This window comes from Gobius niger (genome assembly GCF_951799975.1).
Source record: "Gobius niger genome assembly, chromosome: 16".
Classification (NCBI taxonomy): domain Eukaryota; kingdom Metazoa; phylum Chordata; class Actinopteri; order Gobiiformes; family Gobiidae; genus Gobius; species Gobius niger.
The window spans coordinates 25,552,208-25,832,427 of NC_136867.1; the positions used below are offsets into that span (position 1 = coordinate 25,552,208).

Consider the following 280,220-nt stretch of genomic DNA (forward strand, 5'->3'; position numbering starts at 1 on the left):
AAAACGTCTTTTTACATGTTTTCCAAAATCAAAACAAAAATGAGTTAGGCAATTATGCTATATGGCTAACGAAATAATAAATAAACTTGACCTCGACCTTGGCCTTTACCTTCATCACAAAGAAGATCACTCTCCTCTTACAAATAACTCTAGACATTTTGTGTGTTCGAGAATAATGGCTGATGCCTGTTTATCTTGATTCTTTACAAAGCATTGAATTGAAAAACTGAATTGCTGAGAAAATTAGAAGTTTGAGTTACATAACACGCAAACACAGAACCCACAAAGTGCTTTTATTCTCATATTCTCCGCCGCAAAAAGGATTCTCAACCACTGTATTCTGTTGCTTTAGTTTCGTTCTGCCTTTCAGCTTTCATTTCCGACTCTTATTACTCTGCATAAATGATCCACAGTCTCTCGATGTAGTTGGATGTTATGTGAGGTTGTAGATTCGTCAGTGCACAGCTGTACCGTAAACATCAGCAGACATTACACGCTGGTCTGTGTCGATAATGAATTAGAACGTAACACATTCCTTCTCCGGATAAATAAGAGCTCGGCCAAGGTGTATAAAAAGCAACGTACAAAATGTAGCTTCCAATTTGCAATGCATTTGACTGTAACTGTTTTTATATGTGTGCAAACATCTGTGGGGTATTCCCGGCATTGACCTTATGTAACAATGTTGCCTAGTGTCTTTATGGAGCGGGGCATTTAAAGGACAAACTGCCTGGGGCTTTTAGATTGATTATGTTGTGCCACAGCTGTTTATAGGTGAGGTCTGAGGACTGTCTGAGTAATCACAAAGAGTGCATTTCTGTAATGCTGAGTGGAGGCTTCTTAAAGCTATGATAGGCTGTCAGAGAGTTTGATCAGTTTCGGTGTTTCGCGAGAAGAGGCCGCTTTATTGCGGTAGAACTGGAAGCACATTGTTTATGAGAATGTTTTACGCACACAGAGCAGCAGCTTCACCTAAGATGGCGTTTTGTACAGCGATTGTTCAGCAGCAAGAAAACTGTAGCAAAACCTTGAACCATCTTCCTTTCATACAGGGCTTTGCTAAAAGAAATTCACTTGTTTCAGCAGTGTATCACTATGGAAGAAAACCGCCTAAACAAATTACTGCACGGATTAAATTTAAAAGTATGTAGCTGCCCACTCTTTGCACTTTGAGGAGGTATTTTTCGCCATAATTAAATCAACTATGAACTTGTTACGCAGCAGTGAACCGAGTTGTGTGTCCTTTCGATCACTTTTTGCGCATTTGCTGAATTCAAGTTTAACCAGATTAAGAGTTCATGCTTCCGAACATGACCCTGAAAGTTCCTAGACTTCCTGAATGTTTTCTGCATACCAGTAATAAAGGTAATAAAGGCGCAAATTACAAGTTTGTGTGTCCGAGTGTAGGACAGTGTTTTAGTACAGGGTTTCCATGGGACGTGGAATAGCATTACAAGTCATTAAATTGGATTTAAAGGGATATTTCAGGATTTTTGACATAAGGCCTCATTTCCTCGTTATCCAGAGTGTTGCTGATTTCTGGAGATATTTTCTTTTGTAATTCATGCAGTTCTTATATTTGAAGAGTTTTGTAGCGCTAGGCTAATGCAAGGCTAATGCATTTCTATGGTATCAGCTACACTGCATTAAAAAGAATCTGACCCGCTCCACAGAGCACCTGAGGCAAATCACTTATAACACCAGACTAACCTTGCATCACACGAATGATCGCATTTTGAGGGACTATTTTCTAGCAGATCACTCCGCCGCTGCGTAGCTTATACCAGTGTTTCCCAACCAGGGGTACGGGGCCCCTTGGGGGTACTTGAGCACTTAGCAGGGGGTACTTGGAATTATTTCAGATAAAAAAAAGTGAAGAATTTCAATATGAATTTCAAAGGAAAGTTAGTTTTAATTATGTTTTTCAGTGAATGTTTTGATTTTGAGAGTATTTGAGAGTAAAGTCATTGACCAGCCTCAGACCAGTTTGGACTTTCTGCATGATAGACAGTTAGAGAGGACGGCACGAAGCATCGCAAAAGACTCAAAAGGCATCCTTTGCACTCAGAGTTTCGATTGCTTCCGTCTGGGCGGCGGTTTTTGATGCCAATGAGCCACACAAACCGTTTTAAGAAAAGCTTTGTTCCCGCTGCCCTTTCCTTTATGAACAAGTCGGGATCAAATTGCCCCTGACACTGGTTTTTTATCTTTGTTACTGTCAAGTGGCTTAAATTTCAGTTGTTTTTGTACCAAAGGCACATCCTGTTAGTATGTGGAGCACTTACAAGTTTTATATTTTATATGTGTGATGTTTTATCTTTGTATAATGTGTTTTAATGTGTCGACTAGTTCTCAGAATTGCAAAACGAATTTACCCACGGGTACAAATAAATTAACCTAACCTAACCTAACCTAACCTTTTAGCTTAATTTTGAACACAACACACTGTTAAATACTGTATAATTTTAATTTAGTTGGTCACTATGTAATAATATTGGCAAAATTCTCAAGGTAGGGGGTACTCAGAGTAATGGTAATGGTAAATGGTCTCAACTTATATAGCGCTTTTCCACCTACATTAGGCACTCAAAGCGCTTTACAGCAAGGATCCACTCACCCATTCATACTCCAATGTACGCAGACACTGGGGGCAATGTGGGTGAAGTGCCCAAGGACACAACGACAATGTGCACTTTCAGGAGGTGGGATTCGAACCCCCGACCTTCCAATCATGAGACGACCCACTCTACCATCTGCGCCACTGTCGCCCCAGTATAAATCCACGACTCAAGGGGTACGTACGCGAGGCAAAAAGGGTTGGAAACCACTGGCTTATACAACCACGAAGCTGATGCTGCTCAAATATATAATATAAATTATTTTAAATGCAAAATGTTTAAAATTACTCTATGGACGCAGACATTTATATGGTTCGTCTGGTGTTATAAGTGATTTGCCTCAGGTGCACTGTGGAGCGGGTCAGACTGTTTTTAATGCAGGCTAGCTGATACCATAGAAATGCGTAACTCTCCAAACAGAAGAACTGCATAAATTACAAAAATAATATCTCCAGAAATCAGCAACACTCTGGATAAAGGACATGAGGCCCTATGTCAAAAATCATGAAATATCCCTTTAAGCTGGCATTAAAATTAACAAAAATGTATCTTTTCCTTAGAGACAGAACTATTTTTACTGCATGCATTTGTCAAAAACAAAAACTACGGTCTAAAACTAATTCAGCAGCAGGTCTCTTAAATTTTACACTCAATTTTGCTCCAAAATTTCCTGTTGTGCCCAGTTTGGTTTTGAATATCAACATTTCCCCTCATTCCCCTGTTTGATTGAATGTTTACAAACCTTACAAAATGAAATATGCCAAGATTTTTGCATTTGTGGCATTAAAAATATCATATTGAGCATTAAAATTGGCCTGTAGAAACCCTGTAGTAGGAAACAAGCTTTAACAGTACAGTTTTGCATTTCCTTCCGATATGATCCGGTTCTTGTGGATGCTGCGTGTCGTAACGCTCCTGTCTCGTTTTGTAAACCATGATGATTCGTGCGAGTCGTCCTGTAACTAAAGTCTAATGTAATAGCAGTCTGAAAAGTGTCCCTGTCATGTGACGGCCACATGATGGAGCTGCATGTATGCACCGTACATGTCAGACGTGACTAATGCCTCAGACTTTGTCTCTAATTACCTTTTCATAATTCATTTGGGTCTAATTAGATTGAACTGCGCAGCCATGTTGTTGTGCAGTATGTGCCATCACAGCCAAGTCCCTTTAATCATCATCATCTTCAGTTTGATTGGCCTTTCGTATGGAAAACATTGAAAACCAATTTCGAAGTTAATGGAATAATTATGCCGCCAAAGGAAGACTGGTGACGTGCCCATTCTGTGAGAGCCACTGTAAAAAATAATGTGAAAATGATGAAAAATATGTCAAGGACTTGAGTGTCTTGTCTTTGTGTTTGTTTGTCTTGTCTTTGTCCTGTTTTAGTCTGGAGTTATTGTTCTGTGAAATGTATTGTGCTTTTTATATTGTTTTGTAATTTTTGTTTTGTTTTATTCTGTTTTATGTCTACTTTGACTGTGTCTGTTTCTGTGGTGAATGAATGAATAAAAAAAAAATATAATAATAATAATAATTCTGGAAGAAATAAAAAAATAAAAAAGTAAATATTAGGGCTGGGACAAAACATCGATAATTTATTTATACTTTATACTTTCAGTGTTTGTGTTTGGAAGCATTTTTCTAATCACGCCTTTGTTTTCCAGTGACTGTTGCACTGAACTTTGTTACATTTTTGTTTTAATGCACTTTTCAATCTTAACACTTCATTTAATGTCAAATGGCATTTGGTTCATAAACTTTGGACACATGACTTTTTACACATTTTAAGGTAAAAAATATTACTTACCATAATTACTGTATCACAATACGGATCAGTAAGTATCGAATTGTGACAAGTGGATCATCCCAGCCTAAGTAAATACTAAGTGACATAAAATTGTGAATGTAAATGATAGAAATGGACGTAGATTAATAAATGACAATAAAACCAGGAATGGCTTTGGAAGAAACGCTGTATTCTACTGGCAGAGATTATTTTAATTTAAGGCCAAAGCCACACATTCTTTTGGCAAAACGCCCACTTGGCCTGTGCACTTACAGTATACTTGTTTAATTATGTGACTGGATCTGAAATGAAAGAAAAACTTAGACTTAGACACCATGCACATAAAATATATTGTTTGAAATTGTCAATTGTAATTTCTATGTTCATTTATGAGGCATATTACTATTCTATTATTTCTGATCATGTGGATTATTTGTGTGGGTTTGTCCGGCTTCTCCAGATCTGCAGGGTTTCTTCTTTCTAACCTCTGGACATCAGGAGCAGCTGCTGTAATGCATTACTGGTAGAAAGTACCTCTGCACAACAATTAAATAACACGGCAATTGAAGCATGACTTGGCTGTGATATCGCACAATTACTGGAACATTTTGAAGTGAAATAGAGGGCCTGAACCTACAGATAGAAATCTAGAGCTTTAGATTTGTTTTCAGTTGTTTATTGACTTCCTTACCTTGTGCTGAGACAGAGGAGTGAAACCTTGTGATTGCATTTTATTGGCTAATTTATACATGTGACATAATTGGCAGTTTTATGCAGCTACCCCTTACGTTAACGACTATCACAGCGCAGAATAAGAGACAAAATTGCTAAATCGGTTTCACAGAATTGCAATTGCTTTTTCTTCATTCTGTAACCACTGATTTCTTGGACTAAGGTTTTTGTGTTGGGTTATGTCCAAATGGCCTGGTCACTTGCTTATCCTTATTTCCTCCTCTAGTTATTGCACGCGCGTGGTCCAAGGTCAGAGCCTTTACCAAGAATGACCCTTGCGCATCTGCAGCGCCACCGTCCACCGAGTCCCTGCACTCTCCACCGGGCTCGCAGCCAAGGTAAACAACATACCAGCGGCTAATTTGTTTTAGCTTGAAATCTATCTGTCCCGACACGCCGCTCGGAATCCATTTCTCCACAAATATCTCTCACCGACGATCAATTCTTCACGGTTTCCTCTGGCTCCGAATCCCTTTCACATTCGAGTCACAAGATTGGAAGAATGTACATTTGGGTTTTTTTTTTTTACGCCTTAGTTAGAAAACATGCATTCACACAGTTTCATGCACTGTTACACAGTATTGAGCAGCTGTAGTGAGTCCCCTGCTCCACTAGGGGCACAGTTGAGCCAATTATTATACAGTAAATTAACAATTCAATTTGGTAAAACCTATATTTGACAGTAATTATGACTTATATAAAGTGGTCTGTGATTAGGGCTGTACTTTTACTTCAGCAGTGCATTGATTTGAATAGAAACCGGGGCTAATTGATCTTCAAATAATGTCTACACAGCAAAAAGAAATTGGGAAATGTTTGGGAATTTGACCCAGATTATATCATTTGTTTTGAGACATTTCTGACTCGTTTCAATACATTTTGTCCTTATTTCAAGTAATTTTCTTTGCCAGTGGGGTAAGAACATTGGTCTTATCTCATTGGCAGTTTTACTTTCTTATTTCAAGCGAGATTTACCTTAGAGCTAGTCGTAAACGTTCCTCAAAAGAGCAAAAGAAACTTTGTCAGATCAGGGGAAAAGTCTAAATGAGTGAAAACTGCTTAAAACAAGAAACATTTCCTCAATTCAAGACATTTAAGCCAATGCTTGATATTTACTTTTTGCAGTGTACATCAGAGGTTCCCAAACTGTTCAGGCCACAACCCCCAAAATCACTCAACACTCAACTCAGGACCCCCTTCTGTAAAATGTAATTGCCATTTATAATAATTCAAGGTGCAAAACTTTTAAAATGTGGTTTGAGGATGTTAGTTTGAATATTTGGCCTAATTTCACTAAAATATGCTGTTGGAAATGTAAAAAATATTGTCTCAAAATCATCTCGTGACCCCCACTTCAGTGTCCCATAACCCCCACCAGAGGTACAGGGACACTTGGTAGCTCTTGGAACTATTTTAGATCAAGAAAACAAAACTTTTTTTTAAAAACTGAGTTGTATTTCAACATTAAAGGTGCATTTTGCAACTTTTTATGTGGAAAAAAGTTGATATTTGAGCATGTTTAACCTTGTAGTGAGTGACCTAGGGGTTGTATGAGTGTACTTTGGATCATGATGGTCTCTCAGAAGCTCCAGGATCAATTGTTTGGAAGGTTTTCACTGCTGACGGACTCTCTCACCAGAAAACCTACAAAACAATTGATCCTGGAGCTTCTGAGAGACCATCATGATCCAAAGTACACTCATACAGCCGCTGGGTCACTACAAGGTAGAATATGCACAAATATCAACTTTTTTTCCACATCAAAGTTCCATAATGCACCTTTAATTTAAAAAAAAAGTACTGTTTGACAATTTGACATCTCCCTTGCAAAAGGGGATTCTCGGAGTATAAACTCAACGGGCACGCAAGACAAAAAAACTGAGATACATTGATGCGTTGACGAGTTGATGCCTACCTGTCTGGTCTTTGTGCCCGTGGAAGAGCTTGGTCGCTTCTAACTTCACCCTGTTTGGAGCTATAGGAATACACTGGGAGAGGCCAAATGCTAACAACATCCTTGGTCGTTTTGCATGACTGAGGGCACACAGTCCGTCCATGCTGTGATATGTTCTTACCTGAGCTTAGATGAGTTGATACGTACCTGTCTAGTCTTTGTGCCCGTGGAAGAGCGTGGTAGCTTCGAATCTCACCCACGTTTGGAGCTATAGGAATACATTGGGAGAGGCCAAATGCTATAAACATCTTTAGTTGGTTTGCATGACACGCACAAAGACCAGACAGTAAGTAAGTAAGTAAGTAATGTTTATTTATATAGCACCTTTCACAGACAAAAGTCACAAAGTGCTTCACAAAAATACTAAATAGAAATACAAAGTACATTTACATTTACAGTCACAAAAAACAGGTACGTATCTAAGCTCAGGTAAGAACATATCTCAGTATGGAAAAATGGTGGCCTGTTCCTTTAAGAACAACTGATCTATACACTACAGGACCACAAGGAGTTCTTGACCAGCTCCAAGACAATCGATCTAAACCAAGAACAACCCAGTTCTTTTTTTGTCTTTTCTGCCAATGTCAATAAGTCGCTTAAACATATTCATGTAGAATTGTGCAATTTCCAGATGTTCCTTCATGATGCTGTCGTGTGTAGTGGACTTGACTGGTTGCATAACAGCACTTTGGTCGACGTTGTTTATTTCAAAGTGCTTTATAGCTAAAGTTGGATTGGTATTGGCACTTGAGCACTTTAGAGTCCAGTGTCCTTGAGGAGCTGGGGTTTGTAGACGGACGCAGAGAGAGGAAATTGTAAATGTTTTAAAATTCTATTCTTCTTCCAAGACAAACATCCAAAGAGTCATAAATTTACAACAACGAAAAACCCAGTATTCGATTTTGATATGAAATAATCCTCAGTGCCCCCTGCGAACTGGTGGCGCACCGCAGATTGAGAACCCCCCGTTCTGCAGGACACCGTTGGCCGCAGTTGTCGATCACCTGCTCCGTGAGCGCGGCGTCCGTCCCATTGTGGAGCGGCGGTGTTTGTGGAGATGGTGCTGACTCAGGATGTCAGAGCGGAGCCTTCGCGCCGCAGTGAGTGGTGTCTGCAGTAACACTAGACCCTGTAATACACCGCAGCCCTGCTCCTCCATTATACAAACATACACACGCACGGATACTGTACATGTACACGCTGATGCACTGGGCAGCAACATGCACGGGAAGCAAATGGATGTTGTGCTTATGGGGCACTGATGAGGCGTAAGACATCATTTTTATAAATCTCATGTGGAGAAATTCACTTGTTGAGGCCGCTTTAACCCATGGTGCAGTGTAGAGTGCCAGAAACAGGTTCATGAGATCAAATACAGAGATATAGTAGTTAAAGCCACACTGCGGAACATTCCAGGTTATATGTAGAATGTAGATAGATAGATAGATAGATAGATAGATAGATAGATAGATAGATAGATAGATAGATAGATAGATAGATAGATAGATAGATAGATAGATAGATAGATAGATAGATAGATACTTTATTGATCCGAGGGGCCTTGAACACATCACACGACATCATGATCTGGTGCTGTCCCGCTCCCAGCGAAGTTACAGATCTGAGAAGCACTTATATTTTATTCCATTGAGTCAAATGTTACCTCGTGTGGCTTTAAAAATTGGGCTATTTACTAGAAATAAAAATATGACTTAATACTAATAGCACAAATTGAATTCGTGAAGATTTCTTGTGACAAAAAGGAATAAAAATACCATATCATTCATTTTTCCCCCTTTAAGTGGAACATTATTACATTCTCAAAAGAAAAACAGTCAGTTTTAGTTCTTGATCTAATTTATGTTTTCAGGAAAGAAAGACATTAGCTATGGATTAGCAGTATTACCTGCCACCATCGCAGAAAAACACTACAGGCTTAAAATGTAATAATTCAATGTTATATAACGTCATGATCGACTGAGAGGAAGCCACGCCCTAAACCCAGCACCTTGTAACACAACCTCATTCACCTCTGCGTCACTTCAGGACACTCTCATGGATGGAGGAATAAACTAGTTTCAGTAAGAAGATACGATTCAAAATGGACTAAAAAGTCAAAGTTATGTGCTGTTTACGTGACAGCATTTTTATGATATCTTTAGAGTTTTACTGGCCCATGTTCATTTTTGTTTTATCCGGGAGATATAAACAATGTGTTTAGTGTTAGCATTTTCTTTCATTTTTATATAATTACAGTAATAAAGTCACATTTTACTGATTTTAATTGCATATTGATTCAAATACAAATAAATACAAATAAAAACAAATGGAAAACAATAAACATATATGGTGCAAAGCAGAAAAGCTTTTTGGTGGAACCCAGCAAATCTTTACATGGACGTATCCATGTATATGTACATAAATAAATTTAAAAAAATACAGATATGGACAAAAAATAAAGCTGCAAACCTGGACTTTTGGGATAAATCCTTAAACCTGACTGTTATTTTTACTCTCAGCTTTCACCAATCATAATTTCCTCTGGACTTTTCCTAAATGTATTGAAAGATTTCTCTTCAAGCTCTGTTCATAAGGCAGATACACAGAAATCCTCGACTATTGGAGGAATCTGCTCTGGCTCGTAGTTTGAATTGGGACGGCTTTGCTGCGGAGGAGACGAGTGTTTTATCGGGGCATGGCCCTGTGGCACTGCAGATGTGTCTGCTGCAGAGGAGGCTCTGAAACCTGAGCCTAATACTTTCCATCGCTGTCATAGTTTCCACAGCCTCTTCTCATTCCTCACGTTTAAAAGTCTGCAGACACGCTGGCTGTTTACTCTGGAGCCGTAGTCTGTGTTTCTCCATTCTGCCGCTGATATTGATGCACCAACAACAAGTAAAAGTTGTTAATTTGATTTTGCAGTGTCACGCTCTGCTCTACGTGTCCTTCGGTCATGTAGCCACCAGAGGGAGCTATAGACCTGCGTTTGAGTCCACAGGAAAGTTGCGAAACCAGATTTTTTTTTTTTATTCCTGGTGATTTTCACTTTAATTCAATAACATACCTCACTTTCTCACAGTTTGGTAAGAAATAGTGATGCTATTCAAATCACAGGATGAATTATCACAACACTTTAATGGGAGTGTGAATGAGAAATTACAGCAAAGCCACTCAATTGAACATGTTCACAAATATATAATAAGCCGCCTGTCTGTTTATGTATTTGTATCATAAAGTACTCACCATTATATCAGCAGCCATACTTCTGAAGCTGTACCATTTTACAAGCATTATTGTAGTATTTTTAGGTGTGCAACTGCTGCCAATCTAAATTTGACATTTATGTTGAGGTTGTGAACCTTATATCCTTGAAACCCCATTGGAGTCAGACCGATCCCCCCCCACCCCAGTACAAAAGCAGAGCCTCCACAAATGCATCCAAACCTAAAAGTCACCCCTACGCCATGTGAAGCGCTTTGGGTGACTGGTGAAAAGCATTACACAAATAAGCAATTTTATTGAAATACGAGAAATAAACAGAAAAGTGATCGTTTTCCGCTTTCAGTCATGTGGAATGATTTCTTTTTGCTTAAATAATGTCTATAATGACCTGACCGTGTGATTAGACAAGGCTGATGGGACCCCTGTGATCTCAGGCGGCCCCCGAGGGTTCCCGCTCCCCCCCCCCCAAGTTTGGAACCACTGACTTTGAAGAATAGCTGGCTGTGATTGTCTCTCTACCATTGTTTTTGCGCTCATTGTTGCCATACTTTGCTGAGAGCCCAGATATTCTCAGGAGAAGCGCGTGCATTGTGATCGCATCTCACCGAACGGTCCACGAAGGATCCGATGCTTTTCTTCTTTGGAAACAGGTTCTGTTTTTTAAAGAATAAATAGGCTTTAAAATGGTGCACATAAAAAAAAAAATGGGTGAGGCACGTCATCGGTGGTGACATCTAGTGGGAGACGTGCGTATTGCAGTTTAATTTGCGTAAACTGTAGACGACGTTTAACTGAGACACGTTATATCAGAGAGTTTAGGGTCAAGATTTAGAAGCTGGATTCAAGACTGAAGCACTTGTGGAAGTTTGCTCTCGCTTTGGCTTCTGGAAGCTAGTTGAAGCTCGGTTTGAAATGTTTTAATGGCCACCACTGGCTGCGCTTGTGTCGTCTCTGTGTCCTTGAGCAAGACACTTCAGACAACCCCGCCTGTTTATGAATGCACTAGTGTGATCGTGCAGACGGTGGTGTGGCTCACATGCCTCACAGTAAAAACAAAACATTCGGCTTGAAACTTGCAACAAACCTGATCGGTTATAAAGGGCGTGGGTGGAAATGACGCTCTGTAAAACTGTGTGGTTTGTTATTTTGTGTTTTGAATGCAGTTTAAGCGTAATATTAGAGCGTTCTTCCTAAAAGAACAAGATTACTCTTACTACAAGGACAGTTACATAATCCAGCATGCACCAATGAACCACACTGACACCGGACCAGCTCAGGTATTTCCATTTTTTACTATATTATGAATAAAATCTATAAAATATCTCACAAAAATACAATACATTATTAATATTCGTCTCTTAAAACACCATCCTTCCTGTACATTTATACCTTTGTGCTTTACTTTCAAACAATTATAAATAACACTTTTTCAAAAAAAATTACATGCAAATCTCGTTGAAGTCTTGGGGTTTCAAAAAAGAAAAGAAAAAGAGTGGTTTGAAAATCTTAGTCAGTCAGTCCCTTGTTTCTGTGCAGAGAGGAGCAAAAAAACAAGTTGTTATTGAAGCAAGAGAGCTCCCCGTCCGCCCCGTTCGATTGGTCGCCGGGCAAAAAAAACAAGCTCCACGTCCCGCCCACAGGAACCAGTGACGCAGGCCGTTTCCTCCCACCTCCCCCCACACTGTGCTCCGGCTCTTCTCTCTTCTGCTGCTGCCTCCCCTCCCTTTTTCTGCTAGTCCGCTGTCAGCCTGTCATGATGCATTAAGCTCATAGTGCAGCCAGAGAGAGCAGAGCAGGGAAGGAAGGGAAAGGAAGTCGTGGCTCTCTAGATTTGAGCGCGTTTTTTTACATAAGACCGACGATGGCTGCTGTAGTGCGTTTCACCGAAGAAAAAGAAGAAGCGACATAGAAATATAAAATGGGACAGCTTATGAGAGAGGTTCAGTAGTAAGGCACAGTGTTGTTTGAAGCGAGGGTGGGATTACTAAGCTTTCAAGGAGGTGAAAAGGTTTTTGTAAATGAAATGAATGGCAAGAAACAGGCATAGGCTTTAAACTGCAGAAAGACGGACAAGGCAACCTGCTCTTGTTAGGTTAATTCGACCTGATGAAGTTGAAGCAATATCTCTATTTTCAACGGTTCTTAAATGAATGAATAAGGTTGAGGTTTTGATTTTTTTAGGTCTTGTCTGTAACTGGATGTGACGATAAGGAGAAAAGTGGTCCAGTACAAACAACTACAGTATCGAGTACCGGATCGAACGCCATTTTGTTGGTTAAAAAGGCAACAACGTCCAACAACTATAGCTTAGAATACTTGAATGTGAACAGTAAATTGAGTATTTTACATTTAAAAAAAAAAAAAAAACATTGGCTTGACAGTAGACTAACTAGGAATTCAGTACTTCCACAACACATTTCCAATCTCAAATTGCTTTATCCTTTTTGTAGGATATTGGATGGATTAAAAAAAAAAGAAAGACGGTCACAGAAATAGTCTGATGAAAGTTAACAAGTTGACCCAAGACAGTTTGAAGGCTCAAGAAAACAGCAGATTACAAAGCTGAAATGTGGAGGTAGCACCGGAGTAAAACCACAGGATTTGAAAGTCGGTCGTAGCTTCGTTTGCGCGGCCCCCTGACTCCATGACTTTAACATTACAGACTGACGTTTTTAGGTAGAAAATACATAAATGCTTTTTCCAAGACAAAGGCCATTTAAAAATACATATCAGGCTTGAAAGAAGTTACAATTCTGGAAACGTTGTGTCCTGATTGTTGACTTACAGGCTCCTCCTCAGTCCAAAAAAAAAGCACAGTAAAATACATCTTAAATAGAAGCTGCCGGAGACAACTTGAATGTTATCCTCCCAGTGATTACAAAAAGGTTTCACAACATCACGGCCCAAAATGGCGGCCAGTACATGCAGTCCAAAAGTTCATAAATTAACGTCCCCAAGTGAAAAAAAAAGAAAAAACTGCAGTTTATGGGTGGTTTTCATTCATAAATAAAATAGATATAAATAAAGGCATCCAGTCAGTCCGTGCCATTCTGCGTTTTAGAAAGTCTTTGGTGTGTAGTCCACGAAAACTCCAGGTTTCTCCACCCAAAGTTCGTACGTCCACGGCTTTTCTTAAGAAATGTAAATGCTGACTATCTCCCAATAATAAGGGAAACCGTTACTTACGCCCCCCCCAGGCTGTACGGAGCGTAGTAATCGAAGAAAACTTTCCATTTATCATCAACCAGGGGCTGATTGAAGCAAGACAGGGACTCGGGTTGTGTCTCCAATCGTTAGGTTTAGGCGTGTGCTTCCGCAAATAGTCTTTAAAAAATGGCTTAAAAATTGTTTTGGAAATGTAATGCTCCATCTCATTTCGGACCGAGTTTGGGTTTGTAGTGAACTTGGTGCGAAAAGCTGTCGTATTACAAGTAAAAGTACTAGAGTAACGGAAAAGAGCAACAAACCAACTTATAATCCGTATTAGCAATGCTGAACTGAAACCGCAAAACGTCAACTTGAGCATCTTGTATCTTATTGCACTTAAAAAAATCATTGTAGTGATTGTGGATGAATATGGTCTGTCCTATTCTAATACATAATAAATGAAATGATAATATATTCAGAACCTGCCTAAAAGATCCTTGTTTTGCAGCTTCACTTTGTTACATAATACTCTGCTCTCTCGATTGGCAAGAAAGTAATTGTCACTGGACAGAGTTGCTGGTCTGCTACTTAAGTCTTTAGGAATTCAACATAGTAGTAATATAGCGGCGTATATTTGTAATTTATGTATCTGTCTAACAGTGAGTTTAAGGAGATCTGGCTCATATAATACAAACTTAGATCCTGGGTGATCATGAGAATACTCTAGGGACGGAGGATTGTCACCTTTTTAGGGCATTTCAAATTGGTCCAGCTCGATTTTTTTTGTAGAGAAAACATTACAATTAAAGGATACATTTAGAAGAGGAGCAAAATGTCTAGGGCTAGTTGTGAATACCAGATGGAGCCTTACAAATCCAAAAACATGAACATCTATATTTTACAATACTGGGATTATCAGGACTTGACGAGTATCTCCATAATGTGGTCCAGTTCGTTCAGATCTGAGATACAGGACTGCAGCGCCCCCTGCGGTTTGACTTTGAAGTCGTCGTCCGCCCACAGCGACACGCCGCTTGCCCACGCCGAGGATAAGTCTGATGTTTCGTACATGGAAGTGTCTATATCCTCAAAGATGTCATCCAGGGCTAGATCGCTGAGGTAGCCCATGGCGTTTACTGCGTCGCTAAATGCGTTGATGGTCGCCGCCGGGAGAGATTTTTGATCCAAATGGCTGTCGTCTTCCTGATGGGACGGTTCGGGAAGCGACGAAAAGCTGTCCATGTCTCCTGATTCCACACAGTTGGGACAGGTGAGCGCCACGTCCTCCTTTATGCTGTCCCTGAGAAGGCAAGACTCATGATGGCCCTGAATGTCCTCCCCTTCGCTTTGCATGTCTTCTTGCAGTTGCCGTAGTGTGTTGATGAGCAGGACGGAGCGCCTCAGGCTGAGCTCCACGCCGGCCTGAAGCTTCTCCAGACACAGCCCCAGCACCAGCTGCCTCTGCTGGGACTTGGACTGAGCCACGACGGGCCCAGCCGCGGAGGGGGCCACAGGGGGCACATTCGGGTGGGGCTTTTCCCCCGTTTCACCGTGGGCAGCATCCTCCAGCTCCTCCAGACAGCTCCACTTCCGCTTCACACCGCGACCCAACATCGGCCTAAACACAGAAACACATTGATGTCAGCCAGGATTCATTGATTTGTTCATCAATGTACAGTATATGACTATATATGTCGCAGTTTGTGATTAATTTCTTTAAAATTAAGCAAATACTGTGGTTATGGTTACTCAGTTCAAGCCTTGGACACTTCCAATACACTTTAAAGGTGCATTATGTAACTTTAATGTGAAAATAAATGTTGATATTTGTGCGTATTTGACCTTGTAGTGACCCACTGACTCTTAGTGGGCAGCATGGCGCCTTTACTTTCCATCATGATGCCTCTACAACGCTCCAGGATCACTTGTTTTGTAGGTTTTCTGGGGAGAGGGTCCGTCAGCAGTGAAAACCTTCCAAACAATTGATCCTGGAGTGTCCGACAGACCACTGTGACGTAAAGTAAAGGCGCCATGCTGACCACTCATGCAGCCATGGGGTCCCTACAAGGTCAATGCACTAGTATCGGATTAATATAACCAGCCACTCACTCACTACATTCATTCTGGCCTGTCTTTAGTGGTAGGGGAAACCGGAGTACCTGGAGGAAACCTACACAAGCACAGGGAGAACATGCACACGACAACAGAAAGGCCCCATTCAGGTGGGAATCGAACCTGGGACCGAGCCACCCAATAACAATAAGTAATAAATTAAAACTTAAACACTAAGAAATTAAACACTTATGGGTATGGAATGTTACTGGATATAGTATAATCTCTAGGGCTGGGACAAAATATCGAATCGGACTTGGATCGCAATACTTTGTGCAATACCAAAAATCGATACTTTAGATATATGTTTGGAGGCATTTTTATCACGTACTCCTTTGTTTTCCAGTAACAGCACTTTTCAATCTAAACACTTCAGTAAATGTCAAATGGCATTTGGTTTATAAAGTTTGGACACATGACCCTTTACACATTTTAAGGTAGACATATCACTTATTATAATTACTGTATCGCAATACGTATCGTATCGGCCCCTGGGTATCGTGATATGTATCGGATCGTGACAAAAGTGGATCGTCCCAGCCCTAATAATCTCTGCAGATGAGCAAACCGCACACAGTCCATTCTTCAATATCGAATTAGTGAACCATTAGTTGAGTAATGTGCTCAATTAAACTGAACAACAAATCACAAACCAAAAGCATTTTAGGTCCAATAATAAAACCTCTCTAAAAGCATCAAAGTGGTGTCAGTCCTGCTCCTGCCATCTCGCTTTGTGGCGTTTTTCCTTCTTACTCAGTTAAACAAGTCCTTGAAATTATAACCAAAGATATCACAAGGACAAAACAACGTGAAGAAAATGTTCGAGCCCAGTGTCACGCTGGACTGGACGACTCCCCCACCGGACAGCGGAGTGTACGTGGAGCGGCGCAGCAGCCTGAATTTGAACATGACTAAAGCACATTCCTCTGCGCCTCCTCTGCTGTGAGTCACCGTGAGCTGGCCTTTACTCATCTGCAGACACTGGGCTGGGCTCCTTACCTGTCTGTTCACCTGCGCTACATCGATACACTTGAACTACCGCCTTCACTTTCAGAATTACAGGGAATTAAAGACTAGGTTGTTTTTTCAGTACTTCCTTAATCAGTTTGACTTGTAGCAGGCAAGGCTAAAATAATGATCTATTTTACTTACTGGCCTATTGAGTTTGGGATTTAATGTTTTAAATTTAAGCATGTGGTGTTTGATTGCAATATACAGTGGGGAAAAAAAGTATTTGGCCAAAATCCAATAGAATGTCTATGTGAAACTGACCAAATACTTTTCTTCCCCACTGTATTACAGCAATAGACGACATGTGAAAGAGGTGCTAGTGGATTTGAAACCACTACTACAAGGACTGACTCAGTACCACAACTACTTTGTGTTTCTTACAGGCTACTCCTGACACAATGGGGAGCAGACTATCCTTATTTAAAATATGACTTATTAGCACTTAAAAACACTGTGCAATGTCTGATAACTTCACCATACTAGCTGGTAATACTTCAAACCCAAGTTACAAGTCAATATAGTGCACAAATATCTTAACTTTTGAAAGTACTTCCACTGATACTAGCACGATTCCTTATTTACCTATTACTAATCACTTACTGTAGTACGTACCGATAACTTACGTCCACTATTTGTAACCAGAAGTGCAATTTATGATCCAAAACCTGTACTTGAGTCTACAGTGCAAAGCAAAACCTGAACACATTTGTCTTTTGGCCAAGCAGCAGCAGCAGCAGTTGCATGCCAGTAGTGCAATAGTCACCTCACTTTGCAGGAGAGCTCTGTCAGACCTTTGCACCAAACTTACACAAATACCAAAACTACAAACTGCCTCCTCTTAACATGAAATTCAACATTCAGACCTGGCTTTTTGTAAGTAGCCGATGTTTTGTTGCAATCCATGCTGCACATAGCTAAGGCTGTGCTGCTAAAGAAGTCTGTTTACAGCTAGTGACATCCCAAAAACAACTTGTAACGTGACTTTGCTGGTTGATTTTCACTTGGAGTAGTCAACAAACCCAGCAAATATTGAAAAAAAAAGAAAAAAAAAGAAACAATTGTAATGCGTAATTACGTTAAGGCTTAAGTACGCACAAGTTAAGTAAAAAATTAGGCCTATCTAAAAAAAAAACAAAAAAAAAACATTGCTTTAAATTCAACACTATTACAGTATCGAAGTAAAAAGTATTCAGTTTCATTTCTCCAATAGGCTACTCACTTGGGTCAGCCTACGATCTTACACACCCCTACTACTCCATAGAACTGTCTGGAAAACGCTTTATAAATTACTACGAGACAACGCAACAGCATTAAAATGTTATAACCCGACTATTACGCGATTATTACGTTATTACGAAGTTGTAGCCCGATTTTCATTGAAGGATACTCTATGTCCGCAGAGGTCCTAAGATCACCCTTTGAGCTTTTTCTGGACTCGGCTGGAAAACGCCACCGCTTCGTATCTGATCAACTTTGAGCAACTTGACGCGGTTTCGTCTCCGCGACGGCGAGCGTGACATTCGCGCGTACCTTACGTGTCCTTGGAAGCCGTCATGAGCTCCGTGGATCGGTCACCGCTGGTTTCGCTTCGCCGCCGCCGCGTTCATGCGCCTGGGGTCGGGGGAATGAGAGGGAGGAATGTACGGTGGGACCGCGGCGAACCCCGAGCGCAGGCTGCGGGAGGAGGGAGCGCGAGGGGGGGGGGGGGGGGGGAGGGGGCGGCACCGGAGCGGCAGACGCGCGGTGATTGGCCGGCGCGGACACCCGTCAAACCCCCCTCCGCCTCCAGCACGGGGCAGCGAATGTGCGGCTTACGAGCGGCAGGAGCCAGGCCCAGCTGCTGCCGCCTTCACGGAAGAACAGAGCACGGAAACACGTGAGCGGCTACAGTGGGAGAAACGTGTGGAAATCATCGGCGATAACGCAGCCTACACTTCAGCGGTTAATGCTGAGTTTGGTTGTAGGAGAGCGTTTCTCATAATGTCCTGGGACAGATCCGTCCCAACCCGGGGCTTCGGGAAATTGAGGTTTCCTGAGGGTTAGGGAAAAGAGGCCCCAATTAGCCTCTTAACCCCCACCTGAACCGAGCACATTTTCTCCGGTTTGAAAACCCAACAAAAGAGCAACAAAAATGTGACAAAACTGTGACAAAAAAGTAACGAAAGTATGATAAAAAAGTGCAAAAAAAATATTGCGGAAAGGTGTTGTAAATGCAACAAAAAATCCACAAAATAGAAGCAGAAAAGTGACAAAAATGTGGCAAAAATGTGACGAAAAAGTGACAAAAATGTGCCGAAAAAGTGAGAAAAATATGACGAAAAAGGGACAAAAATGTGATGAAAAAGTGACAAAAATGTGACGAAAATGTGATGAAAAAGGGAGAAAAATGTGATGAAAAAGTGACAAAAATGTGATGAAAAAGGGAGAAAAATGTGACGAAAAAGTGACAAAAATATGACAAAAAAGGGAGAAAAATGTGACGAATAAGGGAGAAAAATTTGATGAAAAAGGGACAAGAATATGATGAAAAAGGGACAAAAATGTGACAAAAAAGGGAGAAAAATGTGACGAAAAAGTGACAAAAATATGACGAAAAAGGAACAAAAATGTGACGAAAAAGGGAGAAAAATGTGACGAAAAAGGGAGAAAAATGTGACGAAAAAGTGACAAAAAGGGACAAAAATATGACGAAAAAGTGACAAATTTTGTGCCAAAAAGGGACAAAAATATGACGAAATAGTGAGAAAATTATGACGAAAAAGGGAGAAAAATGTGACTAAAAAGGGAGAAAAATGTGACGAAAAAGTGACAAAAATGTGATGAAAAAATGACAAAAATGTGACAAAATAGGGAGAAAAATGTGACAGAAAAGTGACAAATATATGACGAAAAAGTGAGAAAAATATGACAAAAAAGTGCCAAAATTTGTGCCAAAAAAGGGAGAAAAATATGACGAAAAAGTGACAAAAATATGACGAAAAAGGGAGAAGAATATGGCGAAAAAGTGACAAAATTTGTGACGAAAAAGTGACAAAAATATGATGAAAAAGGGACAAAAATATGGCAAATAAAGTTACAAAAATGAAACAAACAAATCCACAGAAAAGCAACAGAAAAGCGATGAAAAAGTGACGAATGTGCGACGAAAGCACACAAAAAAGCTGTGGGAAAAAAATTCTAAAAAGTGACGACAGTGCAGCAACAATGCAAGGAAAAAGATCAGTTTAGATGAGTTTTGTAGGTCTTAGCTTTCAAATGAGGTGTCATGATAGGCTTTTAGATTTGGGTAAAGCTCAACTGGAGAAAATGCACTCGGTTAAGAGGTTTGACTTTACAGATTCACAAGGGTTAATTGCGTTGTCACTGTAATCTTACACACAATATCAACAGAATAAATCTAAAAAATAAGGGAGAAACGAATGAGTAGAGTAATTAGTTGAAAATAAAGCAAAAATAATTAAGAGTTCAGGAAAATAATCATAATCATACATTTTATAACACCCAAGGTCACCTTACATGAGATACAGTGATAAAATCACAACAGGACATAATAAAAGCCCATCAAAGTGAGTAGCTAAGTTAAATAAGTGGGTTTTGAGGTGAGATTTAAAAAGGGTCAGAGTGGTCACTACTATTGCCTCTACTACATCTACTGTTACCATGGAGATCCGCCATGTTTGTGGCTGTTGGCATACATTTTCCATAGACTAACGTTAGCTAAAAACAGTAGCGAAGAAAGAAGCCATGGAACAACTTGGTTAGCTGTTGAGTCACTACTGGTAAAGACATAAACACACTGCGGTGTCCGAGTATTTTAATGTGACCAATAGCTCCAGTATTTTACCTTTTAATATCTCTATTAGTTTATTGCTGTAATTATTTAATCATTTATCATTAAAAAAAAAATCTATTTAATGATTAGTGTGCTAGATTATCATTACCTCTGCACTTAATATAAATGGCTTTCTAAATGACTTTATAGTTAACCCATGAAAGCCAAGCGTACCATTAGTTCAACACATATCGATTAGCAAGAATCTGTTCGCACGCTTTCGAATCTTTGATGCACCGTCAGTCAGTTGGAGCCGATGCTGGTAATCCCCTTGGGCAAGACACCTCACCCAGCACTATAACACAGGTGTATTTGTACTGTATACGTAGCAGCCAGGTTACCCTTTCTTAAAAGCAATGTATGACTTTAATGCATGTCAATTGCTTTTTTGTTTTTATTTTGCAATTTTGCCTTTACACACCCTGTGGATTTCTTGCACATTGGTAATAAACACTTTTTTTTTTTATGAACATTGTGCGCCATTTCTCTGCAGGTGCTCTCCAGACGGTGAGAACATTTGAAGTCTCCCAGTGTCCCTGAACGCACCGTGTTAAAGGGACAGATGACGCAGGAGGAAGAGGAACCACATGACAGGAAGACGTGGGGAAGGCAAGCTCCATATAAGGGCACTGTTCGTTCACGTTTTTTACTGTGATTCTTTCCCTGACGACTGCCTCGGCCTCACTTCTGCTTTTTTAGCCTCTTCTCACCAAAGGAAATATTTCATCTAGTCTATTTTTGGTGTATTACTCCTCCTGTACTACACCTTATGCAGTAATAATGAACTGTACCACTGTAAGCTGAATAATATGCAAAGTAGTTCATTCCAAACCATTCATGCTCTTTCCTCATTCACCCATTAGACCTTCATTTTCCCTAATACTTAAGTTGGGGATATTAAAAGGTTTCCCACATTCTCACCCAAAATTTAGCTTACAATGCTTCAATAAGGAGAAAAAAAAAAAAAATCAATAGATTGTTAGGTGATCTACATGACAGGGCCGGCCCGGGCATAGGCGACCTAGGTGGCTGCCAAGAGCGCCATCTTCTGGGGGGGCGCCAGGTTTAACCCTACGAGATCCATGACCCGCCATCTACAACATCGCCAACTACACTGTCACAGAAAGTAATAGAGACCTGAAGTGTTTTGTGTTGGAAACTAGAGATTTCAAGCTTTCAAAGGAGCTCTCTTTGGTTCTCCACGTCTTCGGGAAGCTGTATAATATCGCTGTGAAATTTTAGGGGAAATCCACAAAGTAGTCAGCTTTATTTTTGACAGTTGTTATATATGTTTTAAGGCTGTAAAACCCCTCACCACACACTTTATACAGTTTTCTCACTAGTTCATACGGGTTCTCTCTTATGCCTGTGTGATTTTTTTTTGTGTTATAACATTTTTTTATGTCGTGAGCTGCACTCGTCTCCACTTTGCGATTGTTCAAACTAAGAGACAAACATAGCTACGACCAAAATTTTATCGTAGCAGTTTCAGGCTTCAGAAGGCGTGTGTTTAGCTGAGGAGATCGCCACATGCTTGCGTTGTTTATTTTCGCGGAAAAGTGCAGGGAAAGTCCTGTAAAATGCGGAGTCTGACCCGCTCACTCTGGCACTCTGGTGTGCGCTGATGTGTTGACGGGATAATGACAGATCCTCTGCAGCGAGAGGATGGCTCACTTTACAACTAGCCAATCAGGACACAGAACATACGCTGTAAAAAAATCGAAACAGCAAGGCCGCGAAAGATGAACCGCTTGTACTACGGTACTACACTTCACAACCGCAGTCGTTGTGGGCGGCGCCCCCACAGATGTACACGTTGTACAGAATGTCATTAAATGTTTTGTAGGCCACGATGAGAACAAATGTGGACAAATGCTGCCTTCTAGTGGGGGTTATGGAATCATTCAGAGGTGCCAAGGCAAATAATGCAGGAATTAAGCAGCTAAAAGACGAACTATGAAGGTGAGCAACGTGTAAATGTTATGCTAACACCAGCTAATGTTGCGCTAATAGTGGCTAAATGCTAATAGTGCCAAAATCCCCTTTTAGAACAGCGGTATGATGTTGTGAAATATTAAATCCGTATGACCTGCATAGTGAGGGCTGTCCTCTCTCTCGTTGGACAATCAGAGGGCAGCGTCTGTCACGTTAGTCTGGTTCGGCACGCTTTGGCCACAGCCAGAGATAGGTGAAAAAAGTATACCTGGTCAGACCGGTTTGGCCCTGGCCTCGGCAGTCGAAAAGATCACCCAACCGGGTTGACCAGTAGGGTCTTAAGGCTCATTCATACTTCACAAGACGCAAGAACTTCTTGTTCTTGCACCCTGAGCTGCAGAACAAAATGAAGTCACTTTTGCCTTGTAGCCATGGAAACATTTTGTAACTGACGACAGTTCCAGGGTGACAAGGTAAAAGTGACTTCATTTTGTCCTGCAGCTCAGGGTGCAAGAACAAGAAGTTCTTGCGTCTTGTGAAGTATGAATGAGCCTTTAGGGTCTGCCAGTGTAAAAACAGCGTCTCTTCTCTGCTTCCATCTCGCTGGATATTGGCAGGAACGGGAACTCGCTTGTCGCATCCAGAGCATCCCAAACATGCTCACTGGGTGACATGTCCGGTGAGTAAACTGGTCATGCAAGAACTAGAATGGACGGTATCTGTGTGCAGACCCATCCAATAAAGCAAAACTGAGTATGTCCGAGTGGCCTTTTATTGTAGACAGCCTAAGGCACGCCTGGGCAATATTCATGTGTTGAATCTTAATCTGCCACACCTGTGAGGGGGATAGTTTCTCTCGGCAAAGGAGAAGTGCTCACTGATAATATTAAAGAGAAATGGGAAGAATAGAAAGTGCTTCATGTATTTGAGTTCAGTGCATGACAAACGTATTGTATTTTACATTTTTGTTCCGTGCATATGTTTGTGTTCACAGAATTGAAGTTTATCTTTACTTGTCTTTAATACATTTACATTATTCTAAAACATGAAATACCAAATACTCGCTGTGGTTATGTGGTTTATAGTGAGGCTGCCAAACTGCACCATCGGCTCTTTCGACCACCACCAACCACTCGCTCACGCACTCCCGTCTCACAGGCAAAGTGGGTGAAGTGTCTTGCCCAACGACACAACGTCAGTCTGCACCACTCAGAGACGGGATTGTTGATTTCTTGTTGCATTCATGAATTTTCTGACCAACCGAGCCACTGTCGCCGCCAAAGTTAGAAAGAATAACACTGTGCTTTATTCAGTTCTTCCCTGTTCCTTCTCCCCACAGTGCGCGTCTCTGATGGTTCGTCTTCCCCTGGGCGGCTGTTCTGCTGAATCACCGAGGCGCCATTAATCTTTAACCGAAGGGACCCAAGATTTGGCTGCAGTCCAATGTGCACCGTAAGCTAAAAACTCAATACACCTTTTCATAGTTTTAAACCCGCACTTTTCCCCATTAAAAAAAAAACAACATTAACGAAGCGTGGTTTGAGATGTTTTCAGTGGTTCGCGGAGCTTAGGTTGTTTATGTTCAGAGATTAATGGACGTGTGGATAAAGCGGTTGCATTGTTGTTGAAGGCAGAGGCTCGAACTGCGTGTCATGTGAGAGCATGTGAGGCGCTTCAGACAAAAAACTGCAACCAATGAGAAAACATCACTTTATGTAAGGGCTGTGACATTGATCGTAAATAACGTTTTTATTTTAATTCTTGCAATAGGGATATAATTTAGATAATACTGTGATCTGCAAAATGTATCTGTCTCCATTGATTGTACATGTAGAAAACCTGCTGCCAACCCAGTAGTTTGGAGTGGGGTTCACAAACTTTTTTTTGGCTGGGACCCAAAAAATTAAACAACTCTGGACCCCCATTACTTTAAGTCATTCTCTCTACTACTACTCTACTTTAGGGCAGAAAAAAAAACGTTTTAAAGGGATATTTCAGAATTTTTGACATAGGGCCTCATTTCCTACTTACAGAATAATGTTTGGAATATAACTGACCTTGCATCACATGAATTACCGCATTTTGAGGGACTATTTTCTAGCAGATCACTCCGCCGCTGCGTAGCTTATACAACCACGAAGCTGATGCTGCTCAAATTTAAATTATTTTAAATGCAAAATGTTTAAAATTACTCTATCGACACAGACATTTATATGGTTAGTCTGGTGTTATGAGTGATTTGCCTCAGGTGCACTGTGGAGCGGGTCAGGCTGTTTTTAATGCAGGCTAGCTGATACCATAGAAATGCACTAGCCTTGCACTAGCCTAGCGCCACAAAACTCTTCAAACATAAGAAATGCATGAATTACAAAAAAAAATTATCTCCAGAAATCAGCAACACTCTGGATAACTAGGAAATGAGGCCCTATGTCAAAAATCCTGAAATATCCCTTTAAGTTATTCCCTCTTAAAGGAACAGGCCACAGTTTTTACATACTGAGATATGTTCTTACCTGAGCTTAGACAAGTTGATGTGTACCCGTCTGGTCTTTGAGTGTGCCCTCAGTCACGTAAAACAACCAAAGATGTTGGCCTCTCACATTCCTATAGCTCCAAACGAGGTGAAGTTAGAGCAGCCAAGCTCTTCCACAGGCACAAAGACCAGACAGGTCTATCAACTTGTCTAAGCTCAGGCAAGAACATATCTCAGTATGTAAAAATGGTGGCCTGTTCCTTTAAGCTACTTTAGGGCAGAAAGAAAACATTTAAAAATTAAGTTAATATGTGTTTTAACTGAAAGGATTTCACAAATTATGTGCTGTTACATTCAAAAATATACTATAAACTGTAGCATTTTCTTTTTATTTCATCTTGAAATCATCTGGGCGGGGGTGCCCAAGGCCCCGCAAGCCCCCGAGAGGTCCCGACCCCCATTTTGGGAACCACTCGTTTAGAGATCTTTTTTGTCTGCTTTTGCACTCTCTAAATCTCTCTCTCCTCTGAAATATGCCTAAGGATTTAATCTCAAATTAAAATGTAAAAAGGAGATCTAATCACAATAGTGATGGAAAATGGAAATGTTCTTTATCCTTAACAAAATATTAACTTGATGATCAACTTCTATTGATTTGGTTTTGATTATTTGCTGGGGTAACTTCCGTGAGGAGCTACCCCAGCAAATAATCTGCCCCCCAGCCGGCATGGGAATTTTATTGATTTGGCTTTGTTGAGTAACAGCTGTTCTCTCCCGTTTGTTGAAGGCAGCAGCTGCCACTCACTGCTTTGTTTGAGCTGGTGCTGATTTGAAAATAGATAAAATGGTAGATTGCATTACTCCTAAAGGCTCCATATTCTGCAAAAATAACCCTATATTCTGCTCAAACAATTTTTTTTCCATCTTTATGCTGATCCCTCATCAACTTGGTGTCATCCGTGTACATTGGAATGATTCTATGTAGTTTTTCAAATCATTTGCTCCTCACCTGCTGATGTCATGAGGTGGTGCTCCGCTGCATTTAAAGTCCAGACACCTTCACGTGACTCGTTGATGTCAACGTTCCAGTTGCCTATATATCGGTCGGCCGATATATCGGGCCTATATTAAGGTATTTTCAATATCAGCTAATCAAAAGGCCGATATCTCTGGAACCGAAAGTGACGAGACTTCCCGTTTTTTGCACTGGAAAGAGCTCACAAGTTCCTCGGCCTTTGGGGAGAAACATCACAGTGAAAAGCGGTCACAAGTTACAAATATTTGTATATATTTTATGTTGTAGACTTTTGCGTATAATTTCGTAACCATAAGAGATAGAGACTCACCTTTTTTGTTTTGGAATCTACCGATTTTCGTCTTTCAAACAAGCTCCCTCTGAAGCACCTTCTAAACATGAATATACAGCGCCCCCTGCTGTCACAGTTCAGCACTGACAAGTTTTGAAGCATCATACACAGGATATTAGACGAGGCATTTTTAAAAAAAAATGACTAAAAATATATTTTGGCATCCACATTGGGTGAGCTCTATTTGATATATTTCTATATTTCTATGATTGAAACCTTAACTTTAATAATAGTTTAACTGTAGGCTATTTGAGAGATTAAAAAAAAATAACATGAAATAAAATTATTTAAAGGGACAACATGGATGTCATTTTTTTTACTCACTTCTGCCACCTCAGGTCTTATGCTTAACTGCAGTCTCTGTTAAAGTGACTAGATGCAAGTTGGCCATTTTATACTCACTACTGCCACCTCAGGTCTTCCGTGTAACTGCAGCTTCTATATTAAGCTTGTGCATGACGGCACCTCGGCCCCAAAGTAACACCTTTTTGAGTGACAGTGCAGGATTTTAGCGGCAGTTGTGGTGAACAGGTCTGAGCTCATTCTACACATTAGGACATTGCCGGAGCATGGAAGGGGTGGAAAATAAATAATTTTAACATTTCTAAAATCTGTCTCGTCCCTTTAAATTATCGGCCAACCCCCCCGTATATATGTATTGAACCCTAAAAACCCATATCGTTCGAGGCCCTAATATATATCCACATTTGTGAGAAGGCACAATTAATAGCAAAGTCACTGTGGTTTCAAAAATGTCACAATTTTCCGAGTTTAGATATTCTAGCCCAATCTTTAAGTTGCTTTAAATGGTAAACGGTCACATTTACATAGCGTCTTTCTACCTGTTTAGGCACTCAAAGCGCTTTACATCAAGGAACCGCTCACCCATTCACACGCTCATTCATACACCAGTGTACGCAGACACTGGAGGCAAGGTGGGTGAACTGTCTTGCCCAAGGACACAAGGACAGTGTGCACCTCTCTCTTTGCTTACAGCTTGTCCTCTCTTGAAACGGATCAAATCTGCAAATTAAAAGGTTAAAAAAAAAAAAAAAGTAACCACACAGTAATATTTGCACCTTTTATTATAAAAAATATTTACAAAGATGCTGCAATGTTTTTTTTTCCTTAATATAAAAAATGCATACATTTTACAACAGTAATTAAAGTCTTTGAAGATCTAGCTCCCATTCAGACCATGTGACATCCTTCAGGAGTGTTGCGGTAAGGTCAAGCGTGTCGTAATACTGTATTCTCGTCAATACATTGAGTTTGCCTGAGTTAATCTCTTCATCACAATAATAAGGAACAATTTTGATTTTTTTTTCTTTTCCACATCTTTAGGAGAAAGGCAACTGTTTGCATAAAGGAGTTTTTATCTTAATACAATCATTTTGAATTGACAGAGCTGCATAGTGAATTGATAGTAACCCGGTTATTACTCTAAAAGATACAAATGTGATGAATTAAAAGGTACTGCATTCAAAAACTGAGGGCTTATTGAGATCATTCCGATGGGCCTCATGGTTGCTTTCTGAATATGGCGAAGCGTGTACCTAGATATAATAAATACAATAAATAAACAATAAATTAGACGGGTTAAAACACGGTCTTCATTTGCAGTTCGAACAAATGAGACAAAGAAATATGGCTTGAGGATGCAGTTTTCACCCGGGCTTCTCCAAAATGCACAAGGAAAAATCAGTTATTAGTTTGTGTGAAAGAGCTGGAAGTGTCCGCTCTGTGTAAAGCTCTGAAGTAAAATGAAACAGCGCCTTTAGAAAATGTGCCGCGCCGCAGAGGGCACTTTACAGTCGACTTTACCAAACCGTGGGAAGACACTGTCTCGAGTCTGGCTACATTAAAATCTTAAAAACCACCTGGGAGGGAACAAAAATAATAATATCAAATGATACTTGCAAAATCCCCCAGCTGTATAATGCAAAAAAATATATTTCTATATACATATACGTACATATACATATAATCCATCCATAATTGCTCAAATCTTTAGGAAAATATGCATTGATTCATAGATTTGGATTTACAATTTGTTCTGTGTGGATGTAGTGTGTGACTTGTTCCTCAGTTCATGTAACAATAAATAGAGACGGACAGAAAGGCAGAGTCCCGCAGGACGAGAATGAGAGAGATACAAGACGTAAACATGAAACGAATACAGGATCAGGTCTGACGGTAATTATCTGCGCCTTCACTGAGTTTTGGACCCAATGACAATGTAGGAAACTAACTGACCCAAAGGCCTCGGCACAGGGCTGGGCGACAAACCATTAAGGCTGTAAAAACATTAAAATACCTCTATCTAAATTTATAAATGTGACTATATTTGTAAACTTTATAAAGTCTTTGAATAGCGAAACTGTTGACAATGCCTTTTGCACTGATATGCAAATAATTCAGTTTTAATATTATTTTAAAGTATTTATTTAACAAATTTGAGGTTCAAATGCAACTGTTGCATTTGCAAGTGCTGTCTCTGCATTTGCATATTGCACATACACAGTGATCCTTTAACCAAATTCTGGCCACGGTTTTGGTGCAAACCACAGCAATAATTTCATACTGGGCCCAGCCCCACTGTGCGTGTGAATAATATGAGCTACCTGCCTGGTGCAAATGTGAAGAAAGGCCTAGTGTAGAAACTAACCACGGCTCTAAGCCCAAATAATCTCAGTTAATTTCCCACTTTGTCTCCAAACTCTGACATCTGTAACAAGAGTCTCTGGCCTCGAGAGCCTCAGGAGCCTACAATGATCTCCATGATGTGGTCCAGTTCATTGAGGTCCGAGCGGCAGCTGGTGCTGGAGCTGAGCGCAGGGCTGTGGGACAGAGACTCTAACAGGTCATAGGGGCCCATCTTTGGGCTCTGCATCAGTACTGTGTCCAGGTCGTAGTAGGATGGGTCCACGTCTGAAAACAGCTCCTCCAGAGCGGGGTCAGGGGGCGGCTGTTTTATTTCAAAAGTCCCAAAAACCTGCTCCGTCCTGGGCTCCTCCTCCGGCTCTGACACACTCTCCTCACTGTCCTCCTCCTCCTCTGCCTCCTCCTCCTCGTCCCAGGACGAGCTAAAAGGCCCCAGGTAAGGGGCCCCGCCCAGCTGGGGGCTCGGGGCCGCGGGGCTGTCCTCCTCCATCACCACCTCCTCCGGGAAGCTCTGCTCCAGTGCAGAGGGCACAGGTTTAGGGCTCTGAGCCGCGGGGTCCTGCCGACACAGGACCTCACTGGCCACCAGTCTGTCGGAGGGGCACTGGGACAGGGCCTGGGTCATGATCTGCCACGTCCCGTCCTGCGTCATCTCCTCCTGGATCTGCCGCACCGTGTTGGCGATCAGCACGGAGCGGCACAGGTTGGGCTCCACCAGCATGTGGCACAGCTGCAGTTTGATGAGGGACATGTCCAGCAGGGACTGTCTCTGGAGGCTGTAGGCCGAGGACAGAGCTCTCGCGGTGGGGCCCGGGGCCTCACTGGGGGCCTCCTCTCCATCGGAGAACTTACGCTTGGTGCCCTTCGGGAACATGGTGTGTGTCTGCGGCGTGAGAGAGAGGGGCAGTTAGTAATAGTAACACTACGTGCCATTTGCACACAAACAAACACACAAAATGTGAGTACAGCTAGTGAAGCAGTAAGTGCCATGTAATTAATAATGTAATGTGACATAATGAGGCTATGTGTGCACTATTTCTGTTTCAACATGAACCGCAGAGTTTAAAGTTATAGGAGCATTGTTCTCAGTGTTTGCAAGAGGCACGAGTCCGTCTACTCAGAATGTCACTGGTTTGGTGAAACAGAAGCATTGATGGATTACTAGGAAAAGATTTATGCCATAAAATAAAGCTGAGCTTATTTATTTTCTTAATCAACTGCCTCCACTGCAGCTGGTATCGTCTATGCAGGATTCAACAAGCACTGTATTTACTTTGGATTTTAAGGGTACTTAACTATAACTGTGTACTAAATGGATTCGAGTATTTTTTCCTGTGCCCCTAGAGGCCAGTGATGGAGCTTTTCTTTCCAGATAATAAGTAACAGACTGGAGTACAGCCTTTTTCTCCAAACCAGAGATGCACTGATATTGAAAATGCAGTGTTAATGCCTCATACGGTCAAGTCTCACAATGCACCCTATCCCTTTAAACTCTGCACATTTGTGTGACTAGACAACAGTAAAGTGAATTTGTTGCTTTTTCTTAAAATTTGCTATACCTTTCCTTTTGAGAGGCACGGGCATTAGCATAGCAGCTTGGTCCCGGCTGCGTCAACGCTTCAAGTACTTTTGTTTGAGCGACACGCGGCTTTAGTTCAGCACCATTTCTGCCCATTTTAGGCCAGTCTCAGGCAAGACTCCTGCTGGGCGGAACAACCACACTTTTAACAGACCACGGAGCCACCCAAAATAGCACAACTAAATGCAACGCGGCATCAAAGTTAGGACAGACTAGATAGAAAGACCAAGTTAAAAAACAACAAGAACAACACGTATGAAACACAATATTGTTTCCAACTGCCACCTGTGATTAAAAATAGTCCAATCAATCTGTAAAAAGTGCTTTTACATGAAAAAAGTGATAATGAAGAAGCAGTTACATTCAGGAAACAATACACCACCGTTACCCACTGGCTTCTACAACAGGGATCAGGTTACCCAGTCTACGCACGCCACGCTTCAAAACTAGTCGAACAAGATTTTCGCTCTTTTCACTGGGGAAGGGAGAAAAATAGTGTCAACTTCCTGGTAACACACCACTTTAAAAACACATGTCTTTAGTGGAATAATAAAACAAAACAACTGCGCCAGCGTCCGAGTCCATCTGACTTTGTCCCAAAATACCCTGATGCGAGTAAATACAGAGAGCTTTGAACAGTGGCCTGTGGCATTTAATTTTCCATTAGAGAGATAAAGGGGGCGAGTGTCCGGCTGTGTCTCCTCTGTAAGACCTGTGGGCGGGGCTTCGGCTCAATGAGCACTCTGTTTCAGGTCTCTATTTTTAAAAAGGCATCACAGAATGGAGAGAGAGGAAAAAAAAAAACACAGTGAAGAGAATTTAGGCACACGTCTGACTGTACTGCCCCAGTCCGCCAAAGTACAGTAAGTACAGCTCAGGTTAAACCCAGGCGTTTTTGACTCCATTAGAGCGTCTCCTCAAAAACACAAAATGTTCTGAAGCGGCTTTAAGGTTTACAACAGTACGTAGATAGAAGAAAATAAAGCACTTTTTGGCCAACAATATTGCATTTCTAAAAGTATTTGTTTTACCAAAGACAAGAAATATTACACAGTACAGTAATTAAAGCTCACGACAATCTTATTTGTTTATTCCGTATCTGAACACATCGGGCGCCCACATTAATATGAAATCATTTCCTTTAGACCTTTGTTCCCCCGTGTCTCCTTCCCTGTCGTAAATCCTATTGAGTTTTTCTTTCGCTTTTTGCATGCACCCACTGCTTCCTTCTTAAACCAAATACATGTAGTTACCGCACTTTAGACATAGGGCAGTATTTTTACACTACAATTTACAAAAAATAACGTAAAAAATAGAAAATTCAGATCTTACATTATTGCACTAGGCCTGACCAAGTCCTTCAAAAAAAAGAAGCTTACAATGTGGCTCCTCTCATACAGTCTTTGTGGAGCTGCCAAACAAAACCCAATGCAATTTACAATGTACATGACATTGAAAACATTTTTTTTACAGCCAACTCGACATCACATCACCAAAATGCCTTACAAAGATCAACAGTGACTTTCAATAAAAAAAGTTCCATCGGTGCCGTTATTACAACCAAACGCTACAAAAAATGTGTAGAGGTGATTTCACATTGTCTAATTTATTGATGCAATCTGTACAAAATATAAAGAATCCGAACAGATTTGTGAAAATATAGATTCCATACGAAAAGGTGGGGAGCCTATTGTTACAGCGAGCGGCTTGGGAGCCCGTGGGTCTGAGTCCTCGTTTGCATAGCGTTACATTTCCTGACAGTGGACAGAATAGAAGGGGGGGGGGGGGAAAGTCATTTCTCAAAAGCCATGGCGCCTGGAGACGTAAAATACAAAAGGATGAGAAAACAATTATAGTCGAATGGGGCATCCTCAGTGTGTGGTGTGCCCTGTTGAATAAGACAGCACTATTCTCCCTAAAGACAAGACAAGCACAAAGTAAGACATGAGTCAAGAAAATACACAATCGGGGAAAAAGTGGTACGTTAAAAACCTCACAAAATTCACTTCACATGTAAAATGACTTCAATATAATGTAAGTGAATTATTTACAAAGACGCCGATCAGGGCTGAGGGGGCCGTGGGTTTCCCTACGATGGGGTCGCAGTCGTCGCAGACAAACATTGCATCTAGTGTCTGGTGGATGATGCAACTAAACCACTGAATACTGCAAGACATTTAAAGGTTATGGTCCCTTTATTGAGGCCTAAACAGGTCGACAGAAATGGCAGAAACGATTTGAGTGATCTGGAAGGAAGACTTGTTGCTACAGAGTTTACAAGTGCTGTCATAGATGTTAGCCTTGCACTTACAATGGTGTTACAAAACCCTATTGATTAAAAGGCCCTGTATCAGATTTAGTTTTTCTAGCAGTGGAATAAAATCTGTTTTGTTTTTCAGCAGACATTGTGCGCGGTTTGTGCATCTAATTACAAAGCCTTTTTCTTCATCAATTGTGTATTGCTCCCTGACTATTGTGAAATGTACTTAGAAACTCATCCGAGAGGTTAGAATTGTGTTAAGAAAGTTTAAGAAAGAGTTTAAACCGCGATTTCATTGTTTGTAAGTACATTTAAAATAGGTAGATAGGTTTAGGGCCTTTGCCTTATTGGTACTGAGCCTTGAAAATGTGAAAGCTACACTGAAAGGTGGTCAAATGAGTATTTCAAAACCATAGAAACCTGTGTATTACAAGAACGGCAGCTTTATAATTGGAAAAACGTGTTCCCATATTCTCAATCCCTGCGTATCTTTTCACTAAAGTCACTAAAGTCTGTGTTCATAGGGCTGTCACGATAACTACAATAGCGACTTCAATAAATAACAACAGATAAACGATATATTTTTGGGCTCAATATTCATCGTGTATACATTTATTAGCATCCCCCCCCCCGTATTTTTTCTTTGTAAAACATTGATTTCTGTCATTTATACGCCTGAGAGTTGACAGTATCTAATATCGATAGAATCAATAATATCATTTATCGCGATACTTTCCTGCCTCAATGTATCGATCTTCAAATCTGTTACCGTGACAGGCCTATGCGTTCACTAAAACTCGAACTAAACACTAAATCTCTCCCTCCTGGCGCCTTCGTGGAACATCACCCGCTCATAACGGTGACCATTCGAAGTTGACAAATGAATACTTACAATCACTACAAGGACTTACGACACCGGCTCGTTTACACTACGTTACACGAGCAGACACAAAAACACAGTAGCTCTTTTCCTTTTTCCTGTAAAGACGCAAAGTTACAGGATTCGTCAAGTGACATTTAGAGACGGGTTCAAAACTCGTGTGTGTCAGTCACACCAGGAAGTGACTAATCTAGAGCAGTTCTATGTAAAAAACAGAAATGAAAGCAAAATGCACATGTTTACTATGAAGCTATAGCCAAGCACTGGTTGTTTAGACAAAAATACATCACGGGTGGATTAATAAAGAATTATGCGATTTAAAAAAACGATTTAACATGAATTTACATTGTATTTATCAGCGCTACAAATTAGACCTATTTATTTTGTTTAGCAGACTACACTGATGATTTACCTAATCCTGATTTATACTACTTCTCGGAGTATATTATTCGGTATGCCGTTACTAATTGCCCTGAGAACAATGCCAGTACACTCCCAATTTAGAAATGCAGACTGGAAAACACACAGACAACAAAAACATGTTCGGCTGTAAATATATCGTAATCGCTTTATACTCCAGGTTAAAAGCACATGAGATTAGAATAGTCAAAATAAAGGAGTGCTACAGTTTAAATCTCAATTTTACAGATGATTTCCAATTGCGAGGAACATCAGTAGCTTGTATTATTGCTCCTGTCTGCTCTCCAAAAAGCAAGAGCACACCGGCATTCGCCAAACTGGGAATAAATGACAAAAAAAGTAGAACAAATCAGTGAAATTATGAAGGAAAAGGTGGTGGGGGGAAACCCTGCTTGAGCGTTCTGTCTTTAGCTATACCTCAAGCACCAATGCCACAGTATGTTGTTTATTTAAAAAAAAAAAGCCAGAATATATATTGATAAACAAAGCTACCAGCTGCAGCCACACTGAGCAGCTGTGGCCCTCTCTCTCTGTAGGAGCCCAGAAACCAAACAAAATGCAGAGTCTCGCTTTACGTCAATGGCTGCTCGCTCACATCGGGGCCCATCCCCCACCCGCCGCTAACACTTTCTCGCTTTTCTAAATGAACAAATAAACTAAAGCCCCCGCCACATTTGAGCCCTACACCCGTGTGTGCCTTTTCGTAAACACGGATATTTCCCCCACCTGAGCGCGGTGTGCACGAGCTACGGCGGGGTTTTTAGAAAAGCGCGTTTTTTAGGGCCGCGCGCCGCGACTGCCGCATGCTTTGTCTTTTCGGCATCTGAGAAACTGAGCGACAATGAGGCCATTTTGCGCTAGAAGCTAACCACCACCGTGGCTAGTGTCTTAGCACCAGCCAGACCCCAAAAAACTACCCTTTTTATTCTAACAACAAACACTACAATAACCCACTGTGCAATCATGGCGAAGACGATTTAACACTTTTAACATTACGCGTCGCTTTTGCGCAATCATTCCCGTATTAGTGGTTTTAGATGAGGCGAGTTGATTCAAAAAGTAATGGTTTACGATTAAAAGACTTGAGAAAAGCAAGTAATAATCTGTTTTTAGGGAAGGAACTCAGAACCTAAAGCCATTTTATACCAAGTCATGCTTCAGAAATACATCTTAAGTGAACGGCGGGGGGAAAGAGGGGACTCGTTCTCGCTCCGCCGTGTGTTTAAAAGTCCGGTTTTAATGATTAAAATGGTAGTTAGTGGTTATGGTTAGTCCGGTTTCTAATACCTTTAAAAATGTGGTTAAAACACGTTTTGTTACATGGATAATTAGCCCATAGCGAGCATCCACCGCGCCGCCTCCTCCTCCTCCTCTGCCCCAAAAACACGACTTTTTCGCCGCGTTTTTTTGGGGGGGAGGATTCGTAAAGTTCCCCCCTTCTTCTTCTCTCCCCGTCATCAAGGCAAACTAGTCCACGATTATCAGTGTGAAAGGAGGAGAAGAGTGCGGGTTTACGGACTCACCTCGCGTCTGTTGTGTTATTTTACTCCCGTATCGGTCATAGGGAAAGGAGCGTCGATCGCGTTCGGATGGGGTCATTCACGCCGCGGCTTCGGACGGTGAGCTCAGCCGCCTGTGCTGCTGCTGCTGCTGCTGCGGTGTGTGGAGAGACAGGGCTGTGTGGAGGGAGCAGCCGAGGCACACGGGGCTCCGGAGGAAACGAGAGGGGGAGGGGAGCCACACACACACTTCTGACCGGGATTCCTACACCAGGGGCGGGGCTACGGCCGCTGCAGCCGCGGAGCAGCCCGGGGGGAAGCAAAGGGGGCCCGAAGAATACACCTGTTTAAAAATAAGAAATGGGGATGTGAAATGTGAGGAATGACATTGTAGTATGTGGTAACTGTTTTGACTATTACAGTAACAGGGTTTCTACAGTTTAATGTGTTTCAGTGCCATTGTAACCTCTTAAACCCCGCCTTAACTTTGTTGCATTTTTCTCACTTTATTTGTTAAATTTTAGTTACTTTTTTGTACATTTTTGTCACTTTTTTGTTTCATTTTTGTTACTTTTTTGTACATTTTAGTCACTTTTTTGTTGCATTTTAGTCACTTTTCAATTACATTTTTGTCACCTTTTTGCTACATTTTTGTCACTTTTTAGTTACATTTTTGTCACTTTTTTGTTGCATTTTAGTCACTTTTTAGTTAAATTTTTGTCACTTTTTTGTTGCATTTTAGTCACTTTTTTGTTGCATTTTAGTCACTTTTCAATTACATTTTTGTCACCTTTTTGCTACATTTTTGTCACTTTTTAGTTACATTTTTGTCACTTTTTGTTGCATTTTAGTCACTTTTTTGTAAAATTTTTGTCACTTTTTTGTTTCATTTTAGTCACTTTTTTGTTGCATTTTAGTCACTTTTCAATTACATTTTTGTCACCTTTTTGCTACATTTTTGTCACTTTTTAGTTACATTTTTGTCACTTTTTGTTGCATTTTAGTCACTTTTTTGTAAAATTTTTGTCACTTTTTTGTTTCATTTTAGTCACTTTTTTGTTGCATTTTAGTCACTTTTCAATTACATTTTTGTCACCTTTTTGCTACATTTTTGTCACTTTTTTGTTGCATTTTAGTCACTTTTTTGTCACTTTTTTGTTGCATTGTGGTCACTTTTTGGTTAAATTTTGTCACTTTTTTGTTAAAATTTTGTCACTTTTTTGTTGCATTTTTTGTCACTTGTTTGTTACATTTTTGACAATTTTGTTTTACATTTTTGTCACTTTTTGGCTGCAGTTTTGTCATTTTTTTGCTGATTTTTTGTCACTTTTTTGTTACATTTTTTTCACTTTTTTGTAACATTTTTGTCACTTTTTTGTTACATTTTTGTCTCTTTTTTGTTACACTTTTTTCACTTTTTTGTACATTTTTTGTCGCATTTTAGTCACTCACACACAATCTGAATAAAAATAGAACAACATCACAAATCGAGTGGCAAAACAAAGACTAACATATTATATATAGTTCTTGCTTCTCAGTTTACTGCTGACTGTTACTATGCTGGTGCCAACGTGCCATGCTATGACATCACATGCATAAATAAACTCTATTGCGGTTGTTTAGGGCTGGGGTTCCCAAAGTGGGGGTCACGAGATGATTTCAAGTCATTATTTTTTTATTTTTAAGTGCCTTTTAAAGAAGTGAATCCAAATATAGAAGTATATCATTATTAAAAATCTAACATTTACAAACCTGATTGAAATGTTTTGCGTCTAAAATTATTCTCAGTGCTTGTTACATTGTTGTATTTTACAGTGGGGGATCCTGAATTGCTGGTCTAGTGACTTTGGGCATCACAGCCTGAAAGGTTTGGGAAAGCCCTGGTTCAACCCTTTAAACACAGTTCTTTTTAACGCTGTTCCAGTAAATTAAAAACAAAATCAAAGACTGCTTTTGTCTAATTGTGTCAAAACAATGATTACTTAAGTAGCAAAGGAAAGGCTTAAATGGAACTAAAGTAGAATGATCATGTCTAGTTAGCACATGTTAAAATTCCTAAGCGTTTCTGTAATTATTGTGTTAACAATTAGGTCTGGGCGATATGGATCAAAAGTCATATCCCGATATATTTTTGTTGAATACCACTATACGATATATATTCCAATATTGTTTCCGCAAAGTGAGAACTGTGAAATAAAATGTTAAGTCAAAGTCAAATACGAGTAGTTTTATTGAACACTCACTATAAAATGTAATCATAAACACTGTACAACAAAGCTCCGTAAGTGCTCATCTAAATAAAAAAAAATGTCTTGGATACAAATAGCCTATAAAATAAAATGGGTCAATCTTTTTCTGGGGGCAGCATTTATATATGAGATGACAAAATAAAGTGCTCAGTTTAAGATGCACTTTTTAAAAAATCAGCTTGAGATTACCTGTTTCTTTTTGTTAACTTAAAGGGACTATACGGAGTTAAAAAATGTTTAAATTATGTATTTTCCTCCCCCTACATGTTCCAACAATGTCCTAATGTGTAGAATGAGCCCAGATCTATTCACCACAACTGCTGAAATCCTGCGCTGTCACTCAAAACGCTTTTACTTCGGGTTAATATAGAAGGTGCAGTTACACATATGACCTGAGGTGGCAGTAATGAGTATAAAATGGCTAATTTGCATCTAGCCCCTTTAATAGCTTTGCTGAATTTGAAATATCCCAATATACGCGATATGGTCTAATTCCATATCTCATTTAAAAATATATCGATATATCTTTAGGGGGCTAGATGGAAGTTGGTCATTTTATACTCACTACTGCCACCTCTGGCCATACGTGTAACTGCACCTTCTATATTAAGCTTGTGCATGACGGCACTTCGGACCCGTATTTACACCTTTTTGAGTGACAGTGCAGGACACATTAGGACATTAACATTTAGGGGGAGGAAAATACTTAATTTTAACATTTTTAAACTCTGTATATTCCCTTTAAATATCAATATATTTAAAGGCCCAGCTCTATTAACAATCATTTGGCGACACATTGTGCAACTTCAATACTCGCACCAATTCTCAATTATGAAAGAAATAAGTGAAATAAATTAGCCTAAATCTAAACGGTGTTATACTAGCCTAAAGAAATACATAAAATTATATAACACAGAAATCCCACCCACACTTGGGGCTGGGATTCCTCCTCCAGGAGCAGGACATCACAGAGACTCACCAGTAGCAGTTATGAAACGCTGACTAATCTAAAACTGTTAAATATGTGTTCTGTTGCAGTAGATAATACTAATAGACACATAAGAAATTAGACAAATTAGCTTAAGTGAATGAGCTTAAAGAAAGAATCAAATATTTCTTAAACACTGAACTATTACCATTAATGCAGCAATTAGCTCTCAAACATAACACAGAAGAACTAAACCAGTAGGCAATTTTTTCTTTACATAATTTTTTATGTAAAGATATGTGTTATATTTCCATTGTGCCACTAGATGGAGGCATTTCAACTTCAGCAAATGTCCTCTAAAAGAACATACTTAAAGCATTTAATCTGAACTGTAAAATCTAACCCCTAAAACACAACACATGCACATAGAAAGTAAGAGTCTATATTAAAATCGTTGTACGTCCACAGCATTGAAACTCCCAAGAGATCGAAATATCTCATGGGCCCCCGCTATAAAAAAAAGAATGTTCTCCTTTTACAACAATATGTTATATATACACCTACATTTAGTTTTGAAAATTTAAAATAGAGATTAATGTAAAGTAGTAGGCTATTATTTGCACAAAAACATGTTATGTGTTTTACCAGGACTTTAATTAATGACATAAGGTTTAGTGTGACTACAATATGAATCAATTTTAATCACACTTTACACGCATAAAGCCGAGTTTTTTGTTTTTTTTACTGTCAACGTGTTTATTCACACAGTTAAAGGTGCGTTATGCAACATTTTATGTGAAAAAAAAACGTTGATATTTCTCCGTATTTGACCTTGTAGTGACCCGGAGGCTGTGTGAGTGGTCAGTCTTTACTTTCAGTCACACTGGTCTCTACGTCGCTCCAGGATCTATGGTTTGGAAGGTTTTCACTGCTGACCTGATAACCTACAAAACAAGTGATCCTGGAGCGTTGTAGAGGCCACCGTGAGCAAAAGTAAAGGGGCCATGCTAACCACTCACACAGCGACTGGGTCACTACAAGGTCAAATATGGAGAAATATCAACATTTTTTTCCACATAAAATGTTGCGTAATGCACCTTTAACTGTGCGAATAAACACGCACGCACAGATATCAACTTTTTTTCTGCGTAAAAGTTGCATAATGCACCTTTAAGCCAACATAAAGTTATATAAAAAGATCATTCTCCAAATTTAATCAAATTGCTATTAGCTTTGAAGTGTTCGAAATGATCACACAGGCCTCACATCTCCACTTCAAATAAGAAGCATCTAAAATATACCTCTAAAAGATAAATACAACTAATAAATAAATGATGTTTGAATGCGATTAATTGTGATTAATTACAAAGGTCATTATTAACCCAATTAAAACATTTAATCGTGTCCCACCACTTGTACATTTTCAAAGAAACACGATTATTTCCAACAAATGGCCACAATATTAAATGTCTATATTATGTCCACACACAAGGCCGGATTTATGCAGGGCCTACAGGGGCTAACAGGGGCCCAGCAGGTTGAAGGGCCCCTGGGCTATAAACGAGTTCCATCTCTCTTTGCATATTCTCACATTATCAGATGATTTTGTTTTTACCCGAGAATAAACCAGGTCTAAACCAGGACTAAGCCAGGACTAAACCAGGACAAAACCAGGATTAGACCGAGACTAAATCAGAACTAACCCAGGACTAAACCAGGACTAAACCAGGACTGAACCAAGATTAAACCAAGACTAAACCAGGATTAAACCAGGGCTAAACCAAGACTAAGCCAGAACTAAACCAGTTCTAAACATGGTCTGAGCCATTTTCATAGAGTTGACACTGGGAAAATGTACCTATTGGTCTGTTAAAATACATGAAAATGCACCAATATTCACCATTAAAATAAAAAAAGATCTCTGTGGGAGGACCTCCAGACCCCCTTTTTAAATGTGTCCCGCCACCTATCTGGCAGTAGCAAAGGTTCTTACGCAAGGGCCACAGAGTTAAAATTGGGGTCATTATGTGAAACTGTTTTTTTTCCCACAAATTTGTCATTTTTTCAAACAAGTACTATGTTTAAAGGTAAAAGGGGGGGGAAAAAAAGTTCATATTTGTGCGTATTTGACCTTGTAGTGACCCAGTGACTGTGTGAGTGGTCAGCATGACACCTTTACTTTTCATCACGGCGGTCTCTACAACGCTCAAGGATCAATTGTTTAGTAGGTTTTCACGGCTGACGGACACTCTCACCAGAAAACCTACAAAACAATTGATCCTGGAGCGTTGTAGAGACCGCCGTGATTGAATGTAAAGGTGTCATGCTGACCACTCATATAGTTACTGGGTCACTGCAAGGTCAAATATACACAAATATCAACTTTTTTTTTTTGCTTTCAAAAAGTTGCATTATGCACATTTAAGATGTAACTTCTGTATGTTCAAATACAAATAAAATATTCCTTTATCCTTTCATTGCAGACAGAGAGAAATCCGACAGAGAGTATATGTTAAGGCACTATATAAATAAATCTTGATTGATTATGGGGGGCCCTGAAAAAACTTTAACCCCAGGGCCCATTTTACTTAAATCCGGCCCTGTCCACACATTATGTCAAGATATGTTCTGCAAACATGATTGGTGGAGAGAGAGGTTTTTATGTCATTAAATCATCTTAAATAAATACATAGCTTTAATAAAGAATTATATTTTGGCACAATCTGGTCCTTTTGTTAAAATAAATAATTAAATATTGGTCTAAAAAAAAAAAAAAGTCTTTCGTGACGCGGAACCTTTCCCCTCGGATCCACGTTTCCGGTCGAACATATTTCACTTCCTTCCGCAGAGTTCCCGTCAGTTCGAGCATTTTCTCCGCTCGCCGAGTGAACGGAGCGGCGGCAGAGGCTTCTAGAAACAGCGTGTACCGACAACCACCGGCGACAAACCAGCTCCAAGGCGCCAGCTTTTTTACCTCAGCCCTCCGGTATTTATTAAACCCAAACGTCATGGCTAAATGGGGGGAAGGAGACCCGCGATGGATTGTCGAAGAAAGAGCCGATGCCACAAATGTCAACAACTGGCACTGGTAAGAAATGTGAGAAAAGGGCACGGGATGCTAGCACTGTGGCTAATGCTAACACAAGTCTGGGATCATATTTCTGTCGGAAAACTATACACACTGTTGGTAAAACCTTGTGAATATGTTTGCTGTAAGGCTAGTTCTTGTTACACCGCAGTGAAACAACATTTTTTCATTTTATGGGCGAAAGGTTTGGCGTTGTGCAAGCATTGAATGATGAGCACTGTTAGCTCCGGTGGCTAACTACTGTACCTCCAGTTGTGTGGAACGATCAGCGGCTAAAGTTATTACAGCACGTGTTTTGGGGCAATTACAAGATGTAGTATTTGACATTTTGCCTACGGGTCTATTGCTTACAGCGATCGATGTATTCCATGCCATAGATAAATTATTCATATTAATGTAATCTGTCAGTGTTCGCGAGGTGTTTCTAGATGTTTCTCCATAGCAACACATGCTAAACATGACAAGATCAGGCAAGACTCGAGTTGATTTCAACATATCTGGAGCTTGTCGGTATTGTCATCTGTCTTTTATATATTCTGTCTTTTCTGACACAGTTTTTGCTCAGTGCCTTGCATTGGTTGTTAAATAACACAGCATTGGGAACAGTCACATTTCTTGTTATAAATTTGCTTTGTTGTGTGATATTGAGTTGTTACTACTGAATCTGTGAGAGCATGCCAGGTCAATATTTGCTGATTTGAACGTGTTGTGCAACTATTTTGAAGAGCTTTATATTAAAAGCCAGCTGCCTATAATAACGTGATTTAGAGCAGGCTTGGGCACGCGAGATGATTGAATCTGGCCCACGACTTGTAGGGCATAGATTCCTGAGTATGTTAAAAAAAAAAAAAAAAAGGAAGTCCCTATAGCCCATTCCTTTGCAGAGTTATGTTTTTTTTTTTTTAAAGAAATTACCAGAATGCTCACTCCAGCCACTAGGGGGCGGCACAAATAAAAAATAAAAGGAAAGAATTCCACACGTGTCCAGCAGAGGGCACTGACATAATGAGCGATCAGGACACAAACAACACATTGGCTAAAGTCCTGTCAGGCTCATTATTTTTCATTTATTGAAAAGGTTTCCTCAGTAGTATTTTCCCAATCAAAACATACTTTTATTTTGGAGCTTCTGTTAAAGTGATAGTCTGTAAGTTTGCAAAGTAAGGAGAGATAGAGTGAAATCTGAAAGTAAAGGCCTTTGATAATACTTTCATTACCTTTAATTTCAGACCCAGGCAATCAATTATCCACAATCTATTAAATTTGTGAAATATTTAAACTTACAGACTATCACTTTAATGGACCCCGGTTTGGCCACCAGGGAAATTTAGTTGGAGACCCCACCCCTGCTATTGCTTCACTTCCCACAAACTCCATTTGAAGGAAGCACAGAGGTGTTTTCTGTGCGATGGTAGAAGTTAGTGAGTGTAAGAAGTTGAATAAGCTAAATATCGATGCACACACATGCACGTCCTTGGCTTATTTTTCAGAAAATACCAGTATCAGATATTCAAAATACACAATTAAGTGCAATGTACAAAAGGATAGTTATTGTTGATGCGCCTCCGACTCAATTCAGGCTTCTTATGTGGCCCCTTATGAAAATGAATTGCCCGCCCCTGATTCAGAGTGTTGTATTGTAGTTACCTATCAAAGTACTGTCAAATGTGAATCTCTTTCAACAACCTTTTATTATCCTTCGGCACTGTATGTCTATCATTATGTCTGCACAAAAGTACTATCTTCAGGCTGCTTACGTAACACACAGAAATGCTTTGCTCTCAACAGTAGAAGCTTTTGTGACAGTTAATTTGCTTTGACGCTAATGAGCTGTTGCATGATCCACATTCCGCTAATGTCCGTTACAGAATAAAAATAAATGTGGTTTTATTTGGACAAACGGTTACAGTTTTTATTATGTAAAGATTTATCCAGTCAGAGAAAGGCTCACTTTATCTTAAGATTCATCTCAATGCAGAAAGTCACTTGTTCTTTGTAGCTGTAAATTAGTTATATTATATTTCCCAATGCAAAGAACAGTATAAGATACAGTTGCTAACTTTTGCGTTTGCCTTCAGGACCGAAAGGGACGTCACAAACTGGTCGTCGGAGAAGTTGAAATCGCTGCTCATGGGTCTGAGCGTGGAAAACGACGAGGGAGAGTGTGAGATCACGGAAGTCGGTAAATGTGACGGAGAGGCGTCGATCAACAACCGCAAAGGCAAGCTCATCTTTTTCTACGAGTGGAACCTGAAGGCGACGTGGACCGGTGAGTGGTTCTGCTGCAGTTCTGTAACGCTTGGACTAACTACGATTTCAGTGAATTCATACAAACTAGACACATTTTCTTTGTCAAACTGAATAAAATGCGAGACTGAGCTGTTTCAACTGCTGGAGTCGGCAGAAGAAGTTTTAAATGATAGGAACGAGTTTGCCATATGATGTACAGTAGTAGAGCTGGGCGATTTTAAAAACAGACGATTTAGAAAATGGCTAAATCGTAAAATCGAGTCCGCCGCTCCATGTCCCCCCAACGAGCGGCCAATTTATCAGCATTTTAAACGCTCCGTAGTGAAATGACACCAGTGGAGAAGCAGCAACTTTCTGACGATCTCTGCTTCTCAAAGGCCAAAGTGTTTTAAGAGGATGCGGACTGCTCTGAGCGGACCATTAAACCCCGCCCCTTTCCCTTGAGTCTCCATGGAGATCGTTGTCAATCACAGCAGAGGCACGAAGACGATAAAACTAAAACACTTTTGACAACTCCATGGCTTATTATATACTTTATATACTTTTGAGAGCAGACGAGGAATATCTAAAACAGTAATGACTATTTTTAAATAAAGGTAGCTACATTATGAAATGTATCAGCTGCACTTTATTAACTCTGAGTGATCTTCTTGAATGCCGACTGTAACAAGTGAATTTCTCCTTTGTGAGATCAATAAAGGATTATCTTATCTTATCTTAAATATTAATGAGCAGAACTCTGAGCAGTTTTCTTCATATGAAAGATCAGGAGACTTTTTAAAGTTTATTTCAAATAAAATCATCCAAACTGAGTAAAAAAAATCGATATTTTATTTTTTGGCCGTATCGCCCAGCCCTATACAGTAGTAGTAATTGTAGTTTTGAACAAAATCTCTCTATTGTTTAGTTTAGCTGCTGAAAGATGAATTGAAATGAAATCATTATGGCAATTTCAATAAGCGAAAGGGAAAGACTGCAATTACTCAGGGAACATAATGTCCTCAATGATGTGGGCGCTCTTTATGTATAGAAGCTTTTCATGAGACGTCTGATGCATGAAAATACATGTGATTCTTGTTTTTGTTTAGCAGTTCATGTTTCAGTTTACTGCACCATGATCTGAATGCTGAATGCCGTATTGAAAAGAACGGCAGAACTAATCATTATCATTATCTTTCCTTAGGTAAATCGAAAACGGGAATCAACTTCAAAGGCTCTATTGACGTCCCGAATCTGTCAGACGAGAACGACATGGAGGACCTCGATGTGAGTGTGACATTTCAAAAGCAACAGTTTTTCCTGTAAGTTTGTCTAAAATACTGTTTATTCTTGTACAGATTTCCGTATCGTTGAATAAAGATGAGCCCGACACGCCGCTGCTGAAGCTGATGAAAACTGTAGGAGCCGAGAAAGTGCGAGAGGCTCTGGGCAGCTACGTGGAGTATTTAAAATCAGGTTAGTGCCACTTCAAAGTTTACATTATCGCAATATCACAATGCCATTTAATAATCTTTATTTATTACTGTTTACGTTTCCAGAATTTACACAGGGAATGATCCTGCCCACGGCCAACGGTGTGGCCAAACCTCAGAACTCCTCACAATCTAAAGCAAAGACGGATAAAACTCAGGTGGGTTTAGATCTGTGTGAGTTTTACTTTAAAATTAAATCTTAAATAAACAAAATCAGGGAAACATTTCCTCTAGACCAGAACTGAACCTGGTCTCATACAGGACATAATCTACTGAAAATAGAAAATGAGCGCTGCTTTGGGTCCCCTAGGTGTAACAGGTTGTAGTAGACTCACGGGTGCTCTTCCAAGGAGCCGATAGTGCATGAGAACAGAGGAGAGACTGGCTGTGCGTGTCAAAAGCAGTCCAAAAAGGTATGGAGGCACTCCGGAGTAGCAAAAATGAAAAATCCTTTATTAATACATGGACAAGAAGATTAAAAAAACGCCAACACGTTTCAACAGCTTTGTCTTCATCAGGGCGATTTTTGTGAATGAACTTACTTACAGGTGTGTTGAAATACCCGAGAGGGCTCACGTGAGGTGTCACGTGACCCAATGTGACAAACCCATACATACACACAATGTACAACATGAAATCATTAAGACATGGAACAAGCCAAAGAGCTATTGTTACATATGTTAACAGGACATATTAAAAAACATTCACATGCAGGAAAACAACACATGTGAAAAGTACAATAATAACGGAGCTTAGTTTGACCGCATATATAGATACTGACATGAGCACTGTTGGGAGGACGACAGTGAGAATGTCAGTATTTACAAAGGACACCATAATGGATGAGGAGACGGAGACAACGAGAACGGAACCGAGAAACCACACTTCCGAAACCAGAAGTTTTTGCCACGGAGAAAAGTGTCAAAGGAAGGGGGAGTAATCCATCTCCTCACTGAGGCCCGGGGGGCTGGTGGCTCGCAGAGCCTCAATCCAAAAGGTTTCCCTCTGTAGGAGCCTTTTGAGTCTTTTCACATGTGTTGTTTTCCTGCATGTGAATGTTTTTTAATATGTCCTGTTAACATATGTAACAATAGCTCTTTGGCTTTTTCCATGTCTTAATGATTTCATGTTGTACATTGTGTATGGGTTTGTCACGGGTATTTCATCACACCTGTAAGTAATTTCATTCACAAAAATCGCCCTGATGAAGACATAGCTGTCGAAATGCGTTGGCGTTTTTTAATCTTCTTGTCCATGTATTAATAAAGGATTTTTAATTTTTGCTACTCCGGAGTGCCTCCATACCTCTTTTGACTGCTTTTGACACACTTAGCCAGTCTCTCCTCTGTTCTCAGGACATAATCTACTGTTTGTGAAGGCTCTCATTCGTAAAGGGAGTATCCATCGTGGAGAAGCTAAATCATCGCCTCGACTGGGTGGACGTTTCGCTTCTTCTTAGCTCTTTTGTTCAGAAAGAAATACTTTTACATTATGCTAGTTGTGACAGAGCTATGATGGAGCTGTGATGGAGCTGTGATGGAGCTATGATGGAGTTATGATGGAGTTATGATGGAGTTATGATGGAGTTGTGATGGAGTTGTGATGGAGCTATGATGGAGCTATGATAGAGTTATGATGGAGTTATGATGGAGTTATGATGGAGTTGTGATGGAGTTATGATGGAGCTTTGATGGAGCTGTGATGGAGTTGTGATGGAGCTGTGATGGAGCTGTGATAGAGTTGTGATGGAGCTGTGATGGAGTTGTGATGGAGTTGTGATGGAGCTGTGATGGAGCTATGATAGAGCTGTGATGGAGCTATGATAGAGCTGTGATGGAGCTGTGATGGAGCTATGATAGAGTTATGATAGAGCTGTGATGGAGCTGTGATGGAGCTATGATAGTTATGATGGAGCTGTGATGGAGCGGTGATTGATCCAATCGCTTCAAAGGAGTTCACCCCTCCCACCTGATAACAGAGCTCAATTGTGAAGATCCCAGACCCTTGTACGAAACAAAATGAGTGCGAGGGTTTGGTAAAACCAGGCTAACCTTTACCCAAACTGTTCTCAATTAGACTTAGAGGAGGAAACCAAAAAAAAGGGAACCAGACCAGTTTGGGTAAAAGTGTCTCTTTCTGACCAAAAAAGCTAAGCAGAAGCGAAACCTCCTCAACTTTACCTAAACCCAGTGATTTAGCTTCTCTACGACATAAACTACTACACCTATAAAAGTAATGTTGTGTTAAAGCTGCACTAACTGGCTCCTGTTTACAAACTGTGAAACAAACATGTAGTTGTGTGCAAACTGTTAGCCCCAACTTGTTTCTAGCTCTTACAATACTTCTAGAACATCCCGAATGTTCACATGAATTGTTTCTATTCATGTTTGGCTGTAGGAATAAATGTAGATGTTGAGCAGTATGGGATTACTTCATAATCCACTACATTAATTAGATTTTATGTAATGCAGTAATGGATTACAGTTGCAGAACCGGTAATTAAATCATAATTGTGCATAATTGAGCAATACAAATGATACTTCTGGTCACATCTTCACGTATTATTCATGAAATGGCAGAATCCTTCTTTTTTTTTCCTACTCGGCGCCAAACTTAATAAAACGCTTAAGTCAGCACAACACGCTCAAACAAGTTTCTTTTGGTTCAGAAACTTGTTTGATCCATTTTTTTTTTATCTGAAGCAACTAGCAATAAAGCAAAGAACTGGATTATTCTGTACAGCAGGAAAAGTAACCCAAGTCTTTACTGAATTATTATCATTTATGAGAGACTAGAAGCAAGTTGGGCATTTTATACTCACTACTGCCACCTCAGGTTGTACGCGTAACTGCAGCTTCTATATTAAGTAACTTTTTGAGTGACAGTGCAGGATTTTAGAGGCAGTTGTGGTGAACAGGTCAGAGCTCATTCTACACATTAGGACATGGCTGGAACATGTAGGGCAGGGGTAGACAACGTCAGGCACGGGGGCCAAATCCGGCCCTCCAGCACAGCACCTCAGGCCCTCAAGATGATTTTGAGAAACATTATTACACAAATCAGAGAGTGCTTTTAACATTATTAGAGTTAAATGGGAGGAAAAAAAGGTAGAAATACTGTCTATACGCCCAGTTAGATCATATATTATGTGCAACACTGGCATTTGACTTGCATGACATAAATCTACTTGAATTAACAGATAAATCTAAGGTTTGAGTAGATTTTGTCTCATTTAAGATGGTCATTTTTCTAGTGTTGTGCTTTACTTTGGGCAAATTATCAGCGGCTTCGGCTCTCGGTCTGTCTACAATAAAGAAAATCAGCCTCCGCCAAGAAAACTTGCCTAGCCCTGATTAATTTTAACATTTTTAAACTCTGTATAGTTCCTTTTTAAAGCTGACTCAAATCTCCAGCCCTGTTCTCACGTATTTCCTGCCTTGTGCAGATTTCAGGTCCCTGTAACACAACGGCTCCAGCCAGCACCGGAGTCAAGATCCCGACCTGCAAATTCAACATGAAAGAGAAGTTCCTCACTTCCCCCTCAGAGCTTTACAGGGTCTTCACAAACCAGCAGGTCAGTCATAAACGCTTCTGCTTTTCAGTCATGTGGTTCATAAATGCATCATTCGTTTTACCTACAGTATATCTGTGTCTTACGTTTTCAGATGATCCAGGCTTTCACACGATGCGGAGCCTCGGTGGACGCAGATAAAGGCGGCAGGTTTCGGCTGCTAGATGGAAATGTTTGCGGTGAATTTACAGACCTGGTAAGAGCGGCTTTTTAACCACATGATATACATGCCTTTCGGTCATGTGACTTTTGTTGTTGAGGCTATTTTTAATACTGAAGTAGAATTACGCCGTACTACAACATGTAACAATATCTCTACTCAGGATGTAGAAGATAACATTAAAAACACGACCCTAGAGACACACGTTTATGTGAAGAAACCAGTGAGTCAGTGTTTAAGCTGCTCAAGATGTCAGCATGCTACCGGTTTGAACCAAACTCCAAATATCCAGCCTTGGACACAACATGTGACAGAGCTCAGAGCTGTTACTGTAGTATTTCCTCAGTGTTCATAGATGTGAGCCACACATGTGTTTATCGTGTTGAAGCCACATCGCGACAGTGGCGCAGCTAGTAGAGCGGGTCGTCTCATGGTCGGGAGTTCGAATCCCACCTCCTGAAAGTGCACACTGTCGTTGTCCTTTGGCAAGACACTTACCCCACATTGCCCCCATTGTCTGCGTACATTGGTGTATGAATGGGTGAGTGGATCCTTGCTGTAAAGCGCCTAATGTAGACCATTTACCATTTGCCATTTGCCATTGACAGTTGATTGATGATTGATGATTGATGACAGTTGCTAACCACTAGCATGCTAATGTCTTGAGCAGCTTAAACACTGACTCAGACTGACACTCTGTTAACATGACAAGCATGACACTACTGTTCTTTAGTAAATCCTGGACAGAGCTGCTACGTCTGTGCCACATTTGCTGGTTATATCACTTAAACGTGCTTCTCTGGGGCCGTGTTTTAACTGTTCTTCTTGAACAATGATTACGAGTTCATAAAAATGCCACATCAGTTGTCTTTCATTTTCATCCTGAGTAGAGAAATTGTCACATGTTGTCACATGTTGTAGTAATGCTACTTCCAGTGTTAATTTCGTCGACTTAATTTTAGTCTAAGTGTTATTTTTTCAGACTAAAATTGGACTGAAACTAAGCTAAAGGTTTTTCATGAGACTAAAAGTGTGACTAAAATGTCCAGATATTTTAGTCGACTAAAATAAGACTAAATAGAAATGAAAAGGAGAGATTAAATCATCCAAACTTCTATTGACCGTCTGAAAGAGCCTCAGATCATGTAAATTGAAATTGAAAAACAGCTCTGAGCTTTGTTCATGTGGAAGAAGCTCCATGAAGCAGAGGAACAAGATTTTATATGATTATAATGAATATTATAAATGCAAAGTCGACTTTAAATTTAGTTGACTAAATTTACTTGCAATTTTAGTCGACTAAAACTAGACTAAAGATATTTTTTGACTAAATCTCGACTAAAATTGAAGTACATTTTCCTCAAAAGACTAAATTAAAATATGTTGTCAAAATTAACACTGGCTACTTCGGTATTCAAAATGGCCGCCGGAACTATGATGTCATTGGAAACGCATGTATACGTAATCTCTGTCTTTTAAATGCACTGACTGTCTGTTATTATCCTCACAGATTCCTGATGAGAAAATAGTCATGAGGTGGCGGTTTAGCAACTGGCCCTGTGGTAAGAACTGAATTAACACAATTTATCTCGATTTCAAAAGTATTTCTCTAGTTTTCAGTTCGTTTAGAAGCCAGAATCGTAGTTTTGGACATTTCCTGCTCCTCTAGCTATGAGAGAAATGGAGGTGTTGCAACATGACCTGCTTAACACGTGGTGAAGCAGCCATTTAGTATAACTGCTCCCCCTTGTGGTTGTTTTGTGGCATTGTAGATGATCAAATTATATGTTTCTCGATGCATTTATCTCGTCTTTTATCCTAAAACATTGCGTATTTTCCCCCCGCAGAACATTACGCCACCATCTCGCTGACGCTGACGGACTGCAGCAGCGAGACGGCGCTGAAGGCCGACTTCAGGGGCGTCCCGGAGAGCGAGGAGGAGCGCACGAAAGACGGCTGGCAGCGGTATTACTTCGAGGCCATAAAAATGACTTTTGGATACGGAGCGCGGCTTTACTGATCTCTCTCTCTCTCTCGTGCCCCTCGTTCATTTGTATTTGACAAAACAAAACCCGGTTATCGTCCTCTCCCGGCCCGGCGCAGGATAACTTGAATAAGAGACTGAAAAAGGGGGCGAGGCCAGTCCAGTCTTTTGCCCGTTTCTGTGTATGTGTAAATGTTTTAATTTGTATTTAAATCAGTGTTTTGAGAATGACCTTCAGGACGAGGAAACAAAAAAAACATTACTGAACCACTTTAAACCAATTGGCTTCAAAATATTTGTAATGAAAGTAAATAAAATAAATGACATTTGTTTTATTTGAAGTTTGCTTTCCGAAAAACGAATGTTTATTTTGTATACTGCTGTAGTACTGTAGTTTTGCATGTTTTGGGTCGGCCACAGGGAGGAAGGACAGACTTTTTTTGTGTTTGAAAATGGGGTTGTATGGAAAAACAAGACGGGCCTGTTCCCTAAATGTGTCGCTCCTTTAATGTCGGACCATTTGACTGTGGGTTAAGTGTCGTCGCTTGAGACACGATGGCGGTGAATAATGGGGTCACTCAAAAGCCCTGTGGGTTCAGGACATATTTATAACCTCTTATCCTCTTAACCTCCGCCTTTTCTCCACACAAATCCATAAGATCACAGCCTATAGACCAGGGGTAGGCAACGTCAGGCCCTCAAGATGATTTTGAGAAATAACTTCACACAAATCAGAGGTACATTTACCGTTGTAGAGTTTAACCTCTCAACCCCTGCCTTAACCAAGCACTTTTTCTCCAGTTTGGCTTTACCCAAATCTAAAAAGCCTATCGACTGGAGCTCGCAGCCTATAGGAATAACACTTCATTTGAAAGCTATGACCGTCAAAACTGATCTACGATTTCTCCTCAGGTTGCCGCTGCGTTGTCTCTTTTTTTGTTGCTTTTTCATCACTTTTTTGTCGCTAGTTTTTGTCGATCTTTTGATGTGTTTTTTTTCCAAGAAGCTTTTAAGATTTGGGAAAGGTCGAACGAACTGGAGAAAATGTGTTCGCTTAAGGGGTTAAGTACTGTAAAAATATGAGAAATTCTGTCAATTACTTAAACATTTCCAAACAGAGCTAAATGAGGTCATATATTAAGCACAGCACTGGCATTTGTAAGCTTTACTTTTGGGTCAAATTGTCAGATTCGGCCCTTGGTCTTTTTACTATTAAGAAAATCGGCTACCCCTGCTATAGACCCTTTAACTGCTGACATCATCTGGAGGCAGGAAGTGATCAAGAGAAATAAGATTAAACTAAAACTAGCGATTATAAGTGTAAAACTACAACTAAATATTGTGGTCCTGTTGTGGCTTAAGGTGCCAGACCAAGAGGAACGACATTTTGAGACGAAAAAATAAGGTTTATTTGATATTTCCAGTTAAACATTTTATCGTTACCATGACGACAGCTCCAATGGAAATAGATGGGAATCTTAACTTCCTGCCTGGAATGTTGGCAAACAATTAAAGGGTCTATAGGCCAGTGTAACACCTCATTTAAAAGCTAAGACCTACAAAACTCATCTATGGCCTTTTCCTCACGTTGTTTTCTCTTTTTTTGTTGGGTTTTCATCACATTTTTGCCACATTTTCATTGCTTATTGTCACTTTTTTTGTTGCTCTTTCGTCACACATTTTTGTCTCTTTTTCATCACTTTTCTGTCGCTATTTTGTTTTTCAAGAAGCTTTAGATTTGGGTAAAGCCGAGCTAGAGAAAATGCGCTCGGTTCAGGTGGGGGTTAAGAGCTTAATGCATTATGTCTGATAACATTTATATTTATGTTTTGAAACGTGTGTCAACATTGGGGTCGCAAAATAATTTTAGGAAGTTGCCAGATCATTAGGGCTGGGACAAAGTATAGTTTTGCAGGACTTCTTTGCTGTGATATGTGGATCACAGTGGGGAACAAAAGTATCCCCCATAGACTTTCTGTTGAATCTCTGCCAAATACTTTTTACCCCATTGTATCGCAATACTTTCAATGCTCAACTCAATTATAGAAAAAAAAAAAGCAAATATCTTCGACTTGTTTTTTTCCCCGGAGTTGGATTGGTTTAAACAAAAGAGCCCGGCTTTTAAAATACTTCAGCCATTTGTGCTTTAATCCAGTGCTTCCCAAAGCGGGGAGTGATTTTTTTTGCTGACGAAAATTGGACTAAAACTAAATTAAAAGTTTTTCATGAGACTAAAATTATGACTAAAACATCCAGATATTTTAGTCGACTAAAATAAGCCAAAATAAAAATGAAAAGGAGGAATTAAAATAGGTTGTGAATATAAACAGTGGTGGGGGCCCCTCGGGGGGTCGCGAGGACTTGGGTGGGGGTCCCCAAATTATTTCAAGATGAAGCAAAAAGAAAAAATGCTACTGTTTTTAGTGTAAACCAGTTTTTAATTAGTGAAATCCATTCAATTATTCAAAATAAACTGTTTAGATACATATTCTCTTGATTACAACATGTTTTTCTTCCCTTAAGTAGCGGAAAAGTCAATAACTTTATACAATGGGGGTCCCAGAGAAAAAAGTTTGGGAACCCGTGCTTTAAAGTGACGGTCTGTAAGTTTGCAAAGTGACGAGGGATGGTGAAATTTTAAAGTAAACCATCAAATTCCTCCGCTCTTTAACCAGAAAACTCTTCTTAGTTTGCAAAATGAGGAGAGAAGGAACGGGATTTTCAAAAGTTAACGATCAAGCTCCTCCCCCTCCTCTCCTGATTGGACCTGGCAGGCTGGTTCACAGGAAAAGCTCGTCTCATTGGTCAACGCGGGAGGATACTAGATTCTGATTCGTTCCTGAAGGAATCTGGGAAGGAGGGACTTACCAAAAAATCTTATTATTACTTACTTTACATCAAAATTCAAGACCAGGTGGTAAATTTTCCACATTTGATAACATTTGCAATACATTTAGACTTCCAGACTATCACTTTAATCAATCAGACTGATATGTTTTTAATGTATTCATTTTGGTACCTCCACTCGTGCTTTAATATTAAACTCATTCAGGGTGAAATATTGCAGTTTGTCATCATGAAAAACAGCTTAAAGGGGCTAGATGCAAGTTGCCCAAGTTATACTCACTACTGCCACCTCAGGTTATACGTGTAACTGCAGCTTCTATATTAAGTAACACCTTTTTGAGACAGTGCAGGATTGTAGAGGCAGTTGTGATGAATAGGCCTGGGCTCATTCTACACCATAGGACATAGAACTCTGTATAGTCCCTTTAAATACACTTTAATATGTGCATTGAAATATATTGTATCAGGTCGGGCCCTCAGTATCGTGATATCGTCCCAGCCCTGGTCCCAAACCATTAGACCCCACACTCAGAGGCCGTACATTGTTATACATGATACAATGAAAAGTATTCACACCAGACTAAAACTTCTGAATGTACAGAACTGTTATTCCTATATATAATGTCACTGTTGGGTAATCAGTGTAGAAACAGAAATGTGAATGATTTTAAATTCAAGAGTGCTACATAATAAAATGGTCTAAGTCTGGAAACGTCTTGAACCCACCGTCATTCTGTTATCGCCAAAACTCGGAGCTTAAAGGGATATTTCAGGATTTTTGACATAGGGCCTCATTTCCTAGTTATACAGAGTGTTGCTGATTCCTGGAGATATTTTTTTCTGTAATTCATGCAGTTCTTATGTTTGAAGAGACTGTTTTTAATGCAGGCTACTAGTTACCGTAGACATGCACTAGCCTAGCATTAGCCTAGCACTAGCCTAGCGCCACAAAACTCTTCAAATATAAGCACTGCGTGAATTAAAAAATATATATATATCTCCAGAAATCAGCGACACTCTGGATAACTAGGAAATGAGGCCCGATGTCAAAAATCCTGAAATATCCCTTTAACTTTTTAGTTTCTAGCTTAGCGAAACCAGTTCTCATTATTGATTAGACAAAACCATAGCAATAAAAATGTAAATGTTTGATATTGTGGCCTATTTTCCTTTTGCAAATATCGACCAAAAAAAGAAAACTGTTCTTATTTTTTCATACAACCCAACTATCTGTGTACTCTTTATGTTCCAGTTACTTATACTTCATTCACATTGTGTAAAATACGCGAGATGGAGCTGGCGTAGCATCGGACCGGACTTTTTAAACACTTATTTATTCACAAATCCAAAACCTCTTCTGCTTCTGTTGATTATTCATGTGAGCACGACAGATTTATGACATTAAATCCTTTTTTTCAAATCACACACAAAAAAAACAACTTGATTTCTGTGCTTATTTATTATTTTATTTACATTTTATTAGCAAATGTTTCCTTTCTCTAAAAACCCATATTTACAAGTGCTATAAAAGCTAAACGCAAAACAAAAATTTAGCAAAACAAGCACTCACTTTGGTTTTAAAGACTGAAATACACTTTACGCATCTTGTTTTGTAAAGGGGGGGGGGGGAATAGTTTTGCAAATTCACATAAATAAACAAGATGTAAAATGTAATTGTTTTTGGCTATTTACACTAGAATCAGTGGTACCTTTAACAAAAATATTTAAAGCATAAATTCAAGCCAAGAGTTCATCAAAATTATAACATTATAAAACTACAAACCAACAAAAGTGTTTCCAAACGCTGTGCTGCTGCCCCCTGGTGGACAGAAAGGTTTATACACCATGACGTGTAGATCTTATCCTCCCCTTTAACTTGGATCTCTTTCCTGTAGCACTGACTTTGGGATTGACAACATTTAGAACAAAAACTAAAACATAAATTCAAAGCCATTTCCAGCTCCCTTCGATAGTAATAATAACTTAAATATTAACATTTCCTTTTTTTTATCTGACGGAAAATATACATGGGCCTAATGTGGTCGTTTCGGACAAAGCTTAAATACAAATGTAGAGTTCGGGCTCCTGAGGGGAAGAAGAGGAATAAAGTTAAACACAGCGTTGTCTGAACAGATGCTCAAAAGTGTTTTAACCCTAGAACATTTTCACCCGAGCAAATACATGTATGTGTTTTTCATTTTGATGGTTTATCTGAGTGTCCTGGGTCTCTGGGCTTCAGCTTTGTCTTGTCCTGGGTGTTTTCTTAATCCTACAGGCACAATATTTGGGTGATTTTCACTCAGAAATAGTGACAGAAGGGAGGGAAGGGTTAATTTATTTAATCAGGCTCTTGTTCCCTTTCAAGTTTGACATTCAGGTCTGCTACATTTATTTTGCTACTTCAGCTACAGCTTTGCTCCTGTCGCAGAGTCGGTGTCTCAACAAGTATCACATAGTTGTTTTAGTCAGCTGGTCATTTATACCCATTTCCAAATATGACCTATTTAGTTTCTCTCTCCTGTGGCTGTTTGTGTTTCAGGGACACTGAGCTTCACCAGGGAAGTCTCACATGTCCCAGGAATGAGTGGACCAAAAAACAAGTTTCATCTTCATCGTTTTTTGTTTATTTTCTCCAGTGTTAATTTCATCGACTAAGATATTTAGTTAATTTTAGCCAAAGTGATATTTTTGACGACTCAAATTGGACTAAAACTAAATTTAACGTTTTTCAGGAGACTAAAACTATGACTAAAATGTCCAGATATTTTAGCCGACTAAAATGAGACTAAATAAAAATGAAAAGGAGAGACTAGAATCATCCAAACTTCTATGGACCGTCTGAAAGAGGCTCAGATCATGTAAAGTGAAATTTAAAAACAGCTCTGAGATTTGTCCATGTGGAGCAGCTCCATGAAGCAGAGGAACAAGATTAAATATGATTATAATGAACATTATAAATGCAAAGTTGACTAAATTTACTTGCCATTTTCGTTGACTAAAACTAGAATAAAATGTAAGATTTTTTTTTGACTAAATCTCCACTAAAATTGAATTACATTTTCGTCAAAAGACTAAAACTAAATTAAAATATGTTGTCCAAATGAACACGGATTTCCTCACATTTTGTGTGTTGAGTGTTTTTAAGAGCTGTATGTAACAAGTACATTTCTCCATTGTGAGATCAATAAAGGCTTATCTTATCTTCATTATTTTTGTTTTTAGGAATTTTTTGTTCCCAAATTCCTAATATTCCAGTAATTTTGGAGCATTTTTATCTGGTCTTCTCGTGATGCTTTTCTTTCATTATATTAAACATGACACAGTTTAATATAAAAGAACACGACTCAAATGTGTCATGTATTGTCATGTTTTGATAGATTTTGATGAAGTACTTTTTATCGGCTGTCCTATCTCGGGTAAAAATCACCCGGCGTTAGTGATGGTGGTTTGAATTTGAGTGATTGTGTTCTAGGGTTAAAGATTTGAGTAGTTTTAACTTTTCTTTTCAGAGTGACCTCGACTTACGCTGGAGTCGTAGTCGTCGTTGAACGAGTCTAAACTCTGTCTCGGGGTTTTTTCTTTCACCTCAGATTTCTTCTTCACGGGAATCTCGATGTGGGACGGTCTGAGAAACACAATGGAATTTAATTTAACAACTCAAATACCACTGGACATGTTTATTGTTTCTCGTGGTTACATAAAGCATTACCTGTACCGTGGTTCTGCTGATTTCTTCACAGTATTTTCATGATGTGACCTGAAAATAAATCACATTACAACATGTTGGGTTAGCCTGGTTTTACCAAACCCTCGTACTCACTTCGTACAAATGTCTGGATCTTCACAATTGAGCTCCGTTATCAGGTGGGAGGGGTGAACTTTGAAACGATTGGATCTGATTTTCGCTAGAGTTTGGTCGTGACGTGAGTAAAGCAGCCTCATAACTCTATCATAACTCTATCATAACTCTATCATAGCGCTATGATAGAGTTATGATAGAGTTATGATAGTGTTATGATAGAGCTATGATAGTGTTATGATAGAGTTATGATAGAGCTATTATAGAGTTATGATAGAGTTATGATAGTGTCACGATAGAGTCATGATAGAGCTATGATAGTTATGATAGAGTTATGATAGAGTTATGATAGAGCTATGATAGTTATGATAGAGTTATGATAGAGCTATGATAGAGCTATGATAGTGTTATGATAGAGTCATTATAGAACTATGATAGTGTTATGATAGAGTTATGATAGTTATGATAGTTATGCTAGAGTTATGACAGAGTCATGATAGTCATGATAGAGCTATGATAGTTATGATAGAGTTATGACAGTCATGATAGAGTCATGATAGAGTTATGATAGAGTCATGATAGAGTTATGATAGAGTTATGATAGAGTCATGATAGAGCTATGATAGTGTTATGATAGAGCTATGATAGAGCTATGATAGAGCTATGATAGAGCTATGATAGAGCTATGATAGAGCTATGATAGTTATGATAGAGTCATTATAGAACTATGATAGTGTTATGATAGAGTCATGATAGAGTCATGATAGAACTATGATAGTGTTATGATAGAGTTATGATAGAGCTATTATAGAGTTATGATAGAGTTATGATAGTGTCACGATAGAGTCATGATAGAGCTATGATAGTTATGATAGAGTTATGATAGAGTTATGATAGAGCTATGATAGAGCTATGATAGTGTTATGATAGAGTCATTATAGAACTATGATAGTGTTATGATAGAGTTATGATAGTTATGATAGTTATGCTAGAGTTATGACAGAGTCATGATAGTCATGATAGAGCTATGATAGTTATGATAGAGTTATGACAGTCATGATAGAGTCATGATAGAGTTATGATAGAGTCATGATAGAGTTATGATAGAGTTATGATAGAGTCATGATAGAGCTATGATAGTGTTATGATAGAGCTATGATAGAGCTATGATAGAGCTATGATAGAGCTATGATAGAGCTATGATAGAGCTATGATAGTTATGATAGAGTCATTATAGAACTATGATAGTGTTATGATAGTGTCATGATAGAGCTATGATAGTTATGATAGAGTCATTATAGAACTATGATAGTGTTATGATAGTGTCATGATAGAGTCATGATAGAGCTATGATAGAGCTATGATAGAGTTATGATAGAACTATGATAGAGCTGTGATAGTTATGATAGTGTCATGATAGAGCTATGATAGAGTTATGATAGAGCTATTATAGAGTTATGATAGAGTCATGATAGAGTCATGATAGAGCTATGATAGTTATGATAGTCATTATAGAACTATGATAGAGTTATGATAGTTATGATAGTTATGATAGAGCTATGACAGAGTCATGATAGAGTCATGATAGAGCTATGATAGTTATGATAGTCATTATAGAACTATGATAGAGTTATGATAGTTATGATAGTTATGATAGAGCTATGACAGAGTCATGATAGTCATGATAGAGCTATGATAGTTATGATAGAGTTATGACAGTCATGATAGAGTCATGATAGAGTTATGATAGAGTTATGATAGTGTTATGATAGTGTTATGATAGAGTTATGATAGTTATGATAGAGTTATGATAGAGTTATGATAGAGTTATGATAGTTATGATAGTTATGATAGTCATGATAGAGCTATGATAGAGTCATGATAGAGTTATGATAGTGTTATGATAGAGTCATGATAGAGTTATGATAGAGTTATGATAGAGTTATGATAGTGTTATGATAGAGTTATGATAGTTATGATAGAGTTATGATAGAGTTATGATAGAGTTATGATAGTTATGATAGTTATGATAGTCATGATAGAGCTATGATAGAGTCATGATAGAGTTATGATAGTGTTATGATAGAGTTATGATAGAGTTATGATAGAGTTATGATAGAGTCATGATAGAGTTATGATAGTGTTATGATAGAGTTATGATAGAGTTATGATAGTTATGATAGTTATGATAGAGTTATGACAGTGTTATGATAGAGTTATGATAGTTATGATAGTTATGATAGAGTTATGACAGTCATGATAGAGTCATGATAGAGCTATGATAGAGCTATGATAGAGTTATGATAGAGTCATGATAGAGTTATGATAGAGTTATGATAGTTATGATAGTTATGATAGAGTTATGACAGTCATGATAGAGCTATGATAGAGCTATGATAGAGCTATGATAGAGTTATGATAGAGTTATGATAGTTATGATAGAGTCATGATAGAGCTATGATAGAGTTATGATAGAGCTATGATAGAACTATGATAGAACTATGATAGAGCTGTGATAGAGCTATGATAGAGCTATGATAGAGCTATGATAGAGCTATGATAGAGTCATAATAGAGCTATGATAGAGTTATGATAGAGTCATGATAGAGTCATGATAGAGCTATGATAGAGCTATGATAGAGTCATGATAGAGCTATGATAGAGCTATGATAGAGCTATGATAGAACTATGATAGTGTTATGATAGTGTCATGATAGAGTCATGATAGAGCTATTATAGAGGTATGATAGAGTCATGATAGAGCTATGATAGAGCTATGATAGAGCTATGATAGAACTATGATAGTGTTATGATAGTGTCATGATAGAGTCATGATAGAGCTATGATAGAGTTATGATAGAGCTATTATAGAGTTATGATAGAGTCATGATAGAGCTATGATAGAGCTATGATAGAGCTATGATAGTTATGATAGAGTCATAATAGAGCTATGATAGAGCTATGATAGAGCTATGATAGTTATGATAGAGTCATAATAGAGTCATGATAGAGCTATGATAGAGTTATGATAGAGCTATTATAGAGTTATGATAGAGTCATGATAGAGCTATGATAGAGCTATGATAGAGCTATGATAGTTATGATAGAGTCATAATAGAGCTATGATAGAGCTATGATAGAGCTATGATAGTTATGATAGAGTCATAATAGAGCTATGATAGAGTTATGATAGAGTCATGATAGAGTCATGATAGAGCTATGATAGAGCTATGATAGAGTCATGATAGAGCTATGATAGAGCTATGATAGAGCTATGATAGAGCTATGATAGAACTATGATAGTGTTATGATAGTGTCATGATAGAGTCATGATAGAGCTATTATAGAGTTATGATAGAGTCATGATAGAGCTATGATAGAGCTATGATAGAGCTATGATAGAACTATGATAGTGTTATGATAGTGTCATGATAGAGTCATGATAGAGCTATTATAGAGTTATGATAGAGTCATGATAGAGCTATGATAGAGCTATGATAGAGCTATGATAGAACTATGATAGTGTTATGATAGTGTCATGATAGAGTCATGATAGAGCTATGATAGAGTTATGATAGAGCTATTGTAGAGTTATGATAGAGTCATGATAGAGCTATGATAGAGCTATGATAGAGCTATGATAGTTATGATAGAGTCATAATAGAGCTATGATAGAGCTATGATAGAGCTATGATAGAGTTATGATAGAGTCATGATAGAGTTATGATAGAGTTATGATAGAGTCATGATAGAGTCGTGATAGAGTCATGATAGAGTTATGATAGCTGCTTCACTCACTCGCTCCTGTTCCCCATAGTGTCTGTCTCATAGTCTCTCTCTATAGTAAAATATTGGCTTGAATCCATACCTGTACATGGGCCATATGCTCATGTTTTTCGGGTCTTTTTGTTGTTTTGTTTCCGATTCCTCCAACGCATCCTTTAGGAAATTGAAAAGCCTCTCCGACTCTATGCACTGCCTCCTGCAAAAAAGGAATTATATTAGGAATTATAATTAGGCTACGACTTGTCCCAGTTCCAAAAGATATTGATTCAAACATTTGCTTTTGAAGAATGAGCTCTAAACGTACTCACATGTGAGCGAGCGACAGCGTGGTGCTTAACTTGGACTGTGTGATTAAAAAGGTTTTGGTCAGAAGAGACTTTAGGAACAACTCCAGAGCTCGAGCTGAAAGTCTGTGGTTTAGGAAAACTCAGTCAGTCACCAGCGGCCTCTCAAACATGGCATTAAAGGCTGTGTATCTGATATTTTTACAGGTCCCTCCTTAAGTGAATTGTGAAAAAAAGATATTTGAGAAAGAAACTGTATAATTATTAAGGCTGGGACGATCCACTTTGGTCACGATCTGATACGTATCATGATACTCAAGGGCCGATCTGATACGTATTGCGATAAGTAACATGTCGTTAGCCACAAAGCATAATTGCCTAACTCATTTTTGTTTTGATTTTGGAAAACATGTAAAAAGACGTTTTATAGGAAACACATTGTTTTTCTCTTATTGCCATTTTAACAATACAAAATGACTTAGGCAGTTATGCTATGTGGCTAACGATGTTTACCTTAAAATGTGTCAAAAGAAAACAGTAATGTGTCCAAAGTTTATAAACCAGATGCCATTTGACAAGATTGAAAGTGCTAGTATTACTTAAGAAAGTATTGATATTAAAAGTATTGCAATCCGAGCCAATATATTGTCCGAGCCCTATAAACCTCTTACCTCCACCGTAACCGAGTGTATTCTCTCCAGTTCAGCTTAACCCAAATCTACAAGGTTACAGCCAATAGGCAAAAAGCTAAGGCCAACAAAACTCATCCAAACTAATCTTTTTCCTCGCACTGTTTCTGTGTCGTCTTTTTTTTTTCATCGCTCTTTTGTTGCATTTTCATCCTCGTTTTCCGTCTTATTTTTGTCACTATTTAGATGCTTTTTTCAAGAAGCTTTTAGATTTGGGTAAAGCCAAACTGGAGGAAATGTGCTCAGGTGGAGATTAAGAGGTTAATTATTATCATTATATTTTACATTACAGGCAGGCCAATTGTTTGCAGCATTATTGTGACCGTGATCCCGAAAAAGTGACCCAGAAAACGGTGAAACGGGCTTAAAAACATGGTAGGTTTCCTCCGCGTACTCCGGTTTCCACTAAAAACATGTACAAAAGGCCAGGATGAATGAGAGTGCGCATGGAGGACGAGGCTACGATCCGGTGTGGCTTGTTTACATGCATGAGACCCATCAACATGCACTGGCCCGACCAAATAAACCAATAAATGTCACTGTATAATTGGGATGCGCTAGGCCTCACAGCAAGAAGGTCCCAGGTTCGATTCCCACCTGGACGGGGCCTTTCTGTGTGGAGTTCTCCCCGTGTCTGCTTAGGTTTCCTCCGGGTACTCCGGTTTCCCCCACCACTAAAAACATGGACAATAGATTCCCCTCTGGGGCCAGGACTCCCCTGAAAAAGAGATTCTTAATCTCAATGGGTCTATCCTGGTTAAATAAAGGTCAATAAAATGTAAGGAATGAGTTTAGACACAACTAATTATTCAACAATGACAAACAATGGGCACAAACAACATGATTTACCTCTTCACCTCCACCTTAAGTGCATTTTCTTCAGTTCAGCTTTACCCAAATCTCAACGATTACAGCCAATAGGTCAGAATAACGCCTCATTTTAAAGCTAAGATCTACAGAACTCATGTAAACTAATCTTTTTCCTCACATTGTTGCTGCGTCGTCAATTTTCTGCCTTTTTTTCCGATGCTTTTTTGTCATTTTTTATCACTTTTTAGTTGTTTTTTCATCACTTTTTCATAATTTTTTTAATCTTTTGTGTGTGTGTTTTTTTGTTGCATTGTTGCATCAACTTTTTTGATTGGTCATTGTCACACATTTTTGTCATTTATTTTTTCCCCAGCAGCTTTCAGATTTGGGTAAAACCAAACTGTAGAAAATGTCCTCGGTTCAGGTGTGGGTTAGGAGGTGAAAAACAATCAGCTATAGGGCCTTTAAATTTGAACTAAAAATCATCATATTTAACTTGTTGACACCTGTATTTGAACTGCATATAAAGGATACAGATGAGGACGGGCACCGCCATCGCGATCCTCCCCACCTCTGCGTCCTTCTGCATGATCTTTTTGACGCGCCCCTGGCAAAAAAAACAAAACAAAACAACAAACCGAGCTGTCAGTCACGTCTCATTTACGACACAAACGCTCCACGCATGTAAGTTTTTTTGTCTGTACTTTGTCCGCACTCACCGGCTGGAAGCGCACGCTGTATCTCCGCTTGTGTCCGGGCATTTCGCGTCTTTTATTCGGCCTCTCTCGCGCAAATCGCTCATGTTTTTCGAAGCGTCCATTTGTTCGGCCTCCAACTTCAGCTGAAAACCGAAAAAAAAAAAAACTACCGCAGATGAAACGGCAGCACTTCCGCACACCTCTGACCCCTGCGTGACGTCAGCGTGATTAATTATTGATACGTCGTCATTCTTCTCACACTTGCGCGCGCGCCACAAAGGAATAACGATTTGCCATAAGAAATCTAAAAAGAAATCTACTGGACTAATTTATCCCTTATCAAAAAAAAAACTTAATGAATCAAAAATCAAAACAGTTCATTTCTTAACCTTTTACCCCCCACTTTAACTGAGCACATTTTCTCCATAATCTAAAAGCTTCTGGAAAAAAGCGTCTAAATAGCGCCGAAAACGAGGACGAAAAGCAACATAAAAGTGACATTAAAAAAAGCTACAAAAACATGACAAAAATGTGACGGAAACACGACGAAAAAGCGATGAAAAAGCAACAAAAACATGAGAGAAAAAAAGCAACAAAAGAGCGACAAAAACGTGCCAGAAAAGCAACAAAAAATGTTACAAAAACACAACAAAAAAAGCGATGAAAAAGCAACAAAAACGACAAAAACATGAGAAAGAAGCGACAAAAGAGCGACAAAAACATGCTGGAAACACGACAAAAACGTGACAGAACCACAACAAAAAAAAAGGATTAAAAAGCTACAAAAGAGCTACAAAAACGTGCCAGAAAAGCAACAAAAAAGTGCTGAGAATATGAAAAAAAAAACACTACAAAAATGTGACAAAATCACGACGACAACGTGACAAAAAAGTTACAAAAATGTGACGGGAACAAGACAAAAAAAGCGATGAAAAAGAGCGACAAAAACATGCCTTAAACACGACAAAAACGTGAAGCGATGAAAAAGCAACAAAAACATGAGAAAAAAGCAACAAAAGAGCGACAAAAATGTGCCAGAAAAGCAACATAAAAAGTGACAAAAATACGTCAAGAACGCTATAAAAATGTGACAAAAAAGTTACAAAAACACAACCAAAAAAAAGCAATGAAAAAGCAACAAAAACGCCCAAAACATGAGAAAAAAGCTACAAAAGAGCGACAAAAACATGCCGGACACACGACAATAATGTGAAGGAAACATAGCAAAAAAAAGCATTTAAAAAGCATCAAAAACATGACAAAAAAAGTGATGAAAAAGCATCAAAAACCGACAAAAACATGCCGGGAACACAACAAAAATGTGACAGAACCACAACAAAAAAAACTATTGAAAAGCAACAAAAACATGAGGAAAAAAGCAACAAAAGAGCGACAAAAACGTGCCAGAAAAGCAACAAAAAAATTGACGAAAATACAACAAAAATGTGACAAAATCATGACGATAACGTGACAAAAAAGTTACAAAAACACTACAAAAAAAAGCGATGAAAAAGCAACAAAAACGACAAAAACATGAGAAAAAACAAAAATGCCGGACACACGACAAAAACGTGAAGGAAACACAACCAAAAAAAGCAATGAAAAAGCAACACAGAAAAACACAACAACATGTGAAAAAAGCAACAAAATAGCAACAAAAACATGCCGGAAACATGACAAAAAAGCAATTAAAAAGCATCGAAAACACGACCAATAAAAGCGATGAAAAAGCAACAAAAACATGCCTTAAACACGACAAAAACGTGACAGAACCACAACAAAAAAAACATTGAAAAGCAACAAAAACATGAGAAAAAAAAGCAACAAAAGAGCGACAAAAACGTGCCAGAAAAGCAACAAATAAGTGTTGAGAATACGACAAAAACAAAGTTACCATCACTTTTGTAGGTCAAATGAGGCGTCACTGCAGCTCTCCAGTGGAGAAGCTTTTAGATTTGGGTAAAGTCGAACTGGAGACAATGTGCTCGGTTCAGGTTCAGAGGTTAAACTCTGCAAACATGACACCGGGACAGGCCACTAACTCACTCACTGTACTGTACTGTAGTTTTCTCACACAGTACTTTCTACTCGTAAGTAACAGTACTCTTATTCACCACTGAGAGTAAATGTCAGCAGCAAAATCCTCATGTCAACAATGAAACTGAGCTCCAGTGAATTCTCTTGTCTAGTTCCTCAATTTATGTTATTTGTACTTTTCTTGAGTACCTGGGTCACGGCCTCCGACTTCAACTGGAGTGAGTTTATTTTAAAGCAGGTTTAGGCAAGTTTTCTTGGAGGACGGACAATTTTCGTAATCGTCAAAACACAAAGGGCCAAATCTCCCAATTGTAGCAGAAAGTAAAGCACCACTTCTACAAATCACAACTCTGTACTTCATATTAAGGAAATGTAAACAGTATTTACTTAGAATCATCTGAGGGCATGAGCTTTAATCCTGGAGGGCCAGATTTTTATATGTATATATTTCCCCTCCTGGAACCGCCACCTTAACGTGGTGGAGGGTCTGAGCGCCCGAATGATCCTGGAGCTCTGTTGTCGGGGCTTTGTGCCCCTGTAGGGTCTCCCAGGGCAAACAGGTCCTATAGGTGACGGGTCAGACTAAGAGCGGGTCAGAAGCTCCTTATGAGAGACCAACAGGCCCGGATAGAACCATGAGGCCGTCCTTCTGTGGACCCACCACCTGCAGGAGGAGTCATAAGGGCTGGTGTGATGTGATTTGGGCAACTCCAACAGCTCCCCCACGACCCGGAAGTGGAAGAAAACTTATGGATGTTTATATTTCTGAAGAAAAATGGGCACGTGACACAAACTATACAGTATTAGCTTTTGTAAACTTAAAATGTCCACACAGTGGCACAAGTTTTTACTCAAGATGCTTCATTATTATTGAAGTATTAGCAAAAACTACACTACACTCTACTCTAATGAACACAGTTTCTCCAAAATGTTACTCAAGTACGACTGGTCTCTGGCTATCAGTGCCACAGATTACTTGAAAAAGTAACTAAGTTACTTTATAGATTACTACAACTAAGTTAGATTATAAGTTACTTTATTATTTACATTGAGCTGCGGCCGACAACATCTCCACCGTCACAACACAGTAATGACAAACCCTTTTACCAACACTCGAGTGCATTTTAACATTTTAACAGTAACATTAACAAAGCCGCCGCAGACTCAGAAAAGTGACGTGTTTCTCCAGTGTTCGTGTCTCAGGATGAAAACGTGACTTATCACATTATGTTCCGTCACTCGCCGAGATTCAAAAAGAAATACATTTTTTTCAAAGGAAAATTACAAAATAGTAGCTCACAGTGATTTGGAAAAGTAACTTAAAGAACAACTAAACACCAGTGCCCAGCCTTACTCCGCCCACAAGAAAATTTGAAAATTCCATCTAAAAAAGGCGTTGCTCAGCGGTCTGATTACTTGTTTGGAAATAGTAACGCGTTAGATTACTAGTTACTGGATAAAGTAATCCGATTACAGTAATCCGCTACTAAGTACTTAGTCACTGTTGGCTATTATTGCATTTATAGTGAATTATGTTTTTTGTTGACTTTTTTTAATGGGACCCCAAGACCAGCAGCCAGAGTAAAAGCTAACAGATCTTTAACCTCTTAACCCCCGCCTGAACCGAGCACTTTTCCTACAGTTTGGCTTTTCCCAAATCTAAAAGCTTCTGGCAAAACAGTGTCAAAATAGTAACAAAAATGAGCCGAGAACGAGGATGAAAATGCAACAAAAGAGCGGAAAAATTATGACAAAGCAACAAAAACCCACAAAAGAGCAACAGAAAAGTGACAAAAACGTCTAGATAGAGAGATATAGATGAGATATAGATAGATGATATAAATAGAGATAGATAGATAGATAGATAGAGAGATAGAGATAGATAGATATACAGTATATAGAGATATATAGAGATAGATATATAGATAGATAGATAGATAGAGATAGATAGAGATAGATAGAGATAGATAGATAGATAGATAGATAGATAGATAGATATAGATAGAGAGATAGAGAGAGAGAGAGAGAGAGAGATGATGTAGATAGAGATAGATATATAGTTTATTTGTCACATACAATGTTAATAAACATAACATGTAGTGAAATGATAATAACACACCCCTCTGTACCGTAGTTTTCTCGCACATCTAAAAGCTTCAGGCAAAACTGCGTCAAAATAGCAACAAAAATGAGCCGAGAACGAGGATGAAAATACAACAAAAGAGCGGGAAAAAAAACACTATGACAAAGCAACAAAAACCCACAAAAGAGCAACAGAAAAGTGACGGAAAAGCACCAAAAAAGCAATGAGAAGAAATGAGAAAATGTGCTCGGTTAAGGCAAGCGGTTAATAAACCATAAACATACCGACATTTTAAGAATGACAACCCACAACGGCACAGAGGCAAAAAAAAAGCAAACAAAAGAAACAAAACGGTAACTAGATATATATATATATAGGCTACAGTAATTTCAGAAAGCACTTAAAAACATTTATCTTTGACCGTGAGCGCTACTATTTGGACAGCCTCCATATGGCATTAATCTCCCAGAGGTGTTTCCGTGTGGTAATGTTCTGGGAAACGTAAAAAAACGTGAGTGTTTGGAGCCGCTGGGGCCCCCGTGTTCCTGCTGTAAATGCCCTTTTGAGTTTGACTCCTCTCTCTCTCTCTCCCCCCCCTCCCTCTCCCTCTCCGTGTTTGACATGAGGACCCCGCAGTTGCGCCGCGCGGCCGCTGGGGGCTGGACTCCGTGTTTACAGCAGATCGGAGCGGCGCTGCAGCATCGTGGACCCTGGCACACCGCAGTAGGAGTTTTAAAAGTCCCCAAAACTCGAAAAAGGAGGCGATCGCGCTCCCGTTCTTTCACATGGTGACTCTTCACGCGCTTTTACGCTCGCTATCCATGGTGTGAGACTTTTGTTGAGCTCGGAAATTGCCCGTTTTTTTTTTTTGCCTGACAAACGGCTGCATGGTCGCTCGCTTTAGCTCACGCTAGCCGCTGGGAGCTACAACTGGGCTAAGGCGAGCTACAGCGAGGTCCTTGTTTTGTAGTTTCGAGTTTGTTTTTTTTAATGCGGTCGCCCCTTGAGCTTTTCTTTGTTTTCCTCTCGGGCAAAGGGACCAAAAGTTCACACTGGATTTAACAAGACGAGAGAGAGATCGAGAAGCAGCAGCAGCAGCAGCAGCAGCAGCAGCATGTCCGCGGAGGTAGAAAGCAACCCTGGCGAGTGCAGCAGCAGCAGTAGTTTGACAGCCAACAGTTTGAGCCAGAAGGAGCTGCTGGACCACGGCGATCAAAACAAGCAGGAGCAGGCTGAGACCGGGCAGCAGGGCGAGGAAGCCAGGGCGCCCAAGAAAAGCGACGAAAACGACAAGGAAAACGCGCAGAACGGGGCTGACACGGCGAGCGAAACCGTGAGGCGAAAAATCGTGGAAGCGCCTCCGCCTAAAGTTAACCCCTGGACGAAGAGGACCACGGGGCGCGTGCCTATTAATAATATCACCTCCACCACCCAAGAGAAAGGTAAGACAATTCTTCTCCAAAATGCTACACTTTTCACCCAGGAGTGGACTTTGCAATATGTTGGGCATGGCACTGTTTTTTTTCTCTTTTTTGGAGAGCGCGTAATTTGGCTGCGTAATTGTGCGGGGAATCCTGCTTAGAACCGGTGCCAAAACATCTGGGGCTTATTTGTGCTGCTGTGGGACCACTTTTTAAATGTCAAAGATGTGTTGATGGTGGCACTTTCACCCCCATCCCCCCTCCGCGCACCACGTGTTGAACGCTGACAATTGCTACTTCTTTTAGCCCCTGTAGCCGCTTAGCTCGCGCTTTGGCTCCGTGCGTAAAAAGACGGCACGGGTGAGGTTCTGCCGCGCGTAAAGGTGGATGTCGGCGAACCCAAAAACGCGAGACACTGAGGAGGGGGGGAGAAGATTGTTGTTTTTTTGGGGGGAGCCAGGGCTAGGCTAGCTCCTGCTACACTGTACAGAGAGACACGTTTTGCATGTCCAATGGCCTGGCCGAATGCAGTTCCTCCCACCGCGCGCTCCGGAGCTGTCAGAGGAGAGAGATAGAGGGAGAGAGAGCGCAGTAGTGGGGGGGTGGGGGGAGAATGTGTGTAGAGCTCGGCGCTCGCTGTACAGGTGTAAAAGTTCAACCATGCCAGGCAAGCCCAGTTACGCTCCTCCCTGCTCATAGTAGCGCAGGGCACAGTGTGGCTGCGGGAGGTGGATCATGTATGAATGACGCGAGATAAGAGATAGTTTGCGGCTAATTTATGTGTGTGCTTTGTTTAACAGGCCTGAAGAGCACATCGATTTCACTTAATCTCTTAACCCCTTAACTCCCACCTGAACCGAGCACATTTTGTCCAGTTTGGCTTTACCCCAATCCAAAAGCTTCTGGAAAAAAGGTGTGAAAATAGCGACAGAACTGAGATGAAAACAATGAAGATGTGACAAAAAATTACAAAAATGTGACAAAAAATGACCCAAAAAAAGACAAAAAATGTGACAAAAAATGACCCAAAAAAAGACAAAAAATGTGACAAAAATGTGACAAAAAAAGACAAAACATTTACAAAAAATGACATAAAATTGACAAAAAAAAACAAAAAAATGTCACAAAAAATGACGAAAAAATGACAAAAAATTGACAAAAAATTACATAAAATTTACAAACAAAGACAAAAAGCTTCTGGAAAAAAGGTGTGAAAATAGCGACAGAACTGAGATGAAAACAATGAAGATGTGACAAAAAAATTACAAAAATGTGACAAAAAATGTGACAAAAAATGACAAAAAATGTGACAAAAAATGACCCAAAAAAAGACAAAAAATGTGACAAAAAATGACAAAAAAATGACAAAAATGTGACAAAAAAAGACATAAAAATGTCAAAAAAGACAAAAAAAGACAAAAAAAATGACAAAAAATTACAAAAAAGTTACAAAAATGAGTTGAATACCCCCCCTCCCAAAAAAAGATGGAATAAAATCTGATGACGTGAGGAAAAAGATCCATTTAGATGAGTTTTGCAGATCTTAGCTTTCAAATGACGTGTTACACTGGCCTACAGGATTTGGGTAAAGCTGAACTGGAGAAAATGCTCTCGGTTCAGGTGGGAGTTAAGAGGTTAATAAACAGAGCACATTTTCTCCAGTTTGGCTTTACCCAAATCTCAAAGCTTCATGAAAAAAGTGTCTAAATAGTGATGAAAATGTGTGAGGAACAACTAGGGCTGTCACAATGATTACTATATCGACTTATCGTTCAATAAATCACAGCTAAACGATGTATTTTCGGGCTCGACATTTATCGCCTGTACATTTATTAGCCTTTCCTTCCTATTCTTTCTTTGTTAAACTTAGATTTCTAGCTTAAGCAATTTGAGTTTCATTATATTTCATGTTTATTGCAGCTTGTATGGTACTTTAGGATATGATTATGCACTTTTATACCTGAGAGTTGACAGTAACTAGTATCGTTAGAGTCAATAATATCGTTTATCGCGATACTTTTCTGCCTCAATATATCGAACTTCAAATTTGTTTTCGTGACAGGCCTCGGAATAACAAGTTTTGTAGGTCTTAGCTTTCAAATGAGGCATTACACTGGCCTTTTAGATTTGGGTAAAGCTGAACTGGAGTAAATGCACTCGGTTTAGGTGGGGTTAAGAGGTTAGAAATACTATTTATTGGTGAGGGGGAAGTACTTCTTAAAAGCTGCCTCTCAGGTTTCCTAATGCATCAGCCCTGACTGATACAGCTGTTACATTAACCTCTTGAACCAAGCACATTTTCTCCAGTTTGGCTTTTCCCAAATCTAAAAGCTTCTCGAACAATGTGTCAAAATAGAAACAAAACCCTCCAAAAAATGACATAAAAGCGGCAAAAACGTGCCGAAAAAGCCACAGTAACACAATATAAAAGCAACAAATGTGTGACTTAAGAGTAGAGAAAAGCAACACAAGAAAGCCACAAAAAATGTGTGAAAATATGATGAAAAAGCAACAAAACGACAAAAATCTCACAAAAAAGCGGCGACAACTAGGGCTGAACAATATGGGAAAAATCTCGATATTCATGCCAGATATCTCGATACAATACGATATAACTGTGGGTTAGGCGAAAACCACAAAAGAGTGCAGTTTTATTGATGAGAATCTTTATCGTTTATATCGTTGCTTGTTCGATATGTATATTTTGAATGTTCATATCTCGATACAATGACGAGGCATCAGATGAGTTTTGTAGGTGTTGGCTTTTAAATGAGGCACTGGTCTATAGGCTGGGAACATTTTCGATTTGGGTTAAGCTGAACTGGAGAAAACGTGCTCGGTATTGAAGTAGCTCGCGATCCGGCGGTGCAATATCACGATAACGATATTATTGCGATATTTTGCCAAACCATTTCAACACGATATGTTATAAACCCACAAAATCAGGATAAAAACTTACATTTTTAAGTTCTGCTCATTGTTTTTGGCTGAGTTTGCACAAATGTGTCTCTCAGTCACATAAAGGCTTTATTGATGTTGTGATACATCATCACGATACGATATTTTTTGCGATATATTGTACAGCCCCAACATTAAGCAGTATTTTTTTCAAAGTGTTCCCGTCCCACCTTTACTGTTGGGTCAGATGTGAGGCTTAACTTGTGCATATTTTAATGACTGGCTGTATACAGAGGGGAGTAGGAGTAGGAGTAGTATTAGAGTATTCAGTACTTTTTACCTCTACTGGAGTCATATTAAAAGGAACTGTGTTTACTCTTGAGTACATTTTTTTTTTTACTTCTGCTACTGTGAGTGAACTTTAACCTTTACAAAACCTTCATGTCATCCTTAAGTATTTGTATTTTGCGTTTTCTGCCTCGTATTCTTCAGAAATGTCTAGATTTTTTGGGAAATATTAAGATTTTTCTCCTCATTAACTGAAACTTAAACCTGACTTTACTCATTACTCACATTTTACTTTTGCCATTTTAGTTGGACTTGAGTAGAATTATTTCAAAGTAACTTGAGGAGATATTTACCCACCTCTGCTTCATAAATGCTAAATTGCAAATTCTAGTTTACGAATCTACCCCTCACTGACGATGGCTTTAAAGAAGATTCCCAGGTTCGATTCCCACCTCCTCCTTGTTGAGGAGTTTCCACTTTATCCTCCCCGTGTCTTCACAGTTACTCTTCCATTAGTCCATTCTTTTCAAGGTCCATTTAAGTGTATATTTACAAAGGAATAGAATCTGCATAACCTCTGCAAACAAACACGTCCCGTAATGAATGCGATGCTTGTTTAGCAAATATATGTTTAGCAAATAATGTAAGTTTTCTGCTCTGGGATGTGTACTGTGCAAATACTGGGATTCCTCAGGGCATTAAAAAGCATTAAACAAAGGTCTTAAATGCCATTGAAAAGCATTTAATTGGATTCAAACTTGCATTACATCTAAACTCATCGGAAAATTCTGACATTGCTCAACATTTATTGTTATATAAGTTCATTGAAAACACTAAAATGCATATTCAGTTGTAGTTTTGGCTGAAATTTACCACATATTTTTGCTCAGAGGTTGCCTGTTTGGACTATTCTCTTTCCTCCTCCCTTGCAAATCTTAAGAAATGCAATATGTGGCATTCAATTATAGTTTTTTATGACTTGCTTCTGCCTGTATAAACCCTGAAGTAGATATTTTTTTAGCCTTGTTTTGTGATGGTTAGTTATTACTTCCTAAACACACACAAGTCCACCCACTCGTTCCCCTTTCACCCTGTTTTTTTCTCGTCATATTGGGCCAAGTCCTTCTAAATCTCTGCTATAACTTTATATTGAAACATTTCAGTTCAATTTTCTTGGGCTTAAGGCGCTGCTGCTGCAGAGGAGACTTTCGTGACAGGGCTGATTCATATTCTCAATACTCAAACTACACGTCAATTTATTTTATATCAAAACCACGCTCCGCGACCTGGTGAAATCCCTGAGAAAACCCCCTTTTACCCGTGAACTAAGTCGCGTTCTTGTGAGTGACGGAGAAGCCCGTGTAAAGGGGATTCAGAAGGAGGAGAATCCGCAGAGAAATTTGAGTCACGACAAACGCTCATAGCTGGAATAGTTTGCAGTGGAGAAGACCTGCAGGAGACGGCATTTAAAATTTTGTATTGACTTGTAGGAGGTCACTGGGGCTTGAGGTTGTGTTTTGGAAGAGCGTCTGATGCTTATAAAAAAAGACACTTTCCAAACTTCTCGTATGGAAAAGATTTAAAGCAGAACTAAGTAACGTGTTTACCTTAATAAATCCTTTCCGTAGTCCCTGTGGGGGTAATACAAGTGTTTATGGGATGATTGGAAGGTCTTTCATCTCCTCCTGGCACCAATACACACTAATAGAATCACGAAGAAGAAGCTAACAGGCTAACGGGCAAAGCTAACTGCGAGCTAGCGTCACTTTAAACAGTATTTACAGCCAAGTTTGAGTGAAAACAATTATTTCCATTGTGTAATTGGATGCACAGTAACCCTCTCTCCCTTCGCCTTTTCTGTCAGCGTAGTATTTACTCTCCAAGACAATTAATAAGTTAAAAAATCGCAACTTGCTACGACACCTGCAGTTGCGCTTATAGCCTCTAGGGGCGAGAGTTACTTAGTGCTGCTTTAAGGGGAATCAGTGGCTTGTTAAATATACTGTAGCAAAACTGAGGCGTTAAATGTCATTCAAAAGCATTCAATTAGACTTAAACTGGCATTAAAGCCCATTTTCTTTCATAATAATTACATTTTACTCCATATTGTAGTTGAAAATATAAGAAATGTTGAGCAAACACATGCAGCTGCCGCTCAAGTGTCCTGTTGTGCACGATTTACTTTTCAATATGCAAATTTCCCTTCACCCTTCTGTTTGCTGGAACGTTTGTGGCATCGTAGTTTGACACAAAAACAGCTTTAAAATCATTAACTCTGACTTGCTGCCACCTGTATGAACCCTAGGGAATTTAAATGCCACCCGCAGATAATCTTCTTACATGTTTTCAGCCTAATTGCTGCTAATGTACTGACCGGCAGACTCCACAGCTCAGTCAAAGCCGCCCCCTGGGTCAGTGGTGTTTGTGGAGAACTGTGTCAAGGAGCTATTTTTGCCGCAGCAGTTTCGTTTTACAGCGCGTTACTGTACGTCTCCCTCCCATTCACCCCCAGACCTCGCAGACCCTTCAGACGCCCTTATCACCGCTGCCATCCAGGCCCCTCCCGGGCGCTCGGCCAGTGCTGCTACTCAGCTACTCAAAACTGAATCTCCCGGTTTCTCGGTGGGGTCTCGTTCTGTGTTAAACCTGCTCACCCAGTAGTTTGGGTCTCTGCGGACATGCCCTGAAATACATGTCTTTCTGGAACTAGTTACTGGCCATTGGTGACGGCATTAAAGGGATATTTCAGGATTTTTGATATAGTGCCTCATTTCCTAGTTATCCAGAGTGTTGCTGATTTCTGGAGATGTTTTTTTGTAATTCATGCAGTTCTTATATTTGAAGAGTTTTGTGGCGCTAGGCTAGTGCAAGGCTAGTGCATTTCTATGGTATCAGCTAGCCTGCATTACAGTGTGACCCGCTCCACAGAGCACCTGAGGCAAATCACTTATAACACCAGACTAACCATATAAATGTCTGTGTCGATAGAATATTTTTTGGAATAAAACTGACCTTGCATCACATGAATGATCGCATTTTGAGAGACTATTTTCTAGCAGATCACTCCGCCGCTGCGTAGCTTATACAACCACGAAGCTGATGCTGCTCAAATATACGTTTTTTTTAAATGCAAAACGGTTAAAATGACTCTATGGACACAGACATGTACACTGCGTTCCAAATTATTATGCAAATTGGATTTTTGTGTCAAAAAGGTAAAAAAAAAAGCAATAATAATGAAACTCATGGATGGTATCGTGTCTTGGGGCTCTATGAATCACTGACATAAATCTCAGAGACCTGGGATTATTAGTTGTCAGGTTAAGCCCAGTTAAGGGAAAAACTACTGAAAAAGGGTGTTCCACTTTATTATGCAGATCATCATTTTCAAGCAATATGGGAAAGAAAAAGGGTCTTTCTGCTGATTAAAAGTGTGAAATAGTTGAATGCCTTGGTCTAGGTATGAAAACCTTCGATATTTCATGAAAGATTAAGCTTAATCATCATACAGATAAGAGATTTGTGGATGATTCAGAGCACACTCGGATCTGTGCAGATAAAGGCACAATATGGACGGTTTCAGCCAGACAAACACATCAGATTATGAGAACAGATGCTACAAAGCAGCATTCAGGTATTTGAAGCTGTTGGTGCCTCTGGAGTCCCCCAAACATCAAGGTGTAGGACCCTCCAGAGGCTGCAGTTGTGCATAAACCTTCTATCCGGGCCTCCCCTAAACTGTTAATTGAATGTTCATCAACAGAAACGGCTGCAGTGGCTCAGAAATACATGAAGACTCATTTTCAAACAGTCTTGTTCACTGATGAGCGCCGTGTAGCCCTGGATGGTCAAATCAATGGAGTAGTGGATGGTTGGTGAATGACCACAATGTCCCAACAAGGCTGTGACGTCAGTAAAGAGGTGGCGGAGTCATGTTTTGGGCCAGAATCATGGGGAGAGAGCTGGTCGGCCCCTTTAGGATCCCTGAAGGTGTGAAAATGACCTTTGAAAAATATGTGGAGTTTCTGACTGACCACTGTCTTCTATGCTACAAAAAGAAGAGCCGTGCTTTCCCTAACAAAATCCTCTTCATGCATGACAACGCACCATGTCCTGCTGTAAAGAATATCTCTGCATCACTGGCTGCTATGGGCATAAAAGGAGAGAAACTCATGATGTGGACCCCCTCCTACCCTGACTTCAACCCTATTGAGAACCTTTGGTGCCTCAACAAAAAAAACTTCTATGAGGGTGGGAGGCAGTTTTCATCCAAACAGCAGCTCTGGGAGGCTATTCTAACATCCTGCAAAGAAATCCAAGCAGAAACTGTCCAAAAACTCACAAGTTTAATGGATTTAAGAATTTTGAAGCTGCGATCACACAAGGGCTCCTAGGTTAAAATATAACTTGACCTGTTAATATTTTTTGGATTGAAATAGCTTTTGATTTCAGTAAATATGACCTCCTAATGCTACAAATGCAACAAGTGAGCATTTTCAGTTAATTACGAGCTTTAAAATGTATTGAAACGATGAGTTGCATAATAACTTGGAACAGTGGATTTTGAGGTTTTTAGTATATTTATTTTTGAAAAAAATACTGTTATCACTAGGAAATTTTTTCCACCACATTTAAATGATCCTCTACCAGTTAAAGACTTAAAAATTATGCTGACTCTTATTTGAGCTGACAATTTAGAAAATCTTAGAAAAATGTCATTTGCATAATAATTTGGAACGCAGTGTATATGGTTAGTCTGTTGTTATAAGTGATTTGCCTCAGGTGCACTGTGGAGTGTGGTAAAATGGTAAATGGTCTCAACTTATATAGCGCTTTTCCACCTACATTAGGCACTCAAAGCGCTTTATGTCAGACTGTTTTTAATGCAGGCTAGCTGATACCATAGAAATGTGCTAGCCTTGCATTAGCCTAGCGCCACGAAACTCTTCAAATATAAGAACTGCATGAATTACAAAAAAAAAATATCTCGAGAAATCACTGTGGATAACTAGGAAATTAGGCCCTATGTTAAAAATCCTGTAAAATATCCCTTTAAGCTCTGACCTCCAGACCAGTGACGACACGGTCACAGCCTCCGCGCAACACAGACGTCACATATTTATGAAAATACATCAAAATAACCACAATATTAGAGCGCTGTAAAGCTTAAAAACACAGAGTCTGCTGTGAGTCCCATTTGCTTTGCGATTAGGGCTGGATACTGTTCATTATTGTAGATACCGGTGCTTTAGGACAGTGTTTCCCAACCAGGGGTATGGGGACCCCTGAAGATACTCGAGTGAGATTATATTGCTTTAAAAGGAAAGTTGGTTTTAATTGTTTTTTGCCAAAAGGTTTGAATTTTAACTTGATTTTGGACACAACACAACACAGTACTGCTGGGTGGCACAGTGGCACAGCGGTTATCGCTCGTGCTTCACAGCTAGAAGGTCCCAGGTTCAATTCCCGGACAGGCCTTTCTGTGTGGAGTTTGCCTGTTCTCCCCGTGTCTGCGTAGGTTTCCTCCGGGTGTTCCTGTTTCCCCAACCACTAAAACATGTACAATAGGCCAGGATGGTGTGTGTGAGTGGGTGGTTGGTGGTGGTCGGAGGTAGGGCTGAAAGATATATCGTTATCGTATCGATATCGAGATGTGAACTTTCGAAATATTAAAATTGAAAAAGCAAGATATAAAAGATATAGATTTTCAGGCGCTGGAATTTTTTGTTGGGTAGGGGAGGGGCGCCCACCTGTCGACTGGAGGGCGGGGGTGGGGGAGTTAAAAAAGTTGGTGAACACGGACTTGTCAATCTGTTTTTCTGAAAAATGCTTAATTTTTACCTAACCCATAGTTATATCGTATCGAGATATCTGGCATGAATATCGAGATATGAAAGTTTGTCCATATCGTTCAGCAATGGCACAGACTGGTTTCCTCGCTTCCATCAGTCTACCCCAGGGCTGCTGTGGCAACAATAGTAGCTAACCATCAATGAGTATGGAGCAATGACTACAGTGCAGCGCTTTGAGAAACTTGGTAACACACACTTGTAAAGCGCAAGTGTCATCCATTATTATTTTTACTAAATAAATACAGAATAATCATAGGTCAGTCGGTCACTTTCATAATCGTAGCAACATCCTCAAAGTTGTGGCGACTCGGAGGAAACACTTCCTTTAACGCTGTCCCTGGATCGGCATCAAAACTTAGTCTGTAAACAGATATATATGTATTTTTACTACCTTTTTAATACTTTTATTTCTTCGTTAACAGTTGTACCTAATCTGTGATATGACGTCATGACCCAAACACACACAGATTAATATCACTAATGTTATTTCACTTGTAATGCTGTATCAATCTATTGTCACGTTCTTTGGGGGAATTTCGACATTTCAAATTACAATATCAATCCAATTATGACCTAATACTTCAATTCTACATGAACTTAACTTATATCGACCATTTTCTTGCCAACATCATGTCACTAATACTGAATGTTTTCTCTCTGCAGATCAACAGAATGCCCTGAAAGTGGTTCGAGCTGCAAAGCCACGGACGAGAAAATCAAGCAAGGTAAAAATGTGAATGTGAAATGGTAAATGTTATTACAGTATCGCGTTTCTTTAAAGGGAGACTCAGTAACTCCGGGCGACTCTCCTGCTCAGCTCTTTGTTTAAACGTTGGGAGGATATAGCGTTTTACTAACAGGCCTGAAGTCATGCGTTTCATCACTTCTACTACTAGACCGTCGCTTTAGGCCTTTCAGAACAAAAGCCCTCACTCTGCATTCGCAAGTTTTGAATGCAGCAGTTGAAGGAAGCTAATATTTGTTTTAAGACAGAGTTTGGTGAGTATATACACGAAAATGTACTTTTTCCCACTTTCATTCGACGTACGATGATGTTTCTTCAAGGTCCAAGTACATTATATTTATTTATTTGGTTTGTTTGATTGATCATATTTTGTTTGGTTTTGAAGATGCCAAAACCTGTCAAAGATTTTACTTTTTCATAGCGCTGGAGCAAAGTATTGTGATACGTATCGGATCATGACAAAAGTGGATCGTCCCAGCCCTAATTCATTCACTCAACATTCAAATACGTCTTCTATGTTTATGTAGGATTAAATATATGAATATATGAAATAGGGATGTATCGATCCACATTTTGAGCTCCCGATCCGATATTTTTGACACTTCATCTGGCCGAAACCGATCCGATACAGTCTTTTTGTATTATTATATTTTTATATAATATATAGTCGTTTTTTTTTAAACATGCAAGCGGTTTTGGCTTTAGCTTTGAATTTTAAATAAGAACGTTTTTCAGAAGCCGGTGTTGTAGACAAATGAATGTACAGCCTCCTCTGTGGTGTGGATGTTGTTCTGTTATGATTGATTGTACAGTTTCTGTGATTTTATTTTGGCAGCGTCTGAATTCTGTGTTGAATTGTGTCTTGTGAGCCCATGAGGGCACTTACTTATGTGCAAGACACAGTATTAAGAACAAATCAAACAAATCAAAGCAGTGTCCGAGCTTAGCGATCGCATGAAGGCCGTGAATCTGTGGTTCTGGATCTGCAGCGGCTCCAGTCTGGTCCAGATCCAGGACCACAGATTCACGGCCGTCTTGTATCCGACCCGTCCAGTCATCAAATCCGATCCAATCCGACACTGTAAAAAAAAAAGCCTGATCGGCTACCGATACTGAATATCGGATCAATGCATCCCTAATATGAAATAGGGGCGATATGGCAAACAAATTAATCACATTTTTTGTAATATTGGTAACTTTTCATAATAAAATAACTACATATTGCTAATTAATGAACTTTATGACATATCTATTTTTGAAACCTTACTTCAAACAACATCAAATACTTTCCTCAAGCTTCATTGAACACAAAAGTCTTCCATTGCCTCGTTCAAACTTCAAAACTGGGTTCTGTTTCTGCTAAAGAAGTGGCTGGAAATCTGACGATTACTGAGGTTGTGATTTTTGTTAATTGCTCAGCTCTAATATGAAATTACAATCTGGGGAAATATTATCATTTCATTGTATGAACTATTTCAATGAATAAGAGCGGTTCAGTCTCCAGTTGTGAGAAATACGAAGCAAAGCACAAGTTTCCAGGGCAACCTTTCTCATCCAAGGCAACGACTGTATTGAAGTGCGCCGGAACATGCAGTACATTTCCCAAGGTACTTTTAGAGGAGGGAAGGTTTTAGATGTGCCCGTGTGCCCAGTGTTTATCTGAAGGATCTGTTCTTTAAATCACATTCCTCTGATACAGCGGTGGGCAATTAATTTCACAAGGGGCCACATAAGACGCCTGAATTGAGTCGGAGCCGCACCAAAAATAACTTCATCCTATTGTAAATTGCACTAAATTGTGTATTTTGAGTATCTGATATGGTATTTAGTAGGACTATTATTTTCTGAAAATATTTAGCCATATCAAGCCAAGGACGCGCATGTGTGTGCATCGTTATTTAGCTTATTCAACTTCTTATACTCAGAGTTTCTGGGAAGTGAAGCAATAGCAGGGGAGGGGGGTAAGTAAAGTAGTTAACAAAGTCTCCTAAATAAAAATATCTTACCATTGAGGAAGTCTTTTTCAATAAATGAAGAATAATGAGCCTGACAGGACTGCAGCCAATGTGTTGTTTGTGTCCTGATCTCTCATTATGACAGTGCCCTCTGCTGGACACGTGTGGAATTATTTCCTTTTATTTTATTTAAGCAGCCCCCTAGTGGCTGGAGTGAGCATTCAAAAATCATATCTCTGCAAAGGAATGGGCTAGAGACTTAACTTTTTTTTTTGGACATACTTTAATTTATGCCGTACAAGTCGTGGGCCGGATTCCATCATCTCGCGGGCCGGATCTGGCCCACGGGCTGTAATTTGCCCAGGTCTGCTCTAATACAACTCCCAAAGTGAGAGTGAAAAGATCCGTCATTGTGTCAAGTGTTTGATGGACGTGTCCGACCCGCCTCCCGCTTAAGGCCCACAGTCGCCTGGAGGCGGCGCGGCCACATTCCTGCTGCCGCTGTAATGTACACACAGTCAGCCTGGCCCTGAACGCAGCGTGTTTCAGCGTCACATGTTCTGTTCTCTTCAGTGGGAACTCTGCACCTGCCCCGCGCTGCCTCCACTGGTCTGAGCCGCTTCAGGGGATCTGTTTGTCTTCACGACTGGTTTTTCCTCCCAGTGTTTAACCTTCACATGTTCATTCTTCAAAATTATAATCCTCATCGAACAAGTTGAGATGGAGAGACGTTCAGTGGATGTGCAAAGATTTAGGAGTTGATTCATGAAACTTGAAATCACAATTTAAAGGTTTGGTAGTAGCAAATTGCAAAGTCATAGAGTGATAGAGACTTCCTGTTTTTTTGGATTGGAAATAGCCTTTAAGAGACTAGATGCAAATTGGTCACTTTATACTCACTACTGCCACCTCAGGTCTTATGTGTAACTGCAGCCTCTATATTAAGCTCGTGCATGACGGCACTTAGGATCCGAAGTAGCAACTTTTTGAGTGACAGTGCAGGATTTTAGAGGCAGTTGTGGTGAACAGGTCTGAGCTCATTCTACACATTAGGACATGGCTGGAACATGTAGGGGGAGGAAAATACTTTCATTCTTTCAAAAGTACCTATGAAACGTAAATAAATCAGCCCCGATATGGTCAATAATCCAGGTCAAAACATCCCCATATTTGTGTTAAAACCAGACCTGGAGCAGTATTTAGTTACATTCACACATTTTGTTTAGGTCGCTCTTCTTCTTCTGCTGCTCTGATCTATATTTCCTGGGTTTTGCTGTGTAATAGTTGGGGTTTTAACATTTTTAGACTCCGTATAGTTCATTAAAATGAAGCCTCCCACAACTTCCTGCAGAACAATAGTATTATATATATTTTAAGTTGCAGACGTTCGCTCATAATTTCAGAAACATGACAGATACAGACTCACCGATTTTGTTTTTGAACCTGCTCATTTTTGTCTTTCAAAAATAGCTGCTAAACATAAACAAATCAGCCCTATGCCCCTAGTAAAGCGCCCCCTGTTGTCACAGTTCAACATTGACACATGTTACAGTTTAGAAGCTTCATACACAGGATTATAGACGAGACATTTGGAAATATCGGCCATATTCGACCTCTAGTATAATTGAGTTTGAGAATCGATCAATTCTTGTAGGAATAGTAAAAACTTTACTACTGATGATTTTTCCCTTTCTGCTGCTCCAGTGACATTAAAAACCTACATTTATCACATTAATACATTACAGTAAGTGGCTTAAAGAGTTTATTGAATCTTCTTTTATAAGCTAGTTACTAATGCAAATAAAACCTGGAAGCCGCAGGAACATGTTCAGGGAGCAGCCGCATCGATTTGTTGTGAATCAACTTCTTAAATCGAAGTCATTCCTTATCCAGCAATTTTAGTTTTGTTTGTTCTTTACTGTAAAAATGTCACTGTACTCTCCAGTATCTGTGCGGCCTTGGCTCGTATTTGCTCTTTGGTCCTTTTTCCCAAGTTTATCTGATGTTGCCAAATGGAAAACTGACCTATTTTTGGCTCCACTGATAAAACCACTATTCTCTGTGAAATGCTTCTTAACTTTACAGCCATTATTCTAAATATTCTGTCTTTTTGTGTTCCCACAGTCGAGTGACTTCAGCGACATCACGAATTGGCCAACGCCCGGAGAACTCGCAAAAGAGGCAAGTTTTTAAACGCCACAAACTTGCCATATTCATCTATTGACTTCATGTCTTTTCAGGGGAATCAAGCCTGTGTGAAAATATAATGCAGTATTTCACTTTTAGTTAATTTTAGTTGATAGATGGGCGAGTAATTACAGATATTGTCAATAATCCAGGTCAAAACGTCCCCATATTTGTGTTAAAACCGGACCAGGAGCAGTATTTTGTTACACAGATACAGACGGCATCTCGTCATAGAAGGGGGCGTGGCTTCACCGAGGGGGAAAATCTTTTGGGAAACACAATTTTCCGCTCTTTTTAGCCATTTTCTGGTGGAATATGAACTTATTTATCACATAAATAAAGTCCAGTGTAAATCGGGCCCATATGGATATTTTCTCACAGCAGATTGTTCAGTAGAAGCAGTGTTCATTTCGTCGCCTAAAATATTTAGTGTAAATTTTAGTCAAAGTGATATTTTTGGCGACTAAAATTGGACTAAAACTAAATTAAAAGTTTTTCATGAGACTAAAACTATGACTAAAATGTCCAGATGTTTTAGTCGACTAAAATAAGACTAAATAAATATGAAAAAATTAGAGACTAAAATCATCCAAACTTCTATTGACCGTCTGAAAAAGCCTCAGATCATTTTAATTCAAAACCAAATGAACAGGTTTGTGCTTTATTCATGTGGAAGCAGCTCCATGACGTCGAGGACCAGGATAAAATATGATTATAATGAATATTATAAATGCAAATTCGACTAAATTAGACTTAAATTTAGTCGACTAAATTGAAAACCTTTTTTTGACTAAATCTCGACTTAAATTAAATTACATTTTAGTCAAAAGACTAAGACTAAAACTAAAATAAAATATGCTTTCAAAATTAGCACTGTGTAGAAGTGAAAAAACTGCATTCATAGCAAACGCTAGCTAGCGTTAGAATTAGCACAATGCTAACATGTAGCATCACAGAACAACCCTAATGCCGCATTTATGCATGAATAATGCAAATCAACGGGAAAGTTGTCGAAGTATTCAGAGTGCAGTATAAAGTAACGGAATACGATACAAAATACACTTTAGGGCAAGTATTCAGTCTGCATCTAATACAATTTAGATGGAAGTATTCTCCTCATCTCTGTCGTCACGGCACCATTGATTTGTTTGCATGCCATTAGCTAGACCTGTCACAATAAGTACTGTATCAACTTATCGTTCACAAAATACCAGATATTTATTTTAGCACAAAATTTATCATCAGCCCATTTATTTATTTATTGTAAAACTTAAACAATTTTCTCGAAGTGCATTGTATTCTGGGTTTCATCATGGGTAATTCCTCCTGTTGCCAGTGGGGGCGCTCCAAGCAACAAACAAGCCCCTCAAAAGAGCAGTTTTCAATCATTAAGTGAGTTTAAATTATGAATTAGTATGAAATATCAAAGCTGAGGAGTCGTAAGCCGCTAATATGAATCAAGTTTACTTTAGTCCTATTCGCTCTTTAGGATGTTGTATCACTGTAGACGTGCGGTTTTGCTGAAATACAGTTTTTAAACGTGTAGAAAATGGAAAGGCAGACGAAGACCTGACCTGAAATATCCTGTTAGACGACACTAAACACACAACAGTCGAGATCCTTGTGCAAAGCTCAAACCCCGGAGCACAGGGCCAACAAATGTAGGTTAACTGCATGAATTTCAGCGCAGTTCATTTTCAAGTGACGGCCTGCCGGAAAATGAAAACGTCCTGATCCTTCTGTATTGTGTTGCTGGTTTGAATCAGTTTTTACATTTTACATTTCACATTGTTTGTTTGGTAGGAGGTGAAGGTTTAGACTGAATAAGCACAATTACTTAAACAAAACTCAACTCCAGTTATCGTATTCAACATTAGAGCATATTTACAGGCAGGGTTATCATAAGTTCAGTCAATGTAATAGTTTTAATGAGACTAAAACTGACTAAGATCTCCATGTTCACTTGTATAAACTAAAAAAAAATAAGAAGGGACTAAAAACACAGTTTACATTCACTGCCAGAGGAACAAGTCTGTGCTTTGTTTGTGTGGGAGGAACTCCATAAAGCTGGAATTAGATTAAATACAGTATGTTTGAATGCAATAATATCAATGGCCTCTTTAGTCTTTTGGATGAAATAGCTTTTAGTTTTTTGTGCCATTTCGGTCATTTCTAAATGTGATTGTTTTAGTCGATGAGAACACAAAAGGTTTTAGTCAGTTTCTTGAATTGTTTTAAGTTAGTATTTCAACAAATTAATTTTGATGTATAAGATTACACAGGGGAGAGAGAGAGGGAAGAGAGGAGAGGAGGGAGAGAGGGAGAGAAGGGAGAGAGGAAGGAGAGTGGGAAGAGAGAGAGGGAAGAGAGGGAGGAGAGAGATGGGAGAGAAAGAGGGGAGAGAGGAGAGAGGAGAGGAGGGAGAGAGGAAGAGAGAGAGGAGAGAGGAGAGGAGAGGAGGGAGAGAGAGAGGAAGGAGAGAGGAGGGAGAGAGAGGAGTGAGAGGAGGGAGAGAGAGAGGAGGGAGAGAGAGAGAGAGAAGGGAGAGAGGAAGGAGAGAGGAGAGAGAGAGAGGAGAGGAGGGAGAGAGAGGAGTGAGAGGAGGGAGAGAGAGAGGAGAGGAGAGGAGAGGAGAGGAGAGGAGGGAGGAGAGAAGACAGACAGGGAGGAGAGAAGACAGACAGGGAAGAGAGGGAGGAGAGAGGAAGGAGAGAGGAGAGGAGGGAGAGAGAGAGGAGTGAGAGGAGAGGAGGGAGAGAGAGGAGAGGAGGGAGAGAGAGAGGAGAGGAGGGAGAGAGGGGAGAGAGGGAGGAGAGAGGAGAGGAGGGAGAGAGGGAGGAGAGAGGAGAGGAGGGAGAGAGGGAGGAGAGAGGAGAGGAGGGAGAGAGCGGAGAGAGGGAGGAGAGAGGAGAGGAGGGAGAGAGAGAGAGAGAGAGGAGAGGAGGGAGAGAGGAAGGAGAGAGAGGAGAGGAGAGGAGGGAGAGAGGGGAGAGAGGGAGGAGAGAGGGAGGAGAGGAGAGGAGGGAGAGAGGGAGAGAGGGAGAGAGGGGAGAGAGGGGAGAGAGGGAGGAGAGAGTAGAGGAGGGAGGAGAGAGGAGAGGGGGGAGAGATGGGAGAGAGGGGAGAGAGAGGGAGAGGAGAGGGAGAGAGAAATGGGGAGAGAGATTGAGGCGAGAGATGGGAGAGAGATGAGGGGAGAGGAGAGGAGAGGAGAGGAGAGAGATGGCAGAGAGAGATGGCAGAGAGAGGCCCTGTGACCTGATGGTGGCGCTCTAGGTCAAACGTAGCGTGTCTGTTCCCCAGCTCCCTGCACAAGCTCAGGTTTTCTGATGAACCACTTTCTCACATCTCACAGAAACTCATCAACGTCTCGCGTTTTAGTCGCCAAAGACCTATTTTTAATTATAAAATAAAGCCCGCCAACGTAATGATATTATTACAGTGGTCCCTGGTTTATCGCGGGTGTTACGTTCTAAAAATAACCCACAATAAATGAAATCCATGAAGTAGCCAGCTTTATTTTTGACAATTATTATGTATGTCTGATATGATTTTTAGATGTATAGCATGTTTCTCTTAACTCTAAACCGTGTCCTCGTTCAGCAGCAGCACGTGGTCACCAACAACAGCAACATCAAGAAGCCGCAGTCGTCCCGCCGGGAGCGAGGGGAGCGAGGGGAGCGCGGAGACCGGGAGAAGCGGCGGGAGCGCCCGGACCGGAAGTCTGAGAGCAGCATCGATGGCGGCGACAGCAAAGAGAACCAGGAGACGCCGCTGGAGCCGGGAATCCAAGAAACAGACGACAAAACGACCGCGGAGGCGAAGGGGAGCGCGCTGAAGAAGAGAGGAGGAGGTGAGGCGGAGAAAAGGGAAGATTTAAAACTATCTGAGGGATTTCGTTAAGTAATTTGACGTGTCTGGATCCTGAGAATCTCATTAGACATTTTAGTGACATTTTACCACTTCAGTTTCTGTCAAAGTTTCAATCCGACGCTCTCAGAACAGGTTTCAGCTGATTTATCTCCAGATTTGTTTTCCTGCTGCATGAAAAGCATTGATTTGTTGCATCGAGGCATGACGCTGCTGCTTTTGTGGCCAAGAATGAGGCATGTTGGCGAACTGTCAGCACTTTGCATAAGTAAAACATAGAAGCTGCAGTTACACATGCGACCTGAGGTGGCAGTAGTGAGTTGAAAATCTGTATTTCAATTTTATCTGCAATAACAGGGTCGATGTTTTTAGCCCTTAGGAATAAAAACACTCTTGTGCAAAGTGTATTCAATGCGTTGCTAAAGCCAAAGTTGCCAAATCTCTTAGATTGAAGGTTTATTTTGCACAAGTGCATGTTTTAGATTAACTACTATTGTATTCTATGTTATATGTAGGGCTGAGCACTGTTACTTTTTTTCGATACCGATACTTAAACGATACTTGGTTTTCAATACTGATACTTGAACGATACTTGGTTTTCAATACCGGTTTTTAAACGATACTTTTTTCGATACCTACACTAAAATATTTGTCATGTAGAACCAGAAAACAGATTAATAATGTAAATTTATTCCTTTTCTTTCCATTTAATTTCTTTTTTATTTGTATTATTTATTTGAGGTGAAACCAAGAACCAAGAAACTTTCTTTAAAAGAGAGGGAAAAAAGTTTTTCTTATTTGCCCCCCATTTTTATCCACTTTTTTCCCAATTTTTCAAAGTTCTTTTCTTTCTTTTTTTTCCCTATTTTCCCAAAATGTTCCTTATTTTCCCCAACTTTTTCATGTTTTAAATTTTTTTTCTCCCTATTTTGCTCCACATTTTCCCTGATTTTTTCCAAACTTGTAATAATTTCCCCCTAATTCTTCTGGGTACCTTTTAAAAAAAGTGCCTGTTGTTCCAGTGACAGCATTAAAGGAAGTGTCTTGGTTGTTTCAGCTCAAATTAATGATACAAATTTAAAAGAAATGATCATTATTGTCTTGTTTTCTGGTTCTCGATGGCAAGTATTGTACTAGAAGCATCAAAAAAAAGTATTAAATTACATGCATGGAATAAAATGTAACCATACCCAGCCCTACATCACTGAAGAACATAGTAGCTCATGTGTTTTCCATTTGTTGATCACTACTTCAGTACTTTCTGATTTAAAACATGTCCGTGTTCTGTGTTTGGCATTTCTCGGGGCACTCTGTTACTTTTTAGTCTGATTCAGTGGTTCTCAGCCGGAGGGTCGGGACCCAGAAGGGCCTCGCGGGATCATTTCCAGTGGACCGCGGGACTTTGCCCAATGAGCTGTTTTGATAGTTATAGCCTTTAAAGGGACTGTACGGAGTTTAAAAATGTTAAACTTTTTCCACTGAGGGCCACAAACAGAAAATTATACAAACAACTGGGCCGCGCTCAGTCGAGGTCAGATAATAACGTCACCTCTATTGTATTAAAGCCACACTGCGTAGAACTTTACCCAATAAATAAAATTTAAAGGCACACTGCGTAACATTTTGGATTATGCTTTTGCCATCAGTACAAAACATGTTTCTAATGCCCAGCTCGACACAGACAATGCTGTTTCTGCAGTGGGTAATCAAAGAATGGATTTGGATGAGGACCTAGACCCTGTTTAAGTCTCAAATTCTGCTGCTTTAGTCACATCTCCATGAAAACGAGCTGGAGACGGACCCCCTCCTGTTAAAGTTATGTCGTGTCTTAGGAGAGCTGAGGCCGCTGCAAAATTACATGCTCTTTTGTGATATTTTTCAATGATGGAAAATATCTACCCCAAAAATAAAATTGAAATACAATCTTTTATTTTATGACAAAGTTCTACGCGGTGTGACTTTAAATGCATTTCATCATTGAAAAATACCTTATAAATGTACAAACAAACATTCGTGAGGCTCACCCCTCCTAAGATATGACCGTAAACTTAACCGTTTAGTTTCTCATCCAAGTCCATTCTTTTATTACACACGGCAGTAACAGCATGTTCTGTGTCATTAAGAGCATGTTTTGTTTTCCCGCAACAGTACATACCAAAATATTATGCAGTGTACCTTCTAAATTTAGCAAATAAAATGAAATGTTGACTATGGTCAGTGTTTCCTACAGATTTCAGGGTTTCTGTGGTGGGAGTGAGTGCCCCCTAGGGGAGTCCAGGGGCCCCCATTTCTCTTTAATTTAGATGCGTTTTCCTGCATTCTGGTGCTTTTTAAGCATTAAATAATAACTCTTTTTGGCTGTTATGCTGCTATGAAAAGAATAATTTCTGGTTAATAAACACAGGGTACATTTTTTTTTAAATACCAACTAATGTATTAGTTGGAAACCCTGATGCTTATAATTAAACATGCTTAAAGTACTTTTTTTTTTTTTTTAAAACAGCCTTCATCACAGTTTTCTATTAATGGGTTGCAGGTTCTAGAATATTATGATGTCATCGGACCCAGGACCCTAGCTAAAAAGAAAATATGTGAATTTAAACAATGATCATTAATATCAATCACTGGGTCCATGATCTCTCTGTACAAAACCAAACATTTCCTCAAAAACAAAATAATTTTCCTCTATATAATAGTATAGGCCTTTAGAACGCTGTAATGTCACCTGCAACCCAGCAATTAATGGATTTTCATTTATTTCATATATATTCAATTAAAGCAAAAAAGAAAAAGTCTATTTTTTTAAATTATATTTCTAGAATTTGCGGCCCCCTTCGGTTTATTAACTTTGGACATGTCTCAGTATGGAAAAACGGTGGCCTGTTCCTTTAAGGTAAACGTATTACTTATCATTATTACTTACTGTATCGCAATATCAGATTTGGCCCCCGAGTATCATGATATCACAACCTGGTATTGTGGCAGAAAGTATCGCGATATAAGTTGAATGTCTGGGCTGGTCCTGAATCGTCCGGCTGAGAACCCCTGCCTCGCCCTCCCGCCCTGTGCTCACTGCTGTTGTCGGTGTGTGAATCGTCGCTAGGTAACAAGCGTAAGTGGGTTTCTCTGCCGCTGGAGGACGCGTCCCGGGACGAGGGCGCCAAGTCAGCCGACGAGTCACATGACCCCGCGTCGCCCAATCACACGTCGTCGCCGCCGCCCCTGAGTAGTAACAGGCCGCATGATAGCAGCAGCAGCAGGAGTAAGTCTGTCTCCGCTTTAACCAATCGTCTCTGCTCAACAGGCTGGGCTCAACATCCAGGGTTTAGTGTAAAAAAAAAAAGACAAAAACACTCACGGAAGCTTCAGATTCAGTCACGAGTTTCATATTTGGCCGAGTAATTATTCGGAATCAACCACAAACCAGATGAAAACATGTGCCGTTTTAAAACTATAGGCTCATCTTTATTATAACATGTGATGTGACCCCAGCCTTTTGAAGCATGTGTTCAGTGTGTTCAGTGTGTTCAGAGTGTTCAGTGTGATCTGTAATGGCTGCTTTGGTGGCTGATGCATTTAAAGTGGTGTGAAATCATTCTGCATGGGTCGTATTTCAAGTCTGAATAGAATAAAAATTGTAAACCATAGATTTATTGCATTAAAGGCTCTGTACCTGATTTGGTTTTTTTTCTGGCAATGGAACACACTTTGCTTCGTCCTCTAGTCTGTTGTAAACTCAGACATTGTGTGGGGGAAACACTGCCTTTAATTATAAAGCATTTGAATCAACTTTTATGGAATTGCGGGACAATTTTCTAGCATTTGGGTGATTAAAGTAGCGATACCTGATTGTACAAAGAAACGGGGTCACTCAAATTTCAAATTGCTATTTTCTTCCAAACTCATCTCAAACTTTCCTAATGCATTTACAACATCATTTTGTCACAGGGACTGAGTTTAAACCAGGTTTCACAACTTTCAGGAAGAAAACTGTCACTTCACTGTAAAAAATGCCTATTAGCCTGACATTTTATGACGGTTTAAAAGGCTTTAAAACCAGTATTTTTTGGAGAGACAAATTTTGGGGGTCACCAGATCTTGCAGATAAAAACTATATCTTTTATTAGCATATAATATAATATTTTACTGTAGCATGTGTGTCCTATTTAACCTGAGAGCCATTATTTGTTCTTATACAGGAACAGGCCACCGTTTTTACATACTGAGATATGTTCTTACCTTAGCTTTGACGAGTTCTTTAGGACCTGTCTGGTCTTCCCCCGTGCCTTCAGTCACGTAAACACAGCGCAGACGGCGTTAGCATTTAGCCTCACCCTCTCTCCACTATAGCTCCAAAACAGGTCAAGATAGAAGCTACCAAGCTCTTCCACGTTTTCCGTATTTAAATATGGTTACGTGAAGTGTTACACAACAAAGTATAATTATCCATCCATCCATTTTCTTCCGCTTTATCCGGGGCCGGGTCGCGGGGGCAGCAGTCTCAGCAGAGATGCCCAAACTTCCCGGTCCACACACCTCCTCCAGCTGTTCTGGGGGGACCCCGAGGCGACACCAGGCCAGCTCGGAGACATAGTCCCACCACCGTGTCCTGGGTCTTCCACAAGGCCTTGTCCCACTAGGACATGCCTGGAACACCTCCCGCGGGAGGCGACCAGGAGGCATCCGGAACAGATGCCCGAGCCACCTCAGCCGCTCCTTTCGACGTGAAGGAGCAGCGACTCTACTCCGAGCTCCTCCCGGGTAACTGAGCTCCTCACCCGATCTCGAAGGGTGCGCCCAGCCACCCTGCGAAGGAAACTCATTTCGGCCGCTTGTATTCGCGATCTTGTCCTTTCGGTCATTACCCAAATCTCATGACCATAGGTGAGGGTGGGAACGTAGATCGATCGGTAAATCGAGAGCTTTGCCCCGACTCAGCTCCCTCTTCACCACGACAGACCGATACAGCGACCGCATCACTGCTGACGCCGCACCGATCCGTCTATCGATCTCACGCTCCATCCGTCCCCCACTCGTGAACAAGACCCCGAGATACTTGAACTCCTCCACTTGAGGTAAGGACTCCCCACCGACCTGTAGAGGGGAAGCCACCTTTTTTTTCCGGTGGAGAACCATGGCCTCAGATTTGGAGGTGCTGATCCCCATCCCGGCCGCTACACACTCGGCTGCAAACCGCCCCAGAGCGTGCTGAAGGTCCTGGTTCGTTGAAGCCAACAGAACAACATAATCCGCAAACAGCAGAGATGAGATCCTGAGGCTCCCAAACCGGACACCCTCCGGCCCCTGGCTGCGCCTAGAAATTCTGTCCATAAAAGTGATGAACAGAACCGGTGACAAAGGGCAGCCCTGGCGGAGACCAACACGCACCGGGAACAGGTCTGACTTACTGCCGGCAATGCGAACCAAGCTCCTGCTGCGGTCATACAGGGAACGGACAGCCCTTAGCAGAGGGCCCCGGACCCCATACTCCCGGAGCACCCCCCACAGGGCACCACGAGGGACGCGGTCGAACGCTTTCTCCAGATCCACAAAACACATGTGGACTGGTTGGGCGAACTCCCACGAACCCTCAAGCACCCGACGGAGGGTATGGAGCTGGTCCAGTGTGCCACGACCAGGACGAAAACCGCATTGTTCCTCCTGGATCCAAGGTTCAACTATCGGCCGGATCCTCCTCTCCAGCACCCTGGAGTAGACCTTACCGGGGAGGCTAAGGAGGGTGATCCCTCTGTAATTGGAACACACCCTCCGATCCCCCTTCTTAAAGAGAGGGACCACCACCCCAGTCTGCCAATCCAGGGGCACTGTCCCCGACCGCCACGCGATGTTGCAGAGACGTGTCAGCCAAGACAGTCCTACAACATCCAGAGACTTAAGGTACTCAGGGCGAATCTCATCCACCCCCGGAGCCTTGCCACCAAGGAGCTTTCTCACCACCTTGGTGACTTCAGCCCCGGTGATGAGCGAGCCCACCTCCGAGTCCCCAGCCTCTGCTTCCTCATTGGAAGACGTGACGACGGGATTGAGGAGGTCCTCGAAGTACTCCTTCCACCGCCCAACGACATCCCCAGTCAAGGTCAGCAGCTCCCCCACCTGCACTGTAAACAGTGTTGGTGAAGCACTGCTTCCCCCTCCTGAGGTGCCGGACGGTTTGCCAGAATCTCTTCGAGGCCGACCGATAGTCTTCCTCCATGGCCTCCCCGAACTCCTCCCAGACACGAGTTTTTGCCTCCGTGACCGCACGAGCTGCAGCACGCTTGGCCTGCCGGTACCTCTCAGCTGCCTCAGGAGTCCCACAAGCCAACAAGGCCAGGTAGGACTCCTTCTTCAGCTTGACGGCATCCCTTACTTCCGGGCGCCACCACCGGGTTCGGGGATTGCCGCCGCGACAGGCACCAGAGACCTTACGGCCACAACTGCGAGCAGCCGCATCGACAATGAAGGAGGAGAACAGAGTCCACTCGGACTCCATGTCCCCAGCCTCCCCCGGTATCTGGGTGAAGCTCTTCCGGAGGTGGGAGTTGAAGACCCCACTGACAGAGGGATCCGCCAGACGTTCCCAGCAGACCCTCACAACACGCTTGGGCCTGCCAGGTCTGACCGGCTTCCTCCCCTGCCAGCGGATCCAGCTCACCACCAGGTGGTGATCAGTTGACAGCTCCGCCCCTCTCTTCACCCGAGTGTCCGAGACACGCGGCCGGAGGTCAGACGACACAAGTACAAAGTCGATCATCGACCTCCTGCCTAGGGTGTCCTGGTGCCACGTGCACTTATGGACACCCTTGTGCTCGAACATGGTGTTCGTTATGGACAAACTGTGACTAGCACAGAAGTCCAATAACAGAACACCACTCGGGTTCAGATCGGGGAGGCCGTTCCTCCCAATCACTCCCTCCCAGGTCTCACTGTCGTTACCCACGTGGGCATTGAAGTCCCCCAGTAGAACAATGGAGTCCCCAGTCGGAGCACCATCAAGTACCCCTCCCAGGGACTTCAAGAAGGCCGGGTACTCTGCACCGATGTTGGGCCCGTAGGCCGAGACAACGGTGAGAGACCTGTCCCCGACCCGAAGGCGTAGGGACGCGACCCTCTCGTCCACCAGGGTGAACTCCAACACGTGACGGCTGAGCTGGGGGGATATGAGCAAACCCACCCCAGCCCGCCGCCTCTCCCCGCGGGCAACTCCAGAAAAATGGAGAGTCCAGCCTCTCTCCAGGAGTTGGGATCCGGAACCCAAGCTGTGCGTGGAGGTGAGCCCGACTATATCTAGTCGGTATCTCTCAACCTCCCGCACAAGCTCAGGCTCCTTCCCCCCCAGGGAAGTGACGTTCCATGTCCCGAACGCCAGAAGCTGCACATGCGGACCAGGACTGCCACCCAGTCCTCTCCGCACCCGACCCCATGGATCCCTCTGCGGGTGGTGAGTCCACAGGAGGGCGGGCCCACGTCGTCCCTTCGGGCTGGGCCCGGCCGGGCCCCGTGGGCAGAGGCCCGGCCACCAGACGCTCGCGTTCGGGCCCCAACCCCAGGTCTAGCTCCAGGGTGGGGCCCCGGCTGCGCCATGCCGGGCGGCGTCACGGTCCTGTGACGCCGAGCTGCTCTTCGTCTGACCCGTCACCTCGGACCTGTTTGCCATGGGAGACCCTACCAGGGGCATAAAGCCCCGGACAACATAGCTCCTCGGATCATTCGGGTACTCAAACAACCCCACCACGTTAAGGTGGCAGCTCATAGGGGTTGAGTATAATTACACAAAATTAAACAATGTGGATTTTCTAAGCGGATAAAAGGGGGGACTATATTGTAGGCGTAAAAATACCAGGAGTAGTTCGAAATCTGAAAAAACTCAAAAGTTGAAGTTCACAGGACATAATAGACCTAACTCTGATTTAAAGGTGCATTATGCAACTTTAACATCAAAACATGTGGCTGTGAGGATAGATACGAGGCCAGGATATGTTAGCCTGGCCTAGTATCTAACGAGGCCAGCATATCTCTCTCTATGAGAAAAGGAAGCATTACATAAGTAGTTCATAGTAGTCTCTTGAGGGGCACACGTAGCATCTATTGGTGCTTGTTTATGGTCGTACAATCCTCCTGTGGTCCTACATATCTAGGAAAGGCTTTCTCACACCTCCAAGTAAAATCACTCGCCATTGCTTCACTACCATAACACTATAAAGTAGAAGCGGCGTTCGATCCTAACATATGCGAACAGTTAGCAAGTTGGCTAGTCCATGTAGCCATCAAACATAGCAAATTATGAATGATCCAGATGTTTTCAGCTGTTGTCAACCCATCGACCACATAACGGTGAGGTCAAAGCCTAGTTAGAAATCATTAATGGACAAACCTTTTAGATTTTCCCTCTGAAACAAATTAGCGTATAAAGGTGCTAAATGCTAACTCAAATTCAAGTTTTTTGGGTTGGATACACACTTAACAAATCCACAGAAATTGTTTCGCCATACTTTAATATAGCACCTGGCTTCTCCATTCTTTTGTATGGGGATGGGCTCAATTAGCAGGATTCTTAAAGGAATAGGCCACCGTTTTTACATACTGAGATATGTTCTTACCTTAGCTTTGACGAGTTCTTTAGGACCTGTAAGGGCCAGATAGGCCTGCTTTGATTTTATTATTGCACTTCCGCTATGTGACGTCATTTCCTGTTTTGGGGAGGCGGAAATGTTCAAATGTGTCATGGCGCGGGGAGAATACCAGGAGTAGTTCGAAATCTGCGCAATACAATATAGTTCCCCCTTTTATCCGCTTAGAAAATCCACATTGTTTACTTTTGTGTAATTATACTTTGTAGTGTCACACTTCACGTAACCATATTTAAATAGGGAAAACGTGGAAGAGCTTGGTAGCTTCTATCTTGACCTGTTTTGGAGCTATAGAGGAGAGAGGGAGAGGCTAAATGCTAACACCGTCTGTGTTTACGTGACTGAAGGCACGGGTGAAGATCAGACGGGTCCTAAAGAACTCGTCAAAGCTAAGGTAAGAACATATCTCAGTATGTAAAAACGGTGGCCTGTTCCTTTAAGGCAGAGGGAACTCGGAGAATACATGAACACCTCAATGGGTTAGCGAGACACAAAGGTTGTTGTATTTTTCATCATCTTCTGAACTTTTGTATAACCTTTGAGTTTCCCGTGGTCTTGGTTTGGGAGGTGGATTTAAGTGTCGTCTTCGTGTCTTGTGCCGCAGGTTGGAGGAGAGACCCGCGGGACTTCGCCGACGACTCGAGCACTCGCAGTGAAAACGGCGTCCGAGGAGGCCTCAGAGGGCGGGGCAAAGGACGAGGGAGAGGGCGGGGCCGCGGGAGAGGAGGTACACGAACATCAACACGTGTCCATTGGTTTATTTCATTCATAATTTCACACGAAGAGTTGTAGATATTTCGATATAAATAGGGAAGTAAACTCTTTTTCTCTCTCTCTCCAGGCCGATACGAGTTTTCCAGTTTCCGCGATTCGTCGGACGGTTCGAGCTCCCAGGTCCCGTCGGAGTTCGGGACGAATATGGTTTATTACTATGACGACGGAAACAAGGTGCAGATGTACACGGTCGACGAGAAGCTGCTGAAGGAGTACATCAAACGACAGATGTGAGTAACGGGGTTAAAATGACGTATGGGCTTAAAACGGGACTAAACCAGAACCAAACCAAATCTAAATCAGGACAAACCAGCGCTAAACTGGGAGAAAAAAAATGGAAATGGTGGTGAAACACTAAATCTGCTGTTCTTCGCCATCAGCCCTGTCTCGATGGCAAATTTGAAGTTCGATATATTGAGGCAGGAAAATATTATTGACAAAGATGCTAGAAACTGTCAACTGGGTTTGATTCCCACCTGAACGGGGCCTTTCTGTGTGGAGTTTGCATGTTCTCCCCGTGCCTGCGTAGGTTTCCTCCGGGTACTTTCCTCTCAGTGGGTTCCTGGTTAAATAAAGTTCAAACTCTATACCAGGGGGAGGCAACGTCATGCCCGGGGGCCAAATCCGGCCCTTCTGCTAAGAACCTTTGCCGATCAGGATGTTTTTTATGATATTATGACTCAAATGAGAGATCAAATGCCTGTGAATACTCTAAAAATGTGTGAAATACAGTCAATTCTTTACAAAATCTTCAAACAGAAGCTGATGACTTTTTTCGATGCCTATATAAAAATATCTGTCGTTTAGAAACAGAAAACAGAGCAATAATGTTTGGAAGATTTGCAAATTCCATCTCCAATGGCAAGAAAAATGGGGAATAATTTGGGGGAAAATGTGGCTCAAAATAAGGAAAAATGTTGAAGAAAAAAAGTGAAGAAATGGGACAAAAATAAATGGGGAATACATTGGGGAAATGTAGAAAATATCCATCCATCCATCCATTCTCTTCCGCTTTATCTGGGGCCGGGTCACGGGGGCAGCAGTCTCAGCAGAGATGCCCAGACTTCCCGATCCACACACACCTCCTCCAGCTGTTCTGGGGGGACCCCGAGGCGACACCAGGCCAGCTCGGAGACATAGTCTAGAAAATATTGCAATAAAAAATGGGGAAAACAACCTTTCATGGTGTCCCTTGACCAAACAACATCGAAACAGTATTTTGTTCCCCCCGGTAACTACATTACCATTACCAGTAGAACCTAAACTTTTTTCCCGATACCAGACTATCGTTTAATGGTAGCCCTAATCATGTACATACAACCATGGCATTTGTAGAAAATGGTGCTTTACATTGGACTAAAATTGGCTTGGTCTTTTTACAATGAAGAAAATAGTCCCTCCACCAAACAAACCCCTGCTCTATACCATAAACATTGCAGTAAACCTTTGTTCTTAAAGGGGCAAGATCAGAGGTGTCCAAACTTTTTTCATGGGGGCATATTGAAGCGTACACGGGGTGAAGGGCCAAAGATCGGTGGTTAATGCTGCAAAACCTTCGACAAGCAGAGGTTTAATGCGTAAAAACCTTCATACCAGTTTCCGTCACACAATAAAATGTTAGTTCTTAGGTTAGAATTGTGCAGAATTATTACATTTAAAATAAAAAGAATAATCTCTGATGTTTACTGATTCAGCAAGAAGGCCGAGGGCCGCCAGAAATTGGTCTGAGAGCCGCATTTGGCCCCCGGGCTAGATGCAAGTCGGCCATTTTATACTCACTACTGCCACCTCTGGTCAGGCATGTAACTGCAGATTCTATATTAAGCACGTGCATGACGGCACTTCAGATCCTAACACCTTTTTGAGTGACAGTGCAGGATTATAGAGGCAGGTCTGGGCTCATTCTACACATTAGGCCATGGCTGGAACATGTAGGGGGAGGAAAATACTTCATTTTAACATTTTTAAACTCTATGTTCCCTTTTAAAGTGCATAATCATATCCTAAAATACCACACAAGCTGCAAGTAACAAGTAACCCAATTTGCATCAAGTTAATAATGCAAATAAATGTACAGACGACAAATATTGAGGCCAAATGTGCATCGTTTATCTGTTATCTATTGAACGACAAGTCGATATAGTAATTATCGTGACAGCCCTAGTGGTGGGTGAAGTGTCTCAGCCCAAGGACACAATGACAGGATTCAAACCAACGACCTGCTCTGCCGTCTGAGAGTCACAAAGAAGGAATCTAGAACTAAAACTAAACGCTAAACAAACCACGAGCTTTTGCAGGGTTCCAGCAGACATTAAGCGTTATTGTATGACTTGTGCAATAAAGTATTTAATTGAATTGGCAATAAATCAAATTATCCTCGAGTGGCGTGGTGCTGGAAGTTTTTCCTCCAGGAGTTCATCAAAAATACAAAAAAAGATGGTTCCTAGCACATTCACTCTGTTTTTGGTTTCCACCGTTGTGTCCAATATGTACATTTCCCATCATTCTCCCGTGTACTGAAATCTTAACACATCACAAATACATAGATTTATTTAATTATAATGTTATTAAAAAGTGTTACATGTGACTGCTGCCCGTATAATCCGTGTTTTCGGACTGAAAAGGGTCTAAAGTTCCATTAAAACAGGTGCACGATTCATAATTTGTTCCCCCTTTTGCCTGTAGTGAGACATAAATCACGACTGGGGCAATAAACCTCCTGAACTCCACGTGTTTGGACTCCTCTGCACTCGTCCTTTTGACCTGCAGGAGGCGCTGTTCCCTCTCGGACCACACTGGCCTCTTTAGTATCTACCTCGGCACTAAATATAGCTCCTGGAGTGAATTGTTTTGCTTCGACCAGGGCTTTCTCTGAGTCTAATTCTGTTCAGATTCACTCGGCCGTCGTTACATAAAGAAGTGCTGTTTTCGCCTGAAGCTGCTGCATGTTTCAGATTGGACAGTAGGAGGCGCAGGAACGGACGCATTTCACTTAAGTTCATTATACCTGAACATTAACTCATGCTTTTTGAAATCGTTTCTTTCTCCCAGTATGATGATTGATTTCTCATAATTACTCACGGATTTGGCAGGAAAACTTAGCAAATAGTGAATGCCTGATCGAAGTATTAATGTCCCGCACGCTTATACGGTCCTTCTAGAAAGACATTAGGTTTATATAATGACATAGTGAACTGCTATCGTCTTCTCAGAGGCCTCTGTGAAAGATCCTGTAAGTGTATTGTAAGATAAAGACATAATGAATGTAATAAAAAGAATGTCCCACATGATCTCGATCCTGGGAGACTCCGAGGGCTTTATCAGGGTTTCCGCTGGACATTAAGAAACATTTAAAGTCACTAAATTAATTATGCCAAATTTATATTTAAACGGAATGTTCCCTCAGAGACAGACAACAATTTTTACTGCTTACATCCATCCAAAACACTAAAACTCTGGTCCAAAACTAATTATATTTAGCTTAAAAGTTTTTCTGTTGTGACTAGTACGGTTTTGAATAGCAAGATTTGCCCTCACTCCCTTTTGACCCATCTCACAAAATGAATCATGCCCTGAATTTTTTGCATTTGTAGCATTAATGATATCATATTTAGGCACAAGGCAATTCAAAGTGCTTCACAGTTGCTTAAAATTACAAGAAAACAGATAAAATCAATAAAAAACATCAACATGAAATTAATTAATTACAGTAAAAGGCAAGAGTGCAGATAAAATACTTTCATGTCATGTACACGGGTGAAACAAACTGTTTTCAGCCTGGATTTGAACATGTCAGAGTTGAGGCCTGTCTCACATCCTCATGAAGACTGTTCCAGATTTTAGCTGCATGAAACTGAAACACAGCATCACCGTGTTTAGTCCTGACTCTGGGAACCACCAGGAGGCCCCTCCCTGAAGTTCTCAGGGCCCGAGATGGTTCATACGGCTCTAACATGTCAGAGATGGACCTCGGTGCTAAACCATGAAGAGACTTGTACAAAAGCAGTTTTAAAGTCTAGTCTCTGAGTGACAGGAAGCCAGTGCAGAGACCGGAGCACTGGACTAATATGGTCGTATTTCCTGGTTGTCGTCAGGACTCGACCTGTAGAAACCCTGTTTAAGGTTGAGCCAGCACTGGATCCCAACTGGCGGGCCGGGACCTTTTCTACAGAACATCTCACTCGATATTTATCTACTGAAAACAAAAAGCAAGACCAGAACCAGAACAGAAGTGTTAAAAAAGTTTGTGATCATTTGTTTTGATCATGATTTCAGCTTTTTAGATTTATTCAATGCTTAAGCTTGATTCTGTGTATGATTATGATTAGGTGTCGTTGGGCAAGACGCCTAAACCACCCTGCCCATGTATGAATGACTGTGGTGTGTGTCGTTCTTGTAGGAGGATCGACAGGCGCAGATCAGCAGCCACACTTCTGTTATTCTCCCCAATGGCAGCTTTGGCTACTGCCTTCACATTGAGCTTAACATCAGAGTTTCCCATGAATAGAGACGGTTATTGTAGCCCCTCCAGACTCCCATCATCGAAAAATAAGATCCAGACTGAATATGTGTGCGGCAAACTACCAGGATTGCTATTTGCTTATACAAATATATACTATGTTCAAAGATAAAGTAAAGGCAAAACAGAAAAATGTAATAAGAAGAATATTAGAATCAGGATTATCAATGCCCACATAGCTATGAGTGAGTGTGAGTTTTATCATGTGTCTGTGAAAGCCCCATTCAAACGAAACCCCCCTAATTTGTTTGTCTGTTTGTGTCGTCCTCAGAGAGTATTACTTCAGCCTCCATAATCTGGAGAGGGACTTCTTCCTCCGGAGGAAAATGGACACTCAGGGTTTTCTGCCCATTTCTCTCATCGCCAGTTTCCACCGAGTGCAAGCCCTGACCACAGACGTCAACCTCATCGTCGCGGTACGAACACGATCTATTCTGCTGCCTCGACACCTACACATACAGGGGTCACCAACGTGGTGCCCGCGGGCACCCAGGGGCCCTTTGGGGCATGTCCAGTAGCCCTTGGGACTTTTTCTAAAGTGTAAAACACTTCATTTTCTTGAATCTAATTCTTAAAATTACAGTTATTTCGGTTCTTGTGACTCGGTATGAGTTTAAAATAAAGCTATTTTAATATAATATGGGGTCAATGTCCTATAAGTGAACAGTGTACGTTTAAGTCTTTAGGATTTGTTTTTTACTGGTAGCCCTCGAACAACTTAATGCTCTTAAAGTAGCCCTCAGCTGAAATAAGGTTGGTGACCCCTGAGGAACCCAGACTGAAGTACATTTAGTTATTTGGTTACATTGTAGGAGCAGTAGTTGTAGTGGTAGAGTAAACAAAGACCGACCACAGATTTCCTGTAAATGACATCAGTCTGTTCCCACATTCATTCACAAATATTGACATGTTTGTGTTGCACAAAAAGTGACCGGGATGACGGTGTGATCCAAATATGGTCATTTCCTTTGTGGGAGACGGCAGCTTTAAAGGGATGTTTCAGGATTTTTGACACAGGGCCTCATTTCATAGTTATCCAGAGTGTTGCTGATTTCTGGAGATATATATTTTTTTGTAATTCATGCAGTTCTTATATTTGAAGAGTTTCGTGGCGCTAGGCTAATGCAAGGCTAGTGCATGTCTATGGTATCAGCTAGCCTGCATTAAAAACAGTCTGACCCGCTCCACAGAGCACCTGAGGCAAATCACAAGTAGTTATAACCATTTTGCATTTAAAATAACATATATTTGAGCAGCATCAGCTTCGTGGTTGTATAAGCTACGCAGCGGCGGAGTGATCTGCTAGAAAATTGTCCCTCAAAATGCGATCATTCATGTGATGCAGGTCAGTTATATTCCAAACATTATTCTATTGACACAGACATTTATATGGTTAGTCTGGTGTTATAAGTGATTTGCCTCAGGTGCACTGTGGAGCGGGTCAGACTGTTTTTAATGCAGGCTAGCTGATACCATAGACATGCACTAGCCTTGCATTAGCCTAGCACCACGAAACTCTTCCAATATAAGAACTGCATGAATTACTAAGAAAAATATCTCCAGAAATCAGCAACACTCTGGATAACTAGGAAATGAGGCCCTATGTCAAAAATCCTGAAATATCCCTTTAACCTTTTAACCCCCACCTGAACCGAGCACATTTTCTCTAGTTGGTCAATAACCAAATCTAAAAGCTTCTTGAAATAAGAGTCAGATGATACAAAAGCAATAGAGAAAGCTGCAAAAATGACAGAAAATAGACAAAAAAATAACAATTTAAAAAAGGGAAAACAAGATCCAAAATGAAGGTAATTTTGGACATTTGGATTTTTTATTTTTCTTCTTTAATTACCAGTAATTTACAGCATTCATTGAATTTGTTTTTTTTCTATTCACCTGCAGTGTCTTGTCTTAACCTCTTAACCCCCACCTGAACTTAGCACATAGTCTCCAATTTGGCTTTACCCAAACCTAAACGTTTTTTGAAACAACCGTCAAAATCACTACAAAAACGAGGGTGAAAATGCAGCAAAAAAAAGCAATGAAGAAGTGGCAAAAATGTGACAAAAAAATATAAAAACACAGCAAAAAATGTGGCAAAACAAACTATGAAAAGGAGGCAAATCTGTGATTAAAAAGCCACAAAAACAGAAACAAAAAAATATGAAAAAGTCCCCAAAAAATGGGTCAAAAACGCAATTAAAAAGCCACAAAAAGTGATAATAAAGCAATGAAAAAGTGGCAAAAATCCGATAACAACGCAAGGAAAAAGATCACTTTAGTTCAGTTTTGTTGGTCTTTCAAATGAGGCATTAGCTTTTAGACTAAACTGGAGAAAATGTACTCGGTAAGAGGTTAAAAAAAACCCAAAACGATTCTTTTTGTTTCTTGTTTTTAGATATACACTCTTATATTCTCTTATTTGTTTTGCTAATTTACTCCATTTCCTTCTATTGTTCTGCTCATATTTGGTTTGAGATTTCATCATTTCAATGAGCTCTTGTTTCTGTGTAATTGTACAGGACTCTGTTTTTAAGCCTGTATCTGACCTTCCCCTCCCTGTGTTTTAGGCGCTGAAGAACAGTTCCGAGGTGGAGCTGGTGGACGACAAAATCCGCTGTAAGACGGACCCCGAGCGCTGGCCCATCGCGGTGCCCACAGTCGTCGGGTCGCCGCGAACGGACTTCTCACAACTCATAAACTGTCCCGAGTTCGTGCCCAGGCAAACCGTTACAGTCAACGCAGGTGAGCGGCAAAACCAGGAGCGGACCGCCGGGGCCAGACCTGAACTAAACTCTGTCTGCACCTTCCAGCCTCATCGCCCACGACGGAAACCCCCCTGGACTCTTCAAAACCAGACCCGGACTCCTCTGAGACGGACGGAGCGGATCAGGAGGAAAAAACGGAGGAGGTCCCGAAAGCCGACCCCGAGGCCTGGATCCAGGTCGAGAAACGCCACCGAAACACCTCCGGGAAAAACAAGGTACAGACTGAGGGCGGTTTATGTAACGTCGGTCCCACTTTTTCAAGAAAGTTTGAGCCACGTCCATCAGGGTGAATGAGTCAGTAACACTTTATAATAACTGCACCTTATTTAGCCTTAATAAATGATGATCCACAATTCATTAGTTAAGTGTGACTAACACTTAATAACTACTTAACAATAGATAAGTGAAGTATTGAAGAACTGTTCATTAGGAGTTGGGCGTTAACTGTAGTAGTTGAGTTGTAATTAAGTGTTAGTCACGACTTGAATTGTTCATGACGATTTAACACTTGAGAGGAGTCCTTGTGGAAGACCCAGGACACGCTGGTGGGACTAGGCGACACCGAGCTGGCCTGGTGTCGCCTCGGGGTCCCCTCAGAACAACTGGAGGAGGTGTGTGTGGATCGGGAAGTCTGGGCATCTCTGCTGAGACTGCTGACTCCGCGATCTGACCCTGGATAAAGCGGAATAAGATGGATGGATGGATGAATTTACACTTAATTCATCATTTATTAAGGCTAAATAAGGTGTAGTTCTTTTACGTGCTACCAATGAGTAATTAAAGGATTTGTGCCAAAATCAAGGCCTTAAATGACACTGAAAAGCGTTACAACACACTCCGAAACACTTCGATCAGTGGCTCCATCACACGAGGAGCTGCTAATGGAAATGTTGTCTCCTGAGCTGAAACAGTACTTAGATCTGAGGGCTTTTAAAAATGAACTAAAGCGTATTTTAAAAAGAGTCAAAGTCTGCAATCATTTTTAGTTTGCACTCAATGCACTTCCTTTGTGTAGTGTCAGAATTAATTAATTAATGTTACTGTAAATGTATTTTTTGTACTTTCTGTGTGCATTTGAAAAGCCCTTCTAGGGACGGACATTGCAAATTAGCCTTGTTCATTGTTCACACATGTCCCTATCAAATAAATGAATAAATAAATAAATAGTTTCCTGTAGGCATTAACTCCAAATGTAAAAGCACATTCAGTTTGCCTGTTTTGATGAAATGTTCAGTTTTACACAAATATTTTTCTCAGTTTGTTGAATATCCAAATTTTACTCCATTCCTCGGCTTAATCTAATGTTTCCCAGTTTTTAGAAATGATAAATGCACAGATTTGTTGCATTTGAGGCATGAAGAAATCTACAATATTGTATCCTAACATTCTGGATTAGAATGTTTGAATTAGGAAAGAAAACGCTTCAGTGCTGATCTTTATTTACTCCAAGCTTTAATTTCTCATGTCTGTCCCGGTCAGAACTTCTTGTTAAACTGCTTCAGTGTTTACAATAGCTACTAACCCGACTCTGCTTTCAAATTTGTAAACAGATACAAGTTCAAGTCTTCTGTGTCAAAAACTGGAATGAAATTTTACCTTTAAGTCCCAAAATAAACGGGACGTCCTCCTGAATACTAAATGTCCTAATATTTCCCTCACAGACGAACTGCATGACACATTTGTTCTTTTCTCTCCGCCTTCGTCCTCTCGCTCCTCCATCATTAACCCTCTCATTTGTTCCCTCCCTCCTCCTTCCCTCTTTATCTCTGTCCTTTATCCCGTCTCATCCTGACCACAGCCTGATGAAGTCTGCCCTGTCTCCTCCTCTCCTCTTCCCTCACTCCATCCTGACTGTCTCCTGTCTACAGTTGAGTACTACAACACTACCACTCCTCTGGCTTTTACTACAACTGCTACTACAGCTGCTAATAATTACTCATACTGGATTGAAATAACATAGAAATTGTGCTAATGCCATAAACATCATTAAATGCAAGATTATGATCCAGAACGGACTCACCTGCAGGTTGTGCTTTACATTTTCTTTCACTTTGTGTCCAGTGTTCAATATTTTACCAATTTAATGTTTCACAATTACATATATATCCAAATTAGTTGCAAATCTTGAAAAAAAAAAAAAGATAACTATATTGCGATTGTAGCATTAACAGTAGCATTTGAGCTGTAAAATAGCATTTGCAACTAGGTCTGATCACTGTTAAACGATACTAATCTGGTACAGAAAAAAAATCTTTAGACCCATATTTTGTTGCTGTTGGTCCAGGGACAGAATTAAAGAAAGTCACTTGGTTCTTTCAGCTCAAATAAATTACTTTCCCCCCATTTTGCCCAACTCCCCCCCTATTCTTTCCTCATTTTTTCCCATTTTTTATTACCCTTTTCTTTTTTTTTGCCCCAATTTTTCTAGTTTCTGCAATTTTTCCCCCCTTGTTGTCAATATTTTCCCTATTTCTCCCCATTTTTTACCCAATTTATTTATCTATTGTTCCCCAAATTATTCCCCATTTTACACAGATTTTTTTAACATTGGAGATTTTTTTTAATCCCAGAAAAATCTCGATTTACGATTTGATTTTTTTTTTTTCATTTAAAGCAAAATAACTGTGAACTGTATATATGTTTTGAATATATATATTTGGTATTTAATTTATGTGCATTAACATAAACAAAACTGATTGTTAAACATCCAAATTATTTGTACTGTAGTAACTTGTTAGCCTTAATAAATCCTTTTCATAGTTCCTCTGGGGGTCATGCAAGTGTTTATGGGATGATTGGAGGTTCTTTCATCTCCCCCCGGTGTCTCTGGCTAGAAAACCATGCTTGTAACTTGACTGCCACTGGACCAGAGTCACCAATACACACTAATAGAATCACGAAGAAGAAGCTAACAGGCTAACTGCGGGCTAGCGTCACTTTAAACAGTATTTACAGCCAAGTTTGAGTGAAAAAAAAATATTTACATTGTATAATTGTGTGTACAATATCCCTCTCTCCCTTCGCCTTTTCTGTCAGCGTAGTATTTACTCTCCAAGACAGTTAATAATAATAAAAAACACAACTTGCTACGACACCTGCAGTTGCGCTTATGGCCTCTAGGGGCAAGAGTTACTTAGTACTGCTTTAAAACAGCAAAAATCCGTAGGTGGGCTCTGTTCTTCTTAGCACATTTGTACAGTAGGACCTTCTTCCTCTCATCCCGGTCTTGTCCCGCAGGAGCGCGGTGAGCAGCCCTCCCCTCTGCCCCCTCTGCGGCCCGAGCCCGACCAGGAGGAGCTGGACTTCCTGTTCGACGAGGAGATGGAGCAGCTGGCGCCCAGGAAAAACCGGTTCACGGACTGGTCCGACGAGGACTCGGACTACGAGCTGGACGACAACGACGTGGACAAGCTTCTGATCGTGACGCAGACGCCGCCGTACCTTCGCAAACACCCGAGCGGCGACCGGACCGGCAGCCACGAGTCCCGCGCCAAGATCACGGCCGACCTCGCCAAGGCCATCAACGACGGGCTCTACTACTACGAGACGGATCTGTGGAAGGGAGAGGAGTCCACCGAGACGCCGAAGGTGAGGATCAGGGTTTCAGATCAACCTTTCCCTGAGGCGCCACTTTTTTATGTCTTTATAAGAGGAGCCTATTGTTGGTGAAATATAGGTTTATCTTGAATTTCCAATAAAAGCAGGTCATATCTACATTTATCATGACTGACTTTATAAGTAAGTGCTGTTTTGTCATTGTACAATTGAAGAGTTCATTTGCAAAAGCAGGCGAATATGTTTTGAATTTTTTTTAGAATCATTTTGTGTGATGTGTGTAAATTTGATTAACCCTAGAACACTATTGGTCAAATTCATAACACCATCAATAACGCTGGGTGATTTTTACCCAAGATTATACACCCGATAAAAAGTACTTCATCAAAATCTATCAAAACATGACAATACATGACACATTTTAGATTAAACTGTGTCATATAAAATGAAAGAAAAGCATCATTAGAGGACCAGATAAAAATGCTCCAAAATTACTGGGGAATTACGGATTTGGGAGCAAAAAAATCCTAAAAAAAAAAAAGAATGAAGATGGAAACTTGGTTTTTGGTCCATTCACTCCTGGGATATGTGAGACTTCTCTGGTGAAGCTCAGTGTCCTCGGCACAAACAGCCACAGGAGAAAGAAACAAAATGTCATATTTTGAATGGGTATAAATGAGCAGCTGACTAAAAGAACTATGTGTTCTTCACTTGCTGTGAGGCCAGAGACACTGACTCTGCGACTGGGGCAAAGCTGTAGTAGAAGTAGCAAAATAAATATGACAGCCCCTAATGTCAACCTTGAAAGTTTACCTGATTTTATACACTAACTCTAATCTACCTTCTATCACCATCGCTGGGTGAAAATCACCTGAACATGTGTCTGTAGGAAAGTGTGTTTTGGAGGAAAACACCCAGGCCATCAAAGATGTCAAAGACAAAGCTGAAGCTGCAGAGACCCAGGACACTCAGATAAACCATCATAATGAAAATCACATAAATGTATTTGCTCGGGTGACTGAAGCAGACCTGGTAATGAAAAATCCTGCTATGTTAAAATGGTCGATTATACGATGAGTTTTTTCAGTGTCACTTATCGTTTTTTTGCAAATGAACTCTTCCTTGCGTTAGTCCTGAGCCGCTGCGACTGAGTGACCTGACCAGCATGCTTTTGGAGATACTGCCTTCAGTTCTCTTTAACGCTGCACCGCCTCCTGGGTTTGTCCCTGCTTCAGAGCGTGGTGTCCTGCACTGGTCAGCTCCTCCACCTCCTCTTCCTCCGCTCCACAACAGCCTTTCACCATCTTCACATAGGAGCATAAAAGACGAATATAATCCATCGTATTCTCCAGTGAACGAACATTAGTCAGAACAACAGTAGGGATAGAAGATTTGCCTGGCTTAGCTGCGATTCTTGCCCGGATACCTCCTCGTTTGCCCCTTTTTTGTTTCCTGTAGCGCCTCTTGTGACGTCTCCACTGTGCTGCTGGTGTGGGAGGTTCTTGGGGCCTCGTCTGTGTCTCAGAAATTGTTTTATGAATGAAATAGAGTTTGTCTCGGTTCGTTTTGCTCATTCACTGTATGAATAGAGTAATGCGGTGACAGGCGTCTAACACGAACCTGTAATTCTGATAAAGTATCATTACGTAAGGGTCTCTACACTGTTACTAGAGTGAGTCCAAATCCAGGTCACTGCTCCTCTGACTCTACACACGTACCGGCCTGTGGAGAGGGAGGGTCGGCTATTTTGGGAAGCGGATCAGTTTAACAGTTTAGGACAGCAAACAGAGCAGGGCACAAGGCCACAGCAGAACTCACCACGAGCTTTCAGTTCACTCCAAGCAACTGTGGCTGAATTACCACCATTACTCTACATCCACGAGTATCAGCATCAAAATATGACGGCTGGAAAAGGTGCTCTAAAGTATTAAAATGAATGAAAGTGGATTCCAACTGGCATCAAATCCAGAAATGAGGGTTTAAAACACATTTAACTGCAGTTTAGACAGAAATGGTAGAAAATGTTTTGCTCAAAAGTTGGGTCAAATTTGCTATTGAATATTTCCCTCATTTCTCTGTAGAATGTTCTTTCTTAAGAAATGAAATATGCACTGATTTTATTTTACTGTTGACATTAAAAACAGGTGCTAAAGCGAGTGCAAGCTGTAAATTGGCATGCAGCTATTTTGGGGCATGTTGCACCTAATTTACCATTTAGATAGATAGATAGATAGTATATATAATAGATAGATATAATAGATAGTTTATTCGTCACATACAATGTCAATAAACATAACATTTGAAATTGTTGTACAGTTTTAGAAGAAGAAATGTGTAGGTCTCAAATGACTTTAGCTCAGGGGTGTCAAACATACGTCCCGCGACATATGAGATGATTTAATCATCGGCCCCTGTAGAGCATAAATTCCAGAGCATGTAAAAAAAAAACGTAAGTCTCTAGCCCATTCATGTGCGGAGTTATGAATATTTAAAGAATAACCAGAATGCTCTTTCTAGCCACTAGGGGGCATTACATTAAAAAAAAGGAAAGAGTTCCACACGTGTCCAGCAGAGGGCACTGACATAATTAGAGCTCAGGATATGAACAACACATTATATAGCCACGTGGTAAATGGACAGTCTGCCCCAGGGTGGCTGTGGCTTCAATATCAGTTTACCACCACTGAGTGTGGAGTGAATGATTAATGACTACTGTGTAGTACTTTGAGGAACTTGTAACACAGGCTTGTAAAGTGCAATACAAGTGCAAGCCATTGTTATTAATGAAGCTACAGTAGAGTTGGGGCTTTGACCAAATTACAGCTCATTACTATTCATTTATTGGAAACATTTTCTCTATTATATGCGGCCCGTGGGAGCTTTCGGCCCGCGACCCACAATGAGTTTGACACTCCTGCTCTAGCCCATTCCTGTGCGGAGTTATGAATTTTTGAAGAATAACCAGAATGCTCATTCTAGCCACTAGGGGGCAGCTTAAGGAAAGAGTTCCACACGTGTCCAGCAGAGGGCACTGACATAATAAGAGCTCAGGATATGAACAACACATTTTATAGCCATGTGGTAAATGGACAGTCTGCCCCAGGGTGTCGTTATTAATGAAGCTACAGTCAAGTTGGGGCTTTGACCAAATCACAGCTTATTATTATTCATTTATTGGAAAACTTTTCTGCTTTTTGTGGCCCGCGACCCGCTGTGAGAGTTTGACACCCCTGCTTCAGCTCACTAAGCAAGCTTTAAAAAGAAAAATACATTTAAAAGTTTCCTTCATGGCTAGTATGGACTCTCTGCAGTGAAAAAAAGACACTGAACCTCACAAAAACACAGCAACAGTATACACTAGCCTGGACTTTTCCAACATTATTGCAGTAAATAAGTATTTTCAGTAAACCAGATGTGTTTGAGTCTGGAAAAGGAGTTGTGTCTATTACATCCCAACAAACATGGATGACCGTAGAACAACCATCTCCATGAAATGTTGCTGTAGAACTTCCCGAGTTGTAGCCAAGTCTCTAAAACTCCCACACACCCCTCTCTCTGCTGCCCATGTGCTGATCAGTCCAGCTCAGCGTGCCGTGGGTAAAGTCCGAGTTGTGGCGCGAGCGTCATGTGGGAAAGTGTCGTCTGGACAAACTGAAGGTCGCTCTGATCTCGAGCGCAAAGTCTAAGCAGCTGCTCCGCGTCACATCACTATCAGATCCAGGCCACGGGGCAACAGTTCAGTGTGGGAAAGACGGCAGACTTTTATATACTCAAAAATGGGTTTATGGTGTTTGTCTTTATGCTGTAGGTTTGGATATGAGCTCACAGTTTTCCTGGTTTTGCATCATCCACTTTTTTAGCTTTGTGTCTTGTTCATACTTTTCCTTTTACTTCAGTGACAAAGCATTTCCCTGCCCCTCTAGCCGAAATACAAATTAAAATCCATGTTTTTGTTGGCTCATCTTGACTTATGTGAAGTTAGCCCCCCCCCCCCCCCCCCCACAGTGTCCGATTTGCTTCAAAATGGTGTAATTCGTTGTTCGTTCATTGATTGGTAATTGATCAGTCCCCCCATAACGTCCGATTCAATCCAAACTAGTGTCATTTTTTAGCTCTTTGTTTGAGATATTGATCATTGATTGGTAATTGGCTCGGATTCTTAGTCTTGATCTTTGTTCGGGTCTTGATCTCGTCTTGGTCTGGTCTTGGTTCGGGTCTTGGTTCGGGTCTTGGTCTGGTTCTTAGTTGTGGTCTTGGTATGGGTCTTGGTCTGATCTTGTTTCGGGTCTTGGTCTTTGCATAGTTTTAGTCTGGGTCGTGGTTTGGATCTTGGTCTGGGTCTTGGTTTTAGTCTGGGTCTTTGTTCCGGTCTCGGTTTTAGTCTGGGTCTTGGTTTGGGTCTTGGTTTTAGTCTGGGTCTTTGTTTGGGTCTTGGTTTCGGTCTTCGAAAAGTTGAAAACTGCTGAAAATCAGGAAAAAGACGGAAGTTTAATAAAAGATAAAGAACATGAAAACCAAGTCAATCAATAAACGAACAAACGAATGACACCATTTTGAAGCAAATCGGACACTATGGGGGGGGGCTAACTTCACACAAGTCTCATCTTGGCATAGTCGGATCATTTTTACCTTGTTTCAAAAGATGCCATTAAGAAAAACTTTGGTGATTTGGCTTTGATTAAAACCCAAAACATTTTACTTTTCACTCTCTGCTTTTCTCGCTCAAGACTCAACGATTGGATTCAAAGATAGGATCACCATTTCTCTCTTATTTGATCTAACCTTGTTTATTTCTTTCTTCAACAGGAATCTGACAGTTTTAAGAAGCTGAATTTGATCAGTCAGGATGAGTTTGAGACGCTCGCGCCCAAACCTCCGGTCGACCCCAACCAGGAAGTCCCGCCCCCTCCTCTGCCAGGTAATGCAAAGCCACTTTATGAACAAATTATGATCTTTTGAAAAAAAAAACAAGGCAATCTACTTCATATTTGCTTCTTGTTTAGTCCTAAATTCAGTCTTTTTTCAGTCTTATAAAATTTTAAACTCTGTATAGTCCCTTTAAAGTAAAAAATGTTTTCCTTTGCCTCATCTTTTACTCTTGATACATTTCTAGCATGACATTATTTTCTTTTTCCCAGTGGACAGTGATGTGGATCTGTCCCGGTCTTTGCCCAAAACGGTCCCCGACTCCCCCAGCGCTCACACGCCCCGCACCCCTCGAACGCCTCGCACCCCGGGACGCTGCGACCCCAACAAGACGCCCAGGTTTTACCCCGTCATCAAAGAGAGCGGCACCATCGACGGACAGGTGAGAGGATTCCTGAAACTCACCCTGTGTGTTCTGATGGGGGTGAATCTGACTTAATCCTACTGTGTGTTAAGTTCATTCTTTCATCCCGGACTGTTCTTTCGTTTCCTCAGACGCCTCGTAAGAAGAAAACTCGCCACAGCTCGAACCCGCCTATGGAGGCTCACATCGGCTGGGTCCTGGACTCCAGAGAGCACCGGCCTCGCTCCACCTCCATAAGGTACAGCCATCGCTCAGGAAAGCAGATTATGGCACACACAACACATTAAAGTGCAGGTACTTTCTGGACGACTGGAACATTTCCTCCCACTTGGAAAAATGCCCCAGAATGCAGCTCCAACTTACTCCTGAACTTGGAGATCATCAGACTTGATGATGTGAGTTGAAATGTGACCAACTACAACAATGGCTCACCAGGCAAGAGCCAGAGTGAGATTGTTCCAAAAACATTTGCCTTGAATATCAATCTGAGAGAACAAATGTTGGTGCTGCGTTTGCTGCTGATTAGACCAAGCACACTTCTTTTTTTTTGCAGCCAGATCTCAAAACAACAATCCGCAAATCTATTAAATATTGAATTTTCAAAAATGTTATGTGTTTGCAATACAGCCACATGATTGGCCCATTGGTTCAATAATTCAGACAAATCAGCCGTAGCTGGACAAGATAGATTCTTGTGTGTTTGTAAACTCACAAATACCATGCGAATTTAACTTGCAGGCAAGGTTAAACAATGTCAACAGCTACCACAAACTACTAGCCTACTTTATTGTGTTCTGAAGTAGAGCCGGGCGGTTTTTCTCCCCCCCCCAAAAAAAATCATTCGATTACCTCCACCCCCCCCCCATTTAAAACAAAGTAAATAAATACATATAAATATATTTTAAATATATATATTCATTGTATTTAATTAAAGTGCACCAACATAAACAAAATTACAAAGGCAAACCCTTTCTCTAACTGAAAAGTCACTGTGCCGTGTGCAACAAAGATTGTTAAACATCCAAATTATTTTTACTGTATTTGGATTAAAGCTAATAAAACAACCTGAGGTAACTGAGGCACATTTGTACAGCAGGACCTTCTTCCTCTAAGCAGAGAGAATTGAGCTAAAAAATATATATATCTTAATCTTAAAATATAATTCGATTTGACCTACCAACTCGATTTTTAAATAAAATTGATTTTTTCCCCCAGCCCTTTTCTGAAATAGTAGTTTTGTTGTTTGTGTACACTTTCAGTCATACAGGAGGTGTCTTCAGACATTCTCTGTATTCTGTTTAAGTGTTGGATGTTTCACCTCTTATTCAAGAAGCTTCGTCAACAACACTAATGATCTCTGGCAGCAGGCGCAGTATCAAACACCAGTAGGATGGGTTTAACTAGTATCATCTTTGCTTTGCTTTAAAAGCTGACTCAGCCTGTTCAAAAACAAAGCTTTGTTGTTGAGTGTGTTTCAGCCTCAAAGACCTGATCACTGCTCGTTACGTCTATTGATCAGCCCTGGGTTTGTCTCAGGCTCATTAACAGTGTCCTCCAGGCTCGTGACAGAGGAGGCTCCTGTGTTGTTTACGCTTAAAGGCTCTGATGTGGAACTTTGTAGTTGGGAAATAACCAACTCCGCTCTGACTGAAACATCAGACTATCAACCTCCTGGTTCTGGGCAAACGTGTAGCTGAAGACTGAACTGTTTCTATCAATAATACTATGTTTATATCCCGTTTAACTCTACCTTTCCCTCCCCCCTCTCCCACCACAGCAGCTCAAACGCCTCCCCCTCCGAAGGCGCTCCGATCTCGGGGAGCTACGGCTGCACGCCTCAGTCTCTGCCCAAGTTCTGGCACCCGTCCCACGAGCTGCTGCGGGACAACGGCTTCACGCAACAGGGCTACCACAAGTACAGGAGACGCTGCCTCAACGGTCAGTCACACATGTGGACGGAGCTTCTGTAAAAACGCTGTGGTGTTTTCATTGAAGACAAATTCACACTTGTACAACGGAGAGACACATCACTGTAATACGTTTAAGTGGTGACGTCACAGCTCTACTTCCGGGAAACTACGAAAAACTCTTTAATACCACAATCAATATTTCTGAAACTCAACGGAGAGTTACTGAACACACTTATTTATCAGGCCCATCAGCCAAAAATTCTGTACACTACAAAAAGTAAATATCAAGCATTGGCTTAAATGACTTGAATAGAAGAAATGTATCTTGTTTTGAGCGGTTTTCACTCATTTAGACACTTTTCCTGATCGGACCGAGTTTACTTTGCTTGTTTGAGGACATTTCAGACCAGTTCTAGGGTAAATCTCGCTTGAAATAAGAAAGTAAAATTGCCAATGAGATAAGACCAATTTTCTTACCCCATTGGCAAAGAAAATGACCTGAAATAAGGACGAAATGTATCGAAACGAGTCAGAAACATCTCGGAACAAGTGAAATAATCTTGGACAAATGCCCAAGAACTTCTTAACTAGTCAAAACAACTAAAATTTGGATTATTGTGCTCAAATTGAGATGTTTATACTGATCTAGTTAAATACTTTTTGCAGTGTACTTACTGCTGTAAAAGTAATATTTACCAAAATCGATACTTCCGGGTTAGCGGAGATAAATGCTAACGGCGCAGCAGCTACGCTAAAGTAGTGACTTTTGTAAATATTACTTTTTTAGTAACGTGTTTACCTTGTCCTTGTGGGGGTGATACAAGTGTTTATGGGATGATTGGAGGGTCTTTCATCTCCTCCTGGTGTCTCTGGCCAGAAAACAATGCTTGCAACTTGACTGCCACCGGACCGGAGCCACCAATACACACTAATAGAATCACAAAGAAGAAGCTAGCATGCTAACGGGCAAAGCTAACTGCGGGCTAGCTCCACTTTAAACAGTATTTACAGCCAAGTTTGAGTGAAAAAAAATTATTTCCATTGTATAATTGGATGTACAATATTCCTCTGTCCCTTTGCCTTTTCTGTCAGCGTAGTATTTAATCCAAGACAATTAATAAGTTAAAAAATCCCAACTTGCTACGACACCTGCAGTTGCGCTTATGGCGTCTAGGGGCAAGAGTTACTTAGTACTGCTTTAAGAGTTTTTAATGTTTTTTTCTTGCATATTTGCTGAGGTACAAAAAGTTTAGCTACTACTGGAAAAAATAAAGGAATAATGAAAGCAGGTACTGAAAAAAAGTCTTATATCTTTAGATCCAAGTTTTGATACTGTTGGTCCAAGGACAGCATTAAAGACTCAGCTCAAATAAACAATTTCCACATTTTTTTAAAAACATTTCTTTCTTATTTTTGCCTCATTTTTTTTTCTTGTTTTCCCCAATTTTTTCTCACATTTTTGCTCATTTTCATTACTAATATTTCCCCTATTTTTTCTACATTTCCCCCAATTTATTCCCCATTTTTTTGCACAATTCTGGCTTATTTTCAACACAAGTTCTCCCCATTTTTCCTCAAATTTTTCACACATTTCTTGACATTGGAGATGAAGCAGATATTGTAAATTTGCAGATCTCCCCCATTGCCCTGTTTTCTGGTTCTTGATGACAAATATTTTAGTCTAGGTATCGAAAAAAGGCACCCACACCCCACATGCCAGTCGATTTAACAGCAACATAACTGACCCCAAACCACTATTTTCTCAGTGTCACAAAGTCTTCAAGGTAATGTTTTGAGATGAAACCAAGTCTCTCTGTTTTAGCCTGAGGTGGAGTCACATGACGGTGCACAGATGTTTAAAATCATCCCACAAACTCTGCCACATTCCAGATTGAATCAAAAACAGGGATCCTCAATCATCCAGGTAGATTAACATCACAAAGTCCGATAAAAACGAGCCAGCTGGATCCTCATTCACTTTATCTTGACTCGATCATCCAGCTGTCTCGATTCATCGGACTTTGTGACGCTAATCTACCTGGATGATCGAGGATTTGATCGTTTCGGCACCGGGGCTTCAAAACGCTGTATCCTATTTCTCGTCTGTGCAGAGAGAAAACGGTTGGGCGTGGGCCTGTCCCAGGAGATGAACACGCTGTTTCGGTTCTGGTCCTTTTTCCTCCGGGACAATTTCAACAGAAGAATGTACGAGGAGTTCAAGCAGTTTGCGCTGGAGGACGCCAAAGACAACTACAGGTGAGGGTTCCAGGGCTGCAGGGCCTGAGGAGTAAAGGTAAACATGCAAGCTCCGCCCCTCGATGAGTTGTTTTGTTTATATTGAAGAGTTGCCAGGGCGTTCCAGCTCCAAGTTTATTTACAAGATCCACATTCCTGTCTGTGCAGGAGAGGTGCGCCTTTATGTGACTCATGTAATCATAATGAGCGATTAAGGTGAACAATAGTCCATTATTTATTGTCACACTTAACTTCTTATTAAAAAGTCACAACCACACGCTGACAGCCTCTCCCTTAATGTCTTGCTCAAGGATACAACCTCAGTGGGAAGTGGCTAGAGATGCTGTCAATACAACTTTAATATGCAGAAACATACAGCATGATTTTGATCGATCTCTTTGTTTCCTGAAGTCAGTAAAGAGGCGCCGAAAAGAGGGTTTTGTGGTCCCTTCTCCCACCATACATTTATTCAGATGGATTTTTTGGCCTGCAGGCTTTGACGGGACGGCTCCGGGTAAAAGGAAATGAAAAAGATTAAGGATAGACCAATTATCAGAGTCAGGCCTTGAACCCACGATGTCGAGGACAGAACTGTTTTCTGCCATATGTGCAGCAGACCTAACCACTCGACGAGTATCTGCTGCATATGTTTTGAAAACTCCCATCACAAAGTCTCTTCAAGGTAATGCCTTCACCCCCCCGCTCCACAACAAGGACGAGAGGATGAACTATGAACCTAAAATCTCAATATGTAATAATTTACTAGCCGGATTTGGCCCCCAAGCCGCACTTTAGCCACTCCTACTTTACCCGCAACTATATTGATTTCACATTAGAAAAGTGTTTAGTGCCAGGCGACAGTGGTGCAGTTGGTAGAGTGATCGTTTCATGATCGAAGGTCAGGGGTTCGAATCCTCCCGCAGTGGTGAGTGGTTGATAAAGTGACGCAGATAAGTGATTTAAATACAGGGATTACCCAAGTTCTGCCTTTGACAAAGTGAGCCAATTCTGAAATACGTGTGAGGTGACTTTGCACATCTTCCCTCAAACAAACGTGAACGGCCGCAGGTTGAAACAAAAGTCAAACATCACTGTAAATGAGCCAGAAGTGTAGAAATATTAGTTTGACAGGGGAATCACAGTCTAAAACAGGGGTGTCCAAAGTGGGGCCCGCAGGCCAAATTTGGTCCGCCAGAATAATTACATTGGCCCGCCAGAGAGTGAACTACTTTTGCACCGCACGTGTTTAATACCAATTCTCTCCCATTATTTCTCAATGGTAAATGTGGATGCAGTACACTGTTTAGCCACCAGCGTCAAATTGGGGGCGCTGTTTCACTCCTTTCGCAAAGATAAGGAAACACCGTTGTGGTGTCTTGGTGTTTATCAATCACAGAGCGTTGTAGCTTCAGCTTTTCCATTTTCCAACTTTTAATTGTTGACATCAACAAAGATACGTGTTGAAAATTGACTTATAAAAGAATTAATGCTGAGCTGTGAACAAATGAATGAGGTCAAATCACTGTAGATACAGGTGTTGTTATTGATTTTGTTCAACTAAAACTGGGCTTTTGCCATAGTTAACATTTGTTTTAATGTAGCGTGTGATTTGCATAAATATAATTAAATACAAAAACGACAAGAAAATTAAAGTCTATTATTAGATGCAGTTATATGTGTTTCACACTTTGTTTGACCCGCGACCCACTGGCACTTTTTCCTTTTGGCCCTTGGAGACAAAAGGTTTGGGCACCCCTGATCTAAAAGCATCTCAATTTATCACATTGAGTCGCGCTGTAAGGCCAGACCATCTAATAAATAAATAAATAAATAGGCTAATCGCAAATCATTCGCCAATGTTAACACGGCTGGTGCTGACGTCCACAGCAGCTTTAAAATACTCTCACTGAGGAGCGTCTGCAGCTGCTGAAGCATCATTGTTGTTCGGAAAGACTTACCTTTGCAGCGCTTCCGTGTCGCCTTTAGAGTCAGAGTCTGGCAGAATCGAGCTGTAATCGGCCAAGCACGTATTTCAGAAGGAAGGAATTCAGTTGGGCCATAGTCTGGACCCCCTTGTATAGGATGACCACTTAAAGATTCAAGTCTGTCAGCTCCCCGGGGCGTTAAATGTCGTTTAGTGCAATCCATTTGGTGCAATTTGAGCTTGAGATACTGTATCAGACTGTCGTGGTGGGGGAAGTGAAAGAAGCTCTCGATATAGCAGTCGATCAACTGTCCTACTTTTACATGCCTGATAGAAGGAGATAGGGTTACTGCTCCAGCTGCTCCTGATGCCTCCTGGACGTGTCCCTCGTGAGGTGTTTTGGGCTTGTTCTACCAGGAGGAAATTCTGGGGAAAACCTTGGCCACTCTAGAGGGCAGGGAGCACCTTACAGCCCCCGCTGAGGAGCTGGAGGAGGTTTCTGGGGTGAGGGAGTTGGGGGAGAGCCTGTTTAGATGCTGGATAAATACTCGTCACAGCTTCTAATTGTTGCTGCTGCAGTAACTCCCAGCACCTGGATCTCAGCACCGAAAGAATGTGATGACTCGGACGCATTCATAAAAAACAGACGTGGGCAGATCCCGGTGCGAGAAACCGCTCCTGATCCGCAGCTGCTCCGAGCAAACAGGAGCCAGGTGCGACGAGGGGGGGTGAAGGTCAAGGTTCAGAGGTTACAGCGATGTGTTTGTGTTTGTGTGGTAGGTACGGCCTGGAGTGCCTGTTCAGATACTACAGCTACGGTTTGGAGAGACGATTCCGGCTCGATCTGTTCAAGGACTTCCAGGAGGAGACGCTCAGGGACTTCGAGAAGGGTAAATCTGTGAACGCCTTTCAGCATCAAAGCATAAAGCATTTTTATCGATCACGAACAAGCACTGCTCATAAACTCATTCCTGTGGAGAATTGAAGCATTGGGAACGTTACGAGTGAGTTTGGACCAGTTTGACCTTGAAACGCTCCTTTTTTCATTGTTTATAAACCAAAATAAATCAGGCACAGGGCTTTGAAACTATTAGCTGTGCCCCAACTCAGTCCAAGGGTTTGCAAAGGAGCGGAAGATTTCCAATACTTTCCAGAAACCTTCAATTTGAACTTAAGCTCTGAAATGTTGGGAATTCAAAATTAAAAAAAATGTCTAAATGGTTAAAAAAAAACATGAATAATAAATAAATAAACTATTAAAAACTATTAGCTACTGAATAATTATGTTTTTGAACGATAGATAGCATGCATTTGAGTGATGTCACCCCAGACCCAAACTCGAGTGTGAGGAGCATAACATTCCTAAACCTACATTCTGCTTCATTTTGGTGGGACAAACTGCAAAGTTTTATATAATGATTTTTTGTTTTGGTTAAATTCTTCTGTTTAACTCAGATTATTACTGTATGAGGAGTGGGCGGGGCCTGTGGCTGACACAGAATAAACCTAAATTATAGACTTTTAAAACACAAACACGGAATGAGTCTATTCCATTTCCAAAAGCCCTTCTTTTTAGTCGGAACCTAAAAGACACTCTTCTTTAAAGCAGCACTAAGTAACTTGTTTACTTTAATAAATCCTTTCCATAGTCCCTCTGGGGGTAATACAAGTGTTCATGGGATAATTGGGGGTCTTTCATCTCCTCCTAGTGTCTCCTCCATATGGGTCAGCGTCACCAATACACACTAATAGAATCACGAAGAAGAAGCTAACAAGCTAACGGGCAAAGCTAACTGTGGGCTAGCGCCACTTATAGTATTTACAGCCAAGTTTGAGTGAAAAAAATAATCTCCATTGTGTAATTGGATGTAAAATATCCCTCTCTCCCTTTGTCTTTTCCGTCAGCCTAGTATTTACTCTCACGAACAATTAATGAGTAAAAACACGACACCTGCAGTGGCGCTTATGGCCTCTAGGGGCATGAGTTACTTAGTACTGCTTTAAATCCTGGTTCTCAGACATCGCTAAAATGATTTCTTTGAGACGTTTCATCTCTGCTGTGAAAGATATAACTCTCAAATCAAATGTTTATGCTTCAATAAGTTAATTCCCTGTCTTATCTTTAGTGCATGAATGAGTCCTTGGAGGTGGAAACAGTTTTAAAAAGGTTTTGGACACAAGAATGAACGTTTTAATCGGAGCCTCTGAGCTTTACACCAAAACAAAACCACGGATTAAAGCCGGTATTTGCACCTGTTTGGGCTGTTAAAAAGAATCAGCGCTATGATTAAAATAGAGCGTGAATACTTTGTGCCATCGCAGTATCTGGAAATGTCTGGATAATTCACACACAGAAGCTTAAGCCATGTCAGTAAAATCTGTTAATGAATGTGATTCCTGATGCGTTTCCAGGTCAGCTGTACGGACTGGAGAAGTTCTGGGCGTTTCTGAAATACTCCCGAATGAAGAACCAGCCCATCGACCCCAAACTGCAGGAGCATCTGTCCAAGTTCAAGAACCTGGAGGACTTCAGGGTCATGGTACGAAGCTTTCACCCCCAAACCCATGTGTGAATGTATTGGAAAAGTGAAGTGAACTGCTCTTATTGTTTTTACAAATAATCTAATTTAATGTTCTTGTTATTATAACCTTTAAACTGATTTAAAGGAGGATGGAGACAAAGATCGGAAACCAGATTAAGTTTTCTCTCTGGGTAGAACTGGCTTACTTTCAAACCAAGGACTTACAGACCAGTTGTTCTTAATTTTATTTAGAGATTAATCCATGTATTGCTTTAGTCATTGCTTTTAACTTTCAGACATGATTGACACATACTTTGGTTAAATTTAAATCCATTTTAGACCCGGTTTAGTCCTGATTTGGTCTTGATCTAGGGCTGCTACCACTTAGGTCATATTTTTTATGAGGCTGTGCTGGGTGAGTGTTTTCAGACGACATTTGCCAAAATTAAGGCCTTAAAGAGACTAGATGCAAGTTGGTCATTTTGTGCTCACTACTGCCACCTCAGGTCATACGTGTAACTTCAGTTTTTATATTAAACTTGTGCATGACGGCACTTCACTTTTGAGTGACAGTGCAGGATTTTAGAGGAAGTGGTGGTTAACAGGTCTGAGCTCATTCTACACATTAGCACATTTGAATATGAACATTTTTTTCTGTTTGACAGAATGTTGCAAATCTAAAAAAAAAAATATGCACAGATTTTTTGAATTTGTGGCAATAAAAATATTAGGGCCTGGACAAAATATCGGATTGGACTTGGATCGCAATACTTTATGCTTCAATACCAAGTATCGATACTTTATTCAATACTTGTGATTGGAGGCATTTTTATCACACACTTCTTTGTTTTCCAGTAACAGTTACACAGCACTTTGTTACATAGATACAGACGGCATTGCGTCATAGAAGGGGGCGTGGCCTCGTAGAGGGGGAAAACACAATCTTTAGGGAAACACAATTTTTCAGTCTTTTTAGCTGTTTTCTGGCTAAATATAAACTTATTTATCACATAGAAATAAAGTCAAGTCTAAATCAGGTCCATATGGATGTTTATTCACAGCAGATTGTTCAGTAGAAGTGAAAAAATGGCTAGTTAGCATTAGCACGATGCCAACATGAAGCATCATGTTAGCATTCTCTGTTATTTATGTATTTATGGGCTGTTGAACCACTTTGCTCCTCTCCATGTCTTTGTATCATTATTTAGTGGAAAACTATATTCATAATTCAGCATTTGTTAAAGTAGTTTTTGAATAATCAGGGAAAGTTTAGATTTTTCTCCAAATTGTTTTCCCTCTTAACTGTTTTCAAACATGACCATATATGGGCGACACCAGAGACGCCGTCTGTATCTATTTTGTGTTAATGCACTTTTCAATCTTAACACTTCAATGAACGTCAAAAGGCATTACACACATTTTACGGTTAACATATTACTTACTTACTGTATAGCAATACGTATCGGATCTGCCCCCAAATATCGTGATGCGTATCGGATCGTGGCAAAAGTGTATCCCTAAAAATATAGTATTTGAGCTTTAGAATAGCATTAACCCTGGTATAAACCCTGAATAAAGTTTATAGACAAGAACATTTTGTATTTTTTTTAATGGATCCCCTTGAGAGCAAAGAAGGATTTATGGATGTAATGAAAGCGGACGTGAAGTTCGTTGGCAAAGGAGCAGAGGAGACGGTGTAGATTATTTCTAATTTCCTCTCTCTGTTTTCCAGCCGCCGTTGGGTGAGGAGGGCGGGCGCAGGAGACGCACCTCGTCTTCGGCCGGAGACGAGTCGAGGCGCAGGAGACACAACTCCAACTCCAGCTCCAAACCGACGCCAAAACCTGCTCCCACCAACCAACCCACAACCTCCACCTCCTCCACCGCTGCTGCTGCTGCCCCCCCCAAAGCCCAAAGCCCCGCCCCCGCTCCTGCCAAAGACGCAGCCAAAGACCCCGCCCCCAAACCCGCCACCTCTCAGGGCAAGAAAACCAACTCCGCCGGCGACAAGAAGAAAGACGGCAAGAAGTGAACGTAGCTACCTTTGGATAAAAAAAAAGAAAAGAATCACGGAGAAACGGATAGAAAACAAAATGGCGGCCATCGCTTTTAGTTTGGGAATCTTTAACCAACATCGAGAAGAGAGACTGCAATAAAATGGCCGCCGGTGTTTTTTTTTTTTTTTTTTTTTTTTTTTTAGAGAGTTTTTAAATCTACCACAGAAAAAACCATGAGAAAAGAAAGTTTATATAGATTTAATGCTAAACCAGTTAAAGAGAAGAAGAGTAGTTTGGGCCAAGAGTAGACGAGATTATGTGAACTGGATGAAGAGATGGGTCGATAGAAGGAAAATTTATTAGTGAATCAGCTGCAAAAGTTGAGATAGAAGGGAGAGAATGGTGGAGTTTGTGAGGCAAGGATGGTTTATGATAAAGGAGGACACTAACCAATGTGTTTTATATTTTTAGCAACATTATTGGATCTAAGTGGCCCAAGAACAGTACACAGATATTATGAATTTAATAGAAAATCGACCACAATGCCCACTCTCTCAACTGTATACCTTTTAGCTGGCTGTATGTTAAACCTAAAATTTTTATCTGAGAGCAAAGAAGTGAAATGGCCGTCACTGTTTTTAGATTTCCTCGGGGGACGAATGGAGAATTAGCAAAAACTTTCACAGAGGAAAGAAAAGACGACACAAAATGAGCCAGTTTAAGTTTGTGCCATGGGTCGAGTATTACAAAAAAAAAAGAAAAGAAAGGTTTTTTTTTTTCTTTTGGATCGATCGAGATGAAACGTGGTTGGACTTTTTTTTCAGTATTTCACTTTAAAATCTTTTACAAGACAACGTTTACAAGAGAAAATAAAAATGCATTCCCTGCATTTTGCCGCGTCTCTCCGGTGCCAAAACGGAAACGATTCACGCCAAGAAAAAAAAGACGATTCAAGACACGTGCCTTAATATCTTCAATATCCCTCTTTTTTTTTCGTTTTGTTTTTTTTGTGTCCCGTTCATTTTCTTCCTTCTCGCTCGGTTTGTTCTCACGACAATCAAGATGAGCTTATTTTTTTTCACGAGTCGCGGCAGATTCGCCCTCGAGCCGAAACTGTCGAAAAGGACGTTCTAATTAAAATCACTCGAGGTGTCTTCAGGCTGGGAGCTCCGTCTTAGGAGTGAAATGAAGGGATTCTTGTGATTTGTGTGTGTAGTAGATCTGGCAATAGAGTTCGGGAACGTGATGTCATGTCGCTAAGCATCATGGGATTAGCAGGGATTATAAACTAATGGAGATTTTGAAAGTTAAAATACTAGAGTTCACATTAAAACACTTGGACACCACAGTGAGTTAGATGTATTTACCAGCAGTAACTCAGCAGCTAATGGAGTTGCACTACAAAAAGTAAATATCAAGCATTGGCTTAAATGATTTGAATAGAGGAAATGTATCTTGTTTTGAGCGGTTTTCACTCATTTTGACACTTTTCCTGATCGGACCAAGTTTACTTTGCTTGTCTGAGGACGTTTCAGACCAGTTCTAATATAAATCTCACTTGAAATAAGAAAGTAAAATTGCCAATGAGATAAGACCAATTTTCTTACCCCATTGGCAAAGAAAATGACCTGAAATGAGGACGAAATGTATCGAAGCGAGTCAGAAACATCTCAGAACAAGTGAAATAATCCAGGACAAATGCCCAACAACTTCTTAACTAGTCAAAACAACTAAAATTTGGATTATTGTGCTCAAATTGAGATGTTTCTACTGATCTAGTTAAATACTTTTTGCAGTGTGTTCCGCGGTAATGTTAGTCTATGGGAAATGTATGCTAACAGCTGCAAACATGGCGGATCTCCATGGTAACTGTGGATTTTCTCAAACTATATCGTAATAATGCAATATTACGGAGCAATTACCAAAGTTAATGGTGATATAACAAGTGTTTTACTGCCAGACCAAAAAAAAGTTGCCACAAAAAAGGTCACACGCTCTAATAACTCCTGGTTCTGCAACGTCAGAAGATCCAGTGTTTCCTTCATTTCTCACCAAGCTCTTGTATTGATGATGGGGGAGAGTGACCCCCGTGCAAAGCCTTATCCAGCACATCCCAAAGATTCTCAATGGGGGTTCAGATCTGGACTCTGTGGCGGCCGATCCATCTCACGCTCCCTGAACCACTCTTTCACAACGCGAGTCCCTTGAATCCTGGTTTTGTCATCTTGGAATAAGCCCGTGCCATCAGGGAAGAGGAAATCCATGGATGGAATAACCTTTCCTGTCCAGCTCCTGCTTTTTGTATCTGTTCAAGAGCAGGACCGTCTGGAACTTCGCTAACAGCCGATCAAATCCACAAAGGTTTTAAATCGATCCAATCACATACTTTAACAAGAATGTAAATCCTTCTCAAAGATGGTTTTCCTTCTTGTTGCCGACTTTTAAGTATTTTCGTCCCGTTCAAACTTACATTTATTGAATAGGCGTATTTGTGTTGAATTCTTCGTTTAAAGTGATAGTCTGGAAGCACGGTAGCGCCTCCGCTTCACAGCTAGAAGGTTCGATTCCCACCAGGACGGGGCCTTTCTGTGTGGAGTTTGCATGTTCTCCCCGTGTCTGCGTAGGTTTCCTCCGGGCACTCCGGTTTCCCCTACCACTAAAAACATGTACGATAGGTGAATCCTCCAGCCAGGTGATTCTGACCATCAGCCTGGCTCCGCATCATGGAGATGGGTCCCACGGGCACTGCCGTCGACCACTGCTCCTTGCCCCAGCGGCATCGAAGGATAGGTCAAATGCAGAGGACAAATTTCCCTACGGGGACAATAAAGTAGAATAAACTAACAAACAAATTCTAAATGTATTACAACTTTTATCAACTGTGCAGAAGTTGACAAAGAAGATTTTTTTGTAAAGTCCCTCCTCCCTGGATCTCAGCAACTAATCAGAGTCTAGTGTCCTCCCGCGTTGACCTATACGAGCGATCGCTGTCATTGTGTTCCGCAATTTTCGCCGGATGTTTTGGTGAATGGTCGGCAACAGCTGATGCACCCAGGTCTCTAACTCGGTTTTATAAAATGATAGATCTGTTACAGCGCAAGAGAAGCAATGCCCTGTTCATGGACATTGTTTTTGCTGATTATAGGATTTTAATAAAATGTTTATCAAATATGAAAATGTAAAATGCCGACCACGGCCAACGGATATGACGACACTGCGATCGCTCGTATGAGATGAGCTTTTCCTGTGAACCCGCCTATCAGGTCCAATCAGGAGGGAGGGGGAGGAGCTTGATCGTTTACTTTGTGAAAAGTTTGCCACGAAGGGTTTTCTGGTAAAAGAGGGAAAAGATTTGATCATTTACTTTAAAATGTCACTATCTTTCCTCACTGTGCAAACTTACAGACTATCACTTTAAAATCCCAACCTCGTATCCTACATAGATCGTTCACGTTCGTGTCCGTTCGTAAAACCACTAACGTCCGCGTCGTATCCGGCTTCTCTCTGATTGGTTAATACGCTTGTCAATCATGTCGGGAATTCGAAGCAGTCCGCCCTGATCCCAGATACACAAAGAACAGGAAAAGCTTGTATTCTGGAATAACCTGGTCATTCAGGAAGTTCGGGTCGTCGGCAGATCCTCGACTCCCCCAAATCAGAACGGGGCAACTTTTTCTTGGTCCGGCAACGTAAATAAATCATCTTCACAACAAAGACAAAACACAAAAATCCCTTCATTTCACTTTTCGTCACGTTTTTTCCCCGCATACATATTAAAATACTCTAATTTATTGTTCTACCTTGTTTATTTTCATTCACTTGATTCGATGCAATAGTCTTAGATAATCATTTTAATTGTGTTGCTATGACGATGAGCTGTTGGGTGTGTTTGCTGTAGCTGCGTATTCGATCTCTTTAGCTTTTTAAGTTTGAGGCTTTTGTTTTTTTTCTTTTTGGTGCTTCGTAGGGCACTCGAATCGTTCCCTATCTTCTTCTTTTCTCTCTCTCGAATATATGAATTTTAAAAGAGTTTTTAGCGATTTTAAAAGACAGGGAAAAAAAAAAAATGTAAATAAAAATAATTTGCTATATACGATTATATTCTTGATTTTCTGGAAAACAAAAAAAAAGTTTTATCAGTAGGTTGTTGTTGTTTTTTTTTCCTTTTTTTGGTGTTTTATTTTGAGTGACTTTTCGGATGACGTATTGATGCATGTTGGATAATTGTACAAAAAAAAGTAAAAAAATATAAATGACAGTTGATTGTAAAAGCGTCTGGTGTCGTTTCTGTGGGGGAGCTCGAGGCGAAAGGACAAAACCGGATCGACCGCATTCTGTTCTCAGCTGTCGGCGAGAGTCTGTGCTCGGATCCAGGTGATCTTTTGTTCAAACGTGTTAAATAAATAGTTCACCGTCGGAGTCTTTCCAAAGACATCAGCTGGACTGGGTTGTTTGGAAACTATTTATTTCACACATTTGAACTAAAGACCCACTTCTGCCTGGTGTGAAGAGTAAAGTAACTACGAGTGAAGCGAAAAGTCATTTGAAGGATTTATGAGCTGCAATAAAGAGCAATAAGTCATTTTGTACTTAAAGGGACTATTCAGAGTTTAAAAACGTTAAAATTATGTATTTTCCTCCCCCTACATCAGGGATAGGCAAGTTTGTGTCATGGGAGGCTGATTTTGTTCAATGCCAAAACACCAATCGCCGAAACTCACTATTGTAAACCCAAAGCAAAGCACCTTTTTTCTACAAATATAAGTTATGCACATAATATATGATCTAATGGGGTGTTTTACTGGGAATGTTGACAGTATTTTCCACATTATTAGAGTCCTTTTCACGCATTTGGTCTCTGATTTATGAATAAATGTTTCTTCAAAATTCTCTTGGGGGCCAAAGGTGTTATGCTGTAGGGCCTGACGTTGCCTACCCCTGCCCTACATGTTCCAGCCATGTCCTAATGTGTAGAATGAGCTCAGACCTGTTCACCACAACTGCCTCTAAAATCCTGCACTGTGGCTCAAAAAGGTGTTAATTCAGGTGTGAAGTGCCGTCATGCAGGAGCTTCATATAGAAGCTGCAGTTACACGTATAACCTGAGGTGGCAGTAGTGAGTATAAAATGGCTAACTTGCATCTAGCCGCTTTAAAGGGACTATACAGAGTTTAAAAATGTTAAGTATAATTATGTATTTTCCTTTCCCTACATCAGAGGTAGGCAACATCAGGCCTGGGGGAATAGTGATTCTCTGCTGGTGGATCGGGACCCAAAAGTGGGTCACGAACCATTATCAGTGGGTCACGAGTCTATAGACCCTTTAATTGTTTGTAAACATCTCTGTTCATTTTCACCGAGACTACCTGGAGACTCGCTTTATCTCCAGGGGACGTCTCTGAGACATCTCTGTGATCAGTGGCGACACAAGCCTCCAGGCCGGTGAGATGGACTGTCGGAGTTGAGACTTTGCTTAAAGGGACTATATGGAGTTTAAAAATGTTAAAATATTATGTGTAGAATAATCCCAGACTTATTCACCACAACTGCCTCTGAAATCCTGCTCTGTCACACAAAAAGGTGTTGATTCGTGTCCGATGTGCCGTCATGCACGAGCAACCTGCAGTTACGCCTAAGACCTGAGGTGGCAGTAGTTAGCATAAAATGAACAACTTGCATCTAGCCCTTCACTGTGTTTCATTGATATCCTGAATATCCTTAAAATCCCAAAGCTACAGGTAAACAAAGACGTACTAAACTTGTTTAACCCCTTAACTCCCACCTGAACCGAGCACATTTGCAGTTTGGCTTTACCCCAGTCCAAAAGCTTCTGGAAAAAAGCAACAAAACTGAGACGAAAACAATGATGGAAATGTGACGAAAAAGTGACAAAAAATGTATGAAAAAGTGGCAAAATGTCACAAGAAATTGACAAGAAATTGACGAAAAAAATGACAAAAATATGACAAAAAATTGATAAAAAATTGACACAAAAAATACAAAAATGTGACAAAAAAGTGACAAAAATGTGACAAAAAAATGACAAAAAAAATTATAAAAAATGGACGAAAACATTTCAAAATGTGACCAAAAAATGACAAAAAATCGATGCAAAAATCAACGAAAAATGACCAAAAAAAATTACAAAAATGTGACAAAAAAAATTACAAAAATGTGATAAAAAAATGACCAAAAAAATGACAAAAAAGTTACAAAAATGAGTTGAACACCCAACAAAAAACTGATGACGTGAGGAAAAAGATCCTCTCGGTTCAGGCGGGAGTTAAGAGGTTAAGTGTTTTTACCAGACGTAACACATTGCAGCAACTTGGGAATCACTTGTTCATCATCTTTGTTCTAAAACTGCAAATCCAATCGTCCTAAAGTAACTCTATAGCCTTATTTACCAGACACTGAACTTGGCAACTTCAGTCCTGGGACAGGCTGCGGGGCCGGGCGTGGGGGAGAGGATGCCAAACGGCTCATTTCTTTACTTTGAAGTAAACTGTCGACTATTCTACCAGACCGTGGGTTAAAACTTGGCTATTTTTGATTGTTATAGACATTTTTTTCCCTGTTTAAAACTTTCTGTGATGGTTCTATCCGATCCTCCACTTTAAAACAATGTACTGTAGCCGTATGAATGAGTAAAAAAGGAGAGAATACAGCAATATATGGCAACAGATGAGTTTACAAGCACTTTTTTTACAATATACTGAAGGAAAAGGCAGATTTTACTCCACTGCTGAGAATATCGGGTAAAGGACCTTTAATGTTGGCACAGGGAGAATGTGCAAACCCCCACAGCTGAATTTTTTCTCCAAAAGTACACTCTGTTCTCTCCCTGTACTCCTCCAAAACCGTGCATTTCTTTAACCATTTACAAACTTAAAAAAAAAAAAATGGTCCGAAGCCTGACGTGGAGAAGGTGAATTCCTCCACAACAAAGAGACGCCTGTCATTCCCCGACTTCCCCTTCAATCCAAACTCTCCGGACTCTATAAATATCAGACCGAGCACAAACAAACACTCTCTTAACAGCGGAGATGATGAAGTTAAGTTTAGGAGAAGAGGGTGTTGGTTTAAAGTCGTGTGCGGGAATGGGAGAAAATCCAAAACTACTTTTACGCCATAGTAAGGAATTTTACTTTCAAACGCTGCAATGTTTGCCACAGATTTGACTTTAACTATTGTTTCCAAAGAGTTTGTTCATTTTTTAAATCGATAAATTGTACGTAATGACATGACTTTGTGAAACATGTTATTGAGTGAATTCGTGCCATTTAAGGTTTAATTTAAAGTCATGAGAGAGCAGTGTTGGGATAACCTATTACAAAAGCAAAAATTAAATTACTTTTTTCAGTAACTAAGATAAGATAATCCTTTATTGATCTCACAACGGAGAAATTCACTTGTTGCATTCGGCTCAATAAGATCACTCAGGTTGTGCAAAATAGGCAGGACATGTGCAAACAGTTCAATAGTAGAAAAAAGAGGCGTCTTATGTACAATGAGTAAAGCGGAATTATAACAATAAGGAAATAAGAATAAATTGAAATTAGAACAGACTATAAAAAGTAGAATATGGAGGTGCAAAGTTTAAAGTTTCCTAGTGCAGGTTTTCAATAAGTGACGCTGATACAGAGATTATTGCACGTAGTTTTGCAAAGGGGTTTAGTTTAGTTTATTTGTTTATTTGAGCAGTTGAAATTCTGCTCCAAAGGAGTGGGCCGAAGCAAAAGCTTTTAAACGCTCACCCCCGAAATCATTACAATAAAAATGTATGTTACAACAACAGTACAAAAGAACATATTGCAAGTACAAAGCAACAAGTACTAACCCTAACCCGAGAGCCTTGGAACACAGCATGCACACGTATACACAATGTACCCGTTTGTGATTTAACTTTATTATCTATGATACATTCAACATCATATTTTGATTTGCCTCGTTAACAAAGGAGAACCTGTTACATTTCAAAGCGGCTTTTTAAACACAGGCCACGCTTACAAAGCACTGTATGAAATGTTCATATATTGAACAGAAACAGAAGCGAAGCTGGAACAAAGCAAGTGACAAACAGGATCGTTAGTTACTTACAGACGGTCATCAATCAATGCTAAGCAAAGTTAACATTCTAAAAGTCACTAGTGTTGTGTTAAAAGGCACATTAATAAACATATTATCCTTGATCTTGCTACTTCCCAGCTGTTATTGCACATGAGTTACTTTACAGTCTTGTTGTTCAGTCTGACATAGTGAGGATGAAGGACCTGCTCCTTCTTGCACTGAGGGTGTCTCAGTCCCCCACTGAAAGAGCTGCTCAGCTCCTCTGCAGTCCCGTGCAGTGGGTGGGAGGTGTTGTCCATGATGGAGGTGAGCTTGGCTAACACCCTCCTGTCCCTCACCTCCTCCACAGAGTCCAGAGCTGGCCCTCCTGACCAGCTTGTTCAGTCTGGTCCTGGTCTGTGCGGCCCGGGGCCCAGCACACGGCAGCGTCGTGGAGAGCAGAGGCCACCACAGAGTCAGGCCGGCTCACAGAAGGACCTCAGTCTCCTCAGAAGGTGGAGGTGACTTTGGCCCTTCTACATCACAAACTATGACTTACACAAAATACAGTAACATATTAGTCATTACAATTGAAGTAACTCGAGTTACAAGTGCATTTTGGCTTTTTTTGTTCGTCCATTAATACAAAACTCCCCTGAAATAAAATGCTCCAAATCAAGTTGGACACTGATGAATAAGATCTGCAGTAGCTCATGTTGGCAAAACAAAACATCAGACAATGGGGAAAGGAAACTTTATACACCAAATGTTTACAGAAAATACCAAAAATATAGTTCAAAACGCATTCAGTCACAAATCTTACACCATTTTTTGCCTACAAGTTTCCCTTTGTGTCCAATATGCTCATAATGTTTGGAAATTCTGCTATTTTTTATTATTATTATTTTCAGAGCACTTTTTATTCAAAATCTTATTTATTTTTTATCAATGGACAAACATGAGCCGTCACGTGACAGTGGGTCGTTTCGCGCTGACCCAGATAAGCGCGCTGTGACCCGCACTTTGCCCCCGGGCCGCCGCTTGGGAACCCTCGTCTTGTGCCAGACAGAGACACACACCCACCTCGAAGAGGGCGCGCGTGCAGCCCGGAGCGCGCTGCAGATACACGCCCGCAGATTCAGGACCTTCACTAAAAACATGAGGAATTAAACCATTTGATCACATTTAAAATAAAAACAAACTAAGAGTGACTGTCCCGGACACGTGTTTTACTCCATATCCGACAGACAAGAGCATCTGGTAAGTATTGATCTTAGTATTACAGCAGAGAGGGAATGCAGATGATGTCACAGTATGGCAAAAGAAGTACACAGTGAGTACACAGTGTTCATATTTGCTTTGGCACACAATCTGGAAAGTTGTGCATGTTCTCACAACGGTGGTTTTCAATCTTTTCACATCTACTGTAGTTCGACCCACTTCATAAAAAGGCCGATAAAGATCAAAACAGGACAATAAACCAGGTCTAAAGTCTAAATTGGATCAAATGAGGACAAAACAGGATGCTAACTGTGTCTGATCCAGGGAAACGAGTACTAGAACATCATGAATGTCAAGAATTGCAGATGACCAAGAGCATGAACCTCTTAGCCTCTTAACTCCCGCCTGAACCGAGAGGGTCTTTTTCCTCACGTCAGATTTTTTTCCATCATTTTTTTTTTGGGTGTTCAACTCATTTTTTGTCATTTTTTGTCACATTTTTGTAAAAAATTTTTTTTCACTTTTTTGTCATTTTTTTGTCATTTTTTGTCAAATTGTTGTCATTTTTTTGTCACATTTTTTTCTCATTTTTTTCTCATTTTTATCACATTTTTGTCATTTTTTGTCACATTTCGTCAATTTTTTGGTCCAATTTTTGTCATTTTTTTGTCAAATCTTTGTCAATTTCTTGTGACATTTTTGCCACTTTTTCATCAATTTTTCGTCACTTTTTTGTCAATGTTTTTCTCACTTTTTTGTCACATTTCCATCATTGTTTTCGTCTCAGTTTTGTTGCTATTTTCACAGCTTTTTCCAGAGGCTTTTGGACTGGGGTAAAGCCAAACTGGAGAAAATGTGCTCGGTTCAGGTGGGAGTTAAGGGGTTAACCCCCACCGTAAAGGGACTATACAGAGTTTAAAAATGTTAAAATGATGTATTTTCCTCCTTTCCTCCCCCTACATGTTCCAGCCATGTCCTAATGTGTAGAATGAGCCCAGACCTGTTCACCATGCACGAGCTTGGTATAGAAGGTGCAGTTACACGTATGACCTGAGGTGGCAGTAGTGAGTATAAAATGGCCAACTTTCATCTAGTCCCTAGAGTGTTCACCATTTTCTCCAGTTCAGCTTTACCCGACTCTCAAAGGTTACAGCCTATACGTTTGCTATGTGTGACGTCACGATTTCCGCTTCCGGGTCCTAGCATACCGGCTAATATGCGAGACAAAAACATTAAAAACTCTTTATTACCACAATCAGTATTTCTGAAACTCAACAGAGAGTTACTGAACATACTTATTTATCAGGCCCATCAGCCAAAAATGCTGAACCTACTGCTATAAAAGTAATATTTACCAAAATAGGTACTTCCGGTTTAGCGGAGATAAATGCTAAGGCACAGCAGCTACGCTAACCCCGGAAGTAGTGACTTTAGTAAATAACACTTTTTTAGCAGTAGGTGCGGCATTTTTGGCTAATGAGTCTAAGAAATAAGTAGTAACTCTCCTTTGAGTTTCAGAAATATTGATTGTAATTTTCAAGAGTTTTTAATGTTTTTTTTCTCGCATATTTGCCGGTCTGCTAGAACCAGGAAGGGGAAGTCGTGACGTCACACTTTCGACACTTTTTTTTCTTCAAGAAACTATTAAATTTGGGTAAAACCAAACTCGGTTCATGTGGTACATCATAAAAATGTCAAACCAGGGAAAACTAGCCTATTTAATGTTCTTTATTCTTTAGCTAAATATTGTTATGCTCCGGTAAACCTTTTGCCACATCGCCATATTCACTTAAAATTATATTATTGCATGTTTTAGAGCCTTTCCATTCGCTGTAACACCCAGACACAAGATGGCGCTGTCTGGGAAAAACGAGGGTCCTAACTCTGCGGTCGTAGATGTGCAGCGGCGCCGGTCCGCGGGCCCGTATCGCAGACCGGGGACACGGCGCGCACACCCACCGCGCGGCAGAGCTGTGTGGAGTTCCGTGGCCGCTGCGTGAACGCGGGCAGCGCTGTATCCGAGAGCGATGGCGGACGATGGGGACAGTTCCAGCGGACCCGTGGACACCAGCGGCGGGCAGGGGGCGGCGGAGGAGTCGGACGGCGGGCTGGGACTCGCGGGGATGCTACTAAACCTGGCCGTCTTGGTGCTGATCGCCGCCGTGTGCGTGGCGCTGTACAAACGCTGGGGCAGGCGGTTGGTCTCCGGCGCGGCCCAGGGAGACGAGGCCGCGGCGCTGCCCAAAATGAGGAGACGGGACTTCAGTCTGGAGCAACTGCGGGAGTACGACGGCCTGCAGAACCCGCGCATCCTCATGGCCGTCAACATGAAAGTCTTTGACGTGACCAGCGGGAAGAAGTTTTACGGTAAAGGTGAGTGCGGATCGGAGCCGCCGCGGGGGAGCGAGCTGGGCTGCAGCGGGGTCGAGGCGCGTTGTCCCGGGCAACAATTTTGGGCGCAAACCGTTGATGCTAGCTTAGCATTAGCTCACTCTTAATGTTTGGCATTTCGTTCGGCCACAGAGTTTGACGCTAACTTTCTCATAATATCACTGTTAACAAGTTGTAGAAAGTTTATAAGACTTTATTGGTCTTTTACTGGAGAAATCATTCTTTTTTACAGCCGTTGTTATAAAAACACAGCATGGTGCAGGCAGATGAAATGTTGCTAGAATAAATGTAGCTTGAAATGAAGAAAAAAATGGTTGACGTGCATAAAAAGACAGAATAAGGACACGTAGGAAGGAAGTGTTGAATAATATACAAATTGCAGTATTAACAGAGCAGTGTAAAGGAACATAGTGCATAAAAGTAAACCAAATCTAAATCTGTTTACAAAATAAACCATATCCCTGGCGTTAACTACTCCAACATATTAAATTCTCATTCAATATCAAAACCACCGTAAATATCACCAACATTCACCAAAGTATTCATATCGAACTCCTTGCTAAGTAAACCATGCCTGCTTGGACGGAATGCCGAGTATTTAGCGAGCCCCCCTCATTGGCTTTGTTTTGAATGGGGCTAGCTGTTAGCAACTTAGCACAACACTTCGTTATTTTCTTTCCTCCGCATCCTAAACGCGTTGTGTTCACGCCCCACGCTTTCCTCCTCTGTTGTCTTCGCCTCCGTGCGCGGGAGAGTGTTTTTATTTCGCTTTCGTGGAGGCTTTTGGGGCAAACAGCTGCTAGCGTTAGCCTGTTAGCATGCTGCCTGCTCCCGCCGCTTGTTGACAGCATCTGTCTGGGTGCCAGCTGCGTGCGCTCATTAACTACATTTGGCCTCATTTAGTTTCCTTAACATTAATGAGTGCAAACTTAGCGTGAAACTGGAGATCCTCCTGGACACTCAAGCGCTGGCGGTTTGTTTACATATCACTCACTGCACAGTATGAGCCTCCAAACGTTTATTCGCTTTTACTTTCTGTTTTCTTGCATAAATAATGACTCTTGGACCATTATGGGTAATGCATTTTGTTGATACACCTCACATTAATGCACCATATCGCTGCAAGGTTGCGTAAGGCATCATACAAGTGGCTGTTAGTGAGCAAAGGCAGCACTCGAGCCTTGTAAAAGCTGTTTTTCCTACCTGTACATAGCCCATGTTTTAGCACGTTCATGTATTTGTGAGTTGCTTTAAAAACCCTGATGCACCTTTTAGTTATGACACATCATCCCTCAATGACATGAACTATTCAACTCATTTTGTACGTGGCCACAGCAGCTCAGTGGTGCTGATAAAATCTTAGAGAAACAATCATTTATCAATGAAAGATGTAAACGAAGCCACAAGTTCCCACCATGTGTTGGCAGCAAACGGGACCTGGATTGCAACTTGATGTGTCATGACTTCACAAAAAAACAAGCTGAACAGCAATTTGTATGGGATCTGACAGTTGCATACGATGGGAAGCTTAGGAAGTGAAATAATCTGCAGAGGAGTTTTATTTAGCAACTAGATGGCGAACCCTGGGGTGGATCTGGGCTGGAAAACACCACCTTTTAGCACCACTTTGGAATCTAGCACAGGCCTGTGGGAGCTCGGACGCCGTGCACTTGTCATTCAGAACGCTCGGGCTTGCAGCTCCACTCGGTCTTGACTCTTGTTGTGTCAAAAAAGTCAGTATTAAACACAGGATTTAAATGGATCTGAACTCCCGGCGGTTCGGCCTCTCTGAACCCCCGGCCTCTGTGCGGTGCGAGACTTGGCTGGGCCCACCCTTCAACTCCGTAATAAACTATAATTATTCAGAGTGACTTCAGCTCGGCTCATGTATCACTCCCTTCTTTCTCTCTCTCTTTCTGTCATGTCTGTCTAACTCACTCCGTGTCACAATGTGCTGCAAGTTCAGATATGACTAACATGGGTTACTTGCTGAGTAAGTTGTTCCTCTGTTGTCCGGGTCGGATATATTAATAACACGACAACACTTTTTGATATGAAGACTTTTAAACCAGGGCAGTGTGATATGGCAACAAACGCTAAAAATCAGTGCATATTTTATGTTATTTATATTTACAAACATTCCATCAAGTAGGGGAATCAGCGGACATTTTGATGTTCAAAACCAAATTGGATGCAACAGGCAAAACATGGTGTGGTTGTTATACAGAGACAGTGCACAATTTGACTTGATAGCAAAAATGCAAATTTCTACCTGTAGTTTCTGGACTGGTATCTCTAATGTACTTTAATGCAGATATGGGTAATACATAATGTGTGTACTTTTGCAAAACCTGCAATTGTTCCATTCCATGTCAAGCGTTTTGTGACCATGTCAGTGAAATTATAATACAAATAAAGTCCTTTTCCTTTCTTTGGGTTAGGGCTCAACGATATTGAAGTAACTTGTGATACGGCTGTGCAATATCACAATAACAATGTTATTACGAGATTTCACTAAACCATTTCAACACATTATGTTCCACTCTAATTAAACACAAACTGTAAGTAACTAGTTTTTCAGCAAGTTGTGTCAAAACAAGACACTACAAGCACTAACCCACACCTTAACCCAGTGCATTTTCTCCAGTTCAGCTGTACTGAAATTAGGGATGCACCGATAGCACTTTTTCTAAAACCAATGCGAGTTCTTTGATTTAAGTACTTGCCGATACCAAATACAGATACCCATTTCCTTCAGTAAAGTAGGCAACACTTTTAAGAGAAGTTATATCAGAATTGAACATGTTGCACCGTCCATCATAGACAGAACAGCTCATGTCAAAAAGCTCCTCAATGCCTCTGCTTTATTCATTTATCTATTTTTATATAACAATAGTATTGAGATGTTACTTATTACTGCAGCTAAATTGTCTCTTTTCATCTTTAATACAGCTCTGTGTAGATTTTCTCGTGTGTTTATAGTAACTTATCCAGTAGCTACAACATTTTGATTGTTTTCGCTCAATATGGACATGCTGTGTCTTTAATTTGGATTTTCTGAGGACTTTTTAGACGCTGGGTTAGTTTTTCAGATGAATAAGCTCCTGGGCATAAAACTGTTAGCGGCTAGTTAGCAACATTAGCCTGTGTCTTGTAAACGCTGCAGCACTAACAACATTTAGCTCTGGTTAAATCCAGCACAGACTCTGATTTAGGGAGTGTCGTCTGTAATAAAGTCAGGTCAATGTGGAATATTGTATTTACACTAAAGAATTCTCCAGTTTGTTGCTATTTTCTCTCCTCAGCTGAGAGGAGGAGGAGCGCCAGCCACACGTCAAGTGGTATCGGTTCCTGGTATCGGGACCTCATAAATGAGTACAAGCATGTGGCATCAGCCCGATACCCGATGTTGGTATCGGTATCGAACTCAAATCTCAAAGCTTCTCGACTGGCGCGTACAGCCTATAGGCCAGTGTAACGCCTCATTTGAAAACTAAAACCTACAAAACTGATCTACATTGATCTTTTTCCCCGCTTTCTTACTGTGTTATTGTCACCTTTTTCACTTTCTTTTTCCATCTATTTTTTGTTGCTCTTTTGTGGCTTTTTCATCACTTCATTGTCACACTTTCATCAGTTAATTTTGACGCTTTTGGTGAAGTTTTCATCCTCGTTTGCTTAGATTTGGGTAACGCCAAGCTGGAGAAAATGTGCTCGGTTCAGGTGGGGGTTGAGGTTAACTAAAACTGAACTTCCACACATTTATCAGTTCAATGCATTGTTTGTTTTTGGCCGAGTTTGCAGAAAAATGTGTCGATCTCAGTCAGATGAAGACGATATATGTGATTTGATGTTGGGATATATTATTGGTTCTTGCGATACAGATATTGCATCACCTAATATCGCGATGTTGTTTGCGATATACTGTGCAGCCCAACTTTAAATGTGTTTTAGGCCGTAAGCTTTTATTTGCATTGTTGATAAACCTACGCCGGAAGAAGTCAAGCAATGTCATTATTTTTCAGTTAGAATCGAATTGAATTATATTTCTAGGGCTTATACTAAAACGATAAACTTAATTCTTTTTGTTTTGGTTTGGGTCGACCCATAAACCAGGTCAAAACGTGGTCAATGTAAATCCTGTGTTAAAACGTGAGGTCAGTGATTTACCTCCTTCACATGAATATCTATAAATACTCTTGTAGTTAATCTTCTTTAGCGAGTTGTAGGAAGCAGAGTTCAGGTGGTGGTGACCTTTATAGGATTTAATGCAGGACGACACAATGACCCAGTTCATTCGTACACAGAGGCCTCAGTGCGTTTAAAGCAGTACTAAGTAACTCTTACCCCTACAGGCCATAAGCGCAACTGCAGGTGTCGTAGCAAGTTGCGATTTTTTAACTCATTAATTGTCCGTGAGAGTAAATACTACGCTGACAGAAAAGGCGAAGGGACAGAGGGATATTTACATCCAATTACAGAATGGAAATACGTTTTTTCACTGAAACTTGGCTGTAAATGCTGTTTAAAGTGACGCTAGCCCACAGTTAGCTTTGCCCGTTAGCATGTTAGCTATGTTTGTGTGTATTGGTTGCTCTGAGCAAGTTGCAAGCATGGTTTTCTGGCCAGGGACACCAGGGAGATGAAAGACCCTCCAATCATCCCATAAACACTTGTATTACCCCCACAGGGACTATGAAAAGGATTAACCTCTTAGCTCCCGCCTGAACCGAAAGGATCTTTTTCCACACGTCAACAGATTTTTTTCCCATCATTTGTTTTTGTTGGGTATTAAACTCATTTTTGTAACTTTTTTGTCACATTTTGGTCATTTTTTCTTCAATTCTTTTTAATCAATTTTTTATCATATTTTTGTATTTTTTTTAATCAATGTGTTGTCAATTTTTTTAATGAATTTTTTGTCATATTTTTGTAATTTTTTTGGTCATATTTTTGTAATTTTTTTGGTCATATTTTTGTAATTTTTTTGTGACATTTTTGCCACTTTTTCATAAATTTTTTGTCTATTTTTTGTCAACATTTTCTCACTTTTTTTGTCACATTTCCATCATTGTTTTCGTCTCAGTTTTGTTGCTATTTTCACAGCTTTTTTCCAGAAGCTTTTGGACTGGGGTAAAGCCAAACTGGAGAAAATGTGTTAATGGGTTAATTAAGGTAAACACGCTACTTAGTACTGCTTTAAGTCCAAGCACTAGTTACTGCAGACGCCTCTTAAGCACTTTTTTACAGTAGCAGGTGTCAAAGGAAGAACAAAAGTACAAAATACAGGTTCACCTTCATTGTTTGATGGATTAATTTGCCAGAGGTTGAGTCAGTAAATACACAGATCCTCTTTCAAATGTCCTTTTGTTTGCAAAGTAAAAGCATTTGGAGAAAGTTGAATGTGCGTAGTTGTTTAACAGAAGAGGCAGAATGAGCCTCTGGTGTTTTCTCACTTTGTTATTGCGATGTTTCTTATTAGAACAACTTTACTGCAGCTGTAGATTCACCTGCGGCGCGTCTGCAAAGAGGCCACTGCAAAAAAATAAGTCTTTCAACCAGAGCCACCTGGGTTTCACTAACTGCTCGGGTCTGCGGCTGCGGCAGTTGGTCAGGTTTAGGTCCAGCAAAGCCCAAAAGATCTAGATTCTGATTCGGATATTCCAAGATGACAATGCCAGGTGGTTCAGGGCAGATCTTAACCCCATTGAGAATCTTTGGGATGTGCTGGAGAAGGCTTTGCGCAGTGTTCAGACTCTCCCATCATCAATTCAAGAGCTTGGTGAAAGATGAATTAAACTGTGGCTCTTTTGAACAACGCCCCATGCAAATATTAGAGCGTGTGACCTTATTCTTTTGGCGCCGACTTTCTGTTTTCCAAGCCTACGCACTCTTCCTTTTAGTCCAGTCAAAACATGTTGTTAAAGTTCAAATTACACATTAGACACATTATATTTAAGATTTTGCTGATCATCTGACCCAGCTTTCTTTAGTTTGACCATTTATAGTTTCACTTCCTTATTGGACACTGGCAGGAAGTGACATAGACGGAGGCACTTTCAAACTGTTGCCATGCCGACCACATTATGTCAATGGGAAATGAGTCAAACTGCAATGGAGATTTACCTCTAACTATGTCACTTCCTGTCTGTAGCAATTCAAATAAAATAACTTTTCTTCTCAACGTTTCTTCATTAAAATTGCTGCTTCACTGAAAAAAACAGATATTATCCATCTATAAAACCCGTCATATGAACTTTAAGTGAAAAGTTCAGACACAGGTTGTATAAATGTAGTGACGTCAGTTTATAAATGTAGGCCTATTCTTTATAAACTTAGGCTTTATCTACACAAAGACAAAACGTAATTATATTTTCAGAAACTTTCTTTGTGTGGACGAAGCCGGCTCAGTAAATGTGTGCGTCCATGTGGGTCGACTCAGGTCTGTGAAAACGACGCAATTCATCTTCCAGGCCTGTGTGAGGCGCTGTGACGCTAACACTGATAATAGAACAAGATGTAGAGGCGCATTTGCAGTAAGTGGAACGTAAACAGGGAAAATGGAACGGATGTAAGGATTTACAATCTACAGAAGAGAAGAGGAGGAGAGTTTATTCTTCAGACGTAACGGGACTAAAGCAGAAAAACCTGTCAGTGACAAAGTCCAGTCAGTCCAAAAGCACAGACTGACTCGGCCGTTATTATATTATGAGGTCAGTAGATTATGGACAACACTCTGGAGCTGTGATGTCATCGTTTTAGTAAAAGTTGCGGAGACGTAAACGGCGTTTTGAGGTCTTTCCACTCTGGGACCTAGTTTGGAAAATGTTTGTTTACAGACCCCCGAAACGCCGGGCTCGTATGGACAATACACTGGATTGATAATGTGTGTTTGGTCCTCAGCTTGACTTCGTATGGACAGGGCCTTAAAGTCACACTGTGTAACATTTTGGATTCTCCTGTTGCCAAAACAAAACATGCTCCTAATGACCAGCTCGACACGGAAAACCTACTTTTGCAGTGTCAAATCAAAGAATTGAATGAGGACGTAACTTATTTAAATCTCATTACTGGCTGCCTTTAGTCGACATCTCCATGGCAACGAGCTGGAGACGTCCCGCTCCAAGTAAAGGTCTAAGGAGAGTTAACTCGTGTTTGTTTGTTACTTTTAAGGGATTTTTCAATGATAAAGAATCTATAATGAAATAGATGCTTGTATTTTATTCTATGATTGAGTGAAATGTTACACAGCGTGGCTTTAAGTCAAGTCAAAATACCTCAACTCTGTGCTGTTTTCCTTTTTTTTTTGAGGATCTACAAGTCTTTCGTAAACCTGGCACTTTTTATGTTATTTTACACTCAGAAACAATTTTCCCACTATTTTATTTAAGCTTGGGATGGAGAACAGGTCAGGATTCTCTGGTTGAAGACGCTGCTTGAAAATGTGAAAACGCATTCGTCTTGACTGGTGATTTATGTTGAAAATCTCCGTAATTACAGGGTCTTTCCACATGAAACAGAAAACTGGCACAAAGGTCACAACGGTTTCTTTTTTTCTCCTGCAACACGTCATTATTTACATCTTGCAGTTGGACTTTTCTTACAAATCCTTCACAGAGCAAGTTTATTAACACATTGAGTGCCAAAAACGCAAAAACTAGTTACTGCTGTTTTTTTTATTATGAAATTAGACACTCTAATACACCTTATGTGTGATTTTGGCAGCTCTGTGATGAACAGAAGTGAAATAAATAATGATCAAAAACTTGTGAAGAGTCACGATCTGGACATTTCATTATTGAATTTCATATATTTATATTATTTTCTTTTTTTTTTTTTAAGTCCGCCGGGGCGTGGTGTTGCGTAGCGAACAGGTGTAAACCCAACACCTCTCTCTCTCTCTTACGTTTGACAAAGCAGAGCGGATTCCCATGGAAAGATCGAAACAGTGGAGATTTTAACGTTTCTCCTGAGTTTTTAAATGGTCAAAATCGGTCCAAGGACGACTGAGAAACATCCTGATAAAGTCTTCAATCTGGGAACCAGGCTGTAGTTGAAAATTGACTTGAAACAGAAATATTTAGGCATTTGTCTCTTCCCATAACATTAGTGTCCGTCCAGAGAGGAGAGAGTTGGAGAGAGGAGTTAATCAGAAAGGAGAGTGTTGCATAAAACACAAATTATCTCCGAATCTAGAAAATAAAACTATGATTTTGATCAAACTTAGCCTCTGTTGAGCTTAGATTTCTCAGGAACCGAGGCACGAAGAATTAAACTGTTTTCACCTACGCAGAGCTTTGAGTCTCGTCTTTCTAACGAGACATTGTCCATAGCTATAACATAGAATACGCTGTGATGCTACAAATATCATGAAAAATGGTCTGGATTGTTGGCACTCTGCAGCTAAAAAATCAAATTCCATTATTTCAGGTTAGAAATCTGGGAGTGATCATGGACTCAGACCTGAACTTAAACAGCCACATCAAAGCAATAACATCAGCAGCTTTTTACCATCTGAAAAACATTGCTAAGATCAGAGGAATAGTGTCAAAACCAGACTTAGAGAGACTTATCCATCCAGCAGGTTAGACTACTGTAACGGCTGCTCACTGGCCTCTCTAAACGAGCTATCAGAGCTACAGAACATCCAGAACGCTGCTGCTCGAGTCCTGACAAGAACCAGGAAATATGACCATATTAGTCCAGTGCTCCGGTCTCTGCACTGGCTTCCTGTCACTCAGAGAATAGACTTTAAAACAGCTCTGCTTGTTACAAGTCTTTTCATGGTTTAGCTCCAAAGTACATCTCTGACATGTTAGAGCCGTATGAACCAGCGAGAGCTTCAGGGAGGGGCCTCCTGGTGGTTCCCAGGGTCAGGACTAAACACGGTGAGGCTGCGTTTCAGTTTCATGCAGCTAAAATCTGGAACAGTCTTCATGAGGATGTGAGACAGGCCTCAACTCTGACAATGTTCAAATCCAGGCTGAAAACAGTTCTTTTTACCAATGCATATGACTGAAAGTATTTTATCTGCACTCTTGCCTTTAACTGTAATTGATTAATTTTATGTTGATGTTTTATTCTATTTGTTTTCTTGTATTTATGCAACTGTGAAGCACTTTGAATTGCCTTGTGTATGAATTGTGCTCTACAAATAAACTTGCCTTGCCTTGCATATTTTAGCTTCAATTTCAACCTGGGTTTGTCCGAGTCGAGGCCTGTCTCACGCCCTCATTCGCTCCATGAAACGGAAATGTAAAAATAAAAAAAACACTGGCATAAAGTGCAGGATTTGTCATATTAACAGAGTGTATTTTTGTCCTGTGACAGCGCGTGGCTCTGGAGCGGAGACTGAACCTCAGCTGCTCCTTGTTATCCGTCGTCTGTTACATAATCGATAGAGACACAGTGTCCCGGGCCAGACCCCACCGTCGGATCAGCCCTCATCGCTTCAGAGACGGGATCTCAACAGAAAAAAAAAAAGATATTTCACAAGACTTCCTTTTATGTTTTCTCATTTTTTATTCATGAGGTTTGGCTGCAGGGCTGTGGCTGTGCATCAGCTGCTGCTTTATCCTTTTTTTTTTAAGGCTCTACAATATCAGGGAAGTGTAATTATTCAGAAGACTACGACCACATTTGTAACATACAAAGCCTTAAGTGTTTCTGCAGGGCATTAGAAAGCATTAAAGTCCTTGAATTGTGCCAAAATGAAGGCAAATGGTGCTCAAACTGGCAATAGCTCAACATTTCTTCGTGAAATTACGTCTGTACTTTTCAATTTCAACACAAATCATAAGTAATTTGTTTTTCTGCTAATTGTGGCTTCAACAAACGCTAAATCAGCACCAAAACAAGGCTGTAATGGAACAAACATTTTGAAAATTATAACTAAAACTGAGCTTCTGTTCCTTTTCATTTTTGCTTGAGGCTGAGTTTGACAATGCATTTGTGGCTTTAACCTCTTACCCGCCTTAAAGGAACAGGCCACCGTTTTTCCACACTGAGATATGTTCTTACCTGAGCTTTGACGAGTTTTGGAGCTATAGGAATACATTGGGAGAGGCTAAATGCTAACAACATCTTTGGTCGTTTTGTGTGACTAAGGAACACAGTTCTTCCATACTGTGATATGTTCTTACCTGAGTTTAGACGAGTTGATGCGTTACCAGGTCTTTGTTCCTGTGGAAGAGCTTGGTCATTTCTGAATTCACCCCATTTGGAGCTATAGGAATACATTGGGAGAGGCTAAATGCTAACAACATCTTTGATCTTAAAGCGTGACTGAGGGCACGCACAAAGACCAGACAGGTACGCATCAACACGTCTACGCTCAGGTAAGAACATATCTCAGTGTGGAAAAATGGTGGCCTGTTCCTTTAAGGCGTGAGAGTTTAAGCCACAAATGCATTGGCAAACTCAGCCTCAAACAAAAATGAAAAGGAACAGAAGCTCAGTTTTAGTTATAATTTAAAGTTTTTTGTCGCTGGGTTTTTGTCACATTGTGTGTTTTCATCATGTTTTTGTTGCTCTTTTGTTTTTGTTGCTCTTTTGTAGCTTTTTCATAACTTTTTTTTGTTGCTCCGGTCACTCTTTTCTCACTTTTTATTGTTGCTTTTCTGGCACGCTTTTGTTCCTCGTTTGTTGCTTCTTTCGTTGTGTTTTCATCTCGCTCTTTTGTAGCTTTTTTCATAACTGTTTTGGTTGCTTTTCTGTCGCGTTTTGGTCACATTTTTGTTGCGTTTTGGTCACGTTTTTATTTTGCTATTGCTGCTTTTCCGGCATGTTTTTGTCGCTCTTTCGTAGTTTTCTTCTTGCATTTTCATCACTTTTTCGTCGCGTTTTCATCCCTGTTATTTTGACGGTGGCGCAGGTGGTAGAGCGGGTCATCTTGTGATCGGAAGGTCGTGGGTTCGAATCCCAGCTCCCACAAATGCACACTGTCCTTGGGCAAGACGCTTCACCCTCCTCGCCTCCAGTGTCTGCGTACACTGGTATATGAATAAGAGAGTGAATGAGTGACTGGTTCTTTACTGTAAAGCACTTTGGGCCTGATAAAGGTAGAAAAGCGCTATATAAGTTGAGTCCAGTTACCATTTTGCTCCCTGTGGAAACCCTGTCTTCGAGGGAAGTCATAATGTTACTATGTTCCTCGTCTAAAACATCTAGAGTTGCTCTGCCAGACTAATCTTTGAATCTTTGGCTGTGACTGTGGAGCAAAAAGTCTTGAAAGATCGTGTGTAAACCTCGACGGGACCTTTGCCTCTTTGTGATAAAAATCTACAATCTAATAAAACACTTTGTCGCTCGGCTGGAAGAGCACAGGATGTTACACCGCGTTGTAAAAACATTTGCATAAACTCGTATTATAACGTCTGACCCTGGACGATACCAGTCTGGGAGTGAAAAAAGGTTTCAATAGTACTGGTATTGAAAAAATAAAAGGAAGCAGGTAGCGAAAAGAAATATAAATAAAAAAAGTGAAGCACAAGTTGAATAAAAATTGAGGGAAAAAATGGGAAAAAATCCGTGGATAAAAATTGGAAAAATGTGGGCGTAGTTGTGAAAAAAATTGGGGGCGAAACGTAGAAAGACTTGGAAAAAAAAAACCCTGAAGAACAAGTGGAAAAATCGGGATAAATTTGGAAGAAAAAATTGCGAAAAATATGGACAATTTTGGGGGGGAACGTGAAATTTTTGTTTTGTTTTTTCTGCTGTTTTTTAATTAAAGGAAATTTCCTGGTTTCACCTCAAACAGAAGAAAAAAAAAACACATATTTTAGTACAGGTATAGAAAAAAGTATTGTTCAGATATTGGTATCGAAAACCAAGTGTCGTGGTCGTTTTTTGCGGTACCCAGCCTGAGGCATTATACAAAATCGTTACAAAGTTGTTATATTAATAATAATCTAATAATAATAATAATAATAATAATAATACCCTGTCTTTTAGATAATAAGCAACTGGTTTTGTCATTAAATGAATTCTCTTAAAACAAGACTTAAAAATACAAATTTTGGACCAACACGAGGCTAAAATTTAACTAAATCTGAGGAATTGTAACTAAAACAGAACATCTGCCCATTTTTAAGTTCCTTTACGTTTTTGTTTCAGGCTTTGTTTGCAAAAAAATATGTAAATCTCAGTCAGAGGGAACATTATTAAGGATCATTTTCATTTGTGGATTGATATTATTTTGTTGAGGAATGTCTTGGAGAGATTTAGAGTTTATTTTACTGACAAAAGCCGATGTAATTCCAGAGTTTCAGCTGCACCGACGCCCACAGCCTGCCTTTAAACCTGCCTGAACAAAGCTGCTGCAGTGTCCCAAACATTTCCCCCCCAAAAAAGGGAAATAAACAGCAGCGGTCACATGACGCCGCCGGAAGGTCACATGATCGGGTTAATCACCGAAAGCAGCTGCTGTTGCATCATTTCACTGCAAGAAACTGACCTCACCACAAGAACTAGTCTGTCCTGGACAAACCGAGGCACTTTTCATGTTTGCAGACGTCTAAGCTGCGATGTTGAAGGGATCCCTCCTGAAACTCCCCTCTCTGTGTTTGCAGACGGTCCGTACGGGATCTTCGCCGGCCGGGACGCCTCTCGGGGCCTGGCCACCTTCTGTCTGGATAAGGGCGCACTGCGGGAGGAGTACGACGACCTCTCCGACCTTACAGCTGTTCAGATGGAGAGCGTCCGCGAGTGGGAGATGCAGTTCATGGGTAAATTTCCCCTTTTCCAAAATGACATTGAAACAGCCAGGATTTTTGACAGAGGGCTTTATTTCCTAGTTAACCAGAGTGTTTTTTTTATTTTATTCATGCAGTCCTTATATTTGAAGAGTTTCGTGGTGCTAGGCTAGAGCTAGGCTAGTGCATGTCTATGGTAACTAGTAGCCTGCATTAAAAACCTCTTCAAAATCATGGGCTCGTCCTCCAAACGTTGCCATATCTGATTTGTAGAAAGCTCCTTTGTGAATTCCACGTTAAGTAATACAAACTACTGTTGATCCGGTCACCGAGCAGATCACTCCGCCGCTGCGTAGCTACAACCAGGAAGCTGATGCTGCTCAAATATAAGTTCTTTTAAATGCAAAATGGTTATATTTCAAGCATTATTCAGTCAACACAGACATTTATATGGGTAGTCTGGTGTTATAAGTGATTTGCCTCAGGTTCACTGTGCTTGGGTCAGACTGTTTTTAATGCTAATGTTACCATAGACATGCACTAGCCTAGCATTAGCCTAGCACCACTAAACTCTTCAAATATAAGAACTGCATGAATTACAAATAAATAAATAAATCTCCAGAAGTCAACAACACTCAGGGCCTCATTTCCTTGTTATCCAATGTCAAGAATCCTGAAATGTTCCTTTAAGCTTTTGTGGTAAAATACAACATGATCATTTCCAATCGTCTCCGCTCTACTGGGCGCTACCATCCTGAAACCACTAACTTTCTTGTTTACAAAACATGCGGCCTGCCACCAGCGTGCTATTGTAACTTTTATTTAGCACTAGGCAAATTGGCTTCAAGACAAAAACATCTACCGCGATGAACATGGACGTTTCCTCCCGTAAATTCCCAACGCAATGTTTTTAACATGACGCTGTGACAGTGCGTCATGTAAACTTAAGCTATTTCTTTATTTACACAAGACACTGATACAAACTCACAGGGAAATAACAAGCCAGGAAGACCATCGTTTTTTTTTACTTGAAGGGTCCATAAAATGCTTAGTGGCAGAAAGTTAAAAGTTAAGATAAACAGATAAACCTTGCAGCTGTTCCACATAGTGAGAGATCAGAGTTTAAGATTCAGCTCATGGATAAAGCTCACATTTATGTCTTTGATACACATGGTTTTATCAGTTAGTCACACATTCAAGTTTCGGGCCAAAACTAAACGCGACAGATGTGTTTCACCTGACGACACACGTGATGGAACTTATTTAAGGTGGATTGCACATAAATATCAGCCGCTCTGATTCCATTTGAAATCAGTGGCTCTTCACATAAACGCACCAAAAGACTGTCCCGTCGGTTCCTTTAAATTCTTTTTCCTCGGATTCAGTCGACCTCGGGCCAGTTCCTGTGCGTAAAAACTCTCAGCTGCAGCAGGAAATCGTAAAAAGAGAACAGAGAGGCCTTTCGTCCACACAGACCTGACTCTGAGACCTGCCCCGCGTCAGAAAACAGTTCTCCCGACCGTTATCTGCCTCGGTCTTTAAATGGACTAAAGTGCGGAGCGTCCAGACTCTCGGATTGAAAAAAAACACATTGACTCAAAGCCGCTCCGAACTGGTCCTGATCAAATTAAGACTCGCTTTGCGCTCATTCCGTACAAATAGATCGATAATGTTCGTCGTAAACGGAGGCACTTGTAGTTTCTCTCTGTGGACGGCAGTCAATAACGAAACCGAAGACGCTGATGTGATAGAAAGTGCTGGTTTTAGCTCCCTCGAATCCGATTATTGTTATTGAATTGGAAAAAAACGCAGTAAACAAAGCTCTTAGAAAACACAAACAATGGGCTCCAGTTGCACTAATTTGAGCGTTGTTACTACAGTCCTCGTGAACAATGCAGTATAACTCACTTTATTGTGGGGTTGAATGATTTTATTGTCATGCTTTGCTATTCTTTAAGTCAAGAGCGTTTGGCCCTCACTTCAGGCGAGTCATTTTAGGATTGATAATCGATTTTAGGTTCCTGTGGGGCACTAAAACGCACTAAAAGCCTTTATGAAATCCTTTATTTGATTCCTGCAGGTATTACACTTGTACGTCTTTAAATATAATGCCACTGTTTGGTTTTATTACTCCCTATCTTCATCAGGCTATAGATACAGGCGGCATCTCTGGATTCGCCCATATATGGTCATGAACTTTCTAAATTTCTAACTTTCTTTAATTATTCAAAAACTACTTTAACAAATGCTGAAATATGAATATAGTTTTCTACTAACAAAGATACAAAGACATGGAGAGGAGCAAAATGGTTCAACAGCCCATAAATACACAAATAACGGAGAATGCTAACTTGTTGCTTCATGTTAGCATCGGGCTAATGCTAACAGTTAGCTAGCGCTAGCTACAACTGCCGTTTTTTCACTTCTGCCGAACAATCTGCAGTGAGAAAATATCCGTACGTGCCCGATTTACACTTGGCTTTATTTATGTGATAAATGAGTTCATATTCCACCAGAAAATGGCTAAAAAGAGTGGAAAATTTCCCCCTCGATGAAGCCACGCCCCCTTCTATGACAAGGCGCCGTCTGTATCTATGAGTTATTTGTGTTTAAAGGCCTTTGTATATTTTGTATGTAGATGAACAGTGCAATGAGCAAAAGGAAAACACACAAAAAGACTTGGACAGACGGGAAAAACAAAAGTAAATAAGATGTTTAGTTCATGAGTGCATCAGTGTCTTTGATAAGAATGTCCACAAATAATCCACCGGGAGAGAGAAGCCATTGAGATTTGCCACTACTTATCAGGTGCATAGTTTGTCGTCTTTATCTGTAGAAGGTCAGACTTGCAGTGAGCAGTAGCAGTAATAGTAACAGTACAAAAACCTTAAGCCTTCGATCTAGCATTTCACCTTTTTCATTTGTCAATAATCATCTCTGCACGACATGAATGACCAATAGGGTTCAGGATCGTGACGTCATTTCTCTGAAGCATCATGGGATTTGTAACTGGCTTTTTTCATCATAAATTAATTAAAAAGGTTGTTGTTTACATTAAAACAGTGTGTTATGTGTTTACTCTGCAGCTAATGAGTTGTTCCACAGCATTTGTCTCCACTTTTCAGCCACTGTTATGTCTATTACTGTCTATGAGAAATGTTTGCTTGTGTCTACAAACATGGCGTATCTCCATGGTAACAGTGAATTTATAACATTCCATCACAAGGTCTGTATTTCTTTCAAAACAACAGCTTACTCAAAAAAGATTCAAAATCCCCTCCGGAAAAAAAGGGGACATCATTGAAGCAGTTTTTTTTTTTTTTTTCATATTATTTTTACTTCTTTTTTTTTTTGTTCAATGTTTGGCTCTTTTCCCCAACTTTTTTGCTTATTTTTGCCACAATCATTCCCCATTTTCACTCATCTCTTGATATTGTACATTTGCAGATCTTCCACACTTTATTGTTTTCTGATTCTAGGTGACAAATATTTCCGTATCGGTATCGAAGACCAAGTATCGTCAAATTGATGTCTCTGAATTCCTTTTTCTTTTACCCTATTCTCCTGCAGTATCTGAAAAACTTTAACTCCTTACCCCCCGCCTGAATCGAGCACATTGTCTCCAGTTCTGAAAGCTTCCTGACTGGAGAGCAACAGTGTAATTCCTCATTTGAAAGCTAAGACTTACAAAAGTGATTTAGTTCCATTTTAGAAGCATTTTTGACATGTTTTTACCACTTGTTTGTGTCGAGTTTTGTCAGTTTTTTGTAGAGGTTTTTGTCGAGTTTCTGTCACTTTTTTTGTCGAGTTTTTGTCACTTTTTTGTCGAGTTTTTGTCACTTTTTTTATTGAATTTTTGTCACTTTTTTGTAGAGTTTTTGTCACTTTTTTATTGAATTTTTGTCACTTTTTTGTCGAGTTTTTGTCACTTTTTGTGTCGAGTTTTTGTCACTTTTTGTGTCGAGTTTTTGTCACTTTTTGTCGAGTTTTTGTCACTTTTTTGTCAAGCTTTTTGCCACTTTTTTGTCGAGTTTTTGTCACTTTTTTTATTGAATTTTTGTCACTTTTTTGTAGAGTTTTTGTCACTTTTTTTATTGAATTTTTGTCACTTTTTTGTCGAGTTTTTGTCACTTTTTGTGTCGAGTTTTTGTCACTTTTTGTCGAGTTTTTGTCACTTTTTTGTCAAGCTTTTTGCCACTTTTTTGTCGAGTTTTTGTCACTTTTTTGTCGAGTTTTTGTCAAGTTTTTGTCACTTTTTTGTCAAGCTTTTTGCCACTTTTTTGTCGAGTTTTTGTCACTTTTTTGTCGAGTTTTTGTCACTTTTTGTCAAGTTTTTGTCACTTTTTTGTGTCGGGTTTTTGTCACTTTTTTGTCGAGTTTTTGCCACTTTTTGTCAAGTTTTTGTCACTTTTTTATTGAGTTTTTGTCATTTTTTTATTGAGTTTTTGTCACTTTTTTAAGTCAAGCTTTTTGTCACTTTTTGTAGAGTTTTTGTCACTTTTTTGTAGAGTTTTTGTCTTTTTTTGTGTCGAGTTTTTGTCACTTTTTTGTGTCGAGTTTTTGTCACTTTTTTATTGAGTTTTTGTCACTTTTTTGTAGAGTTTGCCCCTTTTAGTCAAGGTTTTTGTTTCTTTTGTGTCAAGGTTTTTGTTGAGTTTTTGCCACTTTTAATTTTTTTCAATTTTTTTTGCTCTGCCAGCACGTCTTTATCACTGTTTTTCTCCTCGTTTTCGTTGATATTTCACACTTTGTTCAAGCCGATCCACAGACCATGTGCTCGGTGAAGGCGGGGCTTAAGAGGTTTTCAAACAGTACTTTATGTTGCCATGGTTGCGTCGTCTAACCCCGCCCTTCTCCTCTCCTGGTTTCAGAAAAGTACGACTACGTGGGCCGGTTGCTGAAGCCCGGGGACGAGCCTTCGGAGTACACGGACGAGGAGGACATCAAAGACCATCTCAGACACGACTGAGGATTCACAAAAGCAAACAAAAAAAAAGAAATAAAATTAAACGCAGCGGAATATTCGACCAAAGCCACGACGACGACGACGAGCCCGAATCTGCAGCTGCCTCCAACAAGACCCGCCCCCTCCCCCCCGAGAGAATCTATATCTATCAAATCATAATCTCCGAAATCCCAAAACTGCTACGTTACGTCTCCTCGGTTTTTTTTCTCTCTCTTGTTTTCGTCTTTCGGACATTTTTAAAGGACTTTTGAAAAGACGCCGTGCCATTTTCTCGCTTGTAAAATGTACAAAAATTCAGACGTTTTTTGTGTGGGGGGGGGGAGAAGTTTGCAGCTTTGATAATCATGGCTTTGTTTGTGGAAAATGTCGGTGGGGTACTATCTATCTATCGCTCTTTTTTCTTGTTTTTGTTTTTATTTTATTTTTTAGATGAAAGCCGTTCACGTCGTTTCGTTTTCTTGTCCCAGAGCCCACGTTTACTCTGACTTTTCGGGGAAGAAAAAGGGCGCGGGGAACGTAGAGAAGAAAAAAAAAAAAAGGCTGTAGCCGGGGCCCCCCCACCAAAAAGGCAATACTTTCGCAATCTCGTCGTTTGTGTCCATTTTTGCCGCCGCGTGATTGTAAAACCGTCTGTAGCACTACTTCAAACGTTAACTTTTAGCATTAGCGGCTGGCGGTTTCGGCGCTGCGGGGGGGGAAACGGGAGCCCCCTCGCCCGTGAGGAAGTCGCGCCCAGTTATTTCTTTTTTAGCGAGATCTCGAGGGTGGATGATCGATGATGGTTCAGTGTGTGTGAATATAGAGCGCTGTGCAAAAGTTGTAAACGCATCGTCCTTCAGCAAAACCCGTGTCCGAACTCGCAACAGCCAGTGCCCAGACCGCTTATACTTTTCACCATGAACGATCCAAGGATATAGATACAGACGGCAGCTTTGAAAATGCCCATATATGGTCATGTCTGAAGCAGCCACAGGGGGAAAAAAACTGTCTGAACCAAATCTAAAAGCTTCTCGACTGGAGAGAGACCAACAAAGCATTTATTGTTGCTTTTCAGGCACGTTTTTGTTGCTCTTTTGTTACTACCGTGTTGCTTTTTTGGTGTTTAATCAAGAGCAAGTGACAAAAGAGCAACAAAAATGTGCAGAAAACACCAGAAAAAAGTTCTTATCTCTCCGCTGAGGAGAGAAAATAGCAACAAACTGGGGAATTCTTTAGTGGAAATCCAATATTCCACATAGAGCTGACTTTATCACAGACAACACTCCTTAAATCAGAGTCTGTGCTGGATTTAACCAGAGCTAAATGTTGTTAGTGCTGCAGCGTGGAGTCTGTGTTTAAGATACAGGCTAATGGCGCTAACTAGCCGCTAACTCGCAGCTAACAGTTCCGGCGATTATTATTCATCTGAAAAACTAACACAGCGACTAAAAAGTCCTCAGAAAATCCAAATTAAAGCGATACAGCATGTTTATATTGAGCGAAAATGAGCTGCAACAAAAAACATGCTGTAGCTACTGGATAAGTTACTATAAACACACGAGAAAATCTACACGGAGCTGAAGTAAAGGTGAAAAGAGACCATTTATCTGCAGTAATAAGTAACATCTCAATACTATTGTTTAATAAAAATAGATAAATGAATAAAGCACAAGCCTTGAGGGGCTTTTGGACAATATTGAATGAAAACATTGAATGAAAAATAAAGTGTTGCCTACTTTACTTAAGGAAATGTAAAATGAACTAATTACAAACCAATCTGCTGTGAAAAAGTCTATGTACCGTCTATTCACTAAAAGTATGTTGAAGAAAACGCCTTGTACTTGTGTGGTATTCGGTATTGGCAAGTACTTAACATGAGGAAAAAGACCCATTTACATCCATTTTGTAGCTTTCAAAATAGGCTGTAAACTCCAGTCGAGAAGCTTTTAGATTTGGGTAAAGCCAAACACTCGGTTAAGGCTTGGGTAAACGCTGATTTATGAACGTATTTCTCTACCAAATATAGATACAGAGCCGAGCAAAGTGGTTCAACAGCCTTTAAATGCTTAAAAAACAGACAATGCTAACTAGGATGCTACTTTAGCTCCATGCTACGTGACGCTAACGAGTGGCGTTTTTCGCTTCTGCTGTGAAAAAAAACATCCATGGCTTGCCTTTATTGGTGATAAATATGTTCAGAGACAAACTGCGATTCCCACGAGAGGTTTTTTCATCTCCCCTGTTTGACGCCGTCTGTGTCTATGCTGTGTAGAAATATTAGACACGCTTTTAGAAATTGGTTTATGTACAGGGACCTCCGCCAAGGCGCTGGCAACCATCTAGTGACCGGACCATTATTTATGAAAAGCAAGAACTTGGGCTTAATGTGAGGATTAGGACAGAACTGTGAGTATTAGACAGGTTTTTAAATAGTGGCTACGAACTACGGAAGGTCTAGTGCCCAGAAGTATTGGATGAACTGAAAAGCCGAGACCTCCGCCAAGGCACTGACCGGTCTGTAAACGACTGGGCAGAAAGAAGAGCAAACCAAAGGTGCATCAGTGTCCGGCCCGAGAGCTTTTTTTTTTTTAGTCTGTTTGGCAAAGGAACAAACGACCCCGAGCTGGAGTAGAAGCCAGGTTTTTAAGAGGTGCTTTTTGGACTATAAAAAGTCGACATGTTTGAAGCGTTCGCACCGGTTCTCCCTCGCAATGAGAGGAATCACAAGTTGTAGCGTTCCTTCTTTTTACCAAGTGTTTTGAAGTGTTTGATGATGATTTTTTTGTCTTGCTGATGTTTCGCTGAATAAATGTCTTTCAGGTAAAAAAAAAAAAAAAAAGATATATTGCTGAATGAGTTCAACAAAATGTGGGAAAAGGCGGGACTTCATTTAACCCCTATTTAAGTTATGTCCCTCAAAACCTTTGCACAGCGCTGTATGTCGGAAAAGGGAAAGCCAGTCCTTTTTTTTTTTATATATATATATATCGGCGATTTCAAGCGTTTACATAGAGCAGAGAGTCCGTAGATACAAAACGTTTCCACCCCCCATCGCGAATCGAAATGGTCCAAGTATTAATCGTGCCTTATTCCGATGTCAAGCCCCGTCAGCGCCCCCCGGAGGCTCAACACAAAAAAAAAAGGCAAAAATGTCCAGTCGGGGGCGGGCGATGCGGCGAATGTTTCGACCTCTTTGAATATCCCTCGTCTTCGCTTCTTCTCTGTATCACAAAAAGGCCCTGTACTTGTTTTTGCACCTGTTTTTAAGTGTTAGCTGTGGTTTGAACTCATTCCTAGCTCGTCTATAACTTACCGATTCTTCACGGGGATGGGTTCATAGGCTCGTTTCACAACTTTTTGGAAGCTAGCTGCTAGTTATGATTCGATTTTTAAAACAAAAGGCTTCGTAAATCGGACGCACCGCTTTTGTTCCTGTTCTAGAAGAGAAAAACGGGTGCAGGGCCTTTGAGAAACCCAAAGAAAAATACTAATTTTCAACTCCTGGTGAACACTTTTGGATATGAAACTGTGACAAGTCGCTGGTTTATTCTTTATTTACCCGGTGAAGGCGATGTGAAGCTCTTGAATACCACGTGACCCATAACACTATAACAAAAGGTGTCTTGTTTTGTCATAAATGCGATTCAAGATGGAAAGAATTAAAAAGCAAGATGAGCAGTTTTGGAAGAGAAATCTGCAAGTGGAGCAGCAGCAGGGCATTAAAAAGTATTAAAAGTCATTATTATGCCAAACTTAAGGCCTTAGAAGTCATTGAATTGGATTAAATCTAAATTTCCACTCAATGACATTTCTCGACTGTTTTTTTTTTACTGTAGACACATTTCGTTAACACTTTATAATAACTAAACTTTATTTATCCTTAATACGAAACGCTTAATTCATCATCAACACGTCTTTAGTTCAGGGGTTCCCAAACTTTTTTTTGGCTGGGACCCCTTAAATGTACACTTAACTCCCATTGTATAAAGTTAGGGCAGAGCAATATGACCTAAAATCTATATCACGATATAAAAAAGAAATATCACGATAACAATATATTTGACGATATAATTGGCAATGGACAAATTACTTCAAATTAAATCCCAGCTTTAAGCCTTTTGGGAAGATCAGTGATATTCTATTCCTATAATATACTAAAATTATATCGCGATAACAATATGCGATACGATATGGCCCCACCTCTTATGCTACTTTAGGCCAGAAGTACATTTTAAAATCGAGTCAATGTGTATATAAACTGTTTATTTTGAATATTTGAATGGATTACTCAAAGTATATGCTATTTTACACACGAATATATACTTAAAACTGTAGTATTTTCATTTTATATCATCTTTAAAGCATCTGGAGACACCTACCCAAGGCCTACTGCAGTTAATGCCCAACTCATAATGAACAGTTCTTCAAATGCGTCGCTTATTCATTAAGTTAAGTGTTTTATTCACACTTAACTAATGAATTGTTCATGATGAATTAAGTGTTTACTCATTTATTTCGGCTAAATACGGTGTAGTTAGGGCCGGGCGATATGGACCAAACGTCACATCTCGATATATTTAGGTTGAATATCGAGATACGATATATATATCCCGATATTTAAGTCAGAGCTGTGAAATAAAATGTTAAGTCAAAGCCAAATACGAGTAGTTTTATTGAAAATACACTATAACATGTAAACATAAACACTGTACAACAAAGCTCGATGAGGTCCACATTTAATTAAAGAAGAAATATTGGATAAAATGGCCTATAAAATAAAATTGGTCAATCTTTTTCTGAGGGCAACATTTATATATAAAGAGAAAACTAAATAAAGTGCTCAGTGCTCAAGATGAACTTGTTTAAAAATCAGCTTTAGATCACCCGTTTCTTTATGTTAACTCAATAGTTTGTCTGAATTTGAAATATCCCGATATATGCGATATGGTCTAATTCCATATCTCATTTCAAAATATGTCGATATATCATAAATATCGATATATCGCCCAGCCCTAGGTGTAGTTATTATAAAGTGTTATTTCTCCTCATTCCTGTTTGATTTCATTTGTGGCCTTAAAAGTAATATTTGGATGTTAAAATGGCAATAAAAAGCCTGAATCCTGACTTGCTGCTGCCTGTGCAAACCCTAAATCGCATTATTGCACTTAAAATCTAACTAAAACATCTTAAAATCGACATTCGTCAGCTAATTTTAAGCGCAGTGAGAGGTTTTTTCTTCATTCAAGCGCAAAAACCACCTGTTCCACTTGCTGATTTCCATTTGCTTTCGAGAACGTTTTGACTCATTTCCTGTGAAGGCGTTTAAAGCCACACTGCGGAACATTCCAGGTCATTTATCGGCTGAAAGGTTTCGCAGCGCGGCTCTGAACTATCGCGGTATGACTAGCTTTCGCCGTATCGCCCGCCACTAAACGTCCAGTCACTTTCCTCCTCCTCTTCCTCCTCCTCCTCCTCTCTGTAAATACAGTGATTCAGTGTTACTGCCATTACTTATGTAGTGATAAAAACAGTTAATGCTACGTCGTATTGGCCAAATCTCCCCCTTTTTTGATTCTCATTTTTTTTTCTTTGTTGTTTTCTCTTTCGAAAAACACGTGGGTGAACTTTTTTTTCGATCCCGTCCCGAATGGAATTGTTAAACAAAAACGTTGCTGGAAGAAGTTTTGGGATCGGGAGCTGTCCTTTCTCCTCTACTCTTTCTCTTTTCTTTTTTTGTTGTCGTTTTTTTTTTTTTTGTTGGAAGATTATTCTTGTAAATATCTCGTTTTATGATATAGAAGCATGTGCAACAGTGGGCTATGCTGAATCTCCACCGCGTCATGTATTTATGTAGGTGTGTGTGCGAGTGCGTGTGAGCGCGTCTGAGGCAGGAAGGGATTTGTCCGAGCATCAATAAATCGATTTGGTTAATAATTCAAGAGCTCTGTGTTTTCCTTTCACCTCCAGACGGTGCCAAAATAACCTTCTAAAGGGATGTTTCAGGATTTTTGACATAGGGACTCATTTCCTAGTTATCCACTGTTGATTTCTGGAGATTTTTTGTATTTTTATTCATACAGTCCTTATGTTTGAAGAGTTTTGTGGTGCTAGGCTAATGCTAGGCTAGTGCATGTCTATGGTAACTAGTAGCCTGCATTAAAAACAGTCTAACCCAAGCACAGTGCACATGAGGAAAATCACTTATAACACCAGACTACCCATATAAATGTCTGTGTTGACTGAATAATGTTTGAAATATAACCATTTTGCATTTAAAAGAACTTATATTTGAGCAGCATCAGCTTCCTGGTTGTAGCTACGCAGCGGCGGAGTGATCTGCTCGGTCAGTGGTTCCCAACCTTTATTGTCTTTCGTACCCCTTGGGCCTTTCAATGGTCGTCCGTGTACCCCCTACCTCAGGGGTGTTGCAGTTTATTTAGAAAGTGATTACTTCAAAATGGTATTTGTAAGAAAAAGGACAATGTTGCGTTAATAATAAACCTAAAATTCTCCCAAGGCAACACATTTTACTGAAAAATATAGCTTTTCCTATAAAAAATCATGTTCAATTTCCCCCTTTTTTCAATCTGAAGTAGTTTCAAGTACCTCCTGCTAGGTCCTCGAGTACCCCTGGTTGGGAAACACTGTGCTAGGTTACCGGATCTACAGTAGTTTGCATTACTACACGTGGAATTCTCAAAGGAGCTTTCTACAAATCAGATATGGCAACGTTTGGAGGACGACCCCATGATTTTGAAGAGGGTTTTAATGCAGGCGACTAGTTACCATAGACATGCACTAGCCTAGCACTAGCCTAGCACTAGCCTAGCACTAGCCTAGCACCACTAAACTCTTCAAACATAAGGACTGCATGAATTAAAAATATATATACAACACTCTGGATAAGTAGGAAATGAGGCCCTATGTCAAAAATCCTGAAATTTCCCTTTAACCCCTGAACCGGGCACATTTTCATCTGTTTGGCTTTACCTAAATCCTAAAGCTTCCTGTAAAACGTAACAACATACTATCAACAAAAATGTGACCAAAAAACTCAACAAAAGAGCAACGAAAAGTGGCAACAATGTGTCTGTTTAAAATGGCCGTAACCTTTTACATTTGGGTAAAGCTGAACTGGGGAAAATGTACTTGGTTATGGTGGTGGTTAAGAGGTTAACTCAGCCCCTGTTTCAGACGTCTGTTAAAGCTGTTCACGTCAGTCGGTGGCAGAGAGTTCCATTAAAGGAGAAGCTGGACTCAGTGACTCAGTGGTCAGCACGGTGCCTTTATTTTCAATCACAGTGGTCTCTTCAATGCTCCAGGATCAATTATTTTCTAGGCTTTCTTTTGAGAGGGTCCGAAAACCTTCCAAAAATTGATCCTGGAACTTCCTAGAGACCACTGTGATGGAAAGTAAAGGCACCGTACTTCGAAAAGTGGTTAGGTCTGATGACAAAAATCGCAAGCTATGAAAGGGTTACTCAGACTCAAACAAAGACAGGACATTTTCATTATCGCATGGACACCCTTTCTGGACTTTGTTGGGAGAATCTGAGGATATACTTTTTGGTACTTTTTGCATTTTTTTTTCTTTTTCACTCTGCCAAATGTATGTGTGTAACCGAGGTAGCGGTTTGTGAAGCAATCAGCCAGCCTCCTGATGCATAATTGTATAACAAGCTGTGATTTGTTGGTGCTGTACATGGTCTCCCCAGATGAGAAGTGTGTGACGGAAGGAGATATGCTCCTTCCCTTGCCACATACTGACCCAATAAGGAAGGTCACGGTGGTAGGGCTGGGTACTGTTATTTATTTATGGGTGAAAAAGGAAAAAAAAAAAAAAAAAAAGCAAAAACAAAAACATGTTGTGTGTAGACCATATGACTTGCAACATAAATATTTCCTCCTGATAAAAAACAATAATTAAAAAAAAAGGGAAAGTAAAGGCACCATTCTGACCACTCATACAACCACTGGGTCACTACAAGGTCAAATATCACATCAAGAAATGTACATAAAAAGTTGCATAATGCACCTTTAATGTCAAGTGAATTATGTTTTTCTTTATCTAAGTGAGCTCCTTCTGTCTACCCTATGTTGAGAAAAATGTCAGCCCCAGGGCAAATATTAATGCTTTACAGATGGGAAGCTTGTCTTGGTGCCTGTAATGTTTAGATGTGTTGCAGCCATTTTTAATTCTGTGCTAAATCATAAGTGTATTTTTTGCTGAAACCCCTGAATGAAACAACAGGAAACGACCAGGGCCGGCTCCAGAACAAGCGGACTGAGTGCGTCGAAAACATTCCTCCTGGTAAGTGAGTTGAATGTACCTAATAAAGTTGTCTCTGGTGTTATTGGAAGTAGCTTAGTTTTTCTTAAAGGGGGGGGTATTATGCAAAATCGACTTTTTCAAGCTTTACATCATGTTATTATGTCAATCCCTCATTAAAAACATGCCTGAAGTGTTGCCTTGGCACATTCACATATTTTTGAGTAATCTGTAAAAACTCTGATGGCGGCCATTTTAGGGATAGGTTTGCCTGAGTCCTCCTAGGAACGCCCCCACCTCCTGGAGACGCCTCCGAGCTTTCGTCACCAGCCGAGTAACCAACCACTGCTCCTCAGCAGAACCCCCTCCCCACTGATGCCACAGACAGCGTGTGGAGGGGGCGTGTCGGAAAGGGTCAGAGGTTCTTAAAGAGACAGAGGCCTATTTCAAGACATTCACTGCAGCCATTTTGAGAGAGCAATTTTATACAAGGCAGTTATTCTAATTTACTGCATTTACAGACCAACAGAAGGTTTCGTCATCATTGTAGTGTGCAATAGACTGGTGCTATGTGATTGAAAAAAGCATAATACCCCTCTTTAAAGCAGTAATAAGTAACTCATGCCCCTAGAGGCCATAAGCGCCACTGCAGGTGTCGTAGCATGTTGCGTTTTTTTACTCAGTAATTGTCCGTGAGAGTAAATACTACGCTGACAAAAAAAAGCGAGAGGGATATTGTGCATCCAATTACACAATGGAGATAATTTTTTTCGCTCACATTTGGCTGTAAATACTGTTTAAGTGACGCTAGCCCACAGTTAGCTTTGCCCGTTAGCCTGTTAGCTTCTTCTTCGTGATTCCATTAGTGTGTATTGGTGCTCCAGGTCGAGCAGGAAAATCTGCAAGTGTGGTTTTCTGGCCAGAGACACCAGAGGGAGATGAAAGACCCTCCAATCATCCCATTAACACTTGTATTACCCCCAAAAGAACTACGAAAATGATTTATTAAGGTAAACAAGTTACTGCTTTAATGTAATATGAGGCTTCTTCAAGGTCCGTGTATCATTCAATCAATTTTCAATTTGAAAACAACAATGAAATTACCCAGAAACGCTATTATATATTGATAAAGCTGAGCCTACTTTATTTTACAGTGGACACAGAGGCTACTTTATTTGCTAAATAATATTATATTAACACAAAAGGGGGCGTGCCACTGATGAAAGTAATATTCGAGTCCGAAAGTCCTGAAATAAATGATGGTGACGGTGTAAATCCTTGCTACACAATATCACAATGAGCAACTACAATAAATACCAGCTCGTGCGCTGAAATAAACCACGCACTTACATGATTTTAATCTGAATTTGAGAAAAATGTCAAAACTGTGTCGCTCTCACGGCCCAACAGCGCCCCCCCTGCCGCCGCGCTTGAACCCGGTACTGCAGCTGCTCGTGTCATAAACCGAGCCACGATCTCTGCTCTTTTAATCCCCCAAACATCCGCTTAAAACTCGGAAATTCTCTCGTTTATCCGCTCACGATCCGAGGACACATCCACACGGCGAACCACCAACAAAACTAGGCATTTTTTTACCCCAAAAAACGCGATTTTGTTTTTGGGCAACGAGACGCCCCTGTGGTGGTTGTTGCGGCGGCTTGGCACGGATCTGGCGGCTTTCCAAAGAAGAGGTAAGCGCGTTTAAAAAGATATTAAACAGATAAGCATCCTCATATAAGCGTGTTTTAATAATGTGGTGTTATTTTGAAGTGTGCACATTCTCAGACAGCAGGAAGGGTTCGCGTTTCTCTCGCAGCTGCAGAAGAAGCGTCATGGCAGAGCATCTCTCCCAAAGTGAACTGGATTATCCCTTCAAACTTCTGGAGTATTTCAACGGGTTCAGGATTTCTAAGGTAAAGATGGAGTTATTGAGAAAACGGTGAAGCCTAAAGCCTGAAATGTACAATAATAAGGACAGGAGCTTAAATAATGTGTCGTCAAACGCATTGAAATTAGGCATTTTTTGCTTCAACTTCAAATTACATAGACATTTACTTAATATTATGGCAACTTTGTGCACAATCCATGCAGCTTCGTGGTATAAGTAGTTTACGAGGCAGCAAGTGATCAAATTTCGGAGGAATATTCCAATTTGTGCACTATTTCCTATCAAATCTTATCTTCTTTGGTCATTGTACATGATGATGCATATTTTCAGTATTCTAGTGTTGCAAAGTTCTATTCTTGTGTTTGGAGGCATTTTTGTGTTGATGCACTTTTCAATCTTAACACTTCAATAAATGTTACTGCTTGTTTTTACATATTAAAGGGGCTAGATGCAAGTTGGCCATTGTATGCTCACTACTGCCACCTCAGGTCATGTGTGTAACTGCAGCTTCTATTTTAAGCTTGTGCATGAGGATCTTTGGACCCGAAGTAACAACTTTTTGAGAGACAGTCTGAGCTCTTTCTACACATTAGGACATGGCTGGAACGTGTAGGGGAGGAAAATACATATTTTAAACAGTATTAAACTCGGTATAGTCCCTTTAAAGGGACACTGCGTAACTTTTTGGACTATACTGTTGCCATTAGTGCAAAACATGCTCCTATTGATCAGCTCGACACAGAAAAATACTATTACTGCAGGGAATAATCAAAGAATGGATTTGGATGAGGACTCTATGCTGAGTTTAGTCACATCTCCATGGAGACGAGCTGGAGACGTACCCACTCCCGGTAAAGATACAGTCATGTCTTAGGAGAGATGAGCCGCTCACAGTAAAAACACATGTTTGTTTATACATACACCAATGATGAATATAAAATAAATGCTAGTATTTCAATTTTATTTATAAGTACAATTCTACGCGGTGTGCCTTTAAGTGTCGAGTTATGCACAGAGGTGGGTAGAGTAGCCAAAATATCTACTCGATTAAGAGTAACTTTACTTTGAAATAAATTTATTCAAGTACAAATAACTTTATTCAAGTACAAATAAGAAGTAATGACCCAAATACCTAAGTAAAAGTAATAATGTACTTGGAGAAAACGTTACTTGAGCACTGTGAGTAACTGTTTGAGCATAAAAGTCTGATTTAAGTTTTAGTTGTGACATAAATTATGAGAAACAAAACTTGTAATGTGTGAAATTTCTATTAAATTAAAATATATATTTCTGAAGGAAAAGGGGCACAAAACACAAACAACATATAAGTAAACATGATTTAGCTGCTCTAAGTACAAACCTGCCTCTGTGAGCTTAATGTAAACCTATATTCTTAACATTTTACCACAGTCTTTGCCGTCGGCTGGAGGTGCTTTTGTGTCTTGTCGAGTTTGACCTAAATTTTCCCCCTGGTTTGACAAAGGGCCGTCGTCTTGTATTTCCGCTCCTCGACTCTGCAGATCCTTCGCCTTGAACGATATCAGGGCTGAACACAGGATATCGCTAAATAATATATCACTAAATTACTGCCATTAGAATCCACAATGTATCGCAAGATCTAAAAGAAAAACCTGTTCCAGCTTCATGATCTCACCTCCTTCATCTTTATCATGTCCAGGATTTATGAGAAAGGATAGTTGCGATTCTCCTCTGATTGGGCTGAGTGCTGTTTAATAATGTTTGGCATTGAAAAAGAAGGTTTATTTACTACTTATTGAAAATATAAAAGTGACAAAAACAGGCACCGAAAAGAAATTCAAAATCTTTATATTCAAGTTTTGATGCTATTGGTCATCCAAATCAGGAAGAAAAAATTATGAAAAAAAGGGGGAAATTTAAAAAAAAAAGAAGAAAGAAATAAACTAGTGGGGGGAAAAAATGTGGAAGAATTGAAAAAAAAAAAAAACACTGGAAAAATTGTGGAAAAGAACTAGTGGAAGAATTGGAGTGACAAAATTTGAGGAAAAAAAAACGTGTGGAAAAATTGGGGAAAAATAGGAAAAAACTAGTGGACAAATTGGAGAAAAAATTGAAAAACTTTCAAAAAAATGTGGAAAAAAACCTGGGAAAATTTTGGGGGAAAAAAAATTAACATTTTTGGAAATTTTTTGGGAAGACGTTAACAAAAACTGGGAAAATAACGTGGGAAAAATAAGAAAAATAAGAATTTTTCTCTTTGCGCTTTTGTAATTAAAGGAATAGGCCACCGTTTTTACATACTGAGATATGTTCTTACCTTAGCTTTGACGAGTTCTTTAGGACCTGTCTGAAGTTGGTTGTTTCACCACAAACAAATGACACAAACTCCAGGGCAGCTGTGGCTACAATAGTAGCTGACCACCACCAAGTATGGAGTGAATGAATAATGTAATGTAAAGCATCTTTGATTGTCCTACATAAAACTGATGCATTATTATTAAAATAAATGAAATGGAGGCAAAGGAACATTATAAATCTGTTTACTGGTTCTATATGACACATAAATTGGTATAGGTTTCGGAAAAAGTATCGTTCAGGCATCGGTATCGTTAAAGTGCCGGCATTAAATAAAATGTAGCGATACCGAGCCCGAGTCTCTCCTCCCTCTCGCTCAGATCATCTTCTCCGCCTGTGAGCTGGGAGTGTTCGACCTCCTGCTGAACTCGGCCGACGGCCTGAGCGCGGCCGACATCGCGGCGCGGTTAAAGACCAGCGGCGACGGGACGGAGCGGCTGCTGGACGCGCTCGTCGGCATCGAGATCCTGGAGGTGGAGACGAAGCGCGGGACAGGTCAGGAGTTCAGGCGCCAATACAAACCATTCCCATGTTTCGTTGAGCCTTTCTGTCTACGTGGGTTTCCTGCGGTTTCTCTATCAACCCGAAACACGCGTCTGCCATCGCTCCAGACCGTGAGCCCAGCACAACATCTGGAGCTTCTCTGTTGGGGCGAGGACAGATGAAGAGGGCGTGTCCTCTCAGATTGAGTAGCCAGCATTGAATGGCTTATCTTTACCAGACCAAAGATAGATAGATAGATCGTGCTCATGCCCCTAGAGGCCATAAGCGCCACTGCAGGCGTCGTAGCATGTTATGTTTTTTTACTCATGTACTTATTGCAGTGGTTCTCAACCTTTTGGCGCCGCAACCCCCATTTTAACAGTAAAAGGGATTCTTGCCCCCTGCCCGGGTCCCACCGTGAGAAATAGAAATAGCAGCCTACATAATTCTTAACCTCTTAACTCCCGCCTGAACCGAGAGGATCTTTTTCCTCACGTCACATTTTTTTGTCAACTCATTTTTGTATCTTTTTGTCATTTTTTGGTCCCTTTTTTTTATTTTTTTTGTCAAATTTTTATCACATTTTTGTCATTTTTTTAATCACATTTTTGTCATTTTTTGTCACTTTTTTTTTTTTTGTCATTTTTTTTTATCACATTTTTGTCACATTTTTTTTAATTTTTTGGTCAAATTTTTATCACTTTTTTGTCATTTTTTTTTATCACATTATGGTCATTTTTTGTCACAATTTTTTTTTTTTGTTGTCATTTTTTATCACATTTTTGTCATTTTTTTGGTCACATTTTTGTCATTTTTTTCGGCAATTTTTTGTCAATTTCTTGTGACATTTTTGTGACATTTTTGCCACTTTTTCATCAATGTTTTCGTCTCAGCTTTTTTCCAGAAGCTTTTGGATTGGGGTTAAGCCAAACTGGAGAAAATGTGCTTGGTTCAGGTGGGAGTTAAGGGGTTAAAAAAACAAAGCCACGACAAATGGCTAAAATGAAATTCACCAAACTACAAACAAATAATGGCACTCTTGTAAAATAGCAAACACATGCTACAATAAAACAATAGATTATATGCTAATGAAAATATGGCTATTTTATCTAAATGATCTGGCGACCCCCCAAATTTGTCTCCCGACCCCCAGGTTGAGAACCACTGACTTATTGTACATCCAATTACACAATGGAGCTAATTTTTTGTCACTCAAAATTGGCTGTAAATACTGTTTAAGTGGCGCAAGCCCACAGTTAGCTTTGCCCGTTAGCCTGTTAGCTTCTTCTTCGTGATTCCATTAGTGTGTATTGGTGGCTCTGACCCAGTGCAGGGAAAGTTGCAATTGTGGTTTTCTGACCATAGACACCAGGGGGAGATGAAAGACCCTCCAGTCATTCCATTAACACTTGTATTACCCCCAGAGGGACTACAGAAAGGATTTATTAAGGTAAACAAGTTACTTAGTACTGCTTTAAGGCACTGCGAGACAATGTTCTAGATATTTCCCTCTCTCCTCCTCCTCCTCCTATGAGGGACAAAAGAGTTCTTCAATCTGTCCTTGGAGCGTCTCAGAGAGAGGAGTCTTGAGCTCACGGCGCTTCTCTGGTGGGAGAAGACCGAGTTAAGGGGCTGGCTCTGATTGGACAGGATCGCCCTGATCTTAGAGAGCGTCCTCTGTTCCACCACCTTCTCCACTGAGTCCAGGCCCAGTCCAACCACTGGCTCTGTGGAGAGTCCAGGAGCCAGATCAGAGAAGAAAGAAATCCACTGAACAACCTGGACAAGGATCTTCAGCTGATCTCATTCTTTGGGCTCGTAGTTGTTGCTGAACCAAGACCTGACCAACTGCAGTGACCCCAAATCAGAACGGTTCATTAATCATTTCAGAAACTAGAAAAGATCAAGAACAATCATTGTAGATTTCACGTGGAATAACCCGAAAGACAAATCTCCTTTTGATCAAACAATGTCCCAAGTGTAATGTAAATGAAACACTGCATTTTATCTGCTTTAAACGCTCATCATTGTGAACAGAGGTCTCTAATCTCATGAAGTCCAAGGGGAATCCGGCAGCCACATGTTCTGTACTTTGATGACTTTAACCCTGGAAGAATGACAAAATGGATGACAAATAAAGACATATACTTTCACTTTTGATGTCAGAACATTGCCAGTCCAGTCTCAGTGGTTGACAGCTGTTGGTTTCGGCTTCTAAATTCCTCCCCGTGCCAAAAACAGGAAACATCTGGACTTCATTTGTAATTTTAGACACACAACGACACGTCATGCTGCAGATTCTGTACACAATGTTTCTGTTTCTGCCACTGTGGGTCTTCATTGCAATGCACTGAATGTGTCTGAAGCATATTCCCCGTTTCCTCAGCCCTGTACAGCAGCACCGACGTGTCCAACCTGTATTTGGCCAAAGGCAGCGCGAAGTCTCTGTACGACATGATCCTGTACCAGTCCCAGACCATCTACCCGCTGTGGAGCCACATGGCGGACGCCGTCAGGTCTGTGCCCATCAGTAATACACAAACAATGAAGCTGGTTTCATTTTTTTTGCCCAATGTTTGCCCCATTTCGACATGCACAAGCTTAACCTCTTAACTCCCACCTGAACATGGTTTCTCCTGTTCTCCAAATCTAAAAGCCTCTTCAAAACAGCGATAAAAAAAACTAAAAGAAAAGGAGGATGAAAACGCAACAAAAAAGCGCTAAAAAGTGACAAAAATGACAAAAACTCAACAAAAAAGTTACAAAAAGCAACAAAAAAATACAAAAATCCAGCAAAAAAAAGACAAAAATCCAGCAAAAAAAAGACAAAAATCCAGCAAAAAATGACAAAAATCCAGCAAAAAACAACAACAATCCAGCAAAAAAGTGACAAAAATCCAGCAAAAAAGTGACAAAAATTCAGCAAAAAAAAAAAGACAAAAATCCAGCAAAAAAGTGAAAAAAATCCAGCACAAAATGACAAAAATCCAGCAAAAAAATGACAAAAATCCAGCAAAAAAATGACAAAAATCCAGCAAAAAAAGTGACAAAAATCCAGCAAAAAAGTGACAAAAATCCAGGAAAAAATGACAAAAATCCAGCCAAAAATGACAAAAATCCAGCCAAAAATGACAAAAATCCAGCAAAAAAGTGACAACAATCCAGCCAAAAATGACAAAAATCCAGCAAAAAAGTGACAACAATCCAGCAAAAAATGACAAAAATCCAGCAAAAAAGTAATAAAGTGACAAAAACACATAAGGGAAATAAAAAGTGGCGACAATGGCGAAGAGTAGAGAATGCATTTGGTTTTGGCGGGTGGTAAGAGGTTAATATAGGAGTTGCAGTTACACATATGACCCGAGGTGGCAGTAGTGAGTATAAAATGGCCAACTTGCATCTAGTCCCTTTTAAATGCGCTGCAGGTGAAACATCGCCCATAGTTTTAGTGAGTAAAAATGAGACCAAAGTCTTCCTTTTCGTCTTTCCCACACTTATTCTTTCACGTGTAGCACGAAAGGGGACCGAGATCACGCTGTAATCCAAATATGGTCATTTCCTTTCCAAGAGGCAGCAGCGGTTTAAGAGACTAGTTGCAAGTTGGTCATTTTTATACTCACTACTGCCACCTCAGGTCTTATGCGTAACTGCAGCTTCTATATTAATTTTAGAAGCAAATATACAGCGCATGTGCATAACTAAACTTAACTAAACTTTAGGGCACTTTTTTTTTCATAATGAGGTTTTCTTTACACTCCACTCACATCTCCACTTCAGTAGCTCCTACAGACTTTCCTTTCTTCAATATTTTAGGCATTTTTTTTAATGTCTAATTCCAGGCCTGATGTTTGAGCTTTGAACAAGACAAAATTTGAATTTTTACAGATATTTTCATTTACAAATAGCTTATTCCAAAACGAAACCAGATCAAATATTAGATACAGACGAGACGGCATCTCTGGAATCGCCCATATATGGTCATGTTTGAAAACAGTCACGGAGGAAAACAATTTTGGAGAAAAATCTAAACTTTCTTTAATTATTCAAAAGCTACTTTAACAAATGCTTAATTATGAATAAAGTTTTCTTCTAAATAAAGATACAAAGACATGGAGAGGAGCAAAGTGGTTCAACAACCCATTAATACATAAATAACGGAGAATCCTAACATGATGCTACATGCTAGCATCGAGCTAGCGCTAGCTACAACTGCCGTTTTTCGCTTCTAATGATCAATCTGCTGTGAATAAACATCCAGACGGATCCGATTTAGACTTGACTTTATTTGCATGTGATAAGTAAGTTTATATTTCGCCATAAAAAAGCAAAAAAATTAAAGGTTCTTTGTTTTAAACAGGTGTGTAAGAGAAGGCATAGAGGCCAAATGTAGAAAAGGAAAAATCTCTCGCACACTGTATACTGGCCGAAACGTTGCATTAATAGAAGAACACTGGTGTTGCAAGTATACAGTGTACGAGAGATTTTGCCATAAAGCAGCTAAAAACTGTGATTCCCAGAAGATTCTACTTTCCCCCCCGGCGAAGCCACGCCCCCTTCTATGATGTCTGTGTATCAACATAATAAAACCATAAATTGAAAACTGGCTCTGTTCATCATTTTGATTTTCGTCACTGAAAATATTAACAATTTTGTCATTTTTTATGCACAATTTGTTATGGATAAAATGACAGAAAGCTTTTTTGTCTCCCTGTTTTTTGGGTTCAAAGCTCAATAAACCAGGCAGGAATCAGATATTTAAAAACCTTGTTAAAAATGTTGTTAAAGTGCATATGACGAGGCTACTAAAGTGAAGATGTTGTGAATAGAATGAAAACCGGCCCTACAGTTTGGTAACATCTGCCCATGCCGTATATATTGTTATATAAATGTCTCCCATCAAAAATAAATGTCACCTTAAGTTGATAGTTTGTAAGTCGTCTCTCCTGTGTCTCCCTCTGCTCAGGGAAGGCAAGAACCAGAACGAGAAAACCTTTGGCCTTCCATCGGAGCAGATCTTTGAAGCCATTTACAGGTGAGCGCCGTCCACATTTACCTGTGATAATGACGATGGCGGTAACAGTGAAAGCTTCTCTCAGATCTGAGGAGGAGATGCTGAAGTTCATGGGTCTGATGAACTCGTCCTGGATCCTCGATGGACACGACGTCGTCACAGCGTTCGATCTGTCCCCGTTCAAAACCATCGTGGACCTCGGGGGTAGGACGACTCCACACAGAAGCAGTTTTTTTCTTTGCTTATCAATAAATGACTTATGTGGGGGGGGAAAAGTTGACATTTGTCTGTATTTGACCTTGTAGTGACCCAGTGGCTGTCTGAGAGGTCAGTATGATGCCTTTTCTTTCCATCACAGTGGTCTCTAGGACGTTCCAGGATCAATTGTTTGGAAGATTTTCACTGCTGACGGAGCCTCTCACCAGAAAACCTACAAAACAATTGATCCTGGATCTGTGATCAAAAGTAAAGGCGTCAGACTGACCACTCATCCAGCCGCTGGGTCACTACAAGGTCAAAAATACAGTGTTAATTTCGTCGACTAAAATATTTAGTCTTAATTTTAGTCAAAGTGATATTTTTGACGACTAAAATTGGACTAAAACTAAATTAAAAGTTTCTCATGAGACTAAAACTATGACTAAAATGTCCAGATATTTTAGTTGACTAAAATAAGACTAAATAAAAATGAAAAGGAGAGACTAAAATCATCCAAACTTCTATTGACTGTCTGAAAGAGCCTCAGATCATGTAAATTCACTGCCAAATGAACAGGTTTGTGCTTTATTCATGTGGAGCAGCTCCATGAAGTCAAGGACCTTGATTAAATATGATTATAATGAATATTATTAATGCAAAGTCGACTAAATTAGTCTTAAATTTAGTCGACTAAATTGACATGCAATTTTAGTCGACTAAAACTAGACTAAAATTGAAAAGCTTTTTTTGACTAAATCTCGACTAAAATTAAATTACATTTTAGCCAAAAGACTAAGACTAAAACTAAAATAAAATATGTTGTCAAAATTAACACTGCAAAAATAGACAAATATCAACTTTTTTTTTCTTCCTAAAAAGTTACATAATGCAACTTTAACCTGTTATCTGCCAGTTTAGGGTTAGAGTTAGGGTTAGCAATTACAGTATGCATATCCAAATCAACAACAGTCTTTGTACTGTCACCTGTTATTGTCTGTCCCTATAGAGTTCGGGAATGTGACGTCATATCGCTAAGCATTATGGGATTAGCAGCCATTGTAAACTAATGGAGATTTTAAAAGTTAAAATACTGGAGTTATTGTTCACATTAGAACACTTGGAGACCACAGTGTGTTAGATGTATTTACCAGCAGTATCTCAGCAGCTAACGGAGTCGTTCCACTGTTTTTTTCCTCCACTTTTTATACTGTCTTTAGCTGCTGTTAGTCTATGGCAATGTATGCTAACAGCTGCAAAGATGGCGGATCTCCATGGTAACTGTGGGCATTCCCGAACTCTATATTGTTGCGTTGATTATAAAATAAGTCGAATAAAAAATTAATAATATCCAAATCTATGTATTTTTATTTTTTTTTACTAAGTGATAGGTAAAAGTTCACTTAATAAACACAGGTAAAAGTGATGGGTATATAATATATAAAGTGCATATTTACATAAGTGAGGAGGACACAGGACACAATAGAAGAGACAAATGGGAATGAAAGGGGTATGATTTGTTTGTTTGTTTGCATACTTTGTCCCCGTAGGGAAATTTGTCCTCTGCCTTTAACCCATCCTTCGATGCCCATACCCATCTCCATGATGTGGAGCCAGGCTGATGGTCAGAATCACCTAGCTGGAGGATTCACCTATTGCACATGTTTTTAGTGGTAGGGAAAACCCAGGCAGACACAGGGAGAACATGCAAACTCCACACAGAAAGGCCCCGTCCTGGTGGGAATCGAACCCGGGACCTTCTAGCAGTTCCCTTTCGAATCAAGTTTAAAATTCTGCTGATTGTTTTTAAATGCCTAAATTCGCTGGCACCTCAGTATCTGTCAGAACTGCTGCAGCTCTACTGTCCTTCCAGAGCTCTGAGGTCTGCTGACCAGCTCCTTTTGTCTGTTCCTAAATCCAAGCGTGTGTCCAGAGGTGACCGAGCCTTCTCAGCGGCCCCTAAACTTTGGAACAGCCTTCCTCTACATGTGCGCTCGGCTCAGTCTGAAGAGGAGTTTAAAACCAAATTAAAAACTCATCTTTTTGCTTTGGCCTTCGGTTCCATGTAGACCAGACACAGTTTGTGCCTTTATATATTACCTGTGTTTAACTTTTATTGTGTTTATTGTACATATTGTTACTGTTCTTGTACAGCACTTTGGTCGACAATGGTTGTTTTTAAATGTGCTTTATAAATAAAATTGACATTGACAATTGACCGCAGTGCTACAGTGCCGCCATCATGTGTGATCATGTGTTGTCATTACATTGACACTCCGAGCTCCCCCTTCCCGTCTTCCTCCCCCCCCTACCCGTCCGTCCATCCATCTTCCTCCCCTCTGCCCCTCCCCCACCCTCTCTCACCCCCGCCACAGACCTGGAAGGCTCGAGTCGCCCATAATATCCAACTCTCAAAGCGTATTGACAGGAGAGTTTTCAGCCTATGTGCCAGTGTGAGACCTCGTTTGAAAGCCAAGACCTTCTAGTTTCGAAAAATCTTTGGGAATTCTGTGAGTGAAACACAACTGATGGATGCTTCACCTCTCAGTGGGACAGACCAATCTTTATATTGAAAAACGACTCAGCTGGTTCAATTGTAACCAGCTGTATTGTTTCACTTGTGTCAACAGCTCTGCACTTTGACCTGGGCTGAGCCTCCATCGATGCATCCAAAGTTGCCAATATTAGTGATCTAGAACAGACCCTTACATCGACCGCTGTATTGAACTCTCCTGTGCATTTCCCAGGATGCACGGGGGCTCTGGCTCGGGAGATGTCCAGAGAGTACCCCTCCTCCACGGTGACGGTGTTCGACCTGCCGTCCGTCACCGACGCGGCGCAGAAACACTTCACCCAAGACGACGACGCCATCGGCTTCCAGAGCGGTCAGTGTTTACATTCACAACGCCTCAGAGCACGAACTCTTCCATCTAAAACACGCAAATCCACCAGTTGTAGACCCTCATACTTTTGTGCATTGACATTTTGGACAAACCTCAAAGGGGGTATTATACAAAATCTACTTTTAGAGCTTTCTACCATGTTACAATGTTCTCTCAACGAAAGCAGACCAGTGGCTGTTCTTGGCTGTTCTTGGCCGTGCGGCGCCGGATCCCGTAAACCTCCTCTTGAGGTCCAACGTTTCCAGGAAATCCTTTCCTCACTCCTCCATCTCTTGCCAAGATAAATAGTTTTATCGCGAAGTAAAATCACTCAGCACCGCTTCACTTCAGCCACATTAACTTTGTTTTTTCTTTGTATTGAAACAGCTGCGTGGGAGGGGCTTGTGTTAGATCACTAGGAGGACCAGGAAGTGGAACGACTGTTTTTTGGTTTTAGCCGTTTTAGATCAGTTTGGCATTTTCAAACCGACACAGTGTAAGTGATAAGACAGTCTTTATTGATCTCACAGTGGAGAAATTCACTTGTTACATCAGCTCTCAAGAAAGAAACACTCAGTGTACAAAATAGACAGGAAATAATGCAAATAATTAAATAGTAAATAGAGGAATCTTATGTACAATGAGTAAAAAAGCTTATTAGCTTATTAAAGCAGCATATAAAATGTCAGCAGTACAAAGTTTACAGTCCTAGTGCAGGTGGTTGATAAAGTCACGCTGATACATAGATTATTGCATGTAGTTTTTACAGTCTTGTTGTACAGTCTGACAGCAGTGGGGATCTTGCACTGAGGGTGTCTCAGTCTGCCACTGAAAGAGCTGCTCAGCTCCTCTACAGTCCCGTTCAGTGGGTGGGAGGTGTTGTCAATGATAGAGGTGAGCTTGGCTAACACCCTCCTGTCACTCACCTCCACAGAGTCCAGGGGGCAGCCCAGGACGGAGCTGGCCCTCCTGACCAGCTTGTTCAGTCTGTTCTTGTCCCGCTCTGTGCTGCTCGGGGCCCAGCACACGGCAGCGTAGTGGAGAGCAGAGGCCACCACAGAGTCTCCTCAGAAGGTGGAGGCGACCTTGGCCCTTCTTGTACAGGGCGTTGGTCCAGTTTATTGTTGAGGTGAACACCCAGATACTTGAAACTGTCCACCTCCTCAATGTCCTCCCCCTGGATCTTCAGCGGTGTGTGCGGTAGTGACTTACTCCTAAAGTCGATCTCCTTCGTCTTACTGATGTTCAAGCACAGGTGGTTACGCTCACACCAGTCCACAAAGTCCATGATAACCGACCGGTTCTCCAGGTCGTTCCCCTCGGACACACTGCCCACGATGGCGGAGTATGTGACATCCGACATTTAGATGGTGAAGAGAAACGGTGAGAGAACGGTGCCCTGAGGGGCCCCGGTGCTGCAGACGACCACCTCACAGACTCACATACATTAACATGGGTTTGACATTATTACCTGCAAAAAGCATAATGCCCCTCTTTAAAAAAATATTGTATTCGGGCCTTAACATTGTATAAAAGAAATCATTAAATGTGAATTCTCTGGTTTGTCGCAGGAGATTTTTTCACCGATGACCTCCCTGCGGCCGATCTGTTCATCTTGGCTCGAATCGTTCACGACTGGCCGGAGGAGAAGTGTCTGTCTCTGCTGCGGAAGATCCACGGCGCCTGTAAACCAGGTCAGAGAGAAACTAAAGTCACTCAGACAAAGAGAGGGGCTTCTAGAGCGGAAAACTCCACCGTTCAACAGTACAGTTAGTTCTGCAGGGCGTCCGTCTGAACTCTCGCTAGAGCCGTGAATCATTATTTGCTTTCCTTTGTCTCATCACAAAAGCTTTTAATCCCTGCTTGTTCTCAGGAGGCGGGATCCTTCTCGTCGAGGCCCTTCTGTTCGAGAACCACAGGGGCCCGGTCACCACTCAGTGCTTCTCCCTGAACATGCTGGTCCAGACCGAGGGCCGCGAGCGACCGGCGTCCGAATACTCCGCCATTTTGACCAAGGGCGGTTTCCACGACGTCCAGGTGAGCCGCACGGGGAAGTGCTACGACGCCATCCTCGCGCTCAGGTGAAGCCGGGCTGAAAACACCGAAGGACAAAAGCGAAGGAGAAATATTTGCGGAAAGGACTGACGACTTGGAGCTCCGGCAACCTTTAAACCTCACAACATTTTACTGTGAATCCGGGCTGCACAATATAAGAGAAAGGAAACTATTAAAACATATTATATTCTAAACTTAAAAGTGCTATGACACATTAGAAACAATTTTACTAAAACCTAGTTAACACAATTATATTAAAGATTTCACCCAGCTTTCTTTAGTTTGACCATTATTGTGATGTTTATAGCTTCACTTCCTTATTGGACACTGACAGGAAGTGACATAGATGAAGGCAAACCATTTTAAACAGGTACACATCAACTCGTCTAAGCTCAGGTAAGAACATATCTCAGTATGGAAAAATGGTGGCCTGTTCCTTTAAGCATCAATAAAAAGAGAGAAAGGACTTTATTACCTCCTGAGCTGTAGGGGCAGATCAGATCATGGCACGGTTTTATTTCACACGTCAAAGATCTTTACACAGTCACTAATAATTTACCAAAACTGTACCATTAATCCATTTTCTTCCACTTGTCCGTTGCCGGGTTGTGAGGGCAGCTGTTGGATCACATGGCACCAGCCCCTATGGCTCCTCCTGCAGGTGGTGGGTCCACAGAAGGACGGCCTCTTGGTTCTAACCGGGCCTGTTGGTCTCTCATAAGGGGCTTCTGAACCACACTTTGTCTGACCCGTCACCGAGGACCTGTTTGCCATGGGAGACCCTACCAGGGGCACGAAGCCCCCGACAACAGAGCTCCCAGGATCAAACTCAAACCCCTCTCACTGTTTTTCCATACTGAGATATGTTCTTACCTGAGCTTAGACGAGTTGATACAGACCTGTCTGGTCTTTGTGCCCGTGGAGGAGCTTGGTCGTTTCCAACTTCACCCCCATTTGGAGCTATTGGAATATACGGGGAGAGGCCAAATGCTAACAACATCTTTGGTCTTTTTGCGTGACTGAGGGCACACACAAAGACCAGACAGGTACACAGCAACTCATTTAAGCTCCGGTAAGAGCATATATCAGTGTGGAAAAACGGTGGCCTGTTCCTTTAAGGTGGCGGTTCTAGGAGGGGCAAAACTGCACCAAAAATGTCTAATACAGAGTGAGCGCTTACTTTTCCACCAGCGATCTTTGATGTCCCCCTCACCGCTGCAGCGTAAGCTCAGCCTCAGTGGGTCTGTCGCTAAATGTACAGATGTCTTTTCTTTCTTGTCCCTGCTATGTTATGCTTTTCAATTTGCCCACACTCCAATTTCTTATTCAGTCCTGGCTTAGACCGGCCACAGACTGCGGCTCTGCCATCTCTGATAATTACAAAAGTTTTAGTAAGTTATAGCCTTGCTTCGCTTTAAAGGAATAGGCCACTGTTTTTACATACTGAGATATGTTCTTACCTGAGCTTAGACGAGTTCATTTGTACCTGTCTGGTCTTCACGTGTGCCCTCAGTCACGTAAACACAGCACAGACGGCGTTAGCATTTAGCCTCTCCTCCTCTATAGCTCCAAACCAGGTGAGTATAGAAGCTACCAAGCTCTTCCACGTTTTCCCTATTTAAATATGGTTACGTGAAGTGTTACATGATAAAGTATAATTACACAAAATTAAACAATGTGGATTTTCTAAGCGGATAAAAAGGGGTCTGCGCAGTAAGTTAAGCTATCCTTAACTTAACTTACTAAAGTCAGGATATTACTGCACGGATGTTGAACTACTCCTGGTATTATTACGCCTTACAATATAGTCCCCCTGTGTTTACGTGACTGAGGGCACGTGTGAAGACCAGACAGGTACAAATGAACCTAAGCTTAGGTAAGAACATATCTCAGTATGTAAAAACGGTGGCCTGTTCCTTTAAGAAAACAGCTTTCATTTGCGCTGAAGCGGCTCATTATCTGCTCAGTCTAAAAAAAGCAACATGAGCCTGACTGCTGGTCATATATTGACGTCTGGAGAGAAAAAGTACCAAAACTTGGCACCGAAAGAATTTTAGCTCCCTATCAGAGCTTTTCTGTCGGTAGGGGTGTGAGTGAGTCAAACTGCTGTGGAACTTTACCTCTATCTATGTCACTTCCTGTCATTAACTTTAAATATTTTTCAAAAAAGTAAAACCTGTCATATGCACTTTAAACAAAAGTCATAATAAGCAATTTCTTTTTTCATGAATGTGTCTCAAAACTGGACTTAAAAAACTACATGAGGGCCACATCAAGGAAAATCATGACTAAACCTGAACTTTGTCACGATATTGCGTTGCCCTCTTGCATTGTGCAGCCCCTCTGTGAATCCTACCTGTGATTGTCTCATTTTGAGCCTGTACTTTCCTCTGCTTGATATATAAATGATCAGACTGTTATATTATGCACATATCAGTTTAATAGTGGAGAAGTAGCTCTGTCAAGACACATGCAGAGGTCCCAGGTTCGATTTCTGTGCAGAGTTTGTGTGTTCTCCCTGTGCCTGCCAAATGGAGTTAGCCATTAACGTCGCCCATCACTGATCTGAAAAGGGCATTAAGCTTTATTACTGATCTATTATGCAGCTGTTGTTACTGTAAGTGTATTGTCGTCTTGTTTATCATGTTTTTCCTTTACCTGCTGATTTTATACTGTAGCAAAAAAGGTACAAGAGTTTGGGATTTTACAAGGCAACTATTTCTTTTTTTTTGGATAACACAATACCCCTGTTAAATACTGTATCTGGTGTTAAGCTAATGCATTAAGTACATATTACAACATATTACGTAACTTTCCTTCTGTCAGGTCACCCCGTTGTAAGAATGTGCATGAGAACGACCCGTTTTCTTATGGATTTAATGTACAGATTTGTATTAAATCAATATGTGCTGCACATATAAACAGATTATCAAACCCAGGTCTGGTGGATTTCATTCATGTCCTTCCACCTTTGAATTGGCCAATGTCAGTGGTGGAAAGTAACTAAAAAAAAAAAAAACACTAAAAAGTTAAAGTTATAGGTACTTTTACTTAATTAAATTTTATGATGAGTACTTTTTTACTTTTACTTCACTACATTTTAGAGCCTGTATCTGTACTTTCTACTCCACTACATTTTTAAATTGGTTTAAAAGTAAAAGTATTTCATTTTCAAAGTGACCTCTCGACGATGAACTGGTTTAGTCCCAGTTTAGTTCAGGTTTGGACCAGGTTTAGTTCCTGTTTTTGACCTGAGTTCGTGGTTTACTCATTTAGACCAGGTTTAGACCAGGTTTAGACCAGGTTTAGTTCCTGTTTTTGACCTGAGTTAGTGGTTTACTCGTTTAGACCAGGTTTAGACCAGGTTTAGTTCCTGTTTTTGACCTGAGTTAGTGGTTTACTCATTTAGACCAGGTTTAGACCAGGTTTAGTTCCTGTTTTTGACCTGAGTTCGTGGTTTACTCATTTAGACCAGGTTTAGACCAGGTTTAGACCAGGATTAGTTCCTGTTTTTGACCCGAGTTAGTGGTTTACTCGTTTAGACCTGGTTTAGAGCCAGTGTAGTCCAGGTTTAGACCAGGTTTAGTTCCTGTTTTTGACCTGAGTTCGTGGTTTACTCATTTAGACCAGGTTTAGACCAGGTTTAGACCAGGATTAGTTCCTGTTTTTGACCTGAGTTCGTGGTTTACTCGTTTAGACCTGGTTTAGAGCCAGTGTAGTCCAGGTTTAGACCAGGTTTAGTTCCTGTTTTTAACCTGAGTTAGTGGTTTACTCGTTTAGACCTGGTTTAGAGCCAGTGTAGTCCAGGTTTAGACCAGGTTTAGTTCCTGTTTTTAACCTGAGTGAGTGGTTTACTCGCTTAGACCTGGTTGTATTCAAATGATTAAAAAAAATCCTGCACATTGAACTCTTAAATACTTTTAACTTATGAAGTACATTTTATAATCCATACTTTTATACTTTTACTCAAGTAAAAATTGTATTAGATACTTTTACTCAGGTACATTTTTGGTCGTGTATCTGCACTTGTACTTAAGAATATTGAGTACTTCTTCCACAACTGGCCAATGTTCTGTGCTCTGGGCACATATTTTTGTTATTTTGATGAATTGATTTCTTCTTTCTATATGACTTTTTCCATATTGTTTTTCCAAACAGTTTTGTAGGTAAATGGTGTCATCGTTTTGAAGGTTTTTTTCCAGGGGTTTGTTTTCTTATTCCTATTTCGCAGTCAAGTAAAATCTTGAAAGTCGCATTTACACACTTCATTTAACATTTGGAGTAGCAGTGGGTTGAAAATGACTTTTATTTCTGTTACTATTGTATATACAGTATCTGCAACCTGACATTTACTGCCTAACTCAGGGGAGCACAAAATGTGTTTTGTTAATGAGTAATTATTGACAATTATTTTTACAGTTTTAGACCTTTTTAAAAGAGAGGGTTGATTGACTCCTCTTTACAGATCCCTGCCGTTTGTTGGTGTGCAGTGTTGTTATGTTTTGTTGTTTTGTTTATCTTTTCCATACGAGTTACGTTTTCTGGTGCTGTGCCTTTAAAAGATAAAGCCGAGTGCACTCCCCCAAAAAGCAGTGGCCAGAACAGCGCTGCGTCACAGAAAAACCCAACTCCACGTTGTTTACACTCGAACTGGCTCTGGGCAACGTGGCTGTGTCACTGTGCAGCTTTCCACTGACGGGAACATCATGATCGTGCATTTCAGCTGCGGTTTCCATTAGTGGTTTGTGGAGAGTACAGCGTGTTCCCTTGTTACTCGAGCCGGTGCTGCCCTCGCGTGTTGCCCGGCGGAGGTGCACTGAGCCCGGGCTGCTCCACCTCTCCGCCCCGCTGCTGTCAGGCGGAACTCACTCACTGCAAACTGCGCTGCACCAAAAACTCTAAACGCCAGTTCTGAGCGGCCTGGCGTGCTCTGTACGTACCCTCCACTTTTATCTAAAAACTGTCTTGTGTTTCTTGTGAATAGTGCAGTTATCTTTCTCTTGGTGGATTTTGATTGAAGTTTATGATCGCAGTTTGTTTTCCTAAACGCACTCCGTCATTTAAAATGGCGCCAAAGATTAACCATGGTCGTATTTCTGTCGGAAAACATATATATTCTTCAAATTCTGCAATAAAAATAACTTATTTACATGTGCGATAAAATAGTTTGGTGGTATAATATGTAAACGTAGCATTTCGGTACGTTTCTAGAATATTATTGACCCCTAACCTTTGACAGGTTGCTCTGGGTTTCATCAGGGGAGTGGACCATGAGACAACGCTACGCGTTGCTAACAAACATTAGCCGCTGCTAACATGCTAACTGTTTGAGCTAACTCAGTTTATAAGATAGATTTATCATAAAGTAGGACAATGTTAATCTTACGTGACTATCCGCTTTTGGTATACAGTACTACACCTAACGATTTTAGGATTGAAAGGATCAGTAGAAGCATAAAACAACAACAAGTGATAAACATGTTAGCATTTCTAGCTTCAACTACTTTGATATGATGCTAGCCCCTTTTCAAAAGCTAAGGTTTCCTCTGATAATATTCTTTGACCACGAAACGCATTCGCTAGTTGGTGTTTAGGTACATAGTGTGGCACGATGCAAACAATGGCTTAAGTAATTTCACGAGGACTATTTTAAGAAACATGACACACTTTTACAGCATGTTGCATAATGTAAACACCGTTAGCCTCCAACACGACACGGTTACGTAATGCGGGATCCCGTCGATACGGAGCCGACACGGGCTATTTGGGAGACTATCTATTACCAAATTGGGTTTGCGGTTTTATAATAGCGCTACGCTGCCTAAGGGTATCTACAGTTTGTTTATACACATGAAAAGCTCCACATAAGCTAGCTAGCTTGCTACAGCTTGGGTCAGCAGTGTTTTTACTCGGGTGCATGCCGGGAAATGGGGTTTTTGTTGTGTCAACTGGGAAGCGGGTTTTGAGAAGAGGATCACAAAACTTCATTGCACGTGTGTTAAACCAAGTGAAATGAATATTATCAACAATGTAAAGATAAATACGTAAATTAATTAACCCCTGCCTTATCTGAGTGCATTTTCTCCAGTTCAACTTTACCCAAATCTAAAAGCTTCTCGACTGGAGCTTGTTTTCCCAGGTTTTTTTTTTTGGTGTCATTTTTTGTTGTATTCTTCATTGCTTTTTGACAGATTTTTGTTGTGTTTGTCATGTTTTTGTCGCTTTTTTATTGTTGTTGTTGCTTTTCCAGCACGTTTTTTGTGGCCTGTTTTTGTGTTTTCATTAATTGTATTTTCATCCTCGTTTTCGTCGCTGTTTTTTCTCAAGAAGCTTTTAGATTTGGGTAATGCCAAACTGGAGAAAATGTGCTCGGTTCAGGTGGGGGTTAAGAGATTAGCATAAAAACTAAAAACATTCTAAAGAACTATCACTTCAATTTTATAACATACTTATTTTATTTTTTTATGTGGTTTTGCTGCACTGCTTTTAGTAACTATGGTTGTTTGGTGTTACAAAAATAACATCTGATTGATTTGCTGTTTCCCCTCTCGGCTGGTGCAGTTTGACAAAGGGACGTTTGGCTGAAGCTCCACAGACAGACGACGACGATGATGAAGAGGAGCAGGCATCCGAGCAGCAGCGATGACTCCGATAATGGCAGTGAGTTCCAGACAGTGGCACAGAAACAGACTCGAATGAGATCACTTCATTCAGCTGTTGAGTCAAATACGAAAAGTTTTAGCTGTAGTTCTTGGGGATGTGTTTGTTTCAGAGACATTTATTTGCTTAGTAATAATGTGTGTGTTTTGGATCGGCGCCAAAGTCACCGTGCCCTGCCCTTTACTTTGTGTCTTCGTTATTAACATTAGTAGCAGCATGATATTGAAAAACCTTGCAATATGGGTGTGCAAGTTTGAAATAAGAATGATATTGCTAGGGATGCACCGATGCCACTTTTACTAAAACCGATATGAGTACTTTGATTACTTGATTACTTGCCGATACCGAATACCGATACGAGCACAAGGCATTTTCTTCAACATACTTTTTGAAGTGAATAGATGGTTTCTAGACTGACTTTTTTCACAGCAGATTGGTTTTAATTATTTATTTTACTCAGTTACATTTCCTTAAGTAAGGTAGGCTTCACTTTTAAGAGAAGTTCTGTCAGAATTGAACAGAAGCCATTTTATTTTTAATTCATTTTTATTCCACTGTCCATCATAGACTGAACAACTCATGTCCAAAAGCTCCTCAATGCCAGTGCTTTATTCATGTATCTATTTTCATTTAACAATAGTATTGAGATGGTACTTATTACTGCAGCTAAATGGTCTCTTCGCCGTTATTACAGGTCAGTGTAGATTTTCTCGTGTGTTTATAGCAACTTAGCGAGTAGTTGCAGCTCATTTTCGCTCAATATGGACGTGTTGTGTCTTTCTTTTGGATTTTCTGCAGACTTTTTAGTCGCTGGGTTAGTTTTTCAACAGTGTAAGAATCGCCAGAACTGTAGCCATGAGTTAGCGGCTAGTTTAGCAACATTAGCGACATTAGCCTGTATCTTGTAAACATTGCAGACTCCACGCTGCAGCACTAACAACATTTAGCTCTGGTTAAATCCAGCACAGACTCTGATTTAGGGAGTGTCGTCTGTAATAAAGTCAGCTCTATGTGGAATATTGTATTTACACTAAAGAATTCTCCAGTTTGTTGCTATTTTCTCTCCTCAGCGGAGAGCTGCGCCCTGTGAGTACTAGGGCTGCAACTAACGATTATTTTGGTAATCGATTAATCTACCGATTATTTTTACGATTAATCGATTAATCGCTTGGCTGTGAATGGTGTATGAAAATTGTTTGTTTTTTTTCATTTATTTTTTATCACATAAAGCTAAAGTGGCATCTCTTGAGGACATGTTGATGGAGTAAACTTAAACTGTGTTGTAAAGTGTTTTTGTAGGGTTCTGCTTTATTAATTGGATGAGACACAGACCGATATCTATGAAATTTTCAATGTACAAAACTCTACAGACCCGAACTTGAAAAACAAAGTAGGTTTCCATCAAAAATAAAAAATGTTCATGTAATTTTTGCTCTTTTTAAGTCTGTGTTTACTAGAAAACGATTAATCGATTACTAAAACAGTTAACAACTATTTCAATAATCGATTAGTTGTCGATTAATCGATTAGTTGTTTCAGCCCTAGTGAGTACAAGCATGTGGTATCGGCTCGATACCCAATACTGGTATCGATGCATCCCTATATATTGCAATGTTTAAAAATACAAATTGTAGACCAATTGTGGACCATAACAACGCTAAAATGAAGGAAAATTACGGAAGTTATACCTAAAACAGAACTTTTTGCAACAGAATGAGTTTCTTGCATGTTTTGTTTTAGGCTAAGTTTGCAAAACATGTTGTAAATCTCAGTCAGACTTTAGTGATTTTGCTATAATGTTGTGATACGAGTTTTTTTGTGCCATATATTGTGCAGCCCTTGTCAGCAACTAATAGTACATTAGCAATTTGATATTTCTCTGTTTGTAATCGTTTCTTGCACGACAGGTTTGAGAGCAGCGTTATTTCGATTCGCTGTGTGTGACAGTTAAGCCGAGCAGAACTGAACTGGAAACGCTATTGAAGGGAGAAACGACACACTGAAGGACTGTAATCACTGGTTGAGCTGTGTAAATGATATTGTGTGTGTTCATGTAGAGTTTTTGATGAGGAGGAGGAGGAAGCAGAGAAGGCGGTCACTGAGGAGCTGGACTGGAGTGAAACCACAGCAGAGCAGGAGGCAGAGTAGGGACAGGAGGAGAGTGTGGACCTTTGTAGAGAAACCAACAGGTCCACGGAAACTCAACACAGTTACACCAAACACTAGTATACAAGTCGTCCAAAGTGTTGTAACCAGGGCTGGACTGGCCATCGGGAGATTCGGGAGTTTTCCCGGTGGGCCGACGTACTTTCGGGCCGGATGGGCCAATCACGCCGAAATAAGGCCCATAATATCTGACACCAGCCCACAATTAACGGGAAAAGCCAGCCGAATCTCTATCATTACACTTATGCAGTTACACAAGTCCTTCACTAGAGGGATGTGACGCTTTTTATACCCCTCTAGTAGCACGCTTTCTTGAGTCATGGTTCCCAGATAATGTCGTATAATGAGCGATGGGCCTCTGGGACATAACACTCATGCCCCTCACATTGTGAATATAAGAGGAAACAGAACCTTAGACCTCTATTTTTATACATTTTAGACAAATGTTTGCAAAGAAGTGCATGCTGGGAGTTGGCCAGGTGACTCTGTCTTGCCCCTCGTCGTCAGTGCGCGCAGTTTGTAAATCTTCTAGTTTCCATTGAAAGGATTTACAATGTTTGGCCTTTTTGGGATTTCTATCTTCACTCCACACCTCCATAACTCCGTGGTGAGTTTTACCGTTTCATCTTGAATCTACAGTGCGATAATTTGGTTGGTTTTGAGAAGTTTATTTGTGTTGCAGTCGCGAGTGGAACTTCATTAACGGAACGCACATTTTAAGATTGTTCAGTAATTTTACAAAAGTTCCTTCAAGTTATAAATGAAAAGACTAAAGTGTTGAGGTGCTATGAGGTGTTAGCTTGAATTCGGCAGAAACAAAATGCAACTATTGTCCTTGATTTGTAGCTTATACTGTTTTAGTTCAAGCCAAGGATTTATTGTTTTGCTCATCACCTCGACTATTGCATTGAATATGACTGTTTTTTTTTTTTGGAGGGCCGGTCTTGACCCAAAAGTCCCGGGCCGATTTTTTTTTGCCAGTCCAGCCCTGGTTGTAACCTTTGAAAACTCTCGCATATTATCATGGTTTTGTGTCAGGGCAGATAAAGTTTGAGATGGTAGTTCCTAAAACAAGTAAGATATGTTCCTGCCAGATAGTAGATTTATCCATCTGATGATCTAAGCTCAGGTAAGAACATGTCTCACTATGGGAAAACGGTGGCCTGTTCCTTTAAAGCTGTTTTTTCGCAAGTTTCTCTTCAGGCACAATACGAGTTTATCCTGTTCCATAAGTGCAAACTACTGTAGAAGATGAAACGACTAAAACCAGTTGTTCTCGAGTGGCGTCTCCAACCTTTTTTACCCGGCGAGCTACTTTTACGTAACAAAAAACGTCAGAGAGCTTTTGCTGCACAGACATCTGAGTGTGACTTTGGGGGAGTTAAATCTGTCGCCAAGATGAACGAAAGTCACTTTGCACCTTCTACTTTACCATACTGACCCAAATATTTGCATATTGTGATCAGAACAAAAGGAAAATTTGAGTCATCAAGCGGATGTTGATGTAGAAAGTCTATGGCGAGCGACCTAGAAAGGGCTGAGGAGATACGGGTTGGAGATCCCTGCTGTAGGATGACAAGCCACGACCCAAATTAAAATGTTTTTATTGAGGAAGCAGTAGATGTGCCTTTTAAGACTGAACGTATGATCAAAATAACCCAATAGCATGGATTTGAACAGACTCTGGTAGTGTTTCTGAATTGAAATAAATGTTCCCTGGAATAGGCCTTGTTACCTGGACCGACACATGGAACTTGTGGGCTGTAATCTTAAGCAGGGGATCCCAACCCGGGGGGGCGCCTGGGATTGCAGGGGGGCCCAGAGCTTTGCCTGGTCACACGGTCAGATCATAAATTACATTATTATGACAAAATAAATGCTCTAAAATCAACAAATATGACTGAGTAAGGACTACAGGTTGTTTGTTCTTAGCTTATATGGATCCCATTAGCTAAGAGCAAAGGTTGAGGCAGTCCGCTAACATGTTCATACAAAAATATGTATATGCAGTATTTAATAAACACATATAATAACGTGTGTGTGTATATATAAAACATTCATAAGACTTTTAGGAGCAAACAAACTCATATCAGAGTCGACACACAAACATGACGCTTCAGATAATAATGATAAAACCTTATTTCTTCACAAACTCCAACTGGAATGTGGTTCCAGGTAGATGCAGCTCTGTAGAGAACTGTTTTCTTCATGAAATTAGTTTTGGGATGTTGTGTTTATTATATGACCTTATTATACGGCTCTTCACAACGTAAGTAGAAGCTCCGTTGATTTGAATGGGATTTCCCAACGTTCTACCGGTCATTATTTTCTGATAAAGGACCTCTGAAAAAAATAATGACCGCTGCCAATGGCAACGGAGTTGGTGCTTTCATATCACTCCGCGCGTACGTAGTAGCGACACTATCTCTGTCCCCGTCACTGCGAGAGAAGTTGGGGGAGTTGCTCGTAAAGTTAGCGTGAGTCTGGCTTTCAACTTACCCATAGATTCACCATCATTCCTCCAACTGCGCCTTCAACTAAGTAGCTAGGCTAGCTACTAGCCTTGCTGCTTCTAGCCTAGCAAAACGTTGCAGAGCAACGTGCAAACTTTTGGGAACTATTTGTTGTGGAAGTCATTAAATAAACCTTTCGACCTTCATAAAAGTGTACGAAGTTTATGTTGTGTGTGTTCAGTTGGCAAATGGCCGTATAATAAGCGGGATAATGTATAGAACGCTGGTCATTATCGGTAAAATAAGTACCTTCGGGGCGAAACAAGTTCCAGTTCGCCCTGTCGGTGCTTATTTTCCCGATAATGACCAGCGTTCTATACATTATCCCTTACATTGGACGCCATTCTAGTATTATGCTTATGCACAGAGTTTAGAAGAACAAGGCATTTTGACTGATAGGCTGTTACATTAAAGAGACTAGATGCAAGTTGGTCATTTTATACTCACTGCTGCCACCTCAGGTCTTACGTGTAACTGCAGCTTCTAAGTTAAGCTCGTGCATGACGGCACTTCGGACTCGAATTAACAACTTTCTGAGTGACAGTGCAGGATTTTAGAGGCAGTTGTGGTGAACAGGTCTGAGCTCATTCTACACATTAGGACATGGCTGGAACGTGTAGGGGGAGAAAAACTCCGTATAGTCCCTTTAAGGTGCCCAATGTGACTTGTTTTCTTTGACTTTGAGCCATGACACAGCAGAATACATGTGCTCTCTATTTGTTTTAATTGAGCATCCAAGGACAAGTCTCGCTGCCTTGTTCTGAACCACTTGTAGCTTTGCGAGATCTACAGGTGCATTAAACGCTCCAATTTCAGTTCATTTGTTTACAATACAACACAGCACGTGGGCTTCAAGGACAAAAGGTTGGGAACCACTGATCTAAAGTGTTCCCTATGCTGTAAATGCAATATTATTATGTTACATGTTGCATTTATTACTTTTTGCACCTTTTCAACCAGCTCTAATCTGGAGCATTAACATCGAGAGACAGAAATATGAATCTGCAAAAAATAAAAGAAAGAATGACAAAGATAAACTACAAAGTCAGCGGGTTTTCCACATAAGGAGACCCAGGGAGGCGATATGACTTAAATAATTGCAGTCTTTAGGTAAATCCCGCCTTTCAAATTGTGATATTAATTGGATTTTGATTGATTGTGTCGCCCTGTACAGCATTAATTCAGTTGAGAATATCATTTGTTGTATTGGCTGTTTGCTTTATGTCGAAGCGCGTTGTCGTGCCGGTCGGAAATGAGTCGAGCGTTTTGTTCTAATAAGCCGCTCCCTAATTTGATCTTGTGAATCGGTAACTTGATTATTGTGGAAGCAGCAGCAGCAGCAGCAGCAGCAGAGCGTGGTTTGTAACATTTGTGTTTGTTTTGCAGGTAACTCCACGTGTTGGTCGCAGCATTCGTCCCAGCACCGGCGCGGGACGGGGCAGAAGCCTTCAGAGGTAAGAGGGTTGAAAGTGGGTCCATAACCTGATAAAAGCGGCGTTATCTTGAGTCTGCAGAGAGCGAGTTTGTCGTGAAGCCCGTGTCGACGCCCGTAGACTCTGAACCAATCAAATTAAAACGACTGGGCTGCTTCGGAGGCTCGTGATTGGTCGATCTGGGTCAGGCTAGATGTAAACAAGAAGAACCCCTCCCCCCTCACATGCACGTGTAGAGAGGACTCTTTCTGTTATCTATGGTTTCTTTTTTTAAAGCCATGTTGTATGAAGAGAAAACAACCTGACGAAAGAAAAGTTCACACCAGTTTAGGCTTAATTTAGTCCCATTTCGTGTAGTCTGTTTAGGATCTGGTTTACTGTGATTTTGCTTCGATCTAGGCCTGGTGGTTGGGATATTTCATGAGCTGGTTCTCTGTGTAAAACACTTTAGACTCATTGACCTTGTACCGGATTACAAACAATGAGAGTGGGTGTGTCCGAACTCGTGCCTAACTTTCCTGACACGTCCCGAGCTTCCGAATTCTTCACAGGGATGAGTTTATAAGCACTTTCCACAATCTGCAGGGCCACTTCTCAGGGTCGCGGTTACGGTAATGCAAATAAGCCTGAAAGTTCACAAAATTGATAAGAATGAGTTTACAATATGCTGAAGGACAATATCACAAAATCCGGTATAGAGCCTTCACATCATTTCCACTGCAGGAAAATGTGAGTTGAACATCAAATTTATGTTCATGTAGCATTTTGGATCATTTTCTCGAGAGTTCCACTGTTTCATGACAGATACTGAAACACAAATTTGTTAAACAGGGTTCTAGACTGCGACCAAAATGCTCGCATATGCGACTATTTTTAGAGAATGTGCGAGTAAAAAAAATAAGTGGTAGCACCTGTGCGAGCAAAAAAAATAAAGAAAGTCTAATAGGTTTTATGAGGAGTGCTGCAAATAACTTATAAACAGCGTCTCCAGAGCACTCCTCTGAGAACACACACACACTGCACAAACACGCACGCACCACCCAAGCTTCTACTATTATTGAAGAAGTCAGCTGGTAGTTTACGCTAAACGTTTTGTCCAGGCAAGTGCCCCGCTCTCCCTGTTTGTCCGAGGGACAGGTGAAATACAGACAGCAACAGAAGCCACGTGTCCCGACATGAATCAACCTTCTATTACTTTCTGCCAATACGCACTTTCCGACAGTTTATTCCCCAAAGAAGTATCTATTTTCACTTTTATGTTCGCCTTTTGGGGCGGTAGCGCTGCAGCCGAGCAGCGAGCTCACGAGCGCAGGTCAGACAGAAGCACGAGCTCGAGAGGAGACAGGAGCAGAAAGAGTTTGCGGTTTATGTTCCTACCTGAGCTCGCTCTGATCTCCTCGCGGTCAGAAAAAGCTTGTTTCAGAGCGCAAATGTAAAGCTAACGGAGAGCTAACGTAAAGCTAACAGAGAGCTAACAGAGAGCTAACGTAAAGCTAACAGAGAGCTAACGTAAAGCTAACGGAGAGCTAACGTAAAGCTAACAGAGAGCTAACGTAAAGCTAACGGAGAGCTAACAGCTGCTGTTATGGCCCGCCCTCCCTCAGCCGCAGCAGATTCAGCTCCTGTGTTTTATTTAGGCTTTAGGCTAAAACAGGTACTTTTTGCCTGTGATTAATACGGTCTTAATTGGCAGTAATACATAATTTTATAAGTGAATATCCTGCAAGTGACAGTGATATTGCAGATTTGGAAGGAAAGAGACAAGCAATTGTCAAGGAAGATGAATAATAATGGATTGAAAACACAAAATTAAAGCAGAACAATGCGAAAAAAATATATAATAAAACTATATAAAATCACTATTATTTTAAAAAGTTTTAACACTATTTTAATCATCGTTAGGATCAATTATAAGTTATTTCGAACATGTTTATAACTGTCCTTGTTTTAATTTATTAAAATGGTGAATTTTTATATTGTGTCTCGAGTCTGTGCGACCAAAATATTGTCTGTGCGACCAAATGAAAAAGTTGGTAGCGCCAGCGCTACTAAAATAAAAGTTAGTCTTGAGCCCTGTTAAAGGGTGTTTCCTGCATTGTTTCTTGCGGGCAGTGTTTTACTTTGTGAACGACTAGTGATGATGGTGTTCCCCATTAACAATGAAGACTTTGGTGGCTTCCATTGTCCAAAAATCATTGAACAGTGTTTCTTGAAGGAGAGTGAGATGGTTTGCTCCAAAGTGTGTTAGACAATAAGCATTACTTCAGGGCATTGAAAGCATAAAAGTCAATCATTTGTGCCAAAATCAAGGCCTTAAATTTGATTAAAGGCGTTAAATTGAATTCAAACCGGCATTTAATCGAAATATGGCATTCCTCAACAGTTTTGACAGTACAAGTTTATCTAAAACATCAACATTATGATCTAGAACAGAGGTAGGCAAGTTTGCTTGATGAAGGGCCTTTTTTCTTCATCGTCAATAGACCATGGGCCGAACCCCCCAATTGAAGCCTAAAGTAAAGCACTGCTTTCAACAAAGGCCAGTGTTGTGCATCATATGTGGCTTAATTGAGTGTTTTGCTTAGACATTTTAAAGGAATTGACCGTATTTCTCACATTATTGAGAACTTTAACAGGCATTTGATCTGATTTCTATAATGTTGTTTCTCGATATCATCTTGAGGGTCAGAGGTTTGATGGTGGAAGGCCGGATTTGGCCCCCAGGCCTGACGTTGCCTACCCCTGATCTAGAATAAACAACACAGTTTTGGCTGAAATTTAACACAAATGTTTTGCCTGTTTTCTCCAATTCTCTTCCCTCTGTTTGATAAAATGTTTGTAAATCTTAAATGCAAAATGCAAAAATGTCACAAAAAATTGACCAAAAAAATAACAAAAATGTGGCAAAAATGTGACAAAAAATGAAAAAAAAAATGTGATAAAAATTTGACCAAAAAAATTACAAAAATGACCAAAAATGTGATAAAAAAAATTACAAAAAAAAAGATAAAGATATGATAATAAATGGACAAAAAAATGACAAAAACGTGACAAAAAAAGTGATAAAAATGTGACCAAAAAAAATACAAAAATTGACAAATGACCAAAAAATGACAAAAAAATTGACAAAAATGTGATAAAAAATGTACGAAAAAATGATAAAAATGTGACCAAAAAATGACAAAAGTGGCAAAATGTGACCAAAAATGTGATGAAAATTTGACCAAAAAAATGACAAAAATGTGATAATAAATGTACGAGAAATGATAATAATATGATTAAAAAATGGACAATTTTTTTTTGAAAATGTGACAAATGTGATAAAAATGTGACCAAAAAAAATACAAAAAATTGACAAATGACCAAAAAATGACAAATGTGACCAAAATGTGATTTTAAAAAAATGACAAAAAAGTTACAAAAATGAGTTGAATGCCCAACTAAAAAAAAATAAAAAATCTGATGACGTGAGGAAAAAGATCCTCTCGGTTCAGGCGGGAGTTAAGAGGTTAAAAAGGATCAAATATGAAATACTTATGCCTGTATAAACCCTGTACTTGCACCTCCATGCGCTCAAGAGAAGTACTGTAGGAAATACCGCTGTAATATTGGGGTTCTTGGAGTTCGAGCAGTGTGTTTTTGCCTCGCAGGTCTTCAGGACGGACCTGATCACCGCGATGAAGGTGCCGGACTCGTACCAGCTGAACCCGGAGGATTTCTACTTCCTGGCCGACCCCTGGAGGCAGGAGTGGGAGAAGGGAGTGCAGGTCCCCGTGAGCCCACACTCCATCCCCCAGCCCGTGGTCAGGTACGTGACGAGTGTGGGGAAACGAGCCGCCCCCTGTCTGTGGCTGAACTCCTGCCTGTGTGCCGCCTCAGGGTGCTGTCGGAGAGGGGGAAGGAGGTGATGTTCGCGCGCCCGAAGAAGCTGATCCGCACGTCGGGCTCGGAGGCGCTGGGCTACGTGGACATCCGCACCCTGGCCGAAGGCACCTGCAGATACGACCTGGACGAGGAGGACGTGGCCTGGCTGCACGGCGCCAACGAGGAGTTCACGGAGATGGGTGAGCGGGGTGTTCGATCTGGAGGGGCGACTGGGGTTTCAGACGATGTTATCTTGTTATATATGTGAGTTTGTGCCACAATGAGGGGCTTAAATATCATGAAAAAGTATTAAAGCAGTACTAAGTAACGTGTTTACCTTAATAAATCCTTTCCGCAGTCCCTGTGGGGGTAATACAAGTGTTTATGGGATGATTGGAGGGTCTTTCATCTCCCCCTGGTGTCTCTGGCCAGAAAACCATGTTTGCAACTTGACTGCCACCGGTCCGGAGAAAGCAACACACACTAATGTAATCACGCTAACGTCACTTTAAACAGTATTTACAGCCAAGTTTGAGTGAAATAAAATGTTCCATTGTATAATTGGATGCACAGTAACCCTCTCTCCCTTCGCCTTTCCTGTCAGCGTAGTATTTACTCTCCAAGACAATTAATACGTTAAAAAATCGTAACTTGCTACTACACCTGCAGTTGCGCTTATGGCCTCTAGGGGCAAGAGTTACTTAGTACTGCTTTAAATTTGATTCAAACTGACTTTAGATCCAATGAAAAGGAAGTATCATTCTCCCAGAACGTGGAATTGCTTGGTCATTCTGCTGTTCCTTAACCCCAGCCCTGATAAAGTAAAGTAATCACAAAGGTCTCCACTTTAAAAATGAGATAAACGATATATTTTGGGCTCGATGTTTATCGTCTATACATTTATTAGCATTTCCTCCCCTGTTTTTTCCTTATAAAACGTAGATTTCTAACTGGCACAAACTGAGTTACTTTATATTGCATGTTTTTTTAGAGCTTGTGTGGTATTTTAGGATGTGATGATGCACTTTTAGAACAAAGGTTTACTGTCATTTTTATGCCTGAGAGTTCACAGTGTCTCGTATCGTTAGAGTCAATAATATCGTCTATCGCGATACTTTCCTGCCTCAATATATCGAACTTCAAATTTGTTATCGTGACAGGCCTACTTAAGGTGGGTCTAATGCAGAGAACAAATTTCTCTACAGAGATTAACCCCTTAACTCCCACCTGAACCGAGCACATTTTCTCCAGATTGGCTTTACCCCAATCCAAAAGCTTCTGGGGAAAAAGGTGTGAAAATATTGCAACAAAACTGAGACGAAAACAATGAAGAAGATGTGACAAAAAAGTGAGAAAACTTGGACAAAAAATGTGACAAAGAATGACCAAAAAATGACAGAAAATGACAAAAAAATGACAAAAAAAATGACCAAAAAATGACAAAAAAACCACACAAAAAATGACAAAAAATGTGACAAAGAATAACAAAAAAATGACAGAAAATGACTAAAAATGTGACAAAAAATGACACAAAAATGTGACCAAAAAATGACAATAAAGTTTATTTATTTATTTATTTATTTGATAGGGACATGTGTGAACAATAAACATGTAGCACACTACAACATTTATAGCCAAGGCTAATTTGCAATGTCCGTCCCTAGAAGGGCTTACAAAAAAGTTACAAAAATGAGTTGAATACCCCCCTCCCCCTGGAGAAAATGCTCTCGGTTCAGGCGGGAGTTAAGTAAGCGGTTAACATCAAGTTTGTCCCTTTTTTGTCTTTTACTATATCTGTTCCCAATTCTTATTCCCTTATTTTCTCCCATGTTTTCCCTACTTTCACTCAATGTATTGTATTTCTGTATTATTTTTTTCTTTTTCCACAATTTATCCTTATTTTTGCCACAAATTCTCCCCCATTTCTTCCCCAAATTATCCCCCATTTTTCACACATTTCTTGCCATTAACCCCATATTGTAAATTTGCAGATCTTCCACACGTTATTGTTCTGTTTTCTGGTTCTAGCTTCAGTTTAGGCGAAGAACTTATCTGCAAGTTCACGATTGATGAAAAACCTTTATCCACAAATGTCTGCTTTTACACTGAACTGACCTCACATCTGTAAAGCTGATCTGTTTGAGCATCTGGAGCAGGAAATGACTCCGACCGTCTCTGAACCTAATGAAAGTGTCGCCCCCAGCGGTGCCGCGCGTGGACGAGGCCTCCATGGAGCGCGTGCTGGAGGAGCTGGAGCGCCGCTGCCACGAGAACATGGCGGTCGCCGTGGAGACGCAGGAGGGGCTGGGCATCGAGTTCGACGAGGACGTGGTGTGCGACGTGTGCCAGTCGCCCGACGGGGAGGACGCCAACGAGATGGTGTTCTGCGACAAGTGCAACATCTGCGTTCACCAGGTACTCGCGGCCCCGGGCTTTGACAGGTCGCCATGACGATCTTATGAAATATGACTTTGCTCCCAGATCATGTTAGAATCAAGTTTTTCACTGATTACCAATTTAATTTATTCACAATTGGAAAGTTTTGCAAGGCAATTATCAATCAGAAAAGGGGAATTAGTCCCACACTTAAGGTGATATGCTGTAGGTGAATAGGGAAACTTAGATAAAATGTGATGATAAAATGATGAAAATTAGACGAAAAAGTTACAAAAATGTGACGAAAAAATGACAAAAACGTGACGAAAATGTGACAAAAAAAATGACACAAACATGACGAAAAATGACAAATGTGACAAAAAAATTGCAAAAATGTGACGAAAAAATTGCAAAAATGTAATGAAAAAATGACAAAAATTACGAAAAATGATAAAAATATGACAAAAAAAATGACAAAAATGTGACGAAAAAAAGGACAAAAATGTGACAAAAAAATGAGAAAAATGTGACGAAAAAATGACAAAACTCACGAAAAATGACTAAAATATGACGAAAAAATGACAAAAATGCGACGAAAAAATTATAAAAATGTGACGAAAAAATTATAAAAATGTGACGAAAAAATTATAAAAATGTGACGAAAAAATTATAAAAATGTGACGAAAAAATGACAAAAATATGACGAAAAAATGACAAAAATGTGACGAAAAAATGACAAAAATGTGACGAAAAAATTGTAAAAATGTGACGAAAAAATTGTTACGAAAAAATTGCGAAAATGTGACGAAAAAATGACAAAACTCACGAAAAATGACTAAAATATGACGAAAGAATGACAAAAATGTGACGAAAAAAATGACAAAAATGTGACGAAAAAAATGACAAAAATGTGATGAAAAAATGACCAAAATGTGACGAAAAAATGAGAAAAATGTGACGGAAAAATTGCAAAAATGTGACGAAAAAATTGTTACGAAAAATTGCGAAAATGTGACGAAAAAATGACAAAACTCACGAAAAATGACAAAAATATGACGAAAAAATGACAAAAACATGACGAAAAAATGACAAAAATGTGATGAAAAAAATGACTAAAATGTGATGAAAAATTGACGAAAATATGACAAAAAATAACATTATGGCAACAATGAGGAGAAAGATCAGTTTTGAATGTCTTCGTTGCACTGGTCTATAAGCCCCAGTCAAGAAGCTTATTTATTTGTTTAAAGTCAAACTGGAGAAAATGTGCTCATTTAAGAGGTTAAATTTAGAGATATTTACTGGCATCAGAAAAAAACGTATTGCAAGTTTTCTGTCATTTTATGTTTTGAAATCTAAGAAATTTTATGACTAAAGATGCCCCATTTTCAGCGCCAAAATCAGAAAAATGGATTGAACCAGTTTTAAATTTTATTTCATTTTATCTGGTTTAGATTTAAAATAAGATGTTCATTAATGGAGAAATATGGATAATTGATTCCTTGCTGTATGTTAAGTGAAATGTTGTGCTTGCGTTTCTGTCCCAGGCCTGTTACGGCATTCAGAAGGTGCCCACCGGGAGCTGGTTGTGCCGGATTTGTGCCCTCGGGATTCTGCCCAAGTGCCAGCTCTGCCCGAAGAAAGGCGGCGCCATGAAGCCCACGCGCAGCGGCACCAAGTGGGTCCACGTCAGCTGCGCCCTGTGGGTCCCCGAGGTGAACGACGCTCACAAACATGTTCTTGACTTTAAAACCATCCACCTCTGCCTTTAATGACCCGTGTTATTTCTATGCAGTCTTAATGTTTGAGGTCTGTTTCCCCGGTGCGTTCAGGTGAGCATCGGGAACCCGGAGAAGATGGAGCCGATCACAAACGTCTCGCACATTCCCTCCAACAGATGGGCTCTGATCTGCTGCATCTGCAAAGAGAAGACCGGGGCCTGCATCCAGGTGAGCGGCATCGAAACAGCTTTTAGTATCCAGTGTTAGGACCCAGTGCCCCAGTGGTAGAGTTTGCACACATGCAGGTTTAGTTTCCCGCCTCAGTTTTTCAAAGGCAAATCTAGTCTTTCAGTAAAGGCTCCGTGCTGGGATTAAACTTCCCGCTCCATTTGTTCAATCTAGGCTTGACTTGAAAATGATTTATCAAATTTGCTTTTGCGCTCAGTGATTTGTAATGGTCTTTACGCTTTTAACTTTTTGCAGAGATGGTTGTGTAGCTGAAATATTAACTGAAATAGAAGTAACATTACTTTGATATAATTTTACTCAGGACAAGTAAAAAAAATACTCAAGTAAAAGTAAAAAAGTATAAAATGTTGTTTGTGAATAACTGTGTAAGCCGGTTTAGGGTCATCCTAGGGCTGGGAAAAAATTGATATGATTTAAAAATAGAGTTGGAAGGTGAAATCGCTTCATATTTTCCCCCCAAAAATAAACTTTTTAGCTCTCTACCCTCTGCTCAGAGGAAGACGGCCCTGCTGTACAAATGTGCTAAGAAGAACAGAGCCCACCTCAGGGTTTTTTGTTGTTTTATTGCTCAATCCAAATACAGTACAAATAATATGGATGTACAACAATCTTTGTTGCACACTTCTTTTTTCAGTTAGAGAAAGGGTTTGCAATTTTTAATATGTTGATGCACATTCATTAAATACAATAAATATATAAATTCTAAATATATTCAGTTTGCAGTTTGTTTTAAAGGGGTTACATGCAAGTTAGCCATTTTATGCTCACTACTGCCACCTCAGGTCATGCGTGTAACTGCAGCTTTTATGTTAAGCTCGTGCAGCTTTTTGAGTGACAGTGCAGGATTTTAGAGGAAGTTGTGGTGAACAGGTCTGAGCTCATTCTACACATTAGGACATTTTTAAACTCTGTATAGTCCCTTTGAAAAAACAAAAGGGAATCGTCCAGCTTTAGGTCACCCAGTTCTGTAGCTTCTATAATCTGCACAACAGTTTTCAGCAGTGCTGCATAATTACACTAGGGTTTTCTCATCATCAATTTCCCTCTTACACGATTAGCTAATACAATGTACCATTAGACACTGAGTGATGCGCCTCTGCTCTCCTATGTAGGTATTCCATCAAAAATCATCTGTTTCCAGCCAGAACAGGCATTCACAGCATTAATAAAGTCTACTGTATTTCTGATTAATTTAATGTTATCCTAATTCAAAAAAGCCGTGCTTTTCTTAAAAAATAAGGACATTTTGACGAGTGACAAACCTTTGAGCGGTAGTGTATATAAAATATATTTTTCTCAATAAAAAGGGGACAAAACACAAACTACCTATATTTTATGTCGACATGAAGCATTTGTAACTTCAAAAGTTACTCACAGTGGCACAATTAGAGTAAAGTACTTCATTACAACAAGCCAATTTCTCAATTGTGAGATCAATACAGTTCTATCTTATCACTGAAGTAGCAGTAAAAAAGAATTTACTTATAAAACTACTCCAAGTATATTTTTCCAGAAGTGTATTTACTGCAGTGTTAATTTTGACAACATATTTTAAAGCAGTACTAAGTAACGTGTTTACCTTAATAAATCCTTTCGTAGTCCCTGTGGGGGTAATACAAGTGTTTATGGGATGATTGGAGGGTCTTTCATCTCCCCCTGGTGTCGCTGGCCAGAAAACCATGTTTGCAACTTGACTGCCACCGGACCGGAGTCACCAATACACACTAATGGAATCACGAAGAAGAAGCTAACAGGCTAACAGGCAAAGCTAACAGCGGGCTAGCGTCACTTTAAACAGTATTTACAGCCAAGTTTGAGTGAAAAAAAATATTTCCATTGTGTAATTGGATGCACAGTAACCCTCTCTGCCTTCGCCTTTCCTGTCAGCGTAGTATTTACTCTCCAAGACAATAAGTTAAAAAATCGTAACTTGCTATGACACCTGCAGTTGCGCTTATGGCCTCTAGGGGGAAGAGTTACTTAGTACTGCTTTAATTTAGTTTTAGTCTTAGTCTTTTGACGAAAATGTAATTCGATTTTTAGTCTAGTTTTAGTCCAAAAAATATCTTCAATTTTAGTCTAGTTTTAGTCTACTAAAATTGCAAGTAAATTTAGTCAAATAAATTTAAGACGAATTTAGTCGACTTTGCATTTATAATATTCACTATAATCATATTTAATCTTGTTTCTCTGCTTCATGGAGCTGCTTCACATGAACAAAGCTCAGAGCTGATCCTTTGGCTGTGAATTTACATGATCTGAGGCTCTTTCAGACGGTCAATAGAAGTTTGGATGATTTTAGTCTCTCCCTTTCATTTTTATTTAGTCTTATTTTAGTCGACTAAAATATCTGGACATTTTAGTCACAGTTTTAGTCCAATTTTAGTCGTCAAAAATAACACTTTGACTAAAATTAAGACTAAATATTTTAGTCGACGAAATTAACACTGATTTACTGCTTGTATCGTCCATGCCGTTATGGATAAACAGCTCCTGAAGGTCCTAAAAGTTAATTATCCCATTCTTTTGTGCACAGTGCTCTGCCAAGAACTGCCGCTCAGCCTTCCACGTCACCTGCTGCCAAAAGGCGGGCCTCGAGATGAGCACGACGCTCACGGAGGAGGAAGAGGTCAAGTTCAAAGCCTTCTGTCCCAAACACTCGGGTCTGGACGAGTCTGACGAGAACCCGGACGCCACCGGGGACCAACCGCAAAACGCCAAAGCCGCCGCCAACAACAACAACAACAACAAACGGCCCAGCAAGCGGGACGAGGACACGGCCGCGGAAGCCGAGAAGAGGGTCAACTTACGCAAACTCAAGCTGCAGGAGATGGAGGACGAGTTTTACAAGTTCGTGGACGTGGAGGAGGTGGCGGCGCGGCTGAAGCTCGCCACGGACACGGTGGACTTCCTGTTTCAGTACTGGAAGCTGAAGCGGAAGGCCAACTTCAACCGGCCGCTCGTCACGCCCAAAAAGGACGAGGAGGAGAGTCTGGCGCGGCGCGAGCAGGAGGTGCTGAGGAGGCGGCTGCAGCTGTTCACGCACCTGAGGCAGGACCTGGAGCGGGTAGGTCGCCACAGGAGGAGGACCACAGGGAGGACCACAGGGAGGACCACAGGGAGGACCACAGGGAGGACCACAGGGAGGACCACAGTGAGGAGAGGAAGCTGAGGCTAAAGATAATAAATGAGATTATGGATTCAGTGGAGGTTTGTCTGGAGATTATTGCACTCGTCCCTCTCGCAGACGGGACAGGGCCAGGACAGGTGTTCACTAGGGCTGAGACGAGCGTGTATCACAATACGTACGGCAGGGGTAGGCAACGTCAGGCCCTCGAGATGATTCAGAGAAATATTTTGACCCAAATCAGAGATCAAAGGCTTGTTAAAGTACCTTAAAGGGATATTTCAGGATTTTTGACATAGGGCCTCATTTCCTAGTTATCCAGAGTGTTGCTGATTTCTGGGGATATTTTTTTTGTAATTCATGCAGTTTTTTATTTGAAGAGTTTCGTGGCGCTAGGCTAGTGCAAGGCTAGCTCATTTCTATGGTATCAGCTAGCCTGCATTAAAAACAGTCTGACCCGCTCCACAGAGCACCTGAGGAAAATCACTTATAACACCAGACTAACCATATAAATGTCTGTGTCGATCAGTGTTAATTTCGTCGACTAAAATATTTAGTCTTAATTTTAGTCAAAGTGATATTTTTGACGACTAAAATTGGACTAAAACTAATTTAAAAGTTTTTCATGAGACTAAAACTAAAATGTCCAGATATTTTAGTCGACTAAAATAAGACTAAATAAAAATGAAAAGGAGAGACTAAAATCATCCAAACTTCTATTGACCGTCTGAGATCATGTAAATTCACTGCCAAAGGATCAGCTCTGAGCTTTGTTCATATGAAGCAGAGGAACAAGATTAAATATGATTATAATGAATATTATAAATGCAAAGTCGACTAAATTAGTCTTAATTTTAGTCGACTAAAACTAGACTAAAATTGAAAAGATTTTTTCAACTAAATCTCAACTAAAATTAATTTACATTTTAGTCAAAAGACTAAAACTAAATTAAAATATGTTGTCAAAATTAACACTGGTGTCGATAGAGTAATTTGAACCATTAAAAAAATAGATAAAAATAGTCCCTCAAAATGCGATCATTCATGTGATGCAAGGTCAGTTATATTCCCAAAAAAAAGAAATTCTATCGATTATATGGTTAGTCTGGTGTTATAAGTGATTTGCCTCAGGTGCACTGTGGAGCGGGTCAGACTGTTTTTAAAGGGGGGGTATTATGCAAAATGGACTTTTTCGAGCTTTACATCATGTTATTATGTCACTCCCTCATTAAAAACATGCCTGAAGTGTTGCCTTGGCACATTCACGTATTTTTGAGTAATCTGTAAAAACTCTAATGGCGGCCATTTTAGGGATAGGTTTGCCTGAGTAGAAACGCCCCCACCTCCTGGAGACGCCTCCGAGCTTTCGTCACCAGCCGAGTAACCAACCACTGCTCCTCAGCAGAACCCACTGATGCCACAGACAGCGTGTGGAGGGGGCGTGTCGGAAAGGCTCAGAGGTTCTTAAAGAGACAGAGGCCTATTTCAAGACATTCACTACAGCCATTTTGAGAGAGCAATTTTATACAAGGCAGTTTTTCTAATTTACTGCATTTACAGACCAACAGAAGGTTTTGTCATCATTGTAGTGTGATATAGACTGGTGCTATGTGATTGAAAAAAGCATAATACCACCTCTTTAATGCAGGCTATCTGATACCATAGAAATGCGCTAGCCTTGCATTAGCCTAGCACCACGGAACTCTTCAAACATAAGAACTGCATGAATTACAAAAAAAACATCTCCGGTAATCAACAACATTCTAACTAGGAAATGAGGCCCTATGTCAAAAATCCTGAAATATCCCTTTAAAATATCTTAGCAGGGCACCCTTTTAGGCCATAATCCTAAAAGAATACTCATCTATAGGTAGAAATGACTTAAATCTACTTGAATTAAGATCTTTAATCTAAAGTTTGGAGTTGGAGTAGATTTGGTCTGGCCTTAGAGCAGATTAAACCTATTCTTGCCGATGGAACAAGCACAAATTTTTTCTTAATTCAGATTATTTTGTATAATTTCAAGTGAATAATAAATATTTTTTACAGTAAAAGTTACTTTGCCTGATTTCCAGTAGGATTTCTATTTGGTCCACTGGCTTTACCGTTTTTATCTGATCTTAGATTAGTTCAAACCGACTCAAATTTAACATAATTAAGTCATTTATAAGTTGAAACCCATAAAATATTAATGTCTGTTGAACTGGGTTAAGATTGCTTGATTAATCTGTTCAAGGAGTGACCTGAGACTCTAGCATAGACCTAAGACACATTTATCAAAACAGTAGTACTTCTTATTAAAAAGATTTGAGTATTAAGTGTCACCAGTCCAGCCTTTCAGATCGGAAAACTGCAGAACCTTCTCTTCTCTGACTGTTGTATCTGTATCAAATTAAAAACAGTTCCTTGACATGTCTCTAAGTTTAGTTTAAAGATCACATGTAACATTAAGATGATTAACCAAAGAGTCCCTCTCAAACGCCTCCCTCCCTCAGGTTCGTAACCTGACCTACATGGTGACGCGGCGGGAGAAGATGAAGCGCTCTCTGTGGAGGATCCAGGAGCAGATCTTCCAGCACCAGGTCCGGCTGCTGGACCACAAGCTGATCTCAGGTCAGTGTTACACGGCACAAACACTACAGGCAGGTACACGGACAGTCACAGGGTACGCGGCACCCGTTGGCCTGACTGTCCGCATCATTCAGTCATCATCATTCAAAAAGTGCGAAGCAGAATCGAGTTGGTGACCATTGAACAATAGTGTGGGAAACGTATTTACAGCCCAAAGACGCAGATGGAGCGGCTTAAGTTCAGACTTTGTGCTGAGACGTGTCTTTCCCCTCTCTCTCTCTCTGCTCCTTCTCGTCTTTCTCCACTGTGACCGACTCCAGAGAACACAAGGCAAGGCAAGTTTATTTGTAGAGCACAATTGACTTCAAATCATAAGTGACTTCCTGTTTCGATCCAGCACGCCAAAATAAAAGCACCATCTTATTCATTCAACTTTATTTCTGCCTAACTACTGTATTAACAGACTACTTACTTAAAATGTGTGTATTTAATTAGATTATTGTAAAGTTGCAAGTACCTGCTGAATGAATCAATGAGTCGAGCTGTGTGCTTTTATTTTGTTGTGCCGGATCGAAACAGGAAGTCACTTCTTGGGCGGCGTTGTTATGCACAGAGTCAATTCATACACAAGGCAATTCAAAGTGCTTCACAGTTAGATAAAATTACAAGAAAACAGATCAAATCAATAAAAAAACATCAACATAAAATTAATCAATTACAGTAAAAGACAGGAGTGCAGATAAAATACTTTCAGTCATATACACGGGTAAAAAGAACTGTTTTCAGCCTGGATTTGAACATTGCCAGAGTTGAGGCCTGTCTCACGGATGAAGCTCAAACGCAGCCTCACCGTGTTTATTATTGACTCCACAGGAGCCACTATAGGCTGCTTACTTTCTGTTGGGGCATCTGAATATTCTGATATTTGCTGATTGATTTAAGTTTTGCTTGATGATCCCCTGACACGTGTTTCTTTTGCTCCTTTTCCTCATTGGTTTTATTAAATACGAGCCGTTTTTTGTCAACATTATTAATAAAACAGCAGCACAAAAACTGTTCAATGCCATTCAGTCACAGTGGCCTCAGTGAGGGAACACGTGGCCACCCCCCGCTGTAGCAGTTTTTACTGGCACCCGCTTTTCTCACTGCCCACCCACGATTTAATTCACAGTACAGTATCCACAATAATACAATATGCTCTTGTAATGAGCTATTTTTTTCTTCTATAAAATGCCTTGTGTGTAGTTACACTCTGGATTTAGTTACACTCTGGATTTGGCAGTGGTTTTTGCTGTGGTTTCTAAGCACATTAAAGAGACTAGATGCAAGTTGGCCATTTTTATACTCACTACTGCCACCTCAGGTCATACGTGTAACTGCACCTTCTATATTAAAGGAATAGGCCACCGTTTTTACATACTGAGATATGTTCTTACCTTAGCTTTGACGAGTTCTTTAGGACCTGTCTGATCTTCACCCGTGCCTTCAGTCACGTAAACACAGCGCAGACGGCGTTAGCATTTAGCCTCTGCCCCTCTCCTCTATAGCTCCAAAACAAGATAGAAGCTACCAAGCTCTTCCACGTTTTCCCTATTTAAATATGGTTACGTGAAGTGTTCCACTACAAAGTATAATTACACAAAATTAAACAATGTGGATTTTCTAAGTGGATAAAAGGGGGGACTATATTGTAAGGCGTAATAATACCAGGAGTAGTTTGAAATCTTCACTAGTAATCTTCACTTTACTGTGCGGATGCCAAATTACTCCTGGTATTATTACGCCTTACGATATAGTTCCCCCTTTTATCCGCTTAGAAAATCCACATTGTTTAATTTTGTGTAATTATACTTTGTAGTGGAACACTTCACGTAACCATATTTAAATAGGGAAAATGTGGAAGAGCTTGGTAGCTTCTATCTTGACCAGTTTTGCAGCTATAGAGGAGAGAGGGAGAGGCTAAATGCTAACGCCGTCTGCGCTGTGTTTACGTGACTGAAGGCACGGGGGAAGATCAGACAGGTCCTAAAGAACTCGTCAAAGCTCAGGTAAGAACATATCTCAGTATGTAAAAACGGTGGCCTGTTCCTTTAAGCTCGTGCATGATGACACTTCGGACCCGAAGAAACAAGAGAGGATTTTAGAGGCAGTTGTGGTGAACAGGTCTGACCTCATTCTACACATTAGGTCATGGCTGGAACATGTAGGGGGATGAACATGCATCATTTTAACATTTAAACTCCGTATAGTCCCTTTAAGACTGGTTAATGGCGCCATGTTGCTAATAAACATGCTGTTAATCAATAAAACCTGTGCAGTGACATACACATTGTTGCAAAGGTTTTTCCTAACTCTCTTGCCATATCCTTATGTGTAAAAAGACTCCAGTTACCAAGGGTTCACCGCACTTTCCCTGTAAACGTAAATATAATTACACCAAATGTGATAAATTCATCAAAATCTCTTAATCCTCTTAATCCCTTAATGTCTTTTGGAAACCCCATATTTAACTGTTATGAGAAATGAACGTATATATTTTTCTTCCTCCAGGGGATCCTTCAGCCAAAGACCTGGAGCGGCTCCTGTCTCTGGGCTCGATCTCGTCTCCGTTCAACCACTCCTCCTCGTCGTCATCGCGATCCAAATCCAAACACCACAAGAAGAAGAAACGCCGGAAAAACCGCGAGCACCGAAGCCCCCAACACCCGACGCCATCGCCACCGGCAACGCCCCAAACCGACGGCGGCCCGGACGTCAACGGCGCCAAGTGCGAGTCCGTGGAAACTAAAGTCGAACCGCAAAACGAGGAAATCGAACCCCGCGACGCCGATCGACACGACCAAAAAGCGGCTAACAAAATCGAGCGCAGTCGGAGCGAAGACGGCGATGTTTTGAGACACAAGCGAGATCTGAAAAAGCAAGAAAAGCGCCGCAAATCGGAACAGGACCGGTTCAAGGAAAGGCGGCTGTCGATACATTTAGTCGACATTTGCCATAAGGATTTCGTGAACGGAGACTGGGAAGCTAACGACGCCAGCTCGCGGCTAAAGGCTAGCTCAATCCCCAACGGCCTGTCGAGGAAGCACCAAGCTAACGGCGCGCAGGAGCAGCCGGCTAACGGGAGGAGCTGGAGCAAATTCAGGATCCCCAAACGGAAATTCGACAACGAGGACATGAACAAGCAGCGCAAGGCCACGCTAAAGCCGCTCACGAACTCGAAGCGGCTGGACGACGAGGCCGACGCCCAGCGCTGCAACGGGAAGGAGGCAGCGCTAACGCGGCGCTACGATTTCATCCGGCGCGGCGTGTTAGCGTCCTGATAGCTAACGCCGCACTGTGTGGGATAGAGACAAGGAAAAAAATGCGCTCTTTAAATATTTTGTGATATAAATACCTAGATTAAGCCGGAGCTGATATTTATTTTGTATTTGTAAAACGTGAAACGTAAAAAAAGTCCGATTTATTTTGAGCTAGGATTATTTTTTCAATGTTAGAGATGTCAAGTTGCCACAAGGGGCGCAACAGATTCAAATGTTTGGAGTGAGTTTGATGGAGCTACTGAGCATCTTTAAACAGAGACTTAACAATTACAAATCTGTTTTAATTCAACAGTTTTTTTTATTTGAAAAATCCTAAAATGTTTACAAGAAGTGGATAAACATCGACCTAACATTATTACCACTCCTGCATTAACAAGGGAGCTGTAAATCCACAAGTAAATAATGTTGGAAACACATGCTCTGGTACCTTTACATTTTACTGAAGGCTCGTCAAATCCATCTGACTTTATTATAGGGCGACCGGGGGCCAATATTTGGGATTTTACAATATCGTTTATCGGCCGATTTAATGCCAATAAGAGGCCAGTATCTTGAGAAGGGAAAGCTGCAGACCCGGAGCTGAGACAGATTTACCGTGAAGCGAATCCACCGTGATAGTGCGCCCTCTGCTGGATAAGGCGGATCTAGACCGATCAGCTTTTAGGAAGGTTGATGTTGATTGATCTTGATCTACTTCACGCACGTGAGGAGTTAGTTGGCTTTCAATTTCTACATGAAAACAAAACAAAATTGCTATGAAGAAATTTGTAAAGTGTAATTAGATGCTTCTGTTGATTGATAAAGATAATATAACTTCAAACAGCAGACAAATGGTTATTTTTGTTTCTAAACGATCTTCATCTGTACCTAATCCTAACAACCCTAACCCTAATCTTAACCTTAACCTAGCCCTAATCTTAACCCAATCTTAACCTAACCCTAGTCCTAACGATTTTAAACTATAACAATAATTGTAAAACATAAGTTATTCAATAATACCGTGGTGGATCTGCTCCTACCACCAGAGGGCGCACTATCACGTCAGATCCGCCTCACCGTCGTGGATCTGTCTCGGCTCCGGGTCTGCAGCTTTCTGTTATTGAGTATCTTCAGAACTGAAAGTGATAAACTTCTGTTTGTTTGTTTTTCACTGGAAAGAGCGAAGGCAGAGCCTTAAAAAAAAGTCCTTCCACAACTTCCCAGGCCTCAAAGGAACTGAGAAACATTACCATGAAAATCAGTCAGAAGTTTGTTCACCTCGGGTCATGTTTTATATATTTAGTTTATAATTCTAGAACTATAAGGGAAACTCTGATGAATTTTGTTTTTAAGCTACCTCTGAAGTCCCTCCTAAACATGAAGGTGCTGAATATATCAGGCCTGAGGCTCTAATGAAGCGCCCCCTGCTGTCTCAGTTCAATACTGACACATTTTACACTTCAGAAGCTTCATACAGAGGATTATAGACGAGACTTTTGGGAAAATCAGCCGTGCATATCGGCATCGGTCAATCAATTAAACATAAGAAAAACCCACATCGGTCGATCTTTAGACTTTCCAGATATTCTTTTCACATTTTATCCTGACATTTGGCCTTTCTATCACGTGAGATATGTGACCGAGGGCCGGGCGATATGGACCAAAAGTCATATCCTGATATCTTTAGGTTGAATATCGATATACGATATACATCCCGATATTTTTTCCGCAAAGTGAGAGCTGTGAAATTAAATGTTAAGTCAAATTCAAATATGAGTAGTTTTATTCCACTATAAAATGTAAACACCAGATTTAAATAAGACATAACATCCTAAATAAAAATTGCCTATATATCGATATATGTGATATGGTCTAATTCCATATCTCATTTAAAAATATATCTATGTAGCTTAAATATCGATATATCGCCCGGCCCTCGTTGGACTTTGTATCCAGATCAGACTTGGCCACTGAAATCTGATCTGGCAACCCCCAATCAGAAGTCTTTAAACACAGCTCTTTATTCACCTCCATTGTTTTTTCATGAACACAACACTCCGCTCTTCTTATTCAGAACCGCCTCAGACGCTTTTATGGCTTTGCTCCGGTTTGACTCCAAACTTAAAGCAAATGTGTTTTCCAGCAAAGAAAACGACCAAAGTATTTGTTCCGCAGCTCAATCAAACTCACTGCAACTTGAACGAAGCCTCATATTTTTGAAGTGTGATTGTTGTTTGGGACCATATAAGCTCAGTTAAAGCGAACAAGCTCTGTTTCCACAAAACTTTAACAGCTTTTACATTTTGTTTGAATTTTAGTTTGACTGGGCTCAGGTTTTTTTTTAGTGAGCGAGTATCCTGGACTCTTTAGTTTCTCTTAATTTTTAGGAAGAACTTTTAAAATATAGTTTTTTATATTGTTTGTGAATCAGGGCTCCCCATAATAAAATCCATCACAAGTTTTGGGCGACTGTGGCTTAATAATCAAGTGTTTGTAAAATGAATTTAGTTTCCAGCATTGATCCTGAAACAAGTCCCACAGGAGCATTAACTTCCAGAATTTTTGATGAATGATAATAACGTAGATTTTGCGTCATCCAATCAACAATATTAAACATCCCAGTCCTGCACATGTTTTTTATAAAATGCAACTAAAGCCATGGACTGAACCGTATGTGGAAACAGGGCTTGTGTCTAGACGTATTTTTGAAATTATAGTGTTATTTTTCAGTCATGAGTCAGTCGCACTTTGTCGGAAACCGCTTAAATCGATGTAGTAATAATCAATGACTTCAGTGTCATTTTCTCCACTGCTTCATAGTCTCTCCATAATGATGACAAAGGATCTGCAGGATGTTGTTGTGAATGACGTGAGCACTTAGGTGTAGCTGATCTCGTGCCTAATCTTTTTTTGTTATGGAAGCGTTTGCACTACGGAGAGGGCACAGTTTTAGAGACCTCGGCCGCTGCTCTACTGCTCTTTATGCAAAGTCTGTTTTTGTCTTGAAATAAAAACTCTTGAAGACGACAACGCATTTCATTTTGTTTGTCAAAGGTTTTGCGCTATTAACAGGGACAGATATGTCGTCATAGAAGGGGGCGTGGCTTCGCCGAGGGGGGAAATAGAATCTTTAGAGAAACACAATTTTCCGCTCTTTTTAGCCATTTTCTGGTGGAATATGAACGTGTTTATCAGACATACATAAAGTAAAGTGTAAATCGGGCCCATAGATACAGACGGCATCTCTGGAATCGTCCATATATGGTCATGTTTGAAAACAGTTAAGGGGGAAAGCAATTTTGAAAAAATCGAAACTTTCTCTAATTATTCAAAAACTACTTTAACAAACGCTGAATTATGAACATAGTTTCTACTAAATAAAGAAACAAAGACATGGGGAGGAGCAAAGTGGTTTAACAGCCCATAGATACATAAAAAAAAACTGAAAATGATTGATGCTACATGTTAGGATCGGGCTAATGCCGACGGTTAGCTAGTGCTAGCTACAACTGCCATTTTTTCACTTCTACTGAACAATCTGCTGTGAGAAAAGATCCATATGGGCCCGATTTACACTTGACTTTATTTATGTGATAAATAAGTTCATATTCCACCAGAAAATGGCAAAAAAGAGCGGAAAATTGTGTTTCTCTAAAGATTCTATTTTCCCCCTCGGTGAAGCCACGGCCCCTTCTATGACGAGATGCCGTCTGTGTCTATATGGATATTTTCTCACAGCAGATTGTTCAGTAGAAGCGAAAAAACAGTTGTATCTAGCGCTAGCTAACCGTTAGCATTAGCCCGATGCTAACATGTAGCATCAAGTTAGCATTCTCAGTTATTAATGTATTTATGGGCTGTTGAACCACTTTGCTCCTCTCCATGTCAATGTATCTTTGTTTAGTTGAAAACTATATTAATTATTGAGCATTTGTTAAAGTAGTTTTTGAATAATTAGAGAAAGTTTAGATTTTTCTCAATTGTTTTCCCCCTTAGCAGTTTTCAAACATGCTTAGAACCAGTTCTCACACACACTGTGGTTCTAAGATGAAAAAAGAATGTCCTGATTCAAAAGTTACTATTTTAGCCACAGCCGCCCTGGGACAGACTGACCATTTACCACGTGGCGATAATGTGTCATTTGTTTCCTGATCTCTTATTATGTTAGTACCTCTGCTGGTCACATGTGAAATTATTTTATTTTTGTGTTTAAGCTGCCCCGTAGTGGCTGAAGTGAGTATTCTGGTTATTTCATTAAAAAAGCATAACTGCACAGGAATGGGTTAGAGAATTGAGCTGGATTGAATCATCTCACCTGTTGAAGACCCTGATGAAGCCTATTCCAGCAGCAGACTGTGTGGGGTCCGGACCAAATAACCTTGAGGTCCACATCTGGAGCTGTGTTTGAGAAGCCCTGCTCTAAATGCTTACATTCAGCACTGCATAAACAGTAGGGAGCGACGGTAGTGCACTTACATCAGCAAATACAGTCAAAGAATATACATTTTCAACCACGTTGTTGAATAACCAACATTTATTGTTTAGCTGTAGGCACAGGTACAACATGGCAGGATCAAAGCCTGAGCAAAAACAGAGCTTCACACAGAAATATGCAGCTTTAAACATTGAAGTGAACCTATTATCAGAAGTGATTAACATGACACAGCGACCAAAAATATACTTTTGTTAAGTGATTATGTCATCACTTTTAATAAACATTTGATCACAAGGAAATATTACATTTACTCTGGATTTCCATTAGTAATACATATTTGGTATTATCTTTTTCTTCCCCATACACAATGAAGGCTTAATTTAACCATAAAGACATTTTTCCTGGAGAAATGGTGAAATGCATTGTTGGAATCAAGTGTTAAACAGTTTTTGTCCTTTTATCTGATGTTTTTTTTCTGCTAAAGTTTTTTGCTGCTGTTTATCAGTGGAAGTTGCAACTGTTTGGACCCAGAAGTATCTTATTATCATGTGTGACGTCAAACTTAACAAACGTGTTAACTTCTGTCAAACAACACAAACAGGAAACAGACATTTTAAACTATACAAGTTTACCAAAGTCCCTGATGGTAAAAATACTTCAACAGTTCGGCTTTAAAGGGTTCTTTCTGGTCAAAACAGGAAAACAAGTCAAATATACAATACAGGAGATTTAAGAGTTTTGACAATTCAGTTTCACCTTCTAACAAAATAAAAGGGAACTTCATTTTTGTCATGAATATTAAAACATAAAACAGTACTTTTGAAAATATTTTGTTATATAACTGATGTTCGTGTTTCCCAAAAACAAAAGGGGGAAACTTAAAACGTCTAAAGAGTGAGTTTCTGCTGCTCGCGCTCACTCCCCAGGAGGAGCGTCCACCGTCAGCTCCTAGTCGTCATCCTCATCGTCGTAGTCAAACGCATACCCCAACAAATACTCCTCTTTCTTCAGCTCGTTCACCAGGGTGACGGAGTCAGGAGACTGGGGGGGCTCCACGGGGTCAGGGGACTGGGGGGGCTCCACGGGGTCAGGGGACTGGGGGGGCTCCACGGGGTCAGGGGACTGGGGGGGCTCCACGGGGTCAGGGGACTGGGGGGGCTCCACGGGGTCAGGGGACTGGGGGGGCTCCACGGGGTTAGGGGACTGGGGGGGCTCCACGGGGTCAGGGGACTGGGGGGGCTCCACGGGGTTAGGGGACTGGGGGGGCTCCACGGGGTCCTGGTTGTCCGGGATGGGCACGGTGCTCTGGGCCTGTGAGCCTGTAACAATATTACAATAAAACATATTTTTAATTTAGTAACAAAGATAGAATGGAGAATAGCATGTCATTCACACAGAACTAGGGCTGTGCAATTAATTGAAATTCGATTACGATTTCGATTACAACAGTAAACGATTATAAAATTAGCATAATCGCAAAAAAACGATTATAATATTTTTTTTCTATTTTTTTTTTTTTTAATGGTTTTTATTTATTCTTTTGAATGTTTTTTTTCAAATTTTTAATTTTTGGATTTTTGTCTTTTTTTGCTGGATTTTTGTCACTTTTTTGCTGGATTTTTGTCTTTTTTTTAAATTATTTTTGTCACTTTTTTGCTGGATTTTTGTCTTTTTTTTATGGATTTTTGTCACTTTTTGCTGGATTTTTGTCTTTTTTTTTGCTGGATTTTTGCCACTTTTTTGCTGGATTGTTGTCTTTTTTTGCTGGATTTTTGTCACTTTTTTGATGTCTTTTTTTAAAAGGCAACAAATAATCGTTTGAATAATCGTGATTTCAATTATGACAAAAACAATCGTGATTATTATTTTTTCAATAATCGAGCAGCCCTACACAGAACATTTACATTTACAGAACAACAGAGAGGAAACGTTCTCATTCAAAGCTTGATCATTACAAATGCATTAAACAAAACTCATGGGATCTAAATGCTCCAGCACAATCCTCATGGCACAAATAACAGTAATAATAATAGTTAAAGAATGTTTGAAAGGTGAAGCGTGCTCGTTTCTTCAGGGACAGCCATCATGCACTGAGCTCTCCACACACCTGACCCCGCCCTCACGCAGGCTTGAAATCAGTCTCTCTGCCTGAATTCAAAACCACACACCGACTTACACGAAGCGAATGGAGAGAAAGATCGGAGAGGGGTTTAAGCGGCTCAGTTTTGATCTACAGTGGCTGCTTCTTTTCCCTCTTCGTTTCGAGGAGACCTTTTTTTTTTAACAAATATAAGATCATGTTTTACCTGAGGCCTGTTGGGCTGCAGCTCTACCGGAGAAGGACGTGTCGGCGGGGAAGGACACAGTCGGATACTTATTCGGCTCCTTCCTCTGAGAAAAAGAAGGAAAAAGAAACAGTGACATTATGATCATTAATGTACAGCTGGGGTAGGCAACATCAGGCTCGGGGGCCAAATCCGGCCCTCCAGCACAGAACCTCTGGTCCCCAAGATGATTATGTGAAATATTATTGTGCAAATAAGAAATCAAATAGCTGTTAAAGTAGTCTAAAAATGTGAGAAATAGTGTTAGTATTTTGAAAATGTCCAGTGGCGCAGATGGCAGAGCGGGTCGTCTCATGATCGGAAGGTCGGGGGTTCGAATCCCACCCCCTGGAAGTGCACACTGTCGTTGTGTCCTTGGGCAAGACACTTCACCCACATTGCCCCCAGTGTCTGCGTACAATGGTGTATGAACGGGAGTATGAATGGGTGAGTGGATCCTTGCTGTAAAGCGCTTTGAGTGCCTAATGTAGGTGGAAAAGCGCTAAATAAGTTGAGACCATTGACCATAATGTCATAATGTTAAACAGTGATTCTCCACTGGTGGGTCGGGACCCTAAAGTGGGTCACAGAACCATTTTCAGTGGGTCGCGAGTCTATTGCTGGGTTGCAGGTTCTAGAATGTGATGATGTCATCGGACCCAGCGGGGGGCAGGAGCCAGTTTTTCCTATTAATAACATTACACTTTCAGTCGTAGCTAAAAAGAAAATATATGAATTTAAAAAATGATCTTTAATATCAGTCACTGGGTCAAAGATCTCTCTGTAAAAGACCAAAAATTTCCTCAAAAACAACATAATTTTTCCTTTATATAACAGTATAGGCCTTTAGAATGCTGTGATGTCACCTGCAACCCAGCAATAGGAAACTTTTATTCAATATTTTCCATCTACTGCTTGTTCAACAAAAACGTGTGTGTAAAAGGGCTGCACAATATATCGCGAAAAATATCGGATCGTGATATTAGCTGATGCAATATCCGTATCGCGAGAGGCCACAATATATCGCAACATCACCATAGCCTTCATCTGACTGAGATCGACCCATTTTCAAACTCATGCATTGAAGTCATGTGTAAAAGTTTTAGTTTAACATTTACTAGCTTTGTTAAATTCTATCCTTTTTTTGGTCCTGATTGGGTGTTGTTTAAGTCTTCTTTTTGACACAATTTGCTGAAAAAAAAATGGAACATATCGTGTGAAATATCGTAATAATATCAGTATCACGATATTGCACAGCCGTATCGCATATCGCAAGTCACTTCAATATCGTGCAGCCCTAGTGTGTAAAATACAATATTTTATACAATATATGACAAATTACAGTTTTATTTGGCTCGTCATCCGAGGGTAATGGTGGGGCCCAAAGCCACTTGGGAACCACTAATGTAAAACATCGGCATTTGCAGAAAATAGTTCTTTACTTTAGGCTATAATGTTGAGGTTCGGCCTTTGGGTGTTTTGGCAATGATGAAAATCGGCCTCCACGATACAAACTTAACTACCCCTGATGTACAGAATGCAGTGTTTAGGTTCCAAACTTCCTAAGAAACATCTACAGGAAACCATTCATCCCATTTGCAATCACTGCCCTAAATAGCGCCCAATAGCACTGTCCTTTCTGTTGTTCTTGTTGATGTGCTTTTCTTTAATGATGTATCTGTGTGTGTTTTTACTGAATGAGTTTTAATGAGCCGCGTTGAATGACACATTTCAGCTCTTTGGAACAGATTCTATTCACATTCAAATTCTATTCTAACCTTCATCGAGAGCGATAAGTTAAATCCCAATGTAAATATATTGGCAAAAAGATAATAATAATAATAATGCAGAGTCGCCTCAAACTTACCCGCACCCTCCTCCTGAGCGAAGCGTCACGGACGTCCTCGTCAAAAGGATCAGCTGACAGAGTGTGTCGGCTGTAGCTCTTGTTCTGGAAAGAAAAAGAAGAACAGAAGGTCAATTATGTACCTCTGTAAGTACTGATACATAGAGTGAATGCACTAGAACAAGGAAGAATAAGAGACACTTCCAGATCTTGTCGTACCCTTTGTCGCATCCTCCGGAGGTTGCTGACGAGCATGGCCTCGACCTTGACCTCTGTCGACATCCCCGGCTCCTCTGCTGGCATCTGGGGCTGGATGTTCCTGGAAAACATAAAATAATGTGTTTCCAATGACATCACGCCTAGTTCCAGCGGCCATTTTGAATACTGAAGTAGCACAATGCAGCACTACAACATGTAACAATATCTGCACTCAGGATGAAAATGAAAGACAGCTGGTGGCATTTTTATGTACTCGTAATTATTGCTCAAGAAGAAAACAGTAAAAACACGGCCCCAGAGACGCACATTTATGTGATATATCCAGCAAACGTGGCACAGATATAGCTAACCAGTAGCATGCTAACGTCTTGAGCAGCTTAAACTCTGACTCACTAGTTTCTTCACATAAACGTGCATCGCTGGGGCCGTGTTTTTACTGTCAATCAAATGTCTTTCATTGTCATCCTGAGTAGAGATATTGTTACATGTTGCAGTACTGTACAATTCTACTGCGGTATTCAAAATGGCCGCCATAACAACAAAAGTCACATGACTGAAAAGCACGTATAGATCCGTCTGAACTGTTGCCAAATCGGGGAAATAATGGGTGAATGAATGTGAATGAAAGTGAATGAGTGCGAGACAGAGTGGCGGCCATCTTTAAATCTGTTATTAGCGAGCCACTTACTGCATGGACACAGTGGAGGGCGCGGCAGAGGGCAACCGGCTTCTTCCTCCTTTCTCCACCCGCTCCATGGCTTGTTTCATCTCCCTCTTCTGAATGAACGTGAGCAGCTGATTCTGCTCTCCGCTGTATTCTGCAATCAGGAACCTCTTCAAATACCTCTCATTGAATCGGCTCAGTCTGAAAGAAAACACAAACAGTCCATCTTATTTTTGGTACACTACATTGTACTCCATTCAGGCTTAAAGGGCCCACTTTCTGCTAAACCTTTGTCTTGGGCGGCATTGTTATGAGTCAATTATACAATGGAGATGTTTTTTTCACTCAAACTTGGATGTAAATACTGCTTAAAGTGGCGCTAGCCCACAGTTAGCGCCCAATAGCCTGTTAGCTTCTTCTTCGTGATTCCACTTGTGTGTATTGGGCCTCCGGCTCAGAGCACGGAAAGTTGCAAGCATGATTTCACGATTTTGTCATTTTCCAAATTGTCTGTTTTTACAAGCATGAATTAATTGAATTGACTTGCCCTAGTCTGAACTGGAGGAAATGTTAAGGTGGGGGTTAACTATTCACTGTGTGAGATCGAGCTTCTCTACTAGTTTGATTCACTTAAAGGAAAAGTGAAAATCGACTTTTTCAAGCTTTACATCATGTTTTTATGTCACTCCCTCATTAAACACATGCCTGAAGTGTTGCCTTGGCACATTCACGTATTTTTGAGTAATCTGTAAAAACTCTGATGGCGGCCATTTTAGGGATAGGTTTGCCTGAGTCCTCCTAGGAACGCTCCCACCTCCTGGAGACGCCTCCGAGCTTTCGTCACCAGCCGAGTAACCAACCACTGCTCCTCAGCAGAACCCCCTCCCCACTGATGCCACAGACAGCGTGTGGAGGGGGCGTGTCGGAAAGGGTCAGAGGTTCTTAAAGAGACAGAGGCCTATTTCAAGACATTCACTACAGCCATTTTGAGAGAGCAATTTTATACAAGGCAGTTATTCTAATTTACTGCATTTACAGACCAACAGAAGGTTTCGTCATCATTGTAGTGTGATATAGACTGGTGCTATGTGATTGAAAAAAGCATAATACCCCCTCTTTAAACTTTACTGTAACTCTTACTTTTCCATCCAGTAGTGATCTCCGTGGCGTCCACAAATGTCCTCGACTCCGGTCAGAAGGTAGTCAACGTACTGCGGAAAGAAGCACAGTGTTACTGTCTTTGTACCCGCCTGTTGCCTCACTGCTGCTTTACAGGTAAGACTGCCAGCGGGATGGCTCAGTGACGGCTCAGTGACGGCTCAGTGACGGCTCAGTGACGGCTCAGTGACGGCTCAGTGACGGCTCAGTGACGGCTCAGTGACGGCTCAATGACGGCTCAGTGACGGCTCAGTGACGGCTCAGTGACGGCTCAGTGACGGCTCAGTGACGGCTCAGTGACGGCTCAGTGACGGCTCAGTGACGGCTCAGTGACGGCTCAGTGATGGCTCAGTGACGGCTCAGTGACGGCTCAGTGACGGCTCAGTGATGGCTCAGTGATGGCTCAGTGATGGCTCAATGATGGCTCAGTGATGGCACAGTGATGGCTCAGTGACGGCTCAGTGATGGCTCAGTGATGGCTCAGTGATGGCTCAGTGACGGCTCAGTGATGGCTCAGTGATGGCTCAGTGATGGCTCAGTGATGGCTCAGTGATGGCTCAGTGATGGCTCAGTGTGCCGTGCAGTCTCTCGGGTTGTCTGTGCTGATTAGGGCTAGGTAGGTTTTTTTTTTTTTTAAAGATACTTGGTTTTCGATAACGATACCTAAACAATACCTATACAAAATATATTTGTCGTCTAGAACCAGAAAAGAGAACAATAATGTGTGGAAGATCTGCAAATGTACGATATCGGATTCATCTGGAAATACTGGCTAACACATATATCTGCGCAAAATATAGGTTATAAATTGTGGTGAATGTTGGGATTCAGACATCACCTCTTGGTGGATCTCTTCGTTGATGGTGCGCTTGGTCTCCTGCTTCTTCTTCACTGCCAAAATCTGCACCAGTGGCTTGATTGTCGCGCCCTGAGAGAAAACACAGGAACAAGATATCTGAGGTTAAGTTTAAGGTTAATTTTAAGGTATACTTCATTGCCCCCTTAGGGAAATGTGTCCTCTGCATTTGACCCATCCTTCAATCAATCGCGTGTTTTGATAGGCTGATATCAACACCCTCCACAATGGCCATGTGTTTTTGACTGATAATAAGCCATGAAATCTTTTCTTTTTGCTCTGTTTTTCTATCGCAATCCTTTTGGACACACTTTGGATACGGAAAATTATAGTTTAATTTCAACAATAATGTTCATGAGTGAGGGACGGATGGAGCGTGAGATCAATTTACGGATCAGTGCGGATCAGCAGTGATGCGGTCGCTGTATCGGTCTGTCGTGGGGAAGAGGGAGCTGAGTCGGGGCAAAACTCTCGATTTACCGATCGATCTACGTTCCCACTCTCACCTATGGTCATGAGATTTGAGTAATGACCGAAAAGACAAGATCGCGAATACAAGTGGCCGAAATGAGCTTCCTTTGCAGGGTGGCTGGGCGCACCCTTAGAGATCGGGTGAGGAGCTCAGTTACCCGAGAGGAGCTCGGAGTAGAGTCACTGCTCCTTCACGTCTCCTGGCCGCCTCCCTCGGGAGGTGTTCTGGGCATGTCCTAGTGGGACAAGGCCTGGTGGAAGACCCCGGACACGCTGGTGGGACTATGTCTCCGAGCTGGCCTGGTGTTGCCTCGGGGTCCCCCCAGAACAGCTGGAGGAGGTGTGTGTGGACCGGGAAGTCTGGGCATCTCTGCTGAGACGCTGCCACGACCCGGCCCCGGATAAAGCGGAAGAAAATGGATGGATAGATGGATGACTTTATTTTATTTTATTATGATTATCATTGTTACATTATATTATGATTATCATGAAACGTGCGACTACAGTAGACCAGGGAGGGGTTTGAAAGAACATTTCTAGTTTCCAAAAGACACAAAAGTGTTTGGGTCCCAAAGTTATGTCCAAAAATCTGCAATGTTATAGATGGCGGGAGCATAGACCTCATGGGGTTCAAAATTATAAGCGCAATTCGGTGCTAGACGGCCGCCTGGGTCACCTATGCCCAGGGCATATCTGTGGGGACAATCTCTCTGGTGAGATAGGCCTGCACAGAACTGATGGAGCCTCCAGAATGAAAGGTGAAACATCCTCACTGTCTAATCAAAGCCATCAATCATAAAAGCCTTCCCCAAAATGACTGTATTAGATGTGATTTACCTGTATAAATACGGTGAAGAAGATGACCGCGATGATCGCTGTCAGGAACAAGTCCTTGTGGGGCAAATGGTCACCGTCGAGCAGGAAGCCCAAAGAGAAGGCGATGGCACCTCGCAGGCCTCCGTAGGCGATGATGAACTGGTCCTTGTTGGTGAGTTTCACAATGCGGAACCTGTTGATGACGGGGGTCAGGCCGAAAACACCTGGACAAGGAACGTAGACTATTATAGTTGATGTGCGCAATACGGCCAATACTGTAAGCATATAATGAGTGAATGGTCTGAACGCAGCTCTGTGTTCTAATGAGTAATCTCTTAACCCCCACCTGAACTGAGCACATTTTCTCCAGTTTGGCATCACCCAAATCTAAAAAGCGTCTTGAAAGAAAGCAACGAAAACAAGAACTTTTCAGCTCAACTGTATTAGTTTGAAGGCCTTACTTTAAGCGCCCACCAGAAGCACATGGCTACTTAATATGCTTGCACAAAAGAATGCAAATTGGCTTTTGATCACAGTTGGACTGATTCTACCATAGTTCTAACTGCCAGAAAAAACAACAATAACACAATAGAAAAAGCGACAAAAACATGACTAAACCGTGATGAAATATCAATGTAATTCTGGCGAGGATGGACAATGTTAACTGACCCATGAATCTGGCGATGAGGCACAGAGCGATGGTGGTCATCACGAAGGCCGTGTTCCAGGACAGGTTCTTCCCGCCCACGGTGGCGACGCCCAGGAAGATGAAGATCAGGGTCTCGCTCACGCCGCTCCACATCTTCAGGAAGTACTTGATGGTCGTGTGGGACTTCTGCGAGATGTTCGCCTCCACGTAGGGCTTCATCACAACAGCACACGAGATGAGACTGTGGAGAAAAGACATTCAATATGAGCGTGGCAGAAAGTATTCAAGAGATGCAATGACTCATGATGAAATACAGAGGAAATACAATTTGTGATGGTCAGACCTTCTTAGGAATGTTTGTGCTTTATGTAAAGATTGATTGCTGTCAAATTAAAATCTAAAATAAAAAAGTCAAGGAGAAATATGTGACAGGAGTGTCAGTGGCTACGTTTACATGGTCTGAAACTCTGATAACTGGAGCAATCAGAAAACCCAATAATTCGATCTGATGAGTTTCATCGTCTTCAGAAATTGGAGAATCCAAAACTCCCGATTTGGATTTTTAGAGCAACTCAAATATCTCCCCGTCAGCCCCACCTGCAGAACCATGTGGAGAATGACTGCGCCTCCATATTTGGACTTGGGAGTCCATGTGCTGTCCATGTGGCACCAGGTTTAGTAATCGTAATTGACTCTGTGCATGACTTCAAATCATAACAACGCCGCCCAAGAAGAGCCTTCCTGTTTCGATACAGCACGCCAAAATAAAAGCACACAGCTCGTCTCATTGATTCATTCAGCAGGTACTTGCAACATTACAAGAATATAATTAAATACACACATTTTAAGTGTTTTGTCTGTTATTAGTATTAATTAGTGACCCGGCCCCGGATAAAGCAGAAGAAAATGGATGGATGGATGGATAGTAAGGCAGAAAGTCAGTCTATTGAAAGTCTATTGAACTAATGAACTGCTGAACTAATGAATAATATGGTGCTTTTATTTTGATGTGCTGGATCGAAACAGGAAGTCACTTCTTGGGCGGCGTTGTTATGATTTGAAGTTATGCACAGAGCTTCAATTTCCACACAAATGTATGATGGGCGAGTGAAGCCTTGTAAAACTTTAAGGCTTTCCTGGAAGAAAAGTCAACAGTGCCTCATGCCGTGTTGTAAATAGAATCGTCAGAGTGTCTGCTAGTGGTCACCGCACAGTCAACTCACGCCATGATGCCGGACAGGTGGAAAATCTCGGCGGTGAGATAGGCCACGTAGCTGGCCGCGAACACGAACAGCGGCTCGACGACTCTCATGTGGGCGGTGATGCGCGTGATCAAGGCGGCCAGGATCCCGTAGACGGCTCCCACGAAGAGTCCTCCCAGCGAGACCACAAAGAAGCTGATGATGCCGAGGAAGCCGTCCAGCGCCGTCACGGTGCCAGCGCTGGTGAACTCCTCAAACAGATGGTACAGCACCTGGAGGCAGGAGAGAGCAGGAGGAAGACGCATTAGTCAAAGGCAGTTACAGAATAATACTTCCAGATAAAGGCACAATAAGGACGGTTTCTGCCAGACAAACACATCAGATTAAGAAAACAGCTGCTACAAATGGATGGAAAACAGATGGATGGAGTAGTGGATAGTTGGTGAATGGCCACCATGTTCCAACAAGGCTGTGACGTCAGTAAGGAGGGGGCGGAGTCATGTTTTGCGTCAGAATCCAGGTGGAGAGACCTGTTCGGCCCCATTAGGCTCTGACTGACCACTGTCTTCTATGCTACAAAAAGAAGAGCCGTGCTTTCCCTAACAAAATCCTCTTCATGCATGACAACGCACCATGTCCTGCTGTAAAGAAAACCTCTGCATCACTGGCTGCTATGGGCATAAAAGGAGAGAAACTCATGATGTGGACCCCCTCCTCCCCTGACCTCAACCCTATTGAGAACCTTTGGAGCCTCAACAAGCAAAACGTCTATGAGGGTGGGAGGCAGTTTTCCTCCAAACAGCAGCTCTGGGAGGCCATTCTAACATCCTGCTAAGAAATCCAAGCAGAAACTCTCCAAAAACTCACAAGCTTAATATTTTTAAAGAATTTTGAAGCTGCCATCACACAAGGGCTCCTGTGCTAAAATATAACTTCATTTGTTAAGATGTTTTTGATTGAAATTGCTTTAGATTTCAGTAAATATTACCTCCTAATGCTGCAAATTCAACATATGTATTGAAACGCCGGGTTGCATAATAATTTGGAACCGCAGATTTAGAGTTTTTTACTATACTTATTTTGGAAAGAAATTCTGTTCACACTGGGAGGTTTTGTCAATCACATTCTAACACTCTAACAGTAAAAGGGGCTATACGGAGTCTAAAAATGTTAAAAGTAAGTATTTTCTTCCCCCTACATGTTCCAGAAATGTCCTAATGTGTGTAGAATGATCCCAAATCTATTCACCACAACTGCCTCTAAAATCCTGCACTGTCACTCAGAAAGGTGTTACTTTGGGTCTGAAGTGCCGTCACGCACGAGCTTAATATAGAAGCTGCAGTTACACGTATGACCTGAGGTGGCAGTTGTGAGTGTAAAATGACCAACTTGCATCTAGCCCCTTTAAAGACTTGAAAATTATGCTGACTATTATTTGAGTTGACAATTTAGGAAATCCTAGACAAATGTCATCTCATAAAGTGGAAAAAACAACTAATACAACAGGATAAGACATTCGACGACGTTCACTCACCAAGGTCACGGCGTCATTCAGCAGCGACTCCCCGAAGACCAGGATGTGCAGGAGCTCGTTGATGTGAACCTCCTCGAAGACCGCGAGCACGGCCACCGGGTCCACGGCCGAGATGATGGAGCCGAAGAGCAGACAGGGCAGCAGCTGCAGCGGGAGACCGGCGCCGAACGTACAGATGGCGTACAGGAGGCCGCCGATGAAGAAGGCGTTCCAGAGGGTGCCGATCACCGCAAACGTCAGGATGGTGCCCAGGTTCTCGACGAAGGGGCGCACGGGCAGGAAGTAGCCGGCGTCCAGGATGATGGGGGGCAGGAGGAAGAGGAAGAACACGTCTGCGTTCATCACCGGCGGCACGTCTTTCCCGACCACTAGCATGGCGCCCCCGATCAGCAGCCCGACGGCCATGAGGAGGCAGCTCTCGGGGACGATGCTGTTGACGCGTGGGAAAAAGTGGAAGCCTGGGAATGAGAAGAGTCAAGGGTGTGTCACAGGTAGGGCTGGGAAAGAGAAATAAGGAGGAAAAAAAATGGTGGAAGTGGAGCAAACGTTAGGCAAAAAAAATGGAATGAATGGGAAAAAAGGGGGGGAAATATTTGAACTGAAACATCAAAACTTGGATCTAAAGATATGCAATTTTTTTCTGTGCCTGCTTTTTTTAATACCTGTAGTACCTAAACTTATATTCCGATACCAAACTGGTGTTGTTTAACGGCACCAAGCCCTAGTCATAAGTAGTAGGGCCGGGACGATCCACTTTTGTCACGATCTGATATGGATCACGATAGTCAACTGGACCCGGAAGTGGATCGATGACATCATCACTTAACAAACATATAGAAATTTGACTCATTTAGCATTGACATAACACTGTCGGCATGGCAACAGTTTGAAATCCTTTATCTATGTCACTTCCTGTCAGTGTCCAATAAGGAAAGGCTAGTGCTAGATCGTATGCTCCGGAGGGACAGTCTGCTGTGAAAACATGAGATATCATGACACAAATTAACCTCTTACCACCCGCCAAAACCAAATCCATTCTCTCCTCTATGCCATTGTCGTCACTTTTATTGCCCTTATGTGTTTTTGTCACTTTTTTATTACTTTTTTGCTGCTCTTCTGTCACTTTTTTGCTGGATTTTTGTCTTTTATTGCTGGATTTTTGTCATTTTTTCTGCTGGATTTTAGTATTTTTTTGATGGATTTTTGTCACTTTTTTGCTGGATTTTTGTCTTTTTTGCTGGATTTTTGTCTTTTTTTTGCTGGATTTTTGTCTTTTTTTCTGCTGGATTTTTGTCTTTTTTTCTGCTGGATTTTTGTCTTTTTTGATGGATTTTTGTCACTTTTTTTTGCTGGATTTGGGTCTTTTTTTTTGCTGGGTTTTTGTCTTTTTTTCTGCTGGATTTTTGTCTTTTTTTCTGCTGGATTTTTGTCTTTTTTTGATGAGTTTTTGTAATTTTTGTCGCTTCTTTTGGTCACTTTTTTAGCTTTTTTTTGTTGCGTTTACATCCTCATTTTCTTCTCGTTTTTTGCCTCTGTTTTGAAGAAGCTTTTAGATTTGGAGAATTTGGAGAAAACATGTTCAGGTGGGAGTTAAGAGGTTAAGGTTAGGGCCAGGGAAATGGTTAACTTTAGGGTTAGGATTAGGATTATTTGTATTTTTAGACAAACCAACTCATAGATCTCTATACGAAATCACAGCAGACCGTCCCTCCCGAGCATACGATCTAACACTAACCATAAGGAAATGAAACTAAATACAAAGATTGACTAAATATTTGATGTGAGCCCTGGGATTTTGGAAAAAGTGGTGCTTTACTCAGACCAAAAAGTAGACTTGATGTGTTGCTGTGGGAGAGACGATGCTGCATGTCACGTTAATATCCATAAGAAACTCACCCAGTTTCATCATGGACCCGAAAATCACCCACACGGAAATCTCAAAGGGTATGTGGACGCGTTGATAGTCGAGGTCCAGCACAGGAAACGGCTTCTTGGCCTCATGGGTCTCGTTGCTGGAGTCGTGGTTGGTCTCAGGATGTGGGGCAGCGGCGGTGTGGAGCGCGGATCCCACCAGAAGCACCGACACCAGCAGTAAAGCCCGTGAAGGCATTCTGAACCAGCAAAAAAAGAGGAATCAACAACTGAACAAAAACTATAGCTAGGAAAAAACAGGAAAAAACACTGTTACCATGGAGATTTTCCATAGATACAGACAGCATCTTTTTAGCCATTTTCTGGTGGAATATGAACTTATTTATCACATAAAAATAAAGTCAAGTGTAAATCGGGCCCATATGGATATTTTCTCACAGCAGATTGTTCAGTAGAAGTGAAAAAAACGGCAGTTGTATCTAGTGCTAGCTAACCGTTGGCATTAGCCCGATGCTAACATGTAGCATCAAGTTAGCATTCTCCGTTTTTTTTATGTATTTATGGGCTGTTGAACCACTTTGCTCCATGTCTTTGTATCTTTATTTAGTATAAACTACATTCATAATTCAGCTTTTGTTAAAGTAGTTTTTGAATAATTAGAGAAAGTTTTGATTTTTTCAAAATTGTTTCCCCCCTTAACTGTTTTCAAACATGATCATATATGGGCAATAGGCTTGTTGCACAATGTGGCTACGCTAGTTCCTCTGAGCTGAAGCTGTGGGCGCTAGTACTTCCTGTTCGTATTCATTTCCATTAAGATTAGCTTAGACCAGTGAGTTCCTGGTAGAAATATTTCCATAGAGGAGACGTTTATGTTTGTGAGGATCAGGGAGTTTGTCTTGAAGCTAAAGGCTAATTTAAACTCTTAACTCCGGCCTAAACCGAGAGGATCTTTTTTCCTCACGTCATCAGATTTTTTTTTCCATCATTTTTGTCACTTTTTTTTAATTTTTTGGTCACATTTCTTTTTTTTTCTTTTTTTCGTCAATTTTTTATCACATTTTTGTAAAAAAAATTTGTCACATTTTTGCCATTTTTTTGTCAAATTTTTATAACATTTTTGTCATTTTTCGTCAATTCCGTGTGACATTTTTGTGACATTTTTGCCACTTTTTCATCAATTTTTTGTCCATTTTTTGTCACATTTTATCACATTTTTTGTAATTTTTTGGTCATTATTTTGTCACATTTTTGTCATTTTTCGTCAATTTTTTGTCAATTTCTTGTGACATTTTTGTGACATTTTTGCCACTTTTCCATCATTGTTTTCGTCGAGAAAATGTGCTCGGTTCAGGTGGGAGTTAAGCGGTTAATGCATTACACAACTTGAAATAGTGCCTTTATATATATTTTTATAGCACATTAGCCTTTAGCTTCAAGACAAACTATCAATCCTTCATGATCACAGGCGTCTCGAAACCTCCACGAAAACACGGTAAAGACGTACAAAAGTATCCAGAAAAACAACCTGGTTCGCTGAAAAAGGCAAACAATTCACTGAAAAAGGCCAACAATTCAGCTGCACCAGGAGAGAGGGAGGTCACTTCCTGTTTTCACGTCGCCATGACGTGATATTTATATTTAAATAGAAATAATACAATCTGCGTTACAGGGGAGAAAAAAAATCCCGTGAGTGATTTTGGTTGCTTCTCTCAGCAGTTTTAAGTGTATATGACACATTAGATCAAATTTTTGCAAAACTTCCGTAGTTCACACATTTTTATTTAAGACTTTGTTTAAAAATGTACCCAGCTTTCTTTAATTTGACCATTTTTGTGATGTTTAAAAACAAAACAAAACGAAAACCTACATGGTCCAAAAAAACATTAGCTTCAAATGATCATACAACTACTGTAACCACTATAAATGATCAAACAACTAAAATAAAACATTTTTAAGATTTTAAAGGTCACTTCTAAAATGTCTCAATGTACAGATCACAAAAACATTGTGTTTTGATCGTCTTTACCTGAAATGAGTGAAGTGAAGTCACTGAAGCTGGTCTGAGTGTGGTCTGAGCACCTCTGCTGAAACAACAAAATCAATAAATGAAAACCACTTTCAAAAAACAACAAGCAACATAAAAGAAAACATTCAAACTATTTTAAACTGTTGCGTGGTTGCATTCAAGGCAACTGGTATTTTTCCCACTCGTATGTAAACAAAACAGCTAATGCTATCACAGTTAGCTAACAAGATGCTAGCGTTAGCCGCCTGCATAAAGATGGATAAAGATAAAGACATAAAAAGAGTTGATATTGGTGCATATTTGACGTGTTAGTGACCCAGGGGCTGTATGGGTGGTTAGTTTGACGCCTTTACTTCCCATCCCAGTGCCAGGCTCAATTTTATTTCAGACTTTTTAGGGTCACTGAAAGGTCAAGTACGCGCACCTTTGAATATTTAAAGCAGTACTAAGTAACGTGTTTACCTTAATAAATCCTTTTCGTAGTCCCTGTGGGGGTAATACAAGTGTTTATGGGATGATTGGAGGGTCTTTCATCTCCCCCTGGTGTCTCTGGATAGAAAACTATGTTTGCAACTTGGTCCGGAGAAAGCAATACACACTAATGGAATCACGAAGCAGAAGCTAACATGCTAACGGGCAAAGCTAACTGCGGGCTAACGTCACTTTAAACAGTATTTACAGCCAAGTTTGAGTGATTTTTTTTTTCCATATTTGGATGCACAGTAACCCTCTCTCCCTTCGCCTTTCCTGTCAGTGTAGTATTTACTCTCCAAGACAATTAATAAGTTAAAAAATCGTAACTTGCTACTACACCTGCAGTTGCGCTTATGGCCTCTAGGGGGAAGAGTTACTTAGTATTGCTTTAACTCTAACAAAAGTAAATGACAATAGAAATGTTTCTGCAGTTAGCTTAAGGGTTCTTTTCTTATATGGCCCAGAAAAACATTAGCTACAAGTGATCAAACAACTACTATAACAAAATGTTAAAGTCTTAAAGGTTACTTCTAAAATGTCTCAACAATGTACAGATCACAAAAACATTGTGTTTTGATCGTCTTTACCTGAAATGAGTGAAGTGAAGTCACTGAAGCTGGTCTGAGTGTGGTCTGAGCACCTCTGCTGAAACACCAAAATCAATAAATGAAAACGACTTTCAAAAAAACAACAAGCAACATAAATAAACTTGTATGTAAACAAAACATTTATTTATATAAATATATCTCTATATATACATATATATATATTTGCTAGAAATGTGTATTATGGGTAACAAATAGTTTAGTAAGTGTTTATTCAACAAACAAACAAACAAAAATATATATATACAACGTTTATTTAAGTGGTTTAATTTTGTTTTATTTCCCAAAATGTCTGAGCTGAAGTTTCCATTGAAAGTTTCTGGAAAATGTCTGGAAATTTATTGTGAATTTTCTGCCCCGTTGCCCGACTTGCTACTTCTCTTGCCTTTAAAAATGATTGCAGTGAAGTTCTGAATAAATATTTATTGCTTTGTCTCTCAGCTCTGAAGTGTAGGAAAAAGGGACAAGCCGGTAACACTTTATAATAACTATGCATTATTTAGCCTTAATAAATGATGAGTTAACTACTTAACACAGGAAAACAACAAAAGTCAAGTATGAAAAACGATTCATTATGAGTTAGGCATTAAATGTAGTAGTTAAGTAGTTATTAAGCGTTGAAGTAATTGTAGTTTTAACTAATGAATTGTTCATGATGAATTAAGTGCAAACTCATCATTTATTACGGCTAAATAAGGTGTAGTTACTGTAAAGTGTTACAGACGAGCCCAGTCTGTGCTTGAGCTGTTCAAATATTCACATATATTCAGATTCAGAAATGCATAGTCGTGGTTCTCGAACGATGGGCCGGGACTCAGAGGTATTTTTAAACCAAGACCATGATGTGACTTGTGAAAAGACTTACAGAGGATCTGAGGAGATGTCAGTGGAGTCCAGGCCGTGAAGCTTCTTCATTTCTGCCGCTACTGCTTCATCAATCTTATAAGCAATCTTATAACATCATCAATTTAAAGGCTAACCACTCTCAAAGTCAAATGGAATATTTATATATTTATAATAGAGGCATGAGCTTGTACTGACTAGTTCTTCATAGTTGGGGGGCTTTGATGTGGGGGTGGCTGTAAAGCAGAAGATGAGTGGTCCGGCTGAGTGAATTGTCAGGCAGGAAGCAAAGGATTTTCTTCAGCATTTTTCCACAAATACATTTAACAAAGTAAATAGAAAGGGGATTGGTTAACTTCTAAGAGCGAATGTTTTGTTACCAATAAAGTCATGACAGCTTTGGCTTCAGGATTCCGGAAACAATCCCACAGTCAGTGTCGGAACAACTGTCAAAAGACACAACCACCGCTGGAGATGAGAGGAGCGACTTATACAGGCAGAAAAGCCATATTTAATGCCATTTGAATTCAATTTGAATGCCACAAATGCAGAGGAAAATTGCAGCATATTTAATTTTTTCAGTTTGCAAGAATTACATCTAGCTGAAGCTGTACACTTAGGGATGCAACAGTGTTCCTAACGAGCTATCTTCTCTTGTTTGAAAGGTGATGACAGTTGGTTGAATCAACTGTCAGTGGTTGACAGTTGCTAACTGGTAGCATGCTAGCATCTTGAGCAGCTTCATCACTGACTCAGACTGAGACTCTATTGACATGACAAACTGTAAAAATCACAGAAAGGTTTTCTGTTTCCTCTCTGATGTGTTCATTTAGTGAAAAAGATCTTTAGTAAATCCTGATGTAGCTCGACAGCGCTGCTACATCTGTGCCACGTTTACTGGTTATAGGTGCCTTCTGCATGACGTCACGCCAACTAAGTTACTCCATCTTGACGGGCTACATGCTAATGAACTCCAGATAAACTCAGCAACGTTTCATTTAGAATCTAAATTTCAAAACCGCTGAAATGCCTGAAACTTGTTACGCAGTTGGATGCAAATTTGTGGTGTCAGAATTTCTTATGTCTTTACTCTTTTAATGGGGTCTGTTGCGGCCAAACTTTGCCCTGTGCAAACGTCCGCTCTGGCTGCAGTGTTTAGGCGTCTCGGACACGTGTCTTCCTCCACAAACAACAAGAAATATACTGTGTTCCAAGGTTTTATTGGCATTCCTCACAGCCATCTATACATAAAAAGGTTCCAGTAGACATGTAGACACGGTCAAAAGAGGTTTGCCTCCACACTGCCACACCTGAGTGCCCCCGCCTCCGCCCTTATATAGGGCAGGCAATTACATAAGCGCACACACAGCGCCACGCAGTGGCAGGAGGAACAAACATGGCTGAAATGGCTCCAACAGGGTCCCATTGTACTTTTCAATCGGATATCTCATCAAATTATTAGCCTATTGAAAACTGCTGTAGCATAGAAGGATTTACTGTCAATGTGAGATTTACTGTTCGTTAATCTGTGAAAGAGCGATCTATATAACAAGCTGGGTGTCCAGTTCAGTGTGTTTTACAGTCTGCTGGTTTAGCGAAGTGTCAAGTAACTTACCTTACTCCTGACAATGAGAATATCCTTTCTTTTTGGTTGCCATACAGATGTATTCGATACCCATCCTGACTCAAAATATCTGTATGAAGACGGAAAGTCTTTCACGAAACTATAACTATGTACTATGTAAATATCGCCAAACTCGAGTGAAAGTATGTTGACCGAGAACTTCACGTCAGTAAATAACTCGGCCGGTTTGTTTGCATATCGAAGTGCCGCATTTCCTTGTAAGTGAGTTGTAACAGATGTCGGTGAAAAAACACTGCATAATTGTGTGGAATCGCCATTGTTTTCTGTTGCATTCGCTATTTTTGCTTCCCTTTCTATATGTCGCGCGCTTGCATTTCTAGTCACGCGACTGGGAGACACCAATATCACCTAAACGTGCGTCTCTGTGGCCGTGTTTTTCCTGTTATCTGTTTTCAGATACTGTCATTCAGTTGTCTTTCATTTTCATCCTGATTAGAGCTATTGTTGCATATTGTAGTACTGCATAATTCTACCTCGGTATTCAAAATGGCCGCCAGAACTATGTGTGAAGTCATTGGAAACGCATTTATAGGAATATGCTGGGAGAGGCCAAATGCTAACAACATCTTTGGTCGTTGTGCAAGACTGAGCGCACGCATAAAGACCAGACAGTTACACATCAACTCGTCTAAGCTCAGGCAAGAACATATCTCAGTGTGGAAAAATGGCCTTGCCTTGGCCTGTTCCTTTAAGGTAATAGTAACTTTTGCATATGTTATATTCCGCTCAATCATAGTGTTCCAGGTAAACTTACTGACAGTAATGTTTTAGCCTATATTTCATTGATAAACACACCAAATAATTCAAGAGCACAGTACTTTAGTCTGCATGCCGGATGAATATTTATTTATAACCACTTTATCAAAAATAAAATACAAAATAATTTAAAAACCAACAAAAGAACAAAATTAACACTGTACAAAGCGCTGATATGATACAAATGAATGAGCAAAAAATAATTACAGATATTTACACAAGCTCCATGTTACATTCTGGCCTCAAGGCTGTACAATTTAAAACATTAAAAACGACTGCGGTCAATATGTCTTCATAAATAAAACCATGTCTTTTATTAACAGATAAATAAATGCTATGATAATCTATGTTTCTGGTAGCTTTACTTCCCTTTGTAGTTCGCTTACTGTCAAGACTTTTGTCCTGCTGAAGTCCGGGCTTCGTCCTATCTTTGTTGGACCTGGATAAATCCTGGAAAAGTCCTTAAAATTTTGAAAGCGTTTACAGCTGTGAGTATAGGCTTGGCTTATCGTCAAAGCAAGAGTTTCAAGTCATTAAACAAGATTGATATAGGAAAATGAAGCCCAAATATACATCAGTCTTCAGCATCGTCCCATATCGTTTTTTGGATTCATTATAGGCCACTGGATTTTCGATAAAACACTGCAAAAGCAAGTCAACACACTCTCTAGTGAACAGAAATGATGCATCAGACAATAACAAACATTTAAATCCTAAATGAACTTCATGTTTGAGGGTTTGAGGGCAGGCTTATGTCAGTACAAGTTCTTTGGGCCTTTCAGCACATTCGAGGTTGGAGGATGGAGCTTTAAAACAGTGGAAGAAGCAGAGATTGAATGAAATCACGGTTACGAGAAAGCAGCAGAAGGATATGTTATTTTTACTGGATTATTATCATGGAGGGTATGCAGTTGTTGTCACAGTAAATAAGATAAGTTCCACATCTGGGTTATGAAATTTGTTTTGACATTCATTTTGTTGGTCATTTTTTAATCACTACAAGTTTGATTTTTAGCTGAACATTTAATTCTTTCTTTTTTTTTTTAGGACTTCAATAACTAATCAGATTTATCTATTAAAACTATGAATCTCTTTTGTTTAAATTGATTAATGGCTGCACTATGCCATGTGCAGAGAGAAGAGGTTCAGGATAAGTGTTAGTCTCTCCACTATACCTGGTTTAAAGCAGTGCTAAGTAACTCATGCCCCTGGAGGCCATAAGCGCCACTGCAGGTGTCGGATTTTTCCTCATTAATTGTCCGTGAGAGTAAATACTACGCTGACAGAAAAGACAAAGGGACAGAGGGATATTGTACATCCAATTACACGTTAGCCTGTTAGCTTCTTCTTTGTGATGCCATTAGTGTGTGTTGGTGACTCCGACCCGGTGGCAGCAAAGTTGCAATTGTGGTTTTCTGGTCAGAGGCACCGGGGGAGATGAAAGACCCTCCAATCATCCCATTAATACTTGGATTACCCCCAGAGGGACAAAGGAAATGACTTATTAAGGTAAACAAGTTACTTAGTACTGCTGTAAAGGCACACTGCGTAACTTTTTGGACTACTGTTGACAGTGGAACAAAACATACTCATAATGAACAACTCGACACAGAAAATGCTATTACTGCAGTGGGTAATCAAAGAATGTATTTGAATGAGGACCTAACCTGTTTGAATCTCAAATTCTGCTGAGTTTAGTCACATCTCCATGGAGACGAGCTTGAGACGCACCCACTCCCGGTAAAGTTACAGTCATGTCCTGGGAGAACTGAGGCGCTCACAGCAAAAGCTCATGTTTGTTTGCACATTTATGAATTATTTTTCAATGATGCAGTGTTAATTTTGACAACATATTTTATTTTAGTTTTAGTTTTAGTCTTTTGACTAAAATGTAATTTAATTTTAGTCGAGATTTAGTCAAGAAAAACTTTTCAATTTTAGTCTAGTTTTAGTCGACTAAAATTGCAAGTAAATTTAGTCGACAAAATTTAAGACTAATTTAGTCGACTTTGCATTTATAATATTCATTATAATCATATTTAATCTGGTTCCTCTGCTTCATGGAGCTGCTCCACATGAACAAAGCTCAGAGCTGATCCTTTGGCAGTGATTGTAAATGATCTGAGGCTCTTTCAGACGGTCATTAGAAGTTTGGATGATTTTAATCTCTCCTTTTCATTTTTATTTAGTCTTATTTTAGTCGACTGAAATATCTGGACATTTTAGTCATAGTTTTAGTCTCATGAAAAACTTTTAATTTAGTTTTAGTCCAATTTTAGTCGGAAAAAACATCACTTTGACTAAAATTAAGACAAAATATTTTAGTCGACGACATTAACACTGCAATGATGAAAATGTCTGTCATATAGTGAATGCTTGTTTTTCAATTTTATTTTTTGGGTAGAATCCTACACGGTGTGGCTTTAAATTCACTTTTTAAGCTATGTATCAATATATAGTTTCCATCTGTCAGCGCTCAAAACACTACAACATTACAAGGTTGTTTTGTCATGAAATGAAAAAACCCAAAGCTTTTTATTTTTTGGTAAAACTGGTGAGAACATGTTGAAATAACGCAGAAAACAAATAGTCGCTTCAGTTTGTATCCTCGACTTTACAAGAGTAGAATTACTTGGGGACCTCGGGTAAAAGGTAAAGAATCCCTGACGCCCGCTGAATCTGCCATATCCTTAATTCGAAAGGTCAAAATCCCCCCTAGTTCTTTCACCGACCAGATGTAACTCAAAAATGAATGTGAAAAGTGCAAAAGCAAAACACTGACAGAGCACAAAGGGCGTTACTACTATCTACATATGGCCTCAGTTCAATCATTCCTATTGTTCATGTTAAATGGTAGCTTTAATAAACTCCTGCTTCTCTGGTGAATAACACTGTTTAAACGTCCATCTAAAACCACTCGCGTTTTTGGCGTCCGTTCGAAACAGCAGAGTGGATCCGGGAGCTGCCCAAAAGTGCCAAGGCACTCACTACAAATACGACAGTACACCACTAATGTACTTCAGGTAAATAAGTAGGCTACTAGTACTAATACCACTACTATAACTACTACTTCTACTACTACACACGGTATAAAGAGGCTTTGTGTGATTTTATTGGAAGCTGCAACAGAATCATGAGGATTTTAGACACTTTACTCACTCACTGTATGTGGCTGTATGTATACTAGTAAAGTAAGAGAAAAAGTAAAATGTTCTTAAAAAACCATCAAGGACAAGGCTCCAACAGATGACGTGCTCAGTGAATGTCTCAGACAATGGGGAACAGAAGATGAGGTGCTGGAGGTCCCGTCATGGGAGGACAAGCCCCTTCACGGCATGTACCACCGAAACATAACTGAAGTGGCTGATATACAGAAATCCTACCAATGGCTAGACAGAGCCGGACAAAAGGACAGCACAGAGGCTCATCATGGCTGCACAGGAGCCTTGAGCACCAGAGCAATAGAGGCCCAGATCTACCACACCAGACAAGACCCCAGGTGTAGACTGTCTAAAGAGGCCAATGAGACAATCCAGCTTTACATAACTGCAGGGTGTAAGATGCTGCAGGGAAAGCTTACATGGAGCGCCATAACCAAGTGGCTGGTATAGTGTACAGGAACATCTGTGCAGAGTATGGGCTGGAAACCCCAAGGTCAAAGTGGGAAACACCTCCAAAGGTGGTCGAGAATGACCGAGCCAAGATCCTGTGGGACTTCCAGATACAGACGGACAGAATGGTAATGAACCAACCGGACATTGTGGTGGTGGACAAAGAGCAGAGGAAAGCCATTGTGGTCGACATAGCAATACCAAGCGACTTCAACATCAGGAAAAAGGAACACGAGAAACTAGAGAAATACCAGGGGCTCAGAGAAGAGCTGGAGAAAACCTGGAGGGTGAAGGCATCAGTGGTGCCCGTGGTCGTTGGGGCACTCGAGGCAGTGACCCCCAAAACTGGAGGAGTGGCTGCAGCAGATCCCAGGAAATACATCAGACATCTCAGTCCAGAAAAGTGCAGTTCTAGGAACAGCAAAGATACTGCGCAGAACCCTCAAGCTCCCAGGCCTCTGGTAGAGGACCCGAGCTTCTATGTTGAATTTGGGTCGGTTTGAACTAATCCAAGATACAAACGCTAGAGCCAATGGAACAAGAGTAAAACCCACTTGAAATTAGACAATTGTTTTTCACTTGAAATGACACAAAATTATCTGAATTAACAGAACTACTACTAGAGGTTTTATCTCGTCTAAGACCAGACCAAATCTACTCAAACCTTAGATTTAAAGGGACTATGCAGAGTTTAAAAATGTTAAAATTAAGTATTTTCCTCCCCCTACATGTTTAAACAATGTCCTAAGGCGTAGAATGCGCCAAGACCTGTTCACCACAACTGCCTCTAAAATCCTGCTCTGTCACTCAAAAAGGTGTTAATTCGGGTCCGAAGTGCCGTCATGCACGAGCTTAATATAGAAGCTGCAGATACACCTATGACCTGAGGTGGCAGTAGTGAGTATAAAATGGCTAACTTGCATCGATCCCCTTTAAACTGTTAATCCAAGTAGATTTATGTCATTTCTTCCTTAAAACTATTCTTTTTCCAGTGCATTTCTTTCAAATGCCAATGTTTTACATAATATATGACCTAACTGGGTGTATTGACAGTATTTCTACCTTTCTTTTCTAGCATTTAACTCGAATAATGTTAAAAAATACTCTCTGATTTGTGTAATAATGTTTCTCAAAATCATCTTGAGGGCCAGAGGTGCTGTTACACCACCGTGCTGTTACACAAATCACAAAAAAAAAGTCCAAACCTGTGCAGCCCCGAGTCAAAAATCACACACAGCCTCTTGATCGCACAATCGTCTGTAGCGTCTACTATCGTCTCCTTGTTTGGCGTCATAGGCACAGAAGGCGCGTCCTCTTTACATGATTGTACTAAGGGCCTTGTCCCCGTTTTCTGATTTAGATAAATATTAATCACACACAGTTATAGAGATTCAACGCTTCAAAATAAATATCTCAATAATAAATAGAGCTGTACATGTAGCTTACCCCGCACCCCCCCAAAAAGTCAGCGGTTTATCCCGGGGTTAGAGTCATGAACGAGCTGCTCTGTTATGATGATACAGTCCGGAGAGAAGCCGCAGGTCGAATGTACAAAGCGATCTCGGGTTTCGCAAAAACAACTGCCGCCGCTGGTTTCGTCCCGTTCCTTCTTTGGGATAGCTTTGAAAAGACCGCACTGCAGACCTGGAACAGTCCCACAAACGCGGCGGGAAACCAGGACTAAACCGGGACTTGCGCTCCTCCGATTACGACGGCTGCAAACCGGGAAAAAACCCACAAGTAGTTCACTAAAGAAGGACTAAACTGGGCCTAAACCAGGACTAAACCAGCACTGGATGAGCCGCATTTCAACAGGAGCGGAGCAGGAAACCGACGGTGGCTACATTCAAGCTGTTGGGGAAATACATCCTGTTTTTCGCTTTTTATATTAAATCTCTGCCCCACGTTTTACCGATTCATTATGCTTTCTATAAATGCTTTCCGAACAGGAGCTACATTGTTTGTAATCTTGAAGCAAGTCCCCAACCAAAAACAGCTCAACATTAACTTACCATAAACGTTAAAGGCCCTTCTATATCTGACCTTTTTTTTAGTATTAGTGGAGCATTAGTGGAGTTTTGTTCTCCTTCAGTATATTGTAAGCTCAGTCATTTGTAGGGGAAAAGTCTATCTAACTGTAAAGCACTTCAAGAACTAGGAGGGTGTGTTAGCATTTCCGTGACAGTGAACATGAACCCATGGAAGGGCTCATAAACTCATGCCAGTGAAGAATGAAAGAGACTATACGGAGTTTAAAAATGTTAAAACTAAGTGTTTTCATCCCCCTACATGTTCCAGCCATGTCCTAATGTGTAGAAGGCCAGACCTATTCACCTCAACTGCCTCTAAAATCCTGCACTGTCACTCAAAAAGTTGTTACTTCGGGTCTGAAGTGCCGTCATGCACAAGCTTATTATAGAAGCTGCAGTTGAGCACAAGACCTGAGGTGGCAGTAGTGAGCATAACATGACCAACTTGGATCTAGTCTCTTTAAATAACCAGATTAGTTTGAAGCAGTACTAAGTAACTGCTTCAAGTGGCCATAAGCGCCACTGCAGGTGTAGCATGTTACGTTTTTTTTACTCATCTATTGTCCGTGAAATACTACACTGACAGAAAAGACAGAGGGTGAGAGGGATATTGAACATCCAATTACACAATGAGATAATTTTTTTCACTCAAACTTGGCTGTAAATACTGCTTAAGTGGCGCTAGCCCGCAGTTAGCTTTGCCCGTTAGCCTGTTAGCTTCTTCTTCGTGATTCCATTAGTGTGTATTGGTGACTCCGACCCGGAGGCAGGGAGGTAGCAAGTGTGGGGGGAGATGAAAGACCCCCTACTCATCCCATTGACACTTGTATTACCCCCAGAGGGACTATGAAAAGGATTTATTAAGGTAAACAAGTTACTTAGTACTGCTTTAAATGTTTCAATTAGAGCATAATAATAAAAAGTTGAGTTGTTTGGACCAGTTAAGACGTAGTTGGGCATTTTTCCTAGATTATTTCACTCGTTTCAATACATTTTGTCTTTTTTTAGATTAATTCCTTTGCCAATGAGGTAAGAAAATTGCACCTGGCTTTTGGCAATCACTTTTTTTTTTAAATTTTAGCTGTGGTTTTTCGATTGGGGATCCTCGGCCTGACGTTTATGCTGCCGAAAAACACCGCACCGCTCCTATCGAAAGACGGCTAACAGACACTGATGCACTTCGAACACGCCACAAGAGCTAAACTAGGACTAAACCAGGTCTAACGTTTACCAAATCTACCAAAGCCTTAACCAGTCTTCCTGCTTCTAACACACAGACTTCGAGGACTAACCGGAAGAGTCAACAAAACTAAGCTAGACTGTAAAGTTGTTATAACTCGATCTCCGCTACACCTGGAGGAGGAACGCGCGATTCGAGTCAATGTTACTACTTTTAATCGCAATGCACTTTTTAGTAAACATGTCGGACCCCCCCCCCCCCACTCCCTCTGTTTAACGCTCTCCTGCCTTCGTGGTTTGCGGGACAACTATCTGCTCAGTTTGGCCGAGCACTTGCCCTCCCTGGAGCACGCCTTCCCCCTCTGCGGGTGGAAGAGCGCCGTCCTCGCCTGGCGCCCGCAGCAGCTGTCCTGGTGGTGCAGCCGGCGGCTCGGGGGCGACCCGGAGAAGCTCAGCGGGGAGTGGCTGCGGTTCAGGCAGGTCCCCGGGCGCGAGGGGGACGAGCTGACGGAGCGCTGCAGGGAGGAGGAGCTGCGCGGCGAGGCGGAGGAGCTGCGGTGGTGGTGGTTGTGGTGGTAGTGGTGGTGGTTGTGGTGGTGCTGGTGGAGGGGGGACGTGCTCAGGCTGCACTGCCCGGAGCGAGAGCCTCCCATCGGGCCGGAGGAGCGCAGGCACGACCCCCCTCTGCCCGAGCCGTGCACCAGCTGAGCCAGGCAGGACAGGAGCTCCGCGTCCGACGTGCTGGAGGTGCGGATACGGAAACGCCGCATTCTGGACGAGAGAGGAAGACAGAGAGAGGGGTAGAGTGTTAAATAGAACATCGAAATAAGTGAAATATTCTTGAAGTAACAACATTTGCCCTTGATTTGAGAAGGTAATTAAGAAAAAACCCCATCTCGTAGCACTTAAAGTTAGATGATGAATCTCAATGTACTTTAAAGGGATTATACAGAGTTTAAAGATGTTAAAATAATGTATTTTCCTCCCCCTGCATGTTCAAGCAATGTCCTTATGTGTAGAATGAGCTCAGACCTGTTCACCACAACTGCCTCTAAAATCCTGCACTGTCACTCACAAAGGTGTTGATTCGGGTCCGATGCCGTCATGCACGAGTTTAATATAGAAGCTGCAGTTACACGTATGACCTGAGGTGGCAGTAGTGAGTATAAAATGGCCAACTTGCATCTAGTCCAAAAATATAGAGAGGTGAGGCTTCAAATGGCTCTTGAGCAATTGAAAATCAGCAGACAAACACAGGTGCTCTCAAGGAGCAGGTGAAAAGTGAACTAGAGCAGAAAGCTTGCTGAAACCGCACCATGACAGTGCACAGCAGGAACACGAGAGATCCGAGAAAACACTGTGTACAAAAAAGTGGACTAAAAGTCACCAACGTGTTTCGACTGCACTGATGAAGAAGCTCGTCGAAATGTTGTGGTCCATGTTAATAAAGGAGTTTTTTAAGTTATTTACTTATTTGTACACAGTGTTGCCTTGGATCTCTTGCTTTCCTACTATCCACTATCATGGTATGGTTTTAGCGAGCTATTTTCAGCTTACTTTAAATAAGATTTAAATACGTTTTTGTTTTCTAAGATTGCAAAATGATGAGAGACAAATTCAGTCGTAGACAAGCTCCCTTGAGCACGGTGAAGGAGAATGAGGTTTAAAGGGGCTAGATGCAAGTTCGTCATTTTATACTCACTACTGCTACCTCAGGTCATACGTGTAGCTGCAGCCTCTATATCAAGCTCGTGCATGACGGCACTTCGGACCCGAATCAACACCTTTTTGAGTGACAGTGCAGGATTTTAGAGGCAGTTGTGGTGAACAGGTCTGAGCTCATTCTACTAATTCTATTAATACCGTATTTTCCGGACTATAAGTCGCACTTTTTTTCGTAGTTTGGCAAGGGGTGCGTCTTTTACTCCAGAGTGACTAATATGTGATTTTTTTTCCTTTTTAAAAAAAAAATCTAATTTTGCCACTAGTGGGCACTGCAGGCTAATTGAGCAGCAGAAAGAAAGTTAGGAGTGAGTGAGAAGCGGAGGTTACTTTTAGAAGAAAACAAAACAAAGCTGATCACGGGCTAAAAGCTCGATGGCCACATTTAGAGGAACGAGCAGTCCCATTTCCCACAATGCATTCAGAAAGTAGTGAACAGAGATGATCACATGACTATAAACCACAATGCATTGCGAGAGTCGGGGGAGAACAGACAGCGACAGGTCTCTGAACGAAACACAACACCACAAAATGAAAACAGTTTTTTCACAAGTTGTGTATTTACTTGAATATAAATAGTTAGCCTGGCAGGCCACGCCCACTTTCTTTCTGTTCGAAAAGGAAGTTTAAAACAAACAGAAGAGTTTTGTAAGGCAGAGCCAGGCTAATGAAACGTTACGGTGAAAAGATGCTAACGTTATGTTTACCTTTAGCTTCTCCCCCGCCTTAAAGGAACAGGCCACCATTTTTACATATTGAGATATGTTCTAACCTGAGCTTAGACGAGTTGATGCGTACCTGTCTGGTCTTTGTGTGTGCGCTCTCCCAATGTAATCCTATGGCTCCAAACGAGGGGGGAAGTTAAGCTACCACGCTCTTCCACGGGCGCAAAGACCAGACAGGTACACATCAACTCGTCTAAGCTCAGGTAAGAACATATCTCAGTATGGGAAAATGGCGGCCTGTTCCTTTAACCAAGTGCATTTTCCCAGTTCAGTTTTATCTAAATCCCAAATCTTACAGCCTAGAGGCCAGAGTAACGCCTCATTTGAAAGCTAAGACCCACAAAACTGATCTATGTTATTCCTTGCATTGTCGTCATATTTTTTATGCTTTTTTTCCACTTTTTTTCCACATATTTGTCACTGTGTTGATGAGTTTTTCTCGTTTTTTTGTTCATTGAAGAAGCTTTTAGATTTGGGTAGAGCTGAACTGGAGAAAATGCACTCGGTGAAGGAGGGGGTTAGGAATGAGTGCACTTTGTAGTGGACGAGGAGAGGGGGCGAGGGTAGACATTCGGACACAGTTTTTGCTTTTAATAAATGAGAAAAAAGTGCTCTGAGAATATCCAGCTCCAAACTGTCCTCCCTCACCTGCTCTCCGCTGTGTTGCGCGTGGGCGGTTTCCCCGGCGGCGGCCTGGGCGTGAACTGCGGCGACGACCCGGGCGAGCTCACCGGCCGCGGGATACGGCTCTTCCGGGACAGGGGGCTGGAGCTGGAGGACAGGGAGGCCGCCTCGTCCCCCTGGCGGTCGGAGCGCGAGCCCAGCAGCAGCGAGTCCTCGTCCTGGGAGCGGTCCGAGCCGGAGGAGAGCGGGTCCCGCGGCACCAGCGACGCCACGATCTGAGCGCGGCGGTCGGACAGGGAGGGCGAGGCGGTCGGGGACGGGACGTTGTTGTTGTTGCTGTTGCCGAAATGCGTGGCTTTCTTTTGGAGCAGCTTCTCCTTCGCCGAACCCGGAGGAGCCGCGTCCAAGAAGCTGGAAGGCTCTAAAATCGGGATGCGGCTCTGTCTCCGATTGGGGTCTTTCCGCACAGCGACGGGCGAGTACGAAAGCGGACTTTTCGCCTTCTCCGGTGGCGCCGAATCCTCCTTTCTCAGCTCTTTCCCGTCACTCTGAGCGTCTTTGGGCGGCGGAATCACCCCGTTAGCGTTTATATCTTTGACCAGCGTGGGGGAGAGGTGTGCGTTGGAGAAGGCGGGGCTCCGCGGGGATCGAGGGGGGGAGAGAGGCGAGCGCGGGGAGGACGCGGCGCGGCTGCGGACCGGGCTCTTCGCTGAAGTCTGCCCCCCCGCGGTCTCGGGCGTGGGCTCGTTTGGGTCCCGCGGCGAGGAGAGGTCGGGAGATTCGGCGGCGTCGGCGTGCTTCTCCAGAACGAGGCACTGGGGGGCGCTGTCCGACCCTGCTGTCAGCTGCGGAGAGAAGAAGAGAGCGTTACCATGGAGATAAAGAGGGGCGTCAGTATAATATTGTAGTGCAGGGTTCCTACGCATTTTTGTTTGGCTTTTGAATGAAAGTTTATGTCACCAGTTGTTTTTATAGCTTTATCTCTTGTAAAAACAGTTAAAGCCACACTGCGGAACATTCACAGATCAAACAAATGCTCCTCATGATCAGCCCGACACCGACAATGCTATTTTCTTTCAGGAAATTTAAACCTGTATTTTTTTTGTTCTCATTATTGGGTGAAATGTTACGCAGAGTGGCTTTAAAACACAAATTCCAGTTTCTGTTTAAAACACACTCATCTACTGACATTTAAAGCCACACTGCGTAACATTTCTCCCAGTAAAGAGTATAAAGTACAAGCTTTTTACCGAACGATCGTCTTTACTCTGAGCGGGACACCCCCAGCTCGTCTCCATGGTGATGCTGCTGCTTAGCTTTGACTCCTAGTGGCCAAACACAAGGTTTAACCAATGGCCGCTGGTTGCCATTGCTACAGTACCTCCATATATGTGCGGCAAAACAAGCTAGTTTTCCATCAGAAAGCATTGCACTTTACAGATGTTTAAAGCAACTGTAAAGCCCGTTTTTTGTGACTTTCTACAGCCAGATATTCCTCCTGTGATAATGCCGGCTTAGTTACAATTAAAGAAACAGGCCAGTTCTCGTAAGGTACATTTTAGATATCTCGTGTACTAACGAGGGCCGGACTTTGATTAGCTAATCAAAGTCCGGCCCTCGTGCCCTGTAATTTGAGTCTACAGTGAAGATCCCGCCCTCATGCCCTTTTTAGAAACACGTTCCATCAGAGCAAGGTAGGAGGAGTCTGTGAATCCACCATAGGTTTCCTCTTGAACGTGGTTATTATGACAGTGAGGAGTCTATTATTTATTATATCTATGGGTTTATCACATACTATAAGGTCCTCTTCCGAATGCTTTAATGAGCGTCACGGTAGCTGTTAAGGCTCGTGCTTCACAGCTAGAAAGTCCCAGGTCAGATCCCTGTGTTGGGCCTTACTGTGGAGTTTGCATGTTTTCTATTGCATATTTGATAAAAATGTTATTAAAATCCTATGATCGGCAAAAACAATGTCCATAAACAGGGCATTGCTTCTCTATCATTTTCGATCTATCATTTTATAAAACCGAGTTAGAGACCTGGATGCATCAGCTGTTGCCTACCATTCACCAAAAGCATCCGGCGAAAATTGCAGAGGTAAATAATAACAGCGATCGCTCGTATTGACAAGGTTACGTCACTCGCTGCGTCGCTATGTTGTAGTTTTATCAACAGTGACACGTGCAGAAGTTATTATCTAAAACTAACATGGATGAAGTAGTCGAGGTTGTCAGTTTATACTCAGTTCGTATTTTGTGAATTGGACAACAGCTGTCGCCACGTCCGCTAATTGCTGATTGGTTTATTTCACTGACAATCTGTGCGCGTTAGGCCCCGCCCATTCACAATGCTCCAATTGCTCCGTTACTAAGAACAGCCTGCCCCTCAGTCTGCATGTTCTCACAGATCAGTCCCCTTTTACGTCCACATTTAAAGGGGCTAAATGCAAGTTAGTCATTTTATACTCACTACTGCCACCTCAGGTCTTATTCATAACTGCAGCTTCTATATTAAGCTCGTGCATGACGGCACTTCGGACCCGAATTAACACCTTTTTGAGTGACAGTGCAGGATTTTAGAGGTCCGAGCTCATTCTACACATTAGGCCATGGCTGGAACATGCAGGGGGAGGAAAATACATTATTTTAACATTTTTAAACTCTGTATAGTCCCTTTAATATGCACTGTCCCAACCAAATAAAACAATGCATTTCCATTTACTTTGATGACACGCAGCAAAAAAAAATAAAACATTTAAATGGCTGGTCCTCGCCAATTTGGTGCCGATCGAGCATAAATTTGGCATTCCACATTTCTTCTAGATTTTTATAATTATGATTTTTGTTTTTACTGTTTTTAACCTACCATTCATTATTCCACCATTTGAACACAATTTGGAGAATAAACTGTCTAGTTTTCGTATATTATTGGACTATTCCTTTCTATATCTGAACGAGTACAATCATGAAACGTTCACAAATTTGAATGTTACGCAGTTCGCTTGTGTTGTAGGAGGACCAGGCTTGAAATATCTAGTTTCTGACATAAAAGACCTAAAATCTCTCTCACCCTCCATTCAAAGGCTATATGCAAAAGTCTGATGTTGAGGATTGGTCGCCTATGCCCAATGTCCTGTCTATCACTGAGCATTTGCTGGCACATATTCCCTGAGATATTCCGCAGTGTGGTTTTAAAGGTAAGAGTGGTTCAAAAAGTGCACCATAGTTGATCATTCTTATGTGAAAAAGGTACAAAACAATGGAATAGTTTGAATAGTCTTGTGTCTTTTCCAACACATTTCGACGCTTGGAGACATGTCCAATCCCAAACTGCGTAGGGACCCTGACGGTGGCGGCCAAACACGGCGTTGCTGGTGAACCACAGCACGTTTCTATCGTGTTGTCGTCCGGCAGCAAGAGCTGGAAGCTGAAATTTCAAAAGATTCCTTATAACAGTAGCTTATAAATGATAAGAAAATCTGGCAAACGAAAGAAGAAAGGAGATTAGTTTTGTTGTTGTTTTTTGGAGCAAACGGATGCATGCAGTGACCATAGCTACCACACACAGTTAAGGCAGTGCTAGGCTCAGACGGCGGGGCGCTTCAGGGAGGACAGACAGAGGAAGAGGTAGAGCGAGAGAGACAGGAAGAGCAGCACAGACAGGACAAAGACCATCTGAAACAAAACACACGTGCATTACCTTAGAGACGCATGCCAGAGGCCAGAGGTTAAAGAGGTCAAAGAGGTCAGACACACACTGAGCATGCTCCGTCTGCCGCTACAGAGGTTCAACAGGAGAGGGCGACAGAGCGCAGAGGAGGAGCGGACCGCGGCTGGCTCTCCACACGTCCCAAACGCCAGAGAAAGAAGGATGAAGACCCCAATATCTGATACATATATATATATATATATATATATATATATATATATATATATATATATATATATATATATATATATATATACTTTTACATGAGCAGTGTTTGCATTGAGAACCTTCTACTTTTACTCCACTACATTTGTAAGATAAATAAATATAATACTTTCTACTGCACTACTTTTCTATAAAGGCTCCAAAGTGAAAAAGTAATGTTGTGAGTTTCATTTTGTTTATTTTAAAAGCCTGATGATGGACGCTCTATGATCAGTAGGTGGCGCTGTGCAGACTGTACTGACCACTGTTGGGCAGATAGTTTTTGATTCTATATTAGTAGCTACAGCTTAAAAAATGTTTGCATTACATTAGCCTGGTGTTACTGTACTCTCGTACTCGTTTCGTACAAGGGTCTGGGCCTTCACAATTGAGCTCTGTTATCAGGTGGGAGGGGTGAACTCCTTTCAAACGATTGGATCTGATTTTTGCTAGTGTTTGGTCGTGACGTATGTAATGCGCCCGAGTGAGTAAAGCAGCCATATATATCATAATTTTTCTTGCACATTCCAAGGCTTCAATTTTAATTTCTGGATATGTAGGAGCCGAGCCAGAACGGATTCAAGAGCTTCCATTACTTCCGTATCCGCCGCCATTGCCAAACTACAACCAGCAAATGCGGTGCCTCCCCCGCTCGCTGAATGGTAGGTTGAAAATCAACCCATGCAACGCGGCCACTGAGATCAGACCCAGACGTACATGTAGGGAAATGATACTTGACCGGAGTTTACGCATGGCTAAGGCCAGGCTAGTTTTACATATTACTGTCAAAAATGTAGCTGAGGTTACACTGCTTTGAGTTACTTTTGGCAAAATATAAATACAATTTATTTTCTTTCGCTTTCCCTATTGTTTTGTCGACATTAGCTACACACAACTGCAGATCTTAAACACCAGTGTCCAACTTGATTTGGTGCTGCATTTTATTTGGGGGGAGATTGGAGTTTTTTTTTATGCGTAAATAAATGAGTATACACAACATACGCCAGGGGTTTCTTACAAACGTTTTTATAATAGATACATTAAAAGCTAAGTCTGCAGGGGCGGGTGCAGTGGGCTGAACTGAGGAGGAGAACATGGGAGGGGCCTTGTCCCCTCCAGCAAAACAGCAGGAAAATGGCTGCTGGCAGATTACCGGTACTCAAACCTACGTGAATCAATCTGGGCAACACTGGAGGAAATGTTTTTTCACGAGAGAATGTCACACTAACATATAACGCTTAAAAAAGTCATTTTACATAATTTTACATATTTTTGTGAAATTGATCAAAATGAGCATCCCTACATTGACACTTTTTGACTTCCTGCTTTGAATACTTGAGTACTACTTACTACTCACTCACTACTACTTCAGTACTGTCATTTATTTATATTTTCAGAGCCACTTTTACTTTTATTGGAGTAATATTTGACCAGTAGTGTTTGTACTTTTACTCACAAACAAAACAGGTGTGAGGTTTTACATTGCTTTGGCCTTCGGTTCTATGTAGACCAGACACAGTTTGTGCCTTTATATATTACCTGTGTTTAAGCTTTATTGTGTTTATTGTACATATTGTTACTGTTCTTGTACAGCACTTTGGTCGACTATGGTTATTTTTAAATATGCTTTATAAATAACATTGACATTGACATACATTAGTAAAGGGCTGTTATTGTTTATATCAAGAGAATTATATTAAGTGTAACTCGCTTTAGGGCAAGTGCACAACCATCTATTGATTCTAAAATAGGAACAGTTTTAAATCAGGTTGAAGGAGACGCTTCAATGGGTCCAAATTCAGTAAAAAACGATCAGGTGCTTTGGAAGACAAAGACGGCGTTAAATGGGAATGTTGAAGATAATGGCCCTCATGGAGTAAAGTGTTCCAGTGGTCAATAAGTAAATGAAAAGTCTTTTATTTCAGCTCCCAAACGGTGGAAACATCTGCCTATCGAGCTGCACAGATGCTTCACCGATTTAAAACCCTGCGAAAAATGCATTACTAAGAGGCCTTTATGTTCCTATAGAAATACTTTTGCTGATGCAGGTCTTTTTTTTTGTTTACATTTTGTTCTTTGATGTTGAGAGCCAGGCTTGTGTGATTCGGTCCAGTCTTCTTCTACCGTCTGTGAGAGCAACTGAACAACAACAGAAACCAAACTAAATCAAACCCAAAGCAAAGAAGCAACAGAACAAAAAGAAAGGAAACGTAAAGAAGAGCTTGTTTTGTGGGAGGGTCTGGTGAGAGAGGAGGGGTCACCTGCTGGAGCTGCGCCCGCGTGATGCGAATGACGGAGGGGAACTTGGCCGCTCCGTGGGGGACGGGAGGCAGTTTTCGGGGCGAGCGGCTCGGGCCGGTGCCGGGGGCGGAGAGGCTGCGCGTGAGCCCCGGGGGAGGGGCACAGAGCAGGGGGTCCGACAGAGAGGTGAGGAGCTGAGGAGAGGCCAGCTCCTCTGGGAGAGAAGGGGGAGAGACTGGCTGCTACAGGAGAGAGAGAGAGAGATGGGGGAGAGGGGGGAGAGAGGGGGGTGAGGGGAGAGAGGGAGGTGAGGGAGCTGCTGATGACCCAGTGACTTTTTTTACCAAGAAACTAACTTACTAATCTGAGCCATGTGCCATGAAGCACCTCGTCTACCGGAAATCACCTGAAGAAGAATCTTCCTCTGTCTCTGAATCTTTACAGGTGCAGGTTCATTAAACTGTTACTGACAAACTACAACCTGCTTAAAGGAATAGGCCACCGTTTTTACATACTGAGACATGTTCTTACCTGAGCTTAGACGAGTTCTTTAGGACCTGTCTGATCTTCACCCGTGCCTTCAGTCACGTAAACACAGCGCAGACGGCGTTAGCATTTAGCCTCTCCCTCTCTCCACTATAGCTCCAAAACAGGTCAAGATAGAAGCTACCAAGCTCTTCCACGTTTTCCCTATTTAAATATGGTTACGTGAAGTGTTACACTACAAAGTATAATTACACAAAATTAAACAATGTGGATTTTCTAAGCGGATAAAAGGGGGAACTATATTGTAAGGCGCAGTAAAGTGAAGATTACTGCGGATTTCAAACTACTCCTGGTATTATTACGCCTTACAATATAGTCCCCCCTTTTATCCACTTAGAAAATCCACATTGTTTAATTTTGTGTAATTATACTTTGTAGTGGAACACTTCACGTGACCATATTTAAATAGGGAAAACGTGGAAGAGCTTGGTAGCTTCTATCTTGACCTGTTTTGGAGCTATAGTGGAGAGGAGGAGGCTAAATGCTAACACCGTCTGCGCTGTGTTTACATGATTGAAGGCACTGGGGAAGACCAGACAGGTCCTAAAGAACTCGTCAAAGCTAAGGTAAGAACATATCTCAGTATGTAAAAACGGTGGCCTATTCCTTTAAAGCACACGTATGTATCTTTAATTAATATATTATATAATGCAATACAAGTAAGTGCCTTGGATTTCATGTAGCAGGTGACCTAGTACAAACCCACTAAGGACATGTGACCACTGCAGGCTTAAAGCTGCCCTGAGGTTAGGGTGACCAGAAGAAATCGAGGTTCTTGGCTCAGCGGTTAGCTTCACAGCTAAAGGTCCCGGGTTCGATTCCCCCTTGATTGTGTCTTTATGTGTGGATGTCTGTGTAGGCTCTCAGTCATACAGGAGTAGTACATGCTTGAGTCATCTTCTGTCATCTGTAGTTTCATCCAAAAGGCTTTGTCAGCGACACTAAAGTTCAGCTCAGCCCGCAGACTAGATATAGACCACTGAGAGTTGAGAGTGGGGCTGAAAGGGCCGAGCTAAACTCCTCCCTGTGGACGTGGGTCCCTGAGCGCCGGCCCATGCTGGCTGCCCACTGCTCCTACAGGATTAATAAAGTATAACTAAACTTAAAGGGATATTTCAGGATTTTTGACATAGGGCCTCATTTCCTAGTTATCCAGAGTGTTGCTGGTACCTGGAGATATTTTTTTTGTAATTCATGCAGTTCTTATGTTTGAAGAGTTTCGTGGCGCTAGGCTAATGCAAGGCTAGCGCATTTCTATGGTATCAGCTAGCCTGCATTAAAAACAGTCTGACCCGCTCCACAGAGCACCTGAGGCAAATCACTTATAACACCAGACTAACCATATGAATGTCGATAGAGTCATTTTAACCATTTTGCGTTTAAAATACCTTATATTTGAGCAGCATCAGCTTCGTGGTTGTATAAGCTACGCAGCGGCGGAGTGATCTGCTAGAAAATAGTTCCTCAAAATGCGATCATTCATGTGATGCAAGGTCAGTTATATTCCAAATATTATTCTATGGACACAGACATTTATATGGTTAGTCTGGTGTTATAAGTGATTTGCCTCAGGTGCTCTGTGGAGCGGGTCACACTGTTTTTAATGCAGGCTAGCTGATACCATAGAAATGCGCTAGCCTTGCATCAGCCTAGCACCACGAAACCCTTCATGAATTACAAAAAAAATATCTCCAGGTATCAGCAACACTCTGGAAATGAGGCCCTATGTCAAAAATCCTGAAATATCCCTTTAACTTTTATCCCAGATCCTGAATATAGCTGAAATTGTTCCAAAAATGTCCCGATCAAAGGAAATAATTGATTTAAAGGACCAGTCCACCGTTTTTAAAAACTGGGATATGTTCTTACCTGAGCTTAGACGAGTTGATGTGTACCTGTCTGGTCTTTGTGCATGCCCTGAGTCACGCAAAACGACCAAATGTATTCCTATAGCTCCAAACAGAGGTGAAGTTGGAAGCTAACAAGCTCTACCATGGGCACAAAGACCAGACAGGTACGCATCAACTCATCTAAGCTCAGGTAAGAACATATCCCAGCATGGAAAAGCCATGGCCTGTTCCTTTAAGGCCAACAAACAACAAACGCCTTTGTTTTTGTCTTTGAGAGTGTGTGACCGTGCGGATCACGCGTCATTTCTGCAGAAAACAGGCAGATGGTTCTTCCGTCTGTGACTGACACAAGGACGGCTGTAAACTTTGAGGGCAAAGAAGCAAGAAAGCTTCTGAACAGAACTCGAAATGCATCAATGGTGGAACTTTCTCTCACAAAAACATTTTAATAGAGAATGATCAGTCCCAAACAAAGCCCGGTATCTGGTCACCCTAACAGAGGCAGCATCTGAGTTTGCATTGTTTTGATTCAGCCATAAGGTCATTTTCTATATTCTGACTGATTTTACTTCAGTTTGTTTTTAATCACTTTTTGAGGAAACATCCAAGTAGCACAGCAGCCTCTCATGTATTTGAAACTAAAGTCTTGCTGCACCTTTTCCCCTGCAAACGACACCCTAACCCTAAACCAAATGTCTCTCAGTCACTGTCTTTGAACAAGCAAAAAAAGGGGACAATGTGGTTTGCAACAAAAGCAACAAACTCATTTAAAATCGGGGCATAGTCTGTAGGACCTCGTCTTGAATAGTCAAAATCCTACACAATATGCCTCGGATCAAAGAAACTCAGAACTGAAATTAAACTTAACCCAAATGATTTAAACACATAGTAAAAAAAAACAACTCAAAGTGCGGCGTGAAAACTCTCCTTGTGCCATCCCCAGTTTTGAAAATACATTTGTTTAATAATATTTTAAGCAAAGAAGCTGCAGAGACATGATCTGGAACTAAAGCACGATGCGTTAGTCTGATAATGACATTAGTTTGTACATTTTTACAAAGAGTAGAATTGTGTGCCGTCGTTTATGAGTAAAAGGCAAATGTGTGGATCGAGTGAGGAGTTGTTTCTCATAAAAGCATCACAATCCTACTCTTTGGTCACATTTGTCGCTCTGTCTACTGCACTGTGTCATTACAAGAGCCTGTGTGAAGTTAAATATGTGTTAAATGGTTGTACCTGAGTGAGCATGCCCTCGGCCAGCGCCTCCCCTGGGCTGGTGGGGGTCACTGCGGGCAGCGCTGCAGCTCCGACGTTCAGCTCCAGCTTGTCCTTGGCACTGCCCCTGGAGGAGGCCGAGCTCTCCGGGACGGCTGCGCGAGAGAGAGGACAGACGTTTATACAGTCAGTGCTTTTATTAAGAGGACTGGACCGGGACGGCAACTACAAAGACTGTCCCAGGTTTAAATCAAAGCTCAACTAGTTATAACCAGGATTAAGTTAAAGAGAAAAGAGGGAACTAAAAGAAGGGACAAATATAAAAAAATAATAATTTTTGCATAAAAAGTTGCATAATGCACCTTTAAAAGGGACTACATGGAGTTTAAAAATGTTAAAATTAAGTATTTCCCTCCCCCTACATGTCTCAACTACCTCTAAAATCCTGCACTGTCACTCAAAAAGGTGTTAATTTGGGTCCAAAGTTCCACGCACGATGTCATGCACGATGCATCTAGCCCCTTTAAAGGCACAATACTTGTTTATTATTCTAGTAATGGAACTAAATATGGTTTGTCCTTCTGTAGTATATTGTAAACTCATACATTTGTGGGGGAAAAAACAATGTGCATCTAATTATAAAACATTTGTATCAGTTTTATGAAAGTTCAGACGAGTTTTCAAACCATTCTGTGAAAGTGACCCTGAAAAGTGACTCTGGGACGCTACAATTTTGTTTTGAAAAGATAGGAACGAGTTTGGACACAACTTTTTTTCTTGCTTGAGTGAATTTCTCTGTGAGATTTAAAATATCTTGAATGTACCTTTCCCAGGACTAGGGCTGTGCCTGGCCTCTTTGCCCCATCCCGGCGACCTCTCTTCAGGCTGCAGCTCCTCGGGCTCCTCCTCGTCTTCCTCCGAGGGGCTGGAGGTGACTTTACCCCCGGGAGAGGCCCCTCGGCTGGGCCTGTCCACCATCACCCACTCCCTGGAGTCCACGTCGCCCCGCCCCGAGCTCAGGTTGAGGGCCACGAAGCCTCCGCTGCCCTCGCCCTGCTCCATGGAGGCGGGAGACGCCGCTTTGGGCGAGATGAACTCGTCGTCACAGTGCCACACGCGGTCCACGACGACAGGCCTCTGGGCAGCGCCGCTCTCCGGTCTGGGGCTGGAGGAAGAGGTGGGGAAATTTACAAGGGATGTTTTTGTTTTGCAGCTCACTTTACACAGGGTATATACAGGCAGAAGCAAGTCAAATGTAATGCTTTTTAATGTCATTTTAATACCCAAATACTACATTTTAAAGGGACATTTCAGGATTTTTGACATAGGGTCTCATTTCCTAGTTATCCAGAGTGTTGCTGATTTCTGGAGATATATATTTTTGTAATTCATGCAGTTCTTATGTTTGAAGAGTTTTGTGGCGCTAGGCTAATGTAAGGCTAGCGCATTTCTATGGTATCAGCTAGCCTGCATTAAAAACAGTCTGACCCGCTCCACAGAGCACCTGAGGCAAATCACTTATAACACCAGACTAACCATATAAATGTCTGTGTCGATAGAATCACTTTTGGAATATAACTGACCTTGCATCTAATGAATGATCACATTTTAAGGGACTATTTTCTAGCAGATCACTCCGCCGCTGCGTAGCTTATACAACCACGAAGCCAATGCTGCTCAAATATAAGTTCTTTTAAATGCAAAATGGTTAAAACTACTCCATCAAACATTTATATGGTTAGTCTGGTGTTATAAGTGATTTGCCTCAGGTGCTCTGTGGAGCGGGTCAGACTGTTTTTAATGCAGGCTAGCTGATATCATAGAAATGCGCTAGCCTAGCACTAGCCTAGCGCCATGTAACTCTTCGAATATAAGAACTGCATGAATTACAAAAAAAATATCTCCAGAAATCAGTAACACTCTGGATAACTAGGAAATGAGGCCCTATGTCAAAAATCCTGAAATCCCTTTAATGCGACGCAGAAAAAAAAATCAGCGCATATTTAAATTTTTAAAGATTTGTGAAAACCTACCCTCCGTCGGTGAATCTCTCTGGGCTGCCTTTAGTCTCTAAACTCCTCCGTTTCTCCTGCTCGAGGCTGTGGATGTTGCGTAGTTTCCGCAGCATTGGCGCGTCTCTGTCGGGCGGCGCCTCCGGGTGAAGTTTGACCGGGGACGGCGCACCTTGAGCGGGGTACGGGCTCTGAGCGGAGGGGGGCGGCTGGTTGTTGCTGTGGTCCTCGTCCGTGCCGGTCTTGGCCGCGGTGCGCACTCTGTTCCGGTTGCGGTCCAGCTCCTGCCACACGTCGGCCTCCGGGGGGCGCTGGTGCACGGGGGAGCGCTCCGGAAGGTTGTCCCCGTCACTGAGCTGCTCGTCCTGAACGACCTCCTCTGTGTTCTCCCTGAGCAGGTCCGCGGGCAGCAGCGACGCGTTCGCCATCCTACAGCAGAGGGACAGAGGAGGATATAATGTTCACACTGCTAAAGGAGCCTTCAGGGGCAACGGAGGTAAAGTATTCAGTATTCTGGGACCACTGATGAGGTCCTGCTCTGAAACCTCAACAAGAAATGTGCAGATGTTCATGTTAGCTACGGGATTGTACGCTATAAATCGGACTACAAAAAACAGAACTCCTCAGGGCTGTGTACTTTCCCTCTGGTTCCCTCTGATCAAGTTTGCGGACGACACCACCCTCAACGGGCTCATCTCGGACGGTGATGAGTCCACCTACAGGAGAGAGATGGACCGGGTGTCCTGGTGCAGCCACAACAACCTGGAGCTGAACGCCCAGCCCCACCATCCCCCATCGCCCTGACAGACACTCTCACTCCATAACTCCATTGTGGACTTTCCTGGGCACCACCATCACCCGGCCAGGACCTCAAATGGGAGCCAACCATCAGCTCCCTCATCAAGAAGGCCCAAAATTCCTAGTTTGTGAACCTGTTCTCAAACAATGGCAATAAAACTATTCTGATTCTTATTCTGATTCTATTCTGAGTCTGATTAATCCATTTACACAACAAAATCAGAACAATAGCAATCTTTCCTGCCTTCTTCTTTAATATCGGATATCGGAGCCAATTCTGGAAAAAAATACGATATTGGGTTTCCATTCTAAACATCCGATACTGAGCTGTTACAGCTCTCAACTAAATCCAACTAAATCTCAGTGAATACCTCATTTTGAAACTTTGAACCTCCACAAACGTACTTCTGATCGCAGCATCAAATACAGCCGCTTCCTTGTGCTCGCAGGAACAAATCAAAGCTGGAATTCAAACTGTGATTGGATCACCTAAAGTAATAAAGTAATATTGGTCGCTGCTGGAGCAGCATGACGAGGAGGGAACAGAAGGGTGGGCTGGGTGATGCTGCTGCTGATGTGAGCACAACAACAGCTCTTTCTCTCTCACTGTCGTCGCGGCCTTGGGAGTGTCTCATCATTTCCTGGCTCCTTAAACTCTCGTTTATTGGTATTAAGCTGCTGACTGTGGAGTTAGTGTCTTAGGCCAGGGTTTGGACACTGATGTGATGGTCACTGGATGATTTCAAGACAATTTTTGTAAATATAACATTGTACTTGCCATATCTTTGATTGAAAACTAAAATTTAGGCCAAATAACAAAAATGAGTATTAAAATAAAGATTAATGAACCAGATTTTAACTGTTTTTGTACCTAAAATTATGTGGGGGTTTGGTCTGGTAACTTTGGACATTTGGTGGCCTGAAAACTTTCTGCTCAACTTTTGGTTCCAAATATGTACAAACAAACAGGTGTTGCTTTACAATAACAGTACATTTTAATCCTCGTTCTAATGTCCCTGTTTGAGCCTTAAACGTAACCAGCCGTGTTGGTTATAAAGTCGTGTTACCCCATGTGAGCGGGCGTGAGGCGCGTGTGGTGCTGAGGCGTCGTGGCCGCGGTGCTGATGGTCAGAGAGCCGTCCGAGGTCGTCCTCTCCCAGTCGTACGGATCGTTCTCCACCACGTTATACGTCTTCATGCTGTTATCGAACACCGACATCAGCAGCTGAACAGAGAGGAAACGTGTGATAATCTGCTTTTGCTGTAGATTACTGACATAAATATTTGTATTATTGTTTTTTCACATTCATAGCTCAGTAAACCAGACAGGAATTAGATGATGGAAAATGTACAGTGCGATAATGGAAACTACGTGCTTCTAAATTGTCCATTTGGCTGAAACAATGTGAGAAGAAAGCATTTTAATAAACTGGACCATGAATTTACAATTTTCCATATACATTTTTTTTAATAAGTGCGATCATTAAACGCCTTATTCTGAAGATATGGTGATTTATTAAGACAGCGAACTGGCGAACGTGAAGAAAGAAGAAGAGGAAGAAGAAGAAGAGGAAGAAGAAGAAGTAGTAGAAGGAGAAGTAGAAGAGAAAGAAGAAGTAGTAGAGGAAGAAGAATAAGAGGAGGAAGAGGGAGAAGAAGAAGAAGAAGAAGAGGAAGTCGGATAAGCAGATGAGGAAGAATAAGAAGTAGAAGAAGCAAAAGGAGAAGAAGAAGAAGAAGAAAAAGAAGAAGAGGAAAAGAAAAAGAGGAAGAAGAAGAGGAGGAGAAGAGGAGGAAGAAGGAGAAGTAGAAGAGGCAAAAGGAGAAGAAGAAGAGGAGGAAGAGAAGAAGATAAAGGTGTAGAAGAAGCAAATGGGGAAGAAGAAGAAGAGGAGGAGAAGAGGAAGAAGGAGAAGTAGAAGAAGCAAAAGGAGAAAAAGACGAGGAATAGAAGAGGAAGAAGTAGAAGAAGCAAAATGAGAAGAAGAAGAGGAAAAGAAAAAGAGGAAGAAGAAGTAGATGAAGCAAATGGAGAAGAAGAAGCAGAGGAGGAGAAGAGGAAGAAGGAGAAGTAGAAGCAAAAGGAGAAGAAGAAGAAGAAGAGGAGGAGAAGAGGAAGAAGGAGAAGTAGAAGAAGAAGAGGAGAAAGTGGGAGAAACAGAGGAGGAAGAAGAGGCAAAAGGAGAAGAAGATGAAGAAGGGGAGGAAGAAGAAGACGTAGAAGGGGAAAGAAGGAGAAGAGGAAGAAGAAGAAAGGTTTGCCTGCATTGTCTTCCCATATATAAAAGCAATAACAGCTGCTCAAACTTAAACACCAAGAAACTGTCACACTTCAACAGTCTCTGCGTCACCTGATAGTCCGGTTTGGTGAAGTAGTCCAGATTGGCGATGTGCTCGAGGAAAACCCCAAACTCGGCCGGTAAGTGCTTCAGCATCAGCCTGTGGTCGTAGGTCTCCTTCAGCTTCCCCACGTGCTCCTGGTCAAAACAAAAGCACACGTGTAACTTCCGCCTGTCCATCGCTGCGTCTGTGAACGTCTCACTTTGTCCTTGATCTTCCTCCAGGGCAGCTGTCCCACCAGGAACTCCACCAGCATGTAGAACAGGGACCACAGGTCGTCGTGCCGCCCCATCTCCTGCAGGGGGAGCCGACGGGACATCGTAAACATACACGTACAAGCGATATAGTGCAGGTTTTTGCAGGGGAGTCTGACCTTGTTCTTGTGAGCGTTGACTGAAGCGTATCGGACGGTTCCTCTGAATCCTGCCACTGGACGAGGCTGAGGAAACACACACAGGGCATTCAGACAGATGTAGAGCTCACTAAAGCTGTGGTACCGATTAGGAAAACTGCATCCTGTCCTGTCGAGCAACATTAAGATCATACACCAAAGCTTGAAAATGGCGGGTAGAAGGTCAAATACTTAGCCATGATTTTTAAATGTCACAGGAACTTTTGATATAATAAACCTTCTCCCATTAAAGCAGTGCTAAGTAATGTGTTTACAGTAATACATCCTTTCCATAGTCACCCTACGGGTAATACAAGTGTTTATGGGATTATTGGAGGGTCTTTCATTTCCCCCTGGTGTCTCTGGCCAGAAAACCATGCTTGCATCTTGACTGCCACCGGACCGGAGCCACCAATACACACCAATAGAATCACGAAGAAGAAGCTAACAGGCTAACGGGCAAAGCTAACTGCGAGCTATACTTTAAACAGTATTTACAGCCAAGTTTGAGTGAAAAAAGTAGTAGTATTTACTCTCCAAGACAATTAATAAGCTAAAAAAATCACAACTTGCTACGACACCTGCAGTTGCGCTTATGGCCTCTAGGGGCAAGAGTTACTTAGTACTGCTTTAACTTTGATATAAAAGTTGCTCATGTAAATACCCCTCTTTTTATTATTGTTTAGTGTTTCTGTCCTGTCTTATTGTAGATGTTACAACAACCCGGGACTATTCATCTTCTACACCCACTTTTGTTGTTTAAGTATTTCCTCTTTGAGTTAGCACTTCCTATGAGCGAGGAAATCCATTGTCATTATCAAAAAAGGGAAAAAAAAAAAATCTGTATTTTCTAACTTCAGAAAGTTATATGGTTGAAACGGATAATGATGCCAACAAACATAAAAGTAGATGGGAAGTTCTCCAATGTTTATTTTGAAAATGTACATGTAGATTATATCCACACTTCTTGTTGTGGCTCCCTAATCTGGGTCTATGTAAATTAAGGTGTGTGTTGATGTGCCAGAACCTGGACATAATCTGGACTGGACATGGTTAAGAACCTTTCAAACCATATAATTTCGCTGACAACCTGGTCCAGTGAAGATTGTGACCTTTTAAAAAATTTAAAAATTTAAAAACAAAACAAATGAGAAAAGGAAAATAACAACAGACACAAAGAAATCTGAAAGCAATTCAGATATCAGTGGACCAGCAGAAAACAGATTTCACATGGTTGAGCAATGTCATAATTTTTCAAGAAATTCAGATTTAAAAGGGCAATACAGAGTTTAAAAATGTTAAAATGAAGTATTTTCCTCCGCCTACATGTTCCACCCATGTCCTAATGTGTAGAAATATGTGAGCCCAGACCTGTTCACCACAACTGCCTTTAAAATCCTCCACTGTCACTCAAAAACAAGGATGAAAATTAAACAAAAAAGCAACAAAAAACTTTAGGGTAATTTTGGGTAAAGCCGAACTGGAGAAAATGCCCTCGGTTCCGGTGGGGGATGACAGTGATTTGGGGACTTTTTATGCCCCACGCAAACCCTGTCAAGGTATATTATACATTCATTTTCATTCTGTGTTCAATGATATAAATGTGCTTACAGGTCGGACTTCCTGGCAGGAGTTGGTGAACTGTCGAGCCAACCCGAAGTCCAGCATGTAGCAGGTGCGGCAGGTGCTGGGGAATCGTCCCATCGCAAAGTTCGACTGAAACAGAGAGACGGGGAAACAGGAGGTCACTGCCAGGTAAATATGAATTATTCTGCCGCGTTCCTCGTCTTCACTGTCGTACCGGTTTGATGTCCCGGTGCAGGAAGCCGACAGAGTGGATGCTCTCGATGGCCTGCAGGATCTGCCGGCCGAGGCGCAGCGTGGTGCTGATGGAGAAGGTTCCTCTGGTCATGCTCCTCCTCAGGTCGGCCAGGTTTCGACCCTGAGTGACAACAAAGATGTGTTTAGTGTCATACAAAAACACACATAACCAGGAAACATGCTAAAACCACAAGATGGCGGTAAACTACAGGCATAAAACATGATATAGCACCCGCGGGGGGACATATAACACTGCAGCACTGACCTCTAAAGCTGCTGACACGTGAGAAACGCTGTGAATTCCCACTGGGTTTGAACTCACCTGGAGCTCCATCACCACGTAGTTGAAGCGGTCGTTTCTCCCACAGCCCACGAAGCGGCAGATGTGGTCCTTACCTGGAACAACACAGGGGAGAGACTTAATTGTGTAGTCCAAGTGGTGGTGAGGTAAACTGATGGTAATGGAGCTTTCAATCGGCACCATCAATTATCCACACCAGATTTACTATATAGAAAGGTGGGAACACAGTGTTTTGCCCATAGATACAGACGGCATCTCGTCATAGAAGGGGGCGTGGCCTCGCTGAGGGGGAAAATAGAATCTTTTGGGAAACTTTTCACTCTTTGTAGACATTTTCTGGTGGAATATGAACTTATTTATCACATACAAATAAAGTCAATTGTAAATTGGGTCCATATGGATATTTTTTCATAGCAGATTGTTTAGTGGAAGTGAAAAAACGGCAGTTGTAGCTCGCGCTAGCTAGCCGTTAGCATTAGCCCGATGCTAACATGTAGCATCATGTTAGCATTCTCCGTTATTTATGTATTTATGGTCTGTTGAACCACTTTACTCCTCTCCATAGATACAGACGGCATCTCGTCATAGAAGGGGGCGTGGCTTCGCCAAGGGGGAAAATATCATCTTTAGGGAAACTCAATTTTCCACTCTTTTTATCCATTTTCTGGTGGAATATGAACTTATTTATCACATACATTTGTATGTGATAAAGTCCAGTGTAAATCGGGCCCATTTGGATATTTTCTCACAGCAGATTGTTCAGTAGAAGTGAAAAAACAGCAGTTGTAGCTAGCGCTAGCTAACCGTTAGAATTAGCCCGATGCTAACATGTAGCATCATGTTAGCATTCTCCGTTATTTATGTATTTATGGGCTGTTTAACCACTTTGCTCCTCCCCATGTCTTTGTATCTTTATTTATTAGAAAACTATATATATAACTACTTAATTCAGCACATGTTAAATTAGTTTTTGAATAATTAGAGAAAGTTTAGATTTTTTCAAAATTGTTTTCCCCCTAAACTGTTTTCAAACATGACCATATATAGGCGATTCCAGAGATGCCGTCTGCTTGGATTGACAATGCGTCTGTGAAAAAACACTAATCCCTGAGCCTTTCTCAAAATTGGTAATAGAATGATAGTTTTGTTATGGATAATAAGTCAAGAACAAGAGAAGTTTGAGAGTAAGGATGTTTTTTAGATGCTTTTTCTAAGGCTGAAGGTCAAAAACACCTAGAGGAGGATAACCTATATGTGCGATCTGGATGCCTTCAGACACATGCCACAATTTGTTTTGCTTACAGTGGCATGCAAACAACGCTACAGAGTCCCTGTTCTGCCGCTGTTGTTCAGTGCGAACACAATCGGAGGGGACAAAGTACTTCCTGTGACTGAAGAAGGGCTGCTGGGGGGGCTCACAATAGCTCCACAACCTTCAGTCTCTCTCTCGGCTGGGCGCCCTTTCCTCTCACTGACACAGGCCTGCTTTACGGTCCTCTTTCTATAGGTCTGCTGTTACTGCTGTGTGAGGCGTGTGCATTTCCCACAGGACACCGCCACACCCTTCAGCCAAAGTCAATGAATCAACAACACTGGATCTGGACATGGACAGTTTGAACTTGGTGACACAGTGATTGAGTGGTTAATTACAAGGATGCAGGAAGCTTTGTCCGTGGCATCTCTCAGCAATGTATCATTCAGGGGGGCGTGGCCTAGCCGATGGGAAACACAATTTTCCCTCTTTTTTGCTGTTTTCTGGAAGACTATTAACATTTCTATCACACACAAATAAAGTCAAGTCAAAATCTGGTCCATATGAATGTTTTTTCACAGCAGATTGTCCAGTAGAATCGAAAAACTGCACTTCAGCTATTAGCATAGAAATCAAAGAAATGCTAACGTATGAGGAGGTATGTTTTGTCCTCATCATGGCATTTATAATATTTCTGTGGTTTCTCTATCATCAGCGTATTATAAGATGATGTTTAGTGCTCATTAGATGTGTATCCGTCCCCACAAAAAGTAGAACCTTGACTGAATTTGAGTTTTTGGACGCTAATTTGCATCTAAAGAAAAATCTCAGAAGCTCTGTACATTCATTAATCATTTCTAACTAAGCTTTGACCTCACCTTAATGTGGTTGATGAGTGACAACAGCTGAAACATCTGGCTGGTTATGGAAAAATACAAAAGGTATCCCGGACTAGCCTATCTGTCCACACCTGTTAGCATATGTAGCGTGAAGCTAAGGTTCACTTCCTGGTCGGCATTATCCATTTTCTAAGAGCTGTTGAACAACTTTGCTCCTCCCCATGTACCTGTATCTTTATCTTGTAGAAAAATATCTTCAGAATTCAGTATTTGTTAACGTATTAGTGGAGAAATGGGAGAACGTTCCGTTTTTTTCCCCCCTACCCTGTTTTCTCCTACTGGCTGTTTCGCCCAAAAATGGCGTCTGTATCTATCACAATGTTTCCCTCTTTTTAACTGCTTTCTGGTGGACTGCAAACATATCTATCACACACAAATAAAGTCAAGTCAGAGTCAGGTCTACATGAATGCTTTTTCACAGCAGATTATACAGCAGAAGCAAAACAACAACACTTTAGCTAGTGTTAGCATATGCAGCTTAAAGCTAGTGTTAGCCTCAAGGTTAGCATTGTCCGTGTTCTCTGTATTTATGGGCCACTTTGCTTCTCTCCAAGTCCCTGTATCTTTATTTAGTAGAAAATAAAGTAATTCAGCATGTGTTAATGTAGTTTTGGATCAATGGGAGAAAGCTTAGATGTCGCCCCTCAGACTGTTTCCACCGCAATTCCAGCGATGCCGCCTGTATCTGTGCTCTAAACCAGGGATGCCCAAACTTTTGTCTTTGAGGGCCAAAATGAAAAAGTGCCTGTGGGTCGCGGGCCAAATACGGCGATGTTAAGCATGAACCACATAAAACTGTAAATAATAATAGTTACTTTTTTTGTTGTTGTATATATTTGCAATTAAGTCTATCTACGCAGATAGCATGTTACATTAAAACAAATGTTAACTATGGCAAAATCCTAGTTTTAGTTTTAACAACATATGATTTAATATAGTGCAAAATGTAAACAATACAGTTTTACAGTAGTCTACGTACAGTGACTTTACCTCATTCATTTGTTAACTCAACTGTTAGAACACCAAGACACCACAGCAGTGTTTCCTTAACTTTGCGAAAGGAGTGAAACAGCGCCCCCAATTTGACGCTGGTGGCCAAAAAGTGTACTGCATCCATATTTACCATTGAGAATGAATGGGAGAGAGTTGGTATTAAACAGATGGGGCGCAAAAGTAGGTCACGCTCTGTCCGGCCATTGAAATTGTTCCCGCGGGCCATATTTGGGCACCCCTGCTCTAAACTGATTGTGTAGCTCATACATGCTGCAATCCCATTTTTTTCCCAAGCTATATATAAAATTTAACATAATTTACTCCCTAGCCGGTCTATTCCTGGCTTTTATTAAGCCCTCAAAGTGGCCGTCCCTTGTAACTTGCTTCTGGAGTCTCGGGTTTCAGAGCCGTCCCACAGGAAGCTGCAGACTCCTCCCGGCTCCATCAGAAACGCTAACACGATCCCGGACCATTGATTTTCCTCTGAGTCGGAGAAACAAACACGAGCAGGCGGCTAAAGGCTAACGCACAGGAATAGGGGGAGTGAGGCATCAATATTTCACATTTGTATTATTTAATGTATGTGTTTGTACGGAAGAGACGCTTGTTGTGTAAAGACTGCTCTTTCTAGGAATCTCGCATGTTGCCTTTAGCGCCCTCCATTGGCAGCGTGAGGAATTACTCATGATATAGATAAGATAAAAGCCACCAACGGCATGCTAACAAATCCAAAACCCTGTGACAAATGTGAAAGAAGGACGGCTGAGAACAGGGCTTGAAAAAGGAAAGGACACTTCAAAGTTGTATCTATAAAATTCAATCTAGAATGTTAATGCTGTCTATGTACTGGGGCGATCCACTTTAGTCACGATTCGATACATATCATGATTCTTAGGGGCCAACCATGTCCTAATGTGTAGAATGAAATCAAGAATCTCTTTTTTCTGGAGTCCTGGCCCCAGAAGGAATATATTTTTAGTGGTAGGGAAACTGGAGTACCCGGAGGAAACCTGCACAGACACAGTCTAGTCCAGATGGGAATTGAACCCGCAACCTTCTAGCTTGGACTCACCCTGTAGCTTCTTGAGCACCGCGACCTCCATCTTCAGCACCTGTTTGGGCTGCTGCGCCGACTCCACCTTCAGCGCCACACTGACCCGCGTGAGCAGGTCCAGGGCCTCGTAGATCTCGCCGAAACCTCCACCTCCGATCTTCTTCGCCTGGGAATATAAAGACAACGCACTCAGCACAGCACTATGACAGCACAAGTCACTGCAATCGAGTCGCAATCAAAATTTTAAAGGTCACAATAGGCACTAAGAAAAAACAAAAATGTGATTCTTTAGGTTTACTCTATAGTGATGAAAGTATTGAGTTCATTACTTGAGTAAAAGTACAGATAAATCATCAATTACCACTTCTGTACAAGTAAAAGTTGCTAGAGAAATAGGGAAAACTCTCGACAGGATGTGGCCATAGTGATACCATGGAATGAATGGCAGTTCTGGCGGCCATCTTGTGACTGGCCCTTCTAACCCAGTGCACTGTAATCAAATGGAAACACCACTTATTTCCTTGATACTGTTTTGATCTATTCTTAGTTGTTTCATGACTTTGATAATTGTGACTGACCTCATGTCCGATCTGGCAAGAAAATAACTTTTTTGCAGTTTTTCCATTTTCATTTCAGTTTCATAGGAGGCAGAGACTTAAAGCAGTACCAAGCAACTCATGCACCCAGAGGCCATAGACGGCGCTGCAGGTGTTGTAGCATGTAGAGGATTTTTACCCATTAATTGTCCATGAAAGTAAATACTATGCTGAAAGAAAAGACAAAGGGAGAGAGGGATATTGTACAAACAATTACACAATGGAGATAATTGTTTTCACTCAAACTTGGCTGTAAATACTGTTTAAGTGGCGCTAGCCCGCAGTTAGCTTTGCCCGTTAGCCGTGATTCCATTAGTTTGAATTGGGTTTTCTGGCCAGAAACACCAGGAGGAGATGAAAGACCCCCCAGTCATCACATTAACACTTATTACCCCCAGAGGGACAACGAAAAGGATTTATTAAGGTAAACAAGTTACTTAGTACTTCTTTAAGCTCCATTTGTTCATGGATTTTCCTGCCAAACACTTCAAATCATTCAGTTCATTTATATCAAATATAACATTTGTTTTCTACTTTAAAACAGTATTTCTGTAGTTTTTAATTTTTATGACCAATATTTATTGAACATGGTGGGACAGTGATACAGTGAATGCTAACCACTGAGCCCTGGTAATGAATAGAGAAAACAAAGCTAATACGGCTAAACAACACAACAACAAATTTAAAATGTTGTTAATGGTTTTGCACTGGTTGCTATAGGGGTTGGCGTCACCGGACAGACACAAGATGGCCGCCACGTTTGCCAAATGAACGAGCGTCATGTCTGATATCTTTGCCCTCTTCCCTGTCGCGAGTCAGTGATATTGACAGTAAATCCACACAGCGCCACCTTCTGTTCTGGAGAGTGCATCATGAGGCTTACACATCCAGCTTTTTACTTTGTGGGTGGATGGACTTTGGAGTCTTTGCAGAAATACAGTGGAGCAGAAGGCTACATTTCGCTAAACTCTTTCTCTTCTGCCTCGTGCGTCTTCTTTGGCTGATCTCAATCTAATCCAGAGACGGTCCCCCGGAGGTCGGGACAGTTACAGTCGGAGCTAAAGTCGGGATTAGCCGCGTGTTACATAAGGAACTCTCTCTTCCGACTCGGTGAGGAGGAGTGGAGCCGAGTGGCAGAGGCTCAGAGCTGGATGGACCTCGGGGAGAGACTGTAGGGACTGTAGCGTCAGACTGAAATAGAACAGAACCAGCTATTTTAGGGCCTCCTCATACAGCAGAACATGGGTTTGGGGGCAGTACTGCGACTACATTTTCTAGTCTCTCAGCCATTTATCTACATCTCTCTCCTCCTTCATCCTACTGTTTCAACTATAAACCAATGAGCAGAATAAAAAACAAGCATTTCCTTCTTTACAGCTGTATTTTGTTGGTGAAATGTGCCTTTACCGGACTCGTATCTTTGCACATATAGTTGTTTCTCTTCCAAATGCTTTATCGTGAATACCCATCGCATTTGTTTATAAGGATTTTTAGGAGTTTGGTGAATCTTATGAAGTAGGGAATGCTGACTGAATCTATCTTAATATAACGGAATGTATAACAACATAACTGTTTCGGAGTATAGCTTTAAACACCTTACCCCTATTATTACTATTTTTCGATACAGATACCTGAACTATGCTTTTTTCGATATCTATGCTAAAACACAGTATCTTTCGAGAACAAGAAAACAGAATAATAATGTAATTTATTCCAAAAAATCAATTATTTGAGCTGAAACAACCAAGTAACTTCCTTTAATGCTGCCACTGGACCAACAGGCATCAAAACGTTGTTGTCTCTAAATGTTTTTTCTTTTCAATACCACTAGTATCCTACCTAAACTTTTCGTTTAATGATACCCAGCCCTATTTCTAACCACAAAAGTTGTCACATTGATTAGTTTATTAGCACATTTTTAAACTTTCAGGGAGCAACACCGTCACAAACTAATGATAAAAAGGCTTTGTATATAGAAAGCAGGAGTGTAAGGGACGGCCCCATTGCCTGGAAAAATCTGATTCAGAATCAGAATCAGCAAAGGGGGATGTATGTTGTTGTTGTGGAGTTATTAACAAGCTAATATTTAACCAGGATTATTATTATTATTATTAATCACAAGAGTCATTGCCTATTGTCAATGTGTTTTAAAGCAGTACTAAGTAACTCATGCCCCTAGAGGCCATAAGCGCCACTGCAGGTGTCCTAGCATGTTGCGTTTTTTTACTTATAAATTGTCCGTGAGAGTAAATACTACACTGACAGACACAGACAAAGGGACAGAGGGATATTGTACATCCAATTACACAATGGAGATAATTTTTGTCACTCAAACTTGGCTGTAAATACTGTTTAAGTGGTGCTAGCCCGCAGTTAGCTTTGCTCATTAGCCTGTGAGCTTCTCCTTCGTGATTCCATTAGTGTGTATTGGTGACTCCAGAGACACCAGGGGGAGATGAAAGACCCCCAATCATCCCATTAACACTTGTATTACCCCCAGAGGGACTACGGAAAGGATTTATTCAGGTAAACAAGTTACTTTAGCTTTAATACGCTTTGATTAAATGGCCATGCTACAATAAAGGAATAGAATGCTTTATTTGTCATTAAACACAAGTATATATGAAACTTGCATGGCTCTCAAAGTCTCAATAATAAATAAAAATAAAACACTCACAGGCCGAAACAGTAGTAGCAGCTACAATGTGGTGCTAAAGTGCTATTAAGGTGTGATGGAGCTAACAGCTAAGGTGGTAAAAACTGTTCCTCAATCTGCTGGTGTGAGTCTTTAACACTAAAACGCTCAAACAGTGAGAGTCCGGGGTGTGTTCTGTCCTGGTAAATGAGGCCTTTTAACCATTGTTTTCTTTGGGTGCACAGGTTTTGTATCTTTTTCCTGTTGATGTGTTTGCCTGTGTGCCGTCTAGATTGTCATCGATTGTTATTGACTTTGTTCAGAACAAACTTTACAGCTTCTCCCACCTGTAATTAAAAGATTTCAGTAGTTCGCCTGTTGATTAAACAGAAGAACAGCTGTTTCTCCATCTTCTGCTGGGTTTTTTGGGTTATTTTTTCATGTCTTCAAACTTGGGTAAGCCACTATGTCAGATGGACTTGCAGAGAAAACGCCAAGTTCCAGACTATACACTACTTTTTTCACAAAGGGACAAAGCAAATTTTGAATTCTAGAACACAATAAGTCAGGTATTGGCCTGTTAAGACTATTCTGATCTAATTTGTCTACTGGTTAACATGATTAAAGCCTAATATCTGAAACGACTTCATCTAAATTCCTTGTTTGTCCAGGCTGATGTGAGGAGCGCCGGAGGAAGGCGGCGACAGCGTGGACAGACTCACAGAAAGCCCATTGTAATAAAAAAAAAACCTCACCACTTTCCATCTCTCTTTGACCAGCGACAGCACGCTCAGAATGTCCGCCTGCTCCGTTCCGCCGCTCATCCCGTCTGCAGACAGGGGGCGCTCTCCTCCTCACCGCGGGGCCGAGGCCTGAAGCACAATCAGACTGGGAACGCTGGGCCGGGCATCGGGGCTAAAGACCAAAGCCTGCAGGTCAGAGAGGACAAAAAATCATCAGATAAACAAATGACTAGAGTGTTATGGCTTAATTAGTCCTGGATTTGCTCTAGTAAAGGATTGGTGTGTCCTCTTCGAATCCCGAATTCTGGTTTTAAAAAAAATACTCGCCCGAGCATGGATTTGCCGCCACAGATAAGATAAGATAAGCCATTATTGATCTATTATAGAGAAATTCACAGCTCTCAAGAAACACTAAGGGGCTGCAAATAGACAGGAAAATGTGCAATCAAAGATAATGGGGAAACAATTAAAGCAGCACTAAGTAACTCTTGCCCCTAGAGGCCATAAGCGCCACTGCAGGTGTCGTAGCATGTTGCGTTTTTTTTACGCATTACTTGTCAGTGAGGGTAAATACTACGCTGACAGACACAGACAAAGGGAGAGAGGGATATTGTACATCCAATTACACAATGAGATAATTTTTTTCACACAAACTTGGCTGTAAATACTGCTAAAGTGGCGCTAGCCTGCAGTTAGCGTGTTAGCTTCTTCTTCGTGATTCCATTTGTGTGTCATGCTTTTCAGTCATGTGACTTTTGTTGTTATGGCGGCCATTTTGAATACTGAAGTAGAATTGTGCAGTACTACAACATGTAACAATATCTCTACTCAAGATGAAAACGAAAGACAGCTGATCGACAGTGGCATGTTTATGTACTCGTAATCATTGCTCAAGAAGAAAACAGTTAAAACACGGCCCCGGAGACGCACGTTTATGTGAAGAAACCAGTGACCTCAAAAGAGAAAACCCTGAGCCACACTCCAAACATCTAGCCTTGGATTCGTCATGTGACAGAGGTCAGAGCTGAGCTGTTACTGTAGTATTTCCTCAGTGTTCATAGATGCGGCCACACATGTGTTTATCTTGTTGAAGCCATTGACAGTTGATTGCTGACAGTTTGCTAACCGGTAGCATGCTAACGTCTTGAGCAGCTGGAACACTGACTCAGACAAAGACTCTGTCGACATGACAAACTGTAAATTTAAAGTAGATTTGGACTATTTTGAAATAAGTTTGCCAATGGAGCAGGCCTTATTTTGCTTAGAACAAAGGAAATTCACTTAAATAAGAAAAACGTGTTGAAGCGGTTGATTAGAAAAATAGAACAGAATATAAAATGTAGAATGTCAAAATGTCCGCATTGACAGTGCAAAGTTTACAGACATATAGCAGGTTGTTGATAAAGTGATGGTCATTGCATATTGTATTGTTTTGCATAGGAGTTATTGCCCGAGTTTACAGTAATGTTGTACAGTCTGACAGCAGTGTGGATGAAGAGGGCTTTGCACAGTGGTCAGACTCTCCCATCATCAATACAAGATCTTGGTTAATAAAACACTGGTTCTTTCAACATTTCGGAAACTTATTGAAACACCGAATGTGCTGTAAAGAAGAAACAACTAAACATTAGAGCGAGTGACTTTGTTCTTTGGTCAAGCAGTGCAATAACATTCTGGAGATTTTCCAACCTTACTTGCAGAGGTGGGTAGTACTCAGTTACATTTACTCAAATACAAGCACTTCAGCAACTGTTTGAAGCAACTGTACTTTTTCTAAGTAATTCTTTCATATAGTACTATTTACTTCCACTTGAGTAATATTAACATGAAGCATCTATTTCTTACTTGAGAAAAAATAAACAAAAGTAACTCGTGCCACTGTGAGTAAATCTTAAAGTGACACAAAAAATCAAAGTATTTCTTGTTGTGTTACTTAATTCTTCATAATTGTTTCTTTATATATGTATTTACTTTGAAAATAGTGCAATTGTCACATTATTTTATGTTTTGTTTCTCATCATTTATGTCACTACTGGACCATAAACAAGACTTTTATGCTCGAACACTTACTCATAGTACTCAAGTAGCCTTCAAGTACTTTTATACTCTTACGTGAGTAAATATTATGGCGACTACCCACCTCTGCTTACTTGTAAGTTGATACGTACAAATGTATCATAAATCTCACAAGCTCCTATTTGTTTGACCTTGTTCAGTCTGTAACACTTCATCACTTTTCCTCACAGCGTTTGACCCGGTGAAACCAGGTCACTCCCGGATTAAAAATTCTCGCTAAAACATCTGTTGGATCTCTCCTGCGCCTCTGTTTGCCCACACTTCGCTTCACTTCCTAAACGGCCGACGGGGCTTATTCCTCTGAGTTTTATGAAGCTTTCAGACTAGTGCAGCCCTCAGCACACGGAGGCTGCAGCCGTGGAGTCAGCAGATCAGCAGCGCCGCACTGACAAGGAGATGCCAAGCTCTGAGGCCTCCACTGATGAGGTTCACGCGGTAACTGTCTGTTGTAGAAAGCAACAGTGTCAGGATTTAAGCCAGGAACGCTCAGATCAGGTGTGGTATTGTCTCAATTCACCGTATTCCAGAGGTTCACGTGGGAGCCGCCATGAATTGTGCCGCCCCTTAACTCCTCTTAGTTTACATAGAACTGCGGACGTCAAGAGAAAATCAGTTTTACAAGCCATTTTAAGGCTATATCCACACGAAGAAAGACTTATATTTTCAGAAACTTTCTTTGTAAGCCAGAAGCCAGCTCAGTAAATGTGTCTCAGGTCTGTGAAAACGGCGCAATTCATCTTCCAGGCCTGTGTGGGGCGCTGTGACGCTAACACAGATAATAGATAATATGCACTAAAACGCTCAAACAGTGAGTGTCCGGGGTGTGTTCTGTCCATGTAAATTAAGCCTTTTAACCATTTTCTTTGGGTCTTGTATCTTATGTCCATAGATTGTTATCGATTGTTATGGGGGAACTTCTGCATCTCACACGTGACGGCAAAATAAACAAATCTAATTGCACAGGTTTGTTTGAGTTTGGCAGCAGATACCCCGTGTATAAAAGGGGCAGAAGGGTATTATTCTGAACTTCCCAGGCAACAATTCCCAAACCGTAAAGTCTTTATTGCTACAGTTGCAGATGCAAACTAGAACAATAGAACAAGCTGTAGAGGGCACTTGTGCGGTAAACTTTTGTGGAATGTAAACAGTGAAAATGAAACTGATTCAAGGATTTAGGATCTACAGAAGAGACGAGGAGACGAGTTTATTCTTCAGACGCAACGGGACTAAAGCAGAAAAACCTGACCTTTTACTGTCAGTCCAAAAACACAGACTGACTCGTGTTTTTCTACTTGTCACCTGTGGCTTGTGGACGGAAGTGGAGCAAAGAGGAGCGGAGTCAAACCATCATAGATCCATGAGGAAAACCAATTATAAGATCAGTAGATTATGGATAACATAGACACAATGCTGCTGCTGTGATGTCATCGTTTTAGTAAAAGTCGCGGAGACGTCGCAACAACGGTGCCACGTAAACGCCGTTTTCAGATCTTTCCACTCTGGGACCTAGTTTGGAAAATGTTGGTTTACAGACCCCCAAAACGCCGGGCTCGTATGGACGATACACTGGATTGATCAAATATCAGGGCAAGTCAACACTCTACTCTACTTTTCGCCCTTTAAGGAACAACTCGGGACCATTACAATGAATGGAGCTGAATCAATGGCTGCTTTGCTTTGTGACGACAACACTAGAGGCCGCCCTGCTGTAGTACCTCCATATAGCCACTAGTCCCCCATTGGAATGCATTAGACTTTAGACACGTCAAAAACAACTTTAAAGCCTGGTACCTAATTTTCTTAAACTTTCTACAGCTCGATATTCCTCCTGTGATAACACTGGGTTTGTTACAATGAAGGGAACCAGGCTGGTTTTCGTAAGAATTTTTTTTCCGAAATCTCGTACTAATGAGGGCTGGACTGTTAGCACTGGAGCTGCGCGAGCTAAATGTCACGTACAGTGAAGATCCCGCCCTCATGCCCTTTTTAGGAACATGCTTCGTCAGAGCTGGGGAGGAGGAGTCTGTAAATCAGCCATGAATTCCCCCTTCGAACGTGGTCATTGTGGTAAACGGGGAGGAGCGAGCAGGAGCTATTTATATATACAGTCTATGGGCTGAATGGAACACTGGCTATCTCATGTAGAGGTGAAACTCAGAAGATTCAAAAGTGTGTTCATTTCTGTTATTCAACTTAAACTGGGAAACTAATATATGCCGGGGCAGACTGGCCATATGTCCATTCTGGAAGAGCACAGAAGGGCCACTGGCTCTTTGGCCACCGGTCTGGCCTTTCCATTTTCTCCTCTTATCCCCCGCCTTAACCGAGCTTTACCTAAATTTAAAAGCTTAAAAAAAAAAAATCAAAATAGCGACGAAAATGAGGATGAAAACGGAACAAAAATGTGCCAGGAAAGCAACAAAAACCCACAAATACATGACCAAAAAAGAGAGGAAAACACAACAAAGCAATGGAAAAAAGCAATGAAAAAAAAGCAACAAAAAAGCCACAAAAACACAATACGAAAGTGACACAAAAGTGACGAAAACACAACGAATACACATCAAAAAAGTGACGAAAAAGCAACAAAAACGTGACAAAAATGTGGCGACAACGTGACAAAAAGTTTCAATCACTTTTGTAAGTCTTAGCTTTCAAATCAGGCATTACACTGTTGCTCTTCAGTCAAGAAGCTTTTAGATTTGGGTAAAGCTGAACTGGAGAAAATGCACTCGGTTAAGGGTTAAATATGTTTTTGTGGAAGTGTTGCATTTACGCTAGTTTGGGCCAGGCTGGTCCAGAGTCCAGGGCCGTTTTTCAGTCCCAGTCCGCCCCTGAATATATGATATAGACTCATTACATGCAAACTGAGATATGTATAGCCTTTATTTGTTGTTATAATTTGGATTATTATGACTAAAAAGCCCAAATTAAAAACCCTGCAGCCGTACTCTGTAATAACATAAGAAGTAAAGGAGCACATATTGGTTTGAATATGAACCTGCCTGACCAGAAAGAAAGATTTGTTTACAGCACCTATTCTCTGTGGCTTTGTTTCCATAAGCTTCTGCAATGTCAAGATCTTATTGATGATGGGAGAGTCTGACCACTGCGCAAAGCCTTCTCCAGCACATCCCAAAGCTTCTCAAAGGGGTTCGGATCTCTCGAATACGGCCGTGCCATCAGGGAGGACGAAACCCATTGATGTTTGCTCAGCTGATCTCATTCTTTGGGCTTTAAATACGTAGCCTCGCTCTCTCCCCTGTTGTTACATGATGGGGCAGATTTCCTCGCTGTGTCAGAGCCGTGCCCTGAATCCAGACAGTGTTTTTGACATTACGTAACAGCGTTTTGGCCTGAGGAGAGTGTGTGCGCGCTGGACGGTAAAAGACTTGTGCTCCAAAATGACGTAACAGTGATACAAGAGTTTTGATCGGCCTCCGTTTCTATCATCCATCTAGGATTCAACAGAAGAGTCATGCTTTGGAGGCACTCAGAGTTCGGGAAAAAGGAATTGATAATAGGTCACGCCGGGCTTTGATTAATAATTCATGCCCCAACACTCAGTAACGCTCCTTCGTGACACCGCGCCCATAAACACGAGAGGTTTTCGTAATCCTTGCTCATCAAAACAAAAGAAAAACAATCTCTGGTTTATAGATATGTGTGTCTAAAATGTCAGGGTTTGAACAGTGGAGTCTTGTTTAGTGAAGCAGCTGCAGAGACAGATGCAGCAGCTGAAGAGGCTCACGTTTCACCCAGACTTTACTTTTTAATCCGAGCTTAACTCCGACTGAGCCCGACTTTCACTGTTCAGGCAGGTTCTGTATCTGCGGCTGCTTTTATCGGTGGGAAGTAGGGAAATAGGCAGAAGTGGGACTCAAATTGAATCATGATCCTGTTAAGCTGATATTTAGCTTTAAATGTTATATTCTCTCCCCTCCTGGAACCGGCACCTTAACGTGGTGGAGGGGTTTGATCTTGGAGCTCTGTTGTTTGAGACTTCATGCTCCTGGTAGGGTGTCCCAGGGCAAACAGGTCCTAATTGAGAGACCAACAGGCCCGGTTAGGGTTAGGCCGTCCTTCTGTGGACCCTCTACCTGCAGGAGGAGCCATAAGGGGCTGGTGGAACCTGATTTGGGCAGCTGTCCCGACAAGTGGAAGAAAAAAAATGGATGGATGGATTGATGGGTTTACCATTTTCTCCCTGTTTAAAGGTACACTGCGTAACATTTTGGACTATACTGTTGCGGCAAAACAAAAACATGCTCCTAATGACCAGCTCAACACAGAAAATGCTGTTACTGCAGTGACTAATAAAAGAGAGGATTTGGATGAAAAACTAACCTGTTTAAATCTCAAATCCTACTGTCTTCTGTCACATCTCCATGGAGACAAGCTGGAGACGTACCCACTCCCAGTAAAGTTTACAGTCATATCTTTGGAGGGGTGAGCCTCATAAATGTTTGTTTGTACAATTATGAACTGTTTTTCAATGATGAAAATATCTGTCATAAAATTAATGCTTGTATTTAAATGTTATGTATTGGGTAAAATACGCAGTGTGGCTTTAAGAATGGATTTCCTTCAGTTTCCCCTTCAACACAAAACATACACAATAGACTGAACCAGCTCGGTGCGCCCACTGCTCTTATATATTGGCCCGATATTTGTTTTTTTTTACAATATCTCCGTAACTGAAAGTGTAAGAGACTTCCTGTTGGAAAGAGCTCTGTCATGAACTCGCCCAAAACTAATACAACTATTTTATATATTTTATGTTGCTCATAATTTAAGAATCATAAGAGATAGAAATTAGCTCCGTCTGAAGTACCTACGAAACATGAATGTCCTGAATAAATCAGCCCTATGCCTCTTATACAGCGCCCCCTGCTGTCACAATTCAACACTGACACAGTAAGCAGCATCGTACACAGGATTATAGACCAGACATTTTTAAAAATTGGGCTAAAAATTAAAATACTTGAATTCTTTCTTGAATTAAGGGACTTTATGTTGAATTTGAGTTGGTTTAAAGATTAAAATGCTAATGCCAATGGAACAGACACGAATCCCTTTTACAATTAAAAATATTTATCTTTTACTTGAATTAATACAAAATAGTATGAATGATGATATTGTTTGCTTGTTCCATTGGCAATAAGAGGTTTTATCTTATAGATACAGACGGCATCTCGTCATAGAAGGGGGCGTGGCTTCGCCGAGGGGGAAAATAGAATCTTTAAGAAACACAATTTTCCACTCTTTTTAGCCATTTTCTGGTGGAATATGAACTTATTTATCACACATAAATAAAGTCAAGTGTAAATCGGGCCCACATGGATATTTTGTCGCAACAGATTGTTCAGTAGAAGTGAAAAAACGGCAGTTGTAGCAAGCGCTAGCTAACCGTTCGCATTAGCCCGATGCTAACATGTAGCATCAAGTTAGCATTGTCTGTTATTTATGTATTTATGGGCTGTTGAACCACTTTGCTCCTCCCCATGTCCCCTATGTTCATATTTCAGCATTTGTTACAGTAGTTTTTGAATAATTAGAGAAAATTTACATTTTTTCAAAATTGTTTTCCCCCTTAACTTTTTTCAAAAATGACCATATATGGGCGATTCCAGAGATGCCGTCTGTATCTATCTGAAACCAGACTAAATCAACTCAAACTTTAGACTGAATCTCTTAATAAGTCTGCACCCATTACACAAATAGCTCTATAATGGGTGCAGATGGCAGCTATGTTTCTATCACTCGTGCAGGACGGATCACAGCGGACCCTTCCCACCCTGGTCACGAAATGTTCGACCCTCTCCCCTCGGGCAGGAGGCTACGGTCCATCCAAGACAGAACTTCTCTCCACACGAGCAGCTTTTCCCTCTGTCATCAGGCTCATGAACTAAACAACCTCTTATCTGAGTTTGCAGCGTTATAACTACACTACGTGGTATTGTGCGTATTTTGTATATTCAGAGGTTAACTATAGTTTACTTGGTCTAGGCCTGCAAAGATAATATATCGACTTATCGTTCAAAACATACAGTGCATTTATTCAATATTTTTTATTATTTTCTATCCTATTTTTGAACAATGTGTTTCATTGAGTTTATCCACCATTTGTGCAATTTCTTTGTACAAATATGTAATGACAAAGCACTTCACTTGTTATAAAGTATATGTTACTACAGACTGTTAGATTAAAAGATTACTGAGATTTCTCTTAAGTTAGTTTCAGTGGTCCACAATATCATCTATCGTGATATTTCTTTCCACAATATATCGAACTTCAAATTTTGTTTTCGTGACAGGCCTAATTATGTTTTTGTGTGCCCTTAAAGACTTATTTATTTTACTATTAGTTTATGTTTCATGTTGCACAGTTGCACATGAAGAAAAACAAAAGAAACATAGTTTGTGAACGTACCTTCAGTCAGTGGCAATGAAACCTATGATTCTGAAAGAACCTGCCTCAGGGGCAGTGTGGAGGGTAACGTATTACAAAAGTATGTATTACTTAAAGCAGTACTAAGTTGCGTTATTTTACTCATTAATTGTCCGTGAGAGTAAACACTACACTGACAGAAAAGACAAAGGGACAGAGGGATATTGTTCATCCAATTACACAATGGAGATCATTTTTTTCACTCAAACTTGGCTGTAAATACGGTTTAAGTGGCGCTAGCCCACAGTTAGCTTTGCCCGTTAGCCTGTTAGCTTCTTCTTCGTGGTTCCGTTAGTGTGTATTGGTGACTCCAGAGACACCAGGGGGAGATGAAATACCCCCAATCATCCCATTAACACTTTTATTACCTCCAGAGGGACTATGGGAAGGATTTATTAAGGTAAACAAGTTACTTAGTTCTGCTTTAAACAAAATACAGTCATATATTAGTCATTACAATATAAGTAACACGAGTTACAAGTGCATTTAAATGGTCTGTATTGATGCACAAAAGAAAAATAAAACTCCCCAAATAAAATGCACCAAATCAAGTTGAACCCTGGTGTATAAGAGCTGCAGTTGCTTGTAGTTAATGTCGTCGGAAAAGCAAAGGAAAAAGGAAATCTCTGACTGAACTTTAGCTCCTATTTTCAGTTTATCTTTTGCCAAAAGTAACTCAAACATAACTGTAACTGTATTTTTAATTTTAAAGTAACTTGCCCATCACTTCTCAGGGAATCTGTGGCCTCCACCGGTTAAAATCATCTTTGCCTAATTCTTCATTATCCTAAAAAAACAACAAACAAACAGCTGCTTTCTGTTGAGTAATCGCTCTGTCATCTTTTAAAAGTCAGACTAACACTAACAACAGATGGTTCCACGGTGGCATAATCTTTTGTATTTAGCAAACTGTCTTTCTCATAAGAGCCATTGATCATACACTTAGAACTTATTTAATCTCCATTTATCAGGGCTTGGGTCCAACTTGGAGTCACCTTTGAGGCAGAAATCACTTAAGAGCATGGGGGAAGCCAAAAAATCTTCTAGCCTTAACTACAATAGGGCTGGAGCAACTAATCGATTATTGAAATAGTTTAAGGAACATATTAATCGTTTTCTGGTAAACACAGACTGACGTGGCCGTGTGAGTGGTCCGCATGGCGCCTTTACTTTCCATCACAGAGGTCTCCAGGACGCTCCAGGATCAACTGTTTGGAAGGTTTTCACTGCAAACATCAATGTTATTAGTTTATGTTTATTTTTTATTTTTTTTGATAGACCTCCGAGTTACCTGCCCAGCACAAACCAGTCCAAACATGATCTAAACCAGCACAAACCAGTCTAAACCTGATCTAAACCAGCACAAACCAGTCCAGCCAGACCTGATCTAAACCTGATCTAAACCTCCCCTAAACCAGTGACAAACAGCTCTAAACCTGTCAAAACCTGCATAAACCAGTCCGAACATGGTCGAAACTGGTCAAAACCAGGTCTAAACCAGTCTAAAACTGTTCTAAACCAGTCCAAACCTGGTCAATACTGGTCCAAACCAGGTCTAAACCAGTCTAAAACTGCTCTAAACCAGTCCAAAACTGCTCTATTCCTGTCAAAACCAGCATAAACCAGTTCAAACCTGGTCTACACTGGTCCAAACCAGATCTAACTGGTCCAAACCAGGTCTAAACCAGTCTCAAACTGCTCTAAACCAGTCCAAACCAGTCCAAAACTGCTCTATTCCTGTCAAAACCAGCATAAACCAGTTCAAACCTGGTCTAAACTGGTCCAAACCAGATCTAACTGGTCCAAACCAGGTCTAAACCAGTCTCAAACTGCTCTAAACCAGCCCAAACCAGCCCAAACCTGCTCTATACCTGTCTAAACCTGGTCCAAACTGGTCCAAACTAGGTCTAACCCAGTCTAAAACTTCGCTAAACCAGCATAAACCCGTCCAAACTAGTCCAACCCCAACCCACACTAGTCCAAACTGGATATTTTGAGTATTACAAACTTGAACCGAATGGTAGCGAGAGGCAGAATTAGAAACAACACATGATTCGATAAAGTTTGCTCTACCAAACGGTTGAGCAAACATTAAAGGGTTAAAGGCACTATACCTGATTTTTTTTTTTAATAATAGAGGAACACATTTAGTTTTGTTCTACGTTAGTGTATTGCAAACTCAGACATTCAGAATTACAAAGCATTTGTATCATTTTCATGAACTCTCAGGCGAGTTTTCAAGCTTTTCTGTGAAAGTGACCCTGATAAAGTGACCCTGAGAAGTGACCCTGCAAATTGTGCCGATAAACTCATCCTTGTGAAGAATCGGGATGATACAAATATGCTAGAAAAGTGGCTTCATCAAGAAATTCTGGTACAACACATAGAAGATTATTATTTCTCCTTAAAGGTTTATTCAAAATATGTTTCAAACTGTCTTAACCCGGCTTGCAAACACACATCTCTCTTTTCTCTCCAGGCCATTTCATCATTTCATCCCCCAATAAAAGACACATCAACATATCTCCACTGCCGCAGAATAAACCCACACTGACACTGGCAACAGATAATGTAACGCTTGAGGGGCAGTGTTTTGGTTGGGGGGGTTGTGGACACCGCTGCTCCCCTGGGGTTTGCGCAAATGCATAAACACTGCGGGCTATACGGGTACAAGACAGAATCTGAGAAACAATGCATTTTAACGAGCGTATTATCGACAACAATCAGCCACATTTGGGAGAAACTTGAAATGAAAGTTAATGTTATGCTAATTCGACCACTTCAGCCTCATGATAATGTAGCATTCTTATAACTTTCATGACACATTCCCACCAGTGAAGTCAATACGTATAGGCACTCCAATTTGCGCTCCATTAACTTGCCAAAAAATAATGACTATGCTTGGCCACTTGCCAGTTTAGCTGATATAGCCTTTTGGAAGATATATAGACATGCGAATCCTTACAATTTAGCTTTTCTCTATCGCTACCCTGATTTGTTTTGTGTTTTTATTCCATTTTAATCCCATATTTGGAGTCAAAGCAACGCCAAAACGCCTGGATGTTAATGGTGTCTCTGAAGTGGATGCCCCTGCAGTGCTGCCCCTATGGCATAGATACAGTAGCACTTGCATAGCGGCGGATAGCGGTTCCCAGGCTCCAGCCAGGGCGCGTCCACGCACTCCCCGGGCCACCCCCCAGCTTCCCCGCACGTCTACCCGGCGAATGCGCTCTGACAGCCGCCGCTAAAACGCTTAATAATGGCCGCGGCAGAAGCTCGGACGCGTGCGTCGGGGGAGCGTGGATGCGCGTACGGCCTGTGCGTGCATTGTGCGCCCCTCACCTCGCCTTTTTCTGGTCCTGGATGTGCTTGCTTCAGAGACGCGGCTGTATCGTCCGGGGAGGAGTCGGGGACAGCGCGGAGCCTCGTCCCATGGCGAGGAACGCGATCCACGAAGGGGGTGGGAAAAATGTCACCAGGGATAAAAACGTGCCCAAAAACAAGAGCGTTTGAGCGCGCGGTGCGTGTGCGTCGGATGGTTCGTGCCGCTGTCACCTCAGCTGCATCTCTCTCGCTCCGCTGCGGATCCGTGACGTGACGTGCGCGCTCCCGACCCCATCGCCCCTCGCAACAACCGCGGGGGCGCGCGCAAGGGGTCTTTAAACGCGCGTTCGCGGATGACAGCTTGGTTTTACGCTTGGTCCAAAGTCCTGCACGTGACGTCAGTCCGAGTGCCTGAAATATAACGGATCAATGAACAGAAGCGTGCGTCAAAATAATGCACTATGTGGATGTAGGCAGGGGCGGAATGGGACTGAAAAACAGCCCTGGACTCTGACCTGCCTGGCCCAAATTAGCGTGATTGTGACACTTCCACAAATACATATTTTAACCTCTTACCGCCCGCCTAAACCTAAATGCATTCTGTCCTCATTTGGCTGTGTAACATCTCATTTGAAAGCTAAGACCCACAAAACTTATTTTTTTCCTCGCGTTGTTGCTGTGTTGTGTCACCTTTTGTATGTTTTTTTTCTTTTCTCTTTTTTTTCCCATTTTTGTCACATTTTTTGAATTTTTGTCACATTTTGTTAAATTTTTGTAATTTTTTTGTTGAATTTTTGTCATTTTTTGTAGAATTTTTGTCACGTTTTTGTTGAATTTTTGTCATTTTTTGTTGAATTTTTGTCACTTTTTTGTTGAATTTTTGTCACATTTTAGTTGAATTTTTGTCACATTTTTGTTGAATTTTTGTCATTTTTTGCTGAATTTTTGTCATTTTTTGTTGAATTTTTGTCACATTTTTGTAGAATTTTTGTCATTTTTTGTTGAATTTTTGTCACATTTTTTATTGAATTTTTGTCACGTTTTTGTTGAATTTTTGTCACTTTTTTGTTGAATTTTTGTCACATTTTTTGTTGAATTTTTTTCACGTTTTTGTTGAATTTTTGTAATTTTTTGTTGCATTTTTGTCATTTTTTGTTGAATTTTTGTCATTTTTTGTTGAATTTTTGTCATTTTTTGTTGAATTTTTGTCACTTTTTTGTTGAATTTTTGTCACATTTTTGTTGAATTTTTGTCACATTTTTTGTTGAATTTTTGTCACGTTTTTGTTGAATTTTTGTCATTTTTTGTTGAATTTTTGTCACGTTTTTGTTGAATTTTTGTCATTTTTTGTTGAATTTTTGTCATTTTTTGTTGAATTTTTGTCACATTTTTGTTGAATTTTTGTAATTTTTTTTGTTGAGTTTTTGTCACATTTTTTTGAGTTTTTAATTATTTTTTCTATCATTTTTTCTTTTTTTGTCCGTGTTTTTCTCACGTTTTCATCCTCTTTTTCTCGCTATTTTGATGCTTTTCTTTTCAGCTTTTAGATTTGGGTAAAGCTCGGTTGAGGCGGGACTGGTGGCCCTTCTGTGCTCTTCCAGAACATGGACATATGGCCAGTCCGCCCCTGGATGTAGGATATAGGGCACTTCTTTGGTCGCCTATGTTTTAACCTCTTAACCTCCACCTTAACCGAGGGCATTTTCTCCAGTTCGGCTTTATCCAAATCTACAAAACTCATACAAACGAATATTTTCCCTCGTGTTGTTACCGTATGTTCATTGCTGCGTTTTTGTCTCATTTTTGTCGCCATTTTGACTTTTTTTTTTTTTAAAGAAGCTTTTAGATTTGGGTAAAGCCAAACTGGTGAAACTGTGCTCGGTTCAGGTGGGGGTTAAGAGGTTAAACAGGGGCAACTTCTAGCACTTTATTATTATCATTTAGTTGAAATAATAGTCAAATACAAACCTAATTATTCACACTGACCACTAGAGGGCACCAGATGTTAGGCCTGGATTCACGCATTTTCGAATGATTTTGTATTAGACCAAGAAGATAGATTTATTTTCTTAAACCCACAGATTTTAAAGTAAAAGATGGGGAAAAAAATGTCCAGCGATGAGACCAGTGTAGCCTGTGTGTGTGAAGAGTTCAACTGGTTTATCTGAGCTGAATTGTTATTAAGCCAATACTGCCCCCCACCGCCTGAACAGAGTCACTCCAATCTTTCTCTTCTGGTTTTACCTGCATTAAAGGCGCTAAACCTGGTTTTGTTTAGTCCTCCTTTAGTAGATTGTAAACTGTGCACAGAGAAAAGCATTTATGTGAATTTGATGAACTTCCAGGGTTCAAAGAGTGAAATGTGCCAATAAACTCGTGGTGAATTTGGATGCTAATATGTTCGGAAAGTTAGGAATGAGATTTTACACATTTTAAAGGAACAGGCACGAGTTGATGCGTGCCTGTCTAGTCTTTGTGCTCATGGAAGAGAGTGGTAGCTTCCAACTTCACCCCCATT

General features: G+C 40.9%; 9 protein-coding genes across 15 annotated transcripts; 5 read left to right on the forward strand and 4 right to left on the reverse strand.

The window, feature by feature from the left end:
* Positions 1 to 13,868: 13,868 nt before the first annotated feature.
* Positions 13,869 to 35,719, reverse strand: cdca4 (cell division cycle associated 4). Its single transcript, XM_079574302.1, has 3 exons — positions 35,519 to 35,719; positions 28,952 to 29,739; positions 13,869 to 15,080 (listed from the first exon to the last, which is right to left on the reverse strand). Exons 2-3 carry the CDS (start codon positions 29,728 to 29,730, stop codon positions 14,378 to 14,380), a joined length of 1,482 nt encoding a protein of 493 aa, XP_079430428.1. The 5' UTR covers positions 29,731 to 29,739; positions 35,519 to 35,719; the 3' UTR covers positions 13,869 to 14,377.
* Positions 35,720 to 41,495: 5,776 nt separating this feature from the next.
* LOC306975800 (activator of 90 kDa heat shock protein ATPase homolog 1-like) lies at positions 41,496 to 51,412 on the forward strand. The gene is made up of 9 exons (XM_079573560.1): positions 41,496 to 41,759; positions 43,838 to 44,028; positions 45,193 to 45,275; positions 45,347 to 45,464; positions 45,548 to 45,639; positions 48,927 to 49,055; positions 49,147 to 49,248; positions 50,723 to 50,774; positions 51,060 to 51,412. The coding sequence occupies exons 1-9, from the start codon at positions 41,680 to 41,682 to the stop codon at positions 51,230 to 51,232; spliced, it is 1,020 nt and encodes a 339-aa protein (XP_079429686.1). The 5' UTR covers positions 41,496 to 41,679; the 3' UTR covers positions 51,233 to 51,412.
* Positions 51,413 to 56,005: 4,593 nt separating this feature from the next.
* On the reverse strand, positions 56,006 to 87,261 carry LOC306975827 (dr1-associated corepressor). Of its 2 annotated transcripts, XM_079573599.1 has the most exons (8): positions 87,157 to 87,261; positions 64,131 to 64,252; positions 63,946 to 64,018; positions 61,937 to 62,030; positions 61,711 to 61,824; positions 57,753 to 57,800; positions 57,569 to 57,668; positions 56,006 to 56,128 (listed from the first exon to the last, which is right to left on the reverse strand). In XM_079573599.1, exons 2-8 carry the CDS (start codon positions 64,170 to 64,172, stop codon positions 56,102 to 56,104), a joined length of 498 nt encoding a protein of 165 aa, XP_079429725.1. In that variant the 5' UTR covers positions 64,173 to 64,252; positions 87,157 to 87,261; the 3' UTR covers positions 56,006 to 56,101. The 2 variants fall into 2 exon arrangements, with proteins under 2 accessions (XP_079429725.1, XP_079429724.1); XM_079573598.1 differs by lacking the exon at positions 87,157 to 87,261 and having other exon boundaries at positions 64,131 to 64,317.
* On the forward strand, positions 68,944 to 123,793 carry larp1b (La ribonucleoprotein 1B). Of its 2 annotated transcripts, none has more exons than XM_079573397.1 (19): positions 68,944 to 69,671; positions 79,352 to 79,413; positions 83,513 to 83,569; positions 87,182 to 87,428; positions 90,549 to 90,711; positions 96,687 to 96,802; positions 96,917 to 97,079; positions 101,640 to 101,784; positions 103,939 to 104,113; positions 104,182 to 104,351; positions 107,374 to 107,724; positions 112,498 to 112,609; positions 112,830 to 112,999; positions 113,113 to 113,219; positions 114,759 to 114,919; positions 117,003 to 117,147; positions 119,831 to 119,940; positions 121,463 to 121,590; positions 123,305 to 123,793. In XM_079573397.1, the coding sequence occupies exons 1-19, from the start codon at positions 69,344 to 69,346 to the stop codon at positions 123,602 to 123,604; spliced, it is 3,210 nt and encodes a 1,069-aa protein (XP_079429523.1). In that variant the 5' UTR covers positions 68,944 to 69,343; the 3' UTR covers positions 123,605 to 123,793. The 2 variants fall into 2 exon arrangements, with proteins under 2 accessions (XP_079429523.1, XP_079429524.1); XM_079573398.1 differs by having other exon boundaries at positions 87,185 to 87,428.
* Positions 123,794 to 134,762: 10,969 nt separating this feature from the next.
* On the forward strand, positions 134,763 to 153,455 carry pgrmc2 (progesterone receptor membrane component 2). The gene is made up of 3 exons (XM_079573591.1): positions 134,763 to 135,212; positions 147,800 to 147,955; positions 152,794 to 153,455. The coding sequence occupies exons 1-3, from the start codon at positions 134,867 to 134,869 to the stop codon at positions 152,889 to 152,891; spliced, it is 600 nt and encodes a 199-aa protein (XP_079429717.1). The 5' UTR covers positions 134,763 to 134,866; the 3' UTR covers positions 152,892 to 153,455.
* Positions 153,456 to 162,474: 9,019 nt separating this feature from the next.
* On the forward strand, positions 162,475 to 176,031 carry asmt2 (acetylserotonin O-methyltransferase 2). Of its 2 annotated transcripts, XM_079573543.1 has the most exons (9): positions 162,475 to 162,827; positions 162,926 to 163,049; positions 165,679 to 165,853; positions 168,228 to 168,357; positions 170,805 to 170,873; positions 170,938 to 171,056; positions 173,795 to 173,932; positions 175,501 to 175,623; positions 175,803 to 176,031. In XM_079573543.1, exons 2-9 carry the CDS (start codon positions 162,969 to 162,971, stop codon positions 176,012 to 176,014), a joined length of 1,047 nt encoding a protein of 348 aa, XP_079429669.1. In that variant the 5' UTR covers positions 162,475 to 162,827; positions 162,926 to 162,968; the 3' UTR covers positions 176,015 to 176,031. The 2 variants fall into 2 exon arrangements, with proteins under 2 accessions (XP_079429669.1, XP_079429668.1); XM_079573542.1 differs by having other exon boundaries at positions 162,475 to 163,049.
* Positions 176,032 to 180,591: 4,560 nt separating this feature from the next.
* On the forward strand, positions 180,592 to 206,234 carry jade1 (jade family PHD finger 1). Of its 2 annotated transcripts, none has more exons than XM_079573446.1 (11): positions 180,592 to 180,916; positions 182,546 to 182,644; positions 188,710 to 188,777; positions 192,407 to 192,564; positions 192,636 to 192,820; positions 194,812 to 195,035; positions 196,544 to 196,711; positions 196,829 to 196,945; positions 199,503 to 200,033; positions 202,589 to 202,706; positions 205,215 to 206,234. In XM_079573446.1, the coding sequence occupies exons 2-11, from the start codon at positions 182,593 to 182,595 to the stop codon at positions 205,982 to 205,984; spliced, it is 2,391 nt and encodes a 796-aa protein (XP_079429572.1). In that variant the 5' UTR covers positions 180,592 to 180,916; positions 182,546 to 182,592; the 3' UTR covers positions 205,985 to 206,234. The 2 variants fall into 2 exon arrangements, with proteins under 2 accessions (XP_079429572.1, XP_079429573.1); XM_079573447.1 differs by having other exon boundaries at positions 180,593 to 180,916; positions 194,824 to 195,035.
* A 5,112-nt stretch (positions 206,235 to 211,346) lies between these two features.
* On the reverse strand, positions 211,347 to 224,247 carry LOC306976303 (sodium/hydrogen exchanger 1-like; the record flags this gene model as incomplete). Its single annotated transcript, XM_079574223.1, has 12 exons — positions 211,347 to 211,717; positions 212,705 to 212,789; positions 214,590 to 214,673; positions 214,788 to 214,887; positions 215,476 to 215,652; positions 216,592 to 216,662; positions 217,448 to 217,537; positions 218,774 to 218,976; positions 219,422 to 219,642; positions 220,625 to 220,875; positions 222,138 to 222,595; positions 224,034 to 224,247. The coding sequence occupies 12 exons, from the start codon at positions 224,245 to 224,247 to the stop codon at positions 211,347 to 211,349; spliced, it is 2,325 nt and encodes a 774-aa protein (XP_079430349.1).
* A 13,234-nt stretch (positions 224,248 to 237,481) lies between these two features.
* Positions 237,482 to 277,846, reverse strand: ttbk2a (tau tubulin kinase 2a). Of its 3 annotated transcripts, none has more exons than XM_079573391.1 (16): positions 277,721 to 277,846; positions 265,864 to 266,037; positions 261,896 to 262,043; positions 257,701 to 257,774; positions 257,359 to 257,499; positions 257,169 to 257,273; positions 255,540 to 255,605; positions 255,369 to 255,461; positions 255,178 to 255,303; positions 253,894 to 254,051; positions 252,050 to 252,457; positions 250,841 to 251,181; positions 250,038 to 250,171; positions 246,426 to 246,644; positions 240,277 to 241,097; positions 237,482 to 237,952 (listed from the first exon to the last, which is right to left on the reverse strand). In XM_079573391.1, exons 2-16 carry the CDS (start codon positions 265,930 to 265,932, stop codon positions 237,490 to 237,492), a joined length of 3,366 nt encoding a protein of 1,121 aa, XP_079429517.1. In that variant the 5' UTR covers positions 265,933 to 266,037; positions 277,721 to 277,846; the 3' UTR covers positions 237,482 to 237,489. The 3 variants fall into 3 exon arrangements, with proteins under 3 accessions (XP_079429517.1, XP_079429516.1, XP_079429518.1); XM_079573390.1 differs by having other exon boundaries at positions 246,426 to 246,647; XM_079573392.1 differs by lacking the exon at positions 246,426 to 246,644.
* Between the last annotated feature and the right edge of the window lie 2,374 nt (positions 277,847 to 280,220).

What these genes read in the sequence shown, in the direction of transcription:
- cdca4 (XM_079574302.1), bottom strand. Translation starts at nt 29,730, where the DNA reads ATGTTCCCGAAGGGCACCAAGCGTAAGTTCTCCGATGGAGAGGAGGCC. An exon ending in GAGATCATTGTAGGCTCCTG is followed by an intron (nt 15,081 to 28,951) that starts AGGCTCTCGAGG and finishes TTCTGTGTTTAG; the next exon opens with GCCGATGTTGGGTCGCGGTG.
- LOC306975800 (XM_079573560.1), top strand. Translation starts at nt 41,680, where the DNA reads ATGGCTAAATGGGGGGAAGGAGACCCGCGATGGATTGTCGAAGAAAGA. An exon ending in ACGACATGGAGGACCTCGAT is followed by an intron (nt 45,276 to 45,346) that starts GTGAGTGTGACA and finishes ATTCTTGTACAG; the next exon opens with ATTTCCGTATCGTTGAATAA. An exon ending in CGTGGAGTATTTAAAATCAG is followed by an intron (nt 45,465 to 45,547) that starts GTTAGTGCCACT and finishes TTACGTTTCCAG; the next exon opens with AATTTACACAGGGAATGATC.
- LOC306975827 (XM_079573599.1), bottom strand. Translation starts at nt 64,172, where the DNA reads ATGCCCGGACACAAGCGGAGATACAGCGTGCGCTTCCAGCCG. An exon ending in GGCGGTGCCCGTCCTCATCT is followed by an intron (nt 62,031 to 63,945) that starts GTATCCTTTATA and finishes ACAGACTTTCAG; the next exon opens with CTCGAGCTCTGGAGTTGTTC. An exon ending in TCAGCAGAACCACGGTACAG is followed by an intron (nt 57,669 to 57,752) that starts GTAATGCTTTAT and finishes TGTGTTTCTCAG; the next exon opens with ACCGTCCCACATCGAGATTC.
- larp1b (XM_079573397.1), top strand. Translation starts at nt 69,344, where the DNA reads ATGTCCGCGGAGGTAGAAAGCAACCCTGGCGAGTGCAGCAGCAGCAGT. An exon ending in GCTGAAGAAGAGAGGAGGAG is followed by an intron (nt 87,429 to 90,548) that starts GTGAGGCGGAGA and finishes AATCGTCGCTAG; the next exon opens with GTAACAAGCGTAAGTGGGTT. An exon ending in ACACCTCCGGGAAAAACAAG is followed by an intron (nt 104,352 to 107,373) that starts GTACAGACTGAG and finishes CTTGTCCCGCAG; the next exon opens with GAGCGCGGTGAGCAGCCCTC.
- pgrmc2 (XM_079573591.1), top strand. Translation starts at nt 134,867, where the DNA reads ATGGCGGACGATGGGGACAGTTCCAGCGGACCCGTGGACACCAGCGGC. An exon ending in GAAGAAGTTTTACGGTAAAG is followed by an intron (nt 135,213 to 147,799) that starts GTGAGTGCGGAT and finishes CTGTGTTTGCAG; the next exon opens with ACGGTCCGTACGGGATCTTC. An exon ending in GTGGGAGATGCAGTTCATGG is followed by an intron (nt 147,956 to 152,793) that starts GTAAATTTCCCC and finishes TCCTGGTTTCAG; the next exon opens with AAAAGTACGACTACGTGGGC.
- asmt2 (XM_079573542.1), top strand. Translation starts at nt 162,888, where the DNA reads ATGTGGTGTTATTTTGAAGTGTGCACATTCTCAGACAGCAGGAAGGGT. An exon ending in ATCTTTGAAGCCATTTACAG is followed by an intron (nt 170,874 to 170,937) that starts GTGAGCGCCGTC and finishes AGCTTCTCTCAG; the next exon opens with ATCTGAGGAGGAGATGCTGA. An exon ending in CGCCATCGGCTTCCAGAGCG is followed by an intron (nt 173,933 to 175,500) that starts GTCAGTGTTTAC and finishes GGTTTGTCGCAG; the next exon opens with GAGATTTTTTCACCGATGAC.
- jade1 (XM_079573446.1), top strand. Translation starts at nt 182,593, where the DNA reads ATGATGAAGAGGAGCAGGCATCCGAGCAGCAGCGATGACTCCGATAAT. An exon ending in ATCCCCCAGCCCGTGGTCAG is followed by an intron (nt 192,565 to 192,635) that starts GTACGTGACGAG and finishes GTGCCGCCTCAG; the next exon opens with GGTGCTGTCGGAGAGGGGGA. An exon ending in GCGCCCTGTGGGTCCCCGAG is followed by an intron (nt 196,712 to 196,828) that starts GTGAACGACGCT and finishes CGGTGCGTTCAG; the next exon opens with GTGAGCATCGGGAACCCGGA.
- ttbk2a (XM_079573390.1), bottom strand. Translation starts at nt 265,932, where the DNA reads ATGAGCGGCGGAACGGAGCAGGCGGACATTCTGAGCGTGCTGTCGCTG. An exon ending in CCTGCCAGGAAGTCCGACCT is followed by an intron (nt 255,606 to 257,168) that starts GTAAGCACATTT and finishes GTGTTTCCTCAG; the next exon opens with CCTCGTCCAGTGGCAGGATT. An exon ending in CGCAACACAGCGGAGAGCAG is followed by an intron (nt 237,953 to 240,276) that starts GTGAGGGAGGAC and finishes TCTCTCGTCCAG; the next exon opens with AATGCGGCGTTTCCGTATCC.